Source organism: Filicampus tigris, chromosome 5 (genome assembly GCF_054856515.1).
Source record: "Filicampus tigris isolate MCC_2025a chromosome 5, RoL_Ftig_1.0, whole genome shotgun sequence".
Classification (NCBI taxonomy): domain Eukaryota; kingdom Metazoa; phylum Chordata; class Actinopteri; order Syngnathiformes; family Syngnathidae; genus Filicampus; species Filicampus tigris.
In genome coordinates, this window is record NC_141221.1 from 10383668 (window position 1) to 10672025 (window position 288358).

General features: G+C 41.0%; 14 protein-coding genes, 2 long non-coding RNA genes and 1 other non-coding gene across 42 annotated transcripts in view; 13 read left to right on the plus strand and 4 right to left on the minus strand.

Annotated features, from left to right (window-relative positions):
- Nucleotides 1–15570: 15570 nt before the first annotated feature.
- Nucleotides 15571–21884, minus strand: hscb (HscB mitochondrial iron-sulfur cluster cochaperone). 5 transcript variants are annotated; one of them, XM_086031220.1, is made up of 7 exons: nt 21757–21856; nt 20582–20631; nt 19447–19543; nt 17679–17768; nt 17436–17580; nt 16406–16453; nt 15571–16243 (listed from the first exon to the last, which is right to left on the minus strand). In XM_086031220.1, exons 2-7 carry the CDS (start codon nt 20587–20589, stop codon nt 16149–16151), a joined length of 483 nt encoding a protein of 160 aa, XP_085887346.1. In that variant the 5' UTR covers nt 20590–20631; nt 21757–21856; the 3' UTR covers nt 15571–16148. The 5 variants fall into 5 exon arrangements, with proteins under 5 accessions (XP_085887346.1, XP_085887345.1, XP_085887342.1 ...); XM_086031219.1 differs by lacking the exon at nt 21757–21856 and adding an exon at nt 21548–21691; XM_086031216.1 differs by lacking the exon at nt 21757–21856 and adding an exon at nt 21548–21651 and having other exon boundaries at nt 20582–20627.
- LOC147147226 (volume-regulated anion channel subunit LRRC8A) lies at nt 20621–29554 on the plus strand. 2 transcript variants are annotated; one of them, XM_086031213.1, is made up of 4 exons: nt 20621–21216; nt 21770–21883; nt 24656–26774; nt 27391–29554. In XM_086031213.1, the coding sequence occupies exons 3-4, from the start codon at nt 24663–24665 to the stop codon at nt 27664–27666; spliced, it is 2388 nt and encodes a 795-aa protein (XP_085887339.1). In that variant the 5' UTR covers nt 20621–21216; nt 21770–21883; nt 24656–24662; the 3' UTR covers nt 27667–29554. The 2 variants fall into 2 exon arrangements, with proteins under 2 accessions (XP_085887339.1, XP_085887340.1); XM_086031214.1 differs by lacking the exons at nt 20621–21216; nt 21770–21883 and adding an exon at nt 22382–22469.
- Nucleotides 29555–30275: 721 nt separating this feature from the next.
- Nucleotides 30276–33690, plus strand: ppil3 (peptidylprolyl isomerase (cyclophilin)-like 3). The gene is made up of 6 exons (XM_086030895.1): nt 30276–30436; nt 30620–30694; nt 32077–32170; nt 32257–32324; nt 33134–33252; nt 33374–33690. The coding sequence occupies exons 1-6, from the start codon at nt 30434–30436 to the stop codon at nt 33498–33500; spliced, it is 486 nt and encodes a 161-aa protein (XP_085887021.1). The 5' UTR covers nt 30276–30433; the 3' UTR covers nt 33501–33690.
- A 1421-nt stretch (nt 33691–35111) lies between these two features.
- On the plus strand, nt 35112–40285 carry LOC147147228 (uncharacterized). Of its 2 annotated transcripts, XM_086030808.1 has the most exons (8): nt 35112–35231; nt 37190–37363; nt 38230–38408; nt 38484–38577; nt 39076–39145; nt 39235–39271; nt 39339–39402; nt 39956–40285. In XM_086030808.1, exons 1-8 carry the CDS (start codon nt 35205–35207, stop codon nt 40124–40126), a joined length of 816 nt encoding a protein of 271 aa, XP_085886934.1. In that variant the 5' UTR covers nt 35112–35204; the 3' UTR covers nt 40127–40285. The 2 variants fall into 2 exon arrangements, with proteins under 2 accessions (XP_085886934.1, XP_085886935.1); XM_086030809.1 differs by lacking the exon at nt 37190–37363.
- Nucleotides 40286–41816: 1531 nt separating this feature from the next.
- On the plus strand, nt 41817–48763 carry LOC147147229 (uncharacterized). The gene is made up of 8 exons (XM_086032005.1): nt 41817–41959; nt 43668–43841; nt 43912–44090; nt 44160–44253; nt 45138–45207; nt 45281–45317; nt 45395–45458; nt 48452–48763. The coding sequence occupies exons 1-8, from the start codon at nt 41936–41938 to the stop codon at nt 48608–48610; spliced, it is 801 nt and encodes a 266-aa protein (XP_085888131.1). The 5' UTR covers nt 41817–41935; the 3' UTR covers nt 48611–48763.
- Nucleotides 48764–49350: 587 nt separating this feature from the next.
- On the minus strand, nt 49351–102441 carry LOC147147230 (uncharacterized). 2 transcript variants are annotated; one of them, XM_086031991.1, is made up of 61 exons: nt 102156–102441; nt 99550–99608; nt 95706–96958; nt 91817–91870; nt 88448–88501; nt 86135–86188; nt 85688–85741; nt 80315–80359; nt 78126–78179; nt 75596–75640; nt 75097–75150; nt 74062–74106; nt 72583–72636; nt 71101–71145; nt 70953–71006; nt 70815–70859; nt 70007–70060; nt 69873–69926; nt 69275–69328; nt 69124–69177; nt 68995–69048; nt 68883–68927; nt 68019–68072; nt 67826–67870; nt 67655–67708; nt 66697–66750; nt 66495–66548; nt 66203–66256; nt 65076–65129; nt 64326–64370; nt 63981–64025; nt 63841–63894; nt 63039–63092; nt 62918–62971; nt 62296–62349; nt 62153–62206; nt 60683–60790; nt 60553–60606; nt 60268–60375; nt 60120–60173; nt 58666–58719; nt 57879–57935; nt 57074–57127; nt 56908–56961; nt 56777–56830; nt 56601–56654; nt 55254–55361; nt 55075–55182; nt 54848–54955; nt 54707–54760; nt 54460–54522; nt 53374–53427; nt 53261–53296; nt 52846–52863; nt 52716–52751; nt 52599–52625; nt 52451–52516; nt 51041–51212; nt 50844–50953; nt 50508–50726; nt 49351–49859 (listed from the first exon to the last, which is right to left on the minus strand). In XM_086031991.1, exons 1-61 carry the CDS (start codon nt 102200–102202, stop codon nt 49713–49715), a joined length of 5037 nt encoding a protein of 1678 aa, XP_085888117.1. In that variant the 5' UTR covers nt 102203–102441; the 3' UTR covers nt 49351–49712. The 2 variants fall into 2 exon arrangements, with proteins under 2 accessions (XP_085888117.1, XP_085888115.1); XM_086031989.1 differs by having other exon boundaries at nt 68019–68067; nt 69124–69203.
- On the plus strand, nt 66649–145041 carry LOC147147231 (uncharacterized). 3 transcript variants are annotated; one of them, XM_086032003.1, is made up of 10 exons: nt 66649–66755; nt 98770–98863; nt 104606–107211; nt 135218–135372; nt 136320–136503; nt 139813–139956; nt 140210–140343; nt 142533–142744; nt 142851–142957; nt 144113–145041. In XM_086032003.1, the coding sequence occupies exons 3-10, from the start codon at nt 107156–107158 to the stop codon at nt 144168–144170; spliced, it is 1050 nt and encodes a 349-aa protein (XP_085888129.1). In that variant the 5' UTR covers nt 66649–66755; nt 98770–98863; nt 104606–107155; the 3' UTR covers nt 144171–145041. The 3 variants fall into 3 exon arrangements, with proteins under 3 accessions (XP_085888129.1, XP_085888128.1, XP_085888130.1); XM_086032002.1 differs by lacking the exon at nt 66649–66755 and adding an exon at nt 93367–93541; XM_086032004.1 differs by lacking the exons at nt 66649–66755; nt 98770–98863; nt 104606–107211 and adding an exon at nt 121686–121878.
- Nucleotides 106372–106443, minus strand: trnag-ucc (transfer RNA glycine (anticodon UCC)). The gene has a single exon. It is a non-coding gene; the product is annotated as a tRNA-Gly (tRNA).
- Nucleotides 115616–119960, minus strand: LOC147147233 (uncharacterized). Of its 2 annotated transcripts, XM_086032001.1 has the most exons (7): nt 119815–119960; nt 119513–119696; nt 118706–119095; nt 118427–118597; nt 117888–118081; nt 116882–117105; nt 115616–116204 (listed from the first exon to the last, which is right to left on the minus strand). In XM_086032001.1, exons 4-7 carry the CDS (start codon nt 118479–118481, stop codon nt 115616–115618), a joined length of 1062 nt encoding a protein of 353 aa, XP_085888127.1. In that variant the 5' UTR covers nt 118482–118597; nt 118706–119095; nt 119513–119696; nt 119815–119960. The 2 variants fall into 2 exon arrangements, with proteins under 2 accessions (XP_085888127.1, XP_085888125.1); XM_086031999.1 differs by lacking the exons at nt 119513–119696; nt 119815–119960 and adding an exon at nt 119247–119350.
- LOC147147234 (uncharacterized) lies at nt 126895–127464 on the plus strand. The gene is made up of 2 exons (XR_015086858.1): nt 126895–127038; nt 127142–127464. It is a non-coding gene; the product is annotated as an uncharacterized LOC147147234 (long non-coding RNA).
- On the plus strand, nt 129047–129586 carry LOC147147235 (uncharacterized). Its single transcript, XR_015086879.1, has 2 exons — nt 129047–129133; nt 129264–129586. It is a non-coding gene; the product is annotated as an uncharacterized LOC147147235 (long non-coding RNA).
- A 1188-nt stretch (nt 145042–146229) lies between the features above and the next one.
- On the plus strand, nt 146230–209082 carry kcnt1b (potassium sodium-activated channel subfamily T member 1b). 7 transcript variants are annotated; one of them, XM_086031992.1, is made up of 36 exons: nt 146230–146489; nt 151428–151476; nt 153598–153765; nt 173933–173971; nt 179225–179304; nt 180054–180159; nt 180322–180387; nt 181285–181333; nt 181821–181880; nt 182689–182763; nt 182932–183015; nt 184819–184913; nt 185494–185674; nt 185761–185925; nt 186018–186154; nt 187438–187501; nt 187686–187794; nt 188366–188474; nt 189193–189342; nt 189986–190221; nt 190397–190417; nt 191595–191808; nt 194282–194387; nt 194471–194643; nt 195131–195202; nt 196151–196285; nt 196367–196478; nt 196560–196661; nt 197634–197717; nt 197800–197928; nt 199257–199277; nt 199390–199690; nt 201855–201917; nt 202103–202153; nt 204728–204812; nt 205882–209082. In XM_086031992.1, the coding sequence occupies exons 1-36, from the start codon at nt 146423–146425 to the stop codon at nt 206000–206002; spliced, it is 3879 nt and encodes a 1292-aa protein (XP_085888118.1). In that variant the 5' UTR covers nt 146230–146422; the 3' UTR covers nt 206003–209082. The 7 variants fall into 7 exon arrangements, with proteins under 7 accessions (XP_085888118.1, XP_085888119.1, XP_085888124.1 ...); XM_086031993.1 differs by lacking the exon at nt 173933–173971 and having other exon boundaries at nt 146232–146489; XM_086031994.1 differs by lacking the exons at nt 173933–173971; nt 190397–190417 and having other exon boundaries at nt 146237–146489.
- LOC147147237 (beta-microseminoprotein-like) lies at nt 206933–211150 on the plus strand. Its single transcript, XM_086030216.1, is given in 6 exon segments — nt 206933–206939; nt 210256–210312; nt 210315–210355; nt 210465–210549; nt 210670–210775; nt 210874–211150. Coding segments are annotated over 6 exon segments (426 nt in total). The 3' UTR covers nt 211004–211150.
- Nucleotides 211151–214225: 3075 nt separating this feature from the next.
- On the plus strand, nt 214226–215247 carry LOC147147238 (beta-microseminoprotein-like). Its single transcript, XM_086031282.1, has 4 exons — nt 214226–214278; nt 214404–214488; nt 214590–214695; nt 214786–215247. Exons 1-4 carry the CDS (start codon nt 214276–214278, stop codon nt 214910–214912), a joined length of 321 nt encoding a protein of 106 aa, XP_085887408.1. The 5' UTR covers nt 214226–214275; the 3' UTR covers nt 214913–215247.
- A 2183-nt stretch (nt 215248–217430) lies between these two features.
- On the plus strand, nt 217431–240163 carry camsap1b (calmodulin regulated spectrin-associated protein 1b). 3 transcript variants are annotated; one of them, XM_086030945.1, is made up of 19 exons: nt 217431–217859; nt 218569–218732; nt 225425–225687; nt 227696–227857; nt 228200–228280; nt 228485–228517; nt 230080–230221; nt 230430–230569; nt 230672–230768; nt 232046–232169; nt 232689–232774; nt 232856–232940; nt 233178–235437; nt 235884–236020; nt 236093–236310; nt 237432–237534; nt 237614–237726; nt 237805–237923; nt 238752–240163. In XM_086030945.1, exons 2-19 carry the CDS (start codon nt 218570–218572, stop codon nt 239046–239048), a joined length of 4623 nt encoding a protein of 1540 aa, XP_085887071.1. In that variant the 5' UTR covers nt 217431–217859; nt 218569; the 3' UTR covers nt 239049–240163. The 3 variants fall into 3 exon arrangements, with proteins under 3 accessions (XP_085887071.1, XP_085887072.1, XP_085887074.1); XM_086030946.1 differs by having other exon boundaries at nt 232692–232774; XM_086030948.1 differs by lacking the exon at nt 228485–228517.
- Nucleotides 240164–243454: 3291 nt separating this feature from the next.
- kansl3 (KAT8 regulatory NSL complex subunit 3) lies at nt 243455–254826 on the plus strand. Of its 8 annotated transcripts, XR_015086765.1 has the most exons (23): nt 243662–244156; nt 244760–245034; nt 245285–245455; nt 245538–245628; nt 246369–246554; nt 246635–246763; nt 246850–246966; nt 247066–247164; nt 248078–248149; nt 248225–248299; nt 248389–248546; nt 248620–248683; nt 248798–248986; nt 249358–249511; nt 249809–249886; nt 250493–250666; nt 251308–251395; nt 251631–251758; nt 252088–252194; nt 252552–252756; nt 253273–253368; nt 253455–253570; nt 254418–254826. XR_015086765.1 is itself a non-coding variant. In XM_086030243.1 (22 exons), the coding sequence occupies exons 2-22, from the start codon at nt 244823–244825 to the stop codon at nt 254418–254420; spliced, it is 2616 nt and encodes an 871-aa protein (XP_085886369.1). In that variant the 5' UTR covers nt 243455–243646; nt 244760–244822; the 3' UTR covers nt 254421–254826. The 8 variants fall into 8 exon arrangements, 7 of the variants coding, with proteins under 7 accessions (XP_085886369.1, XP_085886367.1, XP_085886372.1 ...); XM_086030243.1 differs by lacking the exons at nt 243662–244156; nt 253273–253368 and adding an exon at nt 243455–243646; XM_086030241.1 differs by lacking the exon at nt 253273–253368 and having other exon boundaries at nt 243661–244156.
- Nucleotides 254827–256635: 1809 nt separating this feature from the next.
- Nucleotides 256636–288358, plus strand: part of bmp1a (bone morphogenetic protein 1a) — a 38224-nt gene continuing 6501 nt past the window's right edge. Inside the window, exons 1-15 of the mRNA XM_086030240.1 lie at nt 256636–256951; nt 267819–267932; nt 269550–269675; nt 269994–270111; nt 271676–271854; nt 272532–272637; nt 280283–280407; nt 283098–283213; nt 283372–283474; nt 283981–284097; nt 284465–284610; nt 284697–284892; nt 286220–286345; nt 287916–288076; nt 288238–288358. The exon at nt 288238–288358 is cut by the window's right edge and continues 60 nt beyond it. Of these exons, the coding sequence (XP_085886366.1) occupies nt 256807–256951; nt 267819–267932; nt 269550–269675; nt 269994–270111; nt 271676–271854; nt 272532–272637; nt 280283–280407; nt 283098–283213; nt 283372–283474; nt 283981–284097; nt 284465–284610; nt 284697–284892; nt 286220–286345; nt 287916–288076; nt 288238–288358 (1999 nt within the window). The 5' untranslated portion in view covers nt 256636–256806. The remainder of the gene's footprint in view (nt 256952–267818; nt 267933–269549; nt 269676–269993; nt 270112–271675; nt 271855–272531; nt 272638–280282; nt 280408–283097; nt 283214–283371; nt 283475–283980; nt 284098–284464; nt 284611–284696; nt 284893–286219; nt 286346–287915; nt 288077–288237) is intronic.

Sequence of the window (288358 nt, forward strand, 5' to 3'; positions counted from 1 at the left end):
TTCTTGGACTATCATAATATTACAACATTATTTCAGGAAAATTTATTTATTCTTGTAAGTATTCAATTTTGTTCTTTACCAAAGGCATGAAATGATTATTTTAAAGTTCCTGGAAAATAGGCATCTTTTTAATTCCTATGACAATCAAAGCTATTCATGGTGCACATTATATTTAGTTGGTGTTAAGATTATGAGTGGGTACATGGAAAAATCCCTGATCGCAAAAAGTTAAAAAAAATGTTATTAGAATTTATGTTGTATTCCGTAATCATCTTAGAGTCAAAACTATACATTTTATTATTATACAGCAAATAAACAGACAATGGACAGTATATAGTAAATGTGCTTTTATTTGATTATTATTTATTTTGAAAAACTCAGTTGTGTCATCAGTACCATGTGATACACTCCGACGAGATTAGCAATGTAATAGTTACTACTAGTCTCCTGAAATGGATACTTGTCGAAAAAAAGAGTGGGAAAAATACAAAAATCTAATGCACAGCTGGAAGTACCCAGCTGGTTACAGAAGCTTGCTTGGGAAACACAGCTCATGAGTTTGTTTGTACGAGACCGTTAAAATTTAATCATGCCAGTGAATTGTGTACCAAACCTTTTTGTATACACTCTTAAAAACAACCACATGGGCCTTGTAAAGAGGCAAAGAGGCCATAAGTCGAATCAAAGCAAATGTTTGTGTCCCTGTGCAGCAACTGCACTCAATTATGTAAGTAATTAAAGTATAGATTAAATGCAATTATGTGCTTTAAGTGGACATATGTAATCATGTAAGAAAATCAAGAGTCCAGACTCATTGTAAAGTTTCATATTGCTGTGCTTTCCAGCCGCTTACGAGCCTGAACGGATCAAACAAATAGAAAGGTTCAATCATCTATATTTTAATAAAGCGTAGATGGGCGGTTTCCTCGATTTTTTTCAGTCCCACAAGAGCTGAAAGTCTAAATATTTGAGTGGATAAACTGGCACAAATTTATTTCTCTCATGCTCATACATCAAGACACAGGGCCTGTTAACCCTGTTAAATATCGGACTCAGTTCAGCTATATCATCAAGCTGCCATCTGGAAATTGCATGGTCTCAAAAAATCTCTCAATGAATGAAATAGGGAGCCAGGATCCATTCTACAACTGCAGCCAGAGAAAATGTCGTCTCTGGCCACTAGCTTCGGATGACCAAATTGCACTTAGACTTACTCAAACATGTCATCAAAGATGTCTGTTTGTTTGTTTTTTTCGTTTTGTAACAAAAATCGTTTCGTTTCAAAAATCAGTAAAAGCAGTCAAACAAAGTTAAGGCTTTCAAGGATCTCGTCTTCTTGCTGCCTTGAAAAGTAAATCTAACTTGTCACCAAACAAGCAAGCACTCAGCAGAGCTGAGTGAAAGACCCTGAACAGAGACCAGATTGATTGGAAGATCCAGTTGGTCAGCATCATATCTAAATATCCATATAGGACACAGGGCACAAATTAGCAATAAACATTGCTGTTGAATGGGCTCAGAAAAATGAGCTACAGTTCAGCAGCAGTAAGACTGAAGCTGTCCTGTTCACTAACAAGCGGAAGCACATTTTGGGCACTCTTTGGATGAACGGACAACAACTTGAACTTCCCACCGAATCAAAACTTCTCGGTATTACACTTGATAGCAAGTTGACGTGGAGAAGTCATACACCACGGATTTCCTCAAAGGCGACTGCGGTGCTGATACGATGCATATAAATTTGGGGGAAATTGGGGGTAATAATGATGAAATTGATATACATGGCCATGGTGCGTCCTATTCTGGCGTGCGTGTGTTCTGGATTGGCAGTATGGAAAAACTGTACTTGCAGAGAAAACTCCAAAAGGTGCAGAGACTAGCATGCTTAATGATTTCCTCGGCTTCTCCAAGCACGCCTTCTCGTGCAATGGAGTTGCTGCTGAATATCATGCCGATCGAAGAGATTGTCAGGGCGGAGGCTGTTCGTGGGTCCGAGCGAATTGATCAGGTGGGACTCTGGGCGGCCAAAACTGTGGAAACTCTGGAAAAGCCAAGAGTCATGTGGACGTGTGCAGTAGTGACAGGCGTGCTTTGTCACTGTTGAGTTTGCCAGATGAATTTAGGGAAAAAAAACGAAAACATTCGAAAGATACTTTCAATGGCAAATACAAGACAAACAAGGTGCAATTGAATATGAATGCAACCTTGGTGAAAATGTTCTGCGCTGATACACCGATGGTTCAAAACTGGACGGAAGAGTTGGAGTAGGTATTCATATTGATTACCAAACAGTGCAAGGTCTCCCGTTCAGAAAATAAATCCCTCTTCTTGGGCCAACTGAGTACCGTCTCCCAGGCAGAAGTCTTTGCCATATCTTTGGCGAGAGAGATGCTGCTTGAGGAAGGGGGTCCAACAACAAATAACAGTTGTCCTTTCCAAAAGGTTGCAGTTACGGTGTAGAAATTGAAACAGCTAACCACCATGGGGGAAGGTGTAGTCTTTTCTGGGACATTTGGAAACCAAACCTGAGGAATGAATTTCTCACAGTCAAGTCGGTCGTTGAGAAAATGAATATGAAATCTCTGGCCACATACTTGATGCAAGCTGTAAGGCTTCCTGAGTACGACCAGGGATAACTTAACGCAATGCTCTATCGCAATGGGCCTACGAATGGCCTGAGCGATGCACCCAAATGTTCAGCCCATGAAATGGATGTTTGAACGGCCAGGCACCACAGACTTTATAATAACAATAATAAATATTAATCGATCTTTCTTTAAAAATCAGTGACTATTAATGAATATATCAGCAAGGACCGCATAGATGTTGAATGATATCTGACACAAAGTGAATCTGATTTTAACGGTTAACTATTCAACTGATCCTCTTCTAACTTTCAGAAATAATATCCAACGGCCAACAGAGTGGAGCTTTGGTCAAATTAACGCATGCTCATTTTAGGCTAGTTGTATCAAAGGGCCGACATCGTTTTTGAGAATGTTGTTCAGAATGAAATGCTCAAATAAAAAAACCCTCTGAATGAGATCCACGGTATTAGCAGGAACAGCTTCCAATAGGGGGCAGCATGACCCATCATTGCTGCTTCGTACCATCAATTGACATATAGACCACTTTGTGAATGCGTGAACAGCGGCCAAAAAGCTGACCAGTAAACTTTTTGTTGGTCTCACTTTTATTGTATCCTGTGCTGGGAGTTTTCTATTTAAATCAAGTTGCACCAAAGCTTCCGCCTATTTGATTAGCTGACGTCAAGTCAGCCAATCGAACGTTGCAGCTCTAGCAGGTTTTCACACCTGGATAAACTTACTCTCTATCTACTTCCTTTAAAATATGTATGAGCAGTCAGTGGAAAACACACTTTGGCAGTTGCAGGCACTTTTTCATGGATCCTAATGAAGCAGGCAGCGTCTTTAAGCCTCCGACCCAGCAGGACGCAGAAATGATGAGTGGAATCTAGGTGAGCAACATGTTGGCCCACTCGGACTCATGTAAACTAGGCTTTGCCCACACTCTGCCAATCTCCGATGTAATTCTATGGGCGGCGAAAAAACCACTGAGTTTGAAACGCTGCAAACTGGCCACTTAAAATCCGAAATGTCTTTTCGTGTTTTGATGGAGATTTCTATGCCACTCTGTTCTGCCAGGGTGGGTACACTAAGGGGCACCCAATGTTGGAAAAAGTACAACACTTAGAGTAGTGCAGATAAGGCTAATGGCCGTTATGGCAGGACTAATCCCATTACAGCTATTCTATTACATGAAATTACAATGTTTCACTTTAATAAGGATTTTACCATGGGATCGGTTCACGGTGCAGCGGGGTTGCCATGGTTGCAGTCTGAAACTCTAAATTAAATGAAAGCTAAAGTGGGATATAACAGCCCCGCATACGCCACACAAATTCAAGACTTAATAAAATATCCTCCCCCTCTCACATCAAGTGGGAAGTACTCGTCATGCAGTGAAAATACATGAGCCACACTAGGCAAACCTCACAATGGCTTGTTATTGATGGATCGTGCAGGATGATATTGATCCAAACAGGCTGGAAATGAGCAGGTAAGAACCGAAGACGGAGGTTTCCTGATGTGGCAAGGCAGACAAAACAGGATAAGGAAACTGAAGTGGGGAAACGCTGATAAGCCAATGAGACCATCTGCTTGAAAAATCGTATTTCCCATGAGTGTCTCTGTCAAAAACACAGCAGGATTCCACGGAAACACATTGAAAAACAAGCCAGATGCCTACACTGAATCGAGAGAGAAAAAAACAACGGCTCAATTTTCAAACCAAAGAAGCTGCTGCTTCTGGGGTTTTTTTGGGAAAAAATCACGAGCTATTGATCGTAACAATTTGACCAAAATGTGACAATTCTGGGGTAGTCGATTGTGTTGTGATTTCATGCACTCTCATGCACTTGGACGGCATTAGGTAGTATGCCTTTCACCTACAACCGCAACTACACTAGTAACCGTGGTTAGCAATCACTGTAGTAGTAGTAATTATAGTAATCGCAGATCACAATCTCAGTAGTGGTTGTGGTAATTGGTAGTAGAGCACGTTAGCGGTGAATGAAATAAACATTTTGGTCAAGCTCTGACAATATTGTTTAGTTAGCTTTCGTGTTTCATGTTTTTTTCTCCTTGCTCTACCACCTCTCCACAATGTGCGCACACTCAAGGCAGAGAACGAGGTGTTTTAAAAGTGGCTACACCAGCCCAAAGTCCCTGTCCACATGCTGGCTGTCAAGTCTGATACCAACAACAAAAACAATCTCTGAATTCACTGACGAGTCAGTATACTTTCACATGTGTAACAGCCATCACTCTGCCTGTTGGAAAAAGTAAACACTGTTATCAAGATAAAAGGGGCAGGAACTGAGAGACACACGTCCAATCCAGAATACCAATCATTTTGATATTTTTTTTTAATTTAAATGATAACGCCACTTTGCCCAAAAGAGGATTCCTATGTTTCTTGTCAGTCTAATTGATGTAACTGTGTGGAAAATAACTATCATTATTTATTATTTACTTTGAGAGTTTGGAGAGCTGTCAAATAAAAATGAATCAAACCCGCGTTTTATTTTCCTTACAACAGACCACAAGTGTGTAAAAAGAAATGGTTTCCGGATATTTGCCGAGAAGTACTATGATGTTGCGCCTTGACTGAAGCTGACGTGATGACAGTAGCACGTCATCCGCTAATAACGAGCCTCCAATGGCATACAACTTCTCGTACAACACAACGCAGGGTTTTGTATCGAGCCTCAGAGCAAGTGTCCAAACAATGATTTATACAGTGTATACCATCACATTTCGGAGAGTGCCATTTATCTGCATTGATTTTTCCCACGCATGCCTAATCATTGTGAAGTTTGAAGGCCACGGAATTACGGGGCACTAGCACCATCAATCTGTCAATGCATCTGTACTATGCCGCTCTCCTGGCAGATGTGCAAGCAGTGAATTAATGAGAGCAACTGTCATTGCCAAATTACTGACATGGGCTCAAAGACAAACGTCTCCTGACCAATGCCAAACAGCAGGCGCAAGAATGATTAATTTCGAGAGGACGGAGTATCATCATCGTGGCGCGCATCACCGCGTTGCTTATTTCCAAGAATTCGGATTACAGAAGCATTTCATTTCGAGGATGAGCCGGCGGCGAGGTGGCCGGTTGACAGGATCTTGGCGAGTGGAACCCGTGGGTCAGTGGCGCCGCACTTTCTCAAGGGCCCCAATTTGATCCGATGACAGGATTGAATTACTTGGTCATCGTCCTGTCTACTGCAATAAGGATAGCGAGGTAGAGGCTGGGCCAAGGTTTAGTTGAATCTGACCCAAGTTTCATAAAAGGAACACAGCCAATACCTACTGCAGGCAATAATGCATCTGCGTTTTAATAAGAGAGGGAAGCGGGTCTGTATCCCTTCCTTTGAAAAATTATTTACATGTATATTGCTCTTCAATGTTTTAATAACTTCCATTATACAAGGACTGAATAATTGCATGTGCCATAATGTACATCCATCAATTTTCCATCGCGCTTGTCCTCATTAGGGTCGTGTGTGAGCGGCAGTCTACGCGAGCTGACTGTGGAATAAAAGCAGGCTACACACTGGAGTGCTTGCCAGCCAACTGCAGGCGCCTTAATAAGGCGATATGACAAAATGACAATTTTGTAATCAGAACATACTGGTGGGGGACCTGGCCAAAGGGGGATGTACAAATTGTTTCACGACTCAAGCAAATTTGCATCGTGGACTACAGTCAAGCGAAGTGAAGCTCCTCGTAGTTGCTAATGACAGTCAACAAATAAGTCAATTCACTGGAAATGATGATCACGTGTCACTTCACTCACAAATGGACGTATGTCTGGATCAGACAAAGATTTTGGTCCGGTTATTGACATAGTTTGTCAGGAACGACAAAACTGCCCGTTGTGTCACATAATCCACAATCAAGGATTTGGCATCGGAGAAGCCTTACAATGCCAAAATGAAAAGCCTAGCGTGTTTCATTTTTGGGATATTTTCCATGTCGTGTGACATATCAACGGGAACCCAGCAACATAGCACCTTGACATGGACCTAAAGGATTATGTCTTGCAATGGCGTCTGAACTCTAAATGTCCACATAAAATCACATACCAAATCACAATCACATTTTTTTTGGGGGGGGGGGGGCATCCCAAATTGTTTGTTTCCCCAAATCATTCAACCTTTACCTCACAACATAGTGGTATACTTTGCAATCTTGTCAGCTTAAAGAGCCATGGTTCCCAAATATCACAACTGTGGTTAGAAGGCAGATCAATCAAATCCATTATCTGGCTCCTGTGCTTTATCTTACTTTGAAAGTTGCAGCAGGAGCCTGGCCTGCGTTGTCATAGAAACAATTGCGGCAGGAGCAAAAATAAATAAAAAATAAAAAAAAAAGGTTAGATTGTTGCTGAACTTGGGTGGGATGCATGGCGTAATGAGAGTGGTCGTAATGTGAGATGTGGCCAGTGTGAACGAGGCGACCGTGTGCTGTTTTGGTGACTCATTAGTGTAGCTTGCGGACTGCTGCAGGAAAAATGCAGTGAAGTAAAAATCACAGATAAGCAAAGTGGAGGTAATATACACACCATCTTTGTTGTATTTGTGTATGGTAAAAAAAAAAAAATCCCTAGAGGGCTTTTAGATCTGGTTGTTAGCGGCACTACAATGCAACCTTCCATCCTGTCTGGCTCTCCAGCTGCTTCACATTAATATTCACACCGGGGCTTATTGAACATTGACAATGCGGCTTACACGATTTGATTGTAAGCTGGAGTCCCAAGCATCTCTCCATGCAGGATCATCCCAAGGATTGCAGTCATGCATAAAATTCTATTTGGGCCTCCCGTAAACTCTCTCATATGGTGATTGCAGTGATCTCAGAACTACATTAAGACTCATTTTCAAATAACTCAAAATGATCAATTCATGGTGTGGAGACTTCAGCAAAATAGCGGTGGTGGTGGTGGTAGGTTTTGTTTTCCATGTCCAACTGTGTCAAAGTTGTTGTCTTAATGGTACATTTTAGTGACTACTAAAATACAGGAGGGATACCATATTTCCACAAACATGCGATCAACCTTACAAGATATTTTAAATACGGGCCATCTGCAAATTTTTTGCTTTGACTTGCGGCTATAGTTTGAGATACAAGCACTGGATTGTGGCAGTGGGCTCAACTCACTTCACAACAAGAAGCAGTTTGGCAGACTGAACAGTTCTACCAAAAAGAGGATTCAAGCTGTTTAACGACACTCGCAGTTCACGTTTACTCTCAAAATAATCACTAAACAAAGAGAACTCCACTTTCGTTGATTTAAATCAACCACTTATCTAAAGCAAAGCCAAGTCCACTTAGCGCAATGCTACAATTCAATTGCTATTATATCATCACTGCCGTGGATTTACACATGAAGACAATGTAACAATATTCATAGGCACATATTCTTTATCCTCTACAAAGAATGAGTAATATTACTGTGGCTTGCTGTGTAGTTTTGACTGGCTGCTTGTTGTACCCGCATATCCGTAACCGCCATACTGCCTGCAGGTAGCCACGGCACGCAAACCAGAAGGAGCAGCACAAGGTCCGTTGAATTGAAGCATAAAAAAAACTTTTAAAAAACTGTTGAATTCTTTACAATCTAATTATTTACTGTCATTAGAGTATGTTTTCAGACACAAGGTAGGAAACATATCACTTCTACACCATTCCTAGGAAATGTCTCATCATTGGTGAGCTATTTCTAAAACAAACCAGAGTGACTCCTGCAAAGTAGTGTCATAATGTGATGGCTTTCACATTTTGCATCTATTTTCCTTCCATCCCTGCAGCAATCACACATGCTGTGGGTTGCTGTTGCACCTTAACCTATCTACTAATTATGTTCCTCATTGATTTTATTTATTTATTATTTTTTTTAAAACATTCTACTCATCACCTTGAAAGCACTCAGTGGCCTCGCTTGCTCCAAATAACATCCATGACTCTCTAACCTCCCATGTGCCAAAGTGGTCACTTAGGTCGTCAGATTTAATTCCGCTGGTTGTTTGTGTGTCTCAGCATGTGGGGCCTTTCTTCTAAAACTTACAAAGGATGAAACCGCTTGTCTTTAGAGAGCTATTTTTATTTGTCCTTTTTTGTCGTAGGGGGAACGGTTAAAGCGTGGAATGCGAGCGGCGTTGCAATCGCTCCAGATGGATGTTTTGAGAGTAAGCGAGGACGGATGCAGTCATTATATGATGGCGCTGGTGAAAAAGTAAAGTCAAAACAGCACGAAAGCAAAGTTTTTTGAGCCTTCTGCAAAAGAGGTAACATCACTCAAATAATGTTTTATTTACACTGACACCTGGTGCGTGCCATATGTCTCAGCTGCTAGCGTGATATGATTCGGTGCATAATAGGAAATAGAAACGGAGGCTACAAAAGCTTTTTTTTGTATACACCGGCCCGAGAAGATTGCATCCATTCTGTGGTTATCCTTTATAGCGTTTTTTCAGCATCTTCAGAAACAACAAAACAGTGGAATTTAAATATCGCATTCATTTCACGTGGCTTATCTTTCCACGTTAAATGAATACTAATTTAAATAATTAATGCAGGTTTTGTGTGGTCATTTGGCTCAACAAACAATCCAATAAAAGACCTTCAAAATTACATCACTATTTCATACTAAGAGGTGTTTCTAATACATTATTTAGCTTCATGAGAGGACTGCATAATGCACTCTAATAAAAAGATTGAAACTAACACCTCGCTGGCAGTGTCAATAAAGACTGAGCAATATCTTTGTAAAGGCTGATTTTATGATAAAGCTTTGGAAATTGGATTAGATTTCGCAAGTGGTCATTATGTTATGGCTGCCTGGCGTAATAGAAGGTGATTTTATTCAACAAAATAATGTGTTAAAATACTGAAATGGAATTAGTTTATTGATGCAAAATGCCACTTTAAAATTATATATAACAAACAATCGAATATCTAATTTTATGACATTAAAAGTGGTTGCATCCCTTAGGGTGACTTTAAATGTGCGAGAAGTTCATCCCCAAAGACAGGCTGAAAATCTTTGTCCAACACTACCCATTGTGTGAAAAGCAAACATGTCTAATATATTCACACCATCCAGAGACATCTCGCCAATCCTCCCAGTAAAGCCAACTTTTCAAATGAACATTTACATATTATCTACAACAAAAAGCACTGCATGTTTCACAGGGCTATTTTACCCGTGTTAAATATGACCTAAATACTCAACAAAGCACAAAAAAAATTCAAATAAAAGAACCCTAGGCTTCATCAAAGTGCGTGTGCTCAGAGTAATAAATATGATAATGGATGCTTTTCAGCACTGGCTGGCAGACAGCGGATTAGTCACCCACGCAGCCACTCACTTCCTCGCTTTGCTTTGCACACACGAGGCCTCCAAGTCTGCCACTTGGACACGTTAGCCACTCCATTGGAGACTTGACCACGGACTTGCCGCTAAAAGACTCCATATTTAGGATTCATGAAGAATATGATTTTATATTTAATGCGCATTTGCAATCAGGTTAAGTTGGACATGCTAAATGTCATTTCAATCCAAGGTTCCTCGATTCATTCTCACTAGAACTTTGTAAAAAAAATTTTTTTTAAACTCCTGTAGAGAGACAAGACCAGAGTCTTGCCTGATCACATCATGTTCAACCTGTCACCTGTTCCCAGCAATTGAAAGAAAATAATTTAAAAAGATCAATTATAACTACACTCAATAGATCAATTACAAAATAAATTGACCAGTCAGTGAAAAAAAAACAAAACAATAGTTGAACTGGCAATATATTACTTAATTTAAGCAAAAAGATTGGCCAATAAAACAGGAAGATTTGACTTTGGAAAGATTTCTTAAAACAACATACAGCAGCTAGCTTGAAAACACGCCACTCATAACGTAGGGATGCAACGATCAATCAACAACAAATCAATTATCAAATGAATCGATAATTATTTTTAGAATGGATTCATCGTTTCGAGGCTGTTAAACTTAAAATTGTCCAAATCCTCAAAATTTCAGCCTATCAACAGAAAATGTTTTCTGTAGTCCTCCATTAAAGCAGACTGATTATATTTATTTATTTTTTCAGAATAAGACATTTGACACCATTTAGAAAGCATCTGCTTTTGCTTTGGAAAACAATAATTTACATTTTTGCAGATTTTCTGACAGATGTTACAGACCCACAACTGAATCATAATTAATTTACATTTGTGCATTTATGCACTGCCAATCTTACATAATGTTCTGTTTTTACATCAAGGGATGGAAATTAAAACATGTTATTTAAAAATCTGTTTCTTTGATTAATCAACAAAATAATCAACATATAATCAATTATTAAAATAACCACTAGTTGCATCCCTAAACTAGTCCATTTATAATACATACACCTAAAAAACTGCTATACGGTAGTTCTTATTACAAGCTAAACTTACTTACAACCAGAAATAAAATCTCAATAAATTATAGATTTTTGGGAGTGGGAAAAAAAAAAATCATCAAATATTTCTTCAGAGAAAAAGCAAGTATGTTTCGCCTTGATTATACTGTAGATATCTTATCTTGGTTAGATTTTAGTTCAGGCAGTGTGGCAGTGTTTTTTTCCCAACTGAGGAAAAACAAGACAAGAAAAGTCTTTAAACAGTGCAGAATGTAAATATAAACCCTCTGGGTAAATTCCAGAAAGTGTTTTCCAAAAGTGTTTTTTAATAAACAAATTTTTCAACCTAGGGAAATCATTTCCTATTCTGAATTACAGTAGTATCGTGACTGGGGCTCAACTGAGCCATTGGCTGGCAGATGTAATCAGCCGATATTAGCCCTTTTCAAATCGGACGATTAGCCCCCCAACCCCCACCCCCATATTACTTAAGGCAATTTAAGGCAAAGAAAATGGCATTCCATCCATCCATCCATTATCTAAAAACGACATTCATACAAACTTTTTTTTTTTTTTTTTAATCTGCTCTTTTTTGCCATTTTTCTCTCTGTTGTAAAATTTACCAAATCCTAAAGGACAAAGTATTGGAAATCAGTCAAATGTGCCTGTGATTCATAACTTTGATATGAACGTTGAGGGGCCCAAAAATATTTGTAATTTATAATTGTTTTAAATAATCGTCCGATTAATTGTTTATTGGAATTTTCTTCTGCCAAAAATCGGAATCATCCTAACTAAAATTCCATCTCGATCGGGCCCTAATCCTGACTAATCTGATTAGGCACAGCCCCCTCTTCCTTTAGTTGCAGTCACTAGTGGCTCACATTTAAAAGAATACAATACAATACAATATCATTTATATAGCGCATTTCATAACAGCTAGAGCTGTAACAAAGCACTTTACAAACAATACAATAAATAGAACAAAAACAATAAAAGACAATAAATAAAAGAATGACCAGAACCATAATGAGAAGTAGCCCAAAGCGTTTGTTTTTTTCCCCCTCTCAAGACCAGTGCACTCTGCCTTATCACTCATAAAGTGGATGCTGTGTGTGAGGAGATACTTTTGCAAAGCCTTTAACTTTTTGGTATCTGACAGCGCATGAAGCAGATCCAATATCAAACTGTATCAAAAGACCAAAAGGAGTTAAAACATTCATCGCTCTTGAGCTCCAGCTTTCATCTGAAGCTACGGCTTCGCCAAGAGGCAAAGACTTGGCTTCTCTGGGATGAGAGGAACATAAAAACATGGATTACGACTGGGAGGGAAACCCGATAATGGCGGATTATAATGGCCCGACTACCTGGTGTGACATCACTGTACATACACAGCAGACAGGTGGCAAGTGTGTGTGTGTGTGTGTGTCCAACACAAGGAGAAAGATCTTAATGACCTTAATGATGCGTCACTGAGCACAGTGTATCCATTGCTGGAGGTCCAGATGGAATTCTAAGCACGGGACGATATAAAGTGAAATAACTATCAATTGCTGTCAGAAGCATTGCTGCTTTCTGCGAGTAGTTCACTGGTAGGCTAAGTGTTATTATGTGAACATTATGGTCAGCCTGTTTGACAAAAGAACACATTAGTCTCAATATGTTAAGTCCATAATGTTCACACTACTGCTACGGCATGCACCATTAGTAAAACGACTGGAGGCCAATCTAAACACCTCAAAGAATGTGACCGTTGTTGTGACACGATTATCAAATGCTTTGCCCCATTTAACACAAATAAGTTCATTTCCCCACTCCACTATGCATGTCCTGATTCAGTATTCATTGTAAGTTATTGCTCTCGTTTTTATTTAAAGCAGGCTCGAAGAATTCAATCAATTCAATTCAAGATAATACAAGTGCGGACCCAATCCCCCCCCGAAAATGATCAAACCAATCCTTTTAGGGACAAATAGCCAGCAGCTACTGGATGAATAAATGTGCCGAAAACCAAATGACTGATGCTTGTAAATATTTGCAGCCCACATATTTGGTTTCTGGGTAAATAAATAAAGTTCATGGAAGATGGCCATAACTGATTATTGATCATGCAGAAGTCTGCTTGTTGAGTGGAACTGACAGTTGAGTAATTGAGCGTTGAGGAGCAACAGCGATGCTAATTGCCATCAACTACGTTTTTTTGATGGGAATGAGCGGATAGAAAAACTAACTATGGCCATTAGATGGCAGCATTGGATCTCTTTTGGATGAAATCACATGTCTGTGGAATACGGAAACCCATGAACATTATATTTGGAAATACGACCGTTACAAGCAGCTCGGGATTGATCAAAGTGTTTGTCGTGGTAAATCTACAATAAATAGTGTCACAAAGGACAGAAAAGATAGCGGAGATTATTTTGATGTAGATGATGCACATACACACACATGCATGGCACACATAGATGCACACACACACTACCAAATACTACTACTACTACTATATGTCATGTAAATAGTTCGTAAGGTTTGTCATGTGTACAATTGTCACATTGGTGATTCACTATAAATACATTACTTTGGCACATTTTCATTGTTGGTGGTATTTTAAAGAAGAAAAGGTATGTTCAAATGTTTGAGGTGTCACTAAAGCAAAGCAATTATTAGCATCGAAGTCACTGTTGTGCATAAAATATAGTGTATGTTTTGGATTCCAGTCAGAGTAGGTCACGGCACAACAACGCTGTCCGCTATACATTAGTTTAAAGCATCCTTTATCGCTTCGCTCTCCCCTGCCCTCCAACATCCTCTCTGTTACCTTCAAGGCCACACCAGACCATAAAAAAATTAAGCTAGCAGCTGGTATGACGCAAGCGGATGGATTCAAAATTGGTCTAAAGTACATCCTGGCTTCTGCTGTTGGCTAGTGTACGGCTAGGGATCCTGGAGGGTAAAGTATGTTATTTTAAACTAAAAAGGAAACGGTATCCCTAGGTTGGCGAAACTGCGTTAGCGCATCGGTGTGCGTTCAGATATGTTTTCAAAAAACAAAGCTTTGGACAACCAATGGGTAAACCCCTATATAAGTGCAATCCATTTACCATTATTATCACATCGGATATTTTTCGGCAAAAGCACAATTAGCAACCCATTCGAGTTGATTCGGGATTTGCTGATTAAACAGGAAACGAATAGCGAAACGGATTTTGGGTGCGAGTCCGAACTCTAGTATGTATCTATGCCTGTTGTTTACTCAGGCGCTAGTCATGTGCATTTCTCTCAAACATGTTATTTTTGGTACAATATACAAGTCCTTATCTATGGAATACAATCGGAACAGAAGTGAAAAAAGGATGCACGGCAATAAGTTTCACATTTTTAAAAAATACCTGTTCTGCACTCAGCATTTTAAGCCCACAAAAATGTACAAAACAATAATTTTGTACTGTAGTGGGTGTTTTTAGAGCATGAAAAAAGTTCTTCACTACTTAACCCCTTCACCCAATCAGTCTGTTAAATTGAGGTTCCACTGTAAGATACAAATACATTTATAAATATTTAAAAAGGGAACATTTCAGATCACCCAAGCCTGTGACTCTAAATAAGCAGACCAAAAGAAGGAGAAAATAGTGATGCTGAGCCGTGATGCTGCATGCTAATCACACGTATCCATAAGTCATTTTTGCCAAGCTCCTCATCCAAGTTAATTTTCCATGCCGTCTATAGAGCAAGTTTTCCACTTATGTGTCTTTCAAACTCATTTTCAAAAGAATTCTGGCAGATGGCAGCGGCCTCAGTGTTGGTCAATCATATTTTCTCATTAATTTAAAGACACCGGGGATGACTTCTGATTACCACATGAATAATAATGGCTCCTAGTGGATGAGTATCCCTATTAAAGTCAGTGCCCTTCTATGTGTGTGTTGATGGCTCTGGCCAGTGAGAAAAGCTTCTTATACATGAAATTGTTGTTGTTGCAGACTAAATTGTCAGGATGCATGCAAACATGAATTAAACTACAAATGCACGTCAAATGTATTGTTCATGCCAGTGTCACAAACACCGCCTGATATGACAGTTTGAGCTCCTTTATCAAATTTGGTAGCACCCCAAAGATCAGCCACTTTGATGCAATTGGAGCTCCAATTTGCAAAGTGATTACGGGTTATGAACATTCTGCTGCAAAAGAATATCCATTTTCATTACATTTTATAAGGTGGAAATCACACAGATCACAGATCTCTGGCTCATCCGGTAATCGTCATTCAGCGGCTCTTCCTGATTATCATAGCGTTGATGCCAAATACGAGGCCGCCATGAATTATTCAAGAGGTTGTCTGCCGCAATAAAGGACTTCCTGCTGGTCTCCTATGAAGTCTGTACAACATGTACCAAGAGCTGTGGCTGCACAGGTGTACTGTCTCCACCTAAAGGAAACCTGAGGAACTGAATATGCTGTCTTGCTGTTGATAAACATAATACTCCAAGTAGTAGTATTAGAATAAGATCTAATACAAAATGCCTTTCATACTTAATGAGAGTTAGGGTTACTGTAGGAGCTTAAATACAATTGAAGTGAATTCATATTTGCATAAAACATGATTCATGTTTATTGCAATAAAAAAAGAGCTTTTTACAATATTTACTGAACAAAATATTGACGTTTGCCATAAGTAATAGGTTGACAGTGTAATTAATTGCACTTCAAATGTGTGTGTGGATCAATTCAAAAGGTGTAACAGTCTCACAGTCTATAATAATGGAGAATGTCTCGTTCTGATATTTCCCTGTTCAATTTCTATTCGCTATTTCATTCACCTCTTAATTTTTGTGATCTAAGAGTAGTGTTTGTGCCAACGCGTTAATTTTGAGGTAAGATGTAATAAAACCAAGAGGAGCGTCTGGAGCTTTTGTCTCTCTGACAAAGTTAGAGACGACGAGGGAACAATCAAGCTAAGGCTTCATTGATTACGAACCGAGACGAGCAATAAAGCAAAAACACTGATTAAATAAATTAAGTAAAGCTAAATTGAAAAGCAGTTCAGTTTAAGGTTCTTCCATATTTATGAACGCTTCATGTACTACAATGCAAAGTCATCATGATGCCTCAGTACAAAATTTTACAAAGTGTCACAATAATACCAGGGTGTCAGGGGAAGCAAAATTACATGAATCCAGAAAGTTTTTCCTTGACTTTCTCTTCAATATTTGAGAAGTATTTCATTTGGGCAAGCAGTGCCTTGGCAGCTTGGAGCTCTCCTGCCAGGAAAAAAAATAAATAAAGGCGAGACAGAGCAGAAAAAAGAGGTACAACTGATGACTCATTGAGCGACATAAAGCTTCAGCATAGATTACAAAACTAGCACGCAATGAGTGGGAGGAATGTGGAAGACGTTTCAAAGGGACTTCTTGATGTCTTACCTGCACACAGGGCGCCGTCTATCTTCGCTGTCAAGCCTTTCAGTTTCCCTGCAAGTGAGGAGGATGCGACAAGTTCAACGACTGCACATGTTCATAAAAAGGACCGGCTCTTTCATGGGGAAGCTAACATTGCATCAGTAGGTGTCTGTGAATGCAGAAAGTACAACAAAGTGAATTTTGTGAAAAGAAAAAAAGAAGCTTCAGGAGCTTCAAAAGGAAATGCAATTTGTCGTGCATCTGTGCTAACTAGTAACTTCTATTTCTATACCCATAAAGGTCAGCGTATTAGCTAATACCCCCGAGTCTGTACAAGTTCTATGTTGACCATGTTGCCATCTAGTAGGAGGGCATTTGATTGTTGTGCCTGTCACTATATGTCGCTGGCATGGATAGATATATCAGGGATGGGCAACTTAAATGCTGGAGGGGGCCACAATTTTTCATCAGTGCTAAAGGGGGAAGTACATGACAGAACCACACACTAACCAGATGTATGAAATAAATGTGGGCAAAATACGGGCATACGTGCAAAATACGTGCTCTTAATATGATTTTTGATAATACATTTCTCAACGCATCTATATAAGAATCATTATCCTAACCCAGCAACAAAGGATTTGAATAAAACTAAACAACCATATACTATATTTTTTCCCAGTGCTCTTACCTAAAAATGGCCATTCAAGGACGGCCCAAAACTGCTGAACAAAAAAAAAACGACATGAACTGCAAGAACTAAATTTGTAATTTTTTTTCACAAAACTAAACTCACTCAAAATGTTAATGTTATCGAAGTACTATGCTTATCCTGCATATCATTACAAATCCGGAAATAATTAGAGTCTGACTCATGTTCTAATATAGGTCAGGATAAGGCACGGTCCCAATAATCACGTTGAGAATCACTGACCAAGTGTATATATGAGCTGTTGTAATACACCAACCCGACGTGTTACCTCTACTAACTGCGGATCAAAGATTTTGTGTGAAAGACTTAATAAAATGAGGAGACATGAAGTAATTTGTTTACATTTTGTGTCTTGGCCGATCTTATCAGCTTCCTCTGGAGTCTGTGCCTGTTCGAGGGCTTCATTGATCTCCATCAGATCCAACAGAAACTCAGCATCCACCCCGGAATCCGTGCCTTCGCCGATGTGCATCCCCTTCAGCTCCAGCTGGAATGCAAGACGAGGAGAAGGCGTCGTTACGCATGACATGGTGACGTGCCGCATCTTTGAGACAAACGACGTTAGTCAGGGGAGTTTGAACTCACCATATAAAGGCCGCGACTCAAAGGCTTCAGCAGAGTCTGGTAGGCTTTGTTGACAAGCGCTGACTGATGTTCAGAATACGCCTGTTCTTCCTGCAAAAGAATATTTTATGCTAGATTTTCCTCTTTTTGTAGTCCAATATACATATACAGCGGAACCTGTTGAGTCAACATTGTGGATTAACTTTTGTTTGTTTATGTTCGTTTGTAATTCAACTGTACAGGTTTCACTCGTTTTTCACCCCGTTTTTAATGCGTCCGACAATTAGTGGCGGCGGCACGGTGGTCGACTGGTTAGCACGTCCGCCTCACAGTTCAGAGGTCGTAGGCTCCGGCTTTACTGTGTGGAGTTTGCATGTTCTCCCTGTGCCTGCGTGGGTTTTCTCCGGGTACTCCGGTTTCCCCCCACATTCCAAAAACATGCATGGTAAGTTGATTGGACACTCCAAATTGCCCCTAGGTGTGATTGTGAGTGCGGTTGTTTGTTTGTCTCTGTGTGCCCTGTGATTGGCTGGCAACCAATTCAGGGTGTCCCCCGCCTACTGCCCGAAGACAGCTCGGATAGGCTCAAGCACGCCCGCGACCCTTGTGAGGATAAGCGGTATAGATAATGGATGGATAGATGGACAATTAGTGGCCCCTTTTCAAATGAACAGATGAAAGTATTCACACGTTTACGAATACAAAATGGAAAATTTGGGGGGCGGGGGGATGTTGACTGGTGTGAGTGTACTTTGAAGGTATATGCGATCTGTCAGCTCTTTGTGAAAATCAATAGTCTCACCATTGGGCCAGTCATTGTTGAGCTGTGTTTGTAATAACAACAAATGCAGTAGGTGGCTGCCTTGTATAAGTAATGGGCTTTCTATATGTGATGCAGACCCCTGAGGCTGGAAGATGTCTAATTTAAAAAAAATGGCCGGAGGGGGGTATGAATAAAATAGCCAAAACACGGGCTCTGCGTCAAGAAACCATAGAAGCCTCCTTGTCTTTGCAGATTGTGACTCCAGGCTGCATGTGTACTGTACACAAGAATAGCAACTCACAAAGCCTATTACGCTACAGTCAAGCAATTTCCTTTTAATGTTCGACAAGGGCACATTTGGTCATCTGTTTACCATCCATCCATCCATCCATTTTCTCTTCTGCTTATCCTCACAAGGGTCACGGGTGAACTTGAGCCTATCCTAGCTGACTTTGGGAGAGCGGTGGGGTGACTAATTTCCATTTTGTTGAAAAAAATAAATAAATACATTTAACACCCACTTCAACATATATCATTGTGGTGATTCATTGTAAATACATTATTTTGCCTCCAAAACCACATTTTCATTGTTGGTGGTGGTGTTTTATAGAAGAAAAGGACTGTTCAGATGTTCAAGGTGTAACTAAAGAAAAAATTATTCATATAAATGTCTGATGCACAGAAAATGTATCTTTCAACAAAAAGCTTATTTTCTGATTTTTTTTTCATCCAAAATAGGTGAATTGGGTGAAACCAACTCAAGTTTTAACAACGTGATTATATCAACGTTTTCTATGGCAAAAAAAAAAAAACTAACTCAAGAGCATAATCATAATATTTCAAAAATGTGCTATTGTGTTCACTGGGAAACTGATGAGATTACTTTTTAAATTGTGTTTACTCATGTATGTTGAGGGCTGTACAGTACTTCAAAAATACTAGCTAACTAACTATTGGATCGTGAAGCGGCAGACCACTCACGGACAATGCTCCTGGGCTGTTATCCACTTGCAAACCCCTGCCTACCGTAGATTTCTGGCTGAAGTTGTCTGGATGTAGGGAGCGTTGGAGCTGCAAGTATCTTTTCTGCAGTTTGTGCGTGTCCAGTGCAAATGTGTCCTCACTGTGGGGAGAAAAAGGTCGATGCATATTATCATTTAATTATTTGCTGAAGTGATTATTTTCCACCTGTCCTGTTGAGCTGCCTAGTCATGCAGTACGGTAGATCTGTAAGTCAGAAACAGTTTGATATACAGTAATCCATCGTTTATCGCTGGGGTTTCATTCCAGACCACACACGCAATAGACAAAATACACAAAATGACAACCAAGCATTTCGTTTATTTATTGGAAATATTGAAATGTTAATTGTTTACACTGCAACACCAACATACTGTGTAAGTGTGAGAGGTGAAGGTATTATTTGTGTTCACTTGGAGGCACCATCCTCACTTTCTATACTGTAGTATCTGTGTCGTTTAATGTGTACCTGCCTTTTGCCTGCTGAGCAACATGGAAGTGAACAAGGTCGACTGGCTGTTAAATGTCTTTAGCGTTAGCCACTGTGTCTGTATAGTGACGGCGTCAGTTGACGCCATCAGCAGGTCGGCTAAGAATGTGCTTATCTGAACTGTGTTTTGTTACCGTTTGTTCAATAAAGCAATTGAAACTCCATCAGCGGCTGTTTCCCTCTATTCTAACCTTCTAATCACCTGTTCAACACCTACGCTGGTCAATTTCATTGACAAGAAAGGAGCCTGATGGAAGGAAATCTGAGTCGTGCTGATTATCGCCACAAGTCATGATGCCCATTCAATGTCACAAAAGCAGAAATTTGTCCACATGTTGGAAACGTTGACATGAGGTATGTGCTTCTCGGAGGCAACTATTTTGCAAAGGTTGCCTTACCTCGCCTGTACAACTCAAGAGAGAAGAGACAGCTTGATTATTTTTGCACGCCTCGTAGTTATGGCTGTGGTTGGAGAACATCTGTGCGAGTAAGCTCTTCGTACTGTATGATGCTCTTTTGTATGTAAACGTGCATACACTTTTGAATATTTGCATCTTGCTGCTTGTATTGTGTATCTTGTTGTTCACGCTTGAAACTCGAGTCTGTAAAACTGATTGACTATGTATGACATGAAGGTTTCAAGATGCTCACCAGTCCATGATGCTGAAGAAGGACACTCCCTCATTAGGAGGCTGGACTACCTTACAGGACGAGCAGAAGAATATAGGGCTTTTGTCAATAGGTTCTTTACACTTCCAGCAGTTCATTTGAACATTGTATGTGCTGCAGTTCCTGATTGTCGTGACGTTACTGAAGTAGCATGTTAACTCTCTTTCCATCCCAAAAGCTCTGACGGTCGTCTTGCTACTCCATGTGTCATTTGCTGAGCCTACAACCAAACAGTTTGCTAGGCATGTAACAGCTTTGAAAGCGGCCGGTTGACTCGTCACGAGCCAGCTTGTGAGCGGCAGCGTCCGGAATGAGCATACCGTTCGCAAAATGATCAGTGACACCATTTGGGATTTTAAATAGACCCTATTTAAAGCTGTTTTGCAACTAAAAACAAATACATAAGCATCTCCGGGAAGCGGCGTCTTCTTCTACGTTGAGTAGCAAAGGAGCACACTGCCACCTATCGGTAGGCGGTGACGGGTGGTGACTGCAGCCGCTGGATTGTGCCTGGAAAACAGCGGCTATTGCTATTAGCTTTTGCTACCCTAGCCACAAAAAGGCAAATATACGCTCCTTCCAGTGGTTCTGGATTCAAACGCACGCCTTCAAACACAGTAAGTCAACGCTTCAGGCTGTTTTCTCACAACTTGTCGTTGCCTCGCTGACATATTTTCCATGGCGTTTATCACCAATTTAAGTCCAACACCAGATGACACAAAGAGCCCGGTGGTAAACATGTAGCTAGTTCGCTCGCTGGCTAACAGCACCCATGGGCTAGCCGCTAGCGCGCTGAAGAGGTTCGTGTTAAGTAGACTGCATGTCACATTCACGTGTACAATGTCAAAACAAAAAAACAACAACAACTGCCTGTTTTTTAAATCCCAACATTGTGTTCTTCAATGAGTAAGCCTTTTTTTAAACAAAGCCCGTTTGTTCTAATGTTACCGATGTTGAATGGCTTCTGAATCCAACTTCTCATTAAGGTTAATCACATGCTCACACTCAAACTACCATGAATTTTACTTTCTCAGCATTTTTTTTAAAATCAAGTGTACATCAATGTCACACGAGCCAGACAGATCCATTGAATCAGCCTGTGCGCGCATGCGTGTGTGTGTGCGCGCGTGTGTTGTTGTAGTTTTTTAAAATCTTACTTTTTAAATATAGGTTTCACACAGCTCATGGCAATGATAGTGGCGATGGTCCAAGAACGCTCATGGACTCACAGAAAACGGCTCATCCATCACCAACAGCTGGAGTCCAGATAACACAGAGAAAGCAGTAAGTTACACAATTGTACGCACACATGCTGTGACGTGATCTGAGTAGATGAAAAGGAGCTCTGAAGTTAAGCCAGTATAAATTTGCTTTTTGGCCCCTGACACAGACTTGGTGTCCCCGACTTTATCGTTTCCGAACAAAGTAGACGCCCGCGATGACTGCCAGCGCCTGCCTCTTATTGTCTAAGTGTAGGTGTGTTGGGGAGGTGAGGGAAAAGGTGACAGTAGAGTATCCCGGAGAGGCAACTGGTTGGAGAAAGCACTTTTTATAAGGTAAACAGGATCTCTCCTACTGAAGGTCAAGGGAGGTGCTTCTCAAGGCCCCCACAGACAATACTCTGGGTATTATTAACGGAAATGGCTAAGAATAGAGAGCTAGCGAGAGAGGTGGCTCCTCTGGCCGTCGCGTTGTTTGGGTTAAACATGCCAAAACGGAACATCATCTTTAGAGGAGTCCCTTGCTGGGTGTGCCGCACACACGCCAAGCCAGGGGCTGATTGGAAACACTGATGGACAACGTCGGCAAAAGAGCTGACACTGAATGTTGTTTACTGCAAACTTGTGGACTTATTGCTCTTTACAAATGTGTAAGTAGAATAAATTTTCTGCTTCTAATGCGCATGAATAATTGTATGTTCATTTTATGACTGTTAAATCCAGAGCTGGGCATTTTACCAAAAAATTGCGGTCCATTTATCGCCTTCCGCCTACAGCCGGGGTACCCTTGTCTGTACCCGTTTGTCTATCCGTATTTTTGTCCGGCCGGACCAAATAGCAATCGCCTATAGGCCGGTCCGACTATCATTTTAAACGGGCTTCCGTTAGTGTTTCCGACTATCAACTTCGACAAACTACCACTAGCCGCTTTTTGTGTAACATTTGAGGCCTATTTTTATCAGAAAACTAAACACTTTTCAGACATACTTAAGAAATTGCTGAACCCATAAAATTACAGTTTTGTAAAAGCTTATAGCTAAGTACACAGATACAATGTACAATACCTCTGCATACAAGTCAACACTTATGATGATGATGAATTACTGTAACAATGCAGTTCAGTGTAAAACAACGAACATTTATTTGACAGCACAGGCAGAGTGCAAGAATTGCATCGATGGTGCTAACATTTCTGGAGCGGCCAGCATTAGCGCTAAAATCTGCTGCTTGTAGCCCACTGGGCCAACGTAGCATTTAGCGCTTTCGTGTTTACTGACCGTTAACTGAACTTGCTGTCGTAGATTCTGTAGTTTTCGCATAGGTCAGCTGAACTGTTGTTATGGATGACACTGATTTCAATTGCAATGTTTAGTCCTAGTTTAGCGAAACTACCGCGAGCTAAAGTAGACATGTACAGAATCCCCCTCCGCTGACTGTTAATCGCAAATCTAACATTGCTGCTTTTAGATTTGTGATTATTCAACACAGAGGTTTGTTTGAGTGGACAACTTGTTTGTTTTTTGGCGTGGTTATGGCCAACAGTAACAGTTGTTTGTCTCTTACAGAAAATCACAAATAGGCAGGTTTTTATGCAATCAACGGAGAATAGGTTCCAAAAGAAACTCAAGAGAATAGGTCACATTGCCAAATGGCTAATATTGGGGGTTCCACTGTATTAATGGGGGATCTCTGCAGTGACAGGCAGAATGTGTACCTGTGAACTTTATTTTTCTTTGGTGCTTGACCATGAGATTTTTCTAAACTAAAAGTTGAGTGCCTTGGCTCAAAAAGGTTGCGAAACACTGGTCTATGGCACAAGTCCGCCAGGCAGAATTGTTATTAACGAACACCATGGTCTCCGGCTGTCAGCGAAAACTCATATTGACTGTTCTAATGTCTTAAATATTGCCAGCAACACAATAAACGATGTTGCGATATTTTCTGTGGAATCACTAGACAACAATATGATGCAAATCCAGTTGCGTTTTTGAATCGGTTTAAAGTTTCATGCAACATAGGAGCTTACTCTGCTGCTGTCCAAAGTACCCTTTTTAATTACATCTTGTGATGCCTGAAGCATGAGGTGAGTAACATAGCAGCAGTTGACTTGACATCTATTACTGTGCAGTATACAATACTGTCTCATGACAGCACCTTAGTCCAATACTTGACTGGTGTGTTTAAATGGCTCCACACCATTATACAGTAAGCCCTACTGCGAATAGCATACAGCTGTGAGTAATTACCCACCACCCAAAATGTTTATAATTGCCCATATTAGTAGTTCAAACCGTAAATATACAACCAACTGTGATCGCAAAAACTTTTATTTTTTTCAAATTGATCTTAAATTACCCTTAAAAATGTTGATTTGACAGATGATTTTATTTTTTTAAAACGTCGACCAAAAACACAAAAGCCCACATCCTGTCTAGCACCCCATTTCAGAGATTAATTGGATCTGTTAAAACAAAATCGTCATATCCATTATAGTAAATTCTATAAGCAAACACTTTGTCGGAAAAAGCCGAAACGTCCTTTTCACACAGTCTTCAAGCAGTGGTTCTCAGTTGATCACATTCTGTGACTCATTTTTATCAAGTTTTTACAGAAATGTGAACTAAAGACTAGAAATACTGTGTGCACAGTTCATTTCAGAGAACTGAAATACGGAACTTGTAAGTAACAAGTGTTGTTGTTATCCTTTCGGCTTTTCCCCTAAACATCCAAATAATACTTATAAAACAAATCAATATCCCTATCTACTTACTTAGCGTGAACCGAGCATCTTATTCTCACTGTACTAGTTTGCTCAAATCTGTGCTTTTTCTCACAGATAAACCATGATCCCCATCACAGAACTGCGGTACTTTGTGGACACACAGCCAGCCTACCGCATCCTGAAACCATGGTGGGATGTGTTCACGGACTACATTTCCATCGTTATGCTCATGATCTCTGTGTTCGGGGGGACTCTTCAAGTCACCCAGGACAAGATGATCTGCTTGCCTTGCAAGTGGGTGGTGGATCAGACCTGCAAGAAGAACTTAAATTCCTCCTTTACCACCCCTTTTTCATTGGAGCCCAAAGGAATCCAGTATGATTTGGACCGCCACCAGTACAACTATGTAGACGCTGTGTGCTACGAGACTAGATTACACTGGTTTGCCAAGTATTTCCCCTACCTGGTGTTACTCCATACCCTTATTTTCTTAGCCTGTAGCAACTTTTGGTTTAAGTTTCCCCGCACTAGCTCCAAACTAGAGCACTTTGTGTCCATCTTACTGAAGTGCTTCGACTCGCCATGGACTACCAGGGCTCTGTCTGAAACGGTGGTTGAAGAAAGTGATCCCAAACCAATGAAAATGAACGGCTCTATGGAGCACAAGGAGTCCGTCATCAGTGAAGATGTGGAAGCCAGTGTTCCTATGCTCCAGAGGACAAAGACGCGCCTTGAGCAGGGCATTGTCGATCGAACAGAGACGGGGGTTTTGGATAAGAAGGAAGGTGAACAGGCCAAAGCTCTCTTTGAGAAAGTCAAGAAGTTCAGAATACATGTGGAAGAAGGGGACATCGTGTACAGGCTGTACATCCGTCAGACTATTATCAAGGTCATCAAATTCATCTTGATAATCTGCTATACAGGGTATTATGTGAACGATATCAAGTTCAGCGTGGACTGTAATGTTGATATTGAGAGTCTGACTGGTTACAGCGTGTATCGCTGTGCTCATCCGTTGGCTACACTATTTAAGATCTTGGCCTGTTTTTACATTAGCTTAGTAGTGGTGTATGGCTTCATCTGCATGTATACGCTTTGCTGGATGTTGCGGCGCTCTCTCAAGAAGTATTCCTTCGAGTCAATACGAGAAGAGAGCAGCTACAGTGACATACCCGATGTTAAGAACGACTTTGCGTTCATGTTGCATATGATAGATCAGTATGACCCGCTCTACTCCAAGCGCTTTGCCGTGTTCCTCTCCGAAGTGAGCGAAAACAAATTGAGGCAGCTCAACCTCAACAATGAGTGGACACTGGACAAGCTGAGGCAGAGGATAACCAAGAACTCTCAAGAGAAGCTGGAGCTGCACCTTTTCATGCTAAGCGGCATTCCAGACACAGTATTCGACCTGATGGAGCTGGAGGTTCTCAAACTGGAGCTCATACCGGATGTGACCATCCCGCCGATAATTGCTCAGCTTGTCAACCTGCGAGAGATGTGGCTTTACCACACCCCGGCAAAAATTGAAGCTCCGGCATTGGCGTTTTTGCGGGAGAATTTGAAGTCGCTGCACATCAAATTCACCGATATCAAAGAGATTCCTTTATGGATTTATAGTTTGAAGAATCTCAGTGAGCTTCATCTAACCGGGAATCTCAGCGCTGAGAACAACCGTTACATCGTCATCGACGGGCTGAGGGAGCTCAAACGGCTCAAGGTTCTTCGTTTAAAGAGCAATCTCACCAAGCTGCCTCAGGTGGTGACCGACGTGGGCATGCATCTCCAGAAGCTGTCCGTCAACAACGAAGGCACCAAGCTGATGGTGCTCAACAGCCTGAAGAAAATGGTCAACCTGACCGAACTGGAGCTGATTCGCTGCGATCTCGAGCGCATACCACACTCCATCTTCAGCCTGCACAATTTACAGGAGATCGATTTGAAGGACAACAACCTGAAGACTATCGAGGAGATCATCAGTTTCCAGCACCTGCACAGGCTGGTCTGCCTTAAACTCTGGTATAATCAGATTGCCTACATTCCCATTCAGATTGGCACGCTGATCAATCTAGAGAAACTGTACCTGAACAGAAATAAGATTGAGAAGATTCCCGGCCAGTTGTTTTATTGTCGCAAGCTTCGCTTTCTGGACCTGAGCCATAACAACTTAACCAACATCCCAGCTGACATTGGCTCCCTGCAGAACCTTCAGTACCTTGCTGTGACTGCCAATAGAGTGAGTATATGACCTGTCATTGAAACTGCCTCTTTCCACTTTACGGTTCAGGTTAATTGAACAGGGTCCCAAAATAATATAATCAGTTCCGCCTGCTTCTCAGTAGCCTTTCATTGGAGTGCAGGTCTGTTTTACGCTGTAGGATGGATCTAGACAGTGCCGTCTCTTGGGCGTTATCGTGGAGTTTTGTCAATTCAATTGGAATAAAGCGCCGAATGACGTCGAAACTTTGGTAATTGGAAAAAAAACATTTTGCGCTTCTTTGGTGCTTCACAGAAGTGCAATTTTAAAACTTTCTGCATTACCACGGAAAGACATTTCAAACACGTTTGTTGGCCTGATTTGCAGATTATGTCAGTACACAGCCTTGTATCAGACTGTATCGCTAATGGTCCTCTAATTCATTGAGAGTTATGTCACACTAGTTATATAGCAGATCCGGTCATTTACCTGTGGTCAAAACAAAATCAGGTATTAAAAGATGTATCTGAAGGGCTTTCTTTTATTACAATCGATTGTTCAAGAACCATACCTTTCTGATTTTACTATCAAATTGTAATGTTTTCCCCTTTCATCCACCCCCATACCCCACCCCATCAACCACTTTGACATGCAGATCGAGAGCCTGCCCAATGAGCTGTTCCAGTGCAAGAAACTGCGCACTTTGAACCTGGGCAACAACTGCCTGCAGTCTTTGCCGTCACGCTTCGGCGAGCTGACCGGACTGACGCAACTCGAGTTGAGAGGCAATCGTCTGGAGTGTCTGCCCGTGGAGCTGGCAGAGTGCCGGCAGCTAAAGAGAACTGGTCTCATTGTGGAGGAGGACCTCTTCAACACCCTACCCACGGAAGTCAAAGAACAGTTGTGGAGGACGGACAAAGAGCAGATTTGAACGTAGCCATGAGTTCATGGATACTCGCTACCTAGGAGGCCAGTCACAGAAGCAACCGCCCCAACCCCGACATGGGATGGCGTCTTGTACAGCCAATACGGAAGGGGATGTGTTCACCAGTTTGGCACAATTTTTGTTCTTTTCGTGCTTAGCATCCCAAATGGACATGCACTCTGACCCACTCATCAGGCTATTTAGCAATAATACGAGAACAATTTATTGATCCCAAAGGGAAATTTGGAGAAGCAGTGCCATTGTGATTGTTTACATTTTATGCATCTCAATGATGGTGGAGAATTTTAAGTATGCAAAATGATAGGCCAACTATACTGAGCATTTTTTTTTTTTAAATAATTCACAAGCACTAAAGAGGACATTCTTCTGTATTCTTAAATGTGTTGTGATGTCAGCAAGCCATTGAGATGCCAAGGTGACCCTGCATGGTCTTTGTTTTGTATTTAAGTCATAGTATCCAAACCAGCGGACTTTAGTGTTGGATTCATGGACAATGAATCAATTTTTTTTGAAGGACTTTGTGAAGTTGTGAACGTTAAGATCATTATATCATGTTATATGTTGCATATATTTACAACCGTACAAAGTACAACTACACTGTCAAGTTGACAATCATTTAAGTTTGAAAATGAATAGTGTGTGCCAGCTCCCTGTCACCTGGATTTAACTGTCTTTTGTATAGTTTTTTTTTTTTTTCCCATACTAGTCCTGAATTTCAGACCTGTAAGCATATACTGTACTGTAAAAATATTTAGAAAAAAATGTTGAGTGAAAGGTGTGATCCAAATTTATTAATATATGAGAAAATGTGTTTGAGTGCATGCCAGAGAGTCCTCTGAACGACTGTTATTTGCAGTAATAGCTTGCTTGGTCTAGATGTAGGATGGGGGACGTTACCTACCAGTATTTGATCCAGCAGCAACCCGCCATGCAGTTCTAAAAGAAACCCTCAGAGGAACAGTAATGAAATGCCTTGGCTGCTCACAATTTACAATCATTAACATTTGTTTTTCCATAAGTGGGTGACTTTATACAAATGAAATGGCTGCTGATGTGTGTGTGTGTGTGGGGGGGGCATGTGTTAGGGGGAGCTTCCCCATCCCCTGGTCTAAATCCTGGTAGGAGAAGAGGTTTTGGGGATATATTATCAAATAATGTCAATGTTACAAAAGTAACGCAACATGCTTAGTTGCCAAGGGCAACCTAACCCACTCCGAATGAACACCTTCTAGTAAACCCACATATGATGAGGAGTTTGTCACTGTCATGTATATCTGATTGCAAGTTTCCATGACCTCGCAGATGTACACCTGATACGCACAATTACTTTGATAAACTGGAGCAAATGTGCATTTTGTCAATTGAAAAAGATACCATAGATCATCTACCAGTGACACAAAAAATGATGTGGCGGTATGATTCTATTCTAACAGATGTGTGTGCAGGCCACTTGCCTTAACTCCAGTTCACTCCTGTACTGTTGCAGTTTTTTGTTTTTCATTGCGAGTCTAATGCTTTGTACACTTGACCACCTATTAAAGCTAATGTGGAAGACTACTTTGCTCCAAATAATCACGGCAGAAACGGAACAACATTTCTGTGTATTGTATTGTAAATGTTTTGTAATGCATTGGTCATTAATCATTTGGAGCTAACTTGAAAGAGTTAATGAATGAGAAACCATTGTGATGTAGGCTATGCTCCTTTTTATATGATTAAATAGTGTATAACTGTTATTACTTTGCAAACTTATGTTTAGATATTTCGTATTATAATTGTTTTGGTAATGAGAGAGAGTCATGGGTGTGTGAAATGAAAAATCAATCAAATTCAAATCTTTTGCAAATAAAATAAATTGTGACTGACCGTCTAATGACTGAAATATTTAATTAATGCCGTCATTACTTTCTTAGATTATTCTAGGCAGGGTAACAACAATACATTGACTAGATTGCTGTACATTTATTTTACTAAAAAGTATCAAGTAAATATCAATTTCATAGTCTGGCCTTAATTCATATGAAAACCTACGTGGCTCCTTTGAGTAGTGACAATGTTGTTAGACCACTCACCATCATTTTTCATATTGTAATCGTCCTGTGACTTGCATAACCAGTCATATGTTTTGTTGATGTTTAAGTCGAAAAAAAGATTAGAGCCATGGTTTGACTAGACACCGCCTCCCCCAGATTACAAAACCGAGAGTACAAATCCTCTCACAGCAAAACTAATCAGTTCACATTATTTACATGAATATTACAGTTCAACATGGTTCACTGAATTTACTGGTAACCAAAATGTTTTCATTTACAAACTTCTTCAAGTTCGTGTTGTCAACTAATGTGTGGCCGTTGCACATTATTTACGACGCTGGACTGTTTGTTTTGCCTTTGAAATCCTCAAACTTTATAATGTTACTACACTAAGATTATTCAAGATTAGTCGTATTGATTTCAGGCAACGTAGACAGCCAAGGATCGTCGGTTTACGACAGAATTCCGTTCCTGCGGCAGCAACTCATTTGTACATAATTCGGAACGTGCTGTAGCCTGTTGCTTAGCCCAAATGCCGCAGTAAAGTTATAATTCCAATAAATAAAATGTCGGGACGGAAACCGAGGTTCATTGTACAGGACAGTACAGTACTGTGCCTATACTTTATTCGTCCCGGCCGGAATCATTATCCGCTTAGTAGATGCCATCTACACGGACATATATCGCCGCTGCACTAATGCACTGTAGCAACGTTTAAAATGGTAACTTTTTTTCGTTTTTAATTTAAGAGTGTTCAAATGTATCACAGTAGCTCAGAGTATACTTCTTCATTTAAAAAAGAAAAGTAATTTCCAAATAATTAGTGGTTTGTTTTTTAACTCACGGGCCAAACTGACTGATTTTATTTCTTGGTTTTGTCCTTCGGTGTTTGTGTATGTGTACAGGCTGTTACCCTTCAGACAGATTTAGGAGACATCAAAATTGAAATATTTTGTGAACGCGCACCGAAAACGTGTGAGGTGAGTAAAAGAAGATCATATTTCCCTTTCACTTTGTTCTTCACGACGCATTTCCTGCTTGAGGAAAATTGTTGTAAATTCGTTCTTTATTGGACGAGGGAGGAGAGATGGCTAAGTGCCATCTTGGTTAAGGAGAGATATGTAAGTTGTGTTTCAACTGAAAAAGGCAAGAGACCCGGGGTAAGAGTGGATTTTGAATATCATGTTTAATTGACACCGTCAGAGAGGTTCCAAATTCAACTCTCTGCGATATCCATCCAACGTGGAGTTTGCATGTTCTCCCTTCGTGTGCTATGCAAAACATGCTAGACTCTAAATTGCTAACTGGTGAGAATGTGAGGGCGAATGGTTGCTTGTGTATGTTCCCTGAGATTGGCTGGAAACCAGTCCAGGGTGTACCCAGCATCTTGCCCAAAGTCAGCTAGGTTAGGCTCCAGCTCATACGCCATTCTAATTAATACAAGCACTAAAGAAATAAGATTGAAATTCGTCAAAAAATATTTTCATTTTTATTTTTGTGAATGCATTGTTGTGGTAAAAACTCTCAGAGACAGATATATATCTGAAACAAATGAGAACAGAGGTTATCTTTTCAAACAGATCAGACAACTTGATATGAGAACATGAAGCATCTCAAAGGTGTGGCTAAGAGTCAAGTCAAATTTGTTTATAATTATAGCCCTTAATCACAACATATTGAAAACATATTAACGACATCCCCTGACTAAAGTGGCCAACAAATAGTTCAACTAAATGCAAAAGTATACAAATCTTTAGTCGTCTTTTAAAAATTTCTACTGAGGTAGAAGTGGGGTTTACAAAGCTGGATTTGGATACATTACTACATGCAAATGTAAATGATCAGTAAGATACTACATACAGACACAGTCAGATAATAGAAGAAGAATAAAACAACCATGCGGCTTTTCATGGAAATGTGTGCAGTTAGCTTCACATCTCCACCTCTCGCTACTGTTCTTCAGCAGACAGGCCAGAGTCAGTTATTGTGTTGTAATTAAACTAACTCTTGTGATTCACTATTGAACGTACTCAAACTTGGGCTTCAATTAGAGTTGTTAACTTACACACTTCACAGAATTCCACCAAACAAATGTGGTGTAAATGTACTGTAAAGTCAGTAAATCATATGTTAGTTTACAACAATAATGCAGACAAATCTGCAGTCAGTTTTTTTCACAAGTACTTTTCATCTTTCATGAAACAATGATATGTAAACATGTGAACTGCTCTTAATAAGAACTGGACCTATCAAGGTACTATATAATCCGTTATTTCTACTACATTGCAATGTTGGTATGAATTGGATTAATTGTTCAGCCCTAACAAAACAGACTAAAACCACGAAAACATTTTAATTTTAGAACTTCCTCGCCCTGTGTGCCAGCGGCTTCTACAAAGGATGCATCTTCCACCGAAACATTAAAGGCTTCATGGTGCAAACTGGAGACCCAACAGGTAGAAAACCACATCGAAGTGATTGTTTACAATGGCAATGTTGTCGTGGCCTTTGTGTGATTTGTTCTGGATGCAAAATCACGCAGGCACTGGAAAAGGAGGCACAAGCATATGGGGGCGCAAGTTTGAAGATGAGTTCAGCGAACATTTAAAAGTAAGTGGGCCCTTTTTTTTCTTTCTTTTTCCAATTTTCAATTGCGGCGGTACATGGAAGGTCAGAATGCCTTGAAGCTGATGCAATTTGGAGTTCAACCCAAAATTGCACACTAACTTTCCTTGCACCTGAGTAGACCTAATTTCATCCAGCATCAAAGGATGAACTTCTTTGAGATTCTTTTTTTTTTTTTTTTTTTTTTGCCATTCTTCTTTTCCTGAAAGGACGGTGGCAGGAAAGAAGAATAAGGTGAGAAGATAAGACTAATTTACAGATGAACCTTTTTTGTCTGTTAAGGGATGTTTAGCCCCGGCACTGGTTTTACTTTTGTAGGTTTCTACTAGAAAACAAGATGAGACCAAGATAAGTTATTTCAAAACTTTAGCTACCAATAAAGTGACCCATTTTCACAAGAGAAATGCAAATTAATGCTTGAGATCATGTGGTTGCACAAGTCTGCACACCCTCTTACAACTGGAGGTGTGGCTGTGTGCTTTGAATTACCCATTCATGTTCAAACTCATGAAACCATTTGCAATGTCTTTGATTAAACTCCACACAAAGTTCAGATGTTCTAGTTGGCTTTTCCCGACATTTATTTTACGTTTAGCAGATGGCTGGACATTTTGTGCTAACACTTACTGTTATGTAGAACTGTTCATAATTCCATCCTCCTTGACTGTGGTTCTGGTTCCGGCTGAAGAAAAACAGCCCCAAAGCTTGATGCTGCTATCTTCGTGCTTAGCTGTTGGTTTGGTATTCTTTTGGTGAGGAGCAGTGTTGTGTAAATCCTCTTTTGTTTGTTTCAGCATAATGTTAGAGGAGTGGTTTCTATGGCAAACAATGGTCCAAATACAAATGGCTCCCAGTTTTTCTTCACCTACGCCAAACAGCCTCATCTGGACATGAAGTATACGGTCTTTGGAAAGTACGTACAGTACTTTAACTTATTATTTACAAATGCAAATCCTGATAAATCTTCATACAAAATGCTAATTAATCTATTAAAAGAATGTCAGATCATGTGTGTTTATGTTTATTTTTCCTAGGATTATCGATGGCTTGGAAGCATTGGATGAGCTGGAGAAACTCCCCGTGCATGAGAAGACCTTCCGACCGTTGACTGAAACTCGGATTAAAGATGTAACCATTCACGCCAACCCTTTTGCTGGTTAGAAAGCGTCATAATTATGCCCACAAGCTTTTGTCAGTCTGTTTAAAAAAACAAAAAAGGAAAGTCTCAGAAGTGAACATTACGGTATTTTTTCCCTAAATAATGTAAAGTGGTATTCTCCTCATTTATTTGGCATTCATAAATTGTACATTTGAACATGTTTTTTTTATGAAATAAAATGTAATCAAATTACTTTTACTTGCCATGGTTGTCAGTGGTGGGAATTAAAGTGAAAATACTTTGTTACTGTACTTGAGTAGATTGTTTGAGTATCTGTACTTAAATTCTTTTGACTTTTTACTTTAACTCCCTACTTTTCAAAAACGGATATCTACTTTCTTCTCCTTACTTTGTCAAAATAGACTTTTTGAACTTCCAATAGAGAGAGGTCTTTATTAATGATGTCAGTCCACTTAAACAAATCACAGCTGCAAGCACTACTTGAGCAGAAACTTTCCAACAAGACATTGCAGCTATTTCAGATGTAACCAAAACAGCCATTCATTTTCTATACACTTATTCCGGTCACAGGCGAGCTAAAGCCAAACAATACAGAGTATGTTATATACTCTCAATGATGTCATCTTACAGCTGTCAGCAACTTCACTGCAAGATTGATGGATCAGTTTAGTTTTAAAGGTGGATACTTGGAGTTTTATTATCGGTTTGTTTATGGATCACACAATGCCAAAGGTGTCTTTTACAAAGATATACTGCATAAATAAAGACTGTCATCATCAAAGGTGGAGGTGAAGCGCCAGGCAGATGTTCTTCAAGGTCTACTCCAACATCGTTTCAAACTGTCTTCCACTATTAGCAGTCACTTTTTTTACACACAAATGCTACAAATGCCCCGCTACCAAAAAGTGTACACTTTGACTCAATACCTCGATAAGGTGTAGCTAATTATGCATGATTCTGTCATTCTTTATCACACCATCCACGGTCAGAGATTCATGAAATAAAATTCACACTTAACCAAACAAACTATGCCCATCACACTTATCAAGCATCAAGTAAAAAAGCAAGGTTTTGCTGAGCTTAATTTACTAGATCATGCCATTTTCTTTAGCGTTGCTTTCCTTTTGTGTACTCATCTCCGACTACTATCTCATGCACTGATTGATTCTTATCAATTGTCATCGACAGCCTCCCTATTTTTCTAACTGCAACTGATGGCCCATTAAATATCATATTTAAAAAGTATAATGACACAATAGTCTCTTAAATCTCAATTCTAAATGTTGTTTTTACTTAGGTTTGTTCCTGCTTGTATTATGAGCGCAAGATTGGCATATGTGTGCATTTTGTTTCATGAAACCGTGGCTGTGGATGATAACGACTTATCAGCCATGTTGTTTGGATGCTATGATGAGAAAGTTTTGGTTGATGTTGACTGTAAGAATTGAATGTCCTATACTTAAAACAGATTCTTTTAGAGTTTGCACTCATGAGTATTTCACATTTATTCATATAATACACTGCTAATTTTTAAAAAAAATGTGGCAGTGTATCAGGGGGCCTAAGAACACTCTGTTTGAAAATGGCAGAAAAATCACAGCTATCAAGATGTTCCCCTTGGTGTGGTAGTGGCCAGAGAGCAACAAGGGGTGGCCCGGGCCACCACATAGCTCCGCCCCTGTAGCTCACCATTTCTCTCGGCTGACTCCATGACAGCCTGACACTTGACACACAAGTTAACGGGAATGTCTGCCTCAAGTGACGCTTCAAAAGTAAGTTTCTTCTATGGACTCAATACATTTATTTTTCTGATCTGCATCTCCACTTTTCAGTTTTTTTCCTCCCTGAAATATATTGCATAATGTAAAGTGACATGTTGACTGGAATAAAAGGCAATTAAAAAAAAAAAAACTCAAAGGGTCAGCTTTACACATAATGAACTGCAAATGCCTGTTGCTTAGCTAAATCACGAAGCAAAGCCAGCTTCCAGTAATATCACAAACTCTTTAGTCGCTGCATTACAGTCACACGCTTCCAACGCACTGCATGGACCAATTTCAAAATATCTGCCAGAAGTACCTGGACAATTGGACAGCAATGCTTTGCATTTCAAGTAAGACTTTGTAAGTGTGATCTGTTCAGTCTTTATTTTCCGGGTGGAGCATGAACTTTGTCCATCACATTTGGGCACGAAGCCACAGATGAGATAACCCTGTGATTCCACCCAGGAAGTTAACACTTGCAGTTCTGATTTTGCATTTCATAATAACAGTCCTGTGAAATAAACTGTGTATTGGACTTTAAGTAAACTAAATTATCACAACCCTGCAGTCCAAATAACACAAATCCAGGCTTCCACCCAGTAAGTTTCATACACAGCAGTTTTCTTAGCAGTATAAACTCGTCCGGACTGGAACTGAACGTCAGCAAAACCAGAGTCATGGTTTTTTTCCCTTTCCAGAAAACAGGTAGTTGGAGCTGTCTTCACCACTATTCACGAGTCACAATTTCAGACAGTGAGAGTACAAATACCTGGGGACCATTTTGATGAGCGCCTGAGCTTCTCCTATCAAAAAAAAGGTGATCCTGATGAACTGTCGCCAGAGGATGTGCCTGCTTTGGAGGCTCAGTGCCTTCTCTGTCAGCAATGAGATCATACAGAATTTTTGGGGGGGAACTTCAATCAAGCCTGTCAATGGTCTGCTGATGCAATTCCATCAACTTGCAGGAGTAGAAGTTCCTGCACAGCTTAGCCAACGTGCGCTGATGACCTGCAGATGACATGACAGGCTTGATGAAAGTGTGAAGGAATTTCATTAGGCTCTTGTTCCTGGCAGAGGAAGACTTCAGATTTAATCAGCAGGTACAGCCTCGGCTGTCTTTTCCTCAGGCTCAACTTTGTGATACGAGGAGAACCTCCGGTGGTTCTATCTGTTTTCTGGAGAAGGTCACCACCATTTCCTTTGTCTTTCTGACGTTCAGTTCCAGCTCAGACGTGCTTACACCACTCAACAAACTGTTGCTGAGCAGGTTCATGGTCCAAATTTATCAGCAAACTTCAAGTGACAACTTTAAAAAATAATTGTAATAATACTTGCTGAAGTGGCAGTAGTTTTTGGATGACTGAGTGGTAACACAGTTGACTTTCGACGTGAGAACTGGAGTTCAAATTCTGGTCAGGCCAACATCCAGCTGGGTCCCTAAGCAAGAACCTTTATGCGACGTGAATAGCTTCAGTTGTTCTGTTGGCTAATTCTTTTAGATGTTGTGCTATTGATTGTGTGAATCACAGTGAGTTGACCTGTGTCTGAAACAGGAGCGGAGCCAGAACGTGGCTAATCGGAATGGGCCTGGAAAAATCAGAGTGGGCCTGAATATTTCTCTCACTGAGCACAATCCTCCTGTCCTGACAGATCGTATATTCAAATATAATGACAAACTGAATAATGTGAAGTTCAGATCTTCTTTGTCCAACCACAATTATGCCATTCTTAAAATTCAATAAGTCAAAAATAATTTACGAAAAATTTTCAAGTATATATGTTTTCATGAATGTCACTGGGTGGGTAGTCTGTCAGTCTGGATGGACCTATGCCATGGCTCCGCCCCTGGTCTGAAATGGGCTACAGAAATAAAGTTGACTTGCCTTCCCCTCGCCCTTTCACAGGCGGTAAAGTCATTTAATAGTTTGAACGTTACATACTACTTTGAAGTTCTCTGTCTGCTTCAGGTCTCTTCCCTGAAGGGAAAAGTGACTCTGATCACAGGTGCCAGCTCAGGTATCGGTGCTGGTACGTCTGTCCTGTTTGCTAAATTGGGAGCTATTCTGGCTCTCAATGGCAGAGATGTTGAGAGTCTGAAGAAAGTGGCAAAGGAGTGTGCAGAATGTGGTGGAGGAACTGAGGTATTTATGTGTACAACTACAGATGCCTGCACTGTTAAAAAAAAAAAAAACCTTTTTTGGGGGTGGGGCGAAAACGTTTTTTTAAATAGAATATGTTGTACGCGCCGTCACTAGTCTAAACATTGCAATCTGATTAATATTGCATTTGTGGAATATGAGTTAAGCAGCAAAATTCACCTGTGTTTAGCCATCTCAGTGGACGTCCATCTTGTCACTTCTGTCAACTGAAAATGACATCACAGTTTCTCAGGGCTCAGCTAACGACCAATCATGGCTCAACTTCAGAAAACAGGTCAGCTGTGATTAGTCGTTGTCGGAGCCTTGAGCAACTGTAATGTCATTTTCACTCGACAGAAGTGACAAAATGGCCGCCCCCTGAGATGGCTAAAAACGGTTGGGTTCACTTTTATTCCACCAACGCAATATTAGTCAGAATGCCTTGTTTCATTCAACTAGTGGGCCTGCACAGAACATATTCTTGAAAAAAATGTTTGGGTTGATTTCCTCTTTAAGTTTGGATTACTTTTAAATATAAATTATTGACATTTATGGCAATAATGTAGTTAGCACAACAAAGCAAGCAATTTGTTTGCTCCAAAACAATTTACTGGGTTGTTTTTACTTATCTTTGAGTTGGGGGTCAATGAATTCTGTAAACTCTCATTTCTTTGTTGAAAATGTGGGGAAGCCAAAATTTACACGAGAAAAACTTAAAAAAAAAACAAAAAAAACTTAAAATTGTATCGAAGTTTGTTGACTTGAAATTTTGAGTTCACACAACTTTTTTTTTCTTATTTTTAATTTTCAAACAGTATTTTAGTAAGGTCTTCAAGATTAGTTATTCATGCTTTGTATATACTATGCAGCCCTTGCTTGTGCCCGGTGACCTGACAGACGAGGACACAGTGAAGAAGATGGTGGAGGAAGTCATCGCACGCTTTGGTCGACTGGACATCCTGGTGAACAACGCCGGCATCCTGGCCTTGGGTGGCATCCAGACGTCAGACCTAGCAACGTACGACAGAATCATGAACGTCAATGTCAGGTGGGCGTCGTCATGGAGACATACTCATGATGGTTCCACTGTTGGAGGTAGTTCAAATTGGCGCTTGCTTTCTAGAGCTGTGTACCAACTCACCCAACTCTGTGTACCTCACCTGATCAAGACCAAAGGCTGCATTGTCAACGTATCCAGTGCCGCTGGACAGAGATCGGTATGGATTTAATTGGATTATGATTCACGTGGCTGTGATTTAATTCGATAACCGAACCGCTCTTTTCTGCGAATAATAGAAGGGAAAAAAGGTGAATTTGTGGAGCGTGAAGCACAAATGTGCAGGGGATTACTGATTCCATGCATTTCGGATCAATACATTTCTTTTTTCCTTTTAATTTATTTTTTTTCACTTAATGCTTTTGGTCACCTTCTTCAGAGCCACAAGCACACACTACTGTGGTGATAAATCTCACATTGTTGCTTAGGTAATCTGGATTTTGCATCATATCAGACAATTTCTGACTTTAACATTTATTCATTGAGCCAGCAAGAGCAGTTCGAGGAGGAGCTCAAAACGCAGAAAATAACTAAAAAAAATACATATAGGCTTCATTTAGGTATTATATTAAAATAAACAGTGCAAGCCACAAATGAGGCCCGGGTTGGACTTTGGACACCCCTGCTTGCAAACTGTTTCAGTTTGTTGTCGTTGCAGTCCGCTAAAGCCCTGCCCTATTCTATGTCCAAGTCTGCCATTGACCATTTCACTCGCTGTGTCGCTCTGGGTGAGTCAGCAGTTTCATCTAACAATGCACTAGCACTGCACTAAAAAAAAAAAAGACCAATTATTTACTCTACATTATTTTCATTTCAGAATTGGCACAGAAGCAAGTTCGAGTCAACGCTGTGAAGTATGTTTAATGACCTCATGTTGCTCCGAATCAACTTTTTAAACCAAGGTGTGTTTTAATTCCTCAGTCCTGGTGTGATCATCACAGAGGTACTCAAGAGAGCAGGAATGGATGAAAAGATGGTTGCTCAGGTAAAGACATTGGCACTTGCACATTGCTTTTTAAACCACACATGAACTAATCATGTTGTAATAAGTTGTTTTAACAGACACAAAGAACGTCCAAGGTCGAACAGTTTGGAGTTGCAACAAAATATTTATGAAATGTATGCTTCAAAAAATGGGAAACACCATACTTGTATCGGTGCCAACACTGTATCTGTGTTTTCGTTCTCGTAAAAATGCTCCGATACTACACCCTGATACCATTTCGCTTGCCAGAGAGTGGTCATTCGATTCATTACTGAAATCATTTATATGTCTATATTAGTTTTATCTTGTGTTACTTTATTTTAGATTTATTATTCAGCGTTTAACGTCATATATGACAATTGTTTTAGTGTTATAACAGTTTAGAAGTCAGCCAGTGACACAGAACCCACACTATTTTTACTGTCTGACCTCAGGTGTGTCGTGGTGCGCATGGGCACAACATCTGATGAATTTCATATCAATTTAGCCCCCTATTATGATATATATAGTTAAATATGTATTTTTTTAATTGTCTTTTCTTTTCTCCTTTCAGTTCCTTGAAGAGTGCAAGCAGACTCATGCCCTTGGGCGACCAGGTGAAGTAGAGGAGGTGGCCCACGGCATTGCCTTCCTGGCATCGGACGCTGCTAGTTTCATTACTGGCGTCACCCTCCCCATCGATGGGGGCTACTGTGTTATGAGTGCAAGAAAACCGAAACCATAACAAAATAATAGATATTCGTGTATTTGGTATTTTGCAGTGTAAATGATCAAATAATCAAGCAGATGCAATATGGCTTGTGTAAAATATCAGAAATTCCTTTCTAACAGTGTCAGTTATTAACTTTGATAAGCATTTTTTTAATAAAGTTCCTTTATTGGATATTCAATTCTGCAGGGGTTCCTAATGTTTTGGCCAGTGCGATTACTGTATATGGACCACTTTGAGATGAAAAGTGGAGTATCTTCACACTGCTTCCAAGCAGCTTAGCAGCTTGTTTGTAGACACCACACAAATGTATATTTAATGTTGAAGCATTCAGAACAATAGTGGAGAAGTGGTTAGCATTGCTGCCTTGTTATCACTGAAGCTGGTTTGATTCTTGGCCAGTGACAATGATGACACAGTGTAAAGATGTAATTGAAAGATAAAGTTTTGTGTTTTTACATTCTAATAAAACATGTATGCCAGGTTAATTGAAAATATTAATTTGTCCATAGGTCTAAGTGTGGATGGTTGTTAGTCTCTACATGATCTGTGATTTAGCTGCAGCGACAAGTCCAGGGTGTACCAACCCTGTGGCCTAAAGGCCTCCTGCTCACTCATTACCTTAATGAGGATAAGTACTATATAAAATGAATGGAATAATATTTTCAGGAAAGTGTAGCACACAACTCCAATATTCATGAAAGTGTTCATTAATGTTGACCACAGTGCGATTAGAGGTGTGTTATATCTTCGCATGGCTTCCATACAAAGTTCAGCATTGTGTGGAAAGACAGTTTCGCAAATGTGTATATTTTATATTTATGCATTCTGAGAGTTGTTGGGGTAGTGATTAGCATGTAGGTGCCTTCCAAGCATTTGACCTGGGTTGGGTTTCTCGCCAACGAAGACCTTTTTGCGAATTTCCCCTGTGGGGATCAATAATGGATTATCTTTTGATAATTTGTATTTTATTAACACTACTACTGTGATGAACATTTATCTACCATTGCGAAATGGGCCTTCACTAGCATAGCGCGTTTCTACTTTAGATACTCAAAGTGCTTGAACACCGTTTCCTCATTCACCTACTGATGACACAGCATCAGGAGCAATTGGGGTTCATTTTCTTGCTCAAGAACACTTTGACAGACGTAAGTCACAACGCCCGGGATCAATTCCACAACCTCTGTGTTGGGAGACGACCTCTACCACTGAGTCATGCTGCTTATTGTTAGTTATTTTATGGGAAAGAAAAATAGGTACCGGTAATCTATTTTCTATATATTAAATGCTATTACTATTGTATACTATACACTTACTGAAAGGGTTTCAGTTCATAAAGCGTCATTTTGTTTTTTCAGACAAAATTATATCTAATTGTAATTATACTGTATATCCAATTAACATAATAATTATATCACACCATATACATTTTATTATACTTAAATTCTACTGTACTGTATTAGCATGTATACCTCACATTTAGCTTTGGCTAAAAAGAACTATTAAGAAAGCAAAACGTTTATTTTATTTATATCTTTTCATTCATTCAAAAATAATTAAATAAAGATGTCAAATGTATTTTTGAAAAAAATTAATCACTATATTTCTATTAATAATATCAGAATTTTTATCAGTACGCAGTAATGCACAATATTTGATAATGAGAAGTACGTTGTAGCATTGATGACGTCACCTATGTTAAACCAATCACAGTTTGAGTTTGAGCCCCACCCGGAAGTCTTCGCGTGTGGCACTGTGAGATAGTTACACGAGATCACGTTCGTGATTTGTACAGGTGGAAGGTTGAATTTTAAAACGCAAATGGCCACAGGCGACTCATATAAAGTAAGTTACGCTTCGCTTCTACGGCTTATGTCCACGTTGCATGGACTTTCTCTAAAATGGTAAAATAGAATAGATTACATCAGAATAGCAATGACATATGTGCAGTTCAGTAGCGTTCTGTTGATTATACTGTAGTGTGAAATTTATGTTTGGATCCCCTTTGGTGCCAGTGTAAGAGGCTAAAGCCCAACATAAATACTTAAATATAAGACACATGAGTTTTTCTTTTTAACACAAAGACTTAAACACAACACTGTATTGACTGAATACGACTCTAAAAAGAGATGCTAGCATTGGGTTGTGACTGACTAGTATTCAGGTATTAGTCACTCATATTTAAGTATATAAATGAGTTCTATTACAGATTTACTGCCCCTGTAATGTGTTTTCTGTGTCGCTTGGGTCGACCAAGATGTAGAATTCTCAGGTGTTAGGTAGACTTACACTTGGGAATTTTACATTTTGAAAGTGTAAGTGTGCCTTATTTAAGAATTCTACATTTTGGTCAAGGAGTGGAGGAGCTCGGTGATGTATGCCGGAGCGAGGCCATTTAATGACTTAAAAACAAATAGAAGAATCTTAAATTGAACCCTAAAATGCACTGGGAGCCAGTGAAGGGAGGCCAGAATTGGTGTTATGTGCTCCATCTTCCGAGCTCCACTTAGGAGGCGAGCAGCAGCGTTTTGGACCAACTGAAGACGTTTGATTAAAAAATAAAACGCATTACAATAATGTATTCGAGATGTAACAAAGGCTTGGACGACTGTTTCTAAGTGCTGATGAGAAAGGAGGCCATCTGTCTAAGATGAAAGAAGCTGGACAACAGCGCTGATTTGCTGGTGCAATTTAAGATCACTGTACATTTTGAAACCCAAGTTTGAGACTGTTGGCTTTAGATATGAAGCTAGTGGGCCCAGGTCAACATGGTGGGATGTAAAAGAGCCACTGGGACCGAACACCATAACTTCGATTTTCTTTTCATTGAAATTTAAGAAATTTAGTGACATCCAGGCTTTGATGTCTTCTCGGCAGGACAAAAGTCGTCTTAAAGCCAAAGTCAACGGAAACATTTTTTTTCAAGAATATGCAAGCCCACTAGTCGAAACAGGGCATTCTGATAAATATTGCATTTGTGGAATAAGTGTCAACCCCCTCATTTTTAGCCATCTCTGGGGGCGGCCATTTTGTCTTGTGTCGACTGCAAATGACATCACAACTACTCACAACGACCAATCACGACTCAGATTCAGAAAACAGGTCAGCCGTGATTGGTCGTTCTGAGCAGTTGTGATGTCATTTTCAGTTGACAGAAGAAAAAATGGCTGCCCCCAGAGATGGCTAAAAACTAATGCATTTTTCTAAACTTATATTCCACAAACGCAAAATTAATCAGAATGCCGTGTTTCAACTAGTGGGCCTGCTGGGAACATATTCTTGAAAAAGATATGTTTGGGTTGACTTCCGCTTTAAGGAGACGGCGTCTTTTTTGCTCAGCGGGGAACGTATTCTTGAAAAAGATATGTTTGGGTTGACTTCCGCTTTAAGGAGAAGGCGTCTTTTTTGCTCAGGGTGACATAGATTTGACAGTCATCCACATAGCAGTGGAAGGAAATACTGTGTTTTCTACGGACAGAACCCAGGGGCAGCAAATACAATGAGAACAGCTAATCAAATTGTCATTTTTACAACTGTGTCATGTCCCATTCAGGTGTCTTCCCTGAAGGGAAAAGTGACCCTTATCACGGGAGCCAGCTCAGGTATTGGTGCAGGTACTGCTATCCTGTTTGCGAAACTGGGAGCTGTACTGGCTCTCAATGGCAGAGATGTGGAGAGTCTGAAGAAAGTGGCAAAGGAGTGTGCAGAATGTGGTGGAGGAACTGAGGTATTGATGTGTAAACCTCTAGATGCCAATTATTAAAGTCTTTAAGCGTAGCTGCCCATGTTTTGCGCAGCCCTTGCTTGTGCGCGGCGACCTGACAGATGAGGACACAGTGAAGAGGACAGTGGAGGAAGTCATCGCGCGCTTCGGCCGACTGGACGTCCTGGTGAACAGCGCCGGCATTCTGGCTATGGGCGGCATCGAGACGTCAGACCTGGCAACGTACGACAGGGTCATGAACATCAACGTCAGGTGGGCGTCGTCATGGAATCGTACTCATGCTGTTCGCACCGTTAGTATTCAGTGACAATTGCTTTCTAGATCTGTGTACCACCTGACCCAACTCTGTGTGCCTCACCTGATCAAGACCAAAGGCTCCATCGTCAACGTATCCAGCATCAATGGACAGAGATCGGTACAGATATTCATAAAATTGTCATTTTTATCAAAGGCCACTTCATTTGGCACATGATCTAATGAGACAATCCTCTATCGTCATCAAAAATTGTATTTTCTATTGTGTGTCAATCCTAAATTACACAACAAATTTTCAATATGTAAAGGATTTATGGTGGGTATACAAGAAAAGTCTTCACACCCCTGTTCAAATGCCAGGTTGGTGTGATGTAAAAAAAAAAAGATAAATACTGTTAATTTCAAAACTTTCCACCATTAATATGATACATAACTTGTACAATTCAATTGGAAAAAATATTTTATATACTTTAAATGTTTTATTTTCAAGAGCTTTTACACTGTGTGGATCTGTGCATTTGGTGCATGCAGCACACACATTGGCAAACACAAATATCCCCCTCCAACCCCCACAGCATTAAAAACTTAAACTCAATGCAGTTCTGCTTACCTTCATGATTGTATTTAAGACAGTGTAGTTCTGCCGTGGCTTGAAAGTGGCTGCAGATTGTTGCCCAGCCCAACTGCTAAGTCATGGGTGGAAAACTTCGGTGTGCGGCACATATGTCAATTAACACCCACAATAATCATTGGGTGACATCTTCTAAATGCCTACATTTTGATCTTATTTTTCCTGAAATATTGGGGCAAATTGGTAGCAATACAACCTCATGGGCATTTGAATTCACATCACGAGCACTAAAATAAACATACTGTGACATTAATACACTCTGATCGTGGCAAAAACATTTTTATTTTTGGAAAGACATAAGTGTTTAATACGTATCTTATTAGCGGGTGTTCCTAATGAAGTGTCCAGTGAGCGTGAAAATGACTATCCAAGTTAAACGCCTTTGCAGACTTTGCAATCTATTGTCATTGTAGTTCCCTGGCGTCCTGGCCTATTGTATGTCTAAGTCGGCAATTGACCAATTCACTCGCTGTGTCGCGCTGGGTGAGTCAGCAGTTTTATCTAACAATGCTCTATGCACCAAAAAAAGGCATCATGAATGTGCTTTTCATTTCAGAGTTGGCGTCGAAGCAAGTTCGAGTCAATTCCGTGTGGTATGTTTAATGACCTTGTGGTCTTTCAAATTGCTGCAGGGGACACTTTTTTGATCCACTGTCTTTTAATTCCACAGTCCCGGTGTGATCGTCACAGAAGTGCACAAGAGGGCAGGACTGGATGAGGAGCAGTATGCTCAGGTAAAGACAGGAGCATGTGTATGTCGCTTTTGAAAGCACAGATGACCTACAGTCATATTGTGAACAAAATTGTTGGTACCGCTTTGTTAATGAAAGAAAAAGAAAAAACTCAGCGGTCACAAAAATAACTTGAATTGGATAAAAGTTCAAATAAAATAAAAACGTACTTTATTCATATCCATATCCATCTCTTCAATTTGTCATCAAATTATCAACTGTGTCCAAGTCTAGGTAGGTTGGCTACAGTCCCGTGGATCTTAAATTTCTGGATATCTGCAACTTTAGTCATAGGAACATCAAACTGCTTCAAGATGGTCTTATAGCCTTTACTTTTAAATGCGCTTGTCTATATTCCCAACATCCCGAGAATACTACGTCTAGGCCGACTGACTGATTACAAATTTGAAGACACCTGTGATGTTAATTAGAGGACACACCTTGGTGATGGTATTTTAGTATTGGTTATTTTCTATTTATCTATTTTCTATCTATTCTCTATTGTTCTATATCTTTTCTAGGGGTACCATCATTTCTGTCCGGGCCTGTTTCATGACTTAAAAAGAAATTTAAAAAAAAAAAAAAAAAAAAAAAAAAAAATCCGTTGTACCACAATTCAAAAGCAACATTTGATTTTCATTAGTCAATTTTACCAATGTTTTTTATTTATTATTACTTTAATCACATTCAAGTTATTTCTGTGACTAGTTTATTTTCCCTTTCTTGTCCACGTGTGTATAACAAGTACACTGTACCTCGACTATTTATTTATTATTATTTTTTTCTTTTTTTATCAAATATGTCTTGAGTTACTAGTGCTAGATGGGGGAAATGAACAACTATCAACAGTTTTTGTAGATCATGAACACACTGGCACACAATGCAAAACTCCATAGCCTAACTGATGAAACTAGCATCAATGTCTCTGTGTTATAACCCATTCGGCAACGGATATTCGAACACAAACAGTGCAGCAACACATGATGACACCCAATATAAAAATACTCACAGGCACATATTGTTTATCCACTTCAAAAAACGACTTATATCACTGCAGCTCACTGAGCAGTTGTGACCGTCTTCTTAGTGTCTATAATTATGCATGCATTATGCCAGCACCCTGGCAGGCAAAAAGTGAATGTATGATAAAAGCCATACAATCAGAAATCAAATTTACGAGACCTAGGAAGGGGTCTGGCTCAATATAATATACAATACATACAATTAAGTACTACACGTTTAGTTAAATATCAATTACAAACACAAATTCATTTGACCAAGATGCTAATGTAAAAAGCTACTTCCTGTATCAGCCGTCTTCAAAAGGTGAGTTTTACTAATCATTGTAGAAAGGCTCAGCGTTATGGCCTTGAAATAAAATCTCACATAGAATTGAGAGGGAAGAAGGTAGGTGGAGAAAGAGAAAGAATCAGAGAGGGAGGCAGTTATGGCGCATTCACACCAAATCCCCTGTGAGCCTTTCTGGCGGTGCGTTTCACTTGAAGTCAATGTAGTTAGCGTGTGGGCGGGCGCGGTTGTGTGCGGGGTGGCGCGAATGATGCGTTTGGAGCGGTGGGACGAGGAGCGAAGTACCGAAAATCCGTCCATTCGCCGCGGATAAAACAAATTAAGTTTTTTCCCTCTTCGCCTCGCGGCAGCCAATCATCATCAGGGCATACTACATCACACACAGCGTCCTGTACACTCGGCGGGTTTTGTGTGGAGAGCGCAAAATGGAGGAAAAGATTATCGTTGCCGTTTGTGGACATCCCAAGCTATAAACCACGGCCAGCTACCACTACCGGGACAAGAAAAAAAGAGACCAGGCTTGAAGAAGCGTGAGCGAGGAGCTTGGTGTACCTGTTATGTTTTTACTTTGTTTCTTTTGTTTTTTACAGCTATTGAAAGACCAAGACGGCAATACTGTTTGCATTAGAACAGTGTCGGCCACTTGATTGCGATGTCGCAAAATGCTGTCGTCGTCTACTACCAAGCAAAGCCCCTCCCCTCACCGGTTTGTGTAAATGAAGCGGATGCGGCATTTTGGTTTCAAATATCTCGCGGTCAAACGCCAGCGAATAAAGCGAAGCGGAACGCTCATTCGCGATTGGTGTGAATGTAGAATTAGGGAGGGACAAATGAAAATTACATTATTTTAAAAAAGTTTTGCTTTTAGTTTTTTTTCCCCTTATTGGGATTTGCTTTATTTCTCCTTGTATCAAACAAGCTTTCAAACAGTTTTCCCGGCAACGTTTGCATGCATTTACTTGCATCAACTTGCACAGAAATTATGGGGGACAAAGAGAAAAAAATGATATTACCAAATCTTTTTCCTCCCAAAATTCATCCTGAGCAGTAAAGTGAAATTGTTCAAATGGACCAGATTTATTTTTCTTTAATCATACCGTGGTTAATTAAATTAAATTAAGAAAATTTGGAAGTCAAACAGTATGTTATCAGTTCATTTTGACTGTCTGGGCTCAGTTGCCTCAGTGGCCTGGTGTGTATGGACAGAATTGTGAAACTGAAATTGTGAGCGCCCTCTAGCGGTGCACGAAAGAATCTGTACAGTGTACAGTAGTTGCATTTAACTTAGTAAGTTCAATACATTCACATTTAATTTTGAAGAGATGTTTGTTTGTAAACATTTATATAAGTACATTTGTAAGTAAATGCAAAACATTGTAACGGAATAATTATTTCAGCAGTTTGTTTTTCGTTGTCCTATATTTAAGCACAGTGGGAACGTTACGGTGCCTTACAATTACAATATTCAATACACTTTTTTTATCAAGAAAAACATTGTCTAATTTTTTGAACACTTTAAACAACTGTACTTGTCCGTAATGTAATATCAGTCATGATGGTGGACATGTAGACTATATTTGTAGGTGGTACATGATGTAAAATGTTTGAGAACCGCTGTACTACATACTATGGTTTAAAAAAAAAAAAAAATCCAGCAGTTGTTTCAGTCTTTTTTTTTCTCCTTTCAGTTCCTTGAAAAGTGCAAGCAGACACACGCACTAGGCCGACCGGGCGAAGTGGACGAGGTGGCCCACAGCATTGCCTTCCTGGCATCAGACGCCGCTACTTTCATTACTGGAGTCAACCTCCCCATCGATGGGGGCCGCCATGCGATGTGCCCGCGATAAACCTTTACGGTATAATTAATAGATAAGAAAGTGTGAGATTTTCTTCACAATTTTTAAGTGTTTGAGTTATTCCAAATTCAAAAGAACATTTTCATGGTGCTAAATATAAAAATGATAACTGTAGCTTTACAAAATAAAATTTATTGAACAAAATGTGGCCAGGGTGCATATTTTGTGTAGTATTCCCATAGAGTACAGAGCAGTTGTAGCACCAGGTTAGGTACACTTGCACAGTCTAATGTTAAATAACTCATTGCCAATTTGTATTGTATTTTTTAAAATGTGTATTTAATTGTAATCAACCAATTAAACAATGAAATAAAAAAATCAACATAGTTTATTAATATATTTTAGTTTACAATTGACAATAACTAAATCAATTTAATCAGACAAATGAAGAATGAAAAAGATTATACATTTTTCGGTTTACCAATTTTAGGAAGACAATGTTATTTATGTGACAAATATTACAGAACCCTTTACAAAGATGACAATGTTCCATTTTTATTAGGTTTTCATTAGCAATATATTTGTTATTGTCAATTGTGGTTGTGTTTTGCAGTGTGTGCCGCTGCACTGCGGTTTACGAATTTTCATCATCTCATTAGTTTGTGCAAGTGTCCCTAATGTTGTGTCCAGTGAGAGTAACCTAATGAGGACCACTCAGACTTGCTGTACGAGGTAGTATCTTCTCACGTGCGTGTGTGAAGACATCTGAATGAGTGATATGATGCACACAGTAACACCTATTGCACTTTATATTACAATATACAGTACATACACAGTTATAAATAATACATTATCGCATTTCTAAATGTACCTCCATTATTTCTGTACAACCAGAGTTTGATAGAGCCAAAACAACGAAATGTTCTAATCGTTTCCTTCCGTCCAGGCAATTCAAAGCTTGAAGTAAGTCACTGGAGAGGAAACGTAGTCATTTTATTCCAAAGGTGGGTCAGTGCCAGAAGACTTAAATGTTCCCGCCTTTGTTCCTGCAGTCCAAGCATAGTTTCTGGAGCGTAATCAGGGTTCCTTGCAGTCCACAACTGTCCGTCAGGTCACCCCACTCAGGAGGTCAGGGCTCCCATTTACCGAGCTGTTATAAGAAACAAACAGGTCCAACCTCGAGGTGATAACGTGATCCAGGTTCTGTGGTCGGTAAGTTGGATACTTCCACTATGGGGAGTAAATTTGGCTCCGGAGTCTGGAACACAAAGTGGGTCTGACGCCAGCGGCCGTCCTTGATCTGGGAACATTGTGTCAAAAAATAGATACTGTCACGGTCCAGTGAAAAGCATTCATCTTCACATTTCTGCAAAGCTTTAGGGTTGATCTACAAATTCTTTTTTTTTTTTTTTTTTTTTTTGCTTTGTTTTGTGTTTTCCCCCCAGAAATGCGTTACACCTGCATTGGAAGTTATGATTGCTGAGGATCTGCTTTCTAAATGTAGAAATGGGGATAGTTGGACTAATTTGTGCTAATGTCAGTGGAACAACAGTACAGTAAATCGCTGCCCTTGCTTCGCCTGTTCAAGTTTGTTTTAGTTGTGTAGATGGCACACATCTGGTTGGGGTGGGGGGTGAACGCTCCACAGTCATCCAAACTAGATGGGTATGTTGGAGGTTGTGTTAAGGCAGATAACTGATATTTGGACCCGATATTTTTTTGCAGTAAAAGGGAAAATATTGGCGTCAAAATTTTGAATAGTAGAAACTTTTGCTTTTCAATTGCACCGTAACTTTTGTTGTGAATTGGCGCTACAGCATTAAAACTGACTTGCTATCAGCTATGATGCTGAGAAGCCGGGTTCAAGCCACACAAATGAAAAGTGTTCAGAATTGACATGTTTGAATTCAAGGCCTGCCCTAAGCACAGGAGTGGAGTGTGCGCGTACCCAGCAGTCGTCTCTGGGTACAAGTGGTTCAAGAAGATCGCCTGCTCGGATCTTCTCTCCTGTCCAGGTCTTGAAGCTCACAGCCTGGCTGTAGTGCTGCCAGGAGGGTCCCGATGCCCAAACAGGCGTGTTAAGGCAGTGGACCGTGATGTGTTGCACAGCCTCGGTACTCAAGAGGTGGATGAAGTTCATCTGGATGCGACCGACCCCCATCTCCACCTGGAAGGTGAATCAGTTCCCTTGATTGTATTCCCATATTCTGCATCTGTGTCAGTTTGAGCCAGGAAGACCCCTGCTAGGCATTGACTTTTAGGTGCACATAGTTGTTGATCCAACCTTGGAGACTGTGACAGGTTTCAAGCATGTCTGTCCTCCGGCAGTGAAGTTGCATGTGACCTCGATGGTGTCAGCATCGCAGCCCAAGTTTGGGTCGATCCAGTAAGTGCCTGTGAAAGCAGCAGCAGATTGTTTTATGCAAAATTTAAAAAAAAATGCACCAGGGTAACTATCTGTGTAGCTATTTGGGACCCTACCATCATAGATCCTTTGGTCACAGTTGTAGAGGTCTCGGCAGATGCGGGCTGGATTGTTGCGCTTCCCTAGTGGGTTCTTTAGACTGTGGATTAGGGAGCTGAGATGCTCCAAAGTCCTGAAGATCTCCGTTCCTTGGTCCAGCATGGGAAGGTCCACATTGTGGTAATTCAGCTTTGAACAGATGACAACATTGTTATTTGAGTTCAAGTTGTCAGGAACATAAGAAGTTTCAGTTCCATCTCCTGTATTTGGAATACCAGATGGAATTTGTTGACAAATATACACTCATTTACCTAAAAGACACAGCAGGACACCGATCCATTTGTCACATTCCCAAAGCATATTGACAGAAAGTTGGGGGTTTCAAACCGCACCCCAGTGGTTCACCTCACACATTTACATGACAGAAGAATAAACATTTTGCTTCCTAGTCAAGTCAAAATTTCAGTGCTGGCTGAGCCAGATGTTCCTAGATTATATTTCGTAGATGTCCTGTGAAAAACATGTATGTCCAATTTTGTCTTGCCCATAAACGTAAAAATTAAATCAAAACGGATGTTTTTTTTCACAGGACAGTGTAATTTTTGTAATTATTGTAATAGGGCAAGGAAGACCACCATATTTCGTCATTTTAGTTGGAATTGTCCTTAACTGAACTACTTACAAAATCAAATCTGAGCCTTGATGCACATGTGTTAAACACCTTGGAAAATATTTCAGGGACAAAAGACATTATAACTTTGCAATTGTGATACCATTGGTAGATTAAATATCAATTGTTAACAACTTAATGTATTCTATTGCCCAGTTACTGCCTTTTATCACACTGTTACATATTTGCCTGAACATTTTCACAAAATCTTTACTGCACTTTAATATTGGAGGTTGCCAGGCTTTGATGATCGAATTGTTCTTGGGACCTGAGGGAAATAGATGAAATAGTTTTCGAGATGCATTACCCGAATTGAAGATAAGCTTGCATTTAAACGTTCTGAAAAGCATGCTCTCTCACAAGTTTTTATGATTAAATTTGTGATGTTGCTTCTGCAGCGTTTTGATTGATTGAGAGGCAGTTTAAGATTATTATGACGATGTAAAGTCGTTTGTCCGACTGGATTTGCCGTAGACCTGCCATTGCGTTTTGGGTGGACACACTATAAGGTTGTTGAACCCTGTGATGTATACCAGCCAATAAGTGAAGGAATGATTAATGGAATGTATAGTAGTCCTATGTAATGATAATGATGTTTAACAAACTAAAGCTGCATTGTATACAATAATAATTTGGGAAGTTTAAAATGTCAAATTCCCATTTATTTCAATGTGTGCCCCCCTATAAAAGGTTAAGTCAAATCAAACTTCACATTTAAGGTTAAAACCTCACAGGCTTTCTGTCAGTTAGATCTCACCTCTGGCCTGAGTGGAGCATGTGATTCAATGATGACTTGAAAAGAAGCACCAAGTGCCTCGTTTTTCTACAAAGATAAAACGGAGACATCAGACAACCACACGTAGCTTAACCTGAATTCACTATAAAAAGAAATGAAATATACATACAAGGGAAAGGGAAGAACTGGTGCGACCCTAGGGAAAACAAAAATGTTGCCTTATTACTGAATTGCCTAACACCCAATAAGTTCTGTATATAAAGTATCAAAAGTGAAGTGAACTTACTGGAGGTCCCGGTGGGCCACGTGGACCGGGAGATCCCTGAAAAAAATCCCATTAAAACATTAGCTTTTAAATTTTTTCTTTTTTTTTTTTTCAGGTATTGCTTTGACTGAGAAAATGTATTATTACTTACCCTTGGTCCTGGCAAGCCCTGTTAAGGATGAAATACATCAATACTTGAAGGCAGACAATTCCAGAATAATAGAATGAGGATGAAGGCTGAAACATTTTTGTGCTGCCTGTTTAATAAACATCTGCTCTACCCTTTTGCAAACCAGTTCTGAGATATTAGTCCCTTCTCATCATAACTGCGTTTTTAGGTATTAACAACATGTGAAGCATATCAATAACGCTATTAAATGAATGGATATTAGCACAAGAATCTCATTGGCGCCAAATGTCACAGTGGATATTGCAACAGTGGTGCACAATAGGAAAGTGCCAAATGGCATTCGAGACTGTGGTGTGTATGGAGCCTCCACACTAAGCATGCCATCCAGCACTCACAGTTCACACAGAAAGGGATTTGTCAAAAGTTTGTCACGCACCACGTCCCCCCGACTTCCTTTGTCACCTTGTAGTCCCTGACGAGAGAGAAAGCAGGGGGTCACTCCAAGGACCGTAAAACTGTCAAGACAGGATGTGTTACACAGGTACGTACAGGATGCCCGCTGGGGCCGATGATGCCAACAGGCCCTAGAGCTCCGTCCGTACCCTGGAAAACAAGGACATGTTTGAATGATCTAGGGTAGCGCTTCCCAACCACTGAGCTGCGGAACAGTGCCGGTCCCAACACAACAGTCGCCTCATTAGCACATCATACCTGCGCCCCACTATCCAGACATGAGCAAACAACCCACGTTTAATACAATGGATAGTCAGGAGAGTCAGGCACAAGTATGCTGCATTAGTAAGGCGACTGTTGTCGGGTTATTGTCTCGAATGCTACATTATTGTAATAAAAGAGCTAATCCAATATCCCACACAATCAACATAATGATATAAATGCAGGGTTATATCGCACGGTAGACACTGTTATATCCAGAGGTGGGCATTCTATCAGACTGGTCCATCGCTGACGGACGCCCGTTTTGCTGACGGTTGTCAAATGACAGGACATCTTTTAACAAAAGACGAACTGACGAGTGACGGAAGGGGGTTTTCATCCATCAGTGTAATCGTCATCTGTCACTTATGGACCGTTAGTCCGTCACTGACGGACACCTATTTTTCTGACGTTTTTTGGGGATTGACTGACAGACCAACGGACCTAACTGAGGGACTGACTGAGGGACCGACAGACTGACGATTACAATTCAGCTCGTCCACCAAAAATAACGGACTGACGAATGATGGACGGGTACCCTGGTCGCTGACGGATGACGAACCTGCAAAATTTTAAAAATGCCCACCTGTGGTTGTATCACACTACGATATACCTGTATAACGTAATTTCACTCAGCACTAGAGGCTGACATTTTATCGGGAAAAATGGGGAAGAGGGGGCGGCACACTGTTTTTTTTTTCTAAATGTAGCTGACCTTCAAAATGGGAGCGGTACGGGAGTGGGAGCCATTCTGAACAGGACGGGATGGATTTTGTTTTTTTAACTGAGGACGGGACATTTTTTTCTGTGGGAGTAGGTTGGGACGGGAATGAAAATTCACTCCCGTTTCAGCCTCTACTCAGTACTACATACGGTTGTGTTCTGGGTTAAAATCAAGGAACAATATCTAGACTTACTTACCATCAGTCCTCTTGGTCCTTTTGGTCCCTGTATCCCCGCTAGGCCCATGTCTCCTTGGGGTCCCTGGAGTGAGACCAATTCTTGACATTCATGTAGTAATTCATAATAAATAAAAGCAAAACACTGAGTTGACTCGTTAACACAGCAGAGCCCCTCAAGATGAACACAAACCTCCCAAAGGCTATCATTTAAAATGTCATAGTTTGAGCCATTTAAAAACACTGGATAGATCTTGGTGGAGTCTTACCTTTGGTCCAAACAGACCGAGAACCCCTGCAAATCCTTGTTCACCAATGTCCCCCTGTAATATTATAGGATGGTTGTACAATTATTCATACCGTATTTCAAATTAAGCTTCAGCGCTAAATGACAAAGTATTTCTGCTTACTGGTTGCCCTTTGGAGCCCTTCACTCCTTGGTTTCCCATCAATCCCACACCGCCAATGGTCCCCCTAATCCCTGCAGGTCCAGTTTGGCCCGAGAGACCCCTTTCACCCTGAAGGACACACAAACATATACAGTGAAGGTGCCCCGCAAACCTTCAAATAGGTTACACAAACACACAGGTACCAGCCGTGACATATCAAAAGTCCTAGCCAATGAAATCAGTCTTACCTTTGGTCCAAAAGAACCTTGAGATCCAGGGAGACCCGTCTCACCATTTCTACCCTGTGGCCCAGGTTTCCCCATGAGGCCCAATCCTCCATCTTCTCCCTGCTCCCCCTAAATGTAATGATAGAAATTGTGAACCAAAGTCAAAGTTATTAATCCAATGATCGAAGAGTATGCAGTACCTTGGTGCCCTTGCTTCCATCTGTACCAGGCAATCCATCCATTCCATGAAGACCCTCCAGACCCTCCCTTCCTGTAACACCTCGTGGGCCAAGGGGGCCCTCTGGACCCTTGGGGAAAAACAAACTCAACGAAGTCACAGGGAAGTAAATGCATATACAATTTGTGGCCAAGTACTTGTGGCGTACAAGTGTATCAGTTCACTCAGAAATAATTGCCGGTAGTTATGTGGATGGAAAGGTAAAATGCTAGCTTCCGATAGGCCATGCTTAGCGGTTACTGCTTTTATTTTGGGTAGGTTTTCCCTTCTTTTTGTCCCACATTCCTTTTAGTTTTCTTGGACTATGATTTGGATGATCTGTGACCGGTTCATGCGTTTGAGCACTGAATTGGTTATGCGGTTTGATAAGAAAGAGAACTGACTGAAGATTTAGAATGCGATGTTAGCTTATCACATTAGCTGCTGTCTGGTTAGCTGCAATTATTCTTTTTACTTGTGAACAAGGGGCAGAGTGTTCCGTGTGTGAGTTATGTTTTAACAGATAACAGTTGGCGTTACTCACAACACTTGCATGTCACTGAATAAATTATTTTGCTGTAAATAGCCATTCCTGAATGTTGTTTACCTGATTTATAGAATGAAATTAAATCACTGGTCAGATGTTAAAGGTGTCACAAAAGCAAAAATATTAACATCAGAGTCACTGTTTTGCTTGACATGTTTCGTGTTTGTCTAGACAAAAAGCATTTTTTCTCTTCTTTATGTGAGAAGTGACAAAAGTTTGTAAAATTGAGCAATGTTCTACTCACTAAAGAACGGGAAAAGTTAACATCAAAGTTTTTTGCCCGGTGGAAGAAGAGTCTATTGTTTCAATTGATAGATTCAATGTACAGACAGTAGAACACAATATTCTGTGGGTCTTGATAAATCAGTGAACATTCTCTAAAATGGCTGCCACTCATCAGTTGTGATGACCAAGAGTGGCTGGCATTGATTGAGTTAAGTGCTTGAATTACCGCAAGACTAACAATTTTAAAATGTTTGCCCATGTCATGTCTGGGGCTCGGGAGATTCCATTTTATGCTTGTGTGATATTTATTGCCCTTCCTCTATCCTGAAGTTCATGTTTGAAGACTTCCAGCAACTTCAATCATTTCCTGTACAGTTACAAAAGGTCTTATAATGCTGCCCGTTTTAGCTGTGGAGCAAATAATTCCAAATATAATTGAACTCATGAGAAATGTTTTTTTGAGACAACAAACTCCAGTTCGAGCAACGTCGTGAGACGGAGTGTGGTGGAACTTGACGATCCCACTCTATAAAGGTGGTGAGCATCCATTTAACTCACCGGCGGTCCTTTGCTCCCAGATGTTCCTCTCGGCCCAGACTTTCCTTTCTGACCCTGGAGCACAAAGAGTTAATATTGTATAACTCCAGTGCATTGTATGAGTGCATGTTAGACTTTTAAGAATAGAGCAGCACACCGCCTGCAGTATTCTGCATTACAATGAGTTAAGTCCTTACTTGTTCACCTTTGGATCCTTTCGGTCCTTGTTGTCCTCTGGGCCCCGGATGTCCCTGAAATGACCATTACGGTTTGAAAAAGTAATGTCAAAGCTTGGTGTGGCTTTAAATCAAACCAATGGGATACTTACAGGAAGTCCTTGGGCGCCGGCTTTACCTCTCTCTCCATCAACACCAACTGGACCCTGCAAAATGTCATTTCGTACATTACACTATGCAGAATTTTGCTTTAAATCTTTGGCTCTGTAACTGCTGAGGAACACAAGTAGGGAATGTAGTCATCTTAAATTCACTTACAGCATGTCCGGGGTCACCTGCTTCTCCTCTATCACCTCTGTTACCAGGAGGACCCTGCCATGGAGCACATAGAGATAAAACAACATGAAATGTGGTACAGTGAGTTCCCCCTCAGAGAACATAAAATAGATGCTGCCTCCCCTATTCCCCCTAACAAACCACCAACATATCACCACGGGCCTGACACTAAAATATTCATAGCGGCACATGGTTTCAAATTGGTATCCTTTCATACAAGCCGTCTTTAACACCGGGATTGTCTGCAGTTTTCTGTTCGCCTCGCCTTTCTCACCGTAGGAAGTTGGAAAAAAAAAAAAAGATTCATTTTCCCTTCAACATGTAGCTGTAGTGAGATTATCAGGTTTAAAACTAATGTTTTTATTAAAGGGGTCTTTGAAAATGACATTACAAAAGTCATCAATCAATACATATCCTTTGAGTGAGAGTGGATTTTTATATGTCGAATGCTGGAATGGACATTTGGAGGGATTGCAAGAATTTGGCATTCAAATGGACTGTAGTAATATGGTCATTTTTCCATCCATCTATTTTCTATATAGCTTATCCTCGTTTGGATGACTTTTGCTAAGAAGCAGGTACAGTGGTACTCCCTGGACTGGTTGCCAACCAATTGCAGGGCACATACCCTTATAGACAAGCATTCACACTAACATTCACGCCTATGCACAATTTAAAGGCCGGAGCGCAGATTTAAACCCCCAACCTCAAAACTGAGGAGGCCATTTATACAGTATATCTCACCCCTAAATTACAGAGCAGGAATAACCAAGGACAAAAAACTCACTCTGTCACCTTGGCGACCTGGGGGGCCTTCTATCTTGCTGTCCTCCCCTTGCCCACCCTAAAAAGCAGCACGGAAACAATCAAAATAAAAATAAGTCAAGAATTACCCCTTTTAGGATACCAATGAAAAAAAAAAAAAAGGAAAATAATGCTGTAATCATTGTCCATTTCATAAGACAGGTGGTTTCATCCTACCAAGTGCTAACATGCACAGCGATTGACTCATCGCTGTTTCCCTGTCTCTGGGACTTTATTACACTAATTGAACGATAACATATGTGTGAAGGATTTTATCAGTCATGTGTTCTGCATTTGTCAAATGAAATGATTCAAAAACGACTAAAACATGATGATGATCAAATTAAGAAAATAATTAGGAATGGTGAAAGGCCATGAAAAAGTAAAAATTACAAAGATTGAATGGGACAATAGTGTAAGTATGCGTGCATCAGATCTGCTGCACATTTTGGTTTGGAGAGTCAATCAGTTCACACGTGACAGAATGATTTTTATTAGTAAACAAGCATTGGTATTATTTTCTGACAACAATACAAATATGCACATCCAGATGGCTTAATCACCCACTGGCAAAAAAAAAAAGCTTTTTATCTAGTTTATTATGCACCGCTGCATCCTGTCCAATCAACACAAATGTTCGTATTGCTTCAATCGTGAGTCCAGTTACTCGGCTGATCACGCACTTAAAGAGTACAAAGTGAATTTGATGTGCTCTACTTGCTACCAATCATCTAGAATGGATTGGGTGCGGAACAAATGTCCCAATGTACCTTTTCACCTTTTGGTCCTTGTGGTCCTTGTGAGCCTTGTAGTCCTTTGTGACCCTACAAGAAGAGGAGCACTCCATTATTCAGACGAAGCTAACCTTTGCCATCAATTACTCCTCTGTTGGCATGAAGTGAATGAGTAAAACCTATTCGTCCATATTCTGAACAAAATTATAGCAACATATTTGGTTTTGCCCCCATTTTCCATGGGCACAACATTAAAGATGTATGAGTTTGTATATATAAACAAAGGGGATATTTCAATCTATGTAAATCTATGTCAGTGAGCACTTCTCCTTTGCAGAGTGAGATAATCCATACACTGAACAGGTTTGGCATGTCAAAATGCTGATTAGAAAGCCTGATTATTGCACAGGTGTGCCTTAGGCATAGGCTGGCCACAATAAAAGGCCACTATAATGTCCAGTCTCACTTTATTGAAACCAGCCAGTATCTGATGTGGCAGACATTGGCAAAGGAGAAGTGCTCACTGCCAATGGAACAAATTCCAACCAAATTCAACATAAGAACAGAGCAAAGTTCAATCTGATCAGAAGAGATCTGATAAGGAAAATAGCCCAACAAACTCAGGTAATTTCCACTTAATTGCAATTGACACCAAACACCCCTCAAAACGTCATTCCAACCATGTGTTTTCTCCAAGCCAAGCAGCAAAGATTTAATCAAATAAAAGTTCATTCGACTGGTATAACCCTACAACTCAAAGACAGTGACTTAAGTAAATTAAATATTTTTTGTATGTAATTTTCTGGGTTTATAATTTTTGTGGGTGCCCTATTTAATCACATTTTTCTAGTTCTCTTTTACACTGCGTGGATCAGTTTAAATGTATATTTTCTGGTATAAACACACTATTTTGTCCGTGTACCCTAAAAATTCTTTCAAAATCTTAAATGAGAATTTTCATTTTCATTCATAGGTCTTAATATGGCAATCACATGATTAGCAACATCGTTTCATTTTTTAAGTATACATTGTGTAGATAATGGTAGTTTCCCTTAATAAGTGCTGCTACTTGCAAGCTGTGATCACTAAAATGTTTCGTATTGGTTTTATTGTATATAGTAGTGCACAGTAAAGTCCATGCAATTGGTCATATTTGCCTTTAAATTGGATTCCTTAAATTTGCAGATACTCTGCACAAACATAAGAACACAAAAGCTGTGTTTATATGTGAAAAGAAAAAAAAGGTCCTTAGTGCCACTAAGGATGGATCAGGTAACCTGGAATGATTCATCCTCCTAGAGTGTAGTGACTGTGACATCCTCAAAGCAGAACAATGTTGTCTCAGTGGCTACCAGCAATAATAAAAATCTTAACAAAATCCCACTCGGGGTGATGTGTGTGTGTGTGTGTGTGTGTTTATATATATATATATATATATATATATATATATATATATATATATATATATAAAATATACTATTATGCGACACCTCATAGCCTGGTATTCCCGGGTCTCCCAGCTGGCCCATTCTTCCAGGAGCACCCTGGGGAAATAAATCCACATTTAATCCACGTTTACCAAAATCCAATTAAGTCTGTCAGTCCAAAATAGGCTTTAAAAGCTAACAGATGTTTTACCACTGGTCCTATCGTTCCTCTTGCTCCCTTCAGTCCAACAAATCCTGGTGCTCCCTGCTCGCCCATTGGCCCACTCTCACCCAGGTGACCCTGGTGTCCTTTGGTCCCCTGGCAAGAGGCAGTCAATAAGCAGGTATGTAGCGGGGGTGAAAACTGCAATGACTTCCAGAGGCAATTTACTATCGGAGAGCATCTCTAGCAAGTAATCTCTTTATTTCGAAGTGTTCAATCACTCCTACAGGGACAGCAAATAGACTTGAATGGGAAAGTGACGGGTGGACAAACCTTGTCTCCTGCTTTTCCTCTTTCGCCAATGTTGCCTGGTTTACCCTCTTGGCCCTTTTTAAAGTAGAATGATTTTAAGTGGACAAAAACAAGATGTCTTATTTATCAAGAGAATCCAATAGACACTTACTCTCACCCCCGCCAGTCCAGGAGGCCCACAGGGTCCATCTTCTCCTTTCTGGCCTATTTCACCCTTGTCCCCCTTGGCACCCTCCACGCCGGCATCCCCTTTCTCGCCCTAAAAAGAGATCATTGAAAAAGTGGAAGGATTTATACAGATTTATGAGGTGGAGAAGGATAGTAATGCTAAGTTAATAATATCAAAATCAACAAGAAGAGCAGATGAAAACGCACATACAGGAAGTATTCAAACAGAATTGACAATAAACATCAAATAGCTTTCACACTTTATCTTCTATACTCACAGGATGTTAAATTCTCGTGGGTATAACTGTTGACCTTATGTTAACACAGCAAAATATAATAAAGTAGAAGGAAAGTTGATTGTTCGTATGTTAGTTAGTTAGCTAGCTAGCGAGTTACTTGGTTGATTAGTTAATTCATTAATTGGTTAGTTTGCCAATTATCTTGATAGCAAGCCAAATTTGCTAAGTGGGCACCACTGGGTAGGAAGGGAGTTAGTATGCTAGTTTCCAAATTTGTTCCTTGATTTATTGATTTTTAGTTAGCTGATTTTTTAGTTTTGTAGTTAGTGAGGTAACTCTCACTGTTTTGGTCATTAGACAGAAAAGCCTAAACATAGCAACAAAGTCACTTCGTTGGCAACCTGGTGTGTAGTTAGTTAAGTATTTAATGTGTTGGTTGACTAACGTATGTGTTAATTGTCTAGGTAGTGAGCTATCTATCTAGGTAGTTAGTTGGAGAGTCGTCGTAACAAGTCGCTACATTTGTCGCCAATCACTTTTTGAAATCAGTCACTAGAGGGGTCAGAAAAGTCAATAAATACAGCGTCAATGTCCCAAAATGTCTTTTAATGCCTTTGGGAGGAGTTGATGGAGCTACACATGGCTGCAGGGACACTGATATCTTGCTGACTTTCCATTTGTCTTTCTCCAGAATGGAAGAATGAAGTGATACAAGGAACTGTTTTTTATTCCTCCCAACAGTGAACAGCTAATGCGGCAAATCCCTGGTGAGCTGCTGTTTTCTATCCAAAAACTACACGGTAGACTTAATGTACACTGTCTGACTCACTTGGTTGACAAAAATATGTTTTGTACACCATGATGCCAAAATGAATCTCTTAATTCTGTTTGTTTGACTTAATGGGTCATTTGGCAATCGTTTTTTTTTGGATTTTTTTTTTTGCAGTACTTTCCAGCCATGATAGCTTTTAAAAGAGTCTCATTGTCTGTTACTACCACAGTGCAGTTCCAAGAGTCTCACACATACATCTGTCTCACTTTAATAACAATAAATGACAAGATTCAACTGGATTTGAGCTTATTTGGTTCTCTTTCACGTATTGCTTGGACTGAATGAACCCATGCTGAAACTGTTTAGTTAGATTTTAGGATTAATGTAAACACTTATAGGGATCTTGTTTACGTTAGGTTCCATTATTCCCTTTATGCTTTACCTTAACTGCATCAGGTCCAGTAGGTCCAGCCTCACCATTAATGCCTTGCTCCCCCTGATGGGCAAAATCTTCATTAATGTAACTACTACTAACTACATACGTCAGATACGTTCGCACAGTAGAATAGTTTAGACTATACTCACTCTCTGGCCAATCAATCCCTGCTCGCCTATGTTGCCAGGTGGACCAACGTCGCCCTGCGAATGAAGGATCATCCTTCAGCAAAGTACTGTACAAGGTCTAAAAACTTCATATGAACAACTTTTAATGAGGGTTGAATATAAGTTGTAATACATGACTCCAATGCAAAATGTCACTGATACACATTATTATTTAACTGTTTCAACTGCCAATAAAAACTAATGAAGACAGATATTAATGAAAACAGCAAGTAAGCACCTAATTGGAGTTGTGCAGCGTACTTGACTAGTTGATTTGTTGACTTTACTACTCCAGAATGACACTTCAAGTGTGATGTCAGGTTGTTGCTAATCACGTGTTTTTGGCTTGAGGCGCAGTCAGAGCTGCTTGAAGCAACAGATGGGTGAGATGAGAGTTCAAATCCCAAACATGACAACTGTGAGGCAGACGTTCTGACCACTAGGACACTGTGTTGTATTTGGTCCAACCACAATCATCAACATATTGTTATTTTAATACCTCTCTAAGCATTATTATATTCATAAAGCCCTACTTTTAATAAAACGCTACCATCAGATATCATTGTGGTGTGTAAGTGTACCTAATAAAGATGCCTATATTTACCTTATCTCCAGGCTCACCAGACAGTCCTCCATCGCCGGCTTTCCCAGGCGGACCCTGTACGAAAACAACTCCAGTCATCGGAGTTCTGTCGTTCTGAAGCCAGTTGTTTGATCACACTCACCAAGGGTCCCATCTCCCCCGTCGGCCCACCCATTCCTGGAGGCCCGGTTGCTCCCTACACACACACACATAAAGGTAGGCCATGAATCGGAGGGTTTGACAACCTTTAAAAATGACAGCGAAAGAGGGAAATAAATGAGTGAAAGTGACGCGTGTGGGCATGAGGAGCCAAATATTAATCTGCAATGGAAAGTGCTTTCAAAACCATGCACCGGAGCCTTTGTAAGTGATGGAGATGAGCATGTTGCTATGGCAACACGGTCAGGCCTACAGTAAAGCTGCCTCTCCAGGTATAAGATGTTGTGACTCATCTTCTCACTACTTGTCTAATGGCATACATGAGTCTCCAGTGGAAGAAAAAGATGATTATGCTCAGTATTTTTCTATCACAATACAGTTTGTTTCCACAGCAGAGGAAAAAAGGTCATTTCAACATTTTTTAGTCAAAGGCATGAAGTCACAGCTTCATTTCCACAATATCATTATCAGCAAAATATTTGGGCAAACTCTCATAAGTTAGGTCAGTGTTTTATTGTTTTAACCTACAGTAGGCAGGTATTGCTACACGTGTGACAGTTAAAAAGTGACTCATTTGACTTTAAATAATATCTGTACCGTTAACAAAGGTTTTATAACAGCAAAAGAAAGACTTTGACCAACTACCATCAGGCAGATTGTGCAGTGTATTACTATGACGCCATACGATTCTTACTTGGGAACAGAGAAATTAAATTTAAAAAAAATTTAAAGAAGAAAAAAATCACACACTGATGACTGAAAATATTTATGAAAATATGACTCACTGTATCCCCAGCAAGTCCTTTGTCCCCTGGAGGGCCAGAGTGTCCTTGTACCCCCTAAAATAAGGCACCATAAAAAAATAAATAAATAATTACAATTCTGCAGTAGTTACAAGTACAACGAGGTAAGAATGATCACTTACTGGAAATCCATTCGGCCCAGCTTCACCAGGCTCACCGAGCTTTCCCTGCAACACAGTGAGGCAAATAAGTGCATTTGTAACCAATGCCTTTAATCGTGTATATAATGTATAATTTATTAGATGTTTGTATACTGTAGTTTATAAGTTGGAAAATTGGTGACATTTGTTTATCATAATTCAGGCTGAAGATATTGTTTATCGTAATTCAGGCTGAAAATAGCCAATCACCATGTGTGTCGTGGCTTTGTCTACAAAGAGGAAACATGTTTTGTATTTTGTACAAAGTAACACAAAAAAACAAGTATCAGCAGCAACTTTATCTTTTTTTATTTTCATATATTGTACCTCATCGCCAGGGAGGCCTGCCTTTCCTGGCGGACCATCAGGGCCCTGCAAAGAATAGATTCAAGAGTTTCTCAAAAATCCCCCACAGTTAAAATGTTGCAGGCAGCCAAGTGCTAACTAAGAACTTGCATTTTATTTCTCCAACAAAGAGCGTCCCTGAATAAAGTTCTTCAGATGTTAAAAATAATCACTGACAGAAAAAGAAAACGGATAAAAAGAGATATTTATTATTATGTTACGTCCTTTCTTTTGTCTTTACCGACAAGATGTTTATCCGAGCTTTTCACAGTTCTGATGTGTCCAATTAGAGAGATGCACCCTCCAAAGGGAGGTTGAAAGCAAAATAGCATCAGCAAAGAAACAAACACTTGAATTGGCATGAATAAGCATTTTATTTACACACACACACACATATATATATATATATATATATATATATATATATATATATATATATATATATATATGTATATATGTATGTATATATATGTATGTATATATATATATGTATGTATATATATATATGTATATATATATGTATGTATATATATATATGTATATATATATGTATGTATATATATGTATGTATATATATATATGTATGTATATATATATATATATATGTATGTATATATATATATGTATATATATATATGTATGTATATATATATATGTATATATATATATGTATGTATATATATATATATATATATATGTAATATAATATATACCTTTTTTTAAGGTGCTCACCTTTAGTCCAGCAGCGCCATCTACCCCTAATACGCCATCTGGACCCCTCGGACCCTCAAGAAAATAAAAATAAAGCTTTCATTGACACATTCTGAGGACAATGACTACTTTCACGTTCCATGACTGATGTGGTTTCAAATATGAAGTCATTGAATGAGAGCAATTTATCTTCATTTTGGCCATCTCTGGGAGACAGTCTATATTTTTATTTATTACAATTCATCCCACATTGGAGACACTCAAATGAAGACTGTGGTTATTTTCTAAATATACAGTATACTGTTTAACGCCATCTTTCCGTGATTGGGATTTGTTGCACGTTGGCGCCTCTGAACTTACACTCAATTTCATTCCAGGAAACTGCTTGAAATGTCACTGTCCATACATGCTTATCAACATGCGATGGAGAGACTAGCTTGTCTTGCTAGTCGGCAATTTTGCAACGCTGCTCCAATGTCAATTGGCTTGCCGTGGGCAATTTGCTAACAGAAACTGCAAAGCTTACGTTGTCAAATACTAAAGTTGAAGACAATTCGTTCCATGGTACTAAGAAAACATCGTTGTCCATGCACATCTATCAGTGCTGAGGTACAACAGCTAAAAAGCAAAGAAACAAAGAAGGCACATACAGATAACCGCGGACCTCTTCAAATCCCCTTTCTAGAAGCTTTTATTCACTTAAAAATGTACCGGTAAACTGTTAATGAGGATTTTCATCCGGTAGTGTATTAAGGAGATGGGTGTTTTAATTCTATTTTCTAAGGACTGGATGTAATTTTCAACGATTATGGTTATCAGATATTACATTTGTGATATCAGGGGAGGACAGTTAAACTAATTCACAAAATGAAAAGCCTTCATTATACGTGCTCGTGTTCAATTGTTCATTCAGTCCACCCGTCTCTCTGTGCGGCATCTCATTAGATCAGTTGAATTATGGCAAAGGCAATAAACTTTGCTCGCAACCGTCTCTCCTTTCCACACCACCTTCCTTTAAGGAGATTTTTATGTTTTGGCAGACACATAATGTCAATATCCAATGAAATGCACGTATAACAGAATTTACTGACAATTTGCATTTTATCTGCAAACAGAATTTTTTCCCCAATCCAAATTAAGTTACTTACCTCAATGCCTTTGGGTCCTCTGGTGCCACCTGATCCGCTTAAACCAGTAGGGCCCTAAAAACACCAATATACAGTATATATACTTTAAATACTAAAATTGGCTGGCAACCAGTCCAGGGTGGACCCCAAATTGATCTGGGATAAACTCCAGCTCTCATCTTAAAATCACATTACATGCATGCCACAAGATGTGCTACAATAAAAGAAATTTTAAAAAAATTAAAATGTTGCAACCATTCTTAAACCTTTAAACCCATCAATGGGTTTTAGGATCGTGTTTGGGTTGACTTACTGGGATTCCTTCTGCCCCAGGAGGACCTGCCTCTCCAGGTATTCCAGTGTGACCCTGAAAGAACAAACGGAACTGTAGTGATTCAATAACATGTTGGACATCAGCATTAAAGTGGCTCAATCTGCCAAGCCCAATGAGAATCATCACACAAAGCACAGAGTGCCCCCGGGACAAGAGACGGGCTCCAAGACTTACTCCTTACCATCGGCCCCGATTCCCCTGGAGGTCCGGGAGTGCCTGTTTTCCCACGATCGCCCTGTGGTAGGGAACATCATTATTACAACATATATACATTTAAGACCAGAGGTGGGTAATCCAGGTCCAGAAAGTAAAAACCCTGCCACAGTTCGGCTTTAGCCACAGATGCTTCTAATCAACTGAGCTCGTTTACCTGCCGGTTGAGTAGAAGCACCTGTGGCTAAAGCCAAACTGTGGCAGGGCTTTTACTTTCTGGACCTGGATTACCCACCTCTGTTTCAGACAAACATATACTTTACTAGTCGTACTAAAACTTCATCCAAAAAGTAAACACATTAACATTTTATCAAGCTATCAGGCACGACAAACTTGGAAAACAAATGTTTCCCAGTCACTTACTACTAAGCAGGATTAAGAAGACCAGGGAGGGTTGGCAGAGACACAAAACACAATCATGCATTACTTATATTGATTATTTTCACAGTTGAATCCTGTATTATGTGTTTAATACAAAATCAGTATGTTTAAGGAAGGAATTTAAGATTCAAGACCATTTATAGGGCATCTTCAATCAAATTTCACACCACTCATTCTCTCACATGACCACAAGGAGTACCGGTACTCCATATGATCTGAATTTTATATTGCGTTGTTTTCCATTTTACAATATTTTTTCTATACTATTTTTGATATGATTACTAGTGGCACTGCTCTTTCTGAACTCTGTTATGTTTAAATGCAAAACAACAATTACAAATTCACCAATTCCTTACGAAGATTTTGATTTGAAAGACCTTCAAACAGTCGCGTAATTTTGTGGGGAGAGGGATCAAGACTTTTTTCTAACAGTCCACATATTGCGCAATAAGCCCTGATTTTATTGGGCCCAAAGCATGGCCAACAAACTGATCAAAATTAACATTGGTTAGCAAAATGCATGATAAGTAAAAAAACAAGCAAACCATTTCTCCTGCAAGGCCCATCGCCCCAGTAGTCCCGACGAAGCCAGGCAAACCCTGATGGAATAAGAGAACAACGCTCTAAATCATTTCTTTTGTCCCTCACACAAACATCGCAGCTTTGCAAACTAAGCAGAGACGTGCTGAGATCTACAAGGAAAAAGGCATTTTTACCCTCTCGCCAAGATTCCCGACCTCTCCGGTTATCCCGGTCTCACCCTATAGAGAATAAAGTATGTCTCATTTGTGAGTGTGTTCAAAGACAATTACCATCTAATTTACATGGATGCTTGCTGATAATGAGGCATTGTAGTAAAAGAGAAGCCAGGAAATAATGTTAGCTTTGTGTGCGCTCTGTCCTTCTGACCTTGAGCCCGTCCAGGCCTGTAAGTCCAGGGAATCCTTGCCTCCCCGGCCTGCCCTGAACACAAAGTCAAAGTGACACAGAGAATGTGCTGCGGAATGAGAAACACTCAACATATGTCCAGTTCAAAGTGGCGTTGTAGGTCGATCTGGTTACCACTGAGTGGCAAAATACATTTAAATCTGGAATCTGAAACAGAACCTGCAGAGCCTTGGGCATTTCTATTTGCTTCAACTGAATTCGAAGCCCACGTTTGTTAGTTATTCAATCCCTGTGACGCTAAAACTATCTGGTCTTGTCATCCGTGCTTTGTTTTGGTGAAACTATGAAGGCAGCACAGTTGGTTTGCATTACAAGTGTGTATTGTTCAAATGTTCGGATATGTTGCATATTTTCATGGTCCAATTTTTTTTATTGTGAAGCCCCGCTTCCCCCAAGCAGTACAGTTCGATTTAATTCAGTTGGGCATACTTTTTCAGAGCTGCCATTGTAAAGGCAAAACAAAAGAAAACACATCAAACTTTTGTAGTCGCGCTTTTGTAGGTATGGATGCAGGAGTATGCTTCACTTGTATAGGGTGGAGCTAGGCACACTACTGATTGCCTGACAAGTAATAGTCACTGGCAGATGACAGCGAAGGATTTACCCGATCCTTAACTCAATCACTGCCAGACATTTTCAGACCCTCTTTGACCCTAACGTTTGAAAAAAAAAAATTGGAAAAAAATATCAATAAATTCCTGGGATTGAATGGCTGGAGTGTGAAAAGACAAGTCAATTTGTCAATGGCAGTGAATGAGTTAAAAGGATAAATGATATTAAAAAAAAGTGGGTCAATGGATTGTTATTGGTTTCGTCAGCACTCACCTCAATTCCTGCTGGCCCAGCTGGCCCAATTGGCCCCTCATCACCCTATTGAGAATAAAGTATCAAAACTGAGCCGAAGACACATTCATCTATTCTTCATCATGTTTCTCACATCGAGTCCAGGTGTCCCTTGTGGACCAGTAAACCCCCGTGTGCCTTGCCTCCCCTGGGAATGACAACACTGAAAATCAACTTTCGCCACATTTTACACAGCATTTCTTTACATTTACACTTTACCAACCTTTGGTCCCTCTGGACCATTTTGACCCGGCTGGCCGATGTCACCTGGGAAACCCTGTAATGACCCCCGTGAAGCAAAATCTACACTATTATACTGCCATTCATGATTTTATTCCATGATACATTCATGTTACTTTGGGAACATGTCTTACCTCTAGGCCAGGAGGGCCGGCAGAACCATCGTTGCCTTTTTCACCAGGTTGACCCTAAAAAGTATGAAGATGATCACTACAGTAATAGCAAAAGTCAAATATGTCTTATACCCAAAAGCAATTGGATGTGACGATAAACAGTACTCCAATCAAAGTGCACAGTATGGTAGATCTGTCTACACTCTACCCTTCTCTAACGTGTACCTTGCTTCTTTGAAAATATCAAGCTGTTTTAATGACATAGACCAGACCAGCCTCCAAGGTATGACTACTGTGTGTCGTTTGAGCACAAAAAAGTAGCCTTGGCATATATATCTAACTCTCTGGGCACCTGTCTGTCAGAAAAATAACACAAAAACTACCCAGATGATGATGTAAAGTTAAGTCAACAGTCAGACATGTACCAGTGGTACGATCCAAAACTGTATGTCAAAATCCCCCCAAACATATCCTTTCCTTATTAGTTTGTAGTTGGCAAAGCACCATAATTAACCAAATATTTATCAATCAAAAGTTAAGCCACAGAAATAGTAACAAAACAATGCTGTATTCTGTTTCAAAGACTTTTTAGAGGAAGTGTTACCAAATTAGGATTCACCTGTGATCCTGGAGTTCCAGATGGTCCTAGTGTACCAGGCGAGCCCTGGATGCCCTGTGAAAGTACAACTTTAGAGTAAATAGGCCAACCATTAACGCTATAAGAACATGGCGACACTAAGTAAAGTAACTTACCTTGTCCCCTTTGAAGCCGGCCTCTCCTGGTTCTCCTGGCAAACCAACGTCCCCCTGAGCAGCAATGACACACACAACAGTATTGATTAAAAAGTAAAAGTACTACATGGTAAAGTGTTGTATTAGTAATCCAATTCAAGATAAATGCAGGATTTGATTAAGCTTTTTAAGCCTGTTTCGCGCGTGATTAGACACTTTACGTTTTTCCTAGCCTGCCAAAATATCCAACCATTATTTAACTTCAGAGCTTGCCAAAGTCTCTCAATCAACTAAAAGTGACCGGAGACTCCAACTTGCCACAACTACCGCATCAAGGACAGTGTCTCACCACTACCCACATACCTCATGACAGCCACATATATATTACATACCATAAATCATAACAACTGTAAAACTCGTTTCAAACAGTCAAATAACAGTGATTGAACACTTCAGATACCGCATGATAATTTTGTGGCTGCAAAGTAATAGCAATACATACCGAACCTCCATGCAAGTCATCAAAAATGTCAAAAGCAATATCGATCTACCAGTCTTGCTTTTAGAAAACATTATCAAGTACGAAAACTGAAGCCTAGTTTTATTCAGTACTCCGTTGTGTACCTCTTAAAAATATTAGTTGATGCATGGAAGATTATTGTGGTTGCCTTTCAGGACAATCCGCTATTATCAATACTGTGGCAGTGTCCACCACGGGCAATAAATAATAAGTAGCGGTGGTCGTGGTGTAGCTATTGTAGTTTGGCAAACTCGGCTAGTTCAGTGGTTTTTGATGACTAATAGTCTGAGAAATACATGTGCAGATCACCTTATCACCTTTCAGTCCAGGTTCACCGGTGTTTCCTGGCACTCCCTAGGAAGGAAAAAGACAGATTTATAAGAAACAACAGGCCAAAATGTGCTCTTTTCTTATCGCATCCCCATGGAGACTAGTTACACTGTTTACCTTGAGTCCTGGAGGTCCTGGTAAGCCCATAATGCCAGTAGGACCCATCTCGCCCTTCATGAGGAACCCACACAAAAAACAGATAAGGAAATCGTGCAGTCCAAATCTCAAGTGTTAAATTGGCTGATAGGCCACTTGAAATACTTACCAGAAGACCAGGAACCCCATGTGGACCAGGAGCCCCGAGGTCACCCTTAGAGAGTAAAAGGATGGAAGGAGTTAGACCGCAGGATACGCAAGATAATCACTGCCTTTCTGTGCAGGTTTTTTGTTTCAGTTGAGCCCGCTGACTGAGCACTTGGCGCGCAACACACAGAGACTTCTGTTGTCCAGGTTATCAACTCGCCGGCCGCATGCCATGTCCACATCCTCTCCCAGCTAGACGGCCAGCGGAGGGATGGATGTCACCTCCTCTGGTTCTCCAAAGGACGACGGGAGATGAACGCAGCCAAATGTGACCTACTTCCTCCACCAGACAGAATATAATGCCTCGGGGGCAGATCTCAAAAGTCAGACGATGGCAGTCAATCCCGACAATTGAAACATACGATGCTGCCTTCCACTTGGGACAAACGAGAGAGTTGTTGCATCTACAGTAGACTGCATGAGACTGAACGTCCACAAGGATTTTGGTTCCAGGTCTGATCCACCACAATAGTTACCACTTACGCAACTCGGGAGTAGTGCCCTCAATTCAGGTCTTTTGAGCTGCAACATCATTCCATTGACATTAACACTTAACAACCAGGCTGTTTAGCGTGAGAGCTCTATTGCATTGTCAACTCATTCTTACACAGGTGCCCCATTACTCTTCTCTGGGGGCGACAGGGGTCCTTCCCACTGAACGCACCACAGATGACCAAAGAAGTACCACTTTCAACCAGCATTGTCTCACCCATTGAGCAGAACAGCAAAGACGCCTTAGAGCCAAGTACAGTAGCCAGATGAAGTAGACGATGAAGGTCATTGGTCGAATGGTAACAGTTCTTCCGATTGGTACCCTATATTTTTCATTGCCCTGAACAGGATCCCTGTCCGTGGCAGATTTTATCACAAGAGTGTTGTGCTTTCGAACTTTGAAAGATTATTTCTTGATGTCAAAACAAGGACCGTGGAACCTCAAAGGTAGAACTGCCCTGTGTTCCTTGTTCTCTATGGTTACTCTCACTTGCTCCCACATTCCAAAAATATGCATGTTAGGTTCGTTGATGACGTTTATGTGTGCCCTGGGATTGAATGTCACCCTCATGAGGACAAACAAAATGGGAAGTGTGGATGTTTTCTAATGTACAGTATGATGAGCAGTCCTGCTCCCTCTTTTCATCTCCCATTGTTTACCGTCTGACCTGTTTTCTGAATCTGGGCCGTGATTGGTCGCTGTGAGCAGTTGTGATGTCATTTTCAGTCGACAGAAGACAAAATGGCCGCCCCCAGAGATGGCTAAAAACGATTTGATTAACACTTATTCCACAAACGCAATATTTATCAAAATGCCTTGTTTCAACTAGTGGGTTGGTATAGAACATATTCTTGAAAAAAAATGTTTGCGTTGACTCCCGCTTTAAAGAATAAAGCATTTTAGCAATGTAAATGCTGCATTATACATGAAGCTTTATCATAATGTACTTACAGGGTTGCCATCAGGACCAGGGGGTCCTCTCTCTCCAAAGTCGCCAGGAAATCCCTAAGCAGACAGATGAGATAGTTATGTAAGTAGAGGGGAACCGAGTGGCTTTTTCACAGTCTTACTTTTATGGTTTCATTCAATTGCGCATTAAGTGATACTAAGTTTGCAAATTCAATCCGGGCAGATCCCATCAGATGCGCTCCCCACGCTTCATTTCTGACAGACTAGCAGGAAATTCCAACAGCGTGCACGGCAGAAGGCACCAGGACTTGCCCACATGGTTGCGTAAAGCTGCTTGGCCCATGAAGCCATGAAATGCTTACTGCAGATTTTTTTTTTTGGGTGCTGCTGATTCCATTATGAAGACAGAACAAAAAAGTGACACATGCTCGTCAGCACGCCAAGGTCAAAACGTACATCACAGGAAACCCCCCCCCACATGTCTGCGGAAAATAAGAATGATGACTTAAAAAAAAGAAAAAAAGAAACTCTTGTGTTCTGTTTGCTGACTGGGGTTCGATTCATTTGAAAGATACTCGTTCTTTTCTTAGATTTTCTTTGTGCATCTGATCTGGAACATTTGGCTGATGTGCATAAAGCAATAAGCAGTAATTGGTGCAACATGAAGCCCACAGGAAATGTGGAAAATGTTGCCTCTTTCCAGAAATGCCAATAAATGTCTTGGTTTGATCAGAAACACATGCAAGTCTTTAACAAATTGGCGAGACTTCATTTTTTTTTTTTTTTTTTTCATGAGAGCATCCACCTAAAAAACTTCATCCAGTCTCTTATTTGGACACTTAATTGAATTAACTGCAGAAATGTGAGCATAAAACAACTTTGACTGTTTTAGAATGACACATCTACTGTACATTTGTACACGCTGGTGTCTTATGTGCAGGCCATTCACTTCTGCTGACTCGGAGGAGAAAAAGGAGTACATTACGCAAAGTACATGAGCTCACTGAGTGAGAAATAACTCATGACAAGGCTACGATGAGTCCTACTTTTGGCCGCCGTGTTCCTGACGGAACATACGACCCGACTCGCCCGCTGGGAGCCATCACATTGACACGAGCGCTCATGAGCAGTATCACCATTTTCCATGTAAGCTTCGCGGATGGAAGACTGACTTCCAGGCGCCGTTGACGATAGACTTTGCCTGGTGTGTGGCTCGCAGTGCCGCAGGGCCAAAACCACAACTGACAATTTGTATTAGCAAAGTATGCTAATGAAAAACAAGCACGACGTCCTGCGTTTCCGTAAGTGCCTTCAAACTGCAGGAAAAATATGATTGAACTCCTCTTTAAAAACAAAAACAATAGACAATACAATAAAAAACACATTCCCATTTGTAGTCTTTTCATGAAAGAGACGCTTATTGTGTTCATGTGGGATGTTCACAAGCTTAAATACATGGCTTTGCTTGAATGAGCGTCTGTAAAGAAGGATGTTGGAAAGTGTGTTGAGAGAAAACTTTACCGGCCTACCCATCTCGCCCTTCTTCCCATGAACGCCCGGAATTCCCTGAAACAAAACAAAAACAAAGAAGTGAGCAAAATGGGCTCCCTCTAGTAGTATACGAAAGAATGTCAGAATTAAATGTTCAAACTGTGCATATATGGCGGCTTCAACTTTGTTTATTTTTGTTTTTTTTAATTCAGTACAGTACATTAATTAAGTACAGTTTAGTTGTATTTAACTTTTATGTGCAATACATTTGCATTTAATCGTTTAGAAATGTTTGTTTTTGAACACCTGGGTACAATTTTACTTTAAGCATAATTTTAAACATTTTTTAAAATTATTATATGTTATAACCGTGCATAATTTTACAGTGGTTAACAAGAATATTAAAGTTCCTGTAAAGTGGAAATAAAATGCTTTGTAAATTTGACATACCACACAAACTAAGGCTTCGTGCTAAGGCTTTGTGGGGAAAAAAAAACAGTCCAGTTCTCTCGGAGCTCAGATGTTACGAGCATTTCCGCTCAATAAAATGAAACTATGTCATGCTGAACTCGCAACTGTCAATCAAATACAGTATGTTTATATGCTTAACATCTTTCCTATGCCTACACGTACATGTTTGAGCAGTGAAAATATATCTAATTGTCTGTGGTGTGTTTGTAAAACACTTTTTAGGCTTCCTGGAAAAGTGATCGCGATGAAAACTGACGCACTCACACTTGACAGTGCCGATGTGTTTGAGGTATTAAATTATTAACATGACTGTCAATAATGCCACAAATCTTACACCGATGGTTTGAAATCTTTTCAAATATACCGTGAATCGCTTATACTGTGTTGTAGCATCACTAGTCTGGTTCACGATCGTCATTCATTCATGCGAATCAATTGAGAAGGGGTTTAAAAGGTTTAGATCACACTCAATCCAATTTTCCACCAGGGACTCTGCTAATTTTCACCTCCGGACCTTGGCTGTACAATTTAATCAATTTGAAACGTGTGAATTTAATCGGTTGGCTCATTTAGAGCAATAACACTGACACTCACTCTCTCGCCATCAAGACCAGGAAGGCCAAAGAGCCCGGGGATGCCGATGTGCCCCTAAAGAGATTAGGACAGGAAGGTAGATGAAGGGGGGCAAAATCTTTGAAGACATTAGCTGTGAATTTTAGATGTTGTACAAGAGGAGCCAAGTCTTGAGGCCAGTGTATATGCCCATGGACTGCATGGTGCTGGCTTCCACGATGTAGTCCAAGGGCACATACCCTCGCATCAAGAATCTCTGAAGACATTTCTGCCCGACCTGCTCGGTGGAGAAACAGACATTACAGACCTCACACGATGACCTCGATGCAATATCTAGGATCGATAGTGTAGCTTTAATGATACGGGGAGAACAACAAATTCATCGCAGAGGTAATTGCTGTGGTAAAAGTGAAGACTGAAGAACCCTCCAGATTCAAGTCTTTACTGGCACGACCTTGTATATGACAATAATAAGAGTCTTAATGTAATACTGTACGTTTGATCCTGACATTTAACTCACCTTGACTCCTTTTGGTCCCAGATCACCTATAGGCCCAGGTAAACCCTGAATGTGAAAGAAAATATAAAGAGTGTGTGTTTGTGGTTACAATGCATCCGACCAGAAATCCTCTGCATTTTCTCAAGCAATCCAATATTTCAGTTGACGAAAGCACTTTTAATGGAGTAGTTGCTTAAAGCAGAAATCTACCCAAACATATATTTTTTTCAAGAATATGTTCCCAGCAGGCCCACTAGTTGAAACACGGCATTCGAGTTCAAATATGAAAATATGAGTTAAAGCTGCAAAATCCACCCGTTTTTAGGCATCTCTGGGGGCGGCCATTTTGTCACTTCTGTCGACTGAAAATCGAGGGCTCAGGGATCAGATAACGACCAATCATGGCTCAGCATCAGAAAACAGGTGAGCTGTGATTGGTCATTACCGGAACTCTGAGCAACTGCGATGGGATGGCTAAAAATGGGTGGATTTTGCTGCTTAACTCATATTCCACAAACGCAATATTAATTAGAATGCCTTTTTTTCAACTAATAAGCCTGCATAGAATGTACTCTTGCAAAATAAATGTTTGGGTTGACTTCCACTTTAACCTAGTGTGTTTAGGCCTCTATAAATCAAATTTTCATCATTTGTGACCATATTGTGGTTTTGCAAAAAGACGACTTGGTCTTGAGGGGTCTCACTGGGGGGATTGATTGTACAGTCCAGTGATCTCCCATTTAACACAGTGGATACATTAATGACAGAAAATTTGCGATATAGCAAGACCTTATTAAAAATAAATACACACATAAATAAATAACATTTTTACTAACGAGAGACCCGAATAATGAACCATGATATAGTAGAGAAACTCCGTATTGGAACTTGTACTTGGTAGTAAATTTGTCATGGTTGACAAGATGGTTTTCTAAAAAGACAATGGGTAAAAATTGCTACTGTAGCATTCGTGATGGGCCTTAGGGAAATCGACTGTGTTTGAACTTGGTCTTGGTAGTGTACAGATACACGTTGCTGCTGGTCATGCAGCCAACACGGGCTTAGATTCCGACAGTTTTGTCATAAATGTGTCAAACCCAAAGGAGCTATGACATTTTTCTGGCATGTTTTGATCCCAAGCACTTAAAGGTATACATAATGTGCATGCGACAAAAATATCTTACAGATGCGGCAGGCTGTAAATCCAATGCATTCCGTTGCGATACATTTAAGCGGCTTGATGAAATTGTACAAGTATTTTGGCTGGCCTTCAACAGCATTTACGTTCAACTCTGCGGCTCAATGCCAGTGAACGCATCACTGCGGCGATAAAGGCCGTCTGCCAGTTTTGGAAGACGTGGCCACTTCATTCTGCAGTGCGGCCCATTCCCAACCTGCACGTGGTAGGGGGTGCTAAAACCTCATCCGTCACCACACAGTAAGCAACCACCCGTAGGCGTCAGACTTTAGACATAATAAGTGCTCTTCAGGAGGCAAATGGCGAGACCTGTGCGTGAACCCGAAGATTTGTTAAACATACAGATGGGAGAAACAGTTGTCTGGTTAAGAGGTTAAGTAAAGTTTAACAGGCGAGACACATTTAACGTCTTGGACTTTTCGCTCTTGGACCTATAGATTTGAATTCCTCATTAGTTTCTTCATCACTTTACTATCTTGGGCGTTTGTTTTTATTCAGTTTTTACCACAAATGTTTTCATTGTATTCATTCATTTTTTTGCATGCTAAGCAAATGACTGATGATTTTTTTTTTTTCCAATTATTCCTATCCCGGTCATTATTCTGGCCAAAGAGAAAAAATGTACGAAAATCTTCGGCCACCTCGCAATGAGGTTTTTCGACTGAAAAATGACATCACAGTTGGTCAGGACTCAGGTAGCGACCTGTCATGGCTCAGCTTTCCATCGTCACATGGCCAAACCTGACTTCCCCTTTAAATAGACAAACCATAATTTTTTTTTAGAAAGACAAAGGCATGTCTACATGTATACTCGAAGCATATTATTAAAAATAAAAACTGAGTAGGTGCGTGATAGCCTCATGTAAAAAATAAAATGTAAAAAATACCAGGAAAATAAAATTCCAGTTTATATACAGGAATAGCAAATTATAGGTTACTTTATGACAAAAGTGAGATCATGTAAATATGATACTGCACACATTAAAATGATTAAACAATAATAATAACTGTAAGAATAATAACAGTAATCATATTTTAATTGCTATTCACTTACCGGTAATTTATATTTAAAATACATCTAATTTTTTTTTTTTTTGAGTGCTGTTTTATCATTTTATTTTGATGAAGAGACTAAATAATACAAAAGCTTGCATACTGTATGGTTTGTAATATTGTAACTTTGCTAACTCAACACATTTAAAGATGCCGGGTAAACATTTTTAAAATGTCAAATTTCTCATTATTTTAAGAGCATAATGTGCAATGATGACGGCTTTGGTGTGTGCGTGTCTGGGTGTGTGTGTGGGTGTGTGGCCCTGCTCAACCAACCCTGCAAGACTAGATTTACTGCACCTGCCTGCCAGGATAACCTTTGACCCCGGGGCTTCCGTCTGCTCCCCGTTTGCCCTTTGGAGGGAAGAAATGAAACAGAGATCAGCACTGAAGACGCACAAGGAAGGAGGTAGAAGTTAGGAAGGACGTATCCTCTTATTTAATGCACATGCGTTTTGAGTTGGACGCACGCTTGTTGGAGTAATGGGACGGAAAAAGTCTTATAATAATAAAACAATTACAGCGGTCGTGAATAAATAGGCAAGTAGCATCATGAAAACCGTATTGTTAAGTTAAGCGAGTGTCGCTTAAGGCCGTGTCATACTTGAAACGCTCAGTGAAGAGCTACTGCACTATAATTGTACATTTGTATGTAATCACCGCACATAAAACAACAAGCGCTGGTGTAATGCTTCTGTTTATCGCAATTTAAAGACATACACTCACCTGACACTTCATGAGGTACACAACAAGACCCGTTTCAAATATTCTGCCATGACAAAAATAATAATGCTCCTTTTTGTATATGTGATGCTTTCTTCACATCTTCTTGCTTCAGAAATGATATTAACTATCATATATGCTTTGTTCATATTTAATTGTTTGTGATGACATCCTTTTCAATACACATTGGAATTAGCATGCCCATAGATATGGACCCTGACACATTCAAACATGCTACACACACAGACAGACAGTACAATAGTTGATCTTTTCGATGCGACATCATGTGAAATTCATCCGTGCTTCGTACAGATTGTTTGCGATAAACACATACGCAATAAAAGTTCAAAGTTGGCTTATTCCCCACAACAAATCCACCCACTGGGATTCTTGTTGAATGTACTGCAAGAATACGTCACAGGCCGTTTGCACCGTCTACTAAATTCTAAACACTTTCTTATTAAATGACCACATGTGGAGCAAGAACAGAATTTATATCCAATAAAAAGAGCAAAATGCTAATCTATTGTTAAAACAAAAGAAAACAAAAACACTGCATGCATTTTTGTCACGACTAACAGTAGGTAGCCCCGTTCATTGTTAAGGAAAACCTCCATAAAAGATTACGATAGCTAGCCACTAGAGTCGAAAAAAGCTATTTAAAACGTATTACACAAACACGCTAACACCTAATTAAAGATTTTAGTGCTGCTTGGGGAGGGCCATGATTTCATTTTGGTCAAGATTTTTTTTTGGGAATGTATTATGAGGAAAAGAATGACTTAAAAGCAGAATTGCTCCCATTTGTTATGGCTGGTGTACTCTTGAATGGGATTTTAAGTAATGCACAATTTTGGCACTAAATTGGAGAAGTAGCATATAAACTCCAAAACCTATAGCAGGCATGCAATGAATATAAAGGCATCAGCATGTTGGTCATATGCGCATCCGAAGCTGGATGAGACAGGAAGTTAATTAGCAGAGAAAGTGCACAAGATGTGGGAGTGTGGGAGTGCAGCAAATAGCCTCCGGTGTCCAAAGCGTTTAGCCCACTTGTGTGCTTGCCAGCAGTGTCTCTCTTTCCCGCCAAGATTCCTGAACAACTGATAGCTGATGTTTCTAGGTTAATATCCCCGCTCGCATCCTGTTTTGTATCTATAAATAAGAGACATCCAGGGAACCTGTGCTGCATAGCCTTCTTTATGGAAAAAATGTGTGAAGCTCACCAAAGCTACATCAGGCCTAATTGAATCATTTTCCTCATTATCGGATGTCTCTATAAATTATCCAGAATAATTATCTTGTGGTGCGGGATTGTGTGAAAAGTGTTTATTTTTTTCCCCCCTCTCTGCATGATAATTGTTGTTTCTGGCATTTCAAAAATGTTTACACAAAAATGATCTTGTCCGTGTTACGCTGGTGCCACTTTGTGTGCTGCTTTGCACCTAGACACGATATTTAATGTTAATGGCGCAAAACCGATACAGTTGCATATGCTCCTCCCACAACGCACAAAATGAACTACTCTGCAATTTAGCGCGATTGACAGATGCAGTCCCGGTTGCACCTGCTTAGTAGATCAGCTTCTGCATCTCTTCGCACGCGTAGTCACGTTTGTGCCCGGCTTTCGTACAATTCAGTAAATCAGGCCTCGTGAAAGCAGTAAGCACGCGCTCATTATTTTTCTTTCGTTATGTGTGGGGTCTCTCACGTTTTGAAAATCAGTATGTGTATACCCCGCTTGGGGAAAAAAAAGAAATACTCACAGGTTCCCCAGGCAGACCAGCAGGACCAGGATGACCTCTTTGCCCCTGTTGACCAAAAAAAAAAAAAACAGTCAGTTACAATTTAGTGAGAAATTGAGTCCAATGGTATGTAAGTGACCTATGCTGTTTGGAATTTCCCAATGTTGCTATTTCCTGATAAAATGAGCAGAGCACTGACAATAAAATATGCACTGATATGACTTTAAACCTTGGCTCAGTCGGCCGTCTGCTAAACCCAATAGGGTTCTTACATTGTTACGGATGAGTCATTCCCATCAATTTGATACCAGAAACATGGTAAATCGTAGAACACCGATGTTGTTCCGAGTGAATTTTATTTTCATCATTATCTGGCTATTCTTTACCCCTTCAAACCATTCCAACATTTCCACATTCAAACGTTTCCCAGGTTTCCTAGAATGAGACGTTTAACAAAAGAGCTCCCTGTCTTTCCTGTTCCAAATTCAAACTGTGCAAATTCCTAAATTGAGACTTTTACACTCCTTCCACATTTCTTGACCAAACCATTCAAACTTCAAAATATTCACTCAAGACATCATGAGAACTATTTATCACATAACTGGATCACAAAACCATGGTCAAAAGGGAGAAGTGGATTGCCCCAAAGATAAGAATTTTTTTGATGTGCTGTCACCTCTGTGACATTTAACTTTAAAATCAAAATCGGTTACTGATGGTTGGCCATTGATGAAACTCATAGCATAACTCCGCACGCCACAGTTCTTTTGGGTTCCACCAGCCACTCGCCCAAGTCTTGCGGGCTAGGTTCTCCGTCACATCACACTTTAGAGTGTTTATTTATTCATTTGTTTTATTATTATTATTTTGTTTTGTTTGAAGAGAGGTGTGATCGTCCACATCTTTGAACTTCCCGTAGCTGATGCCATGTTCTGAATCTGCAGTACCGCACTCCATTTTGCTAACATTTTCTTCAAGACACAATTAATCTACAGTCTGTTCTGCACAATTGACCTAATTCCTAACACTTAATTAATCACTAAAGCGATTATAATGCTTGTCTTAAGTTGCCATCTTGACACCCGGTGATGCAACGAACCGATTAGGGAGTATCTAAACCCTTCACACGCTTTATTCTAATCCACAATCAAGGCTTTGACAGTCAAAGGCGTGATGTATTTTGCAACATGCTCAGAATTAGAAATACGTGGCCCAAAAATCATGGAAAGAATGAGTCTTCTGAGGGAGACAAATAACCGCGATCAAGATTAGTCAGCAGACTACACGTACAATAAGAAGGTTTTGAAATAGGGCCTTGTTTGTCCTTTCAAAAGAGTCTTCAGACCACACAACAAGGCCACAACAAGTAACACGGTTTGTTCGGCAGACCCCAAAAAGTTCTTTCCATGCCTTTTTTTTTTTTCCTTCACACGAATGTATTCTCCTCTTGTTGAAGCTCCGACGTCCCATTTCACAGGGAAAGCGTACTCAGCAACTAACATTTGTGAGTGTGTTATTCCACCACAAAGAAAGACATCTTAAGAGCTTCTTTTCCAGTGGCCCACCATACTCATAGCTGGCAAGAGAAGGAAAAATCACAGCAGCCTAGCGCTGCGAATACTCGACTCAAGTGTCACTTTACAGCGCTGACTGTCTCCCAGGCAACCTTCACATTCTCTGGAGAGACTGAGGGGCTTTCTCTGGCACTGTGACAGCCAGTCGGCCTAAGAGATCAAAAAAATGTCATCGGCATAAATATGTCAGAGAAACTGTGATAGGTCGCAGAGCGTAACCCCTGCCAAATGATGGAATTCTAGTGTCATTTGTGTTGCGTTTTAGGGATTTCCCTGTTCAAAGTTACACAAATTCACATTGTATGTGATTGTGATGACACGTACAGTAATGCAATCCAGTACACAAACACATTTGTGTTCCGTACGTAAGGAAACACAATACATTGTTGACATTTTATGTTATCAGCAAAACTAATCCCAGAATAGACAGCAACAACTTTTCATTTTCATGAACAATATATATAGGAGAAAACATTATAAAATTGTTAAAAAGATTGTATGAAGGAATCAGCTGGCTGTGTGCTGTTCTGTAAATGTTAAGCATACTCTGACTGTTGTAAATGCCACTGAGGGCAAAACATGAGCAAGAGCTATTGCTGAGAGTTGCTGGTCTGTTCATTAGTCCCTTAATTTAGTCAAATTAAATAAAACTATTATTATTGAGATTGGGCACAGTGGTTGACTGGTTGTGAGTGCGGTTGTTTGTTTGTCTCTGTGTGCCCAGCGATTGGCTGGCAACTAATTCAGGGTCTAGTCTATGGCCTCTATTATTGTGATGTTCACAAATGAACATACTGTAAGTGTATAAAAAATAAATGGATGGGCTTATAGCATTTAATTTATCCGAGTGGAGACTGAACCATATGAGGTGATGGAATTTTTGCAACATTTGAATCAAAAGTGCTGAGTAAAGTTGTTTTTTTCTTTTCTGGCTCCCGGGGTAGGAATATGACCCAGATGATTTGTAAATGGAATTAGTTGAGCGCAGCTGTGCGCGATGAGGTGTCTGATGGCCTCGAGTTGAGCCAAGGTGATCGCATCTCTTTAATTCACTGGATGCAAACGTGAATTTTAATTTGCTATTTGCAGTTGCAGCATTAATGCGCGTGACAAGGTTTAACCCAGATGTGTATGGACTTGAGCCAGACTGTCAGACAACGCCCAGCAAGAGAGATTACCATAAACGATCAGGAAGTAGAGCAGTGTTTTCCCATGACTACATGTTGTATGATTCATGAGGAAAAAAATATATTTCTATTTTTTTTTGGGGGGGCGGATTTCATAATCTGCATTATTTGATTGCATAACACATTTAGAGATACACTTCTATGATTCATGTCATGCGAGAGATTGCTTTTCCCGCAGACTCCCTAACCTTACTGCGACCTTTTAGAGTATTGATAAGGAATCTTTATCCCCGTGGAAAGCACACACACATTAAAAAAAAAGGGAATATTTTTCCTTGTCCCGCTTTCTTGCAACTCAACTCTAATTTAATCAGTCATGAAACTGTGCACGTAATAGCACATCAAAGCAATGATAATACAGCTTCCCCATTTGCTGGAGATCTCAGGAGATACTCTTTCTCCACAAGTAAGTCAATTTAGGGTGGGTTCCTCCTAGGAAAGCCGATACCGCCAGATGAATGTCAACAATTTTGGCATTCACAGTCCCAATATGGTTTTCTTGCTGTTTCGAAGAATCAACATAAAAAAAACATCTGTGAAGAGTTTTAAATTCACATTATTTCGAGGCGACGGTAATAATATTCCACCTGGAGCCAAAGGGGGATCAACTGGATTCTTGGGGGTTTAAGGCAAAGGACACATTCATTTCTTGGTGTTGACCACCATTGGTTCCAGAGGTAATTTAGCAAGCTAAATGAGCCCCTCTTATGTGATTTGGCAGTGCGTATGTAGAGTGCCTTTTATCTAGATGGTTATATAGTAGTTAGAGTGAAATTGACCAATTTCGGGGGAGCAGCAGGGAAAGGCTTCAGCTCAGTCACAACCCTAATGAGGAGAAGCGCTATGGAAAATAAATTGGTCGGATGGATGATGCATACGATATGCAGTGTGTGCAAATAATCGTTGCTACAGTTGAGCCCAAATGTATTGTGCCCTGCCTATTTATTTTCATTAAAATAGATTTTTTCCTGTTCAATGGTATTTTTTGAGGAGGGATGACAGAGAGGAAGTGGTAAAAGACGTGTTCGAGATGTTCATGGAAATGTTTGGAATGAAAATTATTCGTATTCCGAATGCAATCTTTTGCAGTCTTCTAAAGGATTAATTAGTTAGTTAGTTATTCAGCTAGTTAGTTAGTAGTCAAACATCCGGTTGGGTCACCTTGCATTGGAACCAAGTGAGGCAACAAATCACGATTCAAAAGATGAAGCTGTTTGATGTCCCCACTTTGCAACATGCGTTCATGCGGTAAGGTTGGTATCACGATCTGTGTTTTTGTTGACTTTGTTTTAATTTGATTTTGTTTAGTTTCATGTTTTGCCCTGTCTATTTTTTTTCATGCCATGTCTATTCGCTAGGTTTTGGTTTCCACCTGTGCTCGTCAGCGCTGTTCCTTGTGTCTGCCAGTCAGATTCCACAGGCCAATCAAGTCTTGTCCAGGTGTACCTTGTTGTCTTGTCAGTTTGCTTTTATTTAGTTCCCTAGTAACTTTCAGTCTTGGTTTGTTCACGCTGCCGTTGTTAAGACACGTTAATATGGTCATGCAATGTTTCCTTTTGTCGTGAGTTCCTCTGTACCTTGCTTATTTTGGGACGTTGCTGATTTCGTGTTTGGATTCTGTTACATAGCTCGTTTACTTGTTTGATAACAAAGAATATATGGCTTGTGAAATTATGTGTGTAGATGTGTTGTGCTTCTGTTTCTGTTCAAATACCAGTTGCTGATAGGGTCTTAACACCGTGATTAACCTTGTTATTCTTTAGCTCGTCTATGGCCTTCTTCATAGTATGTTAGCATTAAGCTAGCGAGGCATTCCTAAGGCAAAGTTGCTCTATGTTTATTGCAGTAATATATAATTATTGCCACAACAATGTTGATTTTAATCCTTGACAGTCAATTAAATGCTTATTGTATGTTACTGCAGCATGGCTCTATGCTTCTTACTGTCCGATGCATTTTGAGCAAAGAGGACTGCAAGTGTGCAAGTTCCTCAAAGCAGGTGTCGGTGTTTACAAATTCCATTTCTATCCATTTGGGAAACCTGTGGGAAAGGTTAGCATTGGAAATCACTTGGGTTGTGTGACTCCAGAAAGCAGAATACCAGGGTTTGGGGAAGAGGCCAAGGCTAAAATGCAAAGCACAAGGTCTTGAGCAGAAGAGTTCACTGCTCCTCAACTTCACTGTGACAGGTTGACACATAGTAAAGAATCACACGCATGAGCAAAAAGCGTGCAGGATGGCACTAAAAATGGACCGGGAACTTCTTTTGAGAGAGCATATGCTAATGTCACCGAGTCAAATGGAGCGTCTATAACACGAGCTTCACTCCGTGAGCTTGGAATCTGACTTGCAGATGTACAGCGAATCCAGAGCACAGGTGTGCTGCTGGATGCCTGCGTTTCGTTCCAAGAAACAGACAGACTAACATCCATTTTTGGCCCTGAAATAGTCATTCCAGATCAGGGCAGGGAGGGGGAAGAGGCGGAGAACGGAGAAGACTTGATATTCAGATGTCTGCTCAACAGACACAATATTGCACATATGGGCCTGTAACATGTTACAGATGCCTTCCCTGCTAGACTTAACTGCATGCACAAACAAACACATTGTGAGATGAAACAGATGCGTCCTACCTTTCGCCCATGTTGCCCAGGCGGCCCAGCATGACCATTGACACCAGGCTCTCCCTGCAAGAACAAAGTGTGTCACACACTAGTATCAATTATATAAGTTGCTTTTTGCAGAGGATAAAGAATGTATGCCTCGCCTCCTGCCCAAAGTAAACTGAGAAAGGCTCTAACCCACCAACCTTTGTTGTTTGCTTCAAACCCTTTGTTAGGGTAGGATATTAGAAAAATGTATTATCAAAAACAAAATATATTAAGAGGGGGTATTTTGCTCGTATGTCCGTATTTTGTCCATATTTAAGATTACGTTTTTGCCATTCATCTGGTGAGGAAGTGTGTAGTCCCATGTGGCCCCCAGTATCACTCAATTGTGGCCCCCCTCCAAGATTTCAGTTGCCCATCCCTGCTCTCTGTAGGATATCTTGGACAATCACTTTCGAAGGCGCTACATACTTTTTGTCCTTCCAGGGCTTGACCAAGAGACAGACCAGGATCACCCTTTTCTCCCTGGAAGAGAAAAATGGAGTCATTTTATACATTGCACTGCACTTTCTCTACATCGCCAAAGCACTCACTCATTCCCAAGGCCCAGAGACACTTTGTTTGCATTCACACTATCAGCAAGTAATGAGATCATCCTTCTTGTTGGTGTATTTACACGAGCATGCGGGCCATTTATGCCCTCCAGGAACTTGGTTTACACCAAGCCGGCAAGGAGTGACTGCGGAACATTCTTCTCCCTTTTCGGGCAGTTGGACTACTCGGTGCATTCTGGGTCAGCGTGTGGTGTCTAATCGCACCAGCGAGAAAACAGCTTGCACATTTCAATTGCAAGAGATCTATGGGGGAAAAACTGACATCACTGGCTTGTCTGGGGGAAAGAAATGTGCATTTTGCAAAGTCTTTTTTATAGGGGTACATGTGGCGTCTTCAACCCAAGCAGTCCAATCAAAGGTGGAACAAGTTGACACCAACACCGTATCGCTTCCTTTACACGTCCGTATCAGCCAAGACTTGGCCATGAAACGTCTGTGGGAATTTTCTCCCGCCTGATTGCTTAACAGTGCGAGAGCTGATCTCAAGCCAAGAGAAACAACGTACTGTACATACATCATAGAGTGTTTTTTTTTTTTTTATTTCCACTGGATCATGTAAAGATTTCAGCGCAAAATGTGGTGACGCTCACTGCAATTTTACCCTCCAGGCATTATTTTTCTTAATTTTCTTCTCCGTGTCAAATGTAATGGTAAGACAGTTCACAGTAGTGAGTGACTGAACATCGTCTTGTCGCAATTTATCATCATTACGTCCAGATCAGATAACATATGCAAAACAAACCGCAGCTAGCTCACAATCTACTTTTTGGCTGCGGAGGGGTTTGACTGCTCTCTGAGTTATGGAGTGATGGCACGCGTTGATGACCACGGTGGCATATGCGGTGGAAAACCAGCGCATTTTAATCGCTTTACCTGACATAGAAACACCTCTCACTCCAGGAAAATATAACATACACGATTCCCCCGGGACATCAGCCTGACATATTATTCTTAGAAATCTGCTCTCTCAACAAATCAAAGCTGCAACACATGCTGATGTCAAGCAATTGTAAATTAGCCTGGGCGCGCTTGAGACAGCTCGTTTCACCCGAAAGTAAACAAGGCATTTTAGCTCATTCACTGCCATTGACGAATTTACTTGTTTTTCAGTCCAGCCATTCAATCCTAGGAACTCATTTATATATTTTTTAAAAAATTGTCAAAAAGTTAGGGTAAAAGATGATCTGAAAATGTCTGGCATTGAATGAATTAAGAGGCAAGAATAATTCCTCAGTGCGCAGGATTTGACCCAGAAAGAGTAAGTGACCTCACCAAGTACCGTAAAGAATACACGTGATCTTACAATTACCCAAACAGTAGCATTATTCTATTGTGAGGTGTAATTTTTTGCTCACATATGCAAAGATCATGACATGAATGCTGAAAGGCTTTGCTTCACAATTTAAACCCGATTTTATCATGTGGCGTTTATAAATATTCAGTAGGGATGGATACGCTTCATTGAGTTTCTGGGGGGTTTTTTTCTATCATTTTGGTGATGATGTACTGTAATTGTTTAGCTGCCTAAGCGGGCAGATATAGCAATTGAAAAGGGAAGTCATCAGCCAGTGAAATGTGGTTTGGGACCATTTTGAACCCAAAAATCATGATTTCGTTCTGCATAAGACTGAATGGTAGTGATTAGAGTGAGGTTCTCCAGGGTGGACGGTTGATTCTTCTGCAATTTGGGCGGGAGTGTGTTCTAATGTTGGACTGATTATCACCAGGCTGCCTTCACATGATGATTGTTCACATGATGATCCTTAAGACAGTTACCGAAGTATCTTAGTTGCTGTCCATGTATATTTCACTTCCCATGTCAGTTTCCAGCTTTTTTCTTGAGTTTAAACAAGAAATCTTCGACATGAAAACAAATTGAATTGTGTGCTATCCAACGTTTGATTGAAATATGAACAATTAATCAACAAATGATTTTCCAGTTCATTGCTAAATGATTCCTTGCTCCATGTGTTGATATTGATACTGATTTTACTGTTCAGTTATGGGGAAAGTGGAGTCTATTCCATCTTACTGGAATGGTCCATTCCCACTCAGGGCAATGGGGAGAAAATTGAGCCATATGAACCACAATACTAAAAATGTACTTTTGTTTGGCTTTTGTTATAAAGAACATGTAAGACATTCAAATGTTGACTTCTCAGTGCCATACCTTCAATCCAGGTGGTCCGTGTCGACCAGGGTTTCCATGTGGGCCAATAGGACCCTGAAACCAGATACATGATTAGGAAAGAAACTTTCAGAATGGTTTTCTGAGTCCCCCTGCCCCCCAAACCCCATCAGTACGGTAAAAATTTTATAGTGACCTTTTATTGTGGGCAGCCTGTATTCCGTGTATAAGGGCAGAACGATTTAAAAAAAATAATGTAATTGCGATTTTTTTCTCTCAATCCTGCGATTGCGATTTAATATGCGATTGTTTTTTTAAGGTCCTCTTCCCATGTATTTGTTAAAAACACAAACAATCAATTAATCTGTATAACAATAACCCGTCGTTGAACCGTTTCGCACTCCATATATCTAAACTCGTATTTTGTGGAGATGGATACTCCTACAATATATGCATATATTTTACACGACAAGAGAGAATGTTTCAACAACGGTGGTTGACATTTTTTACAATTGTATTACAATGGCTAACGTTACATAATACATTGCCTGTACACTTGATAAAAGCTTTATGATCGAGACTATTAGTGTCTCCATTATTACCTATAGGGAAAATGTTTAGAATAAATCAGAGGTCACCCAGTATCCCAAAATGGCCCTTAAAGTTCCACTACAGGACTGCAAACTCATGGCCATATATATTCTTCCCTTTCCAGCGGCTGTCTGAGGTCCGGGGCACGGCCCCTGGGTCCCACTGTTTGTGTATGGGTGCTCTGCGAGCCCTCATGAGTCTCCTGCATGTCTCTCCTGCCTCCGCACGTAACATAGGTTATTTTCCTTTCTCCTGCACTTTTCCACTGGTAAACGGGGTCCCATGATGTGAAGGCCACTCATCCATCACATCATATCGCCCCCGCCTCCGGTGGCTTTGCGCCACAAACTGTAGGCATGTGATATAAAACCTGCCCGGTTGTAATTCTTTGAGCAAATCCACGCCAAATGTTTTAACAAAAGCAAGTCAGACCAGGTGGGCAGAAGTAAAAATACATTTTACCGTTGATGGGATCATAAATTCATGCAAACTACAAAGAGGGGCCACTTGGAAAAATAAAGCAGCATAAGGGATCCTAGTGTTCAAGAAAGTGCTGAGAACGCAAAATCTATAGCATTAAAACATATTCAAAAGCCCGAACAGGAAGCCACTGTATCTTCTGCCCGTTCTTTTACTTATTCAGGCCCGCACCGGAGGTGAAAGAAAGGGATCAGATTCCACCTGGGTGATCCTTTCCACATCTCTGTTTTTTATCTGACTTCACTTGTCAGCTTGTGGGGGAGAAGTCAAAGAAGTCAAAAGAACCTCCTGCCTCCCCCCTCCCTAACAAAAAAAAAAAAAAAAAAAGCCCCGGACCTTTCTTCCCCCTTGCAGGCGCTAGACATATGGAGACACTTAACAGAAGCTCATCCACAGATTTCCTTCTTCTTTCAGTGAATTCCCCCTTTTTTATGCTCCAAATTAAAACGTATGGAAGTCATTATTGGCAGATAAGCAAATTGTGCAGCAGCCTCCTCTGATGACCAAAATGCCAAGCTTGCAATGGGGACGTTAAACACACATGCCTAGAGTTAAACACACACACAAACACCTGACACCTTTAGACGGCGGGCACCTGCAAGTCGAAACTGTGAGAGCATTTACTACGTATGCCGATGACTTTTACAGGAGGCACTACTGTTTTTATGGACCATTAGTGCACAACAGACCCACTAACCTTGAGTGTGCTTTTACTCTGATTCTAATTTATGTAAAATGTAAAAGCAGTTATTTCCACAGACCTGCGCTGCTAATTTGGTGGTAACTGCTTCATATTGAACTATTTACTTCTGGCACTTAAACACTGTATAATTTACAACATGCAAAACATTTTCCATCATCAATCATTGCCTTTCCGTAGAGAAAATAATTCAAGCCCCATCGTAAATGTTTTTCCATTAGTTTGTATTGAACCAACAAATAAGGGCAATAAAAAATGTTCCAGACTAGCTAGTTCTACTACAAGCGTAAATAATTGTATTTGGATATGTTTGGAAATGAAAAGTGGCATTTTCAAGTTGTTTTATTTTTGGCTATTGATAGTTTATACAGTTTGCAAATGTAATTTACCAAGTGTCACAGGATAAAACATGAATATTGACATTCCTTCAATCTTCGTTGATTTTATTTGTAGCTCTTTTCTTCGTTAGGGCAAGGCAAGAAAACTATATTTACATTTCGTACACCAGGCAACTCAGTGTGCTTCACACAACCAAAAGCACATCTAAAAGCATTCACAAAAAGAACGATTGAAGTCATTCACAGAGCAAAGAGAACAAAAGGAGCTCATTAAAATGACTAAAAGAACATATATTGACAAGATTTAGTGGGTGGTGACGTGGAGCCAAACCTAGTTGACTTTGTGCAAGAGGGGTGCATTTCTTCAATACAAGATTCAATACGTTTCTGCTCGTTCGTGAAAACGGTCAGTAATACTCGCAGCGTCAGTGGCCTACATTTGGATTTCCGGTGCTGACTGATGAATGAACTTCAGAGTGGTTGGTGTGCAAGTGCAAAAACCCGCTGATCTCCAGACGGGGTCTTTAAATGCTTTAATATGATGGGGACAAAGACTTCTTTCTTTGCTGTTGAAAGGAATTGGGCTGCAACAGCCCAGCTCTACTGAGGTCCCACCACAGGACGCAGTCTCATGGGCAGGTGGAGTTCATAAACTCCCCCCCCCACCCACCACCCCCTTCATCCCCACCCAGTACCACAAATAGGACTCAAAAGTCATGCAGCAGCTCGGCAAAAGACCACCGCAAAATTTGTTTTCGAGTAAAAGGATGTCCGATTTTGTTGTTTGCCCATCAGTTTGTTAGTTAGCAGGCTGTAAACAGCCAGCTGCTGCCATTTTGGATTCTGGATGCCATGTGTGGTTCCGCCGACAACATAGTGACTCAAACCACAACAATACATTTATTGTATCAACACTGCTCTAAAATTCCACGCCGAAACACAATGTTCTTCCTTGACCGTCTTGACCTTGACATAGGAAATCCCTCAGCATGACCAGACATCACAGGGACTGCATCCACACACCAGACTTGAATAAGTTCTTCCTTAGCCCACATGCCAACCATGCACAAAAAGTCACTTTGCTTGTCCAAACATCACAGGAAGTGCATACAAGAAAATGGAGCCCTTAGATCAGCCTGTCACATTTCTGCTTTGATTTTGAGAATGATTCCGAATGCGGTCTTCAGTAGGTTAATGATTTTGTCCATTAACAAATGACACTATGTAATAAAAATAATTTCTAGTGGAAGATTTCATTCCTTAATACCTGTGATGTGTGATTGAAATGTTCTCTTGACTCACCCGTGGACCCCGCTTCCCTGGCTTTCCTGGCAATCCTGGAAGTCCTTGAAATCCCTGGAAAGAATGATGTCAGATTAGTTACATTTCATCTTTATGGGTCTATCAATGTACATGTAAAATGATGTAACAACAGGTGTATTCATGTCGGATTTTTAATGAATGTCACATATGACATTAACAGTTATTTAAATGCTATTAAGATCCAGATGGTAAAACTGTGGGAGAGTGAAATACTGGCAGGGCAGAAAATGTCTTATTAAGGGTGCAAGTGACCCTTACCACAGCCTGTATTCCTCAAGCTAGTAAACTCACTTGTGACATATAGAACAGGCAAGGCAACACGCTTTAATGAAGGCCATTGGCCAGCTTTGAAACAATTTCATACATGGATTAGCAAGGCTTGGAAAGGTCAAAACTAATGAGGGATCTGAGGAACATGAGCTCGCTTGAGAAGTTAGCAGTGTTGGTTAGTTTCCCCATGGCCCCAGCAACAACAAGAACATGCTTGTTCTCAGGAGAATATTGTACAAAGTCGTACAAAATGCAAAACACTTAGCACAAAAACCAGAAACGGGAATAGTATCAGCTTAACGATAACCACCCGCTATGAAATGAGTGAACAGTTTACGGCTTAATTTTTCCATCAAATCAAATCATTTTTCAAGTTTCACTACAATTGGCAAAAAAAAACAAAAAAAAACTTGTGAAAATGCTTAAATACGCATTCCTAACCAAAGATGGTGATGTCACTTTTTAAGGGAAACACTATCCATAGCAACTGCTAGCTAAATTCCCACTATATGTGAGTTGTGATTGAAGACTTTGGTAAATGAAAATTGAATTCCTATCCCAACTGACTTGGGCAAGAGGTGGCTACATCCTGGACTAGGTAGACCCAGAGCAAAGACGTGTAGACACGGGGAAGAGCATGTTAACTGGAAAGGCCAGAGCCGATATTTGACTGCAGAACCTCAGAACTGTGAAGCAGACATGCTAACCACTTGGTGCTGCTGTTGTAATTATAGTTAGAAAATCAAAGTCAGCTATCATCAATGAGTTTCTTAGTTTTAGTCACACACAATGTGACTTGGTGGGTTTGAATTTCCCCTGTTGGGATCAATCAAGGATGATCTTATCTTGGCCTGACTGTAATTATAGACTATAGAATATTACAAAACAAAAATGAATCACGACATAGCTGTGCTACTTCAGCTAGACCGCTGAAAAAAGTTGTAGGATTTGTGGAAAAGTTGAAACTCAGTCTTGACATAACACATTTAAATTATTTTGTTTTTGTTAAATTTACAATCTGTGAAATAGATACCATGTCAAGGGCTTCATGAGACAAATTGTACAGTTGCCATGGAAGTCTGTGTAAATTACGTAAATGCAGATGTCAGCGAGTTACACAGTCATGCGAAGATGACCTTCACCACCCAAGTGATTGGCAGTAATTTTTGCTCTCATTGAAATAGTCTGAGTGGCTCGTAGAGCTGCGGTTTCCTTCACCACCACAGCAGGAAAGATTTATTTCAAACTTTTTTTTTTTATTGGGTCAAACATGTGCTAATGCACGGAAGGTCTCTTCAACAATGGAAAATGTGTGTAAGCATTTTGTGTTTAGCGGAGAGACAACGAACAAGACTGCAATGAGCTTATTAATGCCAGGGGGAAACATGCTGATGTAGCTAAATGCTAACGCAGCAAAGCTATGCGTAGAGCAAGGTTAGTATCAAAGAAGTTTAATCTTTCATCTCAACGTCATATGCTAAGTAGCATTGTTTAATATCAAACCTATGACTAATTAATGTCGATGTAGTTCAAAAGAAGGTGAGCACTTGAAGTTAAATCAGTGTTTTACGTCTATGCTAAAGCTAGCTAAAAATGAATAAAGGGCTGGAATGACGGTCGAGATTTAAACCCACACCAGTTACTTTTTGTTGTCAGAATGATAATAAGTCAGATAAATATCAGTTACAGTAAATAACTCAATGCTATAACCATGCCCATTTCATACTCCCCGTAAGCTATGCAAAGTAACAACTGTTTTTTATAATCTACTGCTACTTGATTGTCCTTACGTCAATTTTACCCAGCCTCCAGTCTCCTTATTGATTTTTGTGTTTTTATGGCAGTTTTTTATAATCAAAACCTTTTCTTGTCAGTTTGTGTTGTATTTTTTTTCCAGGCATTAGACATACAGTAGGCTATAATGAATGATTATACAGATAGCTTACAATCATTGTATGCACATTTCTATATGGAAAAAGGTTGACTGGTGGTTTGCACGTTTCTCTCACAATTTTTTGCAGTTCAAACCTTGCTTCTGTTTTGTTTTGTTTTTTTGTGGAGTTCGGTTGTGCTTAGGATCATGTGTGAGCTGGGGCCTATCCTAGGGTACACTCTGGACTGGGAGACTGGGCGACAAGGCACGCACATTCCCACAATGGGCAATTTTGAGTTTTCAGTAAACATAACTTGCATGTTTTTTGAATGGGGGAGGAAGTCAAATTACCCAGCGAAAACTTAAGCATGGGAAGAACATATAAACTCCATGCAGGAAGGCCAGAGCCGAGATTGAAACCCCAACCCTGAGAACTGTAAGACAGATGCGCTAACCACAAGTCATCGTGCTTGCCCTATAGTATGCCATTTCACTGATAATCAAACAAACACTTGACAATTTTATGTCAAATAGTTTTTGTTCCATGTTGACTGTAATAGAAGCATGTTTTTTTGTTCTAGATCGTTGATGCATCTTTACCATATATGTTGTGGCTATATGATGTGCAGGTTTTATTTTAGGTTTAGGTGAAGGATGAAGCAAAAGTTTGGTTCTTGATCTGAAAAAGGCAAAATGCTCAATGAGAGAAGAATAGTTTGACATAGCTGACCTTCAAGAAGCACAAATTGGTTTTATTCGATTGGTTAGTCCAAGAAAGCCTATTTTTTTTGTTTTTTTTTATCTGCGATAAAAAACGTATCAACACGCAAAGGTTCAAAGGCATTTGACAATTCTGGTATGTTGTGTATTGGGTGCTCCAATTATCCCAACACAGAGCACCTCACACATTAAGATTCTGCGGTTTCAGACACCATTATTGGGACAAATCCACTCTTAACACACCTCAGACCAAAAGTATAATCATATATGACAATCTCATAAGACATAAAACAGGAGGCGTTTGATGTCCTTGGTCAAGAAAGGGAAAAATCAGCATCTTTTGCGCTAAACCAGAGGGATAAAAAATTTAAGGACGAATCGACTTCAAAATAGTGCATATTTATTTCACCATTCAAATAATAGCTGCGGTATTTAAAAAAAAAAAAAGGAAACTTCTTGGTATTCCTAGAGTGTGCACCAACTGGCATGCCTAAAGCTATGCTCCCAGTGTTCTAAAAGGGGATGTCGTCCCCTCTAAATAGGTTGAATGCAAAATAGAAGGTATTTTTCAGTGTAACCGGTTAATTGTGGCTTCATTCTAATAATGGGCTTTCATCATGCAGTCAGTCAGAAGAATTTAACGCCTAAAATGGAGATTAGCTCTGTTTGACAAGTTTAGATATCATTTTAAAACAATAAACTGAAGCCAGGGAAAGCAGAAGTTCTAATTTGGACAGATCAACACAGAGCGGCCCAGGTTTACAAAACCTCAAACCCTAGAGACATGTTCGATATCCATGTCAGCAGGATTAAAGCCACAAGCTCAGTCTTGCTTACGAATGAGAAACAAAATCATATTATGGATCAGTCCACATGGATACAACAGACAAGAGTTATGAAATGGTATAATTAATCATTTGTAAAATAAACACTATGCTGACAGAACTGTACCAGGAACTCTCTCACACAGGTTTGAAAGAAGTGACTCATTGTCTACACACTCACCGGAGGCCCTGGTTCTCCCTTAAGTCCAGGTGGTCCTGCCAACAGTGAGACAAGAGTCGGTTCAAGGTCGAATGTTTGGAAGTCATCTATGGATGCAGGAGTGACAGGAATAACTGGCATGGCTTTGACATCCTGCACCGTGGTTACTTCGGGATCAGTTTTTTGGGGCGCAACGGTGGACGGTTGTTGAAGAAAGTAGGATCTTGAGGAAGATGCCTGTGTAGACTCGCTCGTGGTCTGAAGTTTGGTCTCCGTTGGTCTTGTAGAGGTTGGTACATCCCTGAATCCTTGCCCAACAAAGGAGTGGACCTTTCTTTGCTTTGTGTCGGCGCCTGTTTGCAAAGGTAATTCCTGTGTTGGCGGTGTCGGACTGGTCCAGAGAAATGAGGTTCCAGTGGGTTTCTCCAACCCTGGATGGTCCACTTGACTGACAGCAACGGCAGGTTCAGGAGTCCAATGCATAGATGTGTCATTCCTAATTAGCAAATGATCACCTGGAACAAAAACGAATCCCTCACCTAAGAAGGAAGTAGGCTTTGGGGTATTTGGGGATAACTCTGTCAATGCCAGAGTTGTTTTATGAGTTATGTTTGGATCTATAGAAATTAGAGGTAGCAGGGGTGCGAAGACAGGCCGATACGTGTCGGCCTCTCTGCAATGTTTCTTAATGTAATTACAATAGTGATGAGCTGCCTCTGCTGACGGATAGATGTCGAACTGGCAGATGGCGCCTTCAAACGGCACCGCATTGTGGTTTGTTTTCCCGAGTAGGAACGAGCCCTCCAGATCAAGCCTTTCCACTTTTTTGGCTTTAAAATCAGCATGAAGGCTTTTGTTCCCGCAAGATGTGTGCAAGGACACCCGGTGGCCTCGGACTTCCAAAGCCAGACTGTGCCACCGGCCATCATGAACATCATAGTCGAATGCGACAGAGTTCCTGTGGCCCGCATAAACAAGGACCTTGCCCGGTATGAACTGTACACCGAGCTGCACTCTCCCTCTCTTGGACACGACGGAGAAAAGAAAGGCACTGTTGATGCGGTGAACAGACAGACTGAGAATCATGGAGAGATTGGCGATGGTGTAGGAAGCTGGGATGACAGTGCGCAGAGGCACCTGGATGCGCGCCCTCGGGGTGAGAATAACACCAGACTTGAAGGGGATGACTCCATTTGGGATGGATGGAGCGCTCCAAGATGTCGACCCGCCTGCCCTTTGCCCAGAGAGACCCAGCTGCTGCAGAATATCGACATCTTCAAAACATACAGAGAGGAAAAGTCAGCGACCTCAGACCACAAACACCAAACCCAAAAATCACAAGGGGAGAACTTTTCTTTTTGCTGTTGTATGCACTGAATGCATGTCTGGAATTGTGCAACTCCAGAAAATATTTTGAATTTAGTTCAAATATTGACAACTTTATATATCCTCATGGGCTGTTCATGTGTATCTTCCCTATCCAGTTACTCAGTTCCACCACCAAAAACAGATGTCAGTAGATACTATAAACTGCACACTGCAAAAACCAAATTCTAATCAAGATTAAATAGGCTCAAGGCAAAATAGGCTTTTTCTTTGCCCGCCACAATATTTCTTCTTACCAGGCAGTTTTTGTGAAAGACAATTTCACTTGCTTCGAACAAGATTGTCTTTCAGAATCTTAATAAGGTATTATAACTTCTTTACCGTCCTCTACCGAGTTTCTACTGTGTTATGTGACGTTAATGATAGACCATGGGGCGTTCTAACTCCCGAAGTACAAATACGGGTTACGTCGCCTTCCGTAGGAATGGAACTCCCATCATAAACTGAGAACCCCCTTTATTTTCTACGGCCTTGTTGGCATTTGACTTCAAGCTTCCACTGTACAGTCATTTGTGCAGTGACATTCTTTCCTAAACATCAGTAAAAATAGCATGCTTTTCAGTTTCACAAATGTCATAAGCAAACAATTTCACAGGATTTCCTGTGCAGGGCTACAAATCAAATCCACTTGTAGTTTTTACATCAGTCACCATTAAAACCCACGCTGAAAATGCAGGCTGAACTGGTCCCCAGAGAGGACAGTGGTTATATTTTAGGAGATACATTAGTGTTTAAATAAAGGTGATATCCACAACAATAATGTCACAAAAATAATGCAGACAATTTTCTGAATTTAGTGCTGCTTGCATCTTATGAGAGGGAGACACGGGTAATTTTACCATATTTGGGCATTTTATTATGCTGCATACTGCTCACCAGCTTTGTAGAATTTGATCAAATTCGTATTTCATCATCTAGAAGCATCCTGTGTGTATAGAATATTGTGTTTAGCCCCAGTTGAATGATTCTCTAGTGAGTTTCATTGCCAACATCTCATTGTTCATTTGTAAGATTAAAGAAACATTTCAAGGCTTATTGATATATATATATATATATGTACTGGGGGAAATAGTGTTGCCAGCAAACTAATGTCTAATCAGCCAGGCATCATAATAAGAAAAACGGAAAATCTGTTTTTAAATTCAAAGCTGAAGCATCAATCAGTACTGCATTCAAAAGTCTGACAAAAAAATTGGAGCATCTCCACCATGGAACTGTAGCCTCTGGTGTGGCGCTGTCAAACAAAGGCGCTGTGTTTAGCTTCAAGAGGTCGGAAAATCATCCTGGGCCAATCAGCTCATCTTGGCTACTGTACGCTAATCCACTCAGTACGTGCGGTGGCGAAACTCCCAGCTTATATAAAGATCTCAAATATGTGTGGGTTTTCTGTCCAGAAAATGCAAGGGAAAAGCTGCTTTAAAAAATAAATTCAGAGCTGAGCAGGAGAGAAACAAATGTAGGTCCAGAAGGAGGAGGGAAACCCTGCACAGTCACTATGTGCAGATAGCAGGTGGGTCAGCTTCCCTAAAAAAGATTCACCCCCACACCCCCACCCAAAAATCTTATCTGATCTTATCTTGTCTGACAGAAACTGAGAAGAAAAACAGTCTTGCATATTTCCAACAAAGTACAGATTTTAATGGTTAATATTCAGTTATATTTGTTCTTTTAGCTCATGATCCCTGATCTACTTTCGCAGCTTTGCTTGCATACTGAAGAGGGAAGCCGGCTGCCTTAGACTTCCTTCCACCTCCTGCTGAAGCAAAAGAAATGAATACGTCTGCAAAAACCAGGCAAGTTAATTTTACTGAAAACAATTGATCGTGGCTCCTCTGTCTGGCATTAATGTCATCCATTGCTGTTATATCCTTGCAGCCTTTCCTTATCATTAGAAGGTTTATTTGTTTTTAACCTTATCTGTTTAATTTATACTACAGTGAATTATTAATATACGTTTTAGTAGATTAAATGGCGACCGGTCCAGGGTGTCCCAAAGTCAGCTGGGTTAGCCTCGAACTCATCCGGGATGGGTGCTATAGAAGATAGATGGATATCTTAAATAGCACTCAACAGTTAAACCGTTTCTTTATATCTTATGCGGATCCTGAATTGGCATCAGGGTAATCAGGAAATTGCAACTGCCCGAGTAAATCCACCAACCCATCCATTTTCTACAAAGCTTATCCTGTTCAAGGTAGCAGGGAACTGGAGTCTGTCGCAGCTGACCATACCCCGGACTGGTTGCCAGTCAGTTGCACGGCACATATAGAAGTGAATAACCATTCACTTTCGCATTTACACCATCATTGAGTGGGAACTGAACCAGGCTGTCTGCATTGAAATCAGGCAAATGTAAATGTGGTTTATTAATGCCCTCATGCAGACATGTCATTTGGTGGTTTGCCACCACGTCTGTACTAATTGTTTCCATTCAAAAGCAAAATAAAAGCACCCTTGTGTTTGTTCTGGAAATACTCACTTTGGGCCAGTGTGAGAGAGCAGGTACAACAGAGAATAGTCCAAAGAATCAGGACTCTCCTAGGACACATAAAAAAAAAAAGTCATTTTAAAACAAATCATACATTCATCCAAGTCTGGTGACCTGTTAAGCACGGGCTCAAACTCATACGCATACCTATGGACAATCTACAGCCTTCAATGTATCAATCATGCATGCTGCGAGGACCAAGGAGGAAGTCAGAATCCTAGCAGAGAATCTACACAAACTCCACACAGTAAGAGCCAAGCTGACGCAGTTTCAAACTCACAACCTTCTTGCTCTGAGGGAGATGTGCCAGTCAGTATATGTAGTTAACTTGAGACTTAATCAAATATTGCACTGTGGGATTGTGATTGACTGGCCCGGGCTGTCGTCTGGACAAAGCCATCCCTGAAAGGAATAAGTACTCTGGAAAATCAATCGATGAATAATCGACTCTCTTCTTCTTCCTCCTCCGCTTTCCAGCATTTTCCTACTCGCAGTCATCGTTTTTTTTTTTTTTTTTTTAAAGTTTGATCCTCTCTTGGCCCCCCAGAGACTTGGTAAGTTTAAGGCATCTGGTATTCTCAGGTGATCTCCCATCTAACTACTAACCTGTCCTTACCCTACTCAACCTCTGAGATCAGATGTGATCGGGCATTCTCAGAGTAATATCGATCTTATTCTCAAAAGTCTGTGCTAGTGGCCCATGTGATCTAGTGGTTAGGGATCCTCATTTTCACCCAGATGGCCTCTGTTTGACTCCCGGAATGGCAGTCTGCCTTGGGTGGTGGTGGCTCATGTGAAAATTGTGGCCTGAGACCTGTTGAGTGAAAAATCCTTTTGGACATTTTTTTTTTTTGCTTCTGGACACTTACAAGGATTCAGCAGAAGCAGGGAAGCCCACATTTCCCTCTCCCCCGGCCACTTTGTCCAGATGAGGATACCGAGGCAATCCCTCACCAGCCAGGAGAGATATTCTCTCCAGCGTGTCTTGGGTCCTCCCAAAGGTTTCCCGGTTTTCCGGTATCTGGAAAACCTCTACAGGGGGGCGGGTCCAGGAAGCATCCTAACCGGATGCCCTACCTAACTTTTCTGACTTCTCTCGATGCAAAGAAGCATCCAGAGAGCTCAGACACCCTGCGGAGGAAACTCAGTTCACCCGCTTGTGTGTGTGGTCTTGATCTTTCAGTCACTGGCCATCGCATCATGGTGAGGAGGTGCTATACATCACAAGTAAACTGTATATTTTGCCCAAGATATAGTGGGTCTTGAACCTGTCACCATCCACTTGAAGTCAACATCTTAAACAAAGAACGATTTATTCCCATTCTGGGTTGGAAGGCTGTGTTCACACTTGACCGGTCAGGTCTCTAATGTGGTTCTTTTGAAGGCTGTCGCCCAAATCCCTTGCGCACACCAAACAATCTGACCATGACCACTTGGAGGTGTGGGATGGATTTCTTGGAGCAGATCTGGTTAATCCAACTGAACTTTTCATGGACTAAATACTGAGCAGCTGTAAAAGAAAAGCAAAAAACACGGGGAATTCCTGAACATTCGGTATAAGAATCAGAACCGCCAACTCCTTTGGAATACCTCCACCCTTGTGAACAACAGATCTCCTTCGATTAACAATAATCTCAAATGATAAACATGCTATCATATACGCACAAATGTTACCCAGCCGAAATAAGTTTGAGCCTCCATCAAAAACACTGTCCCACAGACTAGAACAACTGAACTCACTCATCTTGATTATTCAATTCAATACGCTTACTTTCATTGACAGACATCACCCTCCAATTTAACATTTAGGTTTTATACTTCAGTAGTTCCACTATCTTTTATTATTATAGGAGTAAACGGTAGTATGCGGTTTCACTGAGTTATTTCCGATGCTAGGTGATAATGGCAGTGTTGGCTTCACACAGAATTTTCTTTCCTTTTTTTTTTTTTTTTTTTAAAGCTTATTTCACACGCCCGTAGCTGATAATGTGGTTGTGTGTGGCTCGCTAACAGCGCTTGCAATACAGGAAGTTTATTACAGTTGTGGTTTTTCTCAGAGAGCTGCTGCAAACCAGCGGTCAAACCACTCCACTGACATTAAATCCTACTCAGGCCTCCCTCTCTGTGTGCCTTTCTATCTCTCCCTGTCTTTGATATTCAAACCAAAAGAAAAGTGGGTGTGCACTCCACTCACACTGTATGTACAGTAGTGTACACTAGAGATGAGTAGATATGATGCAACACAGCTTCCCCCCCCTCCCCTCCCTCTCTCTCCTCCCTTTTTTGGGGGAGGGATGGGTCGGGGGCGGGGGACCAATAAACAGGAGATGATGTACAGCGTGGGAGGAGAGATGAGGAGGGCTTGTCTCCTCCTCTCATACATCTTTTTTTAACACAAAATCCCAGTTCAGCTGCCACAACGGGTCGTTGAAAAGTGCCCTGCAACTTCCAATCAAACTTTTTCACATTTGACGTTTACGTGACGAGTTGGTGCAGTTCCACGTGCTTGATTCATAACATTTAGAGTTAGTAAGAGGTGATGGTGTAATCATGAGGTTTGTTTTATTTCATGCGAGCAGAAATAAGATACAACTCACCCGCCGGCTCCGTTGAGTTCCGAGTGCGGGGCATTGTCCGGCTCCATAGCGGTTACTTCATTCTTTCTTGGGGGGCTTCACTCCTGTCCGGATGAGGCAGAGGAGCTCTTTCCATCCCGGGTTGCAATTGTTTCAAGAAAAAAAAGGGAAATAATGTACTAATTCAAGTTTGCATGATAAACGCAGTCATTGTCTTCCACCTGCGCGCGTCTCCCCAAATCCTCTCCGGGCGTCTTTTTGGATCACATTCACGCCGGCATTGCGCGCGCCCGTGTGTGTTGTGAGCATGCAGACTTCCCGAAAATGAAAGTTTCTTGTGTGAGTGAGGGGGAGAAGAGACGGGGGGGGGGGGGGATGCCTCCCTCTGTCGCGCTGTGGAGCTGCAGCAGGGACTTGAAGGTGTGTCCTCCTCCCTCATGCAGGCTGCGTGCAGCCCCCTCAAACTGCAGCTGGGGGGCTTGCCGAGCTTCTCTTGCATTTGTGAGTGGAGATTTACAGTAATTGACCTCAAGGGTTCTCAACGAGGATTTAAAGGATCGTGACAATGAGTCGAAACCCCCTAAAGACCACGGCCTTTGGTTACACATCATCAAGAAGTGATGTCATGATTAGCATTTAAATTATGTAAGTTTTTTAGTAGTGACATTTGGTCATTCCAAGATTGGAGGACATTTTTTAATAATCCGTGCAGAAAATACAGATAATTTCTTGTTGTCCTGAGACACAATTAACTGTCGATGTAATAAAAGTGGTCCCTAAATATTATTACCATTACCTGAGCCTTGCTTGCCCCATTGTATTGATATAGGCATATTTTTTTATTGCTGAAGAATTTTAAGTCTGCAAAAACATTGAAAAAAAAGAGGAATTTTGTTACTGAAACTGAAAAGTTTGTACAGTCCAACCTTGAATGTTAAATGCCCCTGACATAAGAATTCCACTTAGGAGTATTGGGCTCAGGCAGAAAAGAAAATATGATGATAAATAATAATAATAATAATGATGATGATAATATTGAAAATAATAAAAATAATTAAAGTTGTCAAAAATATATAAAGTCGTATGTTATTTTCAATATAAAATCATTGTGTACTCCTCAAGAAAAAGCAGTATATTTTAGAAATAAAAATACACTGTATTTTTTAGCTTAAAGTCGTAATATTCAAACAGTAAAGTTGAATATTTTCTAGAACAAAGTTATGTATTTCTGTTTTTTTTTTAAGTTGTACATTTTCCCGAAAAAATGAAGCCAATATAAAGAGATTAAGTGGAATATTTTCAAATAAAAAAAAACTTTTAAGTGCATTTCAAAATATTTTTATTGTTTCATATTTACTTTCTCTGAATACCTGTGAATATAAATTTCAATCAGCTGGTTAATAATGGTTTAAAGTCTTTTTATAGATTTGATGTTGATGTGCCAAAATTTGAAATATTTCATAATTTTTCTTCTCTGACATTGTTCTTTAACTCTATTCACATGACTTTGATGCTGCCATTTTTCACGGCTGTTAGGACAGAGATTGCAGTTCGCTTTTTCTTCGGCTTTTTGTGCCTTGTTCCAAATGAATGACCAGCCTCGACCAGCTATTAGAAGAATATGGAAAAAGGTGGAAACGAATATGCAAATTAGCTGACTCACATTCAAAACAAACTTGTTTTACATTGACAGAGGAGGACCTCAAATGTCAGTCTTCTTGGTACACGCTGTGGTTGTCCGCAAAGTGAGCCAAAGAGCCAAATACATATTTTAGTCTATAATACTGCATTTGGCATATGTTGTCCTAGCTTTTTCCGAACAATGTTAGTGGTTGAGGTTAAGAGCAATTCTTACAAGTTTGGGCTGAGTTGACCGCAGCTGTATTTACTGTACAACTGCACCACAAAACCACAATTTCCCCAAAAGGTCCAGCAGATATGATGACATTTCAAGCAAAACCTTGAAAAGGAATTACATTGTCGAATTTACTTGTATAATTACTACGGAATATAATATAATAGAACATAAATGTCTTTTATTAGTCTCGTAATAGGGGAATTCCGGTTGGATAACTGCAAAGTGGACAGTGGCAGCAAACAAGAATTTTGTGTGTGTGAGTGTATGTTACATAGTTTTATAAAGAAAAAATAGTAGTTTTGTTTTATTTTGTAAAGCAAAATTATATTTTTTTAACTAAACTACTACTTTCCTAACTAGGGGACACTATAGGTGAGATTTTATGTATGTTTTTATTGCAACCCACTTAGAGTGTAATCACCTCACCAATCTTTTTCTTGTGCCTGCACATGTCATTTGCAATCCTGATCTACTGGACAGATGAATGCGTATGTAAACACTTTTTTTGAGGTCAGGTTCACTTCTGTCACATTCATCTTGCACCACCGTTTCAAAAATGACATCACGAGGTGTGAACGCATGGACTACCTATTTATGGCAACTTTCTTTCCAGAACACGTCTGTTCTCGCCGCAGTGACAGAGATGTGTTGCAGGCCAGCGCGGCCCCGCTCGTGTGCTGCGAAATTCCTCCGCAGGAGAAAGTCCTCATTGACCCGCCATGACAGTGTCCGAGGGGAAACCCAACAGAGCGCCGATTCAGCTGCCTGCAATTGGATCCCACCTCTCTACGCAGAGGACCTGGCCCCTCCCCTCGCCGTGCACCCACTGTGACCCAGGAAGGGGGACTGAGCCTGCCACCTTCAAAGAACGCCTCCCATGTATTTCTGCTTGTGGAGGACCCAAGAGAGATAAGTACTGTATATACAGGGGAGAAGAGTGATGTCGAGTCTCAGGGCCTGTGATTGACAGGCCACTGGAAAATCGCATTTATCTGTGGTGGGTCCAGGAGTGATATTTTTTTCATTGGGCCTAAAATCCCTAGATAATTGGAACACAAAGGCCCAAAGGCGTGCATTTGGTACCTGAGCTTAAAGTGGTGATTTATCCGATTTAATCCCCTCTTATATCATGTATAGAAACCGATACTATAAAAAAAAAGAAAAAAAAAGAAACGCAACATAAAAGCACACAACAGTGGCACATACACATGGGGAGCACATCAAAGTCATTATTTCTCTAAAAGAGTTGAAAGTAAACATGGTGCATTGACATTTAGCTGTTATGCTGCAAGCAAATGGAATAAGATGCAAATAGAACTGAAGTTAGCCCCAAGTGGGAAAGGCTTTTAAATCCAGGTTAAAAACGATGTTGTTGTTTATTTTCCCAAATCATTTCTTTTCGTAATTTTAGTAATATACTTTTTATATCCCTTTAATTTGCATTTAAATGTCTAATTCTTTTTTTAATTCTTTGTTGTTGTTTTTCTAATACCTTAAATTCCCTTGCATTTAAATAATTGAAAGGCTGCAATCTGATCAGATAAAATAATCAAAGAAACATGTACTGGAAGCAGTGCAGTCAAGAGAAATGAACAGAATTTCATGGAAGAAATTTTGGAAGGTTGACTGTAAATACAGATTTGTGTTTCTGATAGCGTAGAGAAGGCTTGGCCCCAAACAAATCAGTTTACAAAGAACATTTTCCCCAAAATATTGCCCTAGTTTACGAACAGTCATCGTGATCAATGCGGAACACTCAATTTTGCCTGCTCTTGCACAAATAAACATCATTTGCTCCATCCGTCACATTTTTCAGGTACATGGTCTTCGTTGCAACTCCAATGAAGAAGATTACTGTTGAACAAATGAAGGAAACGTGTTTGTTTTTTTTTTTTGTTTTTGTTTTTTTTTATTGAAACCCATAAAAACAATGTCAACAAAACTTGGTTCTGGGGTTTAAACAGATTAATTATCTTACTATTTGTTTTAATAGGAAAAATTGCTTTGTTTTGCGAACATTTCCATTCGCGAACAGAGCATCAAAACTAATTAAGTTCGTGAACCGAGTTTCTACTGTACGTGCAAAAATTCACGGTCATCTTGAAAATAATTCACAGACGACTGACATCTTTTTTTCGAAGAATAGAAATGTGCAAAATATTATGAACGGAGCCCAACAGCTCATCCTTGACTTTTCAAAGTAGTTTTTCTGCAGCAGGCTTGTGTTAGAGTGATGGGGCACACAAACGGGTTCGGTGCCTTGCTCAATGGCACCTCTGCCGTAGTCTGGATGAAGACTAGCGTCTCTTCACCAACTAGTTGCAATTCATTTTGTCTGTGAAGTCATTCCAGATAAGCTACTTATACACACAAAACTCTTGTGTTGGCCGGGAATCGAACCCGGGTCAACTGCTTGGAAGGCAGCTATGCTAACCACTATACCACCAACACCCAGTGGCAGTGGAGGGGTACAGCTAAGGGGTCCTAAATGGGACGTATTTAGTCCGGCCACTGAGGCTTCCATTCCACATTGGCCGTGGTGAATCTTTTTGACAACTAATGGTCCTAAAAGGGGAGCTAGCGTCCCAGCATGTCTTCGTCGCTCTCTGCTCACCATACATACCACCACCCGCACACTCCCTTCCATTATTTTTATTAACCAGTTTCTTCCCAAAATCCACACTTTTTCGCTAGTTTTCCTTTATTTCCTGTCCCAAATGATCGGAATACTCAATTCTCCTTAATTAAATACACGGAAAAGCAGTTTCTCCCTATTTGACGAGCAGGTTACAAAATGTACGTAGCATGTGTTTCCTGCTGTCAGCGGTAGAGAGGGGGTTGTGGTCTCATGCGTATCATCACGGTGGTCCTTGACTTGACATCTCCTTTCATGTCGGCCCACGGGGCCATCTTCAGTCTCATCCAAGCGAAAAACCATGGACTGTAAGCAAAAACTCCAGAGGGGAGGAAAACTAAACAGATATTCAAAATGAGCGTGTTTGTTTGATACAAGTTGATTTTCTCGTATTTTCAAGTAAGTGCCATCCTGTCCGTCCTCCTTGTGCGTAAATATTGACAGGTGGGGAGATGTCCTGTGGCTCTTTGGACTCCAGACGATTGCTGGGTAATTGAAGTCAGCTGTCAATATACTGCAGACGCTATTATGCATTTCAGAAGTCCGGATGACCATTTCTACATGCATCATCTCAACCGCTTCAGGTGAGGAACCTTTTTCTTGCCTGTTTTTTTAAAGTCCTCTGTCGTACTAAATTTATGAGCAAATCTATCAATGAAATTATTGTGATATATTCGCAGACTTTGTGGTCGATTTTTTGGGGCCTTCAAAGGTTTTTACAATTCTACGGTGGGTTGCTCACCGACTTTACCTTGAACATATCCAGCAGTTTCATTGTTCATGGATTACTTAATTTAGCATGCATGTGCAAAATGAAGGGATTTTATTCCAGTGGAGACTCAAAGATGAAAAGGCTTTTTTTTTCATTTTTTTTTTTTTCTATCAAAACTATCAAAGTTTCAACCTTTCTTCTGGACTGCAGCACATTCATGCCGAAAGAGAAAAACCCACAAGCCTGTGTGAGGGCCACGAATTTAATCATTATATTTATTAACAATGTATGCCATGACAATGTTATGGGCATTTGTCTGGCCAAAACTGACTGCCTTAATATTAAAGCAATACCGGGTAAGTTTTCAACCTTGATAAAATATTTTCATAACTCTTCTGATGACTCCTCTGATCATCAATTTACAACTGGTTGAATGGCGGGTGCCAGACTTAACTGTTAGGAAGTATTAACACGACAGCACAAACAGGTAAAAATCGCAAAATAACTCTAATGTTGAAAGTAGAAATGGCTTCTTCTACTACTACTGTTTCCGGTATATTTAGTCACTCCGCACATGTCAAAATAATTTGTTCCGATTAAAAGTGTGATTCACGAACACGGAAGTCCTAATCGGATCGATATTTTTAGTGTCCATGAAAACAGTGCTTCCGATCATAATTTTAATCTGAACTCTGATCGGATTAAAGACATTTTCTCCATGTAGCCAGTGACAACACTGGTGTTGATACGCAAACCGCAGTTTTTCCACCTCTGCTGTGGTCTGCACTCTCCTGCGAGCTTTTTCTAGTTCCTGTCTCAAATTAAGAAGAAGAAGAATCCATTGGCGTTCTAGTCTGCTGCTGATGGAAACTCTCGTCTTCTAAACACACGGTCTTTTGTCTGTCTCTGCGAATTGGGGCCATCTGATTGCAGCAAGCTTCATCCCAGCCAAGAAACAGCTGGCTTCAATAAGAGCGTGCCCCTCGGTGCTGTTTACTCATTCCATACGTTACAACAGGAAATTTAACATCAGCCTGCAGGAGTCCACTATGACCCACTATGACTACATTTAATAGCGGGCTTCGCTTAAAAGGGCAGAGACATTTTACTTGCTTTTAATAGTTGATTAACAGCCGCTAATGACGCACCGTTGTTTGCTCCTGTGACGAGCGTTGGTTAGTAGTAAAATAAATAAATAGAAAGAGGTATAATATGTATAAATTAATCTTTTCGTGATGTGCAATGCAATGTTTTGAAATGGTTGAACATTTTATTGTGAATGAATGCAACCGGTACATAACCATTGAGTACACTTGCACGTCCATACATACAAGAGCTGCTTGTAGAAAGTTACTGTAAAACACTCAGATTCATTCATTTAACTATTTTATTACTCTGGTTGTACTTATATAAGTAATTTTGATCTGCCCTCTGTTATAATTTGGCAAAATTTAGTGCGAAATATTAGGAACAGAGTGCAAAAGCTCGTCCCTGACATTCCATATAACGGTAGTTGTGGAACCTTTTTCCTATTTAAATTGCGTTTTGGTAATTTACCGATTATGATTCCTGAATCGAAGAATCAAGTTAGACTCTGTAGTATATTTTATTTGTACACCACATGCATGCAAGGAGAAACACCAAGATGACTTCTGATCACTAGTTACTTGCTCAAGGTAACCTCCGTTGTAGTCAGCAGCTCTCAGCCTCCAAAATTGTGTGTTGGCTGCGAATCGAACCCAGGTCAACTGCTTGGAAGGTAGCTATGCTAACCACTATCCACCAACGCCTGGAGTGTCTCAAATATGCTCAGTGTCAGTTTATGAGGACAGGCCTTGGCGGCGGGGGGAGGGGGTTTAGAAAAGTGTAGTTGGACTTTGTCAAGCTTAACATGTCCACTGTCATAATAAAAATATAAAAACTATTTAAAAAAAAAGTAGTTGTGTCGAAATTAACACGTTAAATCGTTTACCTCTGCGATTTTCTTTTTGTGACACATGACCCTTCATTGGCTTTCTATTTGTTCAGTTGTGAGTGCCTTGTTTATGTGCTATTGCTGCTGTGCGTGCCGTGGCCTCTTGGGGGCAGTGTGGTTCATACATGCAGATAAAGCACCTGGATTAGTTAAAAGTCCAGAAAAAGAAGGCCACGCCAAGAAACCAATGAAGAAAATGGGCCGGGGCGGCACAAGTCAAGTCAAGTCAAATTTATTTATACAGCCCACACAAGGGAGAGGGTTGAAATGTTTGGCTTCATGGTGACTCGGAAAGAGATAAAGCCTCTGTGGATTCATTTAAATATGAAAAACAGTAGTAAAAATATGAAAAAGTTGGCAGGCAAGCACCGCTGTGCTGTGAACTTATACATCTTATAATCTTACTGCCATTAAAAAAAATAAAATAATTTAAAAAAAAAATCAAATTTGAGATATTGTACTTGGAATGGTGTTGAGAGACTGGAATTTAATTTAATGATTAATGTCTCAATATTTGTGTGTCAGCTTTTAGCTAGCAATTTTTATTTGTTGTGTGTTTAGTTTTACAGTAAAGTAGAGTACAAAGTAGAGCAATCTTGTTTATTGTTGGGCTTGCGTTTGAAATGTTGCAGTTATAAATACATTTGCATAATGTACGCAGATTTGTCCACTCGTGTTGACTCGTTTTGAAAACTTGAAATCTATTTATCGTACATTTAGAACAGATAGGATATGTGCAATTAGTTTGTCATTAAAAGTATTACTCGATTGGCGTCCCTAATAAAAGACTTCCGGACAATCTGAAATAAATTTGTTAAACAGTACACAGTCAGCCTGCTAACTGAATCGCGTTCCTCATTAAATGGCAACAATAGCAAAAATGTCCACCATGTCACCAAGCTCACATATTTTCACATCATAACATTTACCTTAAAAAAAAACATAAATAAATCAAATAAAACCTCAACTTTTGGAGGTTAAATAGGGAAGTATCAATCAATGACACTTTTTTTTTTGGTGCAATTGACAACCTATTGCAAGACAACCTTTAGAGTTGGCAGTCATACTTGGATAGTGTGGTTCTTGAACGCTAGAAATGGTGATGTAGAAATAACGGGCTTTTTTCTTTTTTGGTGTGATTGGCATGCATGTTTTTGTATTCGTCCTTCTCGGTTTGATTGGCCGTGAAGCTGCGCACTAAAACAAACATTTGTTTGGTCTGTTCAAGCCATCAGCCATCTTAGACTCAACGCTCACATTTCCTGCACAGGGCCTGTGTGAGTTACACTTGTAATTTCTATCCACTAAGAATCCGGTCGCGATGATATTTCGTTATAATAAATTGGAAAGCATTGGTCATTATTGTCAAACATTCACACCCCCGTCGAGCTGCGGGGAGATGGAAGCCGCTGCCAAGTCAGAAGCATTGTTACGCTGACATTTGCGCGGAGGATCAAGCCGCTGATGAATAATCCATATTGAAAAACTCGCCGTCCTGCCAAATGTCAGACAGCAGCGGGGGCCATTGTTAGCCGAGCCAACTCTCAAGTCTTCATTCACCGTCGTCACAATGGCGCGTCGCGTACTATATGTGGCCATGTGGCTTGCACTCAAACACGTCCGTGTTTAGAACGGCAACAGTTGGCGATTGATCTTTACCGAGCACTAGTTCACAAACAGCTAATCCAAAGTCCTTTAATAACTAATCATAATGTTTTGGATTTCATTTTGTTTTTAATTCCACATTTGCACCAACCAACGGCTTACAGATTTATATATTTTTACATATATTTGTCTCAAGTTGGCCGACTTGTTCCGTATCTTTTTGCTCTGTACACCGGTAGTTTCTTTCTTTTTCAGGGCATTCCAAATTGTTGTATTGACCATGCTTGTGCAATAAGTCTGCTCGATTTTGCCTCTTCTCTCAGCTTCAAAATGTATGGCTTTTCTTCCATAAATATCATTCTGGTCTTGGCGTTTGCTGAACTGCACATGCGTTTTTCACAGGCGAAACCCAAAGCCAAAAACAAGCCCTATCTAATCAATTAATCAATCTAAAGAAGCAAAACCTGCGCACCTTTCAGCCACATTTTCCAATATTTTTGCTCAATTGAAAAGTGGCTAGCTTCAAACAAAAGGTGCTCTGTCCTGAGTTGTTTAACACATCTAGATGTAAATACCTTGACACAAAAGCTAGAATTATCAACTTTTGCCTAATATTCATGTTTCAATCTGAAATCCAAATGTCTTCAATATACAACAAAAACAAAGGAATTGACCTTGCCGTTCGAATACTTTGGGAGGGAACCCAATGCCTGTGAGTATTGTAATATTGTCTTTCGGGATGTTTTGCTGCACCGTTTCTGTTCAAACGTCCGTAGCTGAAAAAGTTTTAACACCACGGTATCGGACCAAATTGGATAAGATTATTCTTGTCATGGCAACAAAAATATATCATCTTAAATTAACATTGCTTTGTCAGCACAATCAGGTCTTGTTGAACTCATAGTTACGTTCAAGTGAATGATTTTTGGTTGTAGCTTGTGCATGCGCCATGATGGCTGCGTCTATAAATTGCGCTCGGGCATAGAAAAGCAGATCTGTTATGTCGAGATCCCAGGGCAGTGCTACATCTAGCACATCTGGAAAGCCACATTTCATGCGGCGCCAGGCACCCTCGCGTTTGTTGCCGTTTACTGATCCGAATCTCATAACAAAGCCTTCAAATTTAACCCGATAAGCTTTTTTTTTTCTTCAGAGCCGCACACATAATAATTCTGATTATGCAGCGCAAAACTCACTCACACTTTCACTTCGGCAAAAACAGGCTCCATTGGTTATGGTGCATAGCATACTGGACGTCTTTAATAAGGAGGAAAGAAAACAAATGCGCCTGGAAATGGACCCAACAAAAGGTGTACTGATCCCACCTGGCCTTCCACCAACAAAGCACCTCAGCTTTGAAATGTTGGTGGGAACAGGTCCACTGTACACAAATATCTCAGCATCTATTTGTGTGTGTTACATGCTTGCTGACCGGGCCGCTGCTCACATCCTCGGTCTCGATTCTCTTTGGTGCTAATTTAAGTAGCGCTCCACACGAGCCTGTGGGAGCTTCTGAAGTTGTGTTTGGTGTGGGATGCTTTAGTGGTCAAAAGAACCATATGCTCCCTCACAGCCTTTTTTTTTGGTTTTGTTTTGTCCTGTTCAGCTGCACGGTCACGCAGAATGATGGAGCTGTGTGCCTTTTTATGCTGGAACAGTTTTTCCGTGCAACAAGGGAGTTTGAAATACTCCCTCGGCGGTTATTTATTTTGTGATATTTATGGGAAATACAGCCGTTTGTGTGGGGACAAAAAACTTAAAAAAAAGAGAACAGGACAGAAATAAGGGGAATAAATACACTCTTAAATTCCATTAATGTCCATCCTCTGAGATGCCCATTAAGATGCAATTTCTGTAAGTATGTGTATATTAATGCTTGGAGTGAATTATGTGTTGCTACCAACGTTTATACGTTTATTTGCTAACTCAATTTGGGTGGTGCGATGAGTTTCTGTATAAAGGTACTTCATGCAAATACTTACTTTAACACAATTACCTGCTTTCATAGACTGAGAAAAATAGAATAGATTGAATTGATAAGGTATATTTTTCCTGTTGAATGCAGTACAGGCAACGTAGCTCTTTTGCTTATTCATAGTATTATATAGAGTGCTATATTAGTATGTACCTATATATTTTTTTATGAATCATATTTTTCCACTTGATGATTGCATTTTGTCTTTAATCCATTCAATATATTTTCTAGTAAAAAAAGGTAAAACAAAAAAAAAAATCAATATCAATAGCGGCTGATATGAAATACTTTCTACATAGTGATACCTTTTTCAGATGTAACAACAGAGATGGGCATTCCGTCAAAATGACGGACTTTACTGACAGACGCCCATTTTGCTGACAACTGACTAACGACGGGGCAGTCGCGCGCGCCGGAAGTGACATCATGCGGCCAAAATGCGGCCTTTGGAGGACCCGGCTTGGGAATTTGAGACCGAAACTTATCTTATAATTTAAAACCTATCTATCATAAAACCTTCATTAACGTCAAAGCCAATGTTTTATGTATCATTTTCATCAATATGACATGGTTACATCAAAACAGTCAATCATGAATTATTAATTAAAGTTGCCCAATTTTGCTTTGGCATGCTTTGTTGGAAAACAACGCAAATGCCTTTCATTAAGATCTCATCAACCACGTCAATTGATGCATTTTAATTCGCCATCGAGTGAGTGTTGGGTTAAAAAACATAGAAGGAGCAGCACAGCAGCCTTACAAGGTCTGAAAGGTGAAACTCTCCAGCAAATCTGTAAATTCCTCTCAAATGGAGCTCCACACTGAAGGCCTTGTTTTTTTGGACCTAAACAAGCTAGAAGCAGGGGAGCGGGATTTGTTTCCAGCCAGCTAAGGATTACACTAGTGGGCGGACAATGGGGGTCACTGATCCTGATGCATTTATATGTAACAGAGACGACGTTATCGGAGGAGAATGTGAATTACAGTTCAGCCACCGCTTTGTCGGGCACAAATGGACCTGTTGAGATCCCCGTAGATCAACAGTCAACGAGGCAGTAAACACCTCGCTGCAATGTGCTGATGGCAAAAAGCACTTCACAAAACATTAGCAGCTGCGTAGGGTTTTAATTGTTCGTCTAAATGTGCTAGACGAGGACAACTTCTACAGATGTTATCTTCAGGTGAGCCCGCCTCATTTACCTGTCATCCTCGGAGAACATCTTTATCAGCGTTCGGCGGCGAGGAACCCTCAAAGACCATCAGATCAAATCTAAGAAGGATTGATTTCAGCAGACTCATTGTCGAGACAAGGAGATAATTACCACCTTGACAAGCTTTGATCGCGGCTCGGCTTCTACAGTTGAAAGCACAATAAATTGACAGCACACAAAATGTAGTTTTTTTTTTTTTTCGTTTTTTTTTTCCCCCTTTGGATGCTGAAAGGCAGCACTGTCATGTAGAGACCAGAAGGCCAAAATGAATATGCTCGCCTTAGCTGTCCATAACAAGAATCTGATGACGGCTACTGTGAGGAGAGGGAATGGGAAAAGTTGTTGGTTAGTCATTCGTGTTTTTTTGTGATTGCAGTGGGTGGAATGAGTCACTGGTTGTGGTCCTGTTTTTTTTTCATGGGATTGGGTCGGGGTGGGGGGGTCGTCACAAGATGTAGATAACTCGAGTTTATGACAGGTTAGAAAGTGTGGAATCACAAGGGTCGACTGATGAGAAGAAGAGAGGGGAAATCAGTGAGCCTGTAAACAAGGTGATCTCTTTGCAGCATAGTCCTACACTAAACCATGCCGATGTTGTTGATATTTTGTCAACTAGCCCTTTGAGACTTTCTTATGATTAAGGGCTATATAAATAAATTTGACTTGACTCGACTGACTACGCCTCCTGTTTTGAGGCAATATTTGCTCAAAGGTCCACCCACTTATAAGAAGCAGATAACCTTTGTGTGCTTGTTTTAAAGGTCAAATGAGTCAATTTTCCACTCTGACCTCTAAAGGTGAACAGATCCTGAAGAATTTGGAATAAGGGCAATCCTAAGAAATACTACCTATACAATACTTTGACTTGCAATCTTTTAAGCGTTCACAACGACACAAAATTGGACAATAATGCAAACAAATTTGTGGCTTTACCAATTCAATCCAATACTTTTCATGTTCCATGAAACAACGATGAGAAAACATATGGACTGCACTTCCTTAAAGCAGAAGTCAACCCAAGAACAATTCTTTGCAAAAATACGTGCTATGCGCCTTTGCCAGTGTAATCATGGCATATACTGTGTATATATATATATATATATATATATATATATATATATATATATATATATATATATATATATATATACAGCCTATAGCCTATATATATATATACATATATATATTACAGAAATTACGGCTGTTTGATTAAGCGATTTCGATTAAGCGATTTTGAACCGAAACCGTTTTTTTTTCTGGATAAAACGATGTTAAAAACGTTCAAATCGGCACAATCGATTTTTATTTTTCGTGTTTCTAAGCCACCGTAGTTTCTTCTGCATTCCCGCTTCCTCCTACGAGCGCGCATACCAAAAACACTACCACATGTATATATGTATATGTATATATATATATATATGTATATGTATATATATATGTATATATATATATATATATATATATATATATATATATGTATATATATATACATATAAATTTCATTTGCATTTCATTTCACCTCTTCCTTTATCCTACACATGAGTCCAGAGCTGATGTTGTTCTGGGCAAGACTCAGATGCCTCATCGGAAACTGGCCCCTGCAAAGCAAAGCCGTCATGAGGTCGTTTCCTCCCACGTCACTGATGTCGTTCCCGTCCAGGTCAACCATCCGCAGACAGGCATTTTCTTTCAACACGTCAGCCAGCAGCCTGACCCCGGGGTCGCCCAGGTTATTCTCATCTAGAACTATCTGCATCAGCGAGCTGTTTCCTTTGAGGCTGTCGAAAAGTTCTTTCCACGCCGCTAGGTCCGCTCCGCCCGTCTGAGCCAGACCTAAATACTGCAGGTGTGAGTGGTGCCTCATGTAGGACGCTAATACCTTCACCCCCACCCCGCTCAGGTTGTTACCCCCGATGTCCAGTTCTAAAAGTGAAAACACTTTGAAAGAGCTCCAGCCTGTGGTGAGGTTGGACTCTGCTTGCTGTTGGAGCATCCGCTGCTGCTGAATGGCGGCGGCTCTTGCTGTTTGCTCCTGTAGCTCGGCTATGCCACTCAGAAGGGCCAGTGCTCCGTGGTCGTGTAATCTGTTTCCAAACAAGCTAGAGTAGAGAAAAGAAATTGTCACAAAATGTATTGATTAAGCAACAACTATTTCAATAATCAAATAATCATATAGAGTCATTGTTTAACTTAAAGTGGAACAAGGCATTCTGATAAATATTGCATTTGTGGAATAGGAGTTAATCTACCCGTTTTTAGCCATCTCCGATGGCAGCCATTTTGTCACTTCTGTCGACTGAAAATGACATCACAACTGCTAATGACCAATCACGGCTGACCTGTTCTCTGAAGTTGAGCCGGGATTGGTCGTTACCTGAGCAGTTGTGATGTCATTTTCAGTTGACAGAAGTGACAAAATGGCCGCCCCCTGAGATGGTAAAAAAAGGGGCGGATTTTGCCGCTTAACTCATATTCCACAAACGCAATATTAATCATAATGCCGTGTTTCAACTAGTGGGCCTGCTGTGAACATATTCTTGAAAAAAAAAAATTGTCCAAGTCATCAGATTTCAGCCTCCCAACAATAATTATTCCTGCGGAGGTGTCTTGGTTTCGTGTGGTTGTCTCACCACTACTTACAGGTCCTCCTAACCCCTTCTGTCCTGTGAAAGTACTGAATGATTTGAATGAAACTCAACCCAAATCATCTCATTCTGTCCACTTGTGACCCAGACCATCCTCACATTTAATTGAACTTGGGAGTGTCAGCGCTTACTGTAATCCTTTGACCTGAGGCTTCACTCTCAGGACGTCCAGCAGAATGTGAGCACCATACGGGCCAATGAGGTTGAGGTTAAGGTTGAGCAGAGCCACCTCGGACGAGCTGCTCTTCAGGGCGCCCGCTACGGTAAGCAGAAGGTCGTCCGTCAGGTCGGTGTTCCTGAGAACCAGCTGCTCCACCTCATCCGATGCGCTCAGCACAGTGATCATGGCTTCCAGCTATGGCAACAAACCAGGAGAAAACCACGGGAACATGTGAACGGTGCCATGTTTTCATATGGCCCGGACTTGGAAGAATATGATGGGTACTGAGCTATTTATTTTCAGAAGGTCACGAGGGAATTAAGAGCGAGCTCGAGCAATTTCACAGTGCAGTTCATAGTTCCCTGTGAGAATGCAGGAAGACGAGTTATGCAATCTAAATCCGACTTCCGATCAATTAACCGAAGGGTAAAAAATCTTTATCTTTCTTATAGAAATGCATTCTCAATTACAGTTTGAAAAACTGTTATCTTGAGAGGAATTTCTCATTAATTTTCCAGACTACAAATGAATACGCTATAAGCACAGAATCCTCTTTCCAAATGCATAATAAACAATTAGATGACCAAAAACTGTCAAAGACGAATGTAAATACAGCATAGACTGAAATTTCTGTTCAGTCTTTTCCTATTGATATACTGCCCCCTATTGATGCAGGAAATATTGAGTCCTTGTGACAGCATCTTCCTTTTACTACCGGTCGTATTGCTTTCTTATGGAATAATCGGTTTCATATAGAATCTGCTAAGTAGAAAATCAATGAATGCTCACCTACATTTAATTTATCCTTAATGATTGGTTAGTTACAAGCTTACGTTGCAAATCTGGAAGGCTGAAATAATTTCAAGATTGATCTAAAAAAAATAATAATAATTATCATCAGCTCTACACTAAAAATATTCTTCCATGTGGCTGAAACGAGGGAGCCAGAAAGAAAGCGGTGTGTGTTGTAAACACACCTGAGCTTGCAGGTCTTGTTTATGAACTAGCTGTTCTTCACCCGCCTTCTCCTCTTCTCCCTTGCACTCCTCGTTTTTGTCAGGCTCCCCATCTGGTCGTAAGACGCCGTCACTCTCTTCACTGTGCCCCACGTCTGAGCTTGGAGCTTTAGGGCCCGACGACAGTCTCCTCTGGAGCCGACACCTCTGTAGCACTTTGCCCAAAGAACACAAATATTATTGTTATTGTCGTTGCCTTTGCCATATTGTTCTAAACAATCACGGCGCATTTATCACGTTCACACTGTGATCATGGCAAACTTTTTGTCCTTATTAGATTTACACTACACATTTGTAGTACCGGTTGCGTATTAGTCAAAGGTTTGGAGACAGTGTCTAACTCAATAGCACTAGAAAGTGTCTTCAAACTTTTGAATGGTTGTGTTGTCCAATGTCTTCTATTACGTTTTGTTACACATTTAACCTCCTCCGCCTATTATGTAAATCACACTTGTGTAATGTTCCAGCTCTTTCCACTTGGCTGCAGTTTCCTTGCTCACTGTTTGCTTGGAACCAGTTGTGCTTGCTCGGGCTCTTCTCCAGCTCGGCGCTCATCCGCACACATTGTTCATAGAAGTCCGTCTGTCCATCCCCATCTCTGCTTTTCCCGTTCCACTCCCTCGGCTTCTCCCGCTTTTGCTTAGTCAGTACTTCCTCATCCTGTAACCGGTCTTGGAAAACAAAACCGCTGTTGATCTTAGGTACCTTATCCCCACAAAGACAGTTAAATGCAGAAAGTTCATACAGATGCAACGAGGGTTCATCAAGTCGGGTCTCACCAAGCGCGTTGCCTGTCTTGTTGATGTTCAGCTTATGTATCCGCTGTGCTTCACCCGTGCCATTTGTGTCTTTGCGCTCCAGCTCCCGTCTGGCAGATGAAGCTTGGCCCTCATATTTTTGGGACAAGGTCGACCCCCGGGAGCCTTCGCTGTCCCGTCTGGTGCTCGTGGCCGTCTTGCCTTTGCTCTTGCTTTGATTAGTTTGACCCTTGCGTCTCCTCTTTGTGGAGGTCTCTTTAATCGCTACGGCCGGGGGGTCCTCGCTGTCTGTGGATGCACCGGCCTTGTCCTTGACGTGTCTTCTTGTCCCCCTGGCAGACTTATTCTCCGGTTTGGTCGGGATAAACCGAGGGGATGATGGGCACGCCTCCGCTGCGGCAGCATTAGAGCCTTGGAGAAAACATAAAAAGAAAATAATGCTTTGCTGCACATTTTGTCTCGGCTTTCAACTATGAATTAATGATTGGGCCTAATGTAAAAGAGCAGCAGATGAATAAGCTTTTGGAAGAAATGGAAGCACTCTTTTTTTCCAGCTTTATACCATTGCCAGGGCGGTGCACTAGAGGGAGAACTAAGCTCTCCTTTGTGCTGTTGTTCAGATTTTGGCAGGAGTTGTATTTGCTTCGAAGACTTGTGCATCTGGAAAAAAAAATATGATAGTGCCTCATACATTAGTTCCTTATGTCATGCAGCGTGTGCCCAATTACACCCTCCACAATGCATTCTGTCTGCAGAGTGGAAGTTTTGCCCAGAGGATTGTCTGCGTTATTAAAGTAACTTAGCAATTTTCAGCCAGGAAAATCATACCTGTGACAAGGTTTGCCACCAGCGAGCCAGGACAGCCGGAAGCAGCTCTTCTTGCCTTGCTGGAAGCCAGGCGCGTAGCGGTACTCACAGCAGGAGCTGATTCGGGCCACCTTGATGCCGTTAACGTACAAGGAAGCACTGAAGGGGAAGCCTTTGTGTCTTTGAGAAATGAAGTTGAACTGGTCTGAAAGTTGACAGTTAGCACAGGGAGGTACACTGAGCAATTTGGCTAGCAAGTGACGACAGCAAATGTCTATTGAAAATACCAAGTGGGCGATAGCAAAATGGCTTGTTTTAATCACCTTGAAGAGTAATTGGACAAATATTATGTCGAATCATTTTCCATTCCGTTCAAGCAGATCAAAGGCTTAGGCCCGGGCATAAGGACAACTACAGTACCTCCTGGAGTCACCAAGCCCTTGAAGACGCAGATGTTCTCCCCTCCGTTGACTTGTTGTAGCACTTTAAGTTCATCTTGACTTGACCTCAGCCATGAACCCCGCTGGCCTTGTCCGAGGTACGTCATGGTCACAGTGACGTTGGACTTCTTTGACTCTCTTTGCGCATTGAGGTAGCTCTGAAAGTGCATTTGGATAAGTGGAGGCTTCATTTTCCATGGCTATTACAAAAGACTACCTGTTTGTTGCTGTGACCTCCGGTTTTCTGTGAGCTGACTGAAGAGAAGGATCCTCTTCTTCTGTTGTTGAGATAAAGGCAGGGCTGACTCAGATTCCCTCTGAGCGAGGCGAGACTTGAGGCCTTCCTGATGGCTGGCAGGTAAGGGTCATCTTTGCTAGCGCTGCAAGCTGTTGGACCGTCGAGCTATGGGTACATATGCAGCAGCAATCAGAGCAAATTAGGGTTTTGTAACTGTAATGCGATCATTTAGACTGAGGAGTTTCCTAATATATTCATGTTGAGATAGAGATAAAGACTTTAGAGCAGTGGTCCCCAACCACCGGGCTGCGGACCGGTACCGGACCGGTGTTCTGTCAAATTGTCGTACCCTTTGCGAAACTTCCTGCTGAAGGCTGATTTGACAGCCATAATACTATGTGCCAGGTTCTTCACACATTCTGAGGGTTTAAAATCTTGTAGTTTTGGTAAAAGTTTCTCTCTCTGACCTTCAGGGCCGATAACTAAAACCTCAATTTTGTCCTGATTGAGCTGTAGGAAATTCTCTGCCATTCATGACTTAATATCTAAAATGCTATTTAAAAGGGTATCAATGGGTCCTGTGTCATCAGGAGACATGACAATATACAGCTTTGTGTCATCAGCATAGCTGTGGAAGCTGACGCCGTGTCTCCTGATGACATCCCCAAGGGGAAGCATATAAAGATTAAAAAGTAGTGGGCTTAAAATTGAACCTTGGGGAACCCCACATTTAATGTCATGGGTTCTGGATGAACACGTATCCAGATTTACAAAGAAAGATCGGTCTGTGAGATAGGAATAAAACCAGTTAAAAGCAGTAACAGAGATGCCCTCTAGATTTTAAGTCTAATTAATAGAATTTGGTGATCTACTGTATCAAAAGCAGCGCTTAGATCCAGAAGCACCAAGACTGTGAGTTTTCTCACGTCTGCTGTGCACCCAATATCATTTAAAATCCTTAAAAGAGCAGTCTCTGTGCTGTGGTTCATCCTAAAACCAGATTGATATTTCTCTAGAATATTATTTTCATTTTATTATATATCAAGTTGACTCCGTCGCGTAACGCTAATATTAAATGCACAAGCCAGCAAATGAATAAAATAAACAGACTTATTTGGAAAGTTTCTTCCCGCAGCCACTGCCGCAAAGGGTATAGACTTGTATGAACCGGTCCGCGAGAGAAAAAAGGTTGGGGACCACTGCTTTAGAGGTAGCATCGATAAACATGTTTATTTACACTTGCTGGAAAGGAATAAAATAACTTAAGCAAATACATTCTTTACCGAGAGCGTTCCAAGAGATTTATGCTTCATAAGTTATATAAATAACGTGCTATGAAAATGTATTACATCATCAACCCTCAGGACTCTTCCAAATAATAGAGCGTGTTAGATCTCTTCAGCAATGCTAAAGCCCACACTAAGTGTGAAGATTAGACAGCTGACTTTGCACATCTCCATCGAGGAGGAGTTTGCCTTTTGCTCTGAGCAAACTGGTTGTTTTAGCATCTCGACCTGACTGGACCGGGATCTGAAGAACATATCAAAAGTAGTTTAGAAGTTTTTTGTTTTGTTTTTGTTTTTAGAGCTGACAACTGACAGTGTGTGAAGAACACTTACTGGTGTATCTCTGCCTCCTCTGTGGAATGAAAAGAGATCCTGCAGGAGCGTTTGGCTGTTTCGCCTGATTCTTCTCAGTGATTCTTTCTGGTATGACTCCATTACATCAGGTCAACTGATAAATGTGGACAGGTGATAAATTGAAGGAACTCAGGAGGAAGGTATTTAGCCTACTAAACACGGACTTTTGACTACGATCGATATCAAGGATCTGTGATGAGGTCAGCACCAGTATATGGCGTGATGTGATGCCCAAGTATTGTGTCATGACACATGAATTTGTCGTGAGAGGTTGCCACAGGAAATTATCCAATTCTCCTAAATTGATTTGAAGATTAGATTTCAAATACCATGTTTTAATCTTACTTCCATGCATTTGCAAAGGTATTTGAGTCACTCTAGGAAAATGTAGCTTTAGAGATTTTTTTTCAAAATGTATGATTATATCTGATCAGCAAAAATAAACTGCGTTCAAACTTGACAAAAGCTGTACAGTGTAATTCATAAACATGCGTGGAGACTGAACTGTGACCTCCTCATAAATCGAGTCTCTGTGCTGCTCACTAAAGAGAGGCTGCCTTTCACTCAAACAAGACTACAATAAGAAAATGAAATGTAGCCTGAGGAGCAAGGTTAAAATGATCTTTGATTGATTGATATTTTTTTTCCCCCTCTCCACTGCATGCTCACACGCCTCCATTGTTTTCTCCCGGAGGCCCGTTGTTGTATTACCGAGTGTAACCAAATCGCTGTCATCTGCTTGGCTGATTGCCGCTACTATACGAGTCAGCTTGCAGATTAGTGTTCACTGAATGCACGAATGCACTTCATATGGCCAATAGATGTCAGGAAAAACAGGATAAGTCCTTTCCAGTCAACAATGTTGTCATTCCCGAAAAGCCACTTCCCCCAGTGTCAGTGTTTTTAGACATTTCAGAGAGTGGTTAAGATCCAGAGGTAATAATTACAGTATATGTTTATTGGAGTAGACATGATCAAACATGTATCCTTAACTGCCTGCAATCAATCGTGACATAATGTTTTATCATTATTTCATCATTTGGATCTACAAAGTACATTTAATATTTAAATCTAATTCAATCTAGCTTCATTTTTGTTAGTAGGTCTAAGTAATTCACATTATTTAACATAAAACAAGTTTCAAATGCCAGTATTAACTACACAAGAATACTCAATATAAGAGGGATTTAACTTTTGAACCAGACACATTAAAAGGACACTGAACAGGGAACCTACCCGTTGTCTTGTCAGGTCGTGATGCGATACTGCCGCTTCTCTAGTTTTCCAACAAGTGACACCTGAGAAGCTGTCACTTCCTCAAATGATCAAACCCGACCTTTAACCTTCACATGTCGCTTATGTGTTCTTTGTTTGTATATAATTACAAAGCTTACTATTAGGCAACGCTGCACTCTCTGTGTAACCAATAAAGTAACCCAAATACTGGAAACACCAACGCAGTAAAAAAAAAAAAAGTGCCTCAGCTCTTGTAAACACCTTTTGTTTCTTTGGGGAAAAAAAATGAAATGCTACTTGGCACTTTACAATGACTAATACCACAAGGTGTCATTGTAGATGTCATTAACATTACCACACCCTGCCTGGCATCTGTAAAGCTGAAATTCATTGCGGAGTTGAAAGAGTTAAGCATTTAAAAAAAAAAAAATCCTGAGTTTGGTGTATGAGTTCACGAGGTTTTGCCTAGTAATAGTCAGGCGCTGCAAATCTGAGCTTCGACACTAGAGGGTGCAAGAAGACAGAGCAATGTATAACATCAACGCACTTCAATGCAATAATGTCAAATTGAGATAAATTGTAATACAGAGCTACGCTGTCACTACGACAGTATTTTAAGCTGCTGTGTCACTGTATAACATTAATGGGGGGGTTGATAGTGTAGATACATTCATGCCGCTCATCGTGTCCACCTTAACTTTGTCTATTAATTTTGTAGAAAAACAAAATCTGCACCAGGCTGATGCATGCAACCGATCGCACATTTGACCTTCCATTTCATGGTTGAATTTATTTATTTCCAAATGTATTAAAACATAACACGGGAGCATTTCGGAGGGCTGGAAAATGACCCTTGGGCATACCAATGCTATTATTTCACATTGATTTTTCACACTTAAGTAATTCGTCACTGGCTCGTGCGCACACACACAGACACTTGTCAAGTATTTGCAAGGTGGCTCTATGTCACATTTCATTTTCGTCATATTAGAAGTCATTTTGCTGACAGCCGACCTCTACCCTTCTTCTCCTAAACTAATTACCGTGGCAATGAATGATTGGCCATCTGGGAAATCCATTATAATATTATTAATACAGTAACGCATGCTCCAAAAAGTGTAAAAGTTCTGTATTCAGCACTAAGGTGATAGTACTTTGTAATATCAAATTTCATAAAATGCATTTAACGGGGTCTTGTTCTATGTTCTATGCAGGCCCACTAGTTGAAACAAGGCATTCTGATAAATATTGCGTTTGTGCAATAAGAGTTAATCCACTTGTTATTAGCCATCTCTGGAGGCGGCCATTTTGTCACGTCTGTCGACTGAAAATGACATCACAGTTGCTCAGGGCTCAGGTAATAACCAATCACAGCTCACCTGCCTTCTGAAGCTGAGCCACGATTGGTCATTATCTGAGCCCTGAGCATCTGTGGTGTCATTTTCAGTTGACAGAAGTGACAAATTGGCCGCCCCGAGATGGCTAAAAACGGATGGGTTTTTCTGCTTCACTCATATTCCACAAACGCAATATTAATCAGAATGTGTTTCAACTAGTGGGCCTGCATTGAGCATATTCTTTAAAAAAATATGTTTGTGTTGACTTCCGCTTTAAGAGAACAGGGGTTCCTCGATGGAGTTGGTCTATGGCTGCAAAGTGCCATTCAACAACACAGCTGTAACAAAGTGTTGTAGCCTACAAAGGATTAAACAAACACCAAGAAATAAAATAGCAATAAACAAATAAATAACGAATGAAACATTCCAAGTAAATATACAGCTCCTTTCACATTGGATTTGGCATACAGAAGGTACAGAGTACCCCTCTTGTTGCACAGTCTACAATACATGTTTTGCTAAACCCTTTCCAGCAATGGGATCTTCATATTCACCTGCTTGTTGCACGTGAAATGTAGTTGTCTTAGTCAGGACTATGCTCGAATATATTTTTCCCACAGGGCGACCAAACAGTAAATATTTGCATGAAAAGAACTGGGGCATGAATATGAATATGAATATGAAAGCGTATAGGCACAGTGGTAACTGAGCGTGGCTTCATTTGTGCCGCGTGACAGTATTTTTCCACCTTTGTGCAAACTAGTTCATTGGACAACGTCTGTAACCCATCCGTAGGTCAGGATCATCATAGAACACCATACAACCAAAATGGACCATTCTATATTTTTTTTCTTTTTTTTACTCTTCACATGTAGAGAATGGTCAACAGAGGGCGTCAGTGCCTCACTTGTTTACCGTGACCGCACGTCCCTGGTACAACTATACAGTCGTTTGGGAATTGTTGTTTACTTGACTTTACTACACGATGCGTAGTGAGTAGTGACCTTTTTTCTGTTTTAATGTTGCACTTGACAAACACTCTATAGATTGAAAAAAAAAACCTAAAACTAATACTAAACTAATAAAAACAAAACTAAAATGAAGCATATTCTAAAAAAAAGATTAAAATTTACAAACGCACTCTAAAAACGAATTACCGGTAACTGAATTAAAAAATTATAGTCAATACGAAATTTAAAAAATAACTATGCTATAATGAAAAATCCCAAACTATTATAACGGTGACTGGCACTCAATCAAATATGCCAAGTAGCGGTGGGGAGTCATTAGTATGGTAAAATCAGGACAGGTAACCTTGAATTTATGTCAGGACACGAATGATTTGTGCTCAGAGTGAAGCTTTATATAAATCCCTGTAGGCAGGAGTTGCCTGTGATGTAAAGGTCTGCCTCTGTGGACGGGTATCTCCATTTATCGTACTGTGGCATTTTCAAACAACGCCTATATTTCGTTTTTCACACAGTCTGAGTGGATGATAGAAGAGATTTACTCATCAAGGTCACATCATTGCTTTGTCAAAAAAAACCCAAATGGAAATCATTCTCTGCTTTGGGTCATATTGTATTGTTTCCTCGTCTTTTGTAATATACTTCTTCATGGGTTGTTTTGGCAGAATACATTAGTTATAAACTTCATTTGGCACTCATTTAAAAAAAGGTGTATCCAAGACAATATGTATTGTACCTTTACAATACCTACCAGACTTTTCATTTGTTTCTGATATTGTTACTGTCGTAATAAAGCGGCACAAGTTGGCATGCTCGCGTATCCTTGCACTTGGTAGTTTTCATTTGATTGCTTCATAGTTAGTTTCTATACTTTACTACAGTGTTAGCATATAAATTCCTGTCATGGTAACTAAACAAACAAGCAGTAGAATCCACTACACATCACATTAATTTTCAGTCCAGCAATACCTCTAAAATGCCACAAGGTTACCCCAGTGGCAGGCCATGCATTTGGTACACCTGGGCCTTCGGTGGGAACATGGCCACACATCGCAACTAGTACAGAGACCATCAATATTATACAAAAATATAATAATAATAACAATATTGCAGTTCATGACTACTACAACGCTTGTTTTTTATACAACTCTCTTCATATACTGATATGAGGACAAACACGCTTTATTATTTTCTACTGTTCCATAATGAAAGACAAATGAAAATAAATGGAGTTCACCATGTTATGTTGGACCGGTGTTTGTTTTCGCAGTGGTTTATGTCTTGGTATAAAATAATAATGAAAGTATAATGAACAGTAATTATAAAAATAAGTCAGTGTAACTTCATTCAGGTGGATGGTCCACCAGTTATGATGAGAAACGTGCTGTACGATTTTTTTAATTCTTTGGGGAGGAGAGGGGGGCGGAATTAAAGGCAAATTATCAAAAAATGAAGGAAGTTTGATTGACATGTCTCAGTTGGTTGCTTGATCAAACATATTATTATTTAATTCTGCTGAGATCATTGGACAAACAGTCACAATGTTGTAATCCGTCATTGGACAAACAACATTTTGCATAAAGTCAACATGAGAAGAGGTATTTAAGTGTTACCGTCAAGGGTACAGCAGACTACTGCTGAATCCAACACTGACCAGCTGATTCAGCTTCAACCTGTGGAAGGAAAAGGTGAGAGGAACATCAAAAATATGAGATTCCACATGAGAACTGCACAAAATGTTTATTATTGCGCTCCTCATTGTGTTAAGTTCCTAATATTTTATCCTTACAGGTTAAACAATCATGTCCAGGCTGCTGAAGTTGACGCTGATGCTGGCCATGTGTGCGCTCATCTTTGCCACAGTTACTGCCATTGAAGAGAAAGGCATCGATACTATGAAAGGCAAGATGCAGCCTATCATCAAGGGTGGCAACTGCCATTCCCAGCTGAAAGGAATCACACAGAAGAAGGGACTCCAGATAGGTTAGGAGGCGTGATGAAATGCAGCACAACCAAGAGAGAAGAAGTTACAAAAGTAAAATTCAAATGTCTTGAAAAGAAATTGTAACAATTCTGTTCTCCTATACATGGCAAATAAAGCAATATAAAAAGATGCCACAAGTTTGAGGTCTTTCTTTTGAATAGCATGCTAAACTAAGAATCTTAACTTGTAGACTTCAAGACTTGACAGTACGAGTCATCCTTTTACAGTGGAAAATCTGAATTTAAAATTTGGCGTTTCTTTTGTCTTGGAATGTTTGGGGGGGGTTTTTTCACTGGGTGCACTGTCCACATTGTAAGCCCAGCTACCAGTTTGCTAAAAGGCAAATTGCCGAGGCCACTTCATTTCATCATGGAAGAGGCTCAAAAGATGATTACATTTGGATTCAAAACTATGGTTTGATGAACTCTGGCAAAAGACAATACCAACTTGCGAGTTTTGCAACTAAACGATAAGAAACACAACAACTACGACCTTGAACTTCATCTGTCACTATGAAACCATAGAAGCAGGTAAGCTAGGTTAGCCTCACAGTTTGGCCTGCCAATCGCTGGTCAAACATGATTCCAACTTCATGTCAGATATGCTTTGAACCGACAACACAATTAAAGAATAGACGAGAAAGAAACTGGAATCCGTACTATTAAAAAAATGTGATTGTGAATGAGTCAGCATGAACATGCTTACATAGACACCGCCTTGAGTGGGTTGACTCATTGCTGCGCTCCGCCATATTTGATGTGGCAGGGCCGCCCGTAAACTAATGCACTAATTGACTCAACTGCATCATGTGACAACGTACAAAGTGCATTAAGTCAATGCCTCGCATTCATCCATTCATACACACACTAACATATTTAGGAAACGGATAAGCACCAAAAACAACATATTGTTGTAGTTTTGAAATCTTACCATTACATATGTGTACTCCCGTATACAGTATTTTGGAATTTGTCATCACAGTAACAGTGTTACATATGTTGCAGCTTTAAGCATGTAACCACTAAAAAAATCGATTCTTCAAAATAAGTAAATTCTGGTATGTACGGTATTTTATTTCATAGTTAAAGTTCATTTAATATTGTAAGTATACTGTTTTGTGTTGTTATCATTGAAAAAACATTTTATTATCACTCCAAGATGTTGTGACTGAGCAAGATTGCTTGACTTGACTTACGACTTGGTTAAATGACAAACTTGACTTGTTTGATTGGCTCCTCCAACTTGCTCCATTAGGTTATGTGCAGTAATACCTCTGGAAACAAAATGAAGTTTGGATATGCTAAACCATTCAATAATGTACAAAGCAAAGCATATATTTTCTAACCAAGGATTCCAAAATGTCCTACAATCCTGTGGTCAAACTCAAAAGTTCATATGCACCACACCTGAAACAATTAGTGGACACCCTAAATATCCTTCTGCCACCCCACACAGCTTCACTCAGGTTGATAGTAAAAATGGCTCTACCAGTTATGATGACAAACGTGCTGTATGATTTTTTGGGGGGCGAAATTAAAGACAAATTATTTTAAAAAATGACGGAAGTTTGGTGAACATGTTTCAGTCGGTTGCTTGATCAAACATATTAGTATTTAATTAATTATGCCCCGATCATTGGACAAACTGTCAAAATGTTGTAATCCGTCATCGGGCAAACAACGAATTGCTTAAAGTCAACATGAGAAGAGGTATTTAAGCGTTACCGTCAAGGTTACAGCAGACTACTGCTCACTCCAACACCAACCACTTGATTCAGCTTGCACCGGTGGAGGCAAAAGGTGAGAGGAACATCGTGAATATGAAATTTGACACGAGAACTGTACAAAATGTTTATTATTGTGGTCTTCGATGTGTTAAGTCATTTATCATATCGTACTGAGATCTGTTCTTAATATTTTATCCTTACAGGTTAAACAATCATGTCCAGGCTGCTGAAGTTGACGCTGATGGTGGCCACAGTTACTGCCATTGAAGAGAAAGACATCAATTCTGTGGAAAGCAAGATGCAGTATATCATCCAGGATGCCAACTGCGATTTCCAGCCAAAAGGTTCTACTATCAGGGAAAAAGGAAAAAGCCTGAGGAGGCGAATCAAGATAGGTTAGGAGGCATGGTGAAATACAGCACAACAAAGTGAAAACAAGTTCCAAAAGTAAAATTCAAATGTCTTAAAAAGAAATTGTAACAATTCTGTTCTCCTATACATGGCAAATAAAAGCAATATAAAGAGATGCCACAAGTTTGAGGTCTTTCTTTTGAATTGCATGCTAAACTAAGACTATTAACTTATACACTACAAGACTTGACAAGTCATCCTTCTCCATTTGAAAATTTATTTTCTTCTTTCTGGTGTGTGCAACTTGGCCACCGGGTGGCAGTGTGTACAGTCATACAGAAAAAGGAAGAAGAGTTTCACTCGACTTCAAGTGACTCAGTAATCTGAGTAAAATTACTCATTTTTTGCAGAGGATAAAGACTATGTTCCTTAGAGTATTGTTGTAACCCTGTCTACAGGTGGTACTGCACAGTTTCTATTCAAACATCCGTTGCTTAAAGCATGTTAACACGGCCATCCATCAGCTCGACATTTTATGTGTTAGCATTAAGCTAGCGGACTTTAACGCAGAGTTAAGTGGAAATTCACAATGTATAATTCTCTTTGTTTGATGTTTAGTTTGACAATGAACTTCAACTGGAAGTGGCTTTTTATATCTTGAAACCTCTTCTTTTTTTTTTTTTTTAAAGATCTGCTTCTTGATGTGAAGTGAGCTGAGTTGAGTTCTCATTTTTTACTTGCAAGTCAAAGCAAAAACTTGGACAAATCTCGAAAAACTCGCAAGGAGGGTCACTCATATCTCAGGGCAACTCTGTACTTTCATTGAATAAATAAGCGCCAACACTTTCTTTTAAATGAAAGTGTTTCCTGTTGGGGTTCTGTGAGTCACATTTGCCTTCCACACTCTCCCAGTCCAAAACAAGCCGGCCAAAATCCCCCAGCAACCCAAAATACTAAAGCAGCATTTGCAGTCCGCCACCACCTGACACATTCAAGGGAATGATTTCATGACAAGTTAAGGTTGAAGATCACTTATGTTGGCGCCTTGCTTTAATTGTTATGAAATCCGTTTGGCGAGCAGTCCCGGGGAACAGCTGCAGGAAGTTTAGCGTTTCAGGGGCTGGCCGGCCTGGTATGCGAGACGTCCAAAAACTCTTGAGAAGTAATCTGCCGCAGGGCAGCCCTGACATGATCACCTAATGTAAAGCGCACAACGTCACAGCTTCCTGGAATGATGAGGGCTCACTTTCTTGGGATAGAAAAGAGGAAAGACATACAAACATTTTCTTGTCCCACCTTCACCCCAACTGAATGTTGACAACCTCTCATTTAATTAACACACATATAAAAAGGTCCGCCATTCATGACTGAATGGCAGGTCTTCCATTTTTATGAAACGGCAATGTTTCTCTTTGATGTTAATGGATGGCTGGCATTTACGTCACATTTACGCATACAAATTGTCAGTGATGGTTGCCATCAGTAAGACAAAGACAGTTGCGTCAATGTTTACCTGACAAGATTTCACATTCTAGTGGACCCTGTGAAAATGTAGTAATTGAGGTACCCTCACTTACGATCTTAAAGATGCTGTACTATACTTCTCCGCCAAATATTCCAAATTGTGCAACTTCTGGAGCATTCACAGTAGGTTCGGTAGATGGTTGTCAGCTTGATCATGACATGACTCCATCTACCGTGATGGCATCGATTCATGAGGCGGTTGCACGGATAAAAATGGAGCATCCACCTGTTCATGTGAAATATCTATCAGCTACTTCGCACCAGCTCTGCGCATGATCAACAGGTTGCCTTGCCCTCCATGGGTGCTCTGAATTTATACTGACACTTGAAGATTATATATATATATATATATATATATATATATATATATATATATAGCAAGCTGCATACCCTTAATAAAATGTTTTTTGGCATAAGAAGCAAAGAGTGCTTGACTAAAAAGGAAGGAAATTTTTCTTTAATTAAAAAAAAAAAATTCTGCATGGGTGTGGGCCAAAAACCAAATCCTCCCAATGTGAAGTAGCTGCTTCTGGTCCAGATGCAGCTGTCTTCTATCTTTTTTTTTTTTTTTTATCCTCCCAGGCTTCAGTAAACCCCTTGACCTCGCCAAAATGAGGCCTTTTACACTGGAATGCCTCCGGGCGGGTGCGTAAAATCTGCCGAGTTCATAAAGTGACCAAATGAAAGCTGCCAGCCAAAGTGTTTTGCTGTTGATTCTGGGAGGGCAAACTTGGATCATCTCAGCGGGCCTCCAGGGAAATCTCAGCCACTTCTAGCTGGATAATCAGAGAGATCTGTCTTCTCTTTTCCTGGTGTGATCAGGTCAGTTTTACTCGGGGTTTGTTGTTTCGTTACTTTTCACATGCACACGGGCTGCTTCTGTAGCATTTCAAGGGTTTAGGCCTATCATTTATTTAAATGAGATGAGTCAGGATTTGAGTCATGTTAGAATTTGAACTTCAGATACACGACCAAGGTGACAGATGGACAGACTACCAAACTCGAACTTAAGACTAAATTGACAGCTGTGAATGCTTTTGACTAAAATGGCACAGTAATCCAGCAGAATGTGTCAATAAACCAGTTCGGTGATGCTTTTGCACAATTTAGAAATACATGTTATAAGCTTTTCTTTTCTTTTTTTTTTTTAACGCCTTCAGTGTGACTCAGTTGTGAGCGCCGTCATTCATCCACCGACTAATGTCAGGATCCGGTCTCGAAATCTGTAAGAACCTGTCAGCTGAGAAGTCTGAGGACAAATTTAGCTTGATAATACAGTATTACAGTCAAGGGTGGTTATACTTGCTTGCAACTTTGTTAGAAGGACTATACCAACTTCTAACTTTTGTGCTTGTGGCATGGTCCAGTGAAAAACCTTTAACAGTTTGGGGCACTGTGAGATTTGTCATGCAATGATGTTTCAAATGCGAAATTTCAACATTCTTCATCGGTATGTTTGAATCACATAATTCATCTGGCAGGCAGGCAGGTGTTAAACATACCATGTGTGGTCGTTCTTGCACCTAGCCCTGCGAGGTGTTGCTGCACAGACTGGTTGCCTCTATGCGGCTGGATGTGATGGGCTTAGTTTGATGTTGCTGTAATGTTTTTAGACAATATGCACCAGGGTAAGAAACATTGACAAAAATTTGCTGTTTGGGGGGTTGCGTCAACAGATATACCCCCAAAAGTTTATTTTCCCCAATTTCAGAGTGAGGGGGATTAATTGAGCGGATGTTGGAAATGGTCTACACTGTACACTGTACAAGGCTAAGTAGCGACTTCTAAAGGGTTAGGGACCAAACCTCCAACATCGGGCTTATGGAAGACATTTTCTCACAGGTATGTGTATAATGCTTGACTGTGTTGTCTTTGAGTAACTCAGGGAAACATAATTGCAAGCTTGCCAGCTATTGGCAGCTCTGCAGCACGCTATCAGTTCCACTATCAAAAATCTTAATTAATCCGAGCAACAGAGAAATTCAAATGTCTAGCTATTGCCACCTCAAAGTATGTGTGATGATCATGGTGAAAAGGTCTACAGTGAACTTCAGCGTATTTGTAGTTTGGCATCGCCAAAGACATTTGACATACTTGGCCAGTAAAGAGTATTCTGATAACAGCAGAGCTGGGTATTTGATTTGGTATTTTTACCAGTAATCTAAATTATCATCTAAAAATTATCATCTAAAAATTTGCAGTCCGTTTATCGCCTACAGCCACGGTACCCTTCCACCGTCCATCTATCCGCCTTTTTGTCCCGCTGGAAAAAATAGCCATCGCCTGTAGGCCGTTTGGCCTATGATTTTTTATTTTTTTTTGACGATGACATAGGTGGAAAAAATGGGCTTCCAACTATGCTTAGTCCGACTATTTTTTTAAGTTTCCCATTTATTGCCTACAAAATGGATGTCCAGTTGTGGATAACAGTACAGTATTGCTTTGGCATCATCTGGCTTTGGCATCTTGGTGCTGAACCGAGTTGAGGAGCTTCATTTAGACTTAGATTTTTTTGTGGCTCCTTTCAGCATTTATCGAACATTATAAACAACACAGATTTTCACAGTTTGAGTCAGGTATCACTCCCTATCCCATACAAGTAATTTTGATGGTCAGGTTTTGGTTCCTTTTCAGTTTGTTGCTATGACTGGTAGCAATGAAGGAATGCAAGGATTTTTTCTCTTAGTAAGCATTTTGTTCTGGCCACTATTCATGCCATTTGAAACACTATGCTCAAGAAGTTTTTTTTTAAGATTGCATTCCACTATATCATATTACGAAACTCTTATTTGTACAAATATATAGATATATTTATTTATGCCATCATTGTAAAATATGTCTGCTAAGAAAAAATACACCCATTTTTTTTTTATAATTCTGTGATTGGTAGATTTGTTTTATTTTCAGTGTGGGCCTAATGCTTCATACACAAGACCTTGGAAAGGCATGTGCCCCTCACCAGGTCTAAACTCATCCCGGTGTCCAAGTAACAAGTGATGCAGTCCTATCTAAAAGTGAGAGCATGTCGAGAATTCCGACAGCGTGACAGTTGACGAATAAAATGTTTAGGAGGAGTCTTGGGTTTCAAACTGCAGCAATGGGGGGTGAATCACTTGAGGGGGGTGGTATCGTTAAGGAGGGTAATATTTCTCCTTGAAGCGACCGAGGTTGCTCGGAGTACAAATGTGTAGGAGCTGGTTGTTTTAGAGTAGACTAAGGACGGCCCTGGAGCAGGTAGAAACGCGGAGCAACATATTACGGAGATAAAACATGGGCGTGTACAATGAACAAGGGTAAGGGGCTCTACTTTGTGCATGTGTGTCATTGGCTGCCATCACGTCAATAGAAGAAAATAAATAAATAATTCTTACTTTGAAATATTTGCATTTCTATAGGCAGCTCCTTGTTGCTGTCCACTTAAAAGAGTGTGCTGTAGTGCCTAATCTTTTTTTTTTTTTTATCCGAACTTCAAAAAAATAGAAATAAAAAAATAAAAACATGTTAATTGTTTTTCATTGGACTGCGACAACCCGTTGAGTTAAATGGTTGGTAAAACATTTTTGCTTGCTTACCACTGAAAAAGTAATTAGCCTTTTAATCTTCTAGAATTATCATTTTGAGCTTCCTTTAACAGTTAGATATTCAAGCCAAGTCCCTCAATACTCACTGGTACAACATTAAGTACATGTACACAATCTAATGAGATCCAATGCAAGAGTTTTATATCATTAATTATTCCATTAATTTTAATGTAGATAATTACACTCTGGGAGGGAAAAAAGTTGACTGAACTCAAAATTTCAAGGCAACAGACTTCAATAACTTTTTAAAGTCGTCAATTCAACAAAATTTTCAGATTTTTTCTAATGTGAGAATCACGCATTTTCAAAGTGTTTACAGAACTAATTGTCCCTTATATTGTACCCCAATCTAGTAAAAATAACTCTTGCTACTAACGTTGTTGCTATAAATGTCAATAATTTCAAAATTTTCAAAGTTGTTCCAATTTCTGTTTTGGCCCCTTAAATATAAAAGTTGAGGTTTTTTTTTTTGTTTTTTTTTTTGTTTTTTTGGGTTTTTTTTTACAGTGTACTCAGTTTTGTTGCTTCCACTTCCAGTCACATAAAACTGCACTCCAACATTGAAATTGAGGGAGTTTCGGACCTTGCCCCTTAATAAAGTGATCTTACAGTAGTTCGCTTAAGCCTAATTGGGCCGGCTTCGTGTACAGCCACCATAGCTGAGTATTATTATCTTTGTAATTGTTATTGTCTCTTTGCAGGGCATCCATTGAGGAGCCAAAAAATCAGCACATGGGAATCAAGGATGGCAAAGGCGGCGCCGCACCCCACCGTCGCATGTCAACACCAGACTCTTGTTGCACACAGCAAAGCAGGCTTCCTCCCAAAGATGTTATCACTGACACGATGTTTATGGGTCAGTGTCTGCCTGGGTAGATTGAACAGCCACAGACGTGTGGGAGAAAGTTCAGCAGGTGTTAATGCCGCCATGATGGCGCCAGCTGGTTAGTCTCCATCGAGGGAGACATTCTGCTTCATCCTGATGAGGCACCCTGGCGACACATTCTGTCAGACTACTTCCTCAAAGATCTCAACAAAAACAAAAGCGACAGTTTGTTTCAGGGAACACGGATATTTCTACCATACTTGCTCTGCTGTTAGCATTCTTTATAACAATGCTTTCCGTTGGGATCACCAAGTCATCAGAAGAGGCAAAAGTATACTACTCACACTCTCAATTTAAGGAGAAGTATAGTTATTTGTGGTGAAAGAAGAAAAAGTACTGATTCAACTCCAGTAAAAAGTAGTGTACTTTAATACCAAGAGCAAGCTAGCATTGGCTCTACTTTTATGCTATCTAAACCATGTACTCACAGCTACTGACAAAAACATGCTAAATTAGCTTATTGACAAAATACGGCTTCCATCAATGTACATATATGAATGTGAAAATATACTGTAGCGACCCAATCTGTGTATCATTTGTTCTTTCCATTTGTAATGGGCAAGATAGCGACAGATTATTTTGTCATTGGTTTTTGAATCCAACACAATAAAAATTATAATTCAAATTTAGGTTCTGATCAATAATACGAAATTGAAAAACACACACCATTGTCAAGTTACATTCATCCATATTTATTTGTTGTGTTTGTGTTAGCTGGGGATTTAGGTAGCGGCCATTAGTTAAAACAAACAAACGAACGAACAAACAAAAAAACCTTAGACTGCTAGCTGCCGCAATCAGACCACAACTCATTCGCACCAGCTTGTTTGGCGACGTTAAATATTCATTTGAACAAGCTAGGAAGGCGTAGCTTTAATGAGAAATGTAACGGAGCTTTTACTGTTTTGTTTTCACAGTGGGTGGATGGACCAAGGACGACCCCTCCTGTCTGGTCGAGCATTTCTGTCCTGAGTTTAATGAGTGGAAGATAGCAGCTCGCATGGTCAAGCAGCGAGGTGACGTGGCCGTGGGCACCCTGGACGGCAAGATATACACAGTGGGTGGGGCAGACAACATCCAGTGTTTCAGTAATGTGGAGAGGTGAGCTGCTTTGCATTGGGAGCTTTCATCTTTAGATATGAATGACTAGGCATGGGTATTTTGACAACATTTTCAGTTTGGGGAAAACTACTGGTCAAATAATTGTTAGCTTTCAATATACTATTATTAATGTGATGGGAGAACCTTTATGAATGTCCTGAACTCCTTTTTCCAGAAACTAGTTCAAACTGAATCAACAGGGCCACTGTTGATTGCAACTGTCAATTCCACATAATTCCCAGAATTAATTAATCGTGTATTGTGCCCATCCCAAATCAGACATCTAATGCGGTGGGACCAGTTCCCAATTCCCATGCTGCACAAGCAAGCAGTGAATAAGACGAAAGTTAGAGATAATAATAAAAACCATCAATTGCACTGATGGCCATTTTGGAGCTATCCAACTCCTTTATATGGCTGAGTTTTGTATTAAGACTGATGAATTATTAACTAAAATTGACTTACACTATATGTGCTATCACGGCGCTGCGTTGTTATGGGAATCTGTAGCAAAGTGTGAAGTTTCTTGCTTGGCACATTTTTATATTTCTCTATGTTTTGTCTTATGGTTAAAGTAGGAAGTCAACCCAAAAATGTTCTTCAGCATAATATATTGTATGCGCACCCACTAGCCTAAACACGACATTCTGATTAATGTTGCGTTTGTGGAATACGAGTTAAGCAGCAAAATCCATCTGTTTTTATCTCAAAAGGTGGCCATTTTGTCACTCGCTGTCGACTGAAGATGACATCACAGTTGCTCGGGCTCGAGTAACCGCCAATCACGGCTCACTTGTCTTCTGAAGCTGAACCGTGATTGGCCGTTACCTGAGCCCCGAGAAACTGTGATGACATTTTCCGTTGATAGCAAGTGACAAAATGGCTGCCTCTGAGATGGCTAAAAATGGATGGATTTTGCTGCTTAATTCGTATTCCACAAACACATTATTATTCAGAATGTCAAATTTAGACAAGTGGGGCTGCATAGAACATATTATTGTAAAGAGAATTTGGGAGTTGACTTCTACTGTAAGTCGTGTTGGCGTGAATCCTGCCATTGCAGATATGCTTTATTTCCTGAGAATTCTGGGAAAATGTTATATTTTGATGAGTTGTTTGTGTGTATGATAAATATTTTTAAAAACTCATTTTTGGCATACGTAATGATAATAGTTGATATTCTCACGTCGGTCTTCATCTCCATTTTGATCTGAGGCAAGGCAGAATAAGCAAAAGACTCATTAGTGCTAATGAAAGTTTAGTCGGAATCACAGACGGACTCCCATTTAAAATTAGAGGCGGACCGGCCTATATTATATACTATTTTTTTACCCCCGAAAAAAAGGCGAATAACAGACGACGGAAGGGTACCCACTCTGCAGACGGATGACGAATAAGGGACGCTCAATTTGTAGTAAAATGCTCTGCTTTCACACTCCCCTTTAATCGTTGCCTTTTCACCCTGCATATTCTTGTCCTTCACAAGCACTGACAAAGGGTCAAACTGTGGAGCTCAGTGGTTGCCGTCACTTCTACGATGAATCAATCAGTCTCTAAGGACACAGCAAACATGGTTGTGTCATGGCTCATATGTGTTTTCCCTCCCATCTGTAAATAACCTTCCATTCCAGACATTTGTTGCTAGACAAGTCACTGAACAGCAGAGGTCAGCATTAAGGCAGAATTTATTTGTGGTCTTTGCAGACAACACGAGTCATTCGGGACATTTTCACAAGGATGCACACCCATGTACACTACTTGGCTCCAACACTATCAGATAGCTTGGAGCAGTTGGCTTCCCTCCAGTTCCCACAGAGAGGCAATTCTTGAGAAAATGAACACAAATGATGAGCCAGAATTGGGAAACATCCATTCCAGCCTGCCATTGTCACAGTTACCTGAGTGTAGGCATTCCCTGAAGGCTAGTTAGACTGCTGTTGTGGGACTTTATAGGCTTGCATGTGTGCGTTTCAACCAAACACCAATTTAATAGAAGTGTAATGAGGAAGATGCTCAAGTGTGCAACATTTCCTGGAGCCTGTGCCCGCTAACTGTGGGGCAAAAAGCAGATGACTTACCAGTCAGTCTCTGGGTGATCGTAAATAAGGCACTTAGTTGGATCCCATATCTCATTCCAGCTACACAAAATGTTACTTTTCCCCTAACTTGGCTCGACACTGGATATGAAGACTTTTTCAATGACAAAACCGGTACTATAAGCCTTATAGTATAAGGTACTATTTCTCCTACGTGAGCCAAGAATGCCAAGCTGATACTATATAAACAAATATGACTGTTGGCCGCTCATTGTTCAAGCAGATTTGTCATTGTTTCATCATTGTGACATTTCAGTAGACATATGGTCAGTGTTGTAATGTAATGGAGGGCCAAAACTTCTTTACTCCGCTTAAAGGTGAAGTCAAGTGAAGCCACACCCAGAGATGGTTAAAAACGGGTAGAGTAACTCTTATTCCACAAACGCAATATTTATCAGAACGCCTTGTTTCAACCAGTGGGCCTGCACAGAACAGTTTCTTGAAAAAATATGTTTGTGTTGACTTCCCCTTTAACTCATAGCCCACCAACACAATTCTACCCAAAATGCTTAGACTAGTGGGGATGCATAAAACATATTATTGTAAAGAACATTTTGGGGTTGACTTCCTGTTTAAGCATAAAAATACACCTGTTTTTATCCATCCCAGGGGGCTGCCATTTTGCAATTCGCATTTCACAAACGCAATAATAATCAGAATACTATTAAGACTATTGGGGGTAAATACATTCCTTCCCCTTTCAAATGTTCATTTATCTGCACTTTTCTTCATTATTTATATTTATGTCAACTTTCACTTTTATGCCACCATATTTCCCATATAAAATGTTCAATTTCATTCCAATACATTTCCCCCCAGATCCTGATTTCATATTTTGAACAGACCATTCAGTTGCAAACTTAATGTGTATGACTAAATCTTTTGTACTCCATGTAGTGCCGTTTTGGATGTGACTTCCATAAAGTCTATTTTACCTGCTCAACACACCAACATCATCCCTTTGTTTGCCATTCAAACACTTTAAGTGAGCGTGACTAGCATCAGCCAATCCTTCCATTGGACACAATTGGAATTCTGCCTAGCAACAGGTGTCTGCAGAATTATGAGACATAAAGAGAAAAAAATAAATGTCCATTATCAGTTGAGACATTTCTGTCACGAACACTGCACATACTTGGAAGACTAATTGGAACCAACCAATTTTTTTTTTTTGCCTCTAACGCACATTCCCCTGACCCCCCCACCATGGCAGGTACGACCCAGACACAGACAGCTGGAGTGCGGATGTAACACCCTTGAGCAGCCCCCGCAGTGGAGTGTGCGTGGTGGCCATGGACGGATACTTGTACGCAATTGGAGGACACGATGGTATTGCAGCCATAAATACCGTGGAGAGGTACTGCGGCACGATTTCTATAGGCTACTAAAGTTCGATACATTATTAAAGATTGTGCTGAATGATACTGAAACGCTGTCTGGTATCCTTTGTGGGTGCAGTTGTTGTCAGAATGTTCTTTCTGACGTTCCTCAAAAGCATCTTATATAACAGAGTTGAAGACAATAAAAAAAAAAAAAGCACATATTCAGATGATGACTAACAAAGTAGGTGTTTAAATAGGTGCTGTTATTCTTTTGTTTGCTCGCTGCAGGTACGATCCAAAGATGAACGCATGGAGCAAGCAGGCGCCCATGCTGACAAGACGGGCCAGAGCTGTGGCTGCCGTGCTGGGTGATCACTTGTATGTGATTGGGGGCAATGACGGAATCCTGGCTCTCAATTCAGGTATCGTTCAATATTTGTTCGGCAGGCTCCCGATATGAGTCCATCCTTTGCAAATGCAATGTAATGAAAGTGCCAACGTAGTTGATGCCATCTTAAAATATTAGCCTGAGCCATCTCAGGGGGCGGACATTTTTTAACTTCTGCCGACTGAAAATGACATCACAGTTGCTCAGGGCTCAAATAACGACCAGTCATGGCTCAGCTTCAGAAAACGGGTGAGCCGTGAATGGTTATTACATGAGCCCTGAGCAACTGTGATGTCATGTTCAGTCGACAGAAGTGACAAAATGGCCGCCGCCTGAGTTGGCTAAAACGGGTGGATTTTGCTGCTTAACTCATATTCCACAAACACAATATAAATCAGATTTATGTGTTTTGACTAGTGAAGGCGCATAGAACATTTTATTGCAAAGAGTTTTCGGGGTTTAACTTCCCCTTTAAAATCATCTGGACGGTTTAATTGCTTGTAATGAGTAAAATGCAAAGAATCAAGAGAATTGATGTTCATCGTACAAATTTGGCCATGGTGCCAAGCACAAAAACAAGTTTTTCACTGACTTGGCTTATTCTTGGCTTTTCTTAATTAACCAATGAAACTTTGTTTTGTCAGTTTCTATTTATTAGTGTCATAAAAATAGATGGTACTTTACAGCATTAGAGGGAGCCCTGCAGCAAAAATAATTTTTAAAAAAAACAAACAAACACCCGAATCGTTGCACTTTGTTCCTCCAGCAAAGTCAAAGGTGCCTGAAGTTGGGCAATTTGGAATTTGACCAACTTGTATGTGTCTAAAGCCACACAAAACGTTCAAAGCACCATTTATGCATGATGTCATATGCACAGACACTAGTAAAGGGGGCTAAATGTTAGCTGAGCACACATCAAAGGGAGTGTTTTTGCACTTGTTTTGGCTTTTTTGGGGGGGGCGGGGGAATAAGACATTTTTACAATTGTGTGACTGTTAAGGAGGTTATATAATACTTAAAACATAACAGTTAAGAAAGGTTTAATGATGGAGACTGTTTGACCCCTGCTGTTATTTCTTATGGGAAATTGCTTCATATTAAAACAAATATACTGCTGGAATGTATTATGTTTAACGTCACAGTTTCCACTCTACTTGAGCAGTGCAGCACAGTGAGGTAGTGAGCCGCACATTTGCTTCATAGTAGAGAGGCCCTGGGCTTGAATCTCAGCACTTGCCGTCCCCCGAAGGAGTTTGCGTGTTCTCACCGCGGGCACTACTGCTTCCTCTCATATTTGAAAAAAAATCTGTGGTCCCTTCTCAAGGTTTCTCATTTTTCCCCAGATGTTTTTTTTTTTTTTTTAGTTTTTCCTTGCCCTCCTGAGGATTAAGATCAGGGGATGTCGTTAATATTTGTCAACTGTGGGCATGTGAAGCCCTTTGAGACTTAAATTTGACTTGACTTGACTTTGTGACATGTTACAGAACAAACCTTTAACTGAATCTGAATTAATTTATGTTTGGGCATTTTCTGCACTGTCGATTTGAAATCATGTTCTTTTCTTTAATATAGGGATGCAAGTGTCTTTATTTTTTTTTATCCGATTCATCGATTACGCAACAAAATAATCAACACATTAAAAGATCATTAAAATAAAAGTGAGTTTCAGGTCTACATTTTTGTTGTTGTTGTTGTTGTTCAGACTTTAAACATAGCAAGCAGTTCCTCACAGTTGGGGCAAATGCAGACTTTGTTAAATCAACAACAAAGGCCCAAAACATGAATTCGGACTTTCGTTGTGTAATTTAGTACTTTAAGTCTGCATACTTGACGTTGAGTGGACATGACCACACACTCACACACACTCGCACGATCACGCACTCTCACACACACACACACACCCACAAATACAGGCTGACCTTACCGAAGATAAACAACAGTGATGTCATGCTGCCACTCGTTTGGACTATTTGCGTCTGTGAGAAGTGCATGCTCATGAAATTCCCAGAACCTTTTTTGGTTAAGTTCAAGGTCTGCATTTTTCATTTACTGTAACTATACGACAATAACTTGGGCTTTATTTAAAAATACAGATATCACTGGGCTCATGGGAACACTTTAGGTACAGTAACTGCATATTTGCGTTAAGAGTTGTAACATTCATGTGTATCACTACTGTACTTGCAAATGAAGCCTTCCACTAACTTGTTAAATGTTCCACAGTGGAGAGATACAACCCCGAAGATGGCACCTGGTCCATATGTGCGCACATGTCCTCCCCCAGAGAGAACGCGGGCTGCGCCGTGTACCTGGGACACATCTACGTGGCCGGGGGCAGAGACGACCTCGGCTTGAGTCTGTGCACAGCGGAGCGGCTCGACCCGGACACCACGAGGTGGACTCCTGTCAAACGCATGAGAAGCAAGAGGGACAATGTGAGTAGATGCGTGTGGGAGATGAGGCCGGGCCCTCTGAAACGGGAACAGTAACATTTTCCTTAACGGGCGATACTGTGAATGAAACTAAATGTATGTGTTGCAGGTGTCTATTGTGGTGTTCAACCGTGCTTTGCTGGCCGTGGGGGGCACTGATGGAGTCTCGGATTTGAAAACAATAGAAGTTTATAATAGTGAAAGCAACACATGGAGGTGAGAAGGGAATCCGTGCAGCCTTCCCAGTTTAATTTTATAGCTGTAGTTAATTGTGTCTTATAATTAGCAATATTGCACACTCATTCCATTCCACATGCGCTAAATGTTGTTGATCAGATGCTTGTTTCATTTGTTTAATGTGTTTTTTCATTGCTTTATGCTTTCTGTGGGGGGGAAAAAAGTATCATATTGGAAATGAAGAGTGAGGATTCTCTCACGTGAATAAACAAAAACGTTAACACGAAGGGTTATAAAATAAAACCTAATGAAAAAGGAACCAAAAGCAGGCAGCTGAAGCAGTTGTGATTTTTAAAGATGGGAGAAAATTTCGACTTAACAGAGATAATGCATAATACAGAGAGTGCCAATATTTTGTACTATTTTGCTTATAGATTTCAGATTTACATTTGTGTCAAATTGTACTGCATCATAATAAGACTTTAATATTTTGTAGCGATATATGTTACCAAAAACACATTTCAGATGATGCAATGCACGTCTACGCCGCAGCAAACGGCAATGACAAACAGATTATTTAAAAAATAAAATAAAATTTAAAAAGTCTCTGATAGTGTCAATCAAAACTGAATTTTGTATTCTGGTATTTACATTGGATCTTATGAAATTCAGATGTTGTACTTTGCATAAGAAGTGAGTATTACAGCATGTGTGCTATAACAACAAAACGACATTAACTTTTGTCATTTACATTCAGACACGCAGAGTCTGTAAACGCGTAAAATTGTCAATTATGACTTGCAGTGGTGGTTTCTGGCACGTGCGTTACGTTGCTGTTTTTCATCCACTCTAACAAAAATGCAGGATGGGGAGCAGAAATATGTAACAGGGGGAAAAAATATCACACTAGGACATAACAGACAAGCTAGCACCGCCACCAGTGAGTCGTGACAGGTCCAAATTGTTTCGAAATGTATGTCAAATGTTGATAGAGATTATCTTATCAAATGCCCCCACGGTGATACAGCTCACTTGCGCGCTACTTTCAATGACACTCAAATAAAAACGGACAGAGCAAGACTCGCGTCGAGACAGCGTGACTTTGTGATTCATGCGAGGCTCCTATATAAGCCTTGAGGCTGCATCTGAGTGCCTCGCTGTCTGACCGTTTTCCCTTCTCTTGTCTGTTTTTAGACACTTTGGAAGTATGAAGAGCAAGCATCCAGGAGGCAGAGTGGCTGTGCTTTATTGAGACCTAACAATGGAGCCTTGTTACATGAGCGGGACAGAACTGATAGAGAAAAGATAGGCTAATGGATGCCTGTGCCATGCTCCAGGACATGCTGTGATAAGCTTCAAGCCCTGGCAACATAATGACTGAATAATTGAACAGTTCGCTCAAAAATGAGTTGCATTAGTAAACCGCTGGTACAAAACAACTCCACGCATTGAATTGAAGCGCATTATAGGCTAAAAGGTTACCTCACTGCTATTTTTATGTCCTCCGCTTGATAGAAAATGGAACTTTTAGAGGTGGTCTATGCATGCTAACGCAATAAGAGGAGACGACAGAGAGTTGTGTGGATTATGTAAGGTGTAGTGGATCCTCTCAGGTGTTTTGAAGCGATATTTCACAACGGAAATAATGGAAGTTTAGAGTGAAGCTTACAAAGAAGTTGATATTAAGACACAAAAACCACAATAACAAAAACTGTGTCAAGGACGGGGTGCTCGGGTTACAATGTAGCAGACATCCATCTTCTATATTGCTTGCTCGCGCGCACATTTCTCCAATAAAAGATGATTTGATACGTATCTCCATACATGGGGTGCGGTACGATTCAAGGACGGTTAGGTAATAAAGTGGAACGATTCGGTTCGATTCTCAAATCTTTTAAATGAAAACCAATTTTCCGATTAGAATAAGTTTTTCTTCCACTCCTACTGCATGCTCGCAATGTACAAAATATGTACTTAAAAAGTTAAATACAACTGAACTGTATTCAAGCACTGATTTTTTTTTTTTTTTTGCACACCACTAGAGGGAGCCGCCCGTACCATGCTTTGAGAACCACTGGCCTAATCTTTTGATAGTCCCACAATGGGTTTTTGGATAAATAAAGAAAAAGGTCAAATATAGTAGTAGCATAAAAACAAAATCATGCATGATGTTTGCTTACCTCACTGGATCTCAGTTCAGCGGTCATCAAAGACTTTAGGACTAGGACTTCCATTATGCCTCGTAATCATCATTAAGTGACATGAGTGAGGGTTTATGTGTAAACGATGAGTGAGTGAGTGAGTGAGTGAGTGAGTGAGTGAGTGAGTGAGTGAGTGAGTGAGTGAGTGAGTGAGTTTTTAATATATTAATTATACAGTGGTGAGCCTATTTTGAAACTGGCGTCATGAAAGGTGGACCTTGAATATATTATTCCTATTCTAATTATGTCCTATGAGGAAAAACAAAACTTGGAGGCTAACTACTGTCCTGGTGCAGCATTCCAGTCGAAGCAAAGACTTGAGTAAAAAGATTTCTGGATAGTAAGTACGATAGTGAGGTTTTGAGAAGCTGTAAGAAGTGCAGAGAGAATGCAGAATGTTACAAAAGAGAATTATTGTATCGTCCTACTGTATAACAGTGTTTTTCAAACTGTGTGCCGCGAAATATTGTCAGGTGTGCCATAGGAAATTATCAAATGTGTGTGCCTGTGCGTTCTAGCGCCTGGCAGCGTAATCATGTCTTTACTACATTGTAGTACTCTTCCATACCAGCAGAGAGCAGCAGCAGCAGCAGCAGCAGCAGGTAGCTAATTGTCTTTGTTTAGCGACAAGCGAATTAGTTACGCATGTTTATCCAAACAGGCCCATGTTTGACACTAAGTATCAATATGAAACATTATAAAATACATTTTTCTTTGTGTTTATCTAATTCCTATTCAAGACGTTATAATATAACATCATTCTTCAATGTTAAAAAAAGTGCTTACATAAACAATATGACACTTATATTGTTAAAATAAGCTTACTTTTGTCATCAATTTCAGCTGGTGGTGTGCCGCGGGATTTTTTTCAATGAAATAAATGTGCCTTGACTCAAAAAAGTTTGAAAAACACTGCTGTATATAATGTTCCTTCCAGTCCATTAATTGCGTCTGTTGCATCTGCGCTTCTCTATACTTAGGACTGCACGGGTTCACAAATTTCCTTGCGCAAACATAAACCCAAGGCTCACACAGATGAAGTGTCGGTCAAATCTGAAGGAAATCAACCGCCATGAGAGTGAGGCGAGAGAGTGAGTGAGATGCGCCGGCAACACGGCACACCATAAGTGGCTGTGTGGGCTTTCAAAACGATGACGCTCCGAGCGCTCTCGCCCCTCGAGGATAATGGGCTGAAACGCAGCGAGGCTGGCTGCATGAGCACAAGGAATACGCACACGGAGCCGCAAACAGCTTTCCCGGAGACGTCGGCCATCCAGCCCCGCTCCCACTCGGCGCGTGCACAATGAATGTTTTCTTCAACTTGAGAGGATCCATCGTCAGACAGATGATAGAGGACAGAGCAGCTCCAGGTAGGTAGGAAATGAGAAATTTACCCTGTACGTATTCTGTCTGAAGAAGTTCTTTACATAGAGTCTGCGTGTCCACCCGTCCATCCTTTTCCCTGTAAGTGCTTGTCTTCTTTAGGTTCATTGGTAACTGAGGTTTATCCCACCTGACTTGGGGTAAGGGGCAGGTCCAATCACACCTGTGGACAATTTCGATTGTTCTTTGAACCTAACAATGATTTGTTGATGTGACAAAACGACCACTATAGTGTCTGCTATTTTTTTTATTGTGTAAAGGGAAAAAAAAGGATAATTGTGACGTACTGCAAAATCACCATGAGTTGCCTTTGAGATTCACAGTTATTTTTTGCTGGTAAGCTTGCGCAAGGAGTCAAAGCTCAAGTAGAGAATGAGTCCAATTTTAAGTAAACAGTAACATCAATACATAAGATATTTGGTTAGAAATTACAGTGCACTGAAGACTATCCAACAAGCTTCTCGTCAGATGATTTGCTCTTCTTCCGACTTTTATCCATTTTTGTCTGTCTGCCCCTGGTCACAAATTGTGGGGGCTTTCCGTCTGTTGTCTTGAGAGCATTGGTCTTGACATTAAATGTATTATAAAATGACTCACAATTTTCCAGTCGTGAGGTGCATAAATGAATGCCAATGCTTGACAAAAATGCAACTTTTTCATAACACTTATGAAGTATGACGATAATTTCCCAAAAGTTATCAGATATTGCTCAAGTGATGTTTAAAGCAGTGACGAAATTTTAATATAACTGAGCCCTCGGCATTTTACCCCAAAAGTTGAGATTTTCCATTGAACTTCATATTCATTGTGCAATGTACATGAAAACAGCAAAAATATGTGAGCTTGGTGACAGGGTGGATATTTTAGCTAATGTTAGAATTCTCAATTTCTCAATTACTTTAGGTTCATGAATAAATAAATACTTTTAATAAACACACGGTGGACCTTCACTCAGCAACACGATTCTGTTAGCAAGCCGGCTGTGTTTTACAAATGACAGCATGGATATGTTAATATCCAGCTACGCACATCATATGATGAAAATTCCGAAACATGCAGTACGTTTAAAGGTATATTCTGCACAATGCACTGTTACAGTCTTCATTGAAGAAAGATGCTGGCCGTGATGTCACTGAAAACATCAGATGGTTTCTTGCAGGGACAGTTATCCCATCATGACAGGGTGGACAGCAATGTATCCCTGGCGGACACATGCAAAATGCTATATGATTATGACAATGGAATATATATGAAAAAATAACTTGTTTTGATCAAATATGTACTTTGCTGTGGACAATGTACAAAAAATAATAATTTTGTATCATTTAACTGCTTATTTCACAGTGTAGTTAGAAGAAAAATGTGTGTGACATGCCAAAATCATGGACATCCAATGAAAAAGGCAAAAAAGGCTAAATCAAAAGCAACACATTTTAAGAGACTTACATTGTAGCTAATGTTATGTGTGCAAATGTTTGGCCAAGACTTCAGAGTTTCATTCGTCTGTTACATTTTCATGATGACTGGGTGATTCTGATGAGAATACCAAAGGCACTGACTGAGATTGACCCTATTGTGTTTTGTTAACCCTAACCTGACTCAGGGGTGGGAGGGTGTCAGTGGAGGGTAAGTAAGTAGACAGAAGTGCAAACGGAAGCGTGTTTAAAATAATAGACAGACTGACTGATAGGCAATTAATTGGTCCGGTTTGACAAATAGACTGATAGATGAATGGCGGACGGGTATGCTGCAGAATGCAGACGGATAGCGATTGACGGACCCGCAATGTTTAGCAAAATGCCCACCTCTGATGATGTTTTATGAACAATCATCTGAGCCACAAATAATATAAAAAAAACAAATACATTGTGGATGTTTTGAAGACTTAAAAAAGGGTCACATGTGTAATAGTTAAAATAAAGAATGTCGTTTCTTTAAAATTACTATACAGTGATATATAAATTAATATTAATATATTAATTAATGAATTGATTGATTAATAATGATTGAAATCTGTTTGGAGGTTTATTTCATGGGGATTAGATCATATTTATTTTTTTACTTTACTTTGACAAAAAGCTTGTTAGCCTATGTCTGCTTTATCTTCATAACTACTTCAATACATTATAAATAAACGTATACACACAAAATGATACAAATACAAATTTAAAACTTTTACTACCTTTTCTTCCTGGAACCCACATTGAAATCCCACCCCATGTTGGTATCAGGATAATCCTGTTTTTTTTTTTATCTTTTAATCAACGTTATCTAAGTCCTACTAAAATGTTTTGAACAACACAGATCCCTTTTGAACAACAAATTTTCAAGATTTGTTCCAATCCGAAAACCAAAATCCAGCCAGATTACTGGACCCAGATGAGAAGCACGATACACTGTATAACAAATTGCATTCTCGCAAATGGAACTGACTTGCATTTATTCTGTTTACACATTAGCGACACTGTGTTCACGACCGAAATACCCCTTTTCTGGCGACTTTCCATCCACAAAAACATTTGCCACTGCTTGGTCGGTAGATGGCGTGGCGCCCATAGGTGCCTCCAGGTTGAGGCATGAGCGCCTTCCTCCCTGCACCCTCCTCCTCCTCTTCCTCATCTGGTGTCCTCAAGAGGTAAAGATGCTGATGCTGACAGCAGCATATTCTCGCACTGTGTTTAGCTAGTCGACAACAAGAGGCGTCGCCTGGTGCGGGAGCTTGCTAAGAGACAAACGGAGAGGAACTGGAGTGAAATACGGAGGCGACGCAGGCTAATGTTAGTTGGTCAAGTAGCTAACAAAGTTGTTGCTAAGGGCCACGAGAGTCACTCCGCATTGGCGCGAAGCTGGGTTGGGCTGGCGGATTGATATTCAAATTAGCCGTCAGGTGTGTTGTAAATCTTTTGGGAATAGCGCGTCAGCCAATCAGAGTTGAAGAAGACGGACTATTTTTTGGGGCAGCCACAACCCACCTTGGAAGAAACATTAAAGGAATGACTGCTACAAGCAGACTGCTAGCTTGACCGAGACGTGCTGCGTTCAAGTTACGCAAACACTGTCGGAACTTCTTGACCGCGACATCTGTGTGTTCTCGGCGAAGTTTTTTTTGTGGGAGAAGATGACACGTCTTTGTCACGGACAAGGTGGTGGGGCAGACCCGCTGTCACGAAAGCAACGCCGGAGAGCAAGTTTACACTGATGGGACCTCGATTGGGAACGGGGACGCGGGCAGGTAAATGGAGCCAAGCAAGGACACCTTCGACATGTCACTTTGTAAAACAAATAGTCTTCTAATTGTGTCGTGTCGTTGTCGCAGTGATACAAAGTTAAGGTGGATATTACATATAAATATATAAATATAAATAAAGAGACCAATGAGAGGAATGAGTTTTCCAAACTTGGCTCAGGGTCCTAAAGATAACCGGACATACCTTTGTATGTGTCTGAGAAAAAATGCCTTGGGTCCTTCAATTTCCTGTTATACTGAATTCATGTCTGTTGTGTAAATACACAAAGCATTACACATTACGGAAGCCTTAAAATCCTTTGCCACATTCTACTTCAAATCAGGGTTGTCATTCTGCCTTTTGTGAATTCCAAGTGCATCTTTCATGACCATAACGAGCAGGTAATGAGGACATCCGACAAAGTGAGCAGTGTTGCCAAATTAGTGACTTTTAAGCTATAAATCAAGTTATTCTTCAGAGAATGGGATGCTCACTCCTCCTTGTCCAGACTGCAAATGAATGGTGCCTGGGCGAAGCTACCACAGGATTACTTAAAGAGGGGAAATCAACCCAAATATATTTTTTTCAAGAATATGTTCCCAGCAGGCCCACTGGTTAAAACACAGCATTCTGATTAATAGTATGTTTGTGCAATATGAGTTAAGCAGCAAAATCCACCCGTTTTTAGCTATCTCACGGGGCGGCCATTTTGTCACTTCTGTCAACTGAAAATGACATCACAACTACCCAGGGCTCAGGGAACGACCAATCACAGCTCGCCTCTTTTCTAAAGCTAAGCCGTGATTGGTCGTTACCTGCGCCCTGGGTAGTTGTAATGTCATTTTCAGTCGACAGTAGGAACAAAATGGTCGCAAACCAGAGATGGCTAAAAACAGCTGGATTAACGCTTATTCCACAAACGCAATATTTATCAGAATGCCTTGTTTCAACTAGTGGGCTTACATAAAACATATTCATGAAAAAAATATGTTTTGGTTGATTTCCCTCTTTAACCATCTCCCTGGTTATCACTTAACATTGGCAGCTCTCGGACTGTAGTGGCCCAGCCTTTGGCAGAGAAACTCTGCTTGTATTATATAGATTAGCTGTGCAGAAAGCTCTTTTACAGATAATCTACATTTTTAGAAATAGACATATAATTAAAATTTGCTTGGTTCTTTTGACAGGTGAGCAGGCACTCCAGTGGCATAGGACTAGGGAAAAATAGGCAAATTCAGTTAAGTTGAGCACACAAATTGGTCAACGCCCACACGTCTGCCTCCAGACTATGATGAATAATTTTTAAATCATATTTGCGAAACCCGGAACTAATGTTTGCAACCTGCCACATTCTATTGTCGATGTCCGCCTGTCCCCGGGTGCCATTAAGCCCAGTAGCCCACTCAAAGCTGCCTGCGCCATGCTCCGGCGAACCAGAACTCAGAACACAAGGTTGTAATGTACTACCCAAACTACTGTTCCCACTGTCTGGGATTCAGAGAGGAATCCAAACAAGGTGCCCAGACGCATGAATCACGAGGCTGGACATGTGAAGCCTTTTGTAAAATAAGATCAACGAGAATTAGGCAGACAACGCATGAATGAATGGCACTTCAGTGTCTGTGATGTATTCCTCAAAACAACTCTTCTTGTTTCTCTTTCTTACCCTGGATTCGTCATTCCGAAATGGTTCGCAAGAGGCAGCCATGAGCCCTCCACGCCGATCATCGAGTTCCCATGGCGACAGGTAATTTCCACGGAGCACTTCGTCCCCCTTCCTGTGACCACCAGGAGCGCACACTTGATAATGTAAAGCAATGTGTGGCCACCACTCTAAGTGTACAGTACGCACACAAATGCATTCGAGCGTGTGCATGTCCATGCATCTTTATCTTATTCAGTGTGTCTGTTTGATTCATTTTAGTCACAGCACTTAGCAAATATAAAACAATGAAATCTTCCTTCCCCTCCCCTGGTATACACACACACACACACACACACACAAAATTAATTTGTAAACATCCTTTCTTTGGGACATCCCAAGCATGTAGAATTTATGAAAATCACAGTGACTGTTCATTTGGGCATACTTGAAATATTACTAAAATGATTTTTAACGGATTGCGTAGTTTACATGGCTCTTTAATTTGGAACTTTCTGCTAAACAGGATGCAGTTAGTTGTATTATTCACACAGCTGTCTATCTGTTTTCAAAGCATGTATTGAAGCTCCGGCTCAAGCAAATAATTTGATAAACTTTCAATGATTTAAACATGACTATTTTACTATGTATTATTGTTTCAATGGGACAAGTTTTAAATTTGTTGCTAACTATAATAACTGTAAATGTCCATCCAGATATATAACTCAAGGTAAAGTAAAAAAATAGTCTCCGTTTTGTAACTTGTGAGATGTCATTTTCAACACTACAGAAATAAGTTTCTCAAGAGTTATCTTCTGTGTCTCATACTGTAGTTATAAGTCTTTCAGAAAACTTTTCTGTTTGTGAAGTGAACATGGTGTCATACAAAAATTACAATGTATTATATTTTTAAAGAATTAAAGTCATAATAGAGCTACATTAAAGTTGTGATTTTTTTTTTTTTTTTTGGAATAAAGCTCATCATTCCATGTGGTTATTGTCCAAAATATATTTTTTAGCATAAAACATCAATGACGTCTTATTGCTTCTAAAATTCAGGCTTTATTTCTCATATAATTACCACGTACGTTATCATTGTCTGGTGAAATAACATTTAGATATTCTAACTTTTTTATTTCTTGTAAAATTCTCCTAATATCCAACTTTGGTCTCATAAAATTCCGACTTTTCACTTGAAATTGCGACCATTAAGTACTTTGATTTTCATAATCATATGACTTCAATCTTTTAACATTTTTTCTTTTCAGGTATCTTCTATATGTCTTCATTTCTGTTTTTTCCTCTTTTCTGTCCCAGATGCCTAAAATAACATCTGTTCATCATAGATCGCATGAGATTTATTCCTCAAAAATATTGAAAAATGTTTTATAAATATTGAAAAAAATAATTTTTAGGTCTGTCAAATTTAAAGCATTAACTATGGAGATTAATTTAAATTTTATAACGCACTAAAAAAAATAATTCAATTAATTCAGTTTTATTTACTTCCTGTAGCAGCTGACCTCAGCTCACTGTGCAGCGAAACTTAGAGGCGAGTCACTGTCGCAAAGACAGACTTTTATGTTGTTTTACTTTAAAAAGGTGCTTAACGGCTCATTGGAGAAATCCCAAATAATTTGAACACTTTGAAAAGCCAAATTCAAATACCATATTATATGTCTTTGGTGTATTGTTCAACTGTTGTGTTTTATACAATACAATACAGCACAATACAACTTTATTGTTATAGTGCATTTCATAACAGCTACAGCTGTGACAAAGCACTTTACATTACAACAACAAAACAGCAATAATATAACAAGTGAAAGCAATAAATGAAAACACAAAATACTATATACAATAGACACCGGAAAACAGCAGAAAACCTTCAGTCTCACGTCGGATCAAAAGCTGGAAAATAATTCTATTCAAGGATCAACAAAAGTTATTAGAACAGTCTTTGAATCAAAATATACTTTAATTTTTTTTCCATATTAATTCCAAGATTTTACTAAAGTAAATATTGGTTCCAAGCTTTGTAAAAAATTGTTGTTGAAAAATATGATTAATCGCGATTAATTATGGAAAATTTTGCGATTAATTAAAAAAATGTAATCGTTTGACAGCACTAAAAAAATCTATGTCATATTGTTTGGGGGGGGGAAAAACATATTTTTCCGCAGCACATGAGCATGCTGATAAGTCTCTCCTTTGGTCATCCGGCAGGCCCTCTACTGAGACCCTGCAGAGAAACAACAGCAGCAACTCTGGCGTTATTCTGGACATTTCAGCTCTTAAGATGGCTGAAGTGGACACCGAAGTGCCTCCCCTTCCACCTCGCTACCGCTTCAGGGACCTCCTGCTCGGAGATCAGACGTTTCAGAACGATGACAGGTAGGGTAAACCCTCTTTTAAGAGACGCTTGTTTTTCAAGCCCCATCTATGTGCGGATGTGTGTTTGTACAGAAATACATTAATGATCCCCCGCTGCATGGGTGTGCGCTTATGGGAGTCTCCAAAGGGTTGAATTATTGCTTTGGTTTGAGAGGACGACCAGCAGATGCTGTAGCAGGCCCGGGAGGGCAGAGAACCAGCCGAGCATCGAATGCGCTCTCCGTGGTGCTGAAATAAAGCTTCGAGGATCATTTCAGTGCTGCCGCAGAGCAAATGGACCATAGGATTTCTAATGCTTTTGCCAGCTGCATTAAAACTAAAGCCACTTTGAGGCTTATTATCATGACCCTTTACATTCCTTAAGTAACATAGGCGCTTCTTAATCTGATGTAGACCATTCATATTGGCCGACTGCCTAGCACCCTGTTGCCTGAAGGTGATATATGAGAGTGATTCTCAACCGGTGTGCTGTGGCACATTATTGTGGCAGGAGAGATCATCAGGTGTGCCATAGGGAATTGTCCAATTTCATTGAATTGGTCTGAAAATATTTATTTACTACATTTGAAGTTTGGTTGTTTATCACTGACAGCAATGTAGTAACGAAATAGCAATTGACATAATAAAGATTTGGAGACTATTTTCTCAAATGATTTGCAGTGAGGACTGGCATCTGCAAACTTTTATCATGAAAGTAGGCAAATTATGGGTGCGGTTTACTGGTTTGGTGCCTTATGGTGTATAATCATCGGTCTAATTATCATAATTGCACTTTTTAACTTGCTGTCGTCCAGGTTGTGGGGGTTGAAAGGTTGATTTGGACTCTTGTTTGTTGGATTTGTTGTTTTTTTTTCCCTTTGTTTTTGGAAAAAGTTCAAAAATGGATTTGGAGCGAGTGAGTGAGAAACTCAGCAAATGTTGAGCCCACATAATGCCCTGCCGCTCTATTATGTGAGCTTTGGTAATGCAGCAGGGTCGCATCACTGTACCTTTCGTTGTTTTACAATTAAATCACTGCATCCAACAGGCAGCACATTGTCTACGTTATCTTTCCCACCTCAGGCCTCCGGGTTGCTTGTGGATGCGGCAATTTCCCAACAATAAATCGATAACATTGTTTGGACGAGCGCTGTGCTTCGCAATTAGCTCATTGATTGTGCATGTGTGAACGTGAAGATTATTCCCGCTACCCGTTGTTGAGAGTGGACGTGAGTGACGAGTCTCGTGTGACATGACTGTAAATAAGACGTTCTGCTTTGTCACCTCCAATCGCCGTCCTGTCTCGACTCGGCTTTGTCATTTCTGGTTGCGCTTGCCGTCGGTTTCAGAGGCTTCCTGCTGTGCACTGTTGTCACTGAGATTTACATCCAGGGGAATTATTTTGTCTACACACAACATTTTAAAGTTGCACTCCAATGTTTTTGCCTTCCATTTTGCTGCTTTTTCCCTTGGAGTCCCAGGATGTATTGGACTGCAAAGGTTTCTTTTATTCATGAAACTGCCTTTTTTGTTGTTGTTGTTGTTGTTGTTAAGGCAGACTGCTGGCATAAAAGAGGAGAAAAGGTTTGCGCCAAAAACAAATAAAGCATAGAAGGGCATGAGACATTTTATGTTCATTTGTATCTTGTCAACATTTGTGCCAAACTACACCCTGACAGATTTTGTAGATGACTTCACAAAGGCTAATTAGGAACGCGAATGTCTTTTACCATTTGCATGTGTTTGCATTTTGCTGTATTCCAGTTATACGCATGGCAGTTGTTGCGTTTACAGCGCAAATAACAGCCTTAGTGTCACACAGAGGCCCTCTCCCTCTGCGCATTACACTTTATGAAATGAAGATGCTAGAGTAGTGGTAGACTCTTATTGATGGTGCGGTCCTGTAATTGCTGCTATTGCGAGCTACAGAGTAGAAGCAAATGATGTCACTGAGCTTCAGGGACCCACCATTAGTTGATCTACCGTATCCTCACGCTTTGTGATTTTGATTATTTCCTATGCTCAAGTCTCATCAAGTGAAAAGCCTGGAAACAAATTAGCCCCCAGAGGCAGACGCACAGCCTCCCCCTTCGCTGTCTTGATGGCCTTTGGCGTCTGCTTGCTTACATTTGTCATACACTGGGCTGTAACATTCAACCGCAGCGGACTGAAGTATTGAAGCAGTAAAGATAATTTACTTGACATTGTTTCATGGCAAAGGAGAGGCCAGCTAGGTGGTCGTTTTATCTACAGCATGCAACGCAATTTGTTACATATTAAGCAGAAAGCAATGTCATGAAAATGTTTAAGACAGATGTTTGTAAGAGAGGCATTACAGTTTGTTCATAAAGCAACCTGTTGAGACGTAGTGGTTAGATTGACTTTCTTTTGGCATTTGGCAAATACTTTGGTGTACTACCCCCAGTAGCTAAAAGACGGTGGCGATGCACCAACAGTATTTTGCCAACCACCAAAAGAAAGTAGAAGAAGAAATAAACGAAGAAGTGGTATTAGCAGTCGTCATGCATTACTACCGTTGGCCATCTTCTTCACCATGCTGAAAGGTGGTCGTGATGCACCAAAAATATTTTTCAACCGCCGAAAGAAAATTGACGAAATGGAAGAAGTAGTAGTGGTTGTAGTCATGGCAACTCATGTGTGACCTAGTTTAGCATGGATTTACATCAGCAAAAGTTACAATAAGCTACCAGGATTCTACATTGCGACAATGCGACACGGGATTCCGGTTAAGGTAAGCCATTTTAAATTAAAAAGAAAACATTTTCCGTAGTTAGAAGCGGAATTTTTTTTGACTGGCGCTCGTTTCCTGCCGTCAACATGGCATGTGTTCGGAAATGCACTCAGAAATTCATTTTGATGTCATAAAACCACTCTGAGAGTGTGTGTTTGTTCAGAGAGACAGAGTGCTCTTCCCTCCCATTGTTTTCGAACGCAGTCTATGTTATACTATAAACCAATCAGCAGCTCCTGTTTGAACTTTTTCCAATGTGTACTGCCTGGGCTACGGCACTCCTTTTTTGGGGCACTCTTTATAACCAAACGGCACCTTTGAAGTTTGCACTCGGAGCGTATTTCCAAAGGCACCCATCATGAGGGAATGGTGATTTAGGGTCGGAGTCTGAGCTTTACTGTTCTTATCCTCTGTTTTTGTAAAATAGATTTCCCCCCAAAAATGCAATTTATAATCCGAAACGATTTGAAAGAGAGGTCAACCCAACAAATTTCTCTACAAGAATATGTTCTATGTAGGCCCACTAGTCGAAACATGGCATTCTGATTAATATTGCCTTAGTGTAGTATGAGTTAAGCATTAAAATGACATCACAGTTGCTCGGGGCTCTGGTAGCAACCATGGCTCAGCTTCAGAAAACAGGTGAGCCGTGATTGGCTGTTACCTTGGCCCTGAGTAGTTGTGATGTCATTTTCAGTTGACAGAAGTGACAAAAATGGCCACCGCCTGAGATGGCTAAAAACGGGTGGATTTTGCTGCTTAACTCATATTCCACAAAGCAATATTAATCGGAATGCCATGTTTAGACCAGTGAAGATGCATAGAACATCTTATTGCAAATAATTTTTGTGGGGTGACTTCCTCTTTGACTTTTTTTTTTCTTCTTCATCAGGCATTTTTTTGACGATTTATACTCCGGAACGACTCATAGTAAAAATAGAAAAATAAAGTAATCTGCTGTAGGACCTTAACGGTCAAACATAATTTGGGTGGGGATTCTGTTCCGTTTGACATGTTCATATTTGATAACAATTTAGTGCCCTGTGATTGGTCAGTCAGCTGGGATAGGCTTTGATAAGACTTTGATGTTTCTACTGCATTTGCCTATTTTGATTTACGTAGAGATTTGGCCGTTCTTTGTTCTAGCTTTCAAGTTGGACGCTCTTCAGTGAGTTTATGCTCCCTTGTTGCTTTTATAAGAACGCTTTTATTTGATTCCGAGCTGTAAAAGTCACTGGCGAAAGGTTTCCATCACTGTATGTGTTCCCTTTTCCTTGGTGTGGAAAGTACGTCATCAAATTCAGTTCATTTTAAACCTTACCAGAATATAATTATTAGGTTGACGTATGTAAAAAGGAAAGTTTCAGACTGCTCTTTTCAAAAGTAAAAGGTGACTTGTCACAGATGTCTATACAGTCATCGGCTTGATGCCCAACACACCCACGAATCACAGCCTTTCAGCAGTCACCTAATCAGAGGAAAGGGTGGGGGGGGAGCTGTGGGGGCTTTCTAGCGACGAGTGTGGGGGCTTAATGAAATAGGTGCTAAAATAGCAGCCGGGAGATGAACTGTAGGGCCAGAAAATGAAGGATTTTGTAAATATGAATCAAGTGGAGTTCCGGAATGAAAGTGTAGTGCTGCAAATGAGCATAATTGTGGCTGTTTCAAGTTGGTAAACCCTTGTTTGATCCACTTTTGCAAAGTGGTGAAGAGATTGAATTGTTTGTTATCTTTTGGAGGTAAGTGTGTGGGTGTGTGTGCGTGTGTGTTGTCTCCCTCCACAGATGTCATTATCCCCAGAGCCTAGTGTTTGACGACTGCAATGACTGAGACTGTGTGAGCTAGGTACAAGTGATTTTTTTTTTCTTTTTTTCAAGCTCATTGTGTGTTTGTATGTCTGTGTGCTTGTGTGCGTTACCTGTGTCATTCTGATTATACCTTGGAGCAGTGTTGTTTTTGGCAGGCATTTTAGATTTAGTCTTAGTCTTTTGGACAAAAATGCTTATTAGTTTTCGTCACATTTAGTCATTCCCATTAGTGATAGTTTTAGTCGACGAAAACTCTAAGCCGTGACTTTTTCCCTTAATTTTGAGCCATGCCGTTTATAGTCCGGTGCGGCTATTCTGTGGATTTTTCTTCCACCGCTCGGGGTGCTCTAACCCGAATGACAGTACAATTCAATACAAAACATTTCCCATTAACTGGATGCGACTGCAGGTGGAGGAGTTCAACAGGCGAGAGCGCCATACTCTAGGTTATTGCAATAGGTGCTGTAATGCTTTGATTTTATGTTTTCCTAAAGGTCCCTGAAGTGCACATGAATACGATGTTACGTCTGTTCTGTTGTTTCGATGTGAAATGCTATTGTTGATTGAGTACGTCGTGTGTTAGATTGGCTGACTTTATTAACATAAAACAAGACAGGTGCATATGTAGAATGTGTAGAACAATAGATGGTGGAGTCTGGTGGACATTAGCTGACAAACTGGAGCGGCAGTCGGCAGTGAAATGAAGATAAATACTGTTTATTTTCTCTTGGTTTTCTTCTGTTTTAATCAGCAACATTGCTGCAGTGTTAAAAGGCACTGTTAGGAAAGAATTTTTTCAGGTACACACATGTACATGTACAGTTCATAATGGTTCTGTAAATGCAGTAAATTTTTCAAAAAAAGTTAAGTTTTCAACATAGATAGGTGCGGCTTATATAAAGGTGCGGCTTATTTAAGTTTTTTCCCAAATGTTCTAAAAATGTAGTGGGTGCGGCTTATATAACGGTGCGGCTTATAGCCCGGAAAATACGGTAGCCAGAAACCCCCCAAAAAAATTTTTGTCTAGGTTTCGTAAATTTAGTCAATGAAAATTCAAAAAGGTGTTAGTCTGTTTTAGTTAAAAATAGGCATACAAGGTTTCGTACATACATTCCGTACATACAGGCATACATTTTGTAATTTGATTCGTCAAAAAATGTACGTACTTTGGCGGCTATCCGCATTGCTAAGGCTAAAAAGTCATTCAATATTGGTGAAATAAAAAAAGCCTGTGGATTTGCGTTTATTATTGTACACACACACACACACCCCAACGTGGACCAACCGGTCTGTGGTAGAAAAATCTACTTTTAATATTTGACATTACACACAACAAGCGAATGAATTGACGTTAGCCTTGACGTTAGCTCAACCAAAATAACTTATGCCTTAACTCAGCCCATTTGCGCCACGAGTTACGTGGAAAACTTTAAGCACAATGAAATTGATCACAAGCTCAGATGTCGCTTGAGATTTGTCATTCTTTCCACTTAGTTTGTGGCCACATTCACTGTTACCGCAGTCTACAATGCATCGTGTTGTTCTTTCTGCTGGGTTGTACATAAAGTATGTCCACATCTTTCCTTCGTTTCCGACCACCAAGCCCATTTGCTGTCACTGTCGCCATGGTCGGTCAAAGGAAAGCGTGTCAGTGTGCGTGAGCCGAGACCGATGACCGCAGACCTGTACGCCTTGCGTGCTGTCCCGGCGGCGGGCGCGCCGAAACGAGAATAGGTTGCACCAGCATTGAAATTTTTTGAAAGACAGATTACGTGTACAATATGAAGGGATGTCATAAATTTTGAACGCCTGTCGGACCACGCGCTAACAATTTCGTCCTGTCTCGTCTCGTCACCGAAAATTCAAGTACGTCAAGTCATGTTTTCGTCGTCGAAGAGCCACGTTTAGCTCGTCATCGTCATGAAAAAAAGTGGGCGTTAACGAAATATTTTCGTCATCGTTGACGAAAACAACACTGCCTTGGAGAGTGTGTGGGTTTATTTCTCAGCGTGTCAGCCGGTGAAAAGGGGCTTGTCTCAGCCACCGTCAGAAATAGAAGCGAGCCTCTTATATATGCAGAGAGGCAAAAAACACAAAGAAGTACGGGTGGAAAATTGGTTCCATCCATCTTTTCCTCGCTGTATAATCTTGCCGGGTGTTTTTTTTTTCTCACTGTGATTGAGACGGCGCACAGAAGGGAGAGATGTCGACAGAATGAGCAGTGTTAATTGGCTTCTAAATCACCTCTTAACGCCTCACTGTGAGTCGTGTACAGAATGGGTGACCCAGCAGTGAAACATTTGCTACTGTGGGGAGCAGGCATGTAGTGTCGTGTGTAGTGAGAATCTTAATCTCAGGCAGAGATCCAAACCATCTATTTTGCTGGACAAGTTTAGTGACTTGCCTGATGCTGCGGTACCCTTGACCACAATTGATGGGTGTACTTTCAGAACAAACTTTCCCATCGTGAAAAAATTACCATAAATGTAAAAACATCAAAACATATCATACAGACACAATCCTATACTTTTTGCTCTCAAATCACAAGCATTATGGCAGCTAAGCAGTCAGTAACGATGTCCAGAAGCTAATGTTGCAGCTAGGACTGACACTCATCAAATATTTTAGTTTAAAGAGGAAAACAACCCAAACTTTCCCGTTCCCAGCAGGCCCACACGGCATTCTGATTAATATTGCGTTTGTGGAATATGAATTAAGCAGCAAAATCCACTTGTTTTTAGCCATCTCAGGGGGTGGTCATTTTGTCACTTCTGTCGACTGAAAACGACATCACAACTGCTCAGGGCTCAGATAACGACCAATCACGGCTCAGCTTCAGAAAACAGGTGACCCGTGATTGGTCGTTACCTGAGTCTTAAGCAGTTGTGATGTCATTTTCAGTCGACAGAAGTGACAAAATGGCCGCACCCAGAGATGGTTAAAAACGGGTGGATTGACTCTCATTACACAAACGCAATATTTATCAGAATGCCTTGTTTTAACTAGTGGGCTTGCATAGAACATCCATCCATCCATTATCTATGCCGCTTTATCCTCACGATGGTCGCGGGGGTGCTGGAGCATATCCTTTTAACTACATATCGGTTACAGGTGATTCATACTTTGATTGCAAATAACGATTTTTATTTTAATAGATTCAACTGACTATAATTTGTCCCGTAATTTGATTATGATTCAATTGCTGGTTTGGTTTGTCAGAAAATAGGGCAAAAAGTAAATCATAGTTTTACAAAGTAAAAGCTGGTGCTCGCAAATATTTGGCGGTATTTTGATTCAACACAAAAGAAAATCAGTCTGCTTTCATGACCTTATCAGAGAATGTTTACTCTTGAGGGGCTGAAATCAGAGAATCTTGAATCTTTTAAGTAAAACAATGACTCTAAATGATTAATCGATTATGAAAATAGTTATCGGTTAATTTGATTATCGATTAATTGGTATTTTATTTTTTTAATTATCCCTTTAGTTGCATGCGCATCTTCTCTAAGACTAAGTTGCATGACAAAGAGGGTCTGAAAATGTCTGGCAGTGAATGAGTTAAACATCAGTCCGTTTGATCTTAATTGTACATGTGTGTATTTCTGGCTGACAATGTGCGTTTAGCATGTTTAATATACTAGAGTCAATGAATAGTTAGACTCCTCCCCCTGCCGGGGTCTATACGTGGGTCATCTTCTTCGGCAGCTTTTCCCCTGACAATGGGTGGTGGGTGCTTTCTCATGTTCCTGCTCACTCAATAAGATATATCAATTTGCTTGGGTTATATACCACTGATAAATGAGCTCCGTAATAGAATTTTTCACTAGCTGACAGCCACTGATGGAATGTCGACGCTTAGTACTTGCATAGTGGGGGAATGCCGACCCATGCCGGAAAGCCCAAGTGCGTACTTGCCACCTCTTTCTGGCACAGAGCCTAGCAATGGAAATAATGCTTCCACTTTTTGCTTGCTTACAGCCAAAGTGACCTTTAGGCATTCCGGTATAGGTTCACCTGAGTGAGCTGATAAATGGCCTGATAAACAAAAAGGAAGAAGAAGAAGACAGAAAATGCAAGACTAAATGAAAGGCAAGGGAGATAAGTCACATTTGCCATTGGATGAAGCATGCTTACAACTATCAAGTATGTACTGTAACCAAAAACATGCTAAATAGCTGTACAACAGACTTCTTAGCAATGGATATGACAGACCTCATGTTGTTTCTCAGGGACAGGCACAGTTCCGCTTAACCGAGTTTGCACTTTGGACCACTGATGGCACCAAGTGGGTGGGCGACACTTGGGGCCACTCGACTTGAGAGAGGCTGTGATGTGCTCTCAGCTTGATGATTATTGTTATTACCATGGCAAAGTGCAGGCGGCAAACATCGTCATTCTCTGCTTTCTCGCATTCCATGAGGCCACCGCATGTAATCACTAAATGTTGGGATTTTGTGGGAAAAGTGTGGCATGAGACCAGGGATCAGTCTCTTGTTACATGCAGGTATTAGTCTACACGTCGCAGCTTGCATAAGCTAGATCTGACTGGAAAGCCTTCAGCACTCTTACAGCACTTATATTGCTTGAAATGATCCGGAATATTATAGTGGCTAAGCACGCGGGGCTCAAACAGCGCAGACAATTAAAGATAAACTACAGAGAGGATGATTTAGATGGATGCTCAGAGAGAAATCATTTTCTCTTGTGCTATTACAGCTTTGCTCGGAGAACCCCTCCTGTGTTTATTCGCCAGCCTCCGTGCTTTGTCTCGCTTGTTTAATTAGCATCGGGGGGTTGTTGGCTCCTTAAATTTTGATAAGCAGCTGTGATGATGCAGCCATTTGAATGAGGCCATTGGGGGGTGGGGGTTCCAGTGTTTGAGGTACGCAGCGTCACTTGGAGGATTATGCAGGAATGACAGGATGAGACTAAAAGCCCTGATGCACCAAAACGACGTTGGCCAACAGTGACAGACGCTTACCCGCTGTGGCGTCCGGCCGGCTGTCAGCACGTCACGCTGGAGGAATACACCGCAACGACAGACAGCGACGCTGACCATTAAAGTACCTTCTTCGCATGCATAAGATGTAGTACCCTTCCATACCATCGGCGGCGGTAGTCACTATTTCTCATTGTTAGAAAAATCCAACCGGAAAGATGTTGGCCGGGGGCGGATTGTAACAACATAAACAATGCATTCGGCTCTATTCTTCGCTCACGATGAACTCCCACGCGAAGTAAACCCTCACGTTCTTGACACGGTATTGTGAAATACTTACATTGTCAACCTTCGCTCTTGTACTTGTAAGAAGATTAAGGCAAAACGAAGGCGCGCTCACGTTTATCCGCATTTGTCACATCCCGTTGGTGCTCCGAGCGCTGATTTGCTAGCTAACAGCCAATCAGAGTGACCAAACGTCACGACTGGCGACGCCGATTCAACATACGTAAACGCCCCCCCTAGACGCTTAGAGACGAGTTACGACACTACGACGGTGGTCACTACACCAATCAGACGGCGCTTAATGACGCCGCGACGCTTCACGACCTCCGACGTCGGTTTGGTGTATCAGGGCCTTAATGCTGAAGACTAGAGCTGCATTCGAGCGGTGAGTCTGTTTTGGAATGCTGATTAAAATCTGCACATATTTTATCATCAGTCATTAATGTTACACACAGACTGTGAGGTGATTTATCCATTTGGGTTTGGCCAGGAAAAAGCAATCGGGACAATGGTCTATAATTAATAAATCCTCTTTTGTTTGTGACACATGAATGCATTTTTCGTCAAAAAACAAAAACTGTGGAACAGTAAGCCTCTCCTCGGCGAACAAATTTAATTCAAGCACATTTAAAAACAACCCTTCTGTGATAATTATATTTGACCAACAATTTATATACTCAAGTCAGATAATTGTTTCACATTTAATCATTTAACGGTATAACACTAATACACAGCGTACTGTGGATATAACGCATGCTGATCATCTCAGCATGTGGGAAATTTTAATTAAAGTTGCCCTAAATTAAAAAAATAAATACATTACCTTTTTTTCAGGGCCGATACCGATTATTAGTAGTCAAGGAGGCCGATAACTGAGATTTGGAGACGATGTTCATTTTCAGCAAAAAAAGAAAATATCGGCGTCAAAATCTAAAAAAAAAAATTAAAACTATTAACTTTGTTGAAACGTCTTTGAACATATCTTTATTGAACACTTGCTCACCTGTTTTCTGAAGCCGAGCCGTGATTGGTCGTTACCTGAGCCTTGAGCCGTTGTGATGTCATTTTCAGTCAACAGAAGTGACAAATGGCTAAAAACGAGTGAATCAACTCTTATTCCACAAACGCAATATTTATCGGAATGCCTTGTTTCAACTAGTGGGCTTGCATAGAACATATTCTGGAAAAAAATATGTTTGGGTTGATGTCCGCTTTAAGGTTCCAAGCAATACATGGCTAGTGGGACCTTTTTTCTGTACAGAACGGCAGATAGCAAAGCAGCAGTCTATTCATGTTTGCGCACCGCTGGAGGGAGTTGTGTGTGTGTGTGTCGTGCGCAAGCTGTAGCCGGTGGCACTGGCGAGGCTTCTGCTGCTCGCCTACAGCGGCGCCAGCTTGCTGCCTTAATATGTTTTGACATAAGAGTCATCATTGCAGCTCTCAGTGTCCATCTGCTGCATGGCGCATGTTGCTTCAACATCCTGGCATGTGGAGCTTTGCGGGAAGCACTTATTTCTTTGCCATTGGACCCATCACAGCTTTATCAAGGGAGACTTGTGCTGCTTCTAAGCAAAGTAGCTGTATAAATGATAATGTTGCGACAGAAAATTTGTCCAATTGGGTACACAGTAGGGATCCCAGGTTCTTTTTGTGCTTGAATGGTTGTTCTCTGGTACACAGGCTTCTCCCCACATCCCAATGACGGGCATGTTCGCCTCATTGACTGTGAATGTTTGATTTGATATGCTCTTTGATTGGCTGGCAACACGACCGGGGTTTACCCTTGCCCAAAGTCAGCTAAATTTAAGTTCCTTTTTAAGAGCCAATCGTCAAATGAGTAAATTACTTGTTTACTCCTTTTAATGACCATACATTTCTTTGGTCCTTCCCCAAGTTTGGCAACACTGTGTGTGTAGTGTACCCATCTTAATTAAATGTAATCAGATCTCCCCGTGCCCCTAATGATTCACCAGTCAGTGCGGCAAGTAGAAATGTGAGAGCAGTGGCACAAAGATGTCATATCCCCTACAGTCATCGGCTTGTTAAATTGCTCTGTGTTGTTAGAGCGGAAGCCAACCCAAACATATTTTTTTCCAGAATACGTTCTATGCAGGCCCACTAGTTGAAACATGGAATTCTGATTAATATTGCCTTTGTGGAATATGAGTTAACTCATTTACTGCCGTTGACAGATTTATTTGTCGTTTCACAGTCCAGCCATTCATTCGTAGGAACTTATTTATATTTAGTTCAAATTTTTTTCAAAGGTTAGTGTAAAAGAGGGGCTGAAATATCTGGCAGTGAATGGGTTGAGCAGCAAAATCCACCCGTTTTTAGCCATGTCAGGGGGTGGCCATTTTGTCACTTCTGTCCACTGACAATGACATCACAGATGCTCAGAAAATGACTAATCATGGCTCAGCTTCAGAAGTGAGCTGTGATTGGTCGTTACCTGAGTCTTGAGTAGTTGTGATGGGCGCCCCCAGAGATGACTAAAAATGGGTGGATTTCCTCTTATTCCACCAACACCATATTTATCGGAATGCCTCGTGGGCCTGCATAGAACATATTCTAGAAAAAAATACGTTAGGGTTGACTACCACTCTAAAGCTTACAATCCTACATTTTGTGCCAAGCACTGCTGAGTGTACTCACAAGTGCCTACAAACTGCCCAATGGGTTTATTTTAATTTATTTTATTTTCAGAGGGTTTCTGGATGGATTGTACACTGAATCTAACAAGCATTATCTTGTGGGCACTTTATTTGGTGCTTCTTTAATTAAACGTTGTTTCTTTGGTTGCCTTTGTGGTGCAAAAACAGAGGCTCTACTGCCACCTGTACCGTTAGCAGTAGAATGCATTAAGCCTGGAGTGTCTATTGAGCAGCATCTTTTTAATCAGATGCTCTCGAGTGCCTCTCAATCTGCAGTTCCCCATCACGCCACTAAATGTCTCTCGGCTACAATCAGTGCATCTGTCTTGCATGCCCGCATCCAGTTAACCAACAATCTCTGACTGTTCATTTTATTCATCTGTTTCTTTGTACTTAATGGTGATTAATGATTATCAATATGTCTCATTATTTGACTCAATCAAATCCACATTTAGGTTTGATGCATGCAGTTAATAACAATGCATCCGTTTCACCAAGAGGACGTGTTATTTAATCTTTCTTTCTTGTGTCTTACTGGCATATAGTGAAACCACTGGAAACACTTTTGTAACCAGTTCATGCTTATTCAGTTAATTTAACATCTCTTTACTGTGTCGTATTTAATGAATCGGCTTACATTATATTCATCTATACACTGGACACAGAAATTCATTGCATTTAAATGACAGGCTCGGTTTTGTTTGACAATATGGAGGTAATATTTCTCGCTCAAAGCCATAATAATGATTTGTAAAAATGATAAAAAAAATGATTTTTTTGTAGTTTTTAGGGCCTCTAATATTTTGGTTACATTATTTAACCACATGAGACCAATATAAATCATCCAACCTTCCATTTTCTATAGCACGTGTCCTCTTTAGGGTCTGGGGCAATAGGAGTCGATCACAGCTGACTTGAGCAAGAAGCAGGGTACACACTTGAGTGTTTGCCAGCCATTTGTAAGGCACACAGAGGTGAATAAAGTAGCCAAAATTTGTACTCAAGTATGAGTACTTTAAGCTTAGAAAAATATAACTCAAGTAAAAGTAGGAAGTAGTCATACAAATAATTACTTGAGTAAGTATTCAGTGGAATAAACTAGTGAGGGATTGAGGGATTAACTGCATGGTGAAAAACTTCAAATTTATATATTTTTTTAAGGTAGGGCATGAATGTCCACTATAATATTGCTTACCTCCGAAGTCATAATTTGATGAATTTCATTTTACTCTATACTATTGGTAAGTCCACATGTGTGGGTGTTGTTTTTACAAATTATTGACCAATTGGACTTGTTGAAAATGGCTTGCTCTTCTTAATGCAATGTTCATAATGTTTGAAAAAGTTTTCCTGAAAAGTGCTGATTTTGGAAATATGAGGACACCATTGATATGCACGCCAAAAGGGAATATGGCAAATAGTTTGAGATTTTATTTGATTTTGTTTTAAGTTTTGGGGTAGCCTGCACCCTTGCATCCCACTAGAATAGTTCTGCACCTACACAGAGGAGCAGCTGAATCCCATCTCCACATTTAGAACCAAGACGAGAGCAATTTGTAGTAAACTGAGCATACATTTTGATTTATGAAACTGTATTATCTTTATCCCCCAAAGAAATTCAATTACTATTGTAGTTGTAAACTTATTTGTGTCTTTGCTTAACTTGGCCATGTCAAATATTATTTTTAGTATATGATGTGGGCTGTTAAGAAACAGTGGGCTGCAAATGGCCCGGGCCGTAATTTGGACACCACTGAGGTATGCTGTTTTTTTTTTTTTTTTTTTTTTTTTAATGAGCAGTGTTGTGTTTGTGGAAATCATATATTTTAGAAAAGTTCAATTTTCCCACTTGGGCTTGTGAGATTTCAAGTGTATTTTTGATGGTAAAAGTATTTACTTTTTTAGTACTTTTTTTATATCAGAAAAACTTGGTATTTGAACAGTGTTTTGGTCTCGACACTATACACATTTCTTATTGTTGCCATGCAAACGTGTTCGAAGAGGCCACCTGCTTATTTGACTGTGATTTGCGTTCGTGTCACAACAAAAGGCTTGGAGGGTGTGAATAATTAAGATTTATCTTTATGATACTCGCGAGGGTCGCAATTATAATTGGGATGTGAGCTGCGCATCCGTCTTTATTCAAAACGAAGACGTGAAAACAGTTCCAAGTTATGTAAGACGGAGAGACTCGTTGGCCGAGGGAGCTTTGACGTTACATCGTGACGACGCAGGGAGACTGCGCTCCTCTCCGTCAGGGATGGAGAAGCTCTCGACAAGCAGGAGGCGAGCTGGAGCTCCTCACAGCCTCTCTCCGAAGAACACCCGCCGTTGCGACAGGGAGGAAGCTTCTCGCCCTCCCGCGCCTCCTCCGTGCTGCTTGAGTGAGACGAAGATGCGCTGAGCGAGCTGTGTGCCTGCCTGCCTGCCTGCCTGCCTGCCTGCCTGCCTGCCTGCCTGCCTGCCTGCCTGCCTGCCCGCCCGCCCGCCCGCCTGCGAGGGGGGGCGTTTCGACCGAGAAGCATGGCGGGCGCCAAGCTGACACCCTCGCCCTCGGAAATCGACCCAGACGTGAAGACCGAGGTGCGGAAAACCCCCGAGCCCACCTGGGTGCACTCGTCCAACCCTCTGAGGAGCATGGACTCGTTTGGGAGCGATGTCGGCCAAAGGTATAGATCGAGCTGCAGCAGGATACGAACACGACGATGCACATACATTCATTCGTCTTTTCGCGCAAAGATCTCGCGACCAAACTTGAATTACTGAGCGATATGAAATCACCGTTTAATGATGAAATCCCCCGTGCCGTGATGGTTACGCACGGAGGAACATGGGCTCGTCAAAACGGCCTGACAGCCTCAGTGTGAGGCAATATCATGACAGATTGCAAAGACACCTGCTGTCATCCTTTTTTTTTTTTTTTTTTTTTTTTTTTTTTAAACACCTCTCAGCATCATACGAGCTTCATGTAAAGGCTGAATTTGGTGATTACTTAATTCCATATAAATGCTGCATTCCCACTGGAATTGAATGACTCTTCAAGGGAAAGTTTTTATTTTTTTTATTTTTATTTTTTTACATAATGCAATCTTATGTGTCAAATGCAAACCATGGGTGATCATGTTGACATTCCAACCAATGCAGTTGTGTGATTGAGGACACTGATGTACTATTTTGATTGACAGCTATCAAAAAGGCAAAACAGCTTGGTGCAATCATCTTTGCACTCAAAACACTGTTGTGTTATTTAAAGCCAGGTTGGCAGCACAAAACACAAATCTAGTGCTTTTTTCTTTTGGTTTGGCTACAGAGAGAGAGCACTGCACAACTCTGCTGCTGCAGAGCGGAGTCGGGAGTGTTTCCAGAATCGCTCACCGTTTACTGTTTAACAGTGTTGATTTCAATGCTATGGTCTCATTGTATGTGCAAGCATGCTTGCAGCAATAATTCACTGAGCTAACCCTAATATTATTAATAGATTAGTCCTGTTTCATCCTATCAGCTATCCATTTTCTCTAGCGCTTGTCCTCATTAGGGTCACGGATGGGCTGGAACCGATCCCAGCAGGTGCACCCTGGACTGGTGGCCAGCCAGTGGCACTGGTCCTGGTTCATTTCCACCAAAAAGAAGGACCACTGAGAAGTAACTGTTCATGTCAAAGTCTCGGCCCAGGGGCCAGATCTGAAGCAAAATTTTACACCATTTATCATGTAGCAGATAGCTACAGATAGAATGACATAGCTTGGTGCAAGAGTCACCATGATGCCGGTGGGCCCCAGGTACCCCCCCATGGCCCCCCATGTGTAGCACGGGGGCCTGTTCTCTAAAAATAGCTCACCGGTGGGACATTGTGACTTCCTAGGAACGTTTCGGAAATGACCATTTGAAAATGCTTTTGAAAAACACTTGACACTGATTTATAGACGTATTCTTCTTAAATCTTTTGTGATGATTATCGTGAAAAATCATTAACATGATGATTGTCATCGTATAGATGAATATCTTTCATAATCATTAATAACATATAATTAAATTTGAGCCAATTTTGCTATTTTAGCAGCTTGTATAATAACGGTTGCCCTTCGCATTAATCAGAAGTAGCTTTGAGTTTCAAAAGAGTTGGTGAGTCCTTGGATGAGAATTTGCCCTAGAGTTATGACAAACATTTTTAATGTTGACTGCTGTTTTAATAAATCAGTAGCCACGTTGATTCTCTTTTTTCACATTATGAAGGAGTTACCTTAGCTTCAGCTTTCAGTCTTTACATTTGCAAGCCCAGCCACAGAATGTCGACCGGATTCGGGGCTGTTTTCACTTGTGAAATACAGCCACCATGGGATTTGTGCTTGCAAAAATAACGGCGGGAAGATCTATAAATGGATTATATGCAGCAGCAAAATGTATTTATTTTGACGTAAATTATTGTTTCTCTGTGGGGGAAAAAAAAACAAAAACCTAAGTAGTATTTTACCTCTCAGTATTGTCGGTGCTTAATGAGTCTTGGAACATCTTCAACAACTGAATGTGGTCCAAACCGAAAGATGTATTTATTCGCCAGTTTATTGCCTCGCTGTGAGGAACCTATTTGGGATCTTCTGCTTGTAAAAGATTTGAATTTGAATGGTCAGTCTGCGTATTCCACAGACTGATTGGAGCACTTTACCGAGCCGTCAGCCAGCAGCCCAGACTCAATCTGATAAAGAGCAGAGCAGAGCTGTTGATTGACAGAAACTCTGAACCGCATCCTGCTTATCAGCTGATCTTTCTGCAGAGCAGCCTTGGCTGCCAGTTTGAACACTTTTGTCATTTATCAACTTATATTATTTGTTTCTCCGTTTGTATTCTTGTCCCTGGCAACAACGTTTTATCATGCTGCCACCTTTTGATGGATTGATCCAGTCATTTCCCACTTGTTTATATGTATTATGAGAAAAGTCCAGAGGAAAATGTCATACATTAGTTATTGCGATTGAGCTATTATTTGTAAGGCGAGCAGGTAAACATACAATAAAGAATATAGAAATCAATTGGAGATTACTTTGAGTGTTAAGTCGCTTTATTATATATCCCACGGGTATCAGAACAAGTCATAGTCGTTGCTTCTGTGCAATTGATTCCACTGTTTTAGGAATACAAATTCACACATCGGCGCTCTTATACTAGAATGACCATTTGTGCCCCCATGTCCATCACAGAGTAATTACACTTTCATTTGATCTCCCCCCCCCCCCCCCCCCCCCGGGTATTAAAGAGCTGTTTTCGAGCGGTCCTTTGACTATATGGTGTCCAGCATTGTCATTATCTTTCATGAAGTCAACACTAAAGAATCCCCTGATTAGCATTCCTTAAAATTAACTAATAAAAAAGAAGCAATGAGTAAATTCATCTACAAATACATGTGTGACAGTGAGCTTTATGAGTCTCAAATTAATGTGTCATATGCACATCCAAAAACCCTCACTTGCGCTCTTGAGATCAATATTTTGCATGGGTTCATTTAGGAGGCTCGGGGAAAGTGAGTGAGCGATTATCTCGGTGCCTTTTTTTTAATTCTGTTTTACCTCTGACTCATCCAGAAAGCGCAGAGCATTTCGTAGAGGAAAAAGAAAATTTAATTAGGAAAGTTATTGAATTTTAAAGCGGTGCTTAGGCTGAACAGATGTTCTATTTGGTGGGCAGCCTAAAGTAGTCACGGCATGAAGCTCACGACAAGTTTTGCCACCTTCGGTTGACTTTATCTAAGAAGCTAGCCTCCAAAATCCTTTAGAGATTCGAGTTGAGACACTCAGCGGCTTAGCATCTACTCTTAAGGAATTGTTAAGTTCCGTCCCAACTTCTGCAGGCTCTTTTGACTATAGTACTCTCTGTACTGTGAATGACTGAATGACCAGACAGAGTCAATGTCTAACGGATTTAATACCCTGAAAAATGAATATCTGAACGATCCGCGCCCGGGTGTGAAGCTTTATAAACCCACACAAATGCGGAAGAAAGTCTAACCCGTCCAAGATGATTCCCTGTTCATATATTGACTTAGTCACGTCCGCACAGAGGGTGACATATAGCCAAAACGATATTGATACGTGCGACAAGTTTGTCTTAACTCATTCACTGCCAGACATTTTCAGACTCTTTTACCCTAATGTTTGAAAAAAAAACTCAATAGGTTCCTGGGACTGAATGGCTGGCCTGTGAAAAGACAAGTAAATTTGTCAATGGCAGTGAATGAGTTAACAGGGTTTAACTTGTCTTAACTAAGTGTGAAGGTGGATACCAAGAAATGCAGAACCAGCAAATAGATCACAACAATAAACTAATCTTGCTTGGGTGCCAAAGAGGTCTAACTATAACAGAATCACATGGTACAGTGCCAAATATCCTGGAAGTAATATATCATTACACTTACCAACTTAGTCTTTAAGTATGCAATACACCGATAGCTCAAATTTTCTTGCAGTAGTGGCATCCTCCATCCACAATTGAAACTACAAATCCCATTTGCCCTTGAAATTGCTGCAGAGATAATGCCCGCGTGCGAGGCCCTCCCTCTTCAGATCCGTTAGTGCTTTGCAGGGAATGTGGTTGAAAGCATGCTTCCAAAGTGCTGCCTTCCACTTGTTGTCTTGCTAGCTCAGCTCCGGCTTGGGATTTTACATCTGCCGCACAGAGGTGAGGCGAGCGTTATATGCTTCACTGAACGTCTCAAATCGAAGGGGTGATATCTGAAGGGCACAGAGATGCTAATTGCATGGATATGGATTGATGTTGTTTACGCTAGCAAGGCTGCCTGCTTTATCGCTTATATCACTGATGAGTTTTCAGGTGTTTGCAAGCAGATTGGGAAAACAAGTGTTGCCATCAGTGAGCTCATAGACCTTGTTGTTGCTATGTACTGTATCCCTGACAAGCTGTCGAACAATCTATTGATCGCTTTAGTGTCCACGTGGGTCATGTCAAAAAAAAAATCAAAATTACTATATCAATTGTACATGTTTTGGGTTTTTTGTTTTGTTTCTTAATCAGAAGTTGAACTGAATTAGCTAGTAACAAATGCGACACACGTTAAGACTGTTAACGTCAAACTGAAAGTGACTTGAGTGATTCAACAAATTGGAAGTGAATGACAACGGTGTACATTTCAACGGCGTAGAAACACCACTAAAATCAGCCGCTGGTCAGGAACAGCCACAATTGACCATTTTATCGAGTCATTAAGATCGAATCAATGACTCAGCCATATTGTCGATATGGCAAGATGTTTCAGATTAATGGGATGTGCAGGTCCTCTCTTGCGACCTAGCTGCTTCTGGGTTTAATGGACGCTCCATTAGCCCGTTTAGGGAGGCGTCAATGCATTGACTCCTTGTCAGAAACTTTTAAACCATGAAGCCTTAACTGCCAGACAATCAGCTTTTAACCATAGTGGCCAAGGTACGTAAATCAATTTCCTCTGATTTCAATTCTGATTTGTCAGTAAAATTGCCCTCAATCATGGCATGTCAGTTTTGAGCACTCCCACTTTCTTCCTGGCCATCCATATTGGTACAATGTCCCAAGTGTGTGTGTTCACTGGTCTCCAATGGTTTGCATTAAGTGTGTTTATCCTCCTCAAGTATACGTACCATCAGCATTTGTTGATACTGTGCAAGCCAACCAAAACGATCTGCAGTCTGTTCTGTCCCATCATGTCCTTCCCTTCCCTTTGCTTTCCTAACCGGTGCCTGTCTGTGTCCATGTGTGCTGCGTCCAGGTATCAGGAGGAGTACAGTATGGACTCAACCAATGCCCAGTAAGTCTCTGGCAGCATCATGGTTGCATGGCATGGATTGTCTTCGTAGGGTTTACGGCACAAAGGACGCACTGGGAAAACGACACAGAGGCACACGTTGCACTGTTTACTTTTGTACTCTGATTGTTCAAACATCACCCTGACCATCGTTGGTGGCTTTATGATTATTGCCTGGGCAATGATATTGCTACACAATGCTGATAATGAGCCTGTCATTTATGGCTACCTTTTCAACAGTTGTTGTGGTGACCAAACCTCCAAGAATAAGAAAGAACAGAAAGCAAATTCATTGCTTTTTTTTTGTTGTTATTATTATTCAATAACACCACACGAAATGGTGAAAAGGCAGCATGTGTGTGAAAAATGGGTAACTCCTTTTGAGTTGTCTGTCAGTGGATCCTCACATGTACATTGTCAATATGACCTAGCATTGATCCATCTGTAAGAGAAATAGTTGTGTGCACTTTGCATGCTACAACTCGCCAGTCATACTTAAATCAAGCAGCATTTGGGAGTGGTTGAGTCCTCTTACATTGTATTTGCACTTATGACTTTCTTTGTTGCGCATTTTCCACTGACTATTCGTGTATTTACGATATCGTACCACTGGTTGAAATTGGATTTTGATCCCTGGGGGCAAACTAAGTGGTGAGCTCTAAGCATGTTGACATGCACTCTTTACTTTCATCCCTGGCCTCTCTGCTGGTTCTGTTAAACGGCTGAGTGATGTTATTGGCACCTCCTTTTCTGAGTGAGAGGAATCACAGAAACAGTTTCAATGAGTCTCATAAATATTTGAACATTGCTGCCCCAAACACCTGATATCACACGTACTGTATTTCCTGTGGCAGCCAATAAAAAGCATCAGCTGTTATTTAGCATCACATAGATTCTTTTTTTTTTTTTTATCATCTCAATAAATTTGTGCTCTAAGTACATATTCAGCTGGTAGCTAGCAATTCACCTCGCCTTAATATGCTTGTGCAGCATCTTAATACAGTGAAGTTTCTCAATACAATACAATTTTATTTATATAGCGCATTTCATAACAGCTAGAGCAGTAACAAAGCACTTTACAAAACAATGAACAATAAATAATAAACAATAAAAAGGCCATAATGCACAAGTGTTCATTTTCAGTCGACAGAAGACAAAATGGCCGCCCCGAGAGATGGCTAAAAACAAGCGGATTAACACTTATTCCACAAACGCAATATTTAGCAGAATGCCCAGTTTCAACTAGTGGGCTTGCATAGAACATATTCTTGGGGGGAAAAAAATGGGCGTTGACTTCCTCTTTTAAGCACGATAGATCTTGAAAGACTTTTGACAACTGCATTATATCACTCAGTTTATTTGAAATGCGCAGTCATCAGGAAACGACTGCAAAGAGTTTTAAATTATAATTCTTAGGCTTTGTCCGAGCGCTTCAGCGTTTTGTGTGTTCATATCAGTGCTCTTAATTTCTCCACTTTCTCCCTTTTGTTTGTCATAGTTTCTTACAACATATAATGATGACTCAGAGGACCAAAAGTGACTTATACCTGCACTTTTCTCTTGATCTCTTTGGACTGCTGGCCAATAAGGTCCTATTTCAGTGATTGTACCAAACGTATGTACTTCGCTTTTTATGTATTCTGGCCTTGAGCCAGTTTCACAATAACTTCTCCGAAGGAAAAGGAGTAGGATATGAGAAAAGACAATACAGCCTTTTGAATATTCAGGACAGCGAGGCATATTTTTAGCGCGGCTGTAGCCTTTATATTATATCTGAGGTGCCTACCCATTTCCAACGGAGAATAAATATAAGTATAAATATAACTGTATTCAAGCAGTGAAGGAGAAAGACTGATGCTGTGCAGTGTCCATAATGCCTACAAGGCAACTTAAGTGAATTAAATGTCACCACGCCGCTGGAAACTGTCAGGGCAAGATTGGTGACGCCAGGCTGTGGGATAATGGTCGCTAACGGTACAAGAGGTGCTCTTTTGGCGACCTCGATTGGAATTAATGGACTGCTGGGTTTCCATCGGTTATTGTTTACGCAGCGGCACTCGTGCAATTTAAATATACAGTGAATAATAAAGACATTTTGTTCTCAGCAATAACGGTTTATTCCACTAGCTCGATGGACTAAAAGCACACAAACAAGCACTGCGGATCTGGGAATGTCTTCACAGTGAGCTATTTACCTCCGCCAGGTAACTTATATTTTAGTTGCTGTTTGTCAGAAGAATTACACACAAAAAAGAGCCGCAAATGAATGACTATAAAACAGTGTGTGGAAGGTTATAAGACAAGATTTGATTTTGTGGTAAATTAAAGTGCTGAACTGATGATTAAATCAAACAGTTATTAAATGTTAATCCCCCCCAGTTTATCGAGGACATTTGGGAAAAGGAAGAAGCCATTATAATTTTGTGTTGATCCAAGATTTTGATCAGACAGCGAACCCATCCTGTTGGCAAGTGGTCGGTTGGGCCTGAGCCCTGGCAGCAAAGCACTTGAAACACAGAGGGTGATAAACCAACAACACCATACTTCCTTTAAGGCATTATACCGTAAAATAATTTATGTTCGGTAATAAAATCAAATTTTAAAGCAAAGTAGACTACACTGGCTAAAAATCATTTTCATTAAATTAAACTTAACAACAATGTTTAGATTCAGTCAGATGGCGCCAAAGTAATACTTTGCTTTGGCCGAGAACAAAAACAGCAAATAGACACATTTTTCAACCAAATAAAGGATAGGTACCGAACTGCGAATATGTGGGAATTCACTGGTCATTTATCATGGCAACCTGGTGTCAAGTGGTTAGCATTTTCTTCCTCATAGTTCCGAGCTCCCGGATTTGAATCTCTGCTCCGAATTTGCATGTTCTCTCTTGTATTAGGTTTGACCCGGTACTCTGGCTTCCTCCCACATTACAAAAACACGCACGTAAGCTTCATTTAAGACTCTTCAAAGTCCATTGGTGTGAATGGGCAACTCATTCATCACTAAAATTCAAACTTTTATTGTTAGATTAACAGTTCATGTAGCTGACTATAGCGGGTCCCACTCATTGTGTTCTTCACATTCGTCCTGCGGTTGACTCGTGAGCAGTCCAAGCTTCAGCTTCTTCGGTCCATTTGAACAGAAAAAAACAAAAACATGTAGTCGAATGGATGGATCCCAATGTTTCTTTCCCATTTGAAACCTATCACAACAATAAGCACTTTTTTTTTTTCCATCCAGGCAGTGTGCTACTACTCTGATCTCACCCTCCCACACGGAGACCCAGACAAACACACGGCACGATGTTCAAGCCAGTTCAAACAAAGCGTGACATCACACGATTATAATTAGATGTGAGTTGATTTTGGAGTCCGATTTCAAGTCGGAGTGCTTTCTCGTGTGTAATTGCACGGATGTTGGGGCCGCTGTGTGCAAAGCTGAGTAAACTCTCCATCTTTGTCGCTGCAGCGCATGCCCAATCCGACAGCTGTTTTGATTGAAGACCACCTGGTCCACGTACATTATTGATCCGATTCACTGCATGACACTTCATCAGGGGATCAAGCAGAAGCCCATGCAGGTGATTCAGATGTTTAACCGGCAGCTGTTTGTTTGGGTGGGACGGAGTCTCGAGGATGGGAGTGCCTGTGGGTTTCATCTGGTCAGCTCGAGGTTAATTCCTTGTTCCGAAAGCACACAGACACGTGAGTGAGCGTTTCCTGCCCTGGAAGCTGTATCCATGGCGACAGAGCCAATTGGATGCCACGGAGGAATTAGCGTGGGGAATGCTGCATTTCTTATTGTCTTCCTCCTACTCTCCAAGTCGGCGGCGGCAATTGCCCTACTGCTCTCTCATCTCCTCCCGACTCTTTTGTGCCCTCTATTCAACTTGTCAGCTCCGTGTTCCTTTAATAACTCCCTCTGTGTTCATTAGCGACAATGAGCCTTGCTGCATTACACAAAGCTGCATTTATCGGAGCTACCCTCGACATCATCATCATAGCTTAAGTGGTCATTCGCTGTACCAAGATCATTAAAATGTGTTCTATCTTCTTCCCTTTAGATTTCTGTTAATGACTGAAAAAAAACAACACGCATTTTAACCCTCTGTTTGGTTTTATATACAGTTGAAGTCCCCGCTTTCATACATTTCAGGGATAGTTATAATAATCGATTTCTTGATCGTTAAAAATTTGGTTTATCTATTTTTGAATGTTCAGTAATCATGACTTGAAGCTCTGGATGGAGTGCATGACTCGGCTGCAATCGTCAAGGATGCTGTTAATTCACTCTGAACTCGAGTTTGTGGTCTAAACAACAACATGACATCATCTTTGGGAAGTTGGGCTACCACTCTATGATGCAACTCCTCCAGGAACCATACGCCACTGACATTGAAACAGAAGTTCAGAACATTCTAAAAGAGTGCCTCCCATCACTTTAAGAATAATATTTGAAGAATAACTATTACTCCATCAATTTGTTAATTTTGGCTATGGCCAATCGAATTAAAGTCTAATTCCTGCCTCTGGTATACACAGGGTGTCGCCAAAAATAATTTTAATAATGCAGTGAGTGCATGTTTTACGCAGACAACATTATAATGTTGAAAGGTAAAATAGTTATTTCCAACATTAAAACAGATTTTAGGACCGATTTCATAAAGATTTAAATGTTCAGTTTTCACCTTTTGCCTTCCTCTTTTGAACTTTGGTGCTCCAAATCTGCTTTCTAGTTTTTAAATTTCCTTGAAAATGTGCACTACACACTCTTGTTTCACTGTGTCAAGCACAAAAGTATTTTTTCTTGAGTAATTGCCCATTATTCTTCCCAGGAAAAAAGTAAAACGTTTATGTAACTTTAACCTAGGTTTAAAATTGAATGTTAAATTTTACGCATCTTGTTAAAATGTGAGCTAATTTGATTGGAATAGACTGTTTTATTAGACTACAAAAATATGACTTTTGGGGATACTTTTATTAAATATCTAGTCTATTGTGTTTTAGGGTTAGGATTAATAAACAGAATGGCATTATTCAAAAGAGGTAGATGAGTTAAAGGGAGAGTTTGCAATTACCCCCATCCACCTTTGAAAAGGGCAGGATGCAATGACGCTTAAAGTGTGTTCCCAGACACAGCAGACATGAGTGCTAACCCAATCAAAGCCATAATTTGCTGTTTGAGCATTTTTGCAATCGCCTTTGCATGTGAATGTGAACATTTCAGATAAGAATGCGACTATTCTCCCCACAGGGTGCAGGTGGAGTTCTACGTGAATGAAAACACCTTCAAGGAGAGGCTGAAGCTTTTCTTCATCAAAAACCAAAGGTCAAGTAAGTAGAGCAAGCACCACATCGGCAATGTCCAACAAAGCAAATGGTTGAAGGCGCACAATGAATATTTGCATTCGTGTAGGAAAACACACTCGGTGACGAAGCATCCAATCTCAGTCTCACTTGGGCTTTTGATAATTACATCAGGCCTCCTAATGGCCTCATACATTGTTGAGAGGAAGGGCAGGAGATTGTTCTAATGAGGAAATGCAACAAACAAAGGTGATCAAAACATCGCTGGGGCGAACACTGATGTCCTTCGGTAAAACTCTCGGGATCCGCTGTCCTTAAGTGAAGTTGCTCCATTAATAGAGCCCTTCTACAAAAGGCAGCAGAATTTAATGAAAATGTCATTGTTTGCTGCAGGGCCACACTGTTAGAGATCGATGCTCAGCCGGTACCAAATCATTTTAACATCGATGCCAGCCTTGCCTCAGGAGTCGGGCAACACAGCTGGCACCCCCACGTGGTGAGCAAGAGCCACTGCAGCCAAGGTTGTGATGAATCATGATCAATCATTGGAATTTTCTAACACTGAAAGCACCGGAGTTATATAGTGTTATTCTTTTGGGGATTTGAAAGCTATTCTTTTGTGTGAGATCAGTGACGATGGGGTGCGAGAGCGGCCGGAAGCTCTATTCTTACCTCGCGACAAAATAACGCTGAGCCCAAAAAGCCGGAAATCCTGCTGACACTTGCTTAAACCGGACAAATGTTGAGCACAGTCAAGTGTTTTTGCGGTTCCGCAGGCTTGAGGATCCGCCTGTTCAACTTCTCCCTGAAGATCCTCACCTGCGTCCTCTACATAGTGAGAGTCAGCCTGGATGACCCCAAGGAGACCAATGGAAACCCATGGTAAGGGTCACTTAAGTTCACGAATCACTTTTTTATACTGATGGATTTGACTGGACAAAAGGGGACATTTGTAATGGCAAGCAGCTCAAAGAAGCACAGCGGCACACATTAACTGACGGTCATATTTGATGTGAGTCATGCATTCATGCTCTATATTTCTAGTCACGGTGCAATCATTCGGAACGCCAGCTGGCCAAATTCAGCAGCGGAGTCACCAGAAATCAACTGGTACGTTCTCCTTTTAACTGCAACATACAGTGGTACCTTGACTTTTGAGTTTAATTCATTCTAATTGACAAATTAACAAAATTAATAAAAATCCTATTAATCCGCTCCAGCACACTCCAAAAAAAAACCCACCATTTAATTAAAAAGAAATTCACGTTGAAAACGTAAAAACAATGTAAATGAATCAACATTTTGGGCATCATGATTTCGTGCATTAATTCACTGAGCAATGTGTTTCTTTTTGCCCCTTGGCCACCAGGAGGCAGTATATAAACCTCACTTTCACTCACTTCATCTTCGTCATTGTTTTTTGCCTTTTGCGCCTCACTTTCCAGCAGCTTCTTTGGCTTTTCATAGACAATTTAGAAAGTATTTAAACACCCTTGGCTGGCCTTTATAGACTCCGTTATGCCTCATTAAACAGTAGTTTGTAGAAGTACAACACACGTACTGCCTTGCCGAGTCGACAATACACACACTCACACGTCACTCACGTTATTTTATGATTTCAAGCTTTAATTCAATAGATAGCATCTGCTTCTTCTCAGCGCTCACTTTTGTTGGACCCATCGTAAGAAAAAAAAGACATGACAAAATATCTGCCCAAAAAACTGAAACAGTGAGCTCAAAACATAATTCACTCAAGTCAAGATGCAGCTGTATTTTCAAATGATTATGTCGCCGTCCAACTACAACCATGTACAGTACTGTATGTCATATTGTCATTCATTTCAGAAGCAGAATGTTCTGACATGTCGTAAATTAAGATAACTATTTAAAAACAAGGCATTATAAAGCATCTTTTAACTGGTTGTTTTGCTATAAAATGGTTGTCTTTGGTCAGCAGTAGTATATACTGTATATGCCTTGCACTAATGGACTTGTGCTTTTTAAAAGGAAGTTGATTTTCTGGGTTACCAGACCTGATCCATTGTGGGCAATACAGGTGAGTATATTTATCTATATTTATCATGGGCAGCTCGGCGCGTCAGTGGTTAGCATTTCTGCCTCACAGTTCTGAGGTCAGGGGTTCAAATCCTGTCTCCCCGTGCTTGGCTTCCTGACACATTTAAAGCTAAATTGTCTATATGTGCCCTGCGATTGGCTGGCAAACAGTCAGCTGGCAAAGGCTCCAGCTCACCTGCAATCCTAATGAGGGCAAGCACTTAAGTAAATGGATGGATGCATTTAATTTATCATATTTAATTTTGACATTCTCTTGCAGTTGTGCTGTGTGGCGTTTACACACACAATACACAAACTGAATCCCAGCTACCTTCGCCCCTAATCACCTAAACAATAAATCAAGTCCTGTTGCACAACCTTGGTCAGACAAAAGAAGAAGAGGGGTCATTGCCCTGTGGTGGTTGAACAACCAAACAAGTTTTTATCATTCCAAAGTTTCATTAAACTCTTTTTCTTCTCCACTTCAGGTGACCGTGGCTTTAATCAGTTTTTTGGAGACTATGCTGATCACATATCTCAGCTACAAGGTAAAACAAGAACATCATGGGTCACAGTCCACGGCTTCCTAATGTGTCTTGATGCCTGCTTCCAAGTTCGTAACGAGAACTGTTACCCAAGAACTAATGAAACGCATTTCAAATTCAGATTTGCACATTACAAGTTTATTCAGTGACTTCTGATCCTCATCCATGCAGATACAGCACAAAGGGGAATTGACTTATACACACTATTGATGTTAGTTTCTTTAGCCCAGCTATGGCATTGTGAATTGTTTGTTAGCATTAAGCTAATGGACTTATGTAAAGAAAAGTGCTGTTTAGTCAAATATAAAGTGTGTAATTTGCTTTGTTTTATGTTTAGTTTGACAGTAAACATTAACTGAGAGTGGAAATAAACAGCTTGAAGCAAGCATTTGTTCTTTTCTTTTTGAAGAATTGTTCACTATATGGAAAACTGATGCTTGTTCAGAAGGTTGCTGCAACCATCTAGTGCTCGTAACACATATTTTTGCTAGCTAACAAAGACAAAATCCATCGTCGATCTAGAAAAACACAGCAGCCTAGGTACCATAATATTTGAATTGTTACTTTTTTAAAGCTTTTTCTTATTATGGACTGTTCAAAATAACATTATACCGCATTGGCACTTTTGTATGAATGAAAGTTATACGATCTTCAGTAGGTCAGTGTAGATCGTTGGTATATATAATTATATAGAAAAAATATGGAAGAGATATTGTCAAGGTAATTATGTTAACAGATGACATCACAACGAAATGCAAAAGGTAGAGCATTTTTAAAATTCTTATTTACTGATCATCAATTTTCTCTCCAGGGCAACATTTGGGAGCAGATATTCCAGATATCCTTCATATTGGAGATGATCAATACAGTGCCATTTATTATCACAGTAAGTAATGAGCATGGGCCTTTCTTTCGACCCTAAATTAGTTTAGAAGCTAATTGGTGTGTCCAATCAGTGGATTGAAAACACCCCACCCAACATTGACTGACTGAACTTCCTCGTATTCCTGCTGATCGGTTCTATTGACTCATGATATCCCTGTGCTTTGTCTAGATCTTCTGGCCTCCTTTACGAAACATTTTTGTTCCTGTTTTTCTTAACTGCTGGCTAGCCAAAGGAGCGCTGGAAAACATGATTGTAAGTGTCTGTTTGAGATGTGGAGACACATCCTGACATCTGTTATCTGATGATGCCAATAATTGAGTCGGCTTTTCACAGCGGACACCATTTGTTCAAGTTAGCCGAGTTGAGTCTCATTTGGAATAGGGACTACAAAGCCCAGCAACAGAGGCGGGACGTGTGTTCACGTTTGTATTGTAAATCAAAAGAATCCGTCTCAGTAAAGAACTCCGTGTGCATACTGCTACAGCCCCTTTTTGCTGATATGTGTCATCAATTAAAGGTTAGACATTCTTCAGCGTCATTATTAAAATGGGTCAACGTTTTGATATTTGATAGTAATAAGATCCTAAATGTCATTCTTTCACCCTGAAATTTCCTAAAGTCACCCAAAATTCACAAAAATGAAAATATTTTAAAATATTCTTACGGTTGTGTACACTGAGGTTTTTCTGAGTCCAATTTGTCTACTGAAATTGATTTTAGATTTACCAATGTGAGTTTAAAGTAAGGAAAATAGAGTGAATCTTGGAATTGTGAAACTGTACATACCGTAAATGTGGGTGTTTTTCTATGAGCCAGCGGTAACAGTGTTAAGAGCTTGAAGCTTGAAACTGAAACCCAACCTCATTTGCACAAGCTTCCCCAGAAATGTGACAGTAAAACAAAAGATGAGGAAAGAGTAAAACAAGTTACCGCTGTAATTATGGTTCTATGAGTCACGAATGACCACCACTGCGTCCTGTCATACGGAATCCTCGACATTTTCCAAAGGTTTTCTTGATAACCAAAATAACTTCACAAGTTCTTACATAAATAGCTACAACATTGTTCTGCCAACACAGTGCTTTCAGACATTGTTTTCTTTTGTGTCAGTTAGTCACTTTATAGACTTTCAGTGGCAGCAGACATTACAATGAACAAGAAATTGAAGAAAACATGGCTGTTTGTTCTGTGTGCACCCACTAGTCTAAATACAGCATTCTGATTAAGATTGCGTTGGTGGAATTTGAATAGAGCATCATAATCCACCCGTTTTTATCCATTTCAGTGGGCGGCCATTTTGCCACTTGCTGTCAACTGACAATGATATCACAAGTGCCTAAGGGCTCAGGTAACGACCATCACGGCTTACCTGTTTTCTGCATTTAGTCATGTGATGTTCACAAACTGAGCCCTTTGGCACTGTCATGTCATTTTCAGTCAATAGAAAGTAGCAGTACAAGACAAAATGGCCGCCCCCCTGAGATGTATAAAAACAGGTGGATTTTGCTGTTTATTTCATATTCAACAAATATTCCAGATGCTGTGCATTGGAGATTGTTTTTTCATTCAACTATGTTGCGGCATCTGTCCATATTTAAATAAACATGGGGGGGGGCGCAATATTAATCAAAATACCGTATTTAGAAATTACTATAGTGGAGTGCATCGAACATATTATTGTCAAGAAAAGTTTTGACGTGACTTCTGATTATCCCGTACCAAATGATGTATGTATTTAATTGTTAAAGATAAGGTGTTGCAAAAGCTTGAAAGTCAACCTTGATGGTAGAGTATCAATCTACAACATCCAGGATGTTAGGTACCGGTAGATAAAAAGTGGCGTGAGATTCAGAGGAAGATCCTCCTGCCAAAATGGGTAGTCAGCCAGCTGGTATAATCTGCTGCCAAGCAGACCGGCAGAGCGTGGCCACACCGCACATGTGAAGCATACGAACGCGGACCAACTGTTAACAACAATCATTCATGTAACGGATCCCAAAAAAAAAGTAAGAGCGGGTGAGCTGTGAGCACTAACTTCTTCTGTCATGTTCTCAGAATGACTTCCACCGTGCCATCCAGAGAACTCACTCGGCCATGTTTAACCAGGTGTTCATCCTAATCTGCACTTTACTGTGTCTGGTTTTCACCGGGTGAGTGCATGTCTACTCGAGAACAACACAATCAATGGTATTAATGTCTTCAATTTGAACATAACATTCATAATAGAAAATTGACTGTGCTCTTTCATGAAAATGTCAGTAAAATAAATAACAACCCGTTTCAACATCTGTGACATTTGTTTTTTACATCAAATATCTAACTATTAATAAGAATACAAAAACAGTAAATATGTTGGTCTTTGGTCTTTGAGAGACATGAATCATATTTTAGTTGTTTTTTTTTGACAGACCATATTTCTGTTATTGCTGTAATCAAACCGTTTGAGAGGTTGTGAGTGAGCATGGATTTGATTTTCTCTTGTGGGGCAGTATAGCCGCCAATTTACACTGTCTGGAATCATTGCACTAATGTGCAGCCAGTAAATTCTTTAGGCTTTGACATGGTGTTCACCCATCGCACACATTAAATCTCGACCATAGAAATATAAGCGGTCATATTGTAAATGGCATACTTCAATCATACAGACTTTTATTTTGCATAATTTTCTGAAAAAACTTCCTTCATTCCACTTTATTTGACACACATTTGTGTTGCTCCATTTGTCTGCAGGGCTTGTGGCATCCAGCACCTCGAGAGAGCTGGAAAACACCTGACCCTGTTCGACTCCTTTTACTTCTGCATCGTGACCTTCTCCACCGTGGGCTACGGAGATGTGACGCCTCAGATCTGGCCCTCACAGTTGCTGGTGGTCATCCTCATCTGCGTAGCCCTGGTGGTGCTCCCGCTGCAGGTAACAAGGCGCCGGTCGGCAACGGCGTATCGACGGCTTCCATGCGCCGCGCTCTTCCGTGGCCTCAAATCGCTTTTGTGTTTCAGTTTGAAGAACTTGCATACCTGTGGATGGAGAGCCAGAAATTAGGCGGAAACTACAGTCGCCACCGAGCACAGACGGAGAAGCACGTGGTGTTGTGTGTCAGCTCGCTGAAGATAGACCTGCTGATGGATTTCCTCAATGAGTTCTATGCTCATCCCAGGTTGCAGGTATAGTTTCGAGAGAGCGGGCCTGGTCTTTTTGCATATGCCTGTATAATTGTTTACTTTTTACAGCATCTTCACTTTCCTCTGTCTTGCAGGATTATTATGTAGTGATCCTGTGTCCAACCGATATAGACATTCAGGTTCGCCGCATTCTCCAGATACCTTTGTGGTCCCAGAGGGTCATCTACCTTCAAGGGTCCGCCCTCAAAGACCAGGACCTGATGAGGGCCAAGTGAGGACCGCATTCTTAAAAGGATGCCGCTTTAGCCACTTAAATTTGGAAATATCAAATTATCAGCAGATAAAACGTAACCATCATTGATTGATTGATTGATTGGTTAATTGTTTCGATCAGCTTCGATCGGAAAAAAAACAGTTAATACAGAGGGGTTTTTTTCAGGGAAACAAGCCAGTCAAAAATGTGTAGGGTGAAGCTACATTTTATCACGCCTTTTGCCTTTTACAGAAGAAAACATATTTCAGTAAAGAAACTCAAAGACTAATGCATTCCATCCATCCATCCATCCATTATCTGTACCGCTTCTCCTCACAAGGGTCGCGGGGCGTGCTGGAGCCTATCCCAGCTGTCTTTGGGCAGTAGGCGGGGGACACCCTGAACTGGTTGCCAGCCAATCGCAGGGCACACAGAGACAAACATCCGCACTCACAATCAGACCTAGGGGCAATTTAGAGTATCCAATCAACTTACCATGCATGTTTTTGGAATGTGGGAGGAAACCGGAGTGCCCGGAGAAAACCCACGCAGGCACGGGGAGAACATGCAAACTCCACACAGGGAGGCCGGAGCCGGGATCGAACCCACGACCTCTGAACTGTGAGGCGGACGTGCTAACCAGTCGACCGCCGTGCCGCCCTAATGCATTCCAAAAAAAGCATAATCTCACAAAGTAGAATTAAGTGGCAAAGAGAAACAAAACAAACATAGGTAAAAATGTCTGTCTAAAAATTCTAATTCAACATTTTTAAAGGACATGACATTTTTTACCTAGATTTTTATTGTAAATGCTATTCGCATCAAAATATTTCATTGGACAATACAAATCTAAACGTTGAATGAAATAAACACCTTAACCAAATTGGTTTATTCCAGTGTTATGTCAAATGATAGCATATTCTTCGTGAATATGCGTCAAGGCACATACCAGCAGGAGTCGCACAGTACATCAACTCATGAAGCACAAACTGTTTGTTTACATTCTATTTAATTATTTTATTATTATATATTTTTATAAAGTGCAGTAATGTAGAATGTTATACAAAATATTTCATCAGTGTTTTATGGGGGGCTTGAACCGAGAATGGCTTTTCCATTCATTTTAATGGGGAAAGATTTGAGATGCGTGTTTTGAGTTACAAGCATGGTCACAGAACTAATTAAACTGGTAATTCAAGGCACCGCTGATATCTAATTTGTGTGATGTAAAATGTATTACCGTTAATGATTGTCAACCAGCTCAGCACAGCCGCCTTTGACACTGTCTTCATCTGCTTCAGAATGGACGATGCGGAGGCGTGTTTCATCCTCAGCAGCAGGAACGAGGGTGACCGAACTGCTGCAGTAAGTCGCAGGACCATTTGTCAAATTCAAACTGTGACACATCACATAATGGAGCACTTTTAGCATCACACTACACTGTAAAAGAGTATCTTTGCACCTCAGAGGAAAGCATTGGTCCGTTCAATTATAGTATTATTTATTACTGTTTGCTACTTAACTCACTAGCTGTGTGTCTCCTCCACAGGATCACCAGACTATTTTGAGGGCTTGGGCCGCAAAGGACTTTGCTCCTAACTGTCCGCTCTATGTACAGATTCTCAAGCCGGAAAACAAATTCCATGTTAAATTTGCTGGTAAGTACATACAGATTTCCTACACTTTTTGGACAAATGTCTGCGGACACATCAAGGAAATAATCAATACAATAAATAGAGGAGTTGCAAAGGGTTGGAAAATTTCAGCTAAATTTTAAGGAACGTTTTCAGTACATTTGAATGGAAGTTAAACTGGGGAATTTTGGAAAGGCACCATATTCAAAATCAGACATCAATGCAAATACAATTAAGTCACTGCCAGACATTTTCAGACCCTCTTTCACCCTAACATTTGAAAACATTTGAAAAAAAAAAAATCCTGGGATTGAATGGCTGCACAGTGAAAAGACAAATAAATTCGTCAATGGCAGTGAATGACTTAAAAAGCATGACATATCAACAGATTTATTTGTAAGACCTTATAATTTTTATATTTGATTGAGCAATCAACTTTGAAAATTTCCATAATTTTACAACCCCTAATTAGTAGACACCATTTTTTCACCAGAGTGAAGCAAAGCTCATTTATTGGTGTATTGACAAGGCAATCAAAGACTGCTATCCAATTCTATGCTTACCAATTATTTTTCCCTACCGTCTGCATTTCCAGATCACGTCGTATGTGAAGAGGAGTTCAAGTACGCCATGCTTGCACTGAACTGCGTGTGTCCGGCCATGTCCACCTTAGTGACACTCCTCGTTCACACCTCCAGAGGGCAGTAAGTACGAAAACACTTCTCTGACTCCATCTACGTTATATTGCACATGTCCATGTTTGAATTAGGGTGAGCTTGAGCCCAGCTGACTTTGGGCGATAGGCAGGATTCCCCCCTTCGATGGGTCACCAGGCAACTACAGGGCACACAAGTATTCACATTCATACTTATGGACACTTTGGAGCATAATCTTTCGACTGCGAGGCAAATGTGCTAACCACTCGCTCAGCATGCAGCCCCTTTTTTTAACATGCGTCACACAATTGGAACAAGCTTCAGTGCAAAGTCAGCGAGCCTAACTATTGTGTCTGGACTATTTACATCAGTGTATTAAAATGTGTTATGTTATAGCTGAGTCAGGTTGCCTGTGTTTGATTTCCTGTTTCAGTAGGCACATTCGTTACTACACAGTGACATCCTTTTGCGATCATCCTTCAAATTATTTTCTTCGCCGAGACGATTTCTTATGAGAATCTTATCACTCGCATCTATCACTATCATCTTCCACTGCTCATAGTCGGGTTCTAAATCGAGCTGCGTTTCCGACTCAAGCTGAACTATATATCTTAGCGGTCGTCCACAGACAAAAGATCCATTTAACTTCTGCCGACTGGGCAATGATGATGCTTCATTTCACATTTATTTCCCTTTAAATTGATTTGCAAATCAATCCTCTGTGAAAGAGTCACTGGAGTCATCATTCTGCTAAATACTTCTGCAGGGAAGGGCAGTTGTCACCAGAGCAGTGGCAAAGGATGTACGGACGCTGCTCCGGCAACGAGGTCTACCATATCCGATTGTGCGACAGCAAGTTTTTCGGGGAGTATGACGGCAAAAGTTTCACTTATGCCTCCTTCCATGCGCATAAGAAGTAAGCAAAACTTCTCTCATTTTGACACTTAGAGGGGAAGTCAAGCCAAATGTATTTTTTTTCAAGAATATGTTCTATGCAAGCCCACTAGTTGAAACAAGGCATTCTGATAAATATTGCGTTTGTGGGATTAGAGTTAATCCACCCATTTTTAGCCATCTCTGAGGGCAGCCATTCTGTCACTTCTGTCGACTGAAAATGACATCACAACTGCTCAGGGCTCAGATAACGACCAATCACGGCTCACCTGTTTTCTGAAGCTGAGCTATGATTGGTCGTTATCTGAGCCCTGAGGCTCCTGTGGCTGTGTGATGTCATTTTCAGTTGATAGAAGTGACAAAATGGCCGCCCCCTGAGATGGCTAAAAAGGGGGGAATTTTGCTGCTTACAATATTAAATGAGAATGCTGTGTTTCAACTAGTGGGCCTGCGTAGAACATATTCTTAAAAAAATATATATGTTTGGGTTGACGTCCGCTTTAAATACCATGCTGTACTGATTACACAATCACCCCAATCTCCCTTTATAAACAATGAAGCTTAATTTCCCTGTTCGTTACCACTTACAGTTTTAATTGTGGTTATAGTTGCCATCGGTGTGTTCTTGTACTAGCTCTCATTTGTTTGCACTTGCGTTCTGCTAGGTATGGCGTGTGCCTGATCGGTGTTAAGCGGGAGGACAACAAGAGCATCCTGTTGAACCCCGGCCCGCGCCACATCATGGCCGCCACCGACACCTGCTACTACATCAACATCACCAAGGAGGAGAACTCGGCCTTCATCTTCAAACAGGAGGAGAAGCACAACAAGAGCTTGTCTGTCTCTGGTCTTTACGACGCCCCCTCCAGGCTGCCCGTGCACAGCATCATTGCCAGCATGGGTGAGAGCCGGCATGATTCACTGAAGCTTGGATTGCGTACAGTACACGTAAATGAATGGCGGCTGCATGCGGCGATGCTTTCGCTCGGTTGTGCATGTTTGTTTTCCTTACCTGCTTTTTTACTTTCCTGGCTGACTTCACTGTGTTGTGCTTTTTTTTCTTTGACCTGTAAAAGTTGATCAGGCCACTTCATATGGTAAGTTTATGCATGACACATCACCTCCTACAGCTGTAGTGCAGTTTGCAGTCCGTAAATGTATGAGTGCCACTTTTTCACTGCATGGTACAGACTCAAGCGTAGCTGGGTTCAAGGTTGAAATCTCAGATCGGCATTCCTGTGAGGCGGTTGCATGTAATCCCCATGTCCTCTCGTGTTTTTGCAGCGTAGAGTATGCCGGTTTCCTCTTATTACAAAAAGAAAAAAACATACATAATTTTAACCACAGCTATACTGATAATCTGGTATCCCATTTCTTGGTACCATTAACTCATCAGTATGCATAGTTTGTACCCCTTATTGGAGCATAATCTTGACCCAACATGCTGGGTCAAATCGTCAACCCAATGCACTGGATAACCCAGCATTGGTTGGGTCTCTTTTAGCGTTAGCTTACCCAGTTTCTGTTCCTGGATGCTGCAGTACTATGCGTCACAGTCTGCATTTTGCCGCAGCTATGCATTTTCTTACTTCCTTCAGTCTTCTTTTGAAAGAAGCCACACACCAGGATTGCTGTAATTACTGGAGACCCTCGTTCTCCTCCCTTGTCATTTGTATGCATCTTATTCCCACGGGTGCGTTTCTCAGTCTTCCGCGGTACAAACAGAGACGGGAAATCCAGGTCCAGAAAGTAAAAACTCTGCCACAGTTTGGCTTTAGCCACAAGTGCTTCTACTCAGGGAGCTCATTTATCTGCCAGTTGACTAGAAGCACCTGTCGCTGAAGCCAAACTCTGGCAGTTTTTTTTTACTCCCTGCACCTGAATTTCCCATCTCTGAGTACAAACCAAGTTGGTACCGTGCATTGAAAAAATGGCATTAATTGATGTAACGCAAGTGCCAACTAATGATGCTGTGTATCTGATATACCAGATATGGGATTAGTGGGTTGGCGCATATATCATGCATCATTCTCCATATGGCTGCTTTGCTGTATACATTAGTATGTCAGCGGCATATTTATTAACAAATATGAGTCATTATGTTTTGCATGCTACATCACTGCTCCTGAGTACCTTCCAATAATTCTGACAAGGGGGATTGAGGTTGACAAAGATCACAAGGGGTTAAATAGCTGTGGGTTGATGATGTTGACAGATAGTCAAGCACACATTGGGATGTGACTGAGTGGTTGGCGACGTGTGTGTTGCGTCCAGGCACTGTGGCCATCGACCTCCAGAACCCGGATCCCCCCGAAGAAACCAGCAAGCTGACCTTACCGACGGAGAACGGCGCCGGTAGCCGCAGGCCGAGCATAGCGCCGGTCCTCGAGATCGCAGACTCCTCCGCCATTCTGCCGTGCGACCTCCTCAGCGACCAGTCGGAGGACGAGACCAACCAATCGGACGAGGAGGGCTCTGTCGGGTCAGAGTAAGTGACGCGGTCGGCAATAAATTCTGCTGCTGCGATCCAAACCCACTACATCTGCCCATTGAGTCCCAATAGCCTCACCCTAGCATAAGAGACACTCTTAGGATTGATGTCCTCCACCTCTTCAAGTGTCAGGGGGCCTGTAAGGTGAGATAGATGAGCTTGGCGTGTAATCAGTGTGTCATGATGATGAAAGGTGCCGACTTGACTATGACGAACACGTGTGCCATGAAGGGAAGGGCGGCACTTTCCATCATGCGTGCAGCTCATTCACGAGCTTACCAAACACGATACACTTTCCTTCTCAGTGGTCATTTATCAGTCGAGCAAACACTTAGACAATAGCAGAGTTCAGTAGGTTAGAAAGACCTCCACTCTCCATGCTCATCATTGCTGAGATCACTCAAGCTAAAAACATCATATAGACAGATCCATTGGACACAACATTAGGAGTACTGTATTTGTCTGGAGCCAACTGCAGTGGTGCCTTGAGAAGGGAGTGCCAGTGAACTCAAATCAGCAGTTTTGACAAAATAGTGAAAAATTAATCAAAGAAAGTGGCTTCTAGATGTTTCATCCCAGTCCTTGTTGACGTTTACCATCAAATTAAACATAAATCAAACAGTTCACTTTGCGTATTTAAAACGGCCTGAACAAAAACCAACGCTAGATTAATGCTAACGCTAATTGCCATCTATGTTGTGCTGATCTTTAACTCTTTGAGCGGCGTTGACGTAAAATGTCGTCAACGGGAATCTCTAACAAGGAGGGCCAGTAACATCAAATGCCCTCAACTATGTTTTTTTTTGTGTTGTTCTGGGAATGGGCAGAGAAAAATCTTGGTCAACTCTGGTTTGATCATTAAGCTGGAGAAGTATTGAAAAAACACTAACTACTGCAGCATTGAGTTACTTTTGGATGAGATCACCATGTCTCAAAACAATGCTTGACGCTTGTGAACATGGCCGACCTCTGGAAATTCGACCGGTACAAGCAATTTATGATTGTTCAAAGTGTTTCTCATGTTAAATGAGAACATTTAAATGTAGAAGTGGAAATGACATAATATACATGAATACACAGACATGCACACACACGCATGGCACAATGCATGCACGAACACACACTACTAAATACTACTACTACTACTACTAAATAGCGTGCAAATAATTTGTAAAGTTTGTTAAATGTAAAATTGTTACACTGGTGATATTGGTAAATACATTATTTTGCCGAAAAGCACATTTTCATTGTTGTTGTTGATATTTTAGTGAGAAAAATGTCTGTTCAGATACAGACAATACAAAAACAAAAATGACTAGCATTAAAGTCAATGTTGTGCATAAAATGTATCTTTTCAAAAAGCTTTTTTCTGCATTTTTGGTTAGAAAAAAATATGATGATTTGGGTGAAACCAACCCATATTCACATCCTACTGCTGATAAGTAAAAATGGAATAAAGTGGGGAAAAACCTCTTTTTGTGTGTGTGATCATAGAAGAATAGAGTGCTCATTTAACTTCACATTACAAGTACTTTTTCTTGTTTTGGGGGCAAGGCTGGAACAAATTCTTGTAATTTCCATTCATTTCAAAAGGAAAGGTGATTACGTCTTATTCATCTATTTATTAATGTCAGACATGTTGTTAATACACTTTGAAAAGATCTGTCGTTAATATTTGATACAGGCAATCTTTATGAGGATATTCCTGACCCAGTTCAAAATTGACCCAGAACATACTATGTGTGCATGAAAAATGAACAGCATTTAAGTTAATGTCACACCGCGCATTATCGACTCCTAACCTATCCGTCTGGTTGGACATCAAATTAAATGTACCGCATTGAATATAAACCACCTTACCTCATTTTATTTATTAACCTAAGTATAGTAAATGAATTTCCTTAGTTGTTTATTTGCTTGGTGCCCGGATAGTTATTCATCTTCATGACTTCTCTGTATGCGCTCGCCTGAAAGCACCACGGTGCCAAAGTGTGTTGATCAGGGAGTTGATTAAGTCGCCCTATACTACAGGACTTTATGTAAATGATTATACAGTATAAATCTTCCTCATGTTTATATTACAGTGGGACATTCAAACAAACAATAATCAATTTTGTCGAGCTGGTCTACCACCAAGTTGTTCTAATTTCAAAATAATATTTCCCATGAATGGAACAATTGCAAACAATAAATGTAAAAAAGTAGATCTGCTTGGTTGAATAAATTTGTGTTTTTAACTTTTTTTTAACTTAACTCACTTTCCTGAGTTCATTTCATAATCATAATGACAATGATTAATTTCTTGCCTTTGGTTCATAATTATTGAAACACTTTTCTTCTTGACTATTTTCCTTCTGTATTGAGATCACAAAAAAGCCAAAGAAAAAAACCTTTTGATGCTCAGTTTTGCATGACTTTTGAAGCACATTTTTTCCCACAGCATTTTGGCAACTTGCTTTCTTCTTGGCAGCTTTGTGAAGGGCTACCCTCCCAACTCTCCCTACATCGGCAGCTCTCCGACGTTGTGCCATCTCCTTCCGCAGAAAGCCCCATTTTGCTGCCTGCGCCTTGACAAGGTGAATCACTTGTTACACACACGCACACACACGCGAGATCAGGTGAGTAAAACTTCCGCTTCCCATGTGATGATCCCTCACAGGGCTGTACGCACAACAGCTTCGAAGACGCCAAAGCGTACGGCTTCAAGAACAAGCTGATTATCGTGTCTGCTGAGACAGCGGGCAACGGTTTGTACAACTTCATCGTCCCCCTGCGAGCGTACTACCGACCCCGGAAAGAGCTCAACCCCATTGTGCTTCTGCTGGACTACCCGTAAGTTGTATTGCTCTCCATAGCTGTGAGTTTGAGTATGAATGTTTTTCTCTTGATGGGATTGGCAAGCAACCGTTCCAGGGTCTACCTCTCCTCATAAATAGTGCTTCCCCGGCATCTTGGTGCCAAGGAACTATGTTGACGTGAGTTGCGGATTTTTATTTAGACTAACCCTGTGCTTGCATCTTGGTGCCCAGGAACTATGTTGAAGTGAGATGAGGAGCTTAATTTTGTCAAAAGTAGTGCTTTGCCTCCATCTTTTGGCGTTTATAGGCAAGCACATTTTTGCTATTCTATCCTGTTCCTTGTGAATAATGGGAGTTCCCTGTAAAAAAAAAAAAAAAAAAATGGGGTGCCAACAAGTGAGCTACTCCAATAAAAATAAGAATACTTCAGGCAGTTACCCTCATAATATCTCCGTGTTGCTCCAGAAGTGATCCATGATCCATGCGGCTTGCTAACCGGTGATGTTTCCTGTTTGCTTTAGGCCAGACAACCACTTCTTAGAGGCCATTTGCTGCTTTCCGATGGTCTACTTCATGGCCGGCACCATCGATAAGTATGTGCTGGGGGCACAGCCGCACTCATTCGACGATGATATCGTTGAAAACGTGTTGCGCTTCATGGGCCTTTTAAGTAAAACTTCCATCCAGACTTCAGCTGTTGTTGACCATCCAAACCCATTTACTTTTTAACACCAACATTCAAGCACATATTTTCGAGATATGTCAGTGGTATCTTTTTACGACAATGTTTATTTTACGTTTTACTACTCATCTCAAAGCGCAGCTGTATCAAAGTGCTGTGCAGAGGATCTAACTTCCAAAAGCGATAAGAAATAAAATAATTACAGTACAATAATGATAATAAAATTATGAATAAATAAAGTATTATTTTGTAGTTAAACATACAAGAAGTGCTCCCTCTATATTTGCATTTGGCACACTTTTACATTTACAACTTCAAAGATTCTGACTCTTTCTTGCGCGGTTATGTCATTAATAGGGATGTCACAATATCGGCAATATTGTGATATCACAATATGATAATGGCAACGATATCGTCGTTGTCATGCCATAATATCTATAGCAGCAAATCTGTTTAAAAGCCCAAGTTGTTTTCCATTTGTGAAGTTCCAGTACCCTCTGGTGGTTAGTTTATTAGTGCAGTTTAAGATTCACAACCTGTGCGTGCATTAGCAAGTAAGTGCCTTTGCACCTCTGAGCCAATAGGAGCGCATGAGCCTATTTCTTTATGAATGCTGTTATTATGTACAAAAACAAAATATTGTGATTTTTTTTTTTTTTCAATATGAACTCTTATTTTCACAATAACCTGAGCTTTTCATATATTGCCAACCTTTCCACAGTATTGTGATAATTACCGTGTCGTGATATTTTCTTATCGTGACATTTGGATATCATGAGTCATTAACTTTTGTAATTTCTTTTTCAGTCAAGTGAAATGCTCTGTAAAGCACATTTTGCTTGTTGTTTTCATGGATCAGCTTGGACAACCTACTGCAGTGTGGAATCATCTACGCAGACAATTTGGTGGTTGTGGACAAGGAGAGCACCATGAGTGCCGAGGAGGATTACATGGCCGACGCCAAGACCATCGTCAATGTCCAGACTATGTTCAGGTAGCGTGAAAAGAGAGTACAATACAATAAACCTTAAAGTTCATGCTGCCTTGCTTCATCGATGTGATCTGATGTTTTCAGACTGTTCCCGAGCCTCAGCATCATCACTGAGCTCACGCATCCATCCAACATGAGGTTCATGCAGTTCAGAGCCAAGGACTGCTACTCGCTTGCTCTTTCCAAACTGGAGAAGGTGAACCAGATAAACAAAAACAGGACCACTAGAAATCCAGACACTTTGAAAATAATTTTATTTGGCCAATGTTCTTTCCAGATAGAACGAGATAAAGGCTCCAATCTGGCCTTCATGTTCCGGTTGCCATTTGCAGCAGGCAGGGTGTTCAGTATCAGCATGCTGGATACGCTGCTCTACCAGGTGGGACAACAACACAACTTCTGCCGCTTTTCCACTACGTGTTACCTCAGGTTTGAGCAACCCGCGGAAGACTCTGTGGCCGGTTTAATTCGGCTCCTGAAGCCCTTCTCAAAAATGAGCTTAGCTGTCAACCCCATTCGTTGTGTGGTGAGGAGTGGGGAGCACGGAATGGCACTGTAAAAACGTCCCTGGTATCGTCCTGCTCTTGCTTTGCTGCAAAATAATGAGCCATTCTTAAAATGTAATTTTGCTTGTAGTCTCATTAGCCAAAATGCACGCAAATATTTAGCGCTAGTGGGAAATCAAAGCAGCCATTTAAAAAAACATTGGAGCTGATAAAACTAAAAAAGTACTGGTTATTAGACAATAAAAAGTAAGAACGTGTTGATACTTATTTATGAAATTTTTACTGGTAACCCTGTTGGGCTAGGATCAGTGAACTTCCCGACAGTCACGCGGTGGCCCCGGCCCATCGGGCTACTGTTAATATCGGACCCTGTATCTCTTTGTCACGCTGTCATTGAAGACAATGTTATTAATATTATCAACACAATATTGTTATTCACGCAATAAACTTCCTCCAAAGCTGTGTTCCAAATTTCAGTAGAAAGCCTTGACAGAATGTGAAAAATGTGTCAGACTTTGATCAGAACAGGAGAAACGTGACGGTCGCTTTCTGAACGTGACAGACCGTAACGGAACATACTAGCATCCGTGGTAGTGCCGAACCATAGCACGCCTTCGAGCCTCCGGGACACAGTTTTCCTGCCTGACTATGAGAAAACACTTGACTTGCAAGACTTGAATACAAGGGAAAAAAGGCATATTGCTTCAATGTAGCATTAGGTTGATTGAAGACTCTAAATTGTGCATGGGTTTAAATTTTAGTGTTTGCTGTAAATGAGCATTTTTGGGCAGTTTCGCGCTGTACTGTTTTGTCTTACTTACATTCCTTCCCGTCTGCTTTGACAGTCATTTGTGAAAGACTACATGATAGCTATTGCCAGGCTTCTTCTTGGTCTGGACACGACACCGGGTTCTGGGTATCTATGCGTTGTAAGTACAACTATCATCAGCTTCCAAGGAGATACTTTTCTGGTTGTCATGCCGTAACTCCGTTCTCACCAAATTCCCTTAGATGAAGATCACAGAGGAAGACTTGTGGATCAGAACGTACGGCAGACTCTTCCAAAAACTCTGTTCCTCCAGTGCCGAGATCCCCATCGGGATCTACCGCACCGAGTCGCACATGTTCTCCACATCCGAGGCAAGTTAGCTACAATCTGACACCTGGTGGCTAGTATTTGCTTTGGCTGCCATGCTTTGCAAAATATCTTCATTTCTGTCTGAAAATATTGTTTGCGAATAAATACAACATAGGCTACACTACTCACAAAAAGTTACTTCAATATAAACCTACAATCCTCTACAGTGAACTTGTGAAAATTTGCATTTCAACATTTGCTAATTTCCACAATTACAGATTTGTTTTTTTGTTTGATTATTCACTGAAAGTCTTGGCTTTTCACTGTTATTGTGCTCAGGCCAAAGGTGTCACTTAGTGAAATCTTGGTGTTGTTGTTAAGTTCAATTCATTGATGGCGTTTTATTTTTTGCATTTGTTAGCCATGCTTCGATGCACCTCATTCAGTCAAGAGTGAAGTTGTTTATGCTACTCTCCTGATGCCGCTATTTATAGCTCGTATTCTGTCTTCTCTAGTGTTTAGCAAATAGCTTTACAGATAGCTAACAGCTTTTCCAATTAAGACCAGGAAGCTTCTTGCTGTTTTGGCACTTTACTGGATGTTAACTGTAAAACTGTAACATACAAATCATAGGGACATATTACAATCATGTTATACATAGTTCCAAACATATATTTTTAAAGAATATGTTATATGCAGGCCCACTAGTTGAAACACAGCATTCTGCTTGACATTGTGTTTGTGGAATATGAATTAAGCAACAAAATCCACCCGTTTTTAGCCATCTCTGGGGGCGGCCATTTTGTCACTTCTGTCGACTGAAAATGACATCACACCTTCTCAGGGCTCAGCTAACGACCAATCATAGCTCAGCTTCAGAAAACAGGTCAGCCGTGATTGGTCGTTACCTGAGCCCTGAGCAGGTGTGATGTCATTTTCAGTCAACAGAAGTGACAAAACAAAATGGCCACCCCCTGAGATGGCTAAAAACAGGTGTATTTTGCTGCTTGAACTCATATGTCATATTAATCATATTGCCTTGTTTCAACTAGTGGGCATGCATAGAACATATTCTTAAAAATAGTTTTACTCCCACTTTAATTTGATCTTGTTGAAACCTTTGAACGCATGAATGTCTAGCTGTTTAGTGTTTTAGTACTTTTTGCATATTTTGTTCTCTAATAAGGAATTGAACTGCAAAATTCACAATAGTCTCTGTCTACCTCTGCAATCTCACTCTTTGTGACACTCTAAACATCTTGAACTTTTTGCGAGTAGTATAATTACTATTCTCAGATACTTTTTTTTTTTTTTTAATGATTTTGCTTTGCTTTTTATGCACCCATCTTTCCTTTTGTTTGGATGTGTGTTTGTCCTTCTCTTATTTCAGTGCAAGGACAGTTACGTGCAGGTAAGCTTGTCAGCCTGTGCCACCCTGCTCAAAGCATACAATATATATCTCTACGTCATGGCCATCACCTGGGTCCCAAAATGGCATTGTAACAGATTCTTACCCATCCCAGTCTCAGGTGTCCATCAACGTGGAGCAGGGCGAGGAGCACCGCGACCGCAAGGAGTCGTGGAAGGAGAAGACGGCGCACCGGAACTCCAGCGCCAGCGAGCAGTCGGAACACCCGCTGCTGAGGAAGAAGAGCATGCAGTGGGCGCGGCGCCTGAGCAGGAAGAATACCAACAAGCCCTCCAGCCGGGCCGAGCGCATCTCGCAACAACGCCTCAACCTGTACCGCCGCTCCGAGCGCCAGGAGCTGTCCGAGCTGGTCAAGAACCGCATGAAGCACCTGGGCCTGCCCACCGTGGGATACGGTCAGTAAAATCACCACTTGCGCTATTGGGAGTACTTCTCAAATTATAACATACCTTATACTGTAATTGATTCTGTAAACGTGAGCTAATTACTGCATGTTGTTGATTTTGTTTACAAATGATGATGCATTGCATCATCAATGCTCGTTCGGGAAACAAAATGTAGATTTTCTTTGCAGATTGGAGTTTCAGCCAATAAAAATGACTTGAATCTCAGAGGTTTCAGTCTAGAAATTCGCATTGAAGGACATTTTGGAGAGTGTGATGTATCATTATAGGCTGTGACTAGGGATGCACTGATCCTTAAAAAGTGTCATTTGAAAAATGACAAAATGAAAGCCTTCATTTGGAATTAGTTTTAATAATTAGCACTATTATATCTATAGAGCAGCTCACATTGGCTGGGGGGTGTTTGGCTAACCAATTGAGTATCAAGTAAGAGAGAGGTGTTTGCTTGTACAATTACCATCTTTGAAATAATATAAATGTAATCATAGTTTTTTCCTTGGATTTTTACACACAAATGAATTAGGATGATAATAAAATGAAAGGACAAGAACTGAAAATTAATAAAAACAATTCTTGAAATAGTGTATTAACTTTGAGTCTTATTGCCCACCCCTGGTGGTCAAATGTAGTTAGGGAGAGGTCTTAAATTTGATGGTAGTGGCCTTAAAAAAAAATCGACAAAGCCTTAAATGTGACGAAATTTTTCTTTACAAGCATATGTTCTATGCAGGCCCACTAGTCAAAACACGGCATTCTGATTAATATTGAGTTTGTGGAATATGAGGTAAGCAGTGAAATCCACCTGTTTTTGTCTATCTCAGGGGGCGGCCATTTTGTCACAACACAGTTGCTCAGGGCTCAGGTAACAACCAATCACAGCTCAGCTTCGGAAAACAGGTGAGCCGTGATTGCTCGTTACCTGAGCAACTGCGATGTCATTTTCTGTCAAGAGAACACAATATTAATCAGAATGCATTATTTAGACTAGTGGAAGCACATCCAATATATTGCTGTCAAGAAAATTTTGTTAAGATTAAATATAGCCTCCACCCACAGTAGCGTTAACCAATATTCTTATTTTGGTGTATTCTCGTGGAACTCCAATCTGTGTTTTTGTTTGTCTCATCTCATGGTCTTTTGGGACATGCCGCCGTGTGTCTTCATGGTACACAGTCATACTCCACCAATATTAAGCCCATGCATCCATGCATGGATTTCATCAGCCACCATTAACTGCAAAAAAAAAAATGTATGGACTGCAGTCATTTGCCACACATCATTAAAATCATGTCCATTTCGGGTTTCCACGGGTCCATCAAGTAAGTCTGAGGATTATGCCTAAAAAATGGTCTTAAATACAACTAACCGGATGATACACTGCAATCAAAACTATGAGGGGTTGGGCTTTTACCGCATATGTAAAATTGGATTTTTTATTTTTTATTTTTTTAGCTCCAGACCCAAATTTGAATGCAAACTTTGAATAGTGAAATCCGTGGTTCAGCATTTGCCCATTTACAGTTTTTTGTGGAAACCTATCCTCTGTTATTTACCAGAAAAACTTACCTTTTCACTGCTTTTGTGCTCAAGACTAAAATAAAAATATTTCTTATGCGCCTCTGATGGCATCTTGGGGTCAAGGAATGACGTTTGAAAAAAAAAAAAAAAAAAAAAAAACTTAGCCTCCACAGCTGATACCTGTAGAAACCCTGCAACATGTGAATGCATCACACCTCTCTGTTTGCTTTGCCTTTGCATCCGCTCGCATTTTCACTTGTCGTCACGTCACGCATCCAAAACAAAGAGGTTTTCAAAAAAAAACAATCCTAATCCCGATGTGTTGTGCTGGCTGAATCTTGTGTACTTGTGTCGCTCACGCTGCTTCCAGGGAGAAGCCCAAACGCTCCTGACCTTCTGAGTGAGCATCCACCACAGATGAATCATTTGGAAGTGACTCTGTGCATACTAAAGCATGGCTTCTTCTCCCCTTTTTTTTTTTTTTTTTTTGCATCCTCTCACCTTTTGAACATTTCTTTTGGTCAAAGCGCAAATGCATTCGCTGCCTGCCTGATTTTGATTTCTATTTCCTCTCCTCCTTCTCTCTCTCTCTCTCTCTCTCTCGCTGACTCTTCTCTTCCCCCCTTTTGGCTCATAGAGGATGTTTCTAATCTCACTGCGAGCGATGTGATGAATCGAGTAAATCTAGGATATTTGCAAGGTAACTTGTGCGCGCGCGTGCGTGTGCTCTCTGTCCAATCGGTGCGTTGCAGCGTGTGAGTGTTGAGGTCGTGGGCGTTTGGGCGAAAGGAGCTCGTCCTTTCACCAGCATCCTCCTTCCTACTAGATGTGTGTGCTTCACGTTGACACTGTGTGGTCAAGTTAACCGTGAATACCGTTGCTCAGAGTTGCAGGACATATCAGAGCAGCCGTATACAGACGGGAGCCGGCCGTCAGGTTAGCCGGTCCATCCACTCTCTTGCATTGCATGTGTGAGAGCGCGAGTGAGAGTGGGGGTGTGTCCAACGTGGATGGGTGTTCGATATGAGAGGCCATCGGGGACATGATTCAGGATCACCTCTCACGTGCTCTTTTTCCGCTCAGGCGCGCTACTGATACATTCTTGACGCACAGCTAAAACGCATTCAAACAATACTAAGAGGCTCTCACACCAATGAAATGCTCTCATGCCAACTACTGAAACAATCACTACAAAAACGCTCTCAAATGCACTACTTAAATGCTCTCACTTGCTAATAATTTGTTCACAGGCTAGATAGTGAAACACTCTCACACACTACTAAAATGCTCCCACACTCACTTCTAATATTTTCACAGGAAAACTGCTTAAAAATGCTCTCGCACATACTACAGAATTTGTTCACAAAAACTGCTGAAATGCTCTCTTATTCTACAGAAATTCTCTCATTCTACTGAAACACTCACACCCTACTGAAATTTATTCCACGAACACACACCACTGAAACACTCTCACACACGCCTGAAATGCTCTCTCACACATTACTGACATTTTTGCTGACACACTACTGAATTGCACTCACACACAACTGAATATTTTTACTTACATGCTTACAGTCTGAAAACGCTCCTACGCTACTAGACTTTTTTTCACTCACACACACACGATTGAAGCGCTCTCTCACACACTACCAAAATACATCACACACATCACACTGAAATGTTATCATAATACGCTGATACTGAAAAACGTGTTTCAGTAGTGTGTGTGTGTGTGTGCGTGCGAAATTGCTTCAGTAGTGTGTCTGAGAGCTAATCCGGAATTATGTCCCTGACTGCCCTTCATACTTCATAGTTAGATCAGTAGCCAGTCTCTAGCTCTCCTATCACTCTCTGGTTTTCTCTCTCTGGCCTTCTCTGCATCGTGTTTGTTTACATGAGTGAGGTGGCGTCCCACCAAAAAGAAAAAGCTGGAGTCCCGCAGGGCGTCCGTTTGGCTTGTTTACTGGAGCAGAACGCATGATTGTCTGTGGATGGAGGCGCCCATCTTGGATCTCACACACAAACATGGATTGACTGGTCATCAGTCAAGTATCCGCACTCACATGAAACACGATCGGTCGGCCGTGCTGTGCGTGTGGGATTCATAAAGCGTCGGCATTTCAGATGTGTGTCATATGCACGGTAAAAACAACGATAGCATCTTATGTTTAGCCATGTTGGACGACGCGTCTACTAAAACACGCCGCACAGAAATTCTTTGCCGTGTCGGGCAGTTTGCCATGTGGGCAGAATAAGTATATATTACACTTTTTTTTTGTCAATGGCTCAATTCATAATTATCATTCGTAGGTGCACGCCAACAACTCCTCACCTCAACTCCTAACACGCTATCATCAATCCATCAAGCGATTGTATTTTTTATGGTTCATTTTAAAAACTGTTACAACACCGCTTTTTTCCAAAGGTGACAAGGACAATAGTTTAGGATTTTGGTGGTGACTTTATGTCACTAAGACCTGCCAAATCCCATCCCCACATCCAGAACCAAAGTAAGAGCAATCCGTTGTGAGTTGACCATTTTAGCCAGACAAGTTGAATATCAAACCAATTTAGTGTCATGGCTGATGGAGGCCGTCGGGCCCGGTCAGGTTACACACTCGGGTCCAACACGCCGTCTTCCGCCCTGGCACTCCAGATGCGTTCTGCTCCGCTAGCTTGTCTCTTGAGTTCAGTCTTTGACGGATGCTGGAGCATGTTCTCTACATGTGAGTGTGTGTCGGCATGGCAACCAGCTGGGGTCGGGTCTCGCGTGGAATGCGATGGATGGATGGATGGCGATGATGATGACGTGCGGCTACGGGCGCTATGTGCATGTTTGAAGCTGCGCATGCGCCACCGGATCCCTCTCGTCCATCCCCTTCCCCAGCCCTCCGTCTTGGTCACAGTGCTCGTCAGTAACGCTTGGCCCTTCTCTCTTCTCCCGACCCCCCCTCCCCCCTCCTTCCTCCTTTTGTCTTTGTAAAGAGCCACAAGCAGGTGGGTTGTCGTGGAGACACGTGGAACCTACTTGACACATGTCAAAAATGGCACACTTGAAAACATTCAAATAACCTCCTTCCACTCCTATAACGCAATCAAATGTACAGTTATACTTCTGTATAAGAATAAATCCAATAAAAAATAAATACAATGAAATAAAGCCTTAAAAAAAAAAAAAGATGATTATCAGGAAATCTAACTAATTTACGTTACATGATATCAATGATTTTTCTTTCTTTTTTTTAAAAAACATGCTTTTTTCTGCCTTCATATTAATGAAAAATTCCCAAATAATTTGTGATATTGCCATTCAGTAATGTACTGTAAAATACTCCCTATGTTCATTAATGGCAGCGCATCAACTCACTATGTTGGCACTTTGGTTTCTTTCCTTCCGCCATGCGATTGGTTGCGAACGAGCAGTACTGTTCTCGCGCTGGGAGAGGCCGGGGTAACGCCCCCCTCCCCCAGTGAGCCACCCTGAAACCTCTCCCGGGTTTCTCTCCACAGATGAGATGAACGACCACCAGAACACGCTCTCCTACGTGCTCATCAACCCGCCTCCGGACACCATGCTGGAGCTCAACGACATCGTGTAAGAAAGCCGCGAGTACTTTTCACTTTGACACATGATTTTTCGCCCTTTTGAAGTCTCGTTTTATTGATTTTCTGGTTAAGCCAAAGCTTTAAAGTTTTCGTATGGATCAAGTACACACGCACGCAGCAAAGCAGCATTTCCTAACATTTACAGTTGACAAACGGCCGCACAAAAGAGCCTACACACGTTGCCGCTGTGACGTAACTCTGACCGGCGTGAATTGCAATTTCTTTGCTCTGCGATATTTATTCCTTACTATCCATTTCAAGAACTTGTACAGTTTATTGATAAAAAAAAAAAAAAAATTCTATGCGTATTTTGTGTACAGCATTCTGTAATTGAGGTTTTTAAGTATAATTAAATCTTTTTAATTACATCAAATTTAATCAAACCACCAAGCATTAGCTGAGATGCACCAAACGGACACCCTTTTTGGGGAAATATGGGCGTGGCTTATGCAAATTGCTGCACCGCGGACTTGCGCTGTCATTTAGGATGAATACTGATTGATCAATATACGCACAAGTGTGAAGAAAGTATGGCGGTATGCACGTGTCATGATGGCTATTTTGCGGATATGCTCAACTTGTGCGAAGAGTACCAACATTCCTACGCATTTATTAGTAAATGAGGGACATTGTCATCACCTAATTTACATCAATGCAAGTGATATTTTTAAAAAAAAACATGAGCTTTAGCTCCCTGGTATTTGTTTTTTTTAGAATAGCAACACAACAAAATTAGATGCACCTCACTGGTTGTGAGCTATTTTTAGAACAGGCCTGTGGGCTACTCATGCGGTCCTTGGGGGCGGGCACCACATTGGGAACCCCTGATATTGTGTGTCTACCAAAATTTAAAGTGAAACTGGCTTTAGAGGGGAAATTGGCCACGCCCCCCCCAAAAAATAAAAAATTGCACATAAAAAAAAAAAAAAGCACCGTGATCTAATGGTTAGCACATCTGCCTCCCAATTCTGAGGTTCTGCGTTCCTAGCTCGGTTCCGTGGGCTTTCTTGTAGGTTTGTCAACCCATGCCAAACTGAGTGTAGTGACGTGTCTTTCAGGTACATCATCCGCTCCGACCCACTGGCGCACATGCCCGAGGAGTCCCAAGTGGGCCAGAGTCGGAGCACTCGGAGCCAGACGCACTTTGTCTCCGAAACCAGAGACGAGACGCACCTATGAACCACACACACCCGCACGCTCACGGCAGCCTGACATTTGCCGCACTGAGCCGCCGCATACGTTTGCGGGAGGATGCATGGAGAGTGCCTCATCATCTTCACGTGTCCATAACGCACCTCACATAGTCAACTAACACTGGAGGACAGCAGGGGTGGGGAATTTAGGGCTCGTAAATGCGGCATTTAATCTGGCCCACCGTGCTATTCTAAAAACAAGTAAAACCTCAGAGCTACTGTTATGAAAAGCCCCCCAAAATGCTCATTAATGTACACTACTCACAAAAGGTTTGAGCTGCTGGGCTGTTTGTAGCACTCCCAAAATATTTTACAATTAATGACATCATTAAATAGAATTGAAAAATTATTCAAAGTTTTTGTCACTTTGCATCAGTCGAATGGCCATTGCGCTGCTCTTTCTGGCGGGGCCACCGGGGGGCAGTATAAAACAGACAGATGGATAAACCGTTCATTGACCTGTCCGAACTCCTTTCCGCTCATCAGTGCGGCACTAATATTAGCTGCTCTTCGCAGAGGATAAATAATACATAACTGTGAGCACTGCTATATTTTCTGTACATGTACGTGTACATGAGTTGAGGTGGTGCATTCGATTCATCCTGAAATGTCCCCCAAAAGCCCGATACCGCTACCTTTTTGTAAGTAGTGTATATATAAGATTTAGATTTAAAGTGCACACGCACACTTTGTGCCCTTGTGCCTTTGCGTTGGTGGGGCCACCATCAGGGCAGCCGACATCCTAATTCACTCGATCTTAACACTCATGCAGTTCCTCCTAATCTTTCCTTTAGAACTGCAACTTTTACTTTGCTTTGTTGTAAACACTTCATTTAGGAGCACAAGCGTCTTACGCCACCTCCCTGTAGGGGGCGCCATTGACTGTCAAAGAAGTGGACATAGCTGCCATGACATTATGGCAGGTTGGTGGACTGCGGCCATGACTTGACTCAATGGTGACTGACCGGTTGCCTTGGCAACAACCTGCTGTATCGGACTCCCGACGAGAGCGGTGTTGAAGCACTGGAAATGTTTACGGAACTCTCTCAACACCCCCTGCTGGCTATCAGAATGCACACGTCTGAGAGATAGACTTTCGGCGAATGGGCGCTTATTAGCCATCTTGTGTGTTTTTTAAGTGTTTCTAAAAATAAGTTTTGCTGTGCTGAGAAAAAAACAACAACAGTATTATTTATTGATTTCAATGTTTTAAGTGTCCTCAAATGATCTGCTGTTTGTGCCATTATTTATTTGTAAATACTTTTTTGTACACTATGTGCCATTTCTCATCCCTTTTGGGGAATATCAGAGCCTGGCCGGCTTTCTTTCGTCATTTTTTTCATCCTACGTGTCATGTCAGTCCTTAAAATATATGTTTGAAAAATGAATTGACCAAAATAAATTCAGTGGAACCCCAAAGTTGAGCACCTTGTGTTCCATATTGCCGGTTATCTACCACATTGTTGTAATTTAAGAATTGTTTTCTATGGAAAAATTAATGTGATTTCATTCCAGGCTCAAATTGCTCCCAGACTCTAAATTGCCACCATCATAAAAACTATTAACTGTAGGATATGTTTTAAGTAGCATTTCATTTCAATCAATTCAATCATTCAAGTACAAGGTGTCCCCACAAGTCGCTATACGTTACCCTTTGTTCTTTTTCATTTCAGGCTCTTTTGGACAAACATGAGGCCATCAGCATTTGACAATAACATATACGTTTTTCTCTCCCCGATAACAGTTCAGCGACATTTTGAAAAGCTTTACAAGTGCCACACCGCTCCAACCTGGAGTGCGGGCAAACGTCTGTGCTGCGAGCCACTAAAAATGGATGGCTGTTGTTTGGACCACTGATTTGAACCATGCAAGTTTTTTTTGTTTTTTTTAACCTAACTCCCTAACAGACCCGGAATCAAAACAAGGAACCGGAAACATTCATATTCAAAGAATGCCCATACCTAAGTGTGACGGCCTTAAAGCTTCTCAAACTGGCTCTGAACTACAATCGAGGACAGACGCACTTCTTACTTTTGAGGTTCCGCTGTAGTCCCCCAAAAAAAGAAAATTGGTTTTAAATTTAAATCCTACGTTAGCATTTGGGAGTTTGTAGAACAAGCCGACAAAATGACTTTTTGCCTCTGAACGGCATCATATAAACTGGCTTCTTTGCAGATTCAGGTTGCCATTAACATGAATTGTAAATGCCAATTGATTTTATTTTTTATTTTTTTTAATTGTCCAACATATCTTTGCGTTAACCTTGCCTTTCGAACGCCTCTGTTGTTAGTCTCGGCCAGGCTCTCAATTTCTTTAATTTTCAACTTGAATACAGACTGAGGACATACGGTTTGTTTATTTATTGTGATGCTTCACTCTCCAAGTCTGAGCGTTGCTTGCTTTCTTTGTGTGTGTACATAACTTGATGCGCACAACCCCGCCCCCCACCCCCCGCCCATGTGTCCTGCGATGAGATGTGAAAGATGACTATTTTTGCACTAATGGAATATTTACGGCATGACCCTTTAATCTCCCAGCTCATCACTACTATTGTCCTTTGTGAAACATTTCACTCATTTTGTTTCCTTCGCAGGCAAATGTGAACAACAACAAACGCAAGCGTGCATGTGAGACTTTTTATTTGATTTTTTTGTAATAGGAGAAAAAAGGCCCAACTTTATCCGTGGGTTCTTTTTAACAGAAGTTTAGGGACCGGAGGTGTTGAAATCCTCCCAACATTCCACAGTGATCCACATCACGTGTGCTTTTCTCCAGTCTAATAAGGGCATGTTCAAGGGATTTTAAACAAACAGCATGTTTTTTTTTTTTATATACAAGCTTGTCAAGAACAAATAAGTGTACCCGTTAGCCAATGTCGAAACCGCCATTTGATACGCCGTCTTTCTTATATGAACGGAACAAGCATGTTGTTTACATGTCAGCAGCCTGCGTGTCATGTTTGCCACCTCAGTGTTCACCTACATGCATTTTGTACTATTTTTCTTATGATGGGAAAGTCATATTTGAAGGTCATGAACAAATAAAAGCTGCATGCAGCCACGTCCAGTCAACATGCTTTTATTTCCCGCACAACTGCCACGTTTTATTTGGTGAGTCATTCCGGGACTGATAAGGATTTTTTTTGGAAGAATAACAACATTATTATTCCTTTTCATAAGTGACAAGTAGGGGTGGGCGATATGGGCAAAAAAAAAAAAATATATATATATATCGATATTTTTTCAAAAAACTCTAACGATAATTTGACGATATTCCACAAAAAATATTTTAAATCTGCACTTGCTTCACAGACCAATTGTGGATAGACAGTTTGTGAACATCTCTTTTAAATTTCTAAATACAGCTTCTGCAAAACATAATGATACTCTAGGACAATATTTAACAATAAAGAACAAAAAAATATGTAATTACAATGATTACATTGATTTTTGGGAATATTCCTGTCATTTAAATGTCTCTGCTGTTACTCCATAATGATGTGACATTTTGAGCTGCAGTGGCAACTGGTGTACCACTGCCAACTACTAGCGCAATCAGAATGGGAAGTAAATGTATTTGATATGTGATTTATGTGACAGTCACCCAGCGAGAGAAGAAAAATACGTCGTCATGACAATACCCATTCTCATACATTGGCCACCGTATTTAGAATAAAGTTGAATAACAAAGCAGCAATTTACAGAAAAGTGCATTTTCCCACTCATTCAGTCGACTTGTGACTTTATTCATGTTTGGGTGCATCCTGGCGTCACACTAATAAGCCACCGTAGTTTGTGCAACATGCCTCGGTAATACAGGCTAGTTATGAACGATGCGGACTAAAAGCGTGTAAACTGAATGTTAACCGAACATTAGTGTAAACAAATGAGCCATTTTAAGACATTTTATACAACGAATTTGGGGGATAGGAATTCAGTAAAATTGGATAATTTCATGCATTACACTTGATAAATCAGTACTAGTACTAGTAGTCGGGAATCAACTGACTAGAGGATAATATAGGTGAAAACTCTATTCAGTACCAGACTTTTTCAGACCCATTGTGAAATGACATATAAATATGTCATTGGGATAGAATTCATTAATATTCAACAACCTGAATGCTATATTCACAAATACCATATTGCCAATGGAACTTTGATCCTTTTTTTTCTGAAGTCCAGTAATACATTATTGCCAAACATGCTGTCCAGTGGGTAAAGCTTTATTGACATTAAGAGGTGGTGATCAGAAACACCCCTATCTTCGCCCTATATAACTCTTCATCTGTCCTTCACCGGAGCCTCTCTTCGGTTTCATGAAACTCATTGCAAAAATGGTAAGTTTGCTTTGTGTGAATTGAAAAAAAAAAAAAAAAAGATTGTTTGTTTTACCATGAACCTTAAATGACAGCAATGCTCTGTTTGCTTTTTCTTTTTTTTCCTCAGAGAACATACCTGTGTCTGGCTTTACTGCTGTGTGCAGTGCTGTCACTGGCAAACGGCCACTGCGTTCCAATACAAATGGAACAAGGTAAATGCAATTCTGTAAACCGTTGCTCTGTTTTCACAAAGTAACATTTATCGTTTTCCAATGTCTTCTAAACGGGGGTGTGGGGGGACATTTGTCATAATTCTCTCTTCCCGTGTGTAGGCGCAACACATTGCCTGGATCCGGTTGATAATAAATGGTACTCGGTGGGATCATCTTGGAGGAACAGTGAATGCCTGGATTGTACCTGCAGCGGTTGTTGCTCTTCGTAAGTGGAAGGTTCACATGCTTTTTTTGTGTGTGTGTGTTTATACCTCTGTAAAAAAAACTGCAGTTATTTATTTTGTGTGCACTGCTTATTTGCAGGTATAGCACCCCCACACGGTTCTCTGATGACTGCGTATCGGTGTTTGACAAAGCCGCATGTAAATATAGAGTGCACAGGAGGGATGACCCGTCTATTGAATGTACGATATTTGGTGCAGTAGGAAAGTGATCGAGCAATGACAGCCCTCACTGTCTCCTCGTAAAACATCGACACTTGTGTAATACTACATAGTGTTTGTACGTTTGCTGAACTAATGGACAAAGAATGTGATGTAGTTACATGTCAAAAGTGGAAATGAATAAAACATCAACAGCTTTTTGAGTCGTTGTATGTATTCTCTATTACAAGAAATGTAAATCAGATTCAGATGGCCTCATTCAGGTTTATGTTTTGGGAAACGTAAGAGTTTTATAAGCTATACAATTGAATTATTGTCATACTAGTATGACAGGTAAGAATGTTCAAATGTGTGTCTGTACAATTACAAAATATTTTTGGACTAAATGCCTGATCTGAACAAAGTGCTTGAAGGGCGGGAAGTCTGGGATGGATTAATGAAATACGCGTATGTGTGTTTTCTGTTTAAAGTATTGACGTAAAGAGGTCATGACCACTAGGTGTAGGGCCCTGGTTTCACCCTAATTCCAAAGGTACTTCCAGTGTCCTTCACTAGAAAAAAAAAACAATCTAAAAACTAAAAAACCCGAGCCTCTTTTAGGCTAGGTTCACACAAATGCGACCCAGATCTGATATTTTTGCCCATATGCGACCTGTATCTGATTTTTTAATGACAGTCTGAACGGCTCAATTGCGATTTTTTCAAATCCGATATTTATTTGACTATAATCCCACTTGAAACATGAAGCATAAAGTGGACATTTATGGTGGTAGTAGAAATTCAGCCACGGTTCAGATCAATTCTTTTTTTACGCACGGTTATGACGTGACGTCATCGTTAGTGATGTCTTCATGAAATAAGATAGAAAAGCATCGCCTCATAATTTCCCCCAAATAGTGTATTTTATTTCTACCTCTTACCTAATCACTTCACTGTAGAAATGCCCCGACGCACTGGACCACATTTACCGCGCCCGCTACTGTTCTATCCATGTTCGGTCGGAGTCACGGGAGGAACCGATTCCAAACTCTCAATTGGAAATCATTGTACTTTCATTGCTTATAACGTCCAAAAACGGCGACCAATTGGCACAAAAATTTATGTGGACATCCCTACTAATGCCCACTTCAACATATCAAAAGGATTAACCTCTCCGTGGCTGATTTAAATGAGAATGAGGAAATTTGGAAGTGAGCAGAGCTGCATAGATTTAGGCTGGGACTGGTGCACATTGCTGCTTTGCTTAAAAAAAATTTTTTTTTTTAAAAACACTGCTTCTTTGCTGATCACGGTTAGGACGGGCGAGGCATTAAACACCAGTCAGGATATTTACAGAGACTGAAGTGGGAATGAGTAGACGTGCACATTTATTTGGATGAGGAATGGCCCCAGTTTTTCGACCTACAACACACCGTCCAATTTGGAACGTAACAGCCGAAATGGCACATTCCAATGTGGCCACACTCGGCTGTGCAGTCAGCCTCGCTGGAACTTTTTGTTCACTGAACATTGACGATTGTTCAATGAGGGCTTACGTCACTATCTGGCGGCTGCAAGCAGAGTCGGACAACGCACGCGACTGCTTGGATGGCAACCCCACGACATGAAGATCGACGCATGCTGGACGCAGAGTAAGGAGCTAATGTTGTTGTGCTAACACCTTTTGTTTTAATGACCTGAAGCTAGTTGCTGCTATTCGCCGTCCCGTTATCCTACCTTTAGCCGGGGAGGAAAGAGGGAGGCGTAAAGCTGCCTGCTGCTGCTGCAAGCCGCCGTCTGCCTCCTGAGAGTTGACACTAGTTTAGCGTAGCTAAATGTCCGAAATATAAGCAGTCGGGGTTCGTGTGCGCATTCATGCTCTTGTCCGCTTCATCTTATCTAAGTGGAGGAGCAATCGCCACGGCATTTTTGATTTTGTGGAGGTGATCATGATGAGATCACGTTTTATGTCAATAAATCCAAACTATTGTGAAGAACACTTTTATACTTTCACACGTTGAAGTGGACAAGAGTAGTAATGTGCATTTGCATTTTGGTGGCGATCGGTCGCCGTTTTAGGCAACAAAACCTACAAAGTGAGCAATATTACCACGCTTGGCTCCCTCCCGTGACGTAGACCGCTGAGACCGAAAACATACCATAAGCCACAACCCAATAGGGGGCGGGACAATATGTTGTAAATCTAATCACAAAAAAAGACCTTAAATCACTACAGAGTCTTTTGGGGGGGGGGGGGGGGGGCACTTTAGTACTGATGTCATTTTTACATGCAAATTTGTAATATACAATGGACACGAGTCCTGGAACTTTTCTGATACACCTTCTGCTGTATTTTAATGTTCTACTACCAGTATTGACACGAGTATCATGCACACTTAATTTTGTGCCAAAGGGACTTTGATTCTTTTGTTTTTTTAATCTCATGGTATCACTTCCCAAAAAGCTGTCCAATGTTTGCATGTTTCTTTTTACCGACAGAAAGAGGTGGTGACCACCAGGAAAACACCCCAGACATTGCTCGAGTTCATTCCAGTGGTTCTTGATGGTGGTTGAGGAGCAGGAAGTTTGGAATGGATGAATGGAATAAAATAAATCTTGTTCTCATTTTTAATTGTATTATCGTACCTTATTGTACTTTGTGACGTGTGGCTCACAGTGCTAGGAGACTATATGGAACAAATAGGTACCGGTAATCTCATCGTGTGTAATTTACAGGACGGCACAGCATCGAATTTCATACAATAATGCTAGGCTAACAACCGTAGCCTATTTAGCTTACCATTCTTCCAATGTCAGTGGGTCTAGTCTAATATAACAAACAAGTTTCATTTTTTGAAACAAATTATTGAAATAAATAAACTTTCTCTCAATATTCAAATTTTTGGGCACCCACCTGTGTATGCAATAGAAATGCCACCTTACAACCACTCTGAAATATTCATCATATTCTTTTTTTTTCTTGTTGTTTTAAACCAATCAATAGAACCTTGCAGACATCTTCTTCTTTAGTTGAAAGTGAAAAGTGAACTTCTGACGAGCTATAATTATACCAGAACTTCTATTCTGGAAGTGCAAGTTGGAACTTTGAGGGTTTTTTCTTTTTTTTCTTTTTTTTAGTCTCATAATACAGTATTACTGGCAAAACTGTTGATGTTTTCTATTTACTGTACTGAGGTAAAGAGATAATGACCACCACCCTAATTCCAAAGGTCCTTCCAGTGATCTTGACTATAAAAATCCTCTCCATCTCTTAGATGAGACTGACTGCAACATTCATTCATTCATTCATTCATTATATGAACCATTTATCATCACGAGCGCAATGGTAAACTTCATTTGTTCTTGATTTTTTTTTTTCCTAATTGTGCTGTTGCTTGTTTTCCTACATTAGCATTAACATTAAAAAATGGAATACGCTACCCTGATCCAATTGTTTTTTGTCACTCTTAGAGATCATACCTGTCTCTGGCTTTGCTGCTATGTGCGCTCTTGCCACAGTCTAACGGTGTTTGCTCTTATAGGGTTCCTGAACTAGGTAAAGACAGAGTTCTTTGTCCGTGAAGCAATGATGATATTTTTTCACATGCCATTTTGTGAATGCAGATTTTGAAAATGACCCCTTCTTCCCATGTGAAGGTGCAACACATTGCCTGGATGAGGCTGATAATGAATGGCACGCGGTGGGCTCATCTTGGAGAAACAGCGAGTGCATGGATTGCTCCTGCAGCAGTTGTTGCACTGTGTAAGTTGAAGGATCCCGCTTTTTCCTGTGTTTTTTTTTTTTCTCTGTATAACCGAAGTTGTCAATTGTGTGTTCACTGCTTATTTGCAGGTATAGCATTCCCAAACGGTTCCCTGATGACTGCGTATCAGTGTTTGACAAAGTGGCCTGTAAATACAGAGTGCACAAGAGCAATGACTCATCTATTGAATGTCCAGTTTTTTTTTCAGTAATCTGAAAAAAAAAATCCTTTGGCTCCATTGGATTTACTTAATTCCGACATGTGCATCCGTTGCACATGATTAATATGTGTTAAACGAGCATGTATCCTTTGAATATTTTTGAAGGAGTAGAAAATTACGTCAGTTGACCACAATTTACTCATGTGCAACCAAAAGTTAAGTACTTCCTTTTTTTTTTAGTAAAGTGACATAGCAATGAGATCCCTCAACAACAACAACAATGGCTCGGATATAATGCTATATTGTTGTAGCAGATTTGCAATGCAGCGAGCTGAAATGTGATGTATTTTCACAAGGTCAAACATGGAAATTAATAAAAACATGCACCAGCTTTTTGAGTTTTTGTATTCCATTTTTTTTTTTGTTATATGAAACAAAAATCAGAAGATTTTTCTTCATACAAATTCATTATTTTGGTATACATACATAGACTTTTGCAAACCCCAATTCCACTCAAGTTGGGACATTGTGTAAAACATAGTAATTGTGTAGAACAGAATACAATCATTTGTAAATCCTTTTTAACCTGTATTAGACTACAAAATGCCAGGAAATTAAGGCTCAAAGTGATGGTAACTTGACATTTCAGCAGACTGCGAGTACATTTCAAATGGTTTGATGCTATCGCTATACGCGAGACTAGCGACCGGAAATTAGCACGCCTCCGTTATGCGGAAATGATGCACGCATAGAGTCAATTGTATCCGACCTTCTCCATCCGCTCAATTGAACTCTCTATACCTCATAGTTGTCAAATGCAACTTTGTCAAAGATGGCATGTTTTGACATCTGAGAAAGGCGTCTCTGGTTTTTATTTTATTCTAATTTTATTACAAGTCATCACTTCATGGCAAAGAAAAGAGCGGAGTATCAGGAATGTGATTTAACATTGAAGCGCATCATGCATAAATGATGTTTTGCCATGCAGTAATGTCACTTATTATGTTTATATCCTGCATACGTTTTATGACCTAAATTTAAGTCAAGTGCCATCGTGCCAGAAAGGTGGTACAATGTTATCTGTTTTTGCACATAACGAGGTTATGACCACCAGGTGACCAGCACTGACTTCATTGTATTTAATTCCAAAGGTTCTTCCACTGTCCTTCACTGTAGTCATTTGTGACCTGAACCTTTTTTTCAGTCTGGTGACACACTTTAATCCGCATGTTCCTTGTTTTCCTTTTTACGTGATATAACTTTGGATGCTAGACTTGCCACTGAAAATGTTAACTATTGACTATCATTTCCTCAAAATACATTGATGAAATTGCAAACTTGCAGATCTTGGCTTTATTCAAGGTTTATTTAAGTTGATATAGTGCGACCACTTAAAGTGTTGCACACACAGGTGATAAATCTCTTCCGACTGCAATAGTTGGAAACTGGACTGGAAAAAATGACTTCACTTTAAAGTTATACAAAGTTCTAAAAATATGTATTGGAGTTGTGAAACAACTTTGAAATGTAAAACTGATTTGTGTTTGTAACTGATACAGTACAACTTCTTTAGATTTTCATCGAGTTGAAATCGTCCACTATTTTCTGATGCCAGCAATTTGTACAACTTTTAGGGAATTCAAGGTTACACTGTTGTACTTTTTTTTTTTAATCACTGCTGATTGAAATTAGTTGAAGTGCTTTTTCAGGTCACCTTGATTTTTTTTGTTTGCATGCTATCTGAACCTTGTTAACTGGTAGTTTTAGGGAAAAAAATATCAACTTGTGGCTAAAAAAGAGGATACAGTGAACTATAAACACAATTATCTATTTCAATAAATATTGAAATGCTTTATTAATATCATCTGTACCTACTCTACCAAAGGCCACTTGGTGACAGTATTGCTCTCTGTAAACACCTTCCCGTTCCCTCTCCATTGCATGTTCTATTTTTGTTGTATTACATCGGGGTTAACTTATTTTTACACTTGTATTGAGGTTAAGAATGCTGAAATAAAACTTGGAACATTGCTCGTAGAGTTAACACGGATTTTACGTTGTGTCAGTTTGTGTAACTGTGGAACAAATTGATTCGATCATAGGCGAGAATGAGAGAGTGAATGTATGACATTTGTGAATATCTTCGCTGTCCTGTGAAAAACCCGTATGTCCAATTTTGAATTTTGGGATAATTTTTTATGACGTTGAATGCGGAAGCATAACTTGTTTTGTTTTTTAATTAAACTTTAAAACGTATGTTTTAACGAAACTTATCGCTTATTACTTCGTGTTAAAATGTAAAACGTACGTTACCACGTGATGTTGATACCTTTCCCCCCGTACTGTGGCAGAAATATTAATACGTGCGTTCAGTTTGGTCACCCTTGCTCCAAAAAGCTAACCGACGCAGTCTTCTTCTTCTAACTTTTTTTTTTTAACGAAAGTAGTCCAAAGTTGACAAGAAAATTGTCCACGTACATGAACTCAAGCTTGCGCATGAAACTACTGTAATACAGTACGTAATATGATAGATGAGCTTGAGTCGGTGTCGTGATCACGCATGCGCAGTAGCTACTATGATAACAACGTTTTTTTTCGGTAGCAGAGCGCGAACGCCCTGCTGCTTTACTGCTTGTGCTTTGCCATACTCTTCAAGTTATGTGAATGCAAATTGCCGAGCATGCGCCGTAGTTTTTCACAAAGCTAGATTTCAAGCCCCCGGAACCCATTGCTCGCCGTCCCTCTGTTTTTCCTGCTTTGCCGTTGTTTTTCATCGTACATTTTTACCGCGGAGTAGCTGTCAATAAGGCCGCGAATGGGGTGTTGTTGCTGGGAGACCATTCTCACTCGCCTCCCCAGTTAGCACCATTAGCTGGCGGCTACGATGTGCTGCAGGCGGCGGGGGCTTTTCTACGCAGCGGCCCACTGGAAAGCGAGGCGGGTTCTCGGTTGATTATTGACCCCGGCTGGATCAAAGGGTGACTTGGAGCTACACATTTGAAGGTAAAGTGAGGTTACATTTTTGAAATATAGTACACGCTAAAGAGCCAGCATTGTAGTTAGCTGGGTTAGCTGGTCGTACATTTGCATGCATGCATGTCCGTTTAGCCAATTAGACTGCGAGCTAATTGCTGTATCGTCGGTAAAAAGATCCACATCCACGTTTCAAAATTCACGTAAAACACAAATGCTTTGTAAGTATAGTTGAATTCGTTCGGTAGCAATAACAGCCTGCTCGTCAAGCTAGCGCTGGGCCGTTCATGGTAACATATACGCTGGGTTTGGGGTTTACGCTACAGGTAATGAACTTGGTGGTTAGACAATTGTGGGACATTGGCATTATCCTAATATGTCCTAAAGTAGGGCCTAAAGAAACGTTGCACTGTGTCACACCGTTTCTAATGATTTGTAATGCTGTCCTGTATCTTTGTTTGTTTGTTTTTTGTTGTAGATTTACAAACTTTCTTGGGACTTTACAGCAGTGTTTTACAGCTTTTTACACAAAGTAGCCTGCCATCTAAAACAAAAATACTTTGATTCTCTAGGACCACCATCATGACCAACATTAGAATATAGTAGCCTGCCTGTAACATTGTGCATATTTAGAACATTTAAGATGTGCTTTAATGTAGGATAATGAAAACACGTGTACTGTACATGCAGAATGAATTATGTTGAGCATGACTGTAATACTTTAATTTCTCTCCCAAAGGATGGATGTTGATTTGTGTGCGGGCGACAGTACAAGGAGGAAGGTGGACTTGACTGGGTCTGCAGAAGGCACCATGGATGTCATCCCCTTGGAGATGTATGACTCTGCCAGAGCCAAAATAGCTGCCAACCTGCGGTGGCTATTTGCTAAAGCCTACGGCATTGGTGGGTAATTCAGTTTACATCCATACAAAAAATTGTAATTGGTATGTACATTGTGTTGTCACTTGCATTTCTCACCAGTGAAACATCAGTCTGTACTCACAGTCTTAGAACCTGTACTTTAATTAATAGAACAAACGACTAAGATGATTTTCACAACGTTCGGTGTAGAAGTGTCGCATTAGCCTTGGAAATTGGGTATGACAGCTGTTTAGTCCATTGTCATAGAGTTTCTACTCTTGTGCGTTGGTGTTGGACCACTAGCAACACTCTTCTCAAGAAACTTGTAGTCAGCAGAATATGTTGAGCTTCACTGGTGAAACATTGACAGCATAAGTCCAAGGGAAGGAAGTAGTTGTGCACTCCAGCCAAAACGAATTCCCTCTTAAACATCCAATAGCTGGCTGGCAATACCGTTTTCATACTTGTAACATGGCCAGTGACATTTTATGTAAATCAGTTTAAGAATTACATAACAGTTGGACTTTTGTACGAGGTAATTAAATTGGAAACAAATCCATCCATGTGCAAATTGAGCTGCTCCACCGTCCTGTTTGTCCCATTAACACAAAACATCAATACAGCGCAGTTGCCGCCTCAACACAATTTTCTCTTATAGAGTGGCAAGGCGCAATATGGAGCAGCATTCTTTACAGCCTGCCCATTATTTTATCATCGCCTACATTCCAATATTAATGGAAAATAAACCTATTGTGAGAATGAGTTGGCCTACTTTTCCTGAGCCGTTGCTGACATAACACATTCACCGGTTAACCAACAGAATTTCTTGACTGCTTGGCAGATTTTTCAATCAACAGCAGCAAGCAAAGTTGCAGGGTTAACATCTCACTATGTAGCCATTGTTCTACTCCAGGAATACTTACTTCATGGGCACCTGTATCACACTGCCATTCCAACAGAATTTGTAAGTAAGTCATAAAGTGCAGAAGACTGTCACTAATCGATTCTAACGCAGTAGAGGAGTCACGTTTACAGTAAATATCTGTATCCATATGTGCCGATACTCGACGCCTTTGCTGTATTAGTACTTCACGAGGCTGACATTTACCATTCACGTAGAAGCCATACCAGGGGTGTGGACATACAGTACTTCAGCTTAAACACTGGTGCCAGCACATTTAGCCGACCACTCAATTTAAATGCCTTCTGATACAGGCAACGTTTAAGTAAAATGGATGCCAAGTATTCTGCCCTCGTGACACGTTCTCTACTTTGTGCAACTAGACAGATAGTTGCATAAAGTAGAGAACGTGTCATGAGGGCAGAATAGTAAAAAGACAATAATACATCAAGTTCATTACAAAGCAATCGTACACCGGGACCATTGTTGCCTACCCATCAAACGACCAACGGACAAAATGGCCACATACGATTACACAGACGATAACTTGCATCACTTAAGAAAACGAATAGTCACTTGCAAAAACTTAACATAAAGATTGATAATTTACAGACAAAGATCCGACCAAGTTTTGGTGATAAAGCATACACCGGTGGACTGCTGCGTGGTTACCATACGAATGGCTTGTTTCTACAAAAACCCGTGACTGAACAATGCCGGATATCCGAGCACGTAACGTCCATTCTCAAAAAGGTTCCGGCTAGAAACAATGACCAAAAAATCTGCGCATGGCAGAACAGCAAGACCGTTGGACCAAATTTCCAATCCCGATACAGGTATTTTTATATCCCTATAACGATATCCGAATGCAGGGTTTTTATTTAAAATGGCATTTAATGCAAATTTTATCTTTTCTCCATTCACTTTTAAAACCTATTTTATATGGGAAACACAATGCAATGAATACAAGTTAAATAAAAAATAAAATACATTAAAATGGAATTATCCATGATTCAAAATATCTGGTAGTGCAACCACTTTTTAAGTAATGTACACTGTTGTTGTGTACATTGTAACATAGAGTAATATGCAGTGTTGCTTATATTTATGCTCCTTTCACTGTGGCGTAAACGAGTACTTGCGGATATTGTAAAAATACTGCGTCCAAGAAGACTTATTTCACCATTTTTTTAAAATGCTTTTTCATTCAGGTCCTTATGCTAAACCTTCTTCCTGTTAACAGCCTTGCAACAAATAGTAGAAAAGAGAGTAATCAATTGCGGTTCATTGCCAGGAATTTGGGTTCCAAACCAGGAGTCCAATCGACCAAGTTGAGAGACTAATTCGGCCTGTAGAAGGCAAACTATAGATGATTGTTTACTCTTCCCGAGTAAGATATCCATCTGTTCATCTGTCCATCAATTAGCTTCTCTTTTTAGTGTGGGCCGTGGCTAACAATGCAGACAGGGATTCTGCTCTGACACAGCACAAAAGCCTACCCTTGGACCCCTTGGAGCTTTCGTGATCCAACGGGACGCTGCTCTCCTTTGGGAACTGAATATACAAGTCTCATTTACTTTCACCCCACTCATGTGGCGTTTGTTAATGTCATTAGTCACCATTCCATGCCCGTTGTTTTCTAGACACAGCTGAGCAGCATCCCGTTGAGCAAAAATACTTTATTTTTGCAAATTGTAGTGCCCGATGATGCTGGAAGTAGTGTGGCATTAAACCACAAACAGTGTGTCACTCGTTTTTTGAGTGTTTGTGTACTCGTGTTGTTTTCCTGGCCCTCAGGCTGCCACAGCTGCTCCCAAGTCTGAGTGGCAGACAGTCAGGCACAGTGTGCACCTGTCACACTTAAAGCCTTGTTACTTGTACCCGGCTTGTGTTTCTCAATACGGTTGGCTAACTCACATGTAGCTCATCTCGTGCTCCGCCCCATCCCAGTAAGTGCTACACTTAAAGCCCAGCGCCGTCCTAATGGGATCAGAAAGGGGAGGGTGTAGCTGCCACACAGTGTCATCGTCTGTGGAGTTAAGTCAACACTTTCCCCTCTCGACTCCTTTGTTATCGCACACACAATCACACTCTTCCAGTGTTTATAGAAATAAAACTTTCTAGGAATCGCGAGCGCTAGATTGTGACAGCGAACTGAACTCGCTTCACAAGGCGCAGCAGTTTGGTGGATACTGCATAATTGTTCACAAAGGAGGCTTCAAACTGTTAATTGCCATTGCCATTCACAGTTGAAGTTCGCTGTTCAAGTAAAAAAAAAAAAAAAAAAAAAAAGAATTACGTATTTAAAACAACCACAATACTTTGCCTGAGGAAAGTCTGTTAGCTTAATGCTAACACACAATGCTAAACACCATATATTGCCCAAAAATATTGTTGTGTCATAAACCTCTTTAAGCAAAGGTAGACAGACCATGTAACAGTAATCACTGATAGGCCTTCTTCATCTTGCTCCCTCCCATCTTGTTCTCTGTCTGTAACTGCTCATCCTACCCTCTCTGCTCGCCGAGAAGGAGGGAAAAAAAGTTACTCGGAGGCAATTAACTTCAGGCCATTATTGTGAGACAGTTTTAGCCGTCATTGAAACCTTGACTTCTTAAAACCATCGTAAACCGTCAAACTAGTAAATCGGCACATGCCAGTACACAGGCATGTATTCTTTATCCTCTGCGAAAAACAAATGTTGCAGCTTGCTGAGCAGTTATGTCTTCTTTGTGTAAATACGTATGTCTGGATTATACTGACCCTTGGTGATCATTTATTTTGAACACCAGATCATAAAGCCCACCTCTAGTGTGATTATCAAGAAATTCCTCTCCAGATAAATCAATATTTGTATGAAATTCCGGTTGTAGCCCGAAGTACATGGACATGCTGAAATAACAGTTGCATTAAATCCCCATTTCACTTGTGAGAAGGGAGACCCAGCAGTTCCAAGCAGCGGCCCATATTGATTCCTGGGCTGCATTAGCAAATGAGCGTGATGAACAGCTTCAGCAGTATGCGTTTATCAATTGTTGAATTCAAAAACATGCGCTGTTGTTTGTATTGCGTGCTAGAATTTTGGATGGATGGATGGATCATAATTTTCATGGTAATTCTGTATTTAATCACTTTACTTTTCTTACATCGTCCTGTACCCTCCTCTCTGAACCAAAAGTGCTTTTGGGGACCTGCAGGAAGAAGTTTCCTGTCTTGCTTTTGTGAATGTGACAGTGCTGCTGACGGCTGCCTTCCTCTATCCCGTCAGAACAGAACACGTCGCACACACTCCACTAATGCTGTTCTACTGACACACACACTTGGTGCAAAAGCAGATTTAGTGGAACAAGCTTATTTCCCTCCCCACTATTCTGCTGGAGAACATGATTTTGTAAAGGTTTTTCAAACCTATTTTGAGCTTCCCTGTTTAGTATAACCATTTGCTTTTGGCACACCGGAGTCCAGTGATTTGTTCCAGCTCCTTATAAGGTTGTGAGGTCTGGATTTTGTGTGACTTCACCATCCGCAGAATGGAATCTGTCCAAGGCTAGGTTCACACCGCAGGCAAATGAGACCCAGATCTGATTTTTTTGCCCATATGCGACGTGTATCTGATTTTTTTTTTATGACAGTCCGAACGGCTCAATTCCGATTTTGTCAAATGCGACCTAGGTCGCTTTCATATGTGGTCCTAGATCTGATACGTATCCGATCTTTTCCAATGCGTTGGCGGTCTGAACGGCCAGGTCGCATATATCTGACATTGACGTCATCCGGAGCCCAAGATGCACTCCTCCGCGCAGGCAGAGAGAAAGTACAATACTGGTAGCAGGGGGATCGAATCTGCAAAGTTGTTTTGAGTAACACTATTAACTTTATATTTTACTTTAATTTAATCCCACTTGAAACATGAAGCATAAACATTTATGGCGATCGTAGTAATTCAGCCATGGCTCAGATAGATTCATTTTTTACGCATGGTTAGGACGTGACATCATCGTTAGTGATGTCTCCATGAAGTGAGATATTAAAGCCTCGTCTCATAATTTTCCCCAAATACTGTATTTATTTCTACCTGCTACCTAATCGCTTGACTGTATAAATGCCCCGACACGCTGGACCACATTTACTTCCGCAAACACAACATCGGGTGTGTCGTAGTCTCTTCTTCTGCGCATGCGGGCCACTTTGACGACGCATGTGTTCATACAGCAGACAAGACCGAGGTCGCATTTATAATGTAATATGAACGCTTACACAAAAAAATCTTGATTTTTTCCAAAAATCTGAATTGAGCATTAAGACCTGTGGTGTCAACCTAGCCTAAGTGTTTTGTTTTTGTTTTGTTTAGCTCCAGTTATCTGGATTGTTAGCAAAACTGAAAGGTCATCACTTTAGTTGCAACTTGCACTTGTAAGTGTTTGCGCAGAGTAAACCGAAGTGGGATGTGAACTAGGGCTGCCACAAACGATTATTTTGCTAGTCGACTAATCACTAACAGTAGTCGCGATTAGTCGACTAATCTGATAAGATATAAATTGTGGCAAATTGCAGCAGCAAGCTGCTTCTCTTATAATAAGCATCATTCGCTTACAGCTTAAATTCTTTATGTACAAACTAATCATGAAGACAAGATAATACATTCAACTTTTATTAAACTTTGCAACTTTCCTGACATGTTTATAAATAAAGGAGAGACTTAAAATGATGGCGATACTCTGGCCTTAAAATTTTTAACTGTAATTCTTTAGTGCGTTTTAAAATTGAACCAAAACTATACACTATGCAGAGTTGCACTAATACAGTGAAATGATCTATAAATACAAAAAGAAGTACTTGTGTACATATTTCATATATATTTTATACACAATCAAAATGTGGTATGCACCTGTAACAAAAAAAAAGGAAGACCTTTTTTTTGCACTAAAACATAGTATATTACAACAAACTTAATTATGGCTTTTATTGTTATGTGATGCCGATGAGTGGCACATATGTCGTTTTTGTGTTGAGTGCTGATATTTCCCAGTTCATGAACGCATCACTCCGTTCGCGAGTGTGAGAAAGAGAGAGCAAGCGTGTGCCTCCTGCTTCGATGTCCACCACAGGCATAAACACACAGAGTTTACTCAATAATGGCTGCTTAATCCATAGAAGATGCTACGACGTGTTAGCGTACCAAATAGGAGCGTTACATCAAAGACACCGTAACCTGTGTATGCTAACTGCAGCTAGCTTCTAGACACAACTGTGCTTATGTCAGATATGAAATCAGGCATAAGCCACAACTTGCTTCCTTTTTTTTTTTTTTTTTTAAATGATTGGGCATCCCCATCGTGCTGCCATGAAAGGCATGTTTGCATTGTATTGAGTATATTTGGTGAAATGCGCCGTAACTTTCGGACTCTGTTGCCAACACGAATTAGTCCTTACATTGTAAGGCTTACACTACTTTACCCACAATGCTTCTGTTTACATCACCCGGATTACCACCACTGCGCATGTGCGTTGCAGATAGGAAAACAGCCAGCGGGAGAAGAGCGGGACGCTGCAGTCTCGAAAGAAAAATACGTGCCAAATAAATAAACGACGCGTCGACGATTAAAATTAATTGTCGGCGATTTTGATCGTCGACGTTGTCGTGATTAGTCGACTAATCATGGCAGCCCTAATGTGAACAAGTATTACTCATAAAGGCCACAAAGCTTGCTGCATTCCTGTAGCTGGTTGCCACAAGTTGGCTTGGAGGAGAAGTTCTGTTTTTTTTCCCACCTGCACTCTTAACTGCTTTTATAATTATAATGTGATCTAACATTATAACTGGTCATTTCAGATCATATACCAGAGGACTTACGGGATCCCTTCTACACTGACCAGTATGACCAGGAACACATAAAGCCCCCCGTCATCCGCCTGCTGCTGTCCTGCGAGCTTTACTGTCGTGTCTGCGCCCTCATCCTAAAGACAGAGCAGGCCGCGTCCCTCCAGTCGCACCACTCCGTCATCCAGTCTCTGGACAGGAAGGGCATTTATGTTGTGGAGAGCGACGACACGGCAGTCACGGAGGAGGACCTGGCTGGTATGCCCATTAAAATGGTGAGTAGTACTTGGGAAAGAGTTGATCACGAGGCGTGTGTGCGATTGTGTGCACGCCTTGGCTTGAAATTAAATGTAACCTTTACAAGGAGGAGCGGAAGATAGCTGTCTGTCTGCCAAGAGTATTGACTCTATTCTTATTGTAGAGTTAAACAAAGAACCGGAATTTTACTGTTATGAGTCAGGAGTGTCTTTTAAGATGGTTGTGCTTTTGATGATGCCCGATGCAACGTGCAAATGAAGTGGTGCCTCGATGCAGTCAAATGCCACCTTCAAGTGTCTGGAAGCTCAGTCCAGTATGAGCAACAGAATTAAGTCAATTAGTGGTTGCGTACAAGACTGTTACCAAACAGACAGTCCCATAAGTAGCATGCAGTTGTAAAAAAACGGCTAATTACTTGCATGGAAATGATCAGAGGAGCTTCCTAACCAAATTGCACTGGGTTTCCGCTGAATTTAAAGTGTAGTTTTACTTTATTTTATAATATATAGTGGGTAACTTTATACTTGTATTACAACAGATTATCGTTGTTTTGCACTTTTCATTAGTTAGTTTTTATTTCATTTGGATTTTTTTTTTTAATTCACTTAATTTTAGAACAGGTTTGTTTGTTTGTTTTTATTTTTTGGAAAATGTTTTGTTTTAGTTTAGTTTTTATTAGATTTATTTGTTTTGTTTTTTTGTAATATGGATTATTTGTCCAGTGCGAGAAAACAAGGTCACAATAAGTATTGCACTGTAATAAAGAAAACGACAATATACATTTAAAATAAACCCTGAAAGCACATTAATTGATAAAGATGAAAGCGAAGGGCATTTTCGCTGTAATAAGTTCATTTTTGGTCTTATAAACAAAAAATGTGGTTTCGCACTCTCGTTTATATTTTATTTTGTTAACAAAAATGTTTTTCTATATTATTGTTTTACTTATTGCGTTTGTTTTGTTTGGAGTTTAAGTTGTGACTTAAAATTGCCTGTGCAGTAGGGATGTCACAAGATCATCAATATCGCGATATTTAAATTGCCACGATATCGTTGTCGTCATGTCAGGTATTAATGGCAGGAAATCTGTTTAATAGCCCAAGTTGGTTTCAATTTGGGCAATTCCACCACCCTCTGGTGGTTAGTTTATTAATGCTAGTTTATTAATGCAGTTTAATTTGAGAAATTCTTTTTTTAACAAAATTTCCTCGCAGATCTTGGTTATTAGGGACACAAATAACATAAAAAAACATGTTTTGTGCATAACAAATATGAGAGAGAGCAGAATATTGTGATGGTTTTTTTCTCTTTTTTTCTTTAGTATAAGCCTCTTTTTTACAATATCGTGAGCTTTTAAACAGTTGTTTATATATCGCCAACATCCCCACAATATCGCGATAATCGCATCGCGAAGTTCATATCGTGATATTTTGACATTTGGGTATGGTGACATCCCCACTGTGCAGGTTCTATAACAGCATGATTTGAGCCTGCAACAAATTAGTCGCTCAACATTATTTCATATGGGATGATTTGTTTCAAAATCATCTCAGTTTAACTTGAAAGTCAGCTAGCGTCTCAGAACAAGATTGAGTTCGGCTGTCGAGCTTCCATGGTTTTTGTCTTAACCCAGTAGAAGTCACTGGACAGAATGTACTTTGACCACCAGCTCAGTTGCTTTCAGCGCTCTTCCTCACCGTTTGTTACCATGGAGACCAGTGTGATTCTCCCTTTTCTGCTTGCGGCATGATGTCATAATCCACGCAGCCAGACACAAAGCCCAGTGAGGGGATGGAAAATCCTGTGCAGGACAGCGCTTGTCCCGCGCCGGCTTCAAAACCCCACCCACTTTGCTGACTTGACAAAGCATGTTCATAGAAACCTCAAAGACACTGTGAGCTTCTCCTGCACTGTCCCCCGTCAGCGTTTTAGTGCCACGGCAGATACTTGCAAGCCATCTGCTTGTCTTCACTGTGTGTTCGACACAACGCAGAATTATCATCCGCTCCTCTCATTCTCTCCCAGAGTGCCCACATACCCATGATTGATGCCCTGATGATGGCCTACACAGTGGAGATGATCAGCATTGAGAAAGTAGTAGCCTCTGTGGAGCGCTTCTCTACCTTCAATCCCTCCAAGGAGCTTCCCTTTGACTTGGAGGATGCCGTGGTTTTCTGGATCAATAAGGTAGAAACAAATGTGTTGCACAAGAAGGCACATTCCAACGGAAGCAAAGGTGGATCCATTTTGTTTGTTGTGGCACATCTGCTCAAACAAAGACCATTTTTACATTTTATTTATTTATACTTTATTTACCTTTCTCTTAAATCATTATATGTCGGAAATCTCGCTCTGCTGAGAACATTGATACGTGAGCCATTTTGTCTTGAGTGGAGTGAGTAAAATCAGACGTATGAGCATAGTAAAACTCTTGTTTTGTGAAGTACAATGAGCATAATGTGCAGATATTGGCTTTACCAAAAAATGTCTGGACAAATCATGTTAATCACTGATTTACAATGTCTGCAGGTAAACACTAAAATGAGGGAAATTAGCGAAAAGGAGCACAAAGTCAAGCACCACCTTCTGGAATCCCCCAGTCACCAAAAGGTAAACAAGGTCTCCTAAGGAGGAGTTACTCTTTATGTAGCTCTTTAACGATGCTTTTGTGTTGCTCTGACCCTTTTCTGTGCTTCTCTGTTCAAAATGGATGCAGTGCCAGTCCTTTGTCTAAGACCTTTGACCTATTAATACCTCTGTTCCTTTTCCCCATCTATACCTCCTTTCCCTCTCTTATCCTTGCAAACTGGATAGTCTCCCTCCAAATGGTATTGGAAGCTTGTCCCTGTAAGTTGGAAGTCGCCCCCTCTCCCCCACCCCCGATCCACACACCCTCGCTCTCCCCCATGCACGCATAGTTTTGTGTTGATGTGTGCACGCACCTCACCGAGGCTTGTTTGAGCTCATTCTTTGCCTCTTTTAGCCAAGGGGGTACAAATTTGATGGCACCTTATTCTTTATTTTCTAAAATTCAGAATCATCTTTTGGAACATTTTTGTGACATTATTTGCAATAAACTATGTGTGATATCTCATCCTAAGCCTAGGATAAACTTGTTGATTTTTGTTCTTTTGTATTTGCTTCAGTAGAGTCAGGTAAAACTCATTGCTGGCACATTTCCTTTTCTTTGCAGTACACCCTTCACACTGACCTGCTTTGCAATCACCGCTCACTTTTCTGCTCACAAAATCTTTCCTCTGATCAGGGTTTGACTATTTTGACACAGCTCTGCTCGGTATGGGCATGATTGATAAACTGCTTGTTAATAATTACAGGACTGGTTTGATGCTAACGTTCGTAGCGGGCCATGGATTGAAGCAGAGCGGTGTATTCCTCATGGATTCGACTGTGGCAGTGAGGGATACAATTAATTTAAGCCTCCTTTATGGTGGATGATGAGATTAAACGCAAACAAATAGCTAGCTGAATTTGAAGATGCGCTAAAATTAAAAAAACAAAAAATCTTCCTTAGGGTGTCACTAGGTGGTATCTTTGTGTTAACACTCAGCATGTCAACATAAATGTGTTTACAACATTAACCAGTAGGCTAGAGTTGCTTTGTATTTTGAAAAAGTTGATTAGTTGCCTTTAGGTCCCATCGCCTTTGTGAGGGCAGTTAATACCTAATGACAGTGAATGGATCAGTATTGACTTTTATTTTGGAACAATGATGTTGCTGTTGGATAAACAGTGTTTCATACCTTTGGAAGTTGATATCTGATAATTGGTATCCAAGGACATTTAGTCTTCGTTTTCTGCCCTTTGTATCCAGTATCTGAATGTACCACAGTTGAAGCAAAATGTTAAGTAGAGAGAGGGATATGTCCTAGCATGTATACAGCTCCAAACTGGGTATTATTGAAGTTGAAAAAGTGCACTTGTTTTATATAAGTGGACTTGTGATGACCCATCTGGCCCCGTTATGCTGTTTTTTTTTTCTTGCGTCCTTTGAGTGGGCTCCATCAGTGGCCACCCTCTCGCAAAGGCTTAAGGCTCCTTGCTGGTCACTTCTTTAACACCTGCATCTCACCATCAGCAACTTGCTCTCTTCAGGGTTCTCCCTAAACTGATGGCACTGGGCCTTTTCATTTAACTACATCCTGGAATTTCACTCCTTCCCAATAAAAGTAAAACCTTGTGCTCTGGAAGGGAGAACCTTGGTTGGATGTTTAACTAGAACGCTAAAGACGACAAATAACGTCAAACATCCTTGAGTCAAATGTGCTGTGACTTGGTCAGCTGTGCAGCTCAGTGCAAAAGATTTGCTCTTTGCGACTGTGGTCATATCTCCGTTGGTAATATTGTGGTAGTATTTGTCTCTGATGAGATTTTGGCTGTCATATGTTCAGGTACGGTATCGTCGGGAACATGCGTCTGGCCGCCATCTTCCCTTCTTTCCGCTGCTGGAAGATTTGATGAGAGATGTCTGCGATGGAGCTGCGTTGCTCACTGTTGTCCACTACTACTGCCCAGACCTCATGAAGCTGGAGGGTATGCCCAAAACATACAGTAGCATAACTCATTCAGACACACTTTGTGTACACTTTGGTTACATCAGAATTTGTGTTTAACAAAATGAAGATTTCCCCCCCCCCCCCCCCCCCCACAAGACTGTCTTTCTCCATTAGCGTGACATAAACTCCCAGTGGGCCATTCAGTTGAGTCATTATCTGATCTGTTTTTTTTCCTGTCTGATCAGATATTTGCCTGAAGGAAGTTCCCTCCATGGCCGATAGCCTCTACAACATCCAGCTGCTCAGAGAGTTTGCCAATGAGTATCTGAATAAAAGTTTCTATCTGACGACAGAAGACATACTCTACTCGCCTCCTGTGCTCAAGGTAGAATTACTTGCTGTTTTAACATAATTACACAATAAAAGGATCACAAACTGGCAACCTCAAAAAGTTGCCACCATCAGTAATCATGACCTCTCCACGCAGCACAATGTGATGGTTTTCATTGCTGAACTCTTCTGGTGGTTTGAGACTGTCAAGCCGGAATTTGTCCTGCCCAGGGACCTGCAAGAGTCGAAAGATGGTACGTTTGCCCAATTGATGCAAGTGAAAGTGTTGAGTATCTTATCAATAATCATACATAGATATACAGTAATCCCTCGTTGATCGCAGTTAATGGGGACCAGAAGCCCCCGCGATAGGTGGGAGAACTGCAAAGTAGAGGTTGACTTATTTTTATTATTCCACAAATTTTTTTCATTTTATGTTTATATTTTAAAGTTTTATTTTGGGGGGATTCACACCTCTATTATGCCATTGCGAATCCCCCGACATGGTTCCCACCCATCTAAATTTTGTTACGCAACAAAATTAACTTTAAAAATACAAAATGAAGAATAAATAGTGTGTGTGAGAGGAACTACAACGCTCAAGCAACGGATGATTACGACGGAACATTAGCTAATAACTACATTAAAGTTGTAATTTTTATTCTAAAATTGGCTTACCTTAACTGAAATACTGTGGTGCATTTTATCCAAAGGTACAATCCTGGTGTAATGCACTTTAAAACCCTTGTTGTTGTCGTTGTTGTGCAAAGCAAAAGTGTCATTACTTCTGCTGTGTTGCTGCCGCTCCTTCTTGGTTGCCACCTTCTTCGTCTACTCTCTTTCCTATTCTTTTAAAACAAAGAAGCACGGTCGACGGAAGTAATCATGGCTTAACCTTCTCTTTGCACAATAACATAAACAAGGTCCTTTGTATGAAATATAACACAGGATCCTAGTTAAAGAAAGCTGTTTTAAGACAAATTTAGGACAAAACTAACAAACACTTTTAACATTTCATTTGCCGATGTTTCCTTGTGTTGAGCATGTCACGCTTGCCGGGAGGCTGAGCGCGCTCGGCTCGCGACTTATGACCACAGCTGCTTATCCGGCTCGATTCTGATGAATTGAACAGCACATTTGAATAACGTTGTTCAAAAGTACTGTTCGTTTTTTAGCGTGGACGAGACTAGCGAGAGGCTGCGATAATGCGCAGCCAATCGGCTCACTGGATATATCCACTCATGCTCTGATTGGTCGTCTCGCACCGCAAACCAATCACACGCCTTTTATGAGTGCCCGCACGATGTACAAAGCCCCCCCGAGTCAATTCATCTCTTTCAAACGTGTCTTTCTGCAATACGGCTGCTGATATGGCTGTATTTTTCATTTTTATTTTTGGATGAATACGTTTGAAAACCCGCGATGCACTGAGGCCGCGAAACTCGAACCGCGAAGTGGCGAGTGATTACTGCATTAACCTTGAATTTTACTAATGCAAGTCCTACCCCTATTTCAATGTCCATTCCTTTAGCTCGAGCCATTGCTCAGCCAAAGAGTTCTCGTCCATCAGTGCCCATCTCCAACGCCACCAAGCGGAGCTTCCTGGCCAGTCCTGGCGTGTCGGAAAACCAGAGTGGCCCTGAAATCTGTAGCAGGTAACCTCATCATTCCGTATTCAGTTGCTGTCACATTGACTTGTCTTAAGTGACTAGAGTGAGGTTCCCATGGCTAGTGAACTTTTTCAACCTGCCTGGATCTCTTTTAATCTTTGGTTGTTTTCTTGGCGGACTTGCACTATGTGCTTCCATTAGACATGGCCATATTTCTTAACAAGAATCAGATGGAACAAGTTAGTTCATATTGTTTCATTTCTCCTAGAAGACAATTAAAAGTGAAGAGTTTTAGCTCATTACCTTACGCTCCTATGCCTTTTTGTTCAGGTCCCGCACTGATTTTGTTTTGTTTAAACAAAGCAGTTTATGCCTGTTTAGGGAACTGTTGGATTATACTTTTCTTCTCGACAAGACCATACACTATTTGATATTGTCTGCTAGCAAAACTGAAAAATATATTTCAATTTCATCCCTTCTGACCGCCAGGGGGCGGTGCTCAAAGCACTGAATGTTCCCTTCGCGCATGCCGTAGTTACAGACGTAACTCTCGTTTTTTTCCAGTAGAGGAGGTCCATCCTTTAGTCCTTCCCATCCACTCTTGCCTTTGCGTCAGAGACAACAGAAGCCTCAAGGAGATGATGGTGCAGGTAAAAGCATCACATTACAGCATTGATGAGCTCCAGATTCCTCTTTGTAACGTTTGAAATGTTGTGTTATTTTCCTTTAAGGTCTAAGGAACCGCTCCAACTCCTTGACCCAGATGGACAGACAGGCCCGAAGTTCTGGTGTCGCTTGGCCCGACAAGAGACAGAGGTAAAGAAAAATCACTCAGAGCTATTAAGCACAGTTCCTGAGTGAGGTATCATTTGAATTTCAATATGGCTGCCGATGTGCTGGTCCTTTTCTTAACATAAACTATGCTATGTATAGACTATATAACCACACTACTGTAACCGTAGTGATGGTAGTATATAGAAAAGGTGCTATATTAAATTGTCAGAAAACTGAAAAATACTACTAATAAAAATTGTATTTTATTTTCCTCCTCAGGCCAGTGTCCACGCTGAGCCCCTTCGTGTGCCATTCAGCTGCTGACAGCGATGCAGATGTTGCTTCCGGCGACAGTGTCAGCCTTGCCCGCTCAATAAGTAAAGACAGCCTAGCGTCCAATGTCATCAACGTGACGCCGAAACATCAGACTTCAGTTCACCAACCCACCCTAGCCCAGATGCGCAGAATTAATGGCCACGGCCTCTTGGGAAAAGTCAACCTGGATTACGAAGAAGAATCTCTGGTGGCCTCGGTCTCCAAACAACCCGATGGGAGCCAAGTGCCTGCCGCAGTGGAACCAGAGTCAAAGTCCAAACCTGCGCCCGATGGTTTTTACCTAGAACCGCTGATGCCTGCTGTGCTGAAACCAGCTAAAGAGAAGTCTGTATGCCTGAACAAGGAGGAGGAGAGTGGAGAAGTGCTCCGGTCCTCAGGAAGGGGCTTTTCACGCAGGGGAGATGGATCGTCTCCTGCGGTTCATAAGAAAGCTCCCCTCAGCCTGGACAAAACATTTACCCCCCTGCCCGACGAGCCTGAATTGTCAGACGAGCCTCTTCAGGCTCAGGCAGGTTTCAGACCCCTCGCCACCAGCAGTGTGGACCCTTCGTCGAAAGAGCCCGGTGGAGGGTTCTACCTGCATTCAGACTCTGAGGAGACAAAGCCTTGCCCAAGCCTTGATCCAGATCTTGAAGACCTGGACGAAGAGGATGAGGATTTGGATGAGGCTATTACGGCAAAAGATCTAGCTTGGCCTAGGAAATGCTTTAATGATGACGATGAAGAGGAATCCGCCAAACTCCAGGAGGACATGAATGTCAAGGAGCATGAGGACAAAGATATTAATGGCTGCAGTGGTCGCTCCAGCCCCTGCCTTAGCGCTTATTCGCAGGCCAGCAGCGTGGCCAGCGGAAGTGTGCGCATGACCTCCTTTGCTGAGCGTAAAGCCCAGCAGCAGCGCTTCGGCAGTAACCACGACCTACGCTCCAGTGCCTCCAGCTCGCAAAGAACCACTCCAGATGGATCGGAGAGCAGCGGGCCCCTGTCGTCGTCCTGGAGGCTCAGAAGAGACCAGAGTCCCTCGTCTCCCCTGGGCGGTTGCGCTCGTGCTGCTGACGGGAGCGGCGGTGCCAATGTCCTTGCGTCTGAAATTGTGCAGCTGCGCATGCAGCTAGAGGAGAAGCGCCGTGCCATCGAGCATCAAAAGAAGAAAATGGAAGTGCTATCGGCCCGGCAGAGGCAGAAGCTGGGTAAGGCTGCTTTCCTGCATATAGTGAAGAAGGGCGGGGGCAAGGGCGCCACGTTGCCCAATCCGCTTAAAGCCGACCCCACCAAAGAAGAGCTCAACGGAGAGAAAGTGGCGTCGTCGACGAAAGACGACCTTTGTGTTGATGCCCTGAGAGGGGACAAAGAGCTGGAGGGACCCGCCCCCTCAGGTGCCTTAGATGCAGACAAGAAGGGAAACAATGGCAGCTTCCACCAAGAAGAAGAGTTGGACCTCAATGAGTGCAACCGCTCCATCGAGCTGCTGCATGAAGCCATTGGCAGCATCCAGCAGCAGATGATGCAACTGTCCCTTCAGCAGGAAATGATGATGAAGCAGAATGTACTGTCCCCACCCCCCCTCGCAAGTGACAAAAACAGTGACACGAAAGCCGCAGACACGGCGCACTATGCGGAACACCTCTCTGGCACCGCCCCCACGAGGAAACCCCCCAAACTGAGCTCAGGCCGAAGCTCCAGATCCAAGCCGACGGAGCTAAAGGCGGGCAAAGAGCAAAGCCGACACGCCGCTAGGACCTTGACCCCCTCCCACAGTGGGCCGGAGATGCAAACGCATCCGAGGCAATCGGGTGGGGGCAGGTCCCCCAGGAACGAGCATCCCGAGCCACGAAGCCTCCGAAATCCACCGGCGGGAGAGACCGCCAACAAAACTGCCTCGAGCCAGGCACGGAGCGCCGCTTTTAGGCTTCACGAAGATGCAAATATGCGACTGCCGACCAGAGTGGACCTGAATGCTCTGTCTGCTCCTGAAGTGTCCTTTGACGACTGCCTGTCCAGCACTTTGAGAGACTCGCAGCTCAACTCCTCAGACAGCTCGGGGAAAGAACACTTGCCATCGGAGGAGGTGCAGCGCAGCAAAGCTCCCCTGGTCGAGGTCGATATGTCAGAGCTGAAGGACCCCGAGGATGAGGAGGCTGCTGACAGAACCACAGATGAAGGGGATGGAGAGCAAAAGTCTGTCATGGGCTTCTTCTTCAAGGTATTTGCCGACACAAACAGGGATATTGATAAAAACATGTATTTATATTACAGGGCAACCAATGGTGACCACTGCATGCATTTTTATTGACATAACATTCAATTTGTGTCTTTTAAGATATTACGTGCTGCCCCTGAGATGGATAAAGATAGAGATTGGATTTTGCTGCTTAATTCATATTCTACAAACGCAATATTCATCAGAATGCCGTGTTTAGGCTAGTGGAGGCGGATCGAACATATTTTAAAGAACATTTTTGACTTGACAAGCAGCTCTAAACGAATTAATGTAAATGTTTCGTACTTAAAAGTTATATCCAACTGAACTGTGGTGCATTAAACAAAAAAAATGAGGAAAGATAACTACTCAAAGCTATTTTTAATTAACTGTACTTCAACCAGTACATGGATGATTTAATCGTGTCTCATTCTGTTGCAACGTTCCAGGACGAGCAGAAAGCAGAGGATGAGCTTGCCAAGAAGAGGGCGGCGTTCTTGCTGAAGCAGCAAAAGAAAGCCGAGGAGGCCCGCGTCCGCAAGCAGCAGCTGGAAGCCGAATCGGAGCTGAAGCGCGACGAGGCCAGGTAAAATTCCTCCGAATCGGTGTTTGCCTTGGCCCACTAAACATCCGCTGATATGTGTTTAATCAACATCAGGCGGAAGGCGGAGGAGGATCGCCTGCGTAAGGAGGACGAGAAGACGCGGCGAGAGCTGATAAAGCAGGAGTACCTGCGGAGGAAGCAGCAGGAGATCTTTGAGGAGCAAGGTCTGGTCAAGCCCAAGACTCCCAAACCCAAGCAGAAACACAGACCCAAGACCATCCTCAGGGAGGAGTCGTCCAGCGACAACGTCTCAAAGTGCTCTTCTTCCACACGTAAGACTGACTTGTGTTTCGCCTTAGTACATTCTACCCCCTCTTCTTCCTCTTGGCATCTCACCAAACACCACATTTAGACACTGACCTCTGGTGGCGTCTCCTGTGCATTACATCACGTACACTAATGATGAGACACACTCTTCCACACTCCATTACGCATGCCATCTAAACCTACTTAACTGGATATTTCTACCTGAGGTCTGAGTCTCATTGTTTCCACTGCCTATAAGCGTTTTTAAACATGGTTATATCTTGGTGTCAAATATTTGCGTTGAATCCACTTTTTTTTTTTAAGTAAATGAAAATTGCAGTCAAACAGTGACTATTCATTTTAGCGGCACATCAGTATAAGTAACCCACAGTATGATCCATATACAGTATCGGTTGTTGGACCACAGTGTCCGTACGCATTTCGTACATAGAGAACAACATTTTTTTTCTCCCCAAATTATCTTTGCATTTTGCTTGTCAGCAAAAACTTTCACAGAGAACAAATTCCAGTATCAATAGTGTGGATGGATACAACTAGATAAAAAAAAGATAAAACACTTTTTCCTTGACTACTTGTAAATAAGTTGCATGCAATACTTATATTAGTAGGTTAAGTACTTATTAGAGAAAATGCCTTTGTCTGTACAAGTGAAATTTCCGGATGAGCCTAAAATGCACTAAAAGATTTACAAGTGAAATAAATTTGACCTTCTCTAAACTTTTGAATGCTCGTGTCCGACTGTTTTTGTCGATTAATGGATCAAACATCTGTTGTAAATTTTGTTCAACTCCTTGTTGGAGAATAGCCAGTTATGCAAAAAGTATTAAAAAATTAACCGGGTAGCCTTTTAAGATGGTTTCTCACTGATTAGTGAATGCTTGCGTACTTAGCATTTTTGCAGTTTTGTCAGGGTTCGTAGACAGTTTTTACTTGTCTCAAGCAGTTTTTCTTGTCGCCAATACATTTTTAACATTTTAAAGAAAAATTGTTTGGGATTTTGTTTGAAATTGTTTTCTTTTTACAAACCTTGACGAAAACCCAAAATATGCTATCTAATTTTTCAATTCCTTTGGGCCAGAGAGTCAAAAGTAACTCCCAAAGCTAATGTTTCTGTTTTCTCTCACAGCCGACAACCTGAGCACAGCCCAGTCCGGATCCAATCTGTCGCTGGCTTCCGCTGCCACCAACGAGGCCGACAGCGTCAACTCCGGGGGTGCGGGCTCCCACCGGTAAGATGCTCCACCTCATTTACCATTTATGCCTCTGTTTGTGTCGTCACGCTACAGTCAGTCTTGTTGCACATTTTAGCTGCGACTCAGTGGAGTCGTTCCCTGGAAGTCGAAACCACAGTCGGGCTGCGGAAAGAGACTGGGACAACGGCTCCACCGCATCTTCCATCGCATCCCTGGCTGAGTACACCGGTTAGTCGATACGATTCATCCTCTTCCTACTCAGTCTTTCCAATATGTTGATAATTCTTCTCAAATGTCTTCCTTCAGGCCCAAAACTTTTCAAGGAGCCGAGTGCCAAATCCAACAAGCCCATCATCCACAACGCCATCTCACACTGCTGCCTGGCCGGAAAAGTCAACGAGCCGCAGAAGAATCAGATCCTTGAGGTCGGTTCATTTCCTTCAAATTTTAATACCACTGGCAATAATGTGAATTCATTTGTACCAGGTTCAAACTGTCACCACTGTGAAATATTTGTTAAGAATTTTGTGTTACTACATTATTAATTAACTCTCATAAATGTGTAAAGAGAAGTTGAGTGCAAAATAAGAATACAGGGAGCTCACCGTCTGAAGACACCTGGGATCAAACCACCACGGTTCAGGCCGGGCACGATCCGCAGAATGGTTGGTGAAGGGGGGGGGACAAAAACTGCCCCTTCACATTAAGGTGACATGATTAGTCCAGATTCCCTATAACAGCAGCAGAGGAAGTTGAAAAGCCGCATGGATTACGTACAGTCAGTCATATGTATGGGAGCATTTTGGCAATTTGGGGTGAAACTAGTCCTCAAGTTCATGATGCAGGATTTATTTTTTTCCGCCTCTTGACCCAACACCGTCATTCAGACAGACATGTCGAAGAAGCTGCAAACATACTCAACAAACACGCCGCCTCCGTAAAGGCTAACTTCAAAATAAAGCTTACCAAATAATACATTGATGCCAAAGCCTTAGTAGACTTTTACTTTGAAGTCGGGCCGCGTAACGGCTAACTTGACTTCCGTTTTCGACATTTCATCTTACTTTATCGCAGTTTTATTTGACATTCCATAGTTGCCACCATCATCAACACAACTTAATCCCGAAATCATATTCAGGGGGCAAAAAAATAGTACCCGTCTATAGGCCGGTCCGCCTCAAATTTTAAACGGACGTCCGTCGACGAGCCTGGTGTTGTGTTGCAGTCGCTGTAACTGAACTTTCCCTTCGCAGGAGCTGGAGAAGTGCGAGTCCAATCACATGATGATCCTGTTCCGTGACGGCGGCTGCCAGTTCCGGGCGCTTTACTCCTACTTCCCGGACACGGAGGAGATCCACAAGCTAACGGGCACGGGGCCCAAGAGCATCAGCAAGAAGATGATCGACAAGCTGTACAAGTACAGCTCGGACCGCAAGCAGTTCACCGTCATCCCCGCCAAGACCGTGTCGGTCAGCGTGGACGCTCTGACCATCCACAACCACCTGTGGCAGGCCAAGAGGAGCGCGGCGTCCAAGAAAAGCGCCAAATAGCAGGCGGGGTCCACAGAGCACCCCCAACCCCACCCCAAAATCATCTAGCGCCATCTTGCTTTGTTTCCCACATTCGATGCTCGCCGGCGTGCACGGTTTTACTAAAGAAGAGCCCGCAGGAACAAGTTGCTTGCCGAACAAGAGAACCGCTTCCTGGATTGGCGTCTTTGCCTCGTGTGATGCGTTCAGGCGCATGCGTGGTTTACACTACGCGTTTATCAGCCCTGCCACAGCACTGATGGAAAGAGGGTCACAGAGACTTAAACTGGACACAATCTCTTCGTGTTTCATGGAATCACGGTGGCACTTCAGTCCCACCAGAAAGTCCTCCGAGAAACCTGCTTCTTAGTTTTGTTAACAGGATCTGGGGAATTGTTTGGCCTTGAACACGTCGTGGTACTTCTCATCGACCAGTCAAACCGCCTTTTAAAATGCCCGTTCGCTGGTTGTGTGCGTGTGTATAGCAAAGAAAAACCACGAACAGCGGTAATTTTAACTACTTTTCTTTTTCCAAGGATCCCTTTTTTTTTTTTTATAAGGGTTGTCTAATAAGGGAGCTTACTGATCTTTGGTGCAGACATGCTTCTTTTTGGGTTTTGTTTTGGTTGTGTTTTTTTCCCCGCAAAGTGGCGTGCTGTCAAGTTTGAGCTGATGTTGTGCGTGTTGTCATCACAACAGATCTCTGATGTGTAGAGCGTAGTTGTCGTCTCTCCACCGGGCCACACAAAGACAAAAAAGGTGCACATAAACACAATCATACGAACACGCCATGCAATGTAAACCACCGAGCGCCGCCATTAAAGAACATTCCTCCAAGGTTTGACGCACACTGCCACGTGTTCTCGTCTGTCTCTTTAAGTGCTTACTCACTCGACAACAAACCACCACCAGCACTTTACTTTTGTATCAAACACTAGCGAGACCAAGAGGTCTCGTACTACTGCGAGTGTGTTATCGAAACGGATTGTATGGGCATGGGGTCGCCATTTTGTGTTACACTGGTCTCCTTTTATTTTCATCCCGTTTTTTGATTTTTCCTTTTTGTGCTCATGCCATCTATTTATTTTGATATGGTAGCATGTTGAAATTGAATTAAAGTCACATTTTTATTTTTATTCTTCTCATGGTTTATTTTGTCCATTTGCTTTTGTCACACACACGCACACACGCTTTGGAGCAGGGGTGTGGAACCTATGGTGCATACAATTCTGAAATTTAGTATGGTCCTCTGACTTAAAAGGTTCCCCACTCTTGCTTTAGTGGTTTTGACTTTTTGTTTGTATTCTCACAATCCTGTTGCCGAAGCAAAAATCTTCCTGAGCTTTTTCTCCCTCCACCGGTCAACTAGAACAGCGGCTTGACTGCCACCTCCCATAACTATGGGTACCACTGCTTCGCCATGGCAACTGTTTCCTATTCACTACCTGATGTCCAGGGAATCCCAAGAACCGCTTCAACCTGCATCTCATTTGCTAAGAAAGGTACGTTTGATGCTTCCTCCTTTCATGTACAAGAAGCACTCATTAAAGTGACTGTGTGGCTCTCCACAGAAGTTTCTCTTCTAAGTTCTCACTTTACTGTTTATGACGTGTGCCAGAGCAGTGTGCCACGGTGATGAATAGGTGCAGGTGTGCCAGGATATCCCAAGTGACGACCTATTCCTTAGTACAAAGACACACTCGAATGGAAACTTTTTTACATTTACAGCTAGGGTTGAACATTTAATCAAATTCAAATTGACATCACAATATAAAATGCAATGACTGGAGACAGTGTTGACTCTTCAAAATAAAATTCAGCTTTATTGTATTTAAACGTTATATACAACCAAACTCTACTTCACAAATGTACTGCTCAGGATTAACAAAACGTTTATAGTTTTTTGTGCATTAACATTGATAAATGTTTCAAAATAATTCACAAAACTGGATTGCACTTAGATACAACTGAACTCTATAAATGTGCAGCACAAAACAAAAAGTTTAACATGCACAATACAACATTTGATTCAATTATTCTTTAACATACTATAGAGCGCAGGTGTCAAAGTCCGGTCCTCGAAAACCACTATCCTGCGTGTTTTAGATGTTCCCTCCTCCAACACATCTGATTCAAATGATCAGAATCGTTATCAGCCTTCACCGCCACCCCACCGACCGGTTGCGGAAAAATAATAATAATAATAATAATAATACAGAGTCAAAAATGGATTGTGTGTTTTATTCACTCGTCACGTTTGACATCAATTGTTGAATTACATAACATTCGTTTCTTTCATCAGTTTGGCTACCAACATTTTAAGTGTACTCTAACTATAGCTTTGCTAATTAGCGAGGGTGCGTGGAGTGTTCATTGCTCCATCACTATCCCACTGCAAAAAAAATTGGACATTCAACAGATCTGTCATCCCTCCGGAACACTTTGTATTCACATGCAGTTCTGTTAAACACGGCCACGCAGTCACCAGGGAATCGTTTGGGAATGCTGTACCTGGGAGCAAACAGTAAATACACAGTTCATATACTGAATACTTAACTTGGATAAAAACTTCTTTTTTTTTTTAACTCACGCAGTGCAGCAACCACTGCAGGTACAATTCATGCAATCACTGTTTATCCAAGATGATCCAACTGGGTACGTTTTATTATCGAGCTTGTCCAGGCAATGTGTTGCGTCTAATGAAAAATAATACATGTGGAGACTATAGCAATTATTTCATGAATACAGCACCAAGTATTTTTCTACGTTACCTGCATCATACACTTTAAAATAGCAAGCGCCATTTCCTAGTGACAACACTGCACATAGCAGCAAAGCCGGGTATGCTATCTATAGGGCAATCGAAAACAATTGTATTAGTATATTTTGAAAGAAGCCAACAGTATTTTTGCCATCCAAAGTTAGTTATATCAGGTAAAAATAAAAAGAAGCAAACCAAAATATCCATACAAGTTGAATTTACCATTGTTGCAAAGCGTCTCATCAGACTGAAAAGAGGCTTGGGACTCAAATGATCAAAGTGAAGGACAGTAGAAGTACCTTTGGCAATAAATAGAATGAAGTCAGGGGTGGTCACAACCTCTTTATGTCAATAAATAGAAAATATCACACACGATACCGCATTTTTGGCAGTGATATTACCAAACTTTCAAAGATCATTTGGCAGATAACTCCACTTGGTAATTGTCAATATTAGCTTTCTAGTAAGAGAACATTAACATATCCATTGAGCATTTCCAGCGTAATCATTTTTCAATCACAAATTGCCTCTACCTTGAACTAATTACCCCTGCTCTTCGTTAGCACAATTATATGATAATGGAGACCATTTTCTCATGGACCCCCAAAAAAGTACTTCATTTTCAGTTGATCGTAAAATGTGGTGAACTGGCGTTCTATTCACAGAATAATGTATGTTAAACAAATTATATTGTGCAACCATTGATTTAAATTAATTCAAGGTTTTTGGGGGTTTTTTTGGAGGCAAATAATGCCTCTATAAACCAGATCTGACTGGGCGTCACCTAACCGCCACCGAGTTCCCGTCTGCATATTTAAACGACCCAAGTGGTCCCGACTTTGCTCGTGAAAGTCGGCCGAAGTTTGCAGTCGGAATCGCTAACGGACGCTCCGGATTAGAGCCAAATTGGGCAAGACGAGATCGGTCGAACAAAAAACGAAATGATCAAAAACCTTATAAAATACGGGGGAAACGTAAAAGTTGACAGGTATGTTTTTTCCTGACTCGACGAGTGTCAGGAGTGTGGATCGGACCGACTGGGACCACGTGGGTTGTTTAACTATGCAGTCAGGAACTGGTGGCGGTTAGGCGATGCCCAGCTCTGCTATAAGCCACGGTGGTGGCATATTCATCCCAAAGTCAGTAGCATAATAGTTTCCATACAGTCCGTCATGTCCTCTTCCCTTTGCAGTACTGTACTGTGAATCAGAATCAGATTGTCTATATTTCTTTGAAGACAAATTCCTGCAGAACCTACTTTTTGTTTTTGAGCAAAAGTAAAATAAACAAGTCTACACTTTTACGCATCTACATGTATATTACAAAATAGTGTAATTGTTTTGAATTATATTGAAATATATTTATTTTAAAGAATATAATTTAAATACAGTACAGTAAGTCAAATGAGATTTTTTTTCATATTTTTTTAATGATATTTACGAATGATCGGGATCATCTGTCCTTCTTAAAAATCAAATGTACACTTGAGCGTTATACCTGTTGTCCGTCTTGGTTGTAAAAATGTATTTTGGGGTTATGTCGCGAGAACAAACTCTACTCCATTAGAGTGAACTCCAGTCCCCGTTTTGCGGTAGCCCTTACGCGCCATAACCCGGGTTGCCAGTTTTGTCGGAAAGCAGCCTAGTTAGCTAACGTGGTTTCACACGAAGCCTAGGGCTGTGACATTTCTACATGGCAACACCATTCACAACAAAAACGAAAGCAATCCAACGCGTACTGCTTGTGTCGTTTATGTAACGTATATTAGTTACGCCTAAATATGTACATACCTGTATTAGTTGGGTACGCAAGAAGACTTTGAACCATTGCGACCAAATATGGCTCGATAGGGGCAAAGGTGAGCGACGTAAACCGCTTCTGTTAGCTTTTAGCTAGCTATGCTAACTTTAGCATGCTAGGCTAGCCCACCCACAACAGTCACTCACTTTTTTATGGCGGTTAGGAGTGTTTGTTTAGCAACATATAGCCGTCTGATTAAGTGGTGCATTGCGATGTACATCATTTGTACGTTCAAGCCCGTAAAGAGTTCACTTCAACTCGTAATCAGAATGGCGTTGTTTTGATCAGGGTCATGGCAGGGAGGTGTTCAGAGAAGAAGACAAAGCAGCTGTAAAGCTTCTGAAGATGGATTTTTTTGATAATTATTGCTCACAAACGTGAGAGAGTTCTCCGTAGACTCTGCTATTCTATAATCGAGGACTAACTGGATTATAGAAAACTATTTAAATATAATTGTGTCGAGCAGTCTTAAACATTGCTACAATTGTAGTACTGTATTGCCTTTTAATATTGAGGTATATTTCTGTATGTATGCACAAAACGGCCTCACGTTCACAGATCAGTGATGGTAAGTACGGTAATTACTATAAATTTCTTCCAATTTCCCAATATTGATAATGTTATGTAATGTTAAAAGGGCTTGTTTTGTAAATCAAGGATGTCTTTACATTATCGTGTACAGGTGTTTGACTAAGCCATGTATGAGTTTAATTCGTTAAGGTTCATCACTTAGATCTTTTTTCATGAAGAAAATATTACTGCATTGTATCGTATAACAACATGATAAATGAAAATGTCGAGTTAACTCATTTACCTTGGCTTCTACGTCTATTATTTTAAATATTTCCCAAATTCCTCTTAACTTCCCGCGGAAATGTACCTGCATTTTGTGGGAATTTTCCACCCCTTTGCTACCTAACTGACAAAAAGAATTATCTATATAATTGATTAATAGTGGTGATTAATGGCTATTAATCAATTATATAGATAATTCTGCCCTAGTATGGCAGTACCTGAGCATGGTCTTCTTGTGATGAAGACACCCTTGCGAGGCTGCGCTGAACTAGTTCATCACGCAGTGTTCGTCACCTCAAAACAATGAATGTCGGGAACTTTATAAACCAAGGACCGCCCTCTGTCAAGTGTTTTATACTTCATCACTCTCCTTCAGCTGTGTGTCAAGCCCAAGAGGTTGTGGAGCCCTTCCCAGGGTCCATTTGGGCCCAGGAGGAGGATGCATCGCGGCTGGGATAAGGACTACCAGATTTCGGCACGAAAGATGGGGACGTCCTTGCTCTTCCAGCTGTCGGCTCACGATCGGGAGCTGGACTTGGTGTGTCTCGACCACAGCTACGCCAAACCGTGGAACGCTCACCCGGACGCCAGCAGCGCGCGGCCCACAAGAACGCTGTTTGTCACCACTCGCCGCCAGCCAGAAGTCTCTCCGTGAGTTTTTAAATTTTTTTTTATATAACAATGCTTTGTGTCTACTACGGTTTAAAGCAGAAGTAACTAATGTACCACAACAGCAAGTCTATGAGCAACATCATTAGCTTATTTAATATAGCCTACCACCGCTAGTTAGAATGTATTTGAAGGCCCCCACAAGTGGACCAGGGTAGATGCTAAACATAAGCTCTCAACAGCCGACAACAACAATTTTGATTTTTTGATTTGATTTTATCTTCTATTGCAGAGATTCAGAATCTGTTATCGACGTGGAGACGGTCACCCCCACAGCAGTTCCTCTGTATGATAACCACAAAGCTCAGAGCGTGATGAAGGAGTGTGAGCGGCATGTCCTGTTTGCTCGCACTGTTGCGGACTGTCCCCCTCCTCCTGATGACTGGGAGGAACACATAAACAAGTAAGCCAACCGCTTGGAGCAAGTCAACGTAGAAAAGCGTCTCTATCACAGTGTGTTTACGACCTTGTCATTGTTCTTTCAGGACTATGTGGTCTGTCGCACAGAACAAATTGTTCAATAAAGTCCTAAAAGCACTTCATGCTGAAAGATTAGCCCGCTTGGCCAATGAACATGTAAGTTGCGCTTGTTTTGTGTATTTATATCATTCAAGACAAGACAGAACCCAATGTGTTTGAAATATGTACTGTATTATAGAGAAAGTGACATACTGTGATTCCTGTTGAGTGACATTTGACATAAACACTCACCAGACACTACTTTGGGTACACATTTTTTTGAGAAAAACTAGACACATACAGTGCTGAATATATATTTTTTTAAAAAGGCGTCTGAATACTTTCCGTAACCACTACTTGTGAGAGGGTAAACATCTACTCCCATCTCAAGTTCAACTTTATAGAGTACTTAAAAAGCATGCACGACTGTTCAAACAAAGTGCTGTAAATAAATAAAATTGAAAACAAAACAATTGAAAACAAAGTCATATTCTCATGCTGAGTCGAAAAAGGGGGAAAGACAGTGAGTTTTAAATTATGTCATCGTTTCCACAGAGTTGTCTATCCAATTGCTTTTGTAATAACTAAAGACTTTATGGCCAGCCTGTAATTTACACCTAAAAATTCTCCCACAATTGTGGACCACTAATTGTGCTGGGACAAAATGTAATTTTTCAAACAATTTCATTTAATGTTGCTAAAATGAGTAATTGTCATAGTAAATTCAACCAGTGCTGAGTCAAAACTCAAAAACATCTTTGTTCACTGAGAAAGATATACAAAGCTTACATTTCTAAGGGGATGTACTCATTCATGTTGAACTCTGTGTGCGTGTGTGTGACCCCATCCCCCAAAAGGCATCCAATGAGCCAATATTACGCAGGATAGCAGTGGACAAATGTGCCAGAAAGGTGCGGCACGCCTTAGCCAGTGTGAACTGGGAGACCAAGCTGACGCAGTGGTTGCACACCACTCTGATTGAATCGCTGAGTCTCGCCATGCTGGCCGCCTACTTGGATGTCCTTCAGACTCTCAAAAGCAAGGTTGCTTCACGTCGGACTATCACACGACTCCCTGCTAAGCGATTTGTGCTGACCCGTCATTGTCGTTTTTGTCCGGGAAGCTGCCGTCGCTGATCGACAGAATGTTGCTTCCGGCGGCGAAGACGGGTTCTCCCAGTGCCGAGGCCCTCTCACTGCTCCTGAAGCGTCCGTGGGATCCAGCTGTTGGAGTTTTGTCTCAAAACAAACCGGTACAATTCAACACTTATTAAAACTTTGTGTAGTGCATTACGGCAAAAAATAATAATAAAAAATGCTTGTGTCTTCAATGTTTCAGAGCAAGCTCCCCGGATCACCACTCATCCTAATAGCACCATCAAGCCCGACCAATCCAGCCGTGTCAACATCACGACGAATGAGATTCTGGCAGTCGCAGCTCTCCTGTTTTGGCAAGGTGGCGCATGCATATTCTTACTTTTTACTCACTCTACGAGGCATTCTGCTCTTGGTGTCTTTCCAAACAGTGCTGATAACAACTGTTTGTGTGTGTCAGGTCATCCCCATACACACTCATGTCACCAGTGGCGCCAATATTGGCATTACCCAATGTCTGGAGCACATGCTGGGAACCGTTCGAGCAAAGGTCATTGAGGTAGAGGGCGTTGTTTTTCAATTTTTATTTATTTTTTGTGCTTTTCCATTTGTGTTGCTGTCAGTATTATCTATGGTATTTTTCATGTACTACTTACAGTTTTCAAAACATTCTGTTTTGCTTTGTTTTACGCCTCAATTTTTACAGGTCAGCATCAAATCTGAATATCTGTTCTCAATTGCTTTACCTGGATAAATAAAGGTTGAATGAATATTGTTCAAAATCATAAGGGATTATGAATAATAATTGCTAAATTTTCCTAAAAACATCAGTTTAGAGCGGCCACAACTTGGTCATCTTTATGGATTGTTTTTATCACACAGAACAGTAATCTTAGAATGATGGAATTTGCACTAAATTGCCAACCTGTATAAGATTTTAAAAAGTGATGGTGCTGCATTTACAGGTGCATCTCAATAAATAAGTAGTTCAATTTTAAAAAATGAAACTCATAATTTCATGAAATAAATCATTTGATATAAGACATATATCAAATAAATCATGTCAAGGTACCACTGTATATTACTATTGAGCTAAATAACTTTTCTGTGATAATGTAATTATTTGGGATGCACCTGTATTTGGGCTGCATCATCCCAACTCATGTTTTTGAATGGAAAGATAAAATATGCAATAATTTTAGTTCCTCAGCATTTCAGTTTAAGGCTGATTAATCATTGTAATTGTAAACATTTACCCTAACGTTTGAAAAAATATGAAAAAATGTATAGATAAATTCCTGGGATTGAATGGCTGAACTATGATACGACAAGTATATTCGTCAATGGCAGTGAATGAGTTAATTGTTCAGCCCTAGTCCAGACTTTGCTGTGATGCCAACGTGAAAAAAGTAGGACCGTGTAGAATTGTGATGTTCCTACAGCGGATTGACTGTGCCTCTCAAACTTGAAAGGTTCGCAGGCACTTCCCCCACAAACCCGTCATCCTGGTTGGTTGGAATGCTGGCGCTCTGATAGCTTGTCATGTAAGGATTCTCATATTTCCAAAGTTTGAATTGATGGAGGCCTTTTCAGCTAATTTAATCGTGACTACTCGACAGGTTTCCCTCATGGAGTACCTGACCGCCGTCGTTTGTCTCGGCTTCCCCCTGCTTACAGTCAACGGTCCAAGAGGGGTGAGCCTTCAAGGAATTTATTTGATTTTGTTTTTTTCTGCTTATTGCTTGTAGCCAATGGTTGATGTATATGTGTGTATGATCTGCAGGATGTAGATGACCCGCTGCTGGACATGAAGACCCCAGTGTTGTTCGTGGTTGGTCAGAACGCTCTGCAGTGCACCGTCGAAGGAATGGAGGAATTCCGAGAGAAGCTGAGAACTGACAACAGCATGGTGGTGGTGGGAGGAGCTGATGATAACGTCAGGTGAGTCATGGTGTCTGACGTAATGTCCTCCAAGTACATTTACAAATGCAGTCAATCGGTTTTATCTTGACAGAATCAGTTCTGCAAAAATGAAATCGGAGGGACTGACGCAGACGATGGTTGATCGCTGCATTCAGGTTGGTGCTTGAAATCTATTTCTCCCTGTGTTTTTTTTTTTGGTGTGTGTTTTCCGCAGCCTCGTAAACCCAAATCATCAACGTTTTTTTGGTTGTTGTTTCACTGATCCGCAGGATGAGATCGCAGACTTCCTGTCTGGCGTCCTCACACGGGCAGAGAGCCACAGTCATGGCTCAGGGGAAACGAGGGACCTAGACACAGAGAAGAAAAGGAGGCCTCGACGAGACTTCCCTTTTGACATGGAGAGAGGACGGCCTTCCTCGCCCGCACTCAGACTGCCTATCTCTCCGTCAGGTTCAGAGGTCAGTTAATGACAGCTTGAGGCATGAGCGTTCATCCAAGGTTCATTTGTGGTGTGGATTTTCACGGAAAGCCAAGAAAAGCTCAACTGTTGGCTAGTAATGAAAGTTCTTCCCTAGTGCTGGGCAGTGGCAGTTTTTTCTTGATGCTTCTCAGAAACGTTCTTAATTTGCACAGTGAGGTGGATTAGTGGTCAGCACTCACGTCCAGTCACCCGGCACATACGTACACACTGGCTAACGTATTGCGCAGTTGACAATGCCAGCTTCACTGCCTTTTAAAGCCATACACACTCAAAGTCACAGATATGACAGTAGAACTTGATTAAATGGAGAACACTTTGCCGTAAATATCCTCCCACTTGTGTTTACAGGATTTGTCCAGTGTCTGCAGCAGTCCCACTTCAAGCCCCAAAACCAAGACTGGTCTGTCGCCAGCGCAGAAGTCCAGTCTGATTACAGCCACACAGCTCCTCAAGACCCACATGCAACGCTCTGGCACAGTGATGTCACACAAGCAGGCTCAAGGTTAGAAGAGAGACTGCAGTGAAAAAGCACATTCTCACACGAGCAGAGGTTCTACTCTCATTTTGTACCGAGTTCTGAATTTAAACTTAGGACTTGGGGTAGACAACTGAAAAAACTGCATATGACATAGCTGAGGAAACAGATTATTATCAAAGCAAAGAGCAAAGAAGACGTGATTTGTATACAAATATTCTTCACGTCCCATCTTGATGGGGCAAGATGGAACGTAACTGAAATACGCTTTTGTCTCCTTTTCTGCAACCTTCCTCTCTGGCCTCCTTCCTTCCTCCTTCACAGCTCAGTTCGCTGCTTTTATGAAACAAAACATGCTTGTGAGGAAAAACCTTCCTCCTGGTACTCCTCCTTGTATTTTTGGTAAGTGGCTATCCCTCTTTCTTTCTCTCTCCACTCTTTTTCCCCCCTCCTCTCCTTGGCTTCCACTGCCCTCATAGGGCCCCCACGCTTTCCACAAAGATGTCAGGGAAAATCAACTCTAAGATGCAATGTCAGGGAGTTCCCTACCCTCCGCTCTAATAGACCTCATGCCTCAAACCACTGTCTTTTGAGTATTATCAAAAAAGCGCTAGTGCCACTAGGTAGATGTAAATTAATTCATTCTCATCTGTTGGTACAATATTTTCGGATATGATGCATGCAGTATAACTATATTGTAATTCTACTATTGCAATACAATATAATACTACACAGCGCATTGTAGAATTGTTCCATATTATGATGCAATTTATAATTCTTAAAGTGGTATAATGTGTACTTAAAAGCCCACTTGTGATTTTATACATCAGCACTGCCTTGCCTTCACCAACAGCCTTACTAAAAAAAAAAGAAGAAGAAAAAAAATCGCCATTCCTTTGTGAATTTTGTTTGGTTCTGTTTTGTCACATTCATATCCATTGTGTTGACTTCATTTTGAAATGTATACGATGCTATCCCTTCATGAACCCACCATGTCTCGTCCTGCAGTGACAAGTGATCAGATGGAGGCGTTGGACAGAGATGAACTGAGAGCTCGCGGCAAGAGGCGGCTAACCCCGAGCCCCACCCCGAGCAAAGCTTCCAAGCGGGCCAAAATCAAGGTCACGCTTCTTTCCCAAAGCGAGTCGGCTGGGGCCACCATCAGCCCGGCTGTACAGGAAGGTACAAATTAACATTATCTTTATCTACATAGTGTATGACAGTGAATTTTACATTAGATAGCTCAGTGTTGTCCAGCTTTTATCGCACCGAGACTAGCTCTGGGTGTCAATTTAAGATGTTCAATAAATGCACCAGTGTTTTCAGTCTTCTCTTCAACACTGCTTCCTGAATGATACTTTTTTTCACGACAGTATTAATTCTAAGAAAAAGAAACTGTGGAACACCGGCCATAACGATGGTTTTCTGTATACAGTATTCCCTCGTTTATCGCGGTCAACGGGACCAGAACGAACCCCCCGCGAAAAGTGAAAAACCACAAAGTAGAGCGACTTGAAACGTGTCTTTCCACGATATGGCTGCCGATATGGCTGTATTTTTTTCACTTTGTTTTTTTTTTTTTATGAATCTTTTTGAAAACCCCGCACTGCACTGTGACCGCGAAATGGCGAGGCATTACTGTATACTGCACCACATTGAGTTTACAGAGGCAAAGCCACAATTTTGACCTCGGTGGCCTTTTTTTGATTTGATGATTTTCAGCAGCACATACTGGGTTGTGAATCCTTGCTATGGATAATGGGCTTTTCTAAGTGTGCAGCCAAGCTAACAGAATTTTGACATTGGATGTTGTCTTTGTGCAGTGGGTGTTTCTGGAAAGCCTCTAGTAGTGACAATGGGACAATCTGTGGCCGGAGCAGTGGAGCTCTCTGGACTTCTCACAGGCCAGCGGTAAGCTAGTCTGCCCAGCTGCACGTGGCCATAATAACCAGTATGGTACAAAACCCCTAACCACACCCATGCCCCATTCCCACCTAGCTGGACAAAACAAGCAAACAAACAAACCAAAAAGTTTGTCTGATGCAAAGGGGCTGTTGCGCACTATTAAGAAAACGGAGAGTTTTGACCACAGAGCACTTTCTGAGGTGGCTCTTGAGTAGACTGGTGGTTATGTGTGTCACTGCAGGTCTGCTAGTCTCTCAGAGGTGTCTGGTGCCCTGTCCCCAGGCTCCAGCTCCTTCAACAGCGGGCAGCCTTGCATGGTGTCAGGGTCGTCCGCACCAATCCAGGTGCAAGCTCCGGCTACCGCCCAAGGTATCTTTACCATGCCCCCCCGCGCTTGATCCTACTCGCAACTGTGCCGCTATAGCCTCTGCCGCGCAGTGCTATAGCCTCATCACTGCCAGGAGCCACTCTGACCATTTTTGACTGACATCAAGCTGTGTGTGAGAGCTGTTTTGAAACAAATGTCATCGATCACCTCTTACACCATCACTGTTTGTCACTTGTCCTGCCCTTTGGACATGTGGTGCGTGTTGTGTGTTTCCACCCAGTTCGAGGTTGCCTGCCACAGGGCTGCTGCATGGGTTGGGACGGGGATAGTTTTTAAAGATCGATCATGGTAATTGTGTCTGTGTGTGCAGCATCTTCCGCCAGCAGTTTGCTCCAAGGACTAAGTTTCAGTCTTCAGGAGATCGTCACCAAAGCACCTAGCTTGCCCTCTGCGGAAGCCTGCACTGGAAGCACACAGGTATGACAGCAAATGGACAAAAGAAGGCATGTGAGCCACATATGGCCTGCTTCCTTCTTTATGTCGGACCACTGAACATTTACCTTCATGAGCATTAGCTTAAAGTTTCCGCTGGCAATATGTTACAAGCGTCTGTGATGCCACCGGACTAAAAAAAAAATAGCCTCTGTTCGGAAATGAGTCATAACCTGGAGTTGTGTAAAAAGGTACACACATGGACTAAATTGTAGTTAACCTTCCTAATGAAATAATAAAATGATAATAATAAAATACACAAAAATCTTATGACAATTAACCAATGAAATTCAGACATGGATTTAGAATTTTGGTTCAGCAGTAATTTACGTTTTTTTATAGGCATTCTGTGGCAAGCCGCACGGTCAGGTCCTGAGTGCCGTCTCCACCACCACCAATACCAGCACTCTACTCCGCGCCGTTCCCGTGGTCACTGCAGGGGGCGTGGCCAAAACCAACGCGATCCACCAACTACTCACAAATGGCGGACTGGCCAAGCTTGCCAGCAGTTTGCCAGGCTTGGCCCACATCACCAACCAGACCGCCGGTATGTCTCGTACTGCCAAAGGGCGACGGCCACGCTGACCGGCAGCGCTGTTCAGCCAACACTCGCTGAGCGAGGATGCTTGTGTAAGAGGGCAGCTCTGATGACCAAGACAGCTTCTGGAGACAGACTAGCAGTACAATAGAATTTGTACTGTGACACATTTCAAAAAGTCAGGTCAAAAAAGGTTTTTACTTTGCGTTTTTTTTTTTTTTTTTTTCATGCACTGTTTAGGGAGATAGTATAAATATATGAAGCTGTAAATAATTGTGTGTCAAGTTGGTCAGCTATTTTTGGTGTGTGAAAGACTAAATTTTGAAGCTGTCATTTTATTTTTATTTGTCTCGTCATGCCATACTCTGTTTGGTAAACGCTCCATTCAGTCACCCGCATGTAATATCCACAAATGCAACAAATGCTGACATGTATTGACATGACACAACCTCTGTCCCTGTTGCAATAAAAACTGGAATCATACTGGCTGTTAAATGCTTCTGTTTTCCCCCCTTTTTTCTTCAGTTTCAACTGCATATGCCATCCCCCTAAACTAAACCTGACTCATTTGCTGTAGTCCTCATTTCTTTGTCGAGCTACCAGTTTGACTTGCATGGAACCGTAAGACCATTCATGTCCTCTTAGTGGCACACTTGCATTTCTATTGCATTTAGTGCTGAGCATATTTTATTGTGTGTCGTCATTAGGGCAGAAAGCCCCCTCATCCATAACAGTGATGCTTCGAGGAGCGCAGCCTGCAAGCAGAGCGGGATCGCTCAGCCAAGCTGCTGAGGTGACACCTGCTCAGAGCAGTGAGTCTCAGGTGCGTCTCATTTGTTGAATGCCTTCAAAAGTATGAGATTGCGGAGATGAGGTAAACGACGAGAGGGAGGCGGGTCATGTCACTTTCCACAATAAAACTGTTAGCTACTCCCTTTCAACCTTTTTTCGTTAGAGGTCCCTGTCCCAGAATTTTCCATCTACTCTAGCTTTCAGCTACATGTTAGATTCATGGAAGACTAAATTGTCCATTGATGTGAATGTGGATGGTGGTTGATCGGTCCAGTGTGTACCCCACTTCTCTCCCAAAGTCAGATGGCCCTAATGAGGACAAGCGCTATATAAAATGGATGGAGTGGTGCGTGAATATAGACAAATGCAAAATAAGGGCCTCCACAGATGACAATGTGAGTGTTGCTATTTTTCGCCAAAAAGAAAATGTGTGCTTTAGAACATCCAGATAAGTGCTAATGTAGTCGCCCTTTTTCATTGTCTCGCGGCGTGCAATTATGATGTGTGAAAAAAAAAAAAGACAATTATGGTAAGTGAAATAATGGCTTCAGCTAAATCCTATCTGAGCTTGTCTAAATTGGATGTTGCGAGCTGCACCTCGGACGCTTTTTGAATCATGTGGATACAAAAAAATGCATTGTTTTCAGCATGAATGGAGAGCATTTATTCGACATTCATTTCTAAATAGTAAATACAAATACAACTTTAGTAGGACTTTTCAAAAAAGCCAAAATGCTCATGCTATATAGGCACTTTTTTTTGTCACGTAAACAATAGGCACCAGATACTATTTAGATTGGCTTTAGAAAAAAAATTACAAAATGCCCAAAAGTATTGCTTTATTATATGAGATGATCTCTCTTACTCTTTTCTTGCAGTAATCAAGTTTTTTCAAGTGACCCAAATGGGACCAGCATACTTGAGGGGCCCCTGCTGTAGTGATCTTTCAACAAGCTTTTGTCTGCGTATTGCTTCACTTGAGCTTCCAGGAACATCACGAGATGTAATAGTGGACACTTTTGTTGATTGAAATCTTAATCACAGTTAAAGCCTGGCACAGGAGTTAAGTGTGGTATAAAAACTAATATGTTGCTTGACTGTGCATCTTTTTTTTTTTTGTTCATCTAATAGCAGGAGCATATTTGTGTCTTTCATAGCAACATGGACATCAATATTCCAAAGATACGCTTATGTTCATTGAAGTTGCAGAATATATTTATAATGTATAATAATATGTACTGTTTTTTTTTTTTGCTGTTGAGTAAAAATCGTAATCCCCCCCCCCAATTTGGCCTACTATTTGCCATTCTACATTGGCCATCCCGTGTGTTTTCCCCTCAAGCCTGACCTAATGCTCAAGTGGCGTGTTTACAGCAGCAGCGTAAATACAGCCCACTCATCTGAGCAGACATCCTGTCTTACATTCTGCACGCAGATAAGGCCAGGAAGATTGTGTGCGTTCCCTCTTATATAAGGCACGCTTTGTTTGTCACTGCTGGCAAACCTGCTGGCAGTGGCGTCTCAAGCCTCTCTTATTACTGAAAGCATCTTTGTTTTCTGTTGTAGTTTAATCCTATAGAGGCCACAACAGTACACTATCACTGAACGTGCTCTGGTTTTACAAAGCAAAAGGTACCACCAAAGCTAGTGGGTTGATCTAACGATAGATAGTTGGGATGTTCGATACTACTTTTTTCCCAGACTGATACCAGTACAAATATTCACTCTTTGCGTACTCACCGATACCAATACTTGCAGTACTTTTGCTATATAAAATTTCATTTAACACAATGACAAAAGAATTGTGAAGACGCAGATGATGATTTGCCCATGTGTCAAACTGCAGCAGTATAGCATCAACTACCGCAGAGGAGGACTTGATGTCAGATTTTTTTTTTTGTCGCCTTAAGTATCTGTGACTAGTATCGGCAGACCTCAAGACTACCCAATACCTTAAAAGAAGGCCAATAATGGCCCGATAGCAATATTTGATATTAGTACTCGCCCACCCCTGCCGATGTAGAGTAAACATTTTGGACTGGACTGTCATTCATTCAAACGTATTGACAACGTTGTTCGAACATATTGGTAATATGTAGGCTAAATGCTGAAAACATAATTTTTTCCCCATAATGCCACAGGGTACTTTACACATGAGCTTAAATGCGCACAATTGCGCATGAGGAATTAAATACCCTGTGTCATTTTGGGGGGAAAATTTTATGTTTTTAGCATTTAGCCTACGTTTTACCATTACGTTCGAACGACATAGCCCTCAAAAATGTTTAATGCACTTTGGCAGTTCCATACGGAGATAGATGTATAGTAGTTTGGGTTTCAAGGTGTCTAACCAGGTGTGAGTATGTTGACCTGGCTGAGACCTTAAAAGTGGCTGTGATCCCCCCCCTCCGTTCCTTCCCTCCTTCATTTTTTTTAGAAGGGTTCCTTTCCTTCCTTCCTTTCATACGGTCCTGGTTTCGTTCCCTCCACCTAAGACTTCCTCCCTTACTTCCGTCTTTAAATACGGAAGTCAATTTAAAAAGTGTCTGCCGAGGTTCTATATTGCCGACAGGTGGCGGTAAAGACGTGCCCCTCAACTCCTGTTTGTTGTTTGCGTGCCTACAGTCCTACACGTGCTCGTAACAAAAATGGCCAAAGGATGTAAAGCAATTAAAAACTTTAGTAATTGAACAGTGTTTTATTCAATTAACTTTAAATGAAAGCACAGATTGTACCTGTTCACACAGTTTAATTTCAACACCGCACAAATTTTGGTGCTAAAATTAGCCACGAGGTAAAAGTAGCTACAATTTTAAAGCAGGCTAGCTAGAACAATGGTTGCTAGTGCTCACTCATAATTCATTTTAGAAAAATCCCTCACTATACGATATTATGGTCAGTGGAACGAATAAGAACCCTAAGAATGCACCCATAATAATTAAATGGGGTCTTTCTTTTCGCCGCCCCCGTGGAGCTGCTGCTATATCATCAAAGTTTCTCAAGCAGTTTTCGGCAGTCGCCTGGAGCTCCAGCTGTAGGACAGCAATCACTTGAAGCTTCCCCCCCCCCCCCCCCCCCCGAGTCAAGAAGACACCGGAGCGAGGTTGGATTTAAAACCCGCCCTCCGGAGGGATCTCGTCCCCCCCAAACCTCCCATTTCTTCCTCTCTCTCTTCCTCCCTGCCTCTCTCTCTCTCTTTCTCTCTTTCTGTCCCCTCTCTTCCTTTACCTTTACCCCTCGCATTTGGCCGTCTCCCCCAGCACAATCATGGATCTCGCGGCGAGATGTTTGCTTCTCCTTCCCTGCCTCGGCGTGATACTGGCACTCGATTTGGAGCCGATCGACCCCAGCTACTTCGTGGTGCCCGCTGCCACATCAGATGTGATCGACTACAAAGATCCCTGCAAAGCTGGTGAGTGAGATTTCACGCATAATTCCTTTTTTTTAACGGACTTGTATGTTGAGATTTGCCTCGTTTGCGTGGACGTGCCACGATTGTGTTTGTTTGGGGGGGCGGGGGGTGGGGATATGGAGATGACAGTGGCGCGACGGAGTTGGGGAAAAGGCTCCAAGGGACATTGTGTGCATTTGTTTGGCTTTGGGGGACTTTTAGTTTGAAACATTTAAAGACGAGTTAACGAATGGATTTCACCCTAAAAGTTTCTGCTGGTCGAAAAGTTGCAGCATACAATTTCGAGGTCACGTCTGGTCCCTTTCTGCATGGTGTCACTGTACAAATAATCATTTTTGGGACTGTTGTTAGGCCTGCTTAGGCTCATATTATTTGGCCAAGAGTTGTCATGATAATCTTTTTCCTGCACTCTGAACTCCTACGTCTTGCCAATTCCCTTTGGGAGATTTTCTTTTTTTCCATCTGCTGGAAGTATTCCTGCTACACTGCCCTCCAATGTCCTTAAAGTGCTTGCTTATTATGCCTGTGAGCATTTCTGATGTGGCAGCTGGCGAGAGAGTGAAACTTTCATCAAACCACCAATCTGATGTCTTCATTTCTGACCCCACGACCCCACACACCCAAGAAATGGGGTGTATCGTAGCTTTGTATAAACAAAACGAAGGTAGGCTGCAGATGTCCACAGCCGGTGAAGGGTCTACTTCCTGTTATTGCTTCATTCTTAAATTTTTTTTCACATGTGATTTTTCGCACAAATATTTATTCACGGGACATGATGTCCTTTTCTGGGGAGTTAGTGATGCTGTGTTTGTGTCATGTCAGAGTGTGACTACTGGGCGGATGTTATCGTAATTGGTAATGTGGTTTACATCTCCTTAGAAAGCTTTCAGAGGTGGAAGACGGTCATGACACCCACCTGCTTGCACTACTTCCTCACCATTTGACTTCTGTATTGCTGTACTAGCTTCCCTTTTTTTCCTTGGATGGTTTTTAACTACTCAAGTGGAAAAATTCTGTTGTGCTTGTTTTCCCTCTATGTGTCTTGTGTTTTCGTATTCATCTCATCCCCAAGTTTTTAAATTCAAGACCCAAGACAACAACAGGTGTAGGTTTATTAAGAAAATTATTTTTGGGGGTCGGCGCGTGGTTGAAACTTTCCTTTAGTATTTAACTTTACTACAAAAAGAAAAATTGCCCTTTTTTGGGAGGCGTGTGATGTTTAAATGTCATCTTTGTTTAATGTTGTATTGTGTTAAAAAAAAAATTAGCGAAAAAATCAGCAGATTTTTGCCAATTTTAAAAGAGCTACTAATATATATATGTTTTACAATTAAACGATAATGATTTCATATGTACTTGAAATGTTGCTAGAAAGCAAAGTCTCTGTCGCCGAAATGCAGTGACTGGGGCGATTGATCATTCCCGACAGCCTCTCCACACTCCCCCCTTTAATCTTGCCCGTTTCCCCTTTTTGTAGCAATCTGCTTCTTCCTCGACAATCATGCCATGTTTTTGCGGTTCAGTAACAAATAGTACTGGACAGAATATTGTATGCGGTGCCTCAAAACCCAATACGTTGTCATGTTAATTCTTTTCCAGCATGTTGGTAGAAAACACTTGACTAACAAAAGACAACAAAAATACATTGCAGCAAAATGACCACTCTAAGAATAACACTCAACATTTGCTTGTTTTGTTGGAAAATACTACATATAATCTCTCCACATCTCCCCAAAATTCTTCCAAGTCCTCTGTGGTCTTGTTGAAGCAAAACCTCAGTGCCACCGTCGCCTTCACGCCGCACTTCAACAAGGCCACAGCGTTCAAGTTAGGGCGAGAGTGCAGTTTTCTCTTCGACTGATTATAAATAGCCAGCTTGGCTTCCCCCGATTTTAAGAAAAAAAAGAAAAAAAACAACCTTTTTCCTTATTCTTCTATTTGGTCCGACAAATAAACATAGAGCCGGAGAAAACGTCACCAAAGAGGTCCAAATATATACAGGTATTTGAAAGAAGAATATGATATTTTCTTGTTTCCTACATGGGAAAAAGCCCAATAATTTTGCTTTGATGATCAATAAAATGGCTTACAGCGTTTTAAAATCAGCATCTCAATTAAAAAAATGGCATCCCCAAACCATGATGTTTAGTTTTTATACCACTCCATTTTCACAAATAGTTTAAGTGTGGCTTTTTCAGTGTTAAATGACTAAATGACATGATGTAAATTGGAGTTGATAGACCTGAAGCAGTGCAATAAGTCTGATGTAACGCCGTCTCTTTGGGAAGCCAACTCGTGGAAGTCCGACTTGGCAGGATCCCCCCCGGAGATATTTAAGACTTGACGGAGATTAGATCCTCTTCTTCTCAAAATGAAAAATAGATGAGAAGCAGTCATGCTGTGCTTGGTGAAAATCATGACGGCAGCGGTGGCTGCTTTGACGTGTGCGGTTATGCTCGTTGATGAAGCCGATTTTTCAGAATTGCGTTTACACATCAGCAGCCGAAGTTAAGAATGTTCTTTTCAAATCCTTTATCGTTTTTTTTTTTTACACTCTCTGATCAATGATCGGCTCCGAAATCCTGATTGTGCGAAGCCTAAAAACAACACCGTTTCAAATCAAAGTTCACATCAATGCAATGACCTCTCATTCTACTGAAGCCGCCTCCTTGTTAATATTTATGAGTTGAGTTCGACAAATGCTTTTTGGCTCCTGCACGTGTTTAATCTTGGCTGCAGACAGGCTGACCCGAAGCCCTCCTCCTCTTTTTCCTCTTTTATGAAATTTGGTTTTCTCGCCACTCTTAGCCTCTCAGCTCTCTCCTCCTCCTCCGCCTTCTCTCGGACTAGCCGGCGCTGACTGTAGGTCATTCACCTTGTGCCAAAGGAAAGCAGGGCTGGAAGGTGCAGAGCAGACAAACAGTGACTTATGTCATTCCTCTTGCGGTCAGCACTCGGGCTGGTTTGGTCTTTTTCAAATACAACTGCTGCATTTTTTTGCTTTGGGGTATATTTAAAAAAAAAAAAAAAAAAAAAAAAAAAAATCCGCTGTTTTGAGTCACACTATGTTTAATGTTGCCCATTAAAAACTTCCTCTCAGTGACCTCATAAACCTTTCTTGGTTATTATATCATGTCTCGCGACATTACATCATGCACTATACCTTCTTGTGTGCATAACGCTTGAATTGGACCCAAACCTACCATGTCTAAATTTGGTCACTGATATTTTTTTTCCCCCATATTAATACTATTGGTCATTCCGCACATCTGCATGTTATTTTTTTTTCCAAACGATTGGCCAATTCTAAGTGTTGAAAATGGCGTGCTTGCTCGTCTTTGACGATGCAACGTTATTGCTCAACAGATTTCCTGAAGTGTTGGTTTTGGAAATGCAAGGTTTACTCCCGACGCCAGCGATGATATCTTTTGGCATATGCCGACACAAACAATCATGAAAATATTTCTACTGGAACCACTGCTTCACATACTACACTCAGAACCGACAGAAAGCAGCTCTCCGGTTCGCCCGGTGGTCCAGTAAGATGGCAGCAGCTCCTTTTGTGCCACTTTAACTCACTGTCATGATATGACAATCACACGTCGACAACGCGATATTAGAAGACACCGTTTAATGTGATTTTTCAGGCCGTACTAAGTACGGTGGTGCCTTGAGATTCAAATGACTCCTCTTAGATTTTTTTTCCAGATACGAGCCATCATTTGACCGATTACTGTTTATTTTGCCTTGACTTGGGAGCACAGACTTGAGATACAAGCGTCACTTCACAATAAGCAGCAGTTTGGCAGATACAATCAGTGAGCATTCATACATAAAAAGGCTTCAAGCTGTTTATAGCCACTACCAGTGGAAGTTTACTGTCAAACTAAACATAAAACAAAGACAATTACGCCTTGTGTGTTTAAAAACACCACATAGCTTATTTCAGTCCATAAACTTAAACCTAAAACTAAATAGAATCTATGCTGAGGTGCTTTAACCTTTTAAGCAATTAATTTAATACATTTTCTTTGCTTTAATCGGGCCATTGAGAACACATTCTCATTTACAATGCCAACCTTGATGTAATTAAGGGTTCGGTGTCTTGCCCACGGACGCTTTGACAGCAGAAAGTCAGAGCCAGGATCCGAACCACAGATGCTTTGGTGAGTGGACGACCCATTCTACCAAATAATCCATTTTGCTGAGCATAATTTGAAGTACGGCAAAGTTTCTCTGCACGGCTGTCAAGCCTTCGACTCCGCTTGACCGTAAGATATATGTCAGGCCGGCAAAGTAGTATCAGTGTCGTCGTATCGCAGCATTTATCAGGTTTTATTATTGTCTCTATTTTCTTTGTTGCTACCCAAGAAGGCACACTTTGAAAACCGCCGTTCTGAACCAAAAAAGACGAAAAAAAAAAAAGACCATTTATAAAGATGTTACGAGTTAAGACGGGGCGGGGGGGGGGAAAAACCTTGCTGTGCATGTATGGCTCCGTTCCAATTGCATGGGTGGAAACAAGGCAGCTTTCCAAACAGATGACAATGCAGCTCCGTTCCTTGGTGGTGCTCCGCTAACGTGATTGGGCTGTCTGCTGAACTTCATGATGGGGCCCTCAAGCATCACTCAAGCAGATGCTTTTTCTTTTATCATGGAACGCAGGCCCTATAGAGGCCAGCCCACACTGGGTGTGTTTTTTTTACACGACAGGACCCCTGCTACTTCTCTCTCGGCAGGGTTCAGGTGATTAAGGGCCCGATCTATTGGCATGGTCCCGGCGCGTTAGTTGGAACAATATGTTTGTCGTCAGAGCTAAGTAATAACTAATCTTGCATCACATTAGTAGCAAGTCTGAGTGCGGAGCCTAAGCAGCAACAAATGCTTCAGATGGTGGCGGTGGCGGCGGCGGGGGAGGGGCGGTCATTTAAATGGCTCAATGGAAGCTTAATTAGCTTACTTTAATGAGGAGCTGAACGGTCATCCCTTCATTATTTACTGTCGATTTCTTTCAAACTATTCACTGGTGCTTCGATGCCGTTTCCGTTAACCCTGAGGCGATGGGAACAGATGAGAGCTATCGAATCAATTCACCCAACAACAACAACAACAACAACAAAAAAAACGCTTTTACAAATCAAAATGTAAAATTCCTGCTATCTGTATTGGTCTTTGCTGTAGTGTTGCATTTTGTTGACTTTAGAAACTCCAAATAAGCAGCTGATAAGTCATTAAAAGGGGGTTGCTGAGCCTATGAGGTGTGTCAGTAATCAGTGGCGGAGATGAGCTGTGAAATCCAATCTGCTAATGAGCTTGATGTAGTGTGAAATGTTGAAGGCAACGTAGTCGCTTGCCGCCTGCCCTTTGCAGCTTCGGTCGCTCTCCCTTTAGTCATTAAGCCCCAAGCTGCAGTGCGCTGACGGCCTTCATCTCAGCTGTGGCGAATGAGACTTCAGGCTTTTGCAAAGATAATTACTTGAATCTCCGACTGTGCCATATGAGACTGCATGCCGGAGCTTCTTTTCTAATTATTCCCGTGTACCTTTCTCGAATGAGCTGAGAAGCAAATTGGCTTGCTTCGTCCACCTTGCGCTCAATTTGCCTTGTTAGGAAATGTCAAGCGAAGCAGTTGCCGAGGAAATCACAGTTGCTGCTTTTACAAACAGGAGTGAGGCATTATTCCCAACTTTGTTTAAAGAGCACTTTAAAAACAAACACTGGTGTACCAAAGTGCTGTAACACAAAAAAAAAATCATATGTAAGACATCAAAGAAAATCAAAAGTTAAAAACTAGAGCCTAGAATAAAAAAAATAAAATAAAATAAAATTCAGATAACCGATTGCTCGGCAGATTAATTTAATAGATGAATAATAAAAACATTAAAAAAATGAAGAGCCAGTTTTGTCTTTTTTTGCAGATGTCATTATTTTTGTCTTGTGTTGTAATGTATTAAAAAAATGCTAATATCCGTTGATTAAATCGGCCAGCCGATTAATAGGTCGCGCCTTAATAAAAAACAATTAAAACACTAAAACAAGTGCAGAGTCTTAAACCAAGTTCAAAGCCAAGGACTGAAAATGGGTTTTAGGATGAGTTTTAAAAATGGAGCTTGATGGCGCTTGTCTAACGTGCAGAGGGAGGAACAACAAAAATTCCTTCCAAGCCACTGCAAAGACTTCAATACCTCCAGAAGTAGCTGGTCAGCTGACCCGGACAGGAGCATAGGGGTGGAGCAACTCAGAGAAGTAAGTCAAGACCATTTAAAGATTAAAGCACAAATAAGAGAATCTTAAAATGAACTTGCACTGGCAGCCAGTGGGAGGGAGGACAGAATCAGAATTTGGTGCTGCAGTTAAGAGGCAGACAGCAGCAGTTTGAGCCAACTGGAGACATTTGTGCGCTGGCTGACTCCAAAATGAAGTGCATTGCTGTAATCTACAGGAGGTGTGATAAATGCAAGGATTACTTTTTCAAAGTAGTATTGTGCAAAAAAAGAGCCTTGAACTTTGTCATCTTAACTACTGCACAGTGAGAGTAGGACAAATCCAACAATCTGTTTCATGATGCTGGTTGATTTCCAAGTTGTTCAACATCAAAATATAATTAAAGCCTCTCATAACTTTACAAGCAATTTTAGCTACCAGTTTCCCGCCGGTCATGTATAGAGGCTTCGGATTCTATGGTTCTCACGAGACTTTTCCTCTTTAGCGTCACTCTGAAAACTATAGAAGTTGCCTTTCTCTTTCGGATGCGCCTCACCAGCTTTGTTGCCCTCTCGCGGGATACGTCACATGTCAGCGCACTTCCCGTATTGTATTTTGTGATCTCTAATAAATCTTCAGTGTGTAGGGGCGACATCGGTTCCACTCGCCAGGAATGATCAGAGAAGAAATGCCACAGAATGGAAGCTCAAAAGCCATCCTTACACTGTCATCAGATGGTAATCACCTTAACGCAATACGCAGCCGGCTTCCATTGGGATTCAAATGCGGCGTTTGTTACCAAACACAGGCTGTGAAAGGCGGTGCCAGGGTATTGTGATGCATTCCTGGCTTACATATCGCTCTGGCTTTCTCATCCCTCATCAGTGGGTCTTGCATGCCGAATGACTTCCAAGTCACGGAGCAGTTTTAACAGTCCTTCTAAATATAGGCTGCTGCTTAGTGTCTGTGTAGGCTTAGTATTGATGTTTGCGCAGGTTTTCGGCGGCAGATGTCACGGTCTGGTACTCAAGGGATGGGATTTATTTGGAATCCCGGTGTGTTTGACACCGCAGAGGTCGCGGCTTGGGCATTACATGAATCAATGGGATTAATTTGATTGAGATCTGTCGTATAATCTGACTGAATGCCATGAGGGCCGAGAGGGATGCAAGGGACCGACTGAGTTGAGAAGGATTATGAGAGTCTGGATTAGAAATAAAAATCACGGTGAAACGTGAAATTGGGCGTTCCAAAATCAATGACTTGAGTTCAATTGAATGGCGTGGATATGAACGTCTTTTACCTAAAAAAGGTGCGCGAACTGGAGTATCGACGAATAAGCAGCAAAAAATAGCGCCGGTCTGTACTGCTGATATTAGTATGATCACTACAGCTGTTGTCATTTCGGTAATGAGTAATGTGTGGGAAGCCATCTGTGCAGGGCTCTAATCTACAGTGTCACACATGACTCTTCCTCTGTGTTTACACTTAGCGTCATTAGACGGCTTGGTATCGAGATGGATTTATCACCTTTCTCCATAGCCTGTCCTCAATCCCCGGCCAGAGTTGTGGACAAAAGATGCCTAAAATCATGTCTGTGGATAATTAAAACGAGGAGACAAGGAGATTAATTTAAAATCCCCGCGAGCCCTTCCATAAACCTGCGACTGCGTCTCCAGGACGACTGCTGTGCCTTGGGGGAAATGAGTGCTAATGCCGCCCTGCCGTTCATTTGCTCACTTCAATCTCCACTGTTGTCCGAGAACAATGACTTTACGGATTAGGGAGCGCGTCCCCGGCGCTCCGCTGGATGCTTGGTCCTCGGCCATGGGCGTGAGTGCACGGCCCGATGTGACCCTCACGGTTTGCTTTGGCCGCCCGCCGTGTCTGCGCTCAGCATGTCCGACATGGTGCAAATTGACCTCACACATGACAGGATCGTGTCCTCTACTTGTGGTTTGTCTTCAGTCAGTCCAGGGATAAAATGCCAGCAGATTGTTCTGCGTTGGGATGAAAGTGCAGGATTGTTCTTTTGATTACTCAGCTTCTAAGAATGAAATCGAAATGAAGGTCAAACAATAGCATGTCTCTTTCCGTCATCTGGTAGCGTCCCCATATCGTGTTAGCAATCACTCACTCCAAGTGCTGATAGTGAGTGGTGCGTCTTTGAAGTGCAAGCTCGGATGAAAGATCGTTTCTGACCTCTGGAATTCAAGCCTGCCCCGTGCATGCCCCGGCTTGTCATCAGCCTCTACACCTCTGCTTATTGCTGCCATTAAACTCTCATTCCAAACACTGTCATTCAGCCACGCGCATCCTCTCCGACCTGCAGGGCGGACCACTTGCTTGTATTTGCTCTTGACTCTTGAAGAGTATTGTCATCCTCGCAAAGCCGTCGGAGCGCGTAAGGCTAACTGCCGCCAGGCTGTCGCTGCGTTTCTTGTTTGCCCGCAATCTTGTCAAAGTCTTCGGCAGTTCTTCTGCAAGCAAACGAGAACCCAGTCATTTTTCAATGTGTTGCAAAAGGACCAAATCGGAGTGTTTTCTGTAAGCCAGGTTGTTTGTAGTTTCACTACTTATCCCGCCCGATCAGCCTCAAGTTTCAGTATCAATTCAGTATTTTCTCCGAACTATTGAATGGTCCACGGAGAATTTCAAGCCTGCTTTCGTGATTCAACAAATGAAGCAAAAGCTCAGTGGAATACAGCGGAAGGGCTCTTCCATGCTAAAATGAACTGTCTGAATTTTCAACACAACTCGTTAAAACTCCTTCATTGAGCCGTAGCAGGCTTTAAAGCGGAAGTCAACGCAAACATATTTTTTTCAAGACTATGTTCTATGCAAGCCACTAGTTGAAACAAGGCATTCTGATAAATATTGTGTTTGTGGAATATCAGCTAAAGCGGAAGTCAACCCAAATATATTTTTTTAAAGAATATGTTCTATGCAGGCCCACTAGTTGAAACCCAGCATTCTTATTAATATTGTGTTTGTGGAATATGAGTTAAGCAACGATTTTGTTTTTACCAGTCACTGGGGGCTGCCATTTTGTCACTTGCTGTCGACTGGAAATGACATCACAGTTACTCAGGTAACAACCAATCACAGCTCACCTGTTTTCTGAAGCTGAGCTATGATTGGTCTTTAAGAACAGGTGGATTTTGCTTCTTAACTCCTATTTCATGTTGAGCCTAGTGGAGCCACATAGAACATATTCTTGTAAAGGACATTTTTGGATTGACTTCCTCTTTAAGTTTGGTCAATAATTTGTAAAAACAACACGCCGCAGTGGACCGACCAATAGTATCGATTTGTGGGGAAAAAATGAAATTGACACCAGCAATATCTAACATAGGTCACACAGGAAAAGGCTATTTAGTGTGGATTCAATCGTTCTACAATTACTCTTCCGTGTGACAAAAACAAATCGTAAGAGTTGAAGTATTAATAGTATTGCAGTAAACGGCTCTCCCAATTTTTTTCCAAGCATTTAGGAGTTATTTTTTAGTTTCCCCTTTGACTTTAAAATATGTAGATTCAACCTTTATTTATCCAGGTGAGGCACTTGAGAACAGATTCTCATTAGTAATGCCGACCCGGCTCTAGATAGTCGAGTAAAACAAAACTAGCATCAGGGGACAAATTTTATTTTAACATTTGATTTTTGTCTCATTTATCTACAAATGGCTTACATCTCGGTAAATATAGTCTCTATCGGGGGCTTAGTTCAAAATAAACCCACGATAACAACTGGCATCTTGATTTAATGCCTCTCTGTGTTCTGGTCCACCTCACAAGCCCGGAAAGGTGCAACTGCAATCTGCCTTCTCTATTCACAGCGGCAGTGCGGGTGCCAGGCCATCTCTTGCCTTCCGCTCTCGTACTTATCTCCTCTTCAGTCATGGACTTCAGAGCCACTAGGTTGCCTTCTCACCCCCCCCCCCCCCCCATTTTCAAGCCGAAAAGCCCCGCCGCCTCCCCCCACCGGTGCCTGCATGCAAGTCAGGCCATAAATTGTGGAAACGTGCTGGTGTTAAAAGCTTGTTAAAGTGAGCGCCTTGTCTCTGTGGAGAGAACCCCGAGCCCTTTCCTGCATAGAAATGGGGCATTTAGTAAGGAATCCCATAAAGCACATTCCTCGTAAAGTGGGACCGTTTGGTTATTTTTCCCCTCTCCTTGGCCTCATTAAAACGCTAATACATGTTCAAGGTGACCCATATTGCTTCATGGAGGCAGTGTCAATGTGTCGTATCAGATTTGATGGCTCTCATTAAATATCCAAGCACGCAGTATGTAGTCGTCTCGTGAATCCGGTCTGAACTCGCCTGCATTAATTTTCAGCGGACAGACAGGTTTTTGAGTTCATACTTTATTTTCATGAACCCCCCCCCCAACTCTGCAATATGTTGCTTAAATTTCTATCCTATAATTTGGAGCCCAGACAAGCCGGTCTTCCTGCTAACCAAACATTCACGTCTCTGTTTCTGTGTCACGGTAAGTAAGCAGTCAATGAAGTTATTTTATTTTGATACGTCGACAAGCCATCCATGCAGCCCACTCGGTCCGAGCGGCAGGAAAAGCCTCGGGCGAGGGGCGCTTCACAATGTGGACTTTTACTTTACAGTCATCTGAACGGTGCCATTTTTGTGTTCATCTCTTTCAGCTGCCTTTCTGGGAGACATAGCTCTGGATGAGGAGGACCTCCAATCATTTAAAGTGGATAGAATCATAGATTTGGCCTCCAGAACTGTCCAGACGGTTAATCGCACAAACACAGGTAAAAACAATGCAAACCAAGATGGAATTTCAAAGCGACTGCCCTGGCATAACATTTTCTGTTGTTGCTTGTCGGTTGATGAAAAATAGCAACACTACATCGTTTTCTCAAGTGATTTACTTCAAGAGTCTAACAAACGCCGTCAATGTACGTTGTGAAGTTTTGAACCCACCAACATATGATTAGACAAGCTTGTGCAGCAGGAACTGCTTGGTTTTGTTAGGGTAAATACAAATGGAAAATTGGTGTTTAGACAACAGCTGGGATGTTGATTCTATAAACTACAGTAGTACATGTTGCAACAAGTGCATTCATTTTGTGGCTGCCATGGGGAGGTTTTATGTGTTTTCTTACGGGGCGTAATATATGAGGTGAAAAAGTGCTGATGTAGCTTTAGGAATACCTTCAAAACAGCAGGATGAGATTTGATGTGCACTTTGTTTTATTGTTTTCAGAACTAAACAAGGCTTTTGACTCTTATTTAGGCATCTTTAAGCAAGCCGCAAGTTTATCTTGTAATAAAGAGAATAGAGTCACCACACCACATCATTCAATCAAGCCCTAATGCATTTTATATCCAGAATTTCATCTTACTGTATGTCAAAATTCCTTGTTCAGAAAGGAGGAGAAGCAAAACACACAGCAGTGTTGAATGGCTTTATTTGCTGCTGTCACGTGGAAGTCAACCCCACAATTTTCTTTGCAAGAATATGATCTATGCAGGCCCACTAGTCAAAACTTAGCATTACGATTAATATTGCGTTTGTGGAAGATGATTTAAGCAGTAAAATCCACCCGTTTTTGTCCGTCTCAGGGGGCGGCCATTTTGCCACTTGCTGTAGACTGTAAATGACATCACAGTTGGTCAGGGCTCAGGTAATGACCAATCACAGCTCACCTGTTTTCTGAAGCTGATCCATGATAGGTCGTTACCAGAGCCCTGAGCAACTGTGATGTCATTTTCCGTTGACAGCAAGTTGCAAATAGCCGCCCCCTGAGATGGCTAAAAATGGGTGGATATTGCTGCTTAAAGCGAAAGCAACCCAAACACATTTTTTCAAAAATATGTTCCCAGCAGGCCCACTAGTTGAAACACGACATTCTGATTAATATTCAGTTTGTGGAATGTGAGTTAAGCAGCAAAACGACTCAGGTAACGACCAATCACGGCTCAGCTTCAGAAAACAGGTCAGCTGTGATTGGTTGTTACCTGAGCCCTGAGCAGTTGTGATGTCATTTTCAGTCGACGGAAGTGACAAAATGGCCGCGCTCAGAGATAGCTAAAAACAGGTGCATTAACTCTTATACTACAAATGCAATATTTAGCAGAATGCCTTGTTTCAACAAGTGGGCTTGCATAGAACATATTCTTGAAAAAATATATTTTTAGGTTGACTTCCTCTTTAAGACCATAAATGCAATATTAATCTGAATGACATGTTTGGACTGGTGAAGGTGCATAGAACATATTATTGCAAAGAACACAGGATCTTTCTATCAAAAGTTTTATGATCATAGGGTGTTCACAGTAATTTTTTTTCCCATTCATTGAACTACATTTTTGTGGTAAATGAATTTGCTTGACATGTCTTTCAATCCCAATTTGTACTTTCTCAGGATCAAGCAATCAGAATAGCCAAAGCAGACAAGGCTCTCGCCGCAGGAAACGGGCTGCCACGTCCAGACCTGAGCGTGTTTGGCCCGAAGGTGTTATTCCATATGTCATCAGTGGTAATTTTAGTGGTAAGTTAAGCCTTCTTACCAAAATAATCACACATGCTTTTAATGTGGTACAGATGTTCTCATACCTGGATATGCCGTTTCATTTCAACTTGATGAGAGGGAACGGTATGTACAGAAACGGCTTTAATGAGGAAAACATAATGCGTGTCGAAGATATGTTTTGTACAGAGGAATTCAGTTTAGATAACCACAGCTGACCAAAGCCGCTGAAGGTTAAATGACTGCGCATGCTGCGTTTTTCGTCCCGCCGCCCCTTCCCACCCCCTCAGTGTGGGTGTCCAACTCGCATGATCTCACCCTCTGTCTCGTCCAATCCAGGCAGTCAGAGAGCTATATTCCGCCAAGCCATGCGGCACTGGGAGAAGCACACCTGTGTGACCTTTATTGAGAGGACCCAGGAGGAGAGCTACATTGTCTTCACCTACCGACCGTGTGGGTGAGTCAGTGGGGTTCGTCGCTCTGCAAAGCTCTGCTCAGCCCCGCTCGGCCTTCTTCAGGCCCAGCTAACGATTGAACGCCTTTGTGCTTTTCCTCGCTCCCTGCTCGGCAGCCTTTTCACCATTGTTGCTCTCTTCCCGGACTCGGTGCGAGCTGTTATTTCAGACTTGTAGCGGTCCTCGGAGAGACGGCCCATTCAGTGGCCAGGAATGCTTCCTGTATCTCTTCATCACAGTGCGTCAGTCACTGAGCTCTTGTGTCATGCATGTTGCACACCACTGCACCCGGCAGGGAGACTTCCGCAGCCTCCGCTCGCTCCTGTTTACTCCATTTTATTGACCTTCACAGTGTCCACTCAGCGTTTCCTTTTTAAATGGAAAGGGAAGTTTGTTGTTGCCAAGAAACTATTCACAAGCTCATTGGAAGGGGCCTTTCAGTTTAGGACTACAGTAGTACCTTGATTTATGAATTTCCAAGTTATGGGCTGTTGTTTGTATTTTGTTGGGGTTTTTTTGTAGTAGTTTTTTATGTTTTTGCTCCTAGTGTTACTAGCAAAACTTAGATGCAACGCGGCTTGGGCGAAGTAAAGAAATGGAGCGATAAAGGTACTGTAATAGGGATCAGCGATTTTGAAAAATAATCTCAATTGTGATTTCTTTCCTCAATATCCGATTGCGATTTTATAAGCGATTTTTTTTTTCAATAGATACTTTTTTCAACAGCCTGGCACACCACATTCAACACGCAAATTCAGTACGTTACATTATTTACAATGTACACGTTTATTTCCTCACGTTCTCTTTTATGTTTTCATGCAATACAGTGCTATTTTTCTTGGAAATAAATCATTTTTCCCCCATATCTTTGCATTGGGACAAAATTGTTTCATATATGAGTAAACTTATGACCTTGTTCACAGAACAAATTTAACTCCTATTGAATTACAACACTTTCGGACTGTCATACCTTCTCACCCGATGAACTGTATGTCATTGAGTACGGAAAGCGGACACAGTTTATCAGACAAAATTTGTTTCCAGTCAACTGTCGCTAACCATTTTTAGCTTGGTAACTGGCCCCGGGTGCAACAGGGATGGCATTATCCACGCGGGCGGCAGCGGTTAGCAGCGGGAATGCCTGAGACTGACGCATATTGAGCAGGCCCCCCTCTGTCCTTTGCAAAGTTCAAGGCGTGTCTCAGGAGATCCTGGCTGGCCTTGTGGTAATTAGAGAGCGGCGTCTTGCTCGTGGGGCCGCGATGCGTGCGCCCGTCTTCCCTACACCCTTACCAAACCTTTTAATGTCACGCAGAGCGGGAGCGCTGGACCCGCCGCACACCAATAAATGAATGAATGTCACTGCTCTATATATGGATTATTCTCATATGGTTTCCCTATTAAGTAGAGGAGAGGTCATCGAGGGCGTATAGATGCAATAACTCAATTCTCCCTTTTTTTTATTACTTTCACTAACTGTCGTTTCATTTACAAAGCTGCCGAGTCCAGATGCGATATTCTTTTGCTGTTAACACTTCCTCTGTGTGTCTGTCTCTTGATTGGCAGGTGCTGCTCCTACGTGGGCCGTCGTGGAGGAGGCCCCCAGGCCATTTCCATTGGAAAGAACTGTGACAAGTTTGGCATTGTGGTGCACGAGCTGGGGCACGTGATCGGGTTTTGGCACGAACACACGCGGCCCGATCGAGATGAGCACGTCAGCATTATCAGAGACAACATTCAGCCAGGTACATTTTTTAAAATTGGCAAGAACATCATGAGCTGAGAGCTGTTTTGTTTTTCTTTCCGTTTTGCATGAAAGCAAATTGTACGTGCAATAGTTAAAGTGGAAGTCAAGCCAAACATGTTTTTTTTTTTTCAAGACTATGTTCTATGCAAGCCCACTAGTCGAAACAAGGCATTCTGATAAATATAGCGTTTGTGGAATAAGAGTTGAGCCAGACGTTTTTAGCCATCTCTGGGGGTGGCCATTTTGTCACTTCTGTCGACTGAAAATGACATCACAGTTACTCAGGTAACGACCAATCACGGCTCACCTGTTTTCTGATTCTGAGCCGTGATTGGCCGTTACCTGAGCAACTGTGATGTCATTTTCAGTCCACAGAAATGACAAAATGGCCGCCCCCTGAGATGGCTAAAAAGGGGTGGATTTTGCTGCTACCTCATTCCACAAAACCAATATTAATCAGAATGCCGTGTTTCAACTAGTAGGCCTGCATAGAACATATTCTTGAAAAGATATGTTTGGGTTGATTTCCGCTTTAAGCAGTAGTTACGTAATATCTCTTTGAAAATGTAAAAAAAAATCTGATCACAGTACACACAGTACTAGTTTTCTCTTTTTTTGGATTAGGCGAGTGTACCTAATGTTGTGGCCAGTTCATTTTGTTTTGCCCATTCACAGGACAGGAGTACAACTTTTTGAAAATGGAGCCCGGGGAGGTGGATTCCTTAGGAGAAGTCTACGATTTTGACAGCATCATGCACTATGCCCGGAATACATTCTCCAGGTACGAGCCAAACCATGTTGCACTCCGTTCCACCTCACATGAAAACTAGTCTTTGGTCAAGTCATGCTGTGCCCTCAGCAACTCTTTAACCCATCATCTGGTTTTCCGTTTGTGCGCCTCCGCGTTTTATAGCTATATACAGTATTTCTGTAAATGCGTTGGTATCCTCTCCGTTGTACGTGGCAGTGTCTTTGAGAGAAGCAGCCACACACTAAAATATAATATCCACCCTGCAGATATCAAGTTTTACACATTCCATCTTCCTTAGTTCCTTGTCCTGCATGTACAATTTTTTTTCCTCAGTGCTTGTGAATTAGCATAGAGAGCTTCTCTTCTCTGAAAACATTTTAGAAAAGTAGGTGGGTTGTGTTTTGAAGTTCCCCTCTCCTCTTGTTCTCATTTTATTTTATCGTCACTCTCCAGCACAACACTTAACTAATGTGATTTGTGTCATATTTAGACAGCTGCTCCTTTTCCGAGATTCCAACAGTAGTAATACATTATCTTCATTTAAAGAACACATTCAGCGTTTTTATTTTTATTTCCATCTTTATGCTATTACCTTACACTGAAAACAGAAACGCCAACTTGAATGCAATGACCTTCCAACCCTCCCGGTGCAACACCTCAGGCAGTTGTAGCACTGCTGTGTTGGTGACAAAACACTGTCATTATCGTACCACATGGGGTACAGACTTGACATTTTGAACAAAAGTCAGCAAAATGTGTCCCTAGGCCTGCGGGCTATTGTCAGTGAAACTATGTGGAGCTGTGAGTAAAGTCAACCCTTTGTCAACAATCATGCATTTCCATATTGTGCCCGCGTTATGTAGCTAAAAAGATAGATGAGCGACATTTCCCTTTCAAGTAAAAGCCAAGCTTTCGTAGCCGTATATTAAGTATTTGGGATGTGCAAGCCACTTCCCGCAGCCTGTTCAAATTAAGGCCACTCTCCCGCTTTACTGCTGCTTTTGTGGCCGCAGACCTCATAAAAGCAGCATCAGCCCCACGTAGCTACAGTGGCCTTGCTTTATCGCAGCAAAATGTCTACGCACCACTTTCAGGGCTACGTGCAGCCTCTTGTAAAGTTGGTCTGCCAGCTCGTTATCCAGTCAAAGTCTTTTTGAAGAGGTTTTAATGATTGGTATTTCAGTAACATAATGCAGAGGCTATGACTGTAAACTCATTTTCCAGGTGTTTTAACACTACCTATGTCATTAAAGTGATAGAGAATGGAAAAGGGGTGTTCACAAACATTTTACATCACGTACCACATCAAAAATACTTACTCCGAGTATTACCATCATGACAAGTAGTGTTCATAAAAAATGAAGCAGAGTCGTTATTCCTAAAGAGGTTGTGTATATTACTGTAAGCCAAAGTTGTCATTAACAATTAACAGTAACACTGCACTTAAATATATGAAAAAAAAAAAAAAAAAACGAACTTAAATTAGGAATATTTAAGACATAATACCTTGTCAAGTGAATTCAGAGATTTGTTTTTGTGTCATGAGTCGCCCTTCCAATTGTCTGTGGATAGTCTGCAGTTGTGGCAGCTTTAGAGCGCCTCGTTGTTGGTTGTGAATGTGTGTGCACGTCACGTTGACGGAAAAGCAGGGGGGATATTTTTATTTATTTATTTTTTTTGTCTGACTTGACAGCCCATGTATAGACAGGGACTTCACGCTGGCATGGCCGTTTTTGAGTGTCTTGTTGTCACAATGTGGAAAAGCCCCAATACGACCCAGTAGGAGATATTCCATCCGCTGGAGGCTTGAAGTGAATATATTTTCATTCATGGCTCAAACATATAATTTGTGTGTAGGCATAAGAATGATGCTAGACCAGGCAGCATCCATTTTTTCCAGGTCATAATAGAGATATTTGATTGACAGCTGAGCCAGGCGTTTTTTTTCCCATCGCATTCATAGACACACCCACAGCAAAAACTACAGCTTGATTTTTCATGATTTTAAAGCCTCTTTTTATGTTTGCCAATAAATCCTTCAAATTCGTCAGGGTTGTTAACAACACTCTTCTTTGTGGTGTGTCAACTTAAAGCGGAAGCCAACCCTAAATTATTTTTTTCAAGATTATGTTCCCAGCAGGCCCACTAGTTGAAACACGGCATTCTTATTAATTTTGCGTTTGTGGAATATAGGTTAAGGAGCAAAATGCAATTGTTTTTAGCAATCTCTGCGGGCGACCATTTTGTCTTCTGTCGACTGAAAATGACATCACAACTGCTCACAATGACCAATCATGGCTCAGCTTCAGAAACAGGTGAGCTGTGATTGGTCGTTACCTGAGCCCTGAGACACTGTGATGTCATTTTCAGTTGACAGAAGTGACAAAATGGCCGCCCCCAGAGATGGCTAAAAACGAGTGGATTAACTCTTATTCCACAAATGCAATATTTATCAGGAATGCCTTGTTTCAACTAGTGGGCCTGCATAGAACCTATTCTTGAAAACAATATGTTTGGGTTGACTTCCTCCTTAAGTTTTCTTTATTTGTAGGACCGATGGTCGAGCCAAATAACCATGTTGGAAGAAGATGAGTCAGATGTGGCTTTTTAGTCATCAATTGTAGTCGGAAAATCAGCTCACCACAAGTGGCATTTTGACACGTGCCATTGTAAGAGTCGCAAATTATTCTTATCCGTGCTGTTGCATGTAGGATGTGGCTTCAGTGTGAGACGTCGACTCAAACAGCTTTAATTGGGTTTAATCACTTTAAATGGTGGCAGGTGTGTTTTTACTACCCCTCTCAAAAATATATTTATTCAATTGGGTTTAACAGGTTATAGGTCAGATCAGTGGTGGATAAAAGTTTTGACATGATTTATCTTCTTTATTTATTTTTTTATACCACGCAACCTGTTATTTAAACAGGGGTGTGTAGACTTTTTTTTTTTTTTTATCCACTGCATATTAAAACAACACAATGACCCTTGCCCCTATTGTATAGATAAACAGAGGAAACAGGGTTACAGCTGCAGGCAAAAATCATTCTAAACCATACAGGCTTCTACCTAGAGCAAAAAGGTTTTGACATTGTGCAGACAGTCTGAGTGTAATTTGATATCTGGTCACACACAACTCAAAATAACAAAATGAGTGAGCCTGGCCTATGATCATCACTACCCCAGTCTGATATGAGAACCAGCTGTTAGCCGCTCTTTTGTTCTCCAAGAGCCACAATGTCTCTCCCAGTGCTTCGTGTTAGTCTCCCGGTGTACGCGCTTGTGCTCAAATCAGCTGCTGGGCTCTTTGCAAGCAAACAGATTCCAGGAAGCAGAGAGAGAATCTTTGTCTAAACACACTCTGCGGCTGGGTGCAAGTCAATGCGTGGAGCCGCCCGCCTGTCCATGGCTATAGGTCAGGAATGCGCTCCACTTAGTATCGAAGTGAAATTCGCTTTAGTTGCGTTTGTTTTTTCGGTGTAGGCTTGCAGGGAAATAGTATAGCGTAGAAGATAATTTGGTATGTACCGATAATATTACGCAGCAGAAACCCTATCCTATTTATTTTTGTATTTAGCCCTAAAAATAAACAGAAAGTACCCTTTTAAATGTCTGTTCCAGTGTAAAATTCCCTTAGAAAAGACTTCCATTGACAAAATGACCTTAATTCTCATTTTAATGTCCTATTTATTTTTTAATTGCACCCTTTATAGTTTCGGTGAACTAGACTGGCGTTGGCTTTTTGACCTGCCTGCCATGTGAGTGATGAGGTATCCTGTCTGAGTGTAAGATCTGCCCCTCACTTCCCTCCGGATTCTACACAATGCCAAGATATACTGCTGGCAGTCCACAAACCGACGTGCGAAGCATGTTCACACTTTTAGACTGTCTGTGCCACAGAGCACTTAATAAATTAAATGGCTAGACCGCAGCCAAGTTCAAAGCAATCCAAATTTGTATTACAACATCATAGACACGCAGCGCTTCGATCAACTTCATTTCATTTTATCCCTACTGACTGCCAGAGGCGGTGCCTTGCAGCATGGAATGTAGTTGCATATGCAATATTGTTTTGTCATTACTATGGATGTAGGCAATATTAAACAGAAATGACAATTTTATTTATAGAGCACTTGGAAAAACAACCACGGCTGAAACACACTGCTGCACATAATACTAATTGAATACAAAACATAGTCAAATTGAACACAGCCTAATAGACTGGTTAACCGGCCAGCTGATATTATCTTCATTTTTTTTCTTAAATGTGTTTATTTTTAAAAAGGGACAAAGTATATTAATCAACATTTCTTAGGAAAAGTAAATGCAACCAAATGAGCTAAAAGCAAAAATGGCGGGTGGGGGGGGGTGTTTGTGCCAATTTCTGCAGTTTTTTTTTTTTTTTTTTTTAAATATCAAGGAGTAAACACAAACGTAGTGACAATTAAACTTTCCCCCTCTCCCAAAAATCTGCAAAAATGGATTCGGTGATATTTCTTTCCGTTTTAACATTGCAACAAATCTGATACGTATCCAATCTAGGACCACATATGAAAGGTCCTATTTGAAAAAAATCGCAATTGAGCAGTTTAGACTGTCATAAAAAAAATCATATACAGGTCACATACGGGCAAAAAAAAATCCGATCTGGGTGGCTGGAGACTTTGAGTCGCTGGAGAATTTTTAGGGCTGGCTGACTCCAAATTAAAAAAAAAAAAAAAAAAAAGAGGTGTGTTACAGTAAAAAATTGTAGTGATGCTGTTTAAGAATAAGAAATAAGGAATTCAATATCACATACAGTTGGAGCCGCATTTTCAATCATGGGATTTTCCTTGGCCTTCCACAACTTTGTGAACGTTTTTGTCCAATGTCACAAATGTAATAACAAACCACGATGAAACACAACCTTCCTTGGTGGAGGTATCAGTTGGCCTAGGTAAGAAAACACCTAGTTAGCCTTGAGCTGCGGGACCTTTAACTGACCTGAAGAAAACCCTCTGCAGCTGATGACTTTGATGACTTTGTCAGAATACTCGATCCCCCTGCATCGGCCTGACGTCTTTTCTGTCACACAGGGTCAAGATGTGGATTTGACCTCATGATCTCCACAATTCTGTGGCAACATTTGACACAATGGCCTAGCCCTCAAGTATGTTAGGCTGATAATCTCCCTCGGTCTGGTTTCACTTCAGCACGGATTCTGTCCCAATTTGTGTTCAGTCAAGACATGAGCGGAATGGCTGCCGCTGTTAAAAGAATGTTTCACACAAATCTATTTGAAGATTGTTACTTTCTCACTAGTCATTCCAAGCACATTTTTTCCCCGAGTCCTGATTGGCTGATTCACCTGTGCCAGTGTCTGTCTCTGTTAGTCTATTATTAGATTGTTGTACAGTAAATCACCGTGGGAAGCCAGGGCTTTTACTATGGCTATTGTTTGCAAGATTTCATGGTTCCTCTCAATGTTTTGCTGTCTTCTTGTCATGGTTTTGTCTGTGTTGCGTTACTCCAAGATTGAGTTCTTTACCCCAAAATGTTTTTTTGGATCACCCTGTGGAACACCGCCAACTCAAATAGAGACCTGCCAGTGTGCCCTTTGTCTCCTCTGACACTGGCTAGAGTGGAGTTTTTTTTTTTTTTTTTTTCTTCTTTTCCCCAGAGAACCAGCATACGGGCTTGTGGAGGCTCAAAGAGAGACAAGCAAGCAGGAAGAGTCTAAACTGTTAGCTCAGGCTGCAGTGTTTGCACATGCCTGGCATTGATAGGCAAGTCACCATGGGAACGACCAGGGAACCAGGCCGCTGCTCGCCAATACTCGAAGAAAAATGGAGATGAGAAACTAGCAAAGTGTCAAATGAGACAGCAGTGTGAAAAGAGTCTTTTAGGACTTACTGTTCTCCCCTGGCCTTTTGTAAAACCAAATATGCCGCACCTGACCTTTTGGTAATGATTTCGGTCATTTTACACGTATATTACGTCTGACTACTACTCCTATAAAGAGGTCATGCACAATGCCAATATAAGGTTAATCTGCCGAATGGTCCCGTGTGCATTTAAAATGTTTTACATAAGGAAAGTCCCTTAGCAGTTTTCTTTTTTCCCCCCACTCTAGGTGTGCGTAATTAATGATGATAGGTGTGGCTGTGCGTGTTGATTCAGGTCAATAATGACTTCTGATGTATAAGCCAGGAATGTGATTACTGGCAGCTTTTGTCACGAACAAATGAGTCAGGTGAGATAAATGGTATACCACATTTGGCGGTAGTTTCTTGTTGCGCTTTATATGATTTTATGAGTCCATGTTGAAATGATTTTGTGTGTGATTTGAAATCCTTTAGCAAATACAGTGGTTCCTTCAGATAAGCGTAACCAGACTTACGACTTACATTTGGGTGATTTTCATATATTTATTTTTTGCATAGATTTGCGATTAAAAATCTCAAATCCGAAAATTGCTTTCAACTCACTTCACAACAAGCAGCACAACGATATTTCCAGAGATTTCAAGGTCTCCAATTGAAGTTTACTGTCAAACTCAACATCAAACAAAGAGACAACAGTCATGATGCACAAACAATTTGATTACAATCCATTTTATTTAGTTATTACTTGGGCCCTACCGGTATGGATTCTGTGAGGCCAAAGCCGATTACAATATTTCACAGAATAAAATTCCGCTAACGATTAATTGGCTGATTAAAGTACAAAATATATATTGAATGAAATAACTTGGCCCCTTTAATGCTTACATAAATATATGAATTACATGCAGAACATTTGACTATTTTACAATACTTGTTTACTTCACAAATTGGCTGATTTTTATTTATTTATATATTTTTTTGGGGGGGGGGGTTTGAATGTTATTAGTCTTACGTTGCAATTTGTTTTTAAAAGAAATTGGATGATTTTTGTTTGTTTGTTTGTTTGTTTATTTTGTTTTGGTTTGTTGTTGCTGTTGTTTTTGTAATTTATTTTTAAGGTAATATTGGCCAATGAAATCAGCCAGCCAATTAATTGATCATGTTCTCGTTTTTGCTGTTTTCATAAAATGCAGTATTATAGAGTGCTGTTTTTATTATTTAAAAACACATTGCAGAATGTTTTCTTGTTTGTTTGTTTGTTTTGTTTTGTTTTGAGATGGGGGAGGGGGGCTGGAACGCATTCATGTCATCTCCATTCATTTCATGGAGAAAGACGAATTGAGAGTTTTTTAAGACTTGAGCATCTCAAGGCACCACCTCAGTGCATAAAAAGAAATTCTGTGCAAAGCCAACATGTACAACCTGCATAAAAACGAAAGAGAGTACAAATAGAGAATAAAAAACTTAAGTGGATTAAAACAACGAAAGTAATGTACATGACAATCCATTATTGTTAATTATCTACGGCGCTTTAAAGGCATGGATAAATAGTGGCGTCGGGGTCACCAGGTTCGCACAACAATTTTGTAGTAGTTAAGCACTCTTATGTTGAAAGTGGATTAAAATCAAGCATTTCTGAGCAGGCTTTGTTCATACAATATACAGTCCACATTGTTTTCAGTCATTCATAAACCAACAGGAGCAATGTCTTCCCTAGCGCAGAGTGTTAGTTTTCAAAATCCTCCATTCTTGTGCGAACGGGCCCTCAAGGGTCATGCGGCACTAACGTTCGTCTCCCTCTCTGTGCATCACAGGGGCATCTTCCTGGACACCATCCTGCCGCGCTACGATGTGAACGGTGTGCGACCACCCATTGGCCAGAGAACCAGACTTAGCAAAGGGGATATCGCACAAGCACGCAAACTCTACAAATGCTCCAGTAAGACCAAAACGGCAGATCCTGTCTGCTCTGGCCTTTTTTTTTTTTTTCTTTTTTCTTCCCTTGTCTATTTTTGCACATGCGTGAGAGATCTGCAGTTGTCCCGCTTTCCCTCGATGCATCTCCTACTGGGTGGGAATAGCCAATCCTCTACTTATTGATGTGGTGCGGCTGCTTGGCTATAGCATCCCAGACTCCCAAGTGGAGAGGAGTGTAAACACTACCCAGCAACAGGAAGTCATCACAGACCCATGCTGGTCATGAGAGGACAATGGCCAACAAAGCAAAGCGTTTCACAGCGGGGGAAGGTTACATAAGATGGCCGCTTTTGTGAAGCACTTTGTTTACACTGGGCGATGTCAACAGAATTGATGGCGTTAACGTCGGTACATTAGGAACAGACGTCCGCCGAATAGATTTGATGTCATGCAGTTAATTATAGGTCAGGTCAGGATAGCTGAGCTGTCAAACACGGCGACGGCTTGCAAAGTCGAACCAGCTGTCGAGACTTTACAGCCGAGGCTCGAGCCGGCGGTTTGAACCTTAAACGGACCTATATATACACAGATTACTGTACATACATCTGTGTTTGTTCTACGTCATCTCCCTCAATGACGGTCTTGGAGGAAGAAACCCCCTTGTGATGTGGCAGCAGTTGATGTGTTCCTGGAAACCGACAAAAACTTTCCGCAGCCATGGATCTCCCATTCATGCCGCACTCTTGGAAATGTTTATCATCCCCTACGTGTGGCCCCCGAGTGGTTTTTAACCCTTTCGTATTATCGCCCGAAACCCATCACTGAGGGGTTCCTTGTTCTGCCGCTGACACACTATTGAGCAGAGGCACTCGCGTAAACAGTTGGGGGGGATGTTTTCATTTCACCTGCTAAGTGAAACTGAGTTGAAATAACAAGAGGGCAATCATGGAAGGGGTCTCACAGCGCAAGATACAAATCTCCGCTCTGTAATTTCACCTAATTGAATACATCTTCAGCCTCCTCTTTTTGCCTCCTGGCGCCTGCATTAACATCAAGTCTTTGCATTTTTAATTTTGCCAGTTAAGCAAGGGCATCACGTACATAATGTATCACATCCTCTAGAGAGCTGGGTTATTTATAGAGGGCCAAGTTTTTTTTTTCAGAGGATGCTTAGAGAGAGTGTCTCATATTGTGATATTCATTTGTAAACTCATCATCTGGGCCAAGGTTGTTATACTTAACAAAGACTGATGAAATAACTAAAACCAAAATTTAAAAAGGGCTGTTCATTCGCGAAAGAAAATAAAAACGAAAATGATTAAAAAAAATCTAATTCTAAAAGTTATCTAATCTAAAAGCTAAAACGACGGTAATTAAAATATAGCGAAAATGTCCCTCGTTTTTGTCCATTAACATCGTGCATATGCGTTCAGGGTTCATTTTAAACGTATTTATCTTGGTATTGCTATACCTCCGTACAGAAGGAAGGTCAAACAGTTGTTTGAGAACTGTAGTTTACTTAAAGTGGAAGTCTATCCAAACATGTTTTTTTTTTTCAAGAATATGTTCTATGCAAGCCCACTAGTTGAAACAAGGCATCCTGATAAATATTACATTTGTGGAATACGAGTTAATCCACCCGTTTTTAGACATCTCTGGAGGCGGCCATTTTGTCACTTCTGTCGGCTGAAAATGACATCACAACTGCTCAGGTAACAACCAATCACGGCTCAGCTTCAGAAAACAGGTGCGCCGTGCTTGGTCGTTACCTGAGCCCTGAGCAGTTGTGATATCATTTTCAGTCGACAGAAGTGACAAAATGGCCGCCTCCAGAGTTGGCTAAAAACGGGTGGATGCACTCATTTTTAGCCATCTCTGGGGGCGGTCATTTTGTCTTTTGTCGACTGAGAATGACATCACAACTGCTCACAATGACCAATCACGGCTGACCTGTTTCCTGAATCTGAGCCGTGATTGGTCATTGTGAGCAGTTGTGATGTCATTCTCAGTCGACTAAAGACCAAATGACCGCCCCCAGAGATGGCTAAAAACGAGTGGATTAACACTTATTCCACAAACGCAATATTTATTAGAATGCCCCGTTTCAACAGGTGGGCTTGCATAGAACATATTCTTGAAAAAAAAAAAATGTTTGCATTGACTTCCACTTTAATTACATAATACTTAGTTACCTTTTTTTTTCATCTTGCACTTGACAAAGATGCCATATATTAAAAAAAACAAACTAAACGAATTCTAAAACAAATAAAAACTAAACTAAAACACAGCATTTTTGAAAAAATAAGAACTAACAATCTTGCTCTAAAAATAAATTAAAACTAACCGAATTCAAAGAACAAAAGTCACTACAGTATCATGAAAAATCCCAAACTATTACAACCCTGACCCTGGACTGGGTGCATCACCACATGTTGAACATGAAAGAGCTGCCTTTTGACTTATCAAATGCTCTCAGGGACATAAGGTCAGAGAAGGCAGAGCTTCACCTCAGATTGCGCAATCTCACACTAACCCGGCTGTGGAGAAACCATCTCTTTGACGTTCTAATTTAAACGCGTGTGGTTCCCGTGCAGGTGTTTGCCTGTATAGTTTGAAGTCATGGCTGAGGTGTTTGAGCCTGGAACTGATTTGCTGTTCCACATGGTCACGGCTGTAGCGCTCAGCTCCTTTTGTTTTTGTCTCTGCGGACAGGATGTGGCGACAGTCTGCAGGATAGCAGCGGCAATTTCTCCTCCCCAGGTTTCCCCAACGGATACTCGGCCTACATGCACTGCATCTGGAGAATATCCGTCACACCAGGCGAAAAGGTGAGCCGCTGGTAAAGGCCAAATCGGCCGTGTGACGCTCTAAAACAAACACCGCTCTCTGTTCCATGTGCTGTTGTTGTCTCTCGTCCAAGGTTTTATCGCTGTGTGACCTTTGTCCCGTTGAGTGTCAATAATCACCCCTCTCTTGGTTTTTAAAGATCATTCTGAACTTCACCTCCATGGATCTATACAGGAGTCACCTGTGCTGGTATGACCATGTGGAAATCAGGGATGGCTATTGGAGGAAGGCGCCCCTCAAAGGTCATTTTTTATTCATTTGAACCGCGCAATGAATTCATGACGGGTTTTTTTTCCTTTCATGAGGGAGCGTTGCTGATAATACATATAATAATGTTTTGACATCACTCTCTTCCAACTAAATCTGATGTCATTAATTTGGCATCACATCACAAGCAAATTTCCCTCAAAACACTTTCCATGTGGAATTTTAGGAGTTCACTTCCTAGGTATATGGTGAACAATATGTCCCACATGAGCATACACTTTGGCAACTCAAGCGATGGAAAAAAACGCCTTGGAAAGGCGACTCATTGGAGAAAGAAAGCGAGTGAGGCAAATGAAAGTGACAGCATTGCTTGTATCAATAATAGTGTTATAGGTATAAATGGAATGCTGCTAACGGCATGACTATAGCGTTTTTGGCTAACAGCTTTGGAGGCAAAAGTAGCTATTTAGTTCCTTTAAAGTTCATAATGCAATTCTACTCAAATTGTATGAAACTTAAAATCCCCCCATCTTTCCTCCAGGCCGATTTTGTGGCGATAAACTGCCTGAGCCGATCATCTCCACCGACAGCCGGTTGTGGATTGAGTTCCGCAGCAGCAGCAACTGGGTGGGAAAAGGTTTCTCCGCCGTTTACGAGGGTAAGCGCCCGTTCCCGACCTCTCCGCCTCAGCGATGTCGCTCAGCTGAGTGAACTCGCACGTCCGTCTCCAAGCTGCAGTAATATCCCCCTTTTTTTTTGGCACCCGTACTGCTGATGTGTCAGCCGCATTATGCTGCATTAATCAGATTTTGGCCAGCCCTCAGAATCGGCTCTATTGTTTCCAGGCCACGCAGAGGCTTGGGTGTGTGTGTTAGTCACTGAGTGTGTATGTGTGCGCGAGGCATTTCAGCTAATCCACATTGCGAAAATCCGATCAGTGTGCTCACGTTTTATTTTCTTAAGGCACGCGTTAATGATTTTGCTATGAAGCGAGTTTTTATTCTTGTCTTCCTTGTCACGTGCAGCCATCTGTGGTGGGGAGGTGAAGAAGGACAGTGGCCAGATCCAGTCCCCCAACTACCCTGATGACTACAGGCCTAACAAAGCATGCGTATGGAAGGTTACTGTAGCTCAGGGCTACCACGTAGGCCTCACCTTCCAGTCCTTTGAAGTGAGGCCCCGCCTTGACAAACTTTATTGCACCTTTCTCCAAAATTTGCTTCACAACCGCCCGGCCCAAAACCTTCTGTTACGCAGATCGAGAGACATGACAGTTGCGCATACGACTACCTGGAGGTGCGTGACGGCAACTCCGAGAACAGCCCCCTGCTGGGCCGCTTCTGTGGCTATGACAAACCAGATGACATCAAAACCAGCTCCAACCAGCTGTGGATGAAATTTGTTTCAGATGGCTCCGTCAACAAGGCCGGATTTGCAGCCAACTTCTTCAAAGGTCAGAGTTGAAAGGTTGTGAACGCTGCAGGGAATTTCAGCATGTGTCTTTAAGAAATAATGTGTTTGGCATTAGCACTCTAAATCACAGTGGAACCGGGAAAGGTCAAACTTGTTTTTCCCACTGGAAATATTGGAAGTTGGAGGTTGCTGTCATGAAAGCTTTATTAACTGGCCAAGCAATATTTGAACTCCAATTTTATCAAGAGTGAAACAAGCAGCGATGAACAGGCACTCACAACGCATGAGTCCTTGAGACTTTTTTTTTAATGTCCTGTACTGTTAGACATAACTTCCCAATTTGTGTTAAATGGTGAAACTGGCATCGGGGATTTTTTTTTTTAACTTTCCAGGTGGCGCTGCGAGTGCTATGAGTGTGTTTTGGGGAGTTTTGTTGACGACCCTTCAAATAGATACAGTACATTTTCACTACAAGCACTTACTTGGACAAAAATGTTGTTGTGTGGGAGTGTTGAGTGCCCCCCAAAAGTTGACTCATTCCTCAAAAAGGTATTTAATTCATTGGAACAATAAAACTGTCAAAAATACCCTCAACTTTAATCAGCCACATGACAACTGCCTCGCATTTCTTTTTTCAATATTAACTGTCAGACAAGTATAAAATGAAGCAGTGTTGTAATTTTCAAAAATTTTCAAATCAATAAAACACTCTTCTTTTGATAAGTGGTGACAAGGAGAACAGCTAGCCCAGTATTTCCAGACATTTATTGAGCCAAGGCGCATATTTTACAACAGAAAAATGTAACAGCACACCACCAAACAAAAAGTACAGAAATTATGATGTTGTGTGGTGACAGTGGTAGTAGTGTAAAAGCATTTAATTGTTCTTACGGTCACTATATGTTGCTAGCATAGATACACAATTTTCAAATCAATTAAATGGAATTGCTTAATTTTGCTAAATGATCTCTCATGTCACATAATAGTGCCACAAAACATTAGAAAGCACTGAGCTAGGCAGTTGGCAGCTAGCTAACTTGTGCTAGCAGCTAATCATAGATGTTAACAGAGTTTAATCCTTGATGCTTACGTTACATTCGCTCAACAAAAAACGCTGATGTTTTGGGGGGGCTGGAATGGATTAATAGAATTTCAGTTCATTTCAGTTGGGAAAATCAAGGTCCAGTCATGGTACCAACATGGTTTGACATTTGTGGCGTTTGAGTTTGAAGGTTACACTGTATGTTATTGCTCCGATTGCGCCTCTGGGTTGTGTGTGAACCTCCTTGTTTGGAGGATTTCTCGTACAGCCCCACGGAAGCAGGGGGCCCAGTTAAAAGGCTCCCTAACATATCTTTGTGTTTTAGAGATGGATGAGTGCTCCAAGCCGGACAACGGTCGCTGTGAGCAACGCTGTGTCAACACGCTGGGCAGCTACAAGTGTGCCTGTGACCCAGGCTATGAGCTGGCTGCTGACAAGCGCAGCTGTGAGGGTATGTCCGATGGTGTTTTCTTACTTCGGAACTATTACATTTTCACCTTTGCCGTGCTGCCAAACCCACGCTTCACCCTGGAGAACACACTCATCTTGACAGAAAAGTCCGCGTCTACACGTAACCAGGTTTAGATCTTCATCAGATCCTGAGCTTGACTTTTTTTTTTTTTTCCTACTCAGTAAAGTAGCAGGTATGTGCGCTTTCACACAGACAGCGTGTGGATCCTTAAAGCATTTTAGGAAAAATGTCCAAAATGAAGATTATTCTTAAATCTTGAAATTATATTGCACCCATATGGCTTTCCCATAATATCCAGTGATTAAGAGGTCTTACATTTGACGGTGTCCTTGAAAAGGTTTTAAGATAGATTTACACAGCAGTTTCAAGTGGCTAATTCCTACTTAATGCCTATATCTGATTTCTTTTGACTATTTCCACGTACCTCTCAAGTGATGTATTTCCAATGTGGCAGAGTTTACATTGAAGGAACACATGAAATAACACACGTGCAGATGCCCAACTGGAATGTAAATAACTGCGACAACACAGAAGTAAACAATAATACATAATATAAATATTAAACTCTCCATAGCATTTACCGTAGTTGCACTGGGCTGAATCTTCTCCCTCTTTAAATGAGGGTAACCTCCGCATTACTTCACGGGTCCGTTTGCTGTTTTCATGATACTCACATCTTGAATGTACGGTAGCATATTTAGACAATATTTAATGGTCTATACTTTCGCCGTATTTTAAATTTCCAGCAGGTTTTGTTTGTGCACCAATTAGTGTATTTTATATATGTACGATGTCTACGTTAACACTGCATTTCTAGACTGAATTTTTACCGATGTTTGGAAGATGACTACAATGTGAATATACCCAATTCAATGTTTTTTAATGTTTAGGCGTTTGACACTCTAGTTACATGACTTCTGTACTACATTTCACAGTTGTGTCACTTGAGAGCAAAATATTGGAATTGTTGTGTAAATCCTGCCTGATCAGGTACATGCAAACATTACATAAGAAGGCATAAAATGATTGGCTTGTCTTTGTCTGACCAGTCCATGCTTGTGCTGTTTGTACTGAAAAGTGGGAATGCCTCTTTTACAGCCATTGTGAGGGACTAGTGAAAAGATAATGGAAGGAATTGTTGAAATTAATTCACATAAAACACTATAACAGTAATACAATTAATAGAATAATTGGTAGATAAAAGCATGTTTCAGTCTTCCTGCGCCACAGTACAAAACACCAGACAAATAATGCTAAAAAAAAAAAAAAAAATGTTGCCACGCAATCAAACTGCACGCTAAATAGCTAAGTGCCTCTTTTACGTGTCTACCTTGAAAGTCGATACGGTACTTAACATTCGTCTTAACTAAGACTAGCCAAGTTAGGGCGTAGCAGCTGTTGTTGTAGCAGAGTGCTACATTACATAATTCATCCTGAGCATTCCTAAAACCACCCTTGGCAGGCCAGACCGTCATTGGTTGAACGCAGAAAGGATATTTTGCCTCGTTGCTTGTTTCAAAGTCGTCCCGTTTTTGGGTCTCGTGTGCAGCTGCCTGCGGAGGCTTCATCACCAAGCTGAATGGCTCCATCACCAGCCCCGGTTGGCCCAGAGAATACCCCCCCAACAAGAACTGCATCTGGCAGCTGGTCGCTCCCACGCAGTACCGCATCACTCTGCTCTTTGACGTCTTCGAGACTGAGGGCAATGACGTGAGCACTGGGGTTGTTGTGTACCGGCGCTGGGTGGGTTTGTTCTGTTTTCCTTTTGTCACCGCACGCGTCTCGCCGTAATCCTCTTCCGTGTAGCGCGTCATTGATGTCACCGCCGAAGACGTTTCAGCCACTTTATCCAGCTTCGTATTCATGCTCAGGTTTGCAAGTACGACTACGTGGAGGTGCGCAGCGGACTCTCGGCAGATTCCAGGCTACACGGGAAGTTCTGCGGCGCCGAGAAACCCGAAGCCATCACCTCGCAGTACAACAACATGCGCA

Coding starts and splice junctions, on each gene's coding strand:
- LOC147147229 (XM_086032005.1), top strand. CDS start 41,936: ATGGCCACAGGCGACTCATATAAA. Junction 41,960..43,667: donor CCACAGGCGACTCATATAAA/GTAAGTTACGCT, acceptor TGTCCCATTCAG/GTGTCTTCCCTGAAGGGAAA. Junction 45,208..45,280: donor CACTCGCTGTGTCGCGCTGG/GTGAGTCAGCAG, acceptor TTTTCATTTCAG/AGTTGGCGTCGAAGCAAGTT.
- hscb (XM_086031215.1), bottom strand. CDS start 20,946: ATGGTGTCACTGATCATTTTGCGAACGGTATGCTCATTCCGGACGCTG. Junction 16,454..17,435: donor GATCGGCCAAGACACAAAAT/GTAAACAAATTA, acceptor CCTCACTTGCAG/GGAAACTGAAAGGCTTGACA. Junction 16,244..16,405: donor AGACGGCGCCCTGTGTGCAG/GTAAGACATCAA, acceptor TTTTCCTGGCAG/GAGAGCTCCAAGCTGCCAAG.
- LOC147147231 (XM_086032003.1), top strand. CDS start 107,156: ATGCATTTCAGAAGTCCGGATGACCATTTCTACATGCATCATCTCAAC. Junction 139,957..140,209: donor GCCATAAATACCGTGGAGAG/GTACTGCGGCAC, acceptor TGCTCGCTGCAG/GTACGATCCAAAGATGAACG. Junction 140,344..142,532: donor AATCCTGGCTCTCAATTCAG/GTATCGTTCAAT, acceptor AATGTTCCACAG/TGGAGAGATACAACCCCGAA.
- LOC147147226 (XM_086031213.1), top strand. CDS start 24,663: ATGATCCCCATCACAGAACTGCGGTACTTTGTGGACACACAGCCAGCC. Junction 26,775..27,390: donor TTGCTGTGACTGCCAATAGA/GTGAGTATATGA, acceptor TTTGACATGCAG/ATCGAGAGCCTGCCCAATGA.
- ppil3 (XM_086030895.1), top strand. Junction 32,171..32,256: donor GCAAACTGGAGACCCAACAG/GTAGAAAACCAC, acceptor AAAATCACGCAG/GCACTGGAAAAGGAGGCACA. Junction 33,253..33,373: donor AAGTATACGGTCTTTGGAAA/GTACGTACAGTA, acceptor TATTTTTCCTAG/GATTATCGATGGCTTGGAAG.
- LOC147147238 (XM_086031282.1), top strand. Junction 214,489..214,589: donor TTATAGGGTTCCTGAACTAG/GTAAAGACAGAG, acceptor TCCCATGTGAAG/GTGCAACACATTGCCTGGAT. Junction 214,696..214,785: donor TGCAGCAGTTGTTGCACTGT/GTAAGTTGAAGG, acceptor GCTTATTTGCAG/GTATAGCATTCCCAAACGGT.
- LOC147147230 (XM_086031989.1), bottom strand. CDS start 102,202: ATGGAGCCGGACAATGCCCCGCACTCGGAACTCAACGGAGCCGGCGG. Junction 68,068..68,882: donor CTGGGCCAGCAGGAATTGAG/GTGAGTGCTGAC, acceptor TGTTCAGGGCAG/GCCGGGGAGGCAAGGATTCC. Junction 62,350..62,917: donor CTGGTGAGCCTGGAGATAAG/GTAAATATAGGC, acceptor CTTCATTCGCAG/GGCGACGTTGGTCCACCTGG.
- LOC147147228 (XM_086030808.1), top strand. CDS start 35,205: ATGTCTGCCTCAAGTGACGCTTCAAAA. Junction 35,232..37,189: donor CCTCAAGTGACGCTTCAAAA/GTAAGTTTCTTC, acceptor TGTCTGCTTCAG/GTCTCTTCCCTGAAGGGAAA. Junction 39,146..39,234: donor CACTCGCTGTGTCGCTCTGG/GTGAGTCAGCAG, acceptor TTTTCATTTCAG/AATTGGCACAGAAGCAAGTT.
- kcnt1b (XM_086031992.1), top strand. CDS start 146,423: ATGAATGTTTTCTTCAACTTGAGAGGATCCATCGTCAGACAGATGATA. Junction 180,388..181,284: donor GAGTCACCAGAAATCAACTG/GTACGTTCTCCT, acceptor GCTTTTTAAAAG/GAAGTTGATTTTCTGGGTTA. Junction 196,479..196,559: donor CTCTTTCCAAACTGGAGAAG/GTGAACCAGATA, acceptor TGTTCTTTCCAG/ATAGAACGAGATAAAGGCTC.
- LOC147147233 (XM_086032001.1), bottom strand. CDS start 118,481: ATGAGCGCCGAGCTGGAGAAGAGCCCGAGCAAGCACAACTGGTTCCAA. Junction 118,082..118,426: donor CAACTGGTTCCAAGCAAACA/GTGAGCAAGGAA, acceptor CTTTGGGCAAAG/TGCTACAGAGGTGTCGGCTC. Junction 117,106..117,887: donor AACAAGACCTGCAAGCTCAG/GTGTGTTTACAA, acceptor TTGTTGCCATAG/CTGGAAGCCATGATCACTGT.
- kansl3 (XM_086030241.1), top strand. Junction 249,887..250,492: donor TACTCCTCCTTGTATTTTTG/GTAAGTGGCTAT, acceptor CTCGTCCTGCAG/TGACAAGTGATCAGATGGAG. Junction 252,195..252,551: donor CCTGCACTGGAAGCACACAG/GTATGACAGCAA, acceptor GTTTTTTTATAG/GCATTCTGTGGCAAGCCGCA.
- camsap1b (XM_086030945.1), top strand. CDS start 218,570: ATGGATGTTGATTTGTGTGCGGGCGACAGTACAAGGAGGAAGGTGGAC. Junction 230,222..230,429: donor AGACCTCATGAAGCTGGAGG/GTATGCCCAAAA, acceptor CTGTCTGATCAG/ATATTTGCCTGAAGGAAGTT. Junction 237,535..237,613: donor GGGGGTGCGGGCTCCCACCG/GTAAGATGCTCC, acceptor TGCACATTTTAG/CTGCGACTCAGTGGAGTCGT.